We start from the raw sequence: 288,358 nt of genomic DNA, 5'->3' as shown, positions 1-288,358 counted from the left end.
AAAAAGGCCGGTATTTCACATTATGTGAAATAATAATAATAACAATAACTAGCAAAACAGTTGAATACGAGTTGTTGTTCAAATCGTCCTTATTGGATTAAGAAACTTATTCATACATATTAATTGGTTTGATTAGGTGAGTGGGTTGGTTTTTTTTTTTCATTTACTGTATTTGAGATGTTTACATTTGTTCTCTTTTGACATACTGTTATACTTTCGTTTTAGTATTGCTGAAGTAACTATGTGAAATTCGTTTAAATATACAGACACCTATATCAAAATTTATTAATATAAAATAAGGATATGCGGTATGATTGGCAAAGAGACTACTCTCCAATGGACGACAAATAGCGTGAATCAAAGCAATCATAGGTCACCGGACGACCTTTAACAATAAGCAAAACCTATGCCTAAAGGTCAGATATAAAAGCAACCAACAACAACCAATGAATGACATGCTCCTGATTTTTGAAAGGCACGAAAAAAATGGGTGGAGTTGAACATGTTTCTGAGCGATCAAACCTCATAATATGGGTCAATGGCGTAACAGCACAGCATACGAACAAAGTGTAAAAATTGTTGGAATTGGCTTTACTTGCCAGATCGGCAGGTAGCACAGAAACAACTAGCATAAAGACAAAAGATACGGCGCACCAATATAAGAGTACGCAAAATATAAGCACTATAAGACTACTTCATTGTCAACCAATATACATTTCTATTTTGCTTTCGAAATATTGATCATTCTTAATTGATAATATACAAAATATTAATATATTTGTGCATATATGTATAGATTATCCATGTTTTTGTCAAACGAGAGGTTGGTTCTCAGCTCCAATATCTTCGAAGGATGACAGTCTTGAGATGCGAATTGGTCGAGTAACAACCTTGAGTTTGAAAGACAACTAATAATCTATTTATCGCTTTTTTGTCAATGACGTCATTGATGTTTACATAGGCAACGCCACGTGCATCCTTACTTTCTGACGATATTTTTTATCTCAAGAAAGTACCATGATATGAAAAATGATAAAAAAAAAAAAAGATCAAAGAAACAATACACCAAATAGCGATCAATATTTCTTACGTCTGTTATCGCTCTTAAAACTATTTTTTTTTATCGATATATTCATTCTAAAGGGAGGATTTCTTGCTAATATAAGTTCCGTTAAAATGCTCATTTTTGACTGTATGTTTTAAAAATTGCTTATTCAAAAGTTTTTTTTCACAATTCGCTGCAATGTCTATCATTTTATATTCACCCTGCTCGATTCGATGCTTGAAAATAAAATAAAAACCATCTTAATGCAACAAAGCTTGGCTTCTACTCTTTTCTGTAATTTGAGTTTAGTCCATCTAGTAGAAATGGAAAAAATCAGGTATACAAAGGGGGGAAATAACGTGAATTATATAGGAAGGATACAAGATGAAGGCAAAATTAGTTTGATAAACAAGATACACACAATGTTTTATCTGCATTTAATCGCACATCACAACACAGTGTTTTATACAAAAACTGCTCAGAGGCAATTCTATGTTCCTATTTCTAAATAATTTATAAAAAAAATATAAATTTTGAATTATCACGCGAAAGAATTTTGATAATTGTAAACGTGAAAGCATTACATTTTATAACAATTGGAAAAGTTGAAATATACAATCGTATATGATTTTATTTAAATACCTAATCATTTGATACAACTTAGTCAAGTGCACCAAATAGACATGCAACCTACCAATTATCATTTACAGTCACAATTGATTAAAATACAAAATGAAAATAAAGAACGTCATTCAGCAATAAATTCTTTGGTTTCGATTTGCAACTTATCCAGGCGTGGATCCAGAAGGGGGAGGGGGTTACGGGGGTTGGAACCCCCCTTTTTTTGGACGATCAATGCATTTGAATGGGGACATGTAATTGGAACACCCCCCCCCCCCCCCCCCTTTGTCCTGGGTTAGGAACCCCCCTTTTTAAAATGGCTGGATCCGCCCCTGTTATCAATTGTAATATTAAAAAAGAACACACAAAGTTCAGAACTGGGACAAATTCAGGAACCGGTCTCGCTTGTACATTGAAAAAAAGACCCAATTATTTAATCTCTGGTGAAACAGAGACGACGATAATTCCTAATATAAGTTATCTTAAAATGTGGGAATATGTTCCATTTTCCAGCTGACTACACTGTGACAACTTATTTATTTTAAATTTGAGACGAATGATGACATTAATTATTTGTAAATCATATAGATCAAACATTTTATATTAGTCTTTAAAACCTATCAGTCCAACATATATTCCAATCGATACACTAACGTCTAAAGGGTAAAATAGAAAACGTTATTTTATGGACATCTAGCATCCATGGAATAATCGATCATTCCCTGATAGTATACTACTGTTCATATTCACTGAAAACACAGTTATATTCCTTCTGAAATGAAAGTTCCATGGTAGTACAATTATGTATTCTGCAGAATTACGGCATCTTTTGACCACAAAACCTGAAAAAATAATAATAATAATAATTTTAATAATACAGCAGGAGAATATTGCTCTTCTTTATTCTTATTGATAAATTGGGAGGTGATGGAATTCTTGTAACAATGCCGGCAACCGTTCGATTAGGTTGAAACAGATATTACATCATGAACATTTATTACCATTGTTGAATAAAATTTTAAACAACTGGGATTGATTCCGGAAAAACAGGGTTTCTCTTTAATGAACCGCACATAGATGTTGATGTGAGTAAAATGTCTTGTTTTGTGTAAGACTTTGTCATCTTAAATGTTACCCAAACGTGAGAGTAAAATGTCTATTTCAGCCAAGAATGTGAATTTTGTGGGGGGTTTTAAGACGTCAGCGACATCACATGGGACCTTTCTGCACTGAAGTGACTAGATAATATCATCATATTTGTTTATCAATAGAGTTTACTAAATTTTGAATGGTGTGAAGAATTGCATTATGCAGCAAATTTTGGGACGAGATAATGATTTTCATTTTTAGATAAAACGCCTGAAAGAATTTAACAGTTTTACAAATATCAATACAATGAAAATTTAATTTAGCCATACATGCTGTTTGAGACAATTTTTACAAAATATTTCATTTTCTTTTCATTTTGTTCAGTTTTCCATTGAACAAAAATTCATCATTTGTATGCATCAGATAAATCTGCTCTATGTTATATTGTTTTTTAAGCTTATTTTCATATGTGCACGTTTTAAAAATCCCTTTGTCAGTACCGCTGCTGTGAGACTATCAGTACACGGGTAAACAATCCTCCCAGAAGCCATTGATTCGGTATATCAGTGATTGGAATGCTAACTTTTTTTTTCAAATTGCAGTTCATAGAATTGTGCAATTGCTATCAAACTGAGGTTGCAACCCCTCAATCAAAGATGACCTTAATCTTGATAGTTATATCCATGTTCATTTAAAGATAGGTTAATGTCCTTTTTTATGCCCCACCTACGATAGTAGAGGGGCATTGTGTTTTCTGGTCTGTGCCTCCGTTCGTTCGTCCGTTCGTCCGTTCGTCTGTTCGTTCGTTCGTTCGTTCGTTCGTTCGTCCGACTTCAGGTTAAAGTTTTTGGTCAAGGTAGTTTTTGATGAAGTTGAAGTCCAATCCACTTGAAACTTAGTACACATGTTCCCCATGATATGATCTTTCTAATTTTAATGCCAAATTATTGTTTTGACCCCAATTTCATGGTCAACTGAACATAGAAAATGAAAGTGCGAAGTTCAGATTAAAGTTTTTGGTCAAGGTAGTTTTTGATGAAGTTAGAGTCACAACTACTTGAAACTTAGTACACATGTTCCCTATGATATGATCTTTCTAATTTTAATTCCAAATTAAAGTTTTGACCCCAATTTCACGGTCCACTCGACATGGAAAATTATAGTGCGAGTGGGGCATCCGTGTACTATGGACACATTCTTGTTTTATTATATTTTTACCTTCAAAACGATTAACCCAAAAGTACACGTTGAAGGTTGTTAATTTTTTTCGTAGCACACAGCCTTGACTTCAATTGTTATTATCGCAAAATGTTCATATGTAATGAGAAGGCATAAAATAAAAACATAATTTACATGTTAGAAATATTACGAGTGTACTCAAATCCAGTGATATTCAAAAATCACAGATAACACTGGGAAAGCAATATAACAAATTTACAGACATAATAGATTTAAAATGTGTATCATAGAAAAATCATATTAATAAGAAAACAAAATTTACCAAGGTGTAGAGATGATTTTAAAAGAATCGACTGGAATATAAAAACAAATTACACAATCACTATCCAAAAAAGGAAATTATCAATAGGAAAATGAAAATTCCATTTCATCTACATCATTGAAAAAAGGATCATTTCAAGATATCACTCAGCATGATTCATACCGTTGGACAATTTGTATGATAGTCTTTGTTTTGGGACACAAGGATGTGTAAACTAAACGCACTAAATTCTTACCGGTAAATTATCTCCGTTTCACCTAACACTGAAACAACATAATAAATATAGGCAGCAGTAGCATACCGATGTTCATATCTAATATATTGATAAAGAAGACATATCGATTACAAAACTGAAGGAATCGCATGAACTCCAAAAAGCCGCGAGTCTGGGTGCGTCGACAGGGTAAGTGTCTCCTGCTATGTATGCATCATCCGCCATGCGAATCCACACGCAGTCAAAATGTAACAATCGATAAAATTACAGATTGGAAGAAAATTCTGATGACAAAAGAATTAAGATGGGAAAAAATGTTGCTTGTGAGTTGAGACACTTGCGTATCGTATCGGCCAAACAAGTTGTGATTGTACTGTAAAGCTGATGTAGTGTCGATTTCAGTCGTTCTTCTTCATAACTCTGTTGAATATAAAAATAAGGAGATGTGATATGATTGCCAATGAGACAACTATCCATCAAAGTTCAAATGAAGGGGATGTAAGCTATTGTAGGCAACCGTACGGCCTTCAAAAACGAGAAAAACCCTTACCATATAGTCGGCTATAAAAGACCCCGATATAACAAATATGAAACAATTCAATTGAGAAAACTGAAGGCCTAATTAATTAACAAAACAATGAAGCATTTTTGTGTAAGGACCGTATCCCATGCTTATGCCATCCATATAGAATGAAGTTGCTTGAGCCTATACCATATCAACAATTGTATACGGAAAATAGGGTATGTGACTGTTTAGAAATGAGAACTCGTCCATATGTGACAATATTGAAGAAATGATCTAGATACGAAGCAGACCTTCATAATATCAAATTCACTGGGTTAAATGATATACAAGCACTCACTGAAATCTGGGTTATTGAGTGACAGAATATCAGCAATATATCTAAGAGTGAAATTAATGATGTTTTCTTTTTTCCTTTTGTCTTTGAGAAGGTTTGTATAAATTCCGCTTCATATTAGACCTTCTCAACATCTGTCTACACTTACAGTTGACAACGACTACGACAGGTAAAATGTAAGTGGTCGTCTCAAAAGTAGTAATGGTTGTATATAATTGTTATTGATCAGTAATTGAATTGAAAGGTGAAAAAAAACTTGTTTGCTTATATTTATTAACAACAACGATATTTTTCTTGCTTTGGTTATAAACCATTTACGGATTTATATCTTTAGTTATATTTTTGGATTGAGTATGAATAAGAGTCTGGATTAGGTTTACATAATAAACATAAATGGACCAATACTTCAGAATCATGGCCCCAAAATAGAGACCCCCATAAAAATAAAGAATACTTGGGTGCTAAATAATGATAAAGATCAGAGAATAGAGAATAGTTGTCAAGATAAAATACTGAATAGATAATAATGGAAAAAATAAAAGAAAAATAGAGAAAAGTGCTAAGGAAATAAGCGAAGACATATGTTTTAGAAGATGAGAATCTAGCTACTTTAAGCTAGCAAAGTGAAATAAAAGTTGTAAATATGTCAACAGATAATTATTTTATGTTTTGTGATGTGGAGATTTATTCATGCCATCTCCATTGTCCGTCCCTGCCTATTGTCAAAGTCTGATTTGTGATATTTCAATTAAAAAATTATAATCAAAATATGAAATATGATATTCGCCTTTTCTAAATGTTCTTTAAATATTGTCAACGAATACACACCTAGCTAAGTTGAACATAGCATTGGTGAAGTTGAAAAACCTACCAAACTTTGAAATACATTGTGAAGGCATACAAGGCAAAAAAAAAAACCAGACCGATTGATGTGCCGCCCTTGTCAAACGAGATATCATATTTCATATTTTGATTATAATTTTTTAATTGAAATATCACAAATCAGACTTTGACAATAGGCAGGGACGGACAATGGAGATGGCATGAATAAAGCTCCACGTCACAAAACCAGTACCAAGCCGCGAAATCTGAACTGCTCCGACAAAGCATGGAGATAAATAATATCGTGAACAAAAACTTCTACCGAGAAAAAAATATACCTTTGGCCAACATATTCCCGGGTTGGAAAAGAGGCATGACATATGCGCGGTGAAATATAAAAAACAACGACATTAGAATGCATGCTTCAGACACGTTACGGACTGGCAGATGGTCCCGTTACAATGTCCTATCCAGATGTGGATTTAGGGGGAGGGGGTAGGTGGCCCGTCCCTCTTTTGAGTGAAAATTTGGTTGATTATATAGGGAATCACTGAAGCAGGACAGGAGCAGGCCCCCGCTTAGACAGTCAGTAAGCCCCCACTGATGAAAATTTCTGGATCAGCCACTGCTATCTGTAATTTTGTTACTATGGGGATGCTCAAATATAGACTCATAAAATAACATTCCAAAAACTAGTTAACGACTGTTGGCACCGAAGCAGACTACCATGGAAAAATCGGACAACTATAGATATCAATAATCATATTACTGAAAATGCTATAGTTTCGAATGTAAATAGATTGACGATTTTATTTCAAAGATTTGAAAGTGAGATGCTTTATACTTTTATTAACTTATAATATTAAGTATTAAGTGAAAGATGGAGACAACACAGAAAATCCACAAAAGCTATGTGCAAAATATTCGTTCTTTTTTTTGTTTTGATAACATCGTTATAATCGAATATGTAGTACTATGTTTATGTTACATGCATGTTATATATGAATGATTTTCTATCTTTGATACGACCCCACTATTTCTCATGTAAACTGTAGGTGTCAAAAGTCGGTGTCGAGAGTTGTTGAAAAGGTCTATTAGCACAGGACAATTCGACTATAAGGAGTGCACAATAAGTATCCAGTGGAATACCGACTATCTGTCAAAATATCAATCCATTAAACTCAATAAACATGTTGTTGATTAAAATGTCCAGCAATTTGATGATTTCCTCTTGGGGTATTTGTTTTTGTAACCAGTGCAGTTATTGACAAAGTAAAATGTTTCGTGTCATTAAACGAGAAATGTATATTTACGTTTCCAATTTTTTGAGAAAATGTCTCTTTTATGAGACGGTGGATTCAGTATTACAGTTGAGTACAGGAAATAGAAAGGTAAATAATAGAAAAATAGAAAGATTTCACGTATCTGCAAAATTGTAAAGATTTTGATGGAAGATTTTGCAGTATATGTTAGGAATTTAAAAAAAAATCAACATCTGATTGACATTGCGGGTTAAATAGACATCATCACAATAATTTAAGGTCATATTTTACTGAAGAAAGAATTATGGTTTGAACTTTAGAAAGATGTTCAGACGAACATTTTGACGACCTGGTTTATATATCGTACTGTAGAAGGATTTTTATGAAGTTTAGGTATCCAACATAAATATATTTTATTGAACTGAATAGCATCCATGTTTACCTTGCTCCGACCTCCGACACGACACCGTCTAAATACAGTGTTTCAGTATAAAAGTTCACGATTTATCCTTTGAGATAAGAATAGTTATGTAACATATAGTTATATTTATCACTAGCCAGTCAACACTGAGGTTGTGAGTTCGAACCCCGCTCGTGCGGGTGCACTCGACTCCAATCTTAATTGACTAGAATTGTCAGTTTTCCTATCGAAGGTCGGTGGTTTTCTACGGGCACTCCAGCTTCCTCCACCAAATAAAAACTGGCCACCACGAAATAGTCCGAAAGCGTTCCTTAAAAGTGGCATTAAAACACCAAGAATCAAATCAAATATATTTATATTGGGACCAGGTTTTGAAATTAGTTTTATACACAATCAAGAATATTTTAGATTGAATAAAGCAATAATTTATAGCTAGGTCGAAAAATTATTCGAAAACCAGTCAAAGGCTACTTACTTACACATGACTCAGATCATGTTAGGTTAAAATATTCGAAACGTTCGCATCACATATAAGATCATATAAGCATATTATATTTCAAGAATACAATTGATTTAAAGTTCCACAATTCATAGACTGTCACTAATGTGCATTTGAGTTCGAATATAATTAACTAAATAAGTAGAAACTATTGAATATAATATATCGTCTTTGTTGCATAATATTCATGTTATTACCCATGTTGTTGCCATATCATAGATACAAAAGCAAGTCACTTGTAACTACCATTATTGCCGTAAAAATGAAAACAACACGATTTCAAATTTTATGCGTTCGAGGCATTCTATAAATTTATCTTATCTCTTAGTTTTTATGGCAAGACAATATAAATGAACAGTCAGTATTGTTATCATTGTGTATTTGTGTTGCTCACCTTGCATATTATAGAACCATTGTGGTTGATAAGTTATTACAGTGACTTGCTCCAACTATTGCTAATCATTCAAAATTTTTGATATAACCAAACTGTTCAACTGGTCTGAATTTTGAACAAACTGTTGAGTCAAAATGTGAAAGTGCAAAGTGATAAAATAAAACATACTTACAATCCTATTTGATTTTTGTCCACTTTAATATTGTTGTGACCAAATCAGTGTAACAGTTTGTATAGATATATTATAGTCATTACCATGCTAAAGGTGAAATGTTGTAATTTTGAATTGCTATAAAATGTCCAAACTAAGCTTTCATGAAAATTTCTTTCGAAAAGTCTTCTATATTAATAAGAAAAAGACATCATTTGAATTAAAACATCATATATTCAGTAAAATATGTGTGAAATAACAATACGTTATTGATAAGTTTTCATGGGGAGATAACATAATACATTATTCTTTTGAATAAAGACTTTTTGAAAGAAAAAATGATTATCTCCCCATAGAAACATCCTACAAACATATTGTAATTTCACACATATTTTACTGAATATGAAATGTTTTAATTCACATAATGTCTGATTCTTATGAATATAGAATAAAATTAAGAATGGAAATGGGGAATGTGCCAAAGAGACAACAACCCGACTATAAAAAAAACAACAGCAGAAGGTCACCAACAGGTCTTCAATGTAGCGAGAAATTCTCGCACCCGGAGGCGTCCTTCAACTGGCCCCTAAACAAATATATGCTAGCTCAGTGATAATGAACGCCATACTAATTTCCACATTGTACACAAGAAACTAAAATTAAAAATACAAGACTAACAAAGGCCAGAGGCTCCTGACTTGGGACAGGCGCAAAAATGCGGCGGGGTTAAGCATGTTTGTGATATCTCAACCCCCCCCCCCCCCCCTATACCTCTAGCCAATGTAGAAAAGTAAACGCATAACAATACGTACATTAAAATTCAGTTCAAGAGAAGTTCGAGTCTGATGTCAGAAGATGTAACCAAAGAAAATAAACAAAATGACAATAATACATAAATAACAACAGACTACTAGCGGTTAACTGACATGCCAGCTCCAGACTTCAATTAAACTGACTGAAAGATTATGATTTTATCATATGAACATCAGGCACAATCTTTCCCGTTAGGGGTTTAGTATCATACCATCATAACATATATGAGAAGAACATAACCCGTGTCATGCCAACAACTGTTTTTTTAATAAATGTGTTTAGTTCCGATGCAAAGACCCTATAAGTGAATTAATATTAACGCCAAAATATGCAATCTTTAATGACCTGACAACAGTATCGTAACTATATCCCTTCTTAATAAGTCTATTCAAAGGTTTTGTTAGTTTTTGAGGTGAATACTGACACCTTTGTGCTTTATAAAGAATATTTCCATAAAAAATTGGATGTGAAATACCTGAACGTATAAAAAGTCTGCATGTTGAGCTATATTTACGAATGATGTCCTTATACCGATGATAAAATTTAGTAAATGTTTAGACTAGTTTGTGATATCGAAAACCCTGGTGTAATAAATTTTCAGTAATACATAAATTTTCTCTTTAAAATCTAAAACATTGTTACATACACGAGCGAATCGTACAAGTTGATATATATAAACACCGTAAGATGGTGACAAGGGAACGTCACCATCTAAAAATGGATAATTAACGATAGGAAATGAAAAATCATCCCTTTTATCATAAATGTTAGTATTCAGCTTTCCGTTAATGATATAGATATCAAGATCGAGGAAAGGGCAGAAGACTTTTCGAAAGAAAAACTATATGAAAGCTTAGTTTGGACATATTTAGTTTTTACCCCCAAACAGAGAGGCTTTCAGCCATATTCAATCCTCTTAGACTTAGTATTGCACCACCCGCCATGAGAATCCATACGCAGTCAAAATGTCAATAGGGAATAGGACATAATCGGTAAGTTTACAGATATGACGTCTATTCTAGTATCTAAAGATATAACTCGTGATGGCGCCCGTAAAATATACAGATGATGTTCTCTCACTAAATAATTCACAATTTGGTGACTTTCCTAAGTAGTATACCTAAAACGACAAAGTTATTTTTCATTAACCTGTAGATATTATTAAAACCGGTTTTTGTCGAGCCTGCAACTTTTGTTGCAGAAAGCTCGACATAGGGATAGTGATCCGGCGGCGGCGGCGGCGGCGGCTACGGCGGCGGCGGCGGTGTTAGCTCACTTCTTAAAAGCTATTTATTTTAGAAGGTGGAAGACCTGGATGCTTCATATTTTGTATATAGATGCCTCATGTTACGAAGTTTCCGTCAGTCACATGTCCATTGTCCTTGACCTTATTTTCATGGTTCAGTGACCACTTGAAAAAAAAGTTCAGATTTTTTGCAATGTTAAATTCTCTCTTACTGTAAGTAATAGGATAACTATATTTAGTATGTGCGTACCTTGCAAGGTCCTCATGCCCTTCAGACAGTTTTCACTTGACCTCAACCTCATTTCATGGATCAGTGAACAAGGTTAAGTTTTGGTGGTCAAGTCCATATCTCAGATACTATAAGCAATAGGTCTAGTATATTCGGTGTATGGAAGGACTGTAAGGTGTACATGTCCAACTGGCAGGTGTCATCTGACCTTGACCTCATTTTCATGGTTCAGTGGTTATAGTTAAGTTTTTGTGTTTTGGTCTGTTTTTCTCATACTTTATGCAATAGGTCTACTATATTTGTTGTATGGAATGATTGTAAGGTGTCCATGTCTAGCGGGCAGATGTCATCTGACCTGACCTCATTTTCATAGTTCAGTGGTCAAAGTTAAGTTTTTGAGTTTTGGTCTTTTTATCTAATACTATATGTCATAGGTCTACTATATTTTGTGTATGGAAATATTTTATGATCTATATGTCAGTCGTGCAGATTTTATTTGACCTTGACCTGGTTTTCCAGGTTCATTGCTCAGTGTTAAGTTTTTGTGTTTTTGGTCTATTTTCTTAAACTATAGGTCAACTATATTTGTTGTATGGAAGCATTGTTAGCTGTACATGTCTGCCTGGCATATGGTTCAACTGACCTTGACCTCATTTTCATGATTCATGTTAAGTCTATGTGACAGTCGTAATAAAGCTTTAGATTTAGGAGTATCAACATAATATCAATGATTAGTAAAGAAGGCGAGACATTTCTGTGTGTGCACTCTTGTTTTCAAAAGTGATTATTTTCGAAGGGTTAAATATTTCGCGATGGTGTCTTGTCATGGCTTTGTTTGGACTTGTTTGTTTGCTTTTTGGCCTTGAATGTTTGTCCCTAATATTTTATTAACTGCATTTGCATTCAGGTATCGCAGATCAAAATTCGTTCATAGTGTGTTAATTTACGTTTTTTGATTGAGTTCAGCCTTCCAATTGATATTTTATCGTGTGGTTTTCTATGTTGTGATGTTATGCTATTGTTTCAGAAAAAGGGAGAAGGTTTGGTACCATTAAAACGTTTAATCCCGCTGCAAATGTTGGCACCTGTCCTAAGTCAGGAATCTGATGTACAGTAGTTGTCGTTTGTTTATGTAATTTATACGTGTTTCTCGTTTCTTGTTTTTTTTTATATAGATTAGACCGTTGGTTTTCCCGTTTGTATGGTTTTACACTAGTAGTTTTGGGGCCCATTATAGCTTTTTGTTCGATGTGAGTCAAGGCTCCGTGTTGAAGGCTGTACATTGACCTATAATGGTTTACTTTTATAAATTGTTATTTGGATAGAGAGTTGTCTCATTGGCACTCACACCACATCTTCCTGTATCTATTTCATCTAGAAATTGACAATACTTTATGACAAAAGAGATGATTTCAGCTTCGCAATTGCGAACTTTGTATTTCTATGTAGCAGCGCCTAAATACGGAGTAAATATCTCCCAGTTGATATGATATTCCAGGGCTTGTGTTTCCTATCATTATTTCCTTGATAAAGGGTTGCTGCTCACAAGGGATCTATTAAACAAAGAGTTCCAAGTGATGAAGTACACGTATAAATCATTCCTTCGTAAATTTTACTGACGCCAACATGAATTGGTTGACCGTTATGGAATATCCGTTTCACAGATGACGACGGATATGTTCCAATTGTCTTAACAACAATCTCGTCCCTTTCCCTGGAATTGTACCTACCGAATTAGACATATCACCGGGTTTGTACTTACATGAGCAACACGACGGCTGCCAGATGTAGAGCAGGATCTGCTTACCCTTCCAGAGCACCTGAGATCACCCCCAGTTTTTGGTGGGGTTTGTGTTGCTCAGTCATTAGTTTTCTATGTTGTTTTGTGTATAGTTGTTTTTCTGTTTGCCTTTTTCATTTTTAGCCATGGCGTTGTCAGTTTATTTTCGACTTATGAGTTTGAATGTCCCTTTGGTATCTTTCGCCTCTCTTATAAAACCACAAAAACGTTACACACAACCGATTCGTGGTGGCAACAGTAAAACTTTACAAACATGAAATGTTTTAAAGATCATTTTCACATACATTGTACATATATATATATAGTTAGTTTGAAAATCGGAAATATGATAAAAGACTTGCATGGGGGTAAAAAAATATTCAGGAAAAATATGTTACTTTTACAATAGATTTTTATCACTGACGGGTACATAGATAGGATAATCAAGTTACCATAAGGTCACCTTTCGCTTAGAGAGTTGGAACATTATCTTCTCAAATCGTGTTACCACTTAATGTCATTCTTGCCACTGGGTCTGCACATAGAAAATAATTACGGAATGCATTTCTCTCAAACATAACTATTCCTTTACGGGTTTGACTATATATACGCTTTTTGATATGTAATCTCTTCTACATTTCTATTAGGTTTTTTAATATTCAAATAACTTGGTCTCGATCACCATTGACGAAACATTATTTTTCGAACCGTTGAATATTGTTATTACGCAATATTATGTGAAATAATAAAGATTAGTACTCTTTTGTCAAAAAATCGCCGTGTGGTGGCCTAATAACGTGTTGAACATTTCTATTATGATGTTTTAAAACTTCACAAGAGATAGTTATAATAGTAATTATTGTTTTAAATTCAATTACCATCAATTATATTCATATAAACATTTTTTCTAATTTTTTCACAACAATTAGATAAAAACATAGGTTATATTTTTTATTTTAAATGCCTTTTCAGGTCAATGACCAATAATATAATAGTATAATTTACAGTAGTGTACTCAATCTAAGCCAATAATTTGAAATATATATATTAAATCTATGCCAACAAACAAAATACACTAATGTTATTGTAACAATTAACAATTTAGGTAAAATACAGTTAGTCGGTGGGAAGTCTAGTGGCAAAAATATTGAAAAAAAATTCAAATTCTCATGGTCTGACAATAGATTTCCCACTGATTAACTATTTTTAGCAATGATTAAAATTTCAATATATAAATTAAATCAGCTGTTGGACAATGTCAGAATCTCATAAATCTAAATACAAATTAGGGTAAAAATAATACTACAATTATCTGTAAAACCCATAAACCAGATGGGTCAGCTTTGCTTCAAATAATTAATTTCATTTTTAAACATTGTTAATGGTACAAGGTAAAATATGACAAGTTTCTATCACAAGACCAATATGGGGACGAATACTTTTTTATCACTATAAATTAAGATCGTTACACGCGAGGTCATGTCGAGTTGGAACTGGAAGATGAGTAGATATAAGAAGATGTGATATGAGTGCCAACTCTCCATCCAAGTCACAATTTATAAAAGTAAACCATTATAGGTCAAAGTACGGTCTTCAACACACAGCCTTGGGTCACAACGCACATCAAACTATAAAGGGCCCCAAAAATTACTAGTGTAAAACCATTCAAACGAGAAAACCAACGGTCTAATCTAAAAAACGAGAAACGAGAAACACTTATGAACCACATCAACAAACGAACGATAACTACTCAACATCAGATTCCGTAGGTCCAGTTTCTAAAATTTTAAAAACTTAAAGAAAACTATATACCAAAGGTTCATTCCCTCTATTCCCACTTTTTATAAATCTGGTAAGAAAAGGTAAAATTTCATGTGGGAATAGAAGGAAAACTTGTGAAAACAAAGGATCATATTGTACAAACATTGTTTAATCAACTGTTAATTGACCAGACGTGTTTTTCTTTTATTAGAACAGGTAATAAGTTATTTTTGCATCTGTATGAATTCTGTTTTTTTTTAAACAAAATAAATAATGAAGTAAAGTTTTCACCCATTATATTACATCTTTGATTATTGGTCTAAGTAATTATATTTTAAAGTATACTTTAATTCCACATCTCAAGCCAACAGGAATCACCAAAAGCATTAAACTATCGTTTATTTAAAGTTACTTTGGAGTTTAAGAAATATTTATTTTGGATGATCGGCAGATATCCTTATTTCTTAAATTTGAAACTTAGAACATGAAATCTCCAATAGAAACTGGAAGATGGCAAAACATAGAAAGAGAAAACAGAAAATGTGTATTGTGTAATTCAGATGCCATTGGTGATGAATACCATTACATTTTTAATTGTTCAGCTTTCGATAATTGTAGAAAACATTGTATTGCATTTTACAATAGAAATACAACAAACACATTGAAGTTTTATGACTTAATGAATTCCCCAAAATGTACAGAACTGAACGAACTTTTAAAACTTATTAAGGAGATCAATAACTAATTGAATATTTCTGGGTGAACAATTGTGAATGCCTTTATCTACTTTCGTACATTATTTATTTATGTAATTGTATTGAAATATGTACAATTATCTCTATACCTTTCTGTAATTTGGTTTGTGAGAATAAAGATGTATATATATAAGATTATACTTGGTTATAATATTATTTATATCATGATTTATTATATTTAGTAGAGCAGACAATTTTTTAAAGTTACAAATTCAAAAATTGAAAAATAAATCTGACTCCAATCTATTTATCATAATTTTTCTTCATTTTTAAGTACAAATTCAAAAGTTTAAAAATAAATCTAACTCCGATGTATTTATCATAATTTTTCTTTATTTTTAAGTATTTATTTGATGAAAAAAGAAACATATTACAAATAAACAAGGTATTATACCTAAACAGTGTACCAAATATGTTATGCTTTAAAAAAAAATACAGGTAAATCTTAGGTGAAATTCTAATTAACCCTGATTGTTATAAAAACGAATTATTTATCAAAACATCTATTGTTATTTGCAAGTGGGAATAGAAGGAATAGATTTTTAAAAAAGTGGGAATAGGAGGAAGACACCACACCAAAGAGCTTTGTAAAACATATCCTAATTTAATGAATTGTAATCCAGAAAACATGTTTATATGGTCAATAGACTGTGAACATCCAGAAGTTCTAGAAAACGTCTATATTTCAATAATCAGTCTGTGGACTGAAATGGACTCGATTATAAATAAAACAATATAAGTGAAACTTAATTTAATATTAGTGTACTGACCTAGTGAATAATTTCTAGGCCGACGTATAAGGTATTACACATGTCATGTTTGTCACTAAGCCTATTTTGTACACTGCTATATTCCATTCGATTTTTTTACTTTATTTTGTTATTACCAATCATCAAAAATATTTAAAAAAATAATCATTGTAATAAATGTTTATAATCATACTGCCCTTTGGGGCGGCTTTAATTAACAATAAAATAATTGTATTGTACAACTGTTGACACAGAGATATGTCTCACCTTTACGTTAGTTTGATAGTGTAAAGCAAATGTTCGAATTAAAATGGCAATATCGTGTAAACTATGCACATCATTTAATTCAATGAATCATGAATGAAGGTGCAGGGCCAAATAACCTCTGTGGAAATGAGAAATGTCAAATACCATTGTCTTAATATCATAAGTGGTTTCCTTTATTAAAACTGACACAAAATAAAACATGTTAATACAAAATCAATAAATCATTAGGAGGGGGCACGGTCATATAATATACATGGAAATGAGATGTGCAAAATGCTAATACAACTGCATATCCAATAGCATTGACTTACCATCTTAATAACATTGACTTACCATCTTAAACTGACCTTATCACAAACTTAAACATCTAAACTGTGCAAAAGTTTAAAAGCCAATAGACCCTGTCTGAGATGACGGGGTAAAATCCTCTCCATGGAAATGAAATGTGCATCTGCTAATACTGCTGAACACCAAATCACATTGATAAATCGATAAAAATCGGTTAAAAAAAAGTTGATCAGTATTAGTAAGTTTCTGATGTAAAATGGCGAACAAGCGGTTATGTTTCCACTCGAAACACTTATATTTTTCTTTTTTATCCTTTAATAGATTGAATATAAACTTTATTGTTTTATGATTTTTAGAATTTTTACATCACACAGAGCATTTTACGTTATAAGGGATCATTATACATTGTAGGTTTTGTATCATATTGATGACGTTACATGGATTTCATGTCTGCAGTGCCTGGGCCTGAAGGCATAAAACTTTGCTCAGTGCTCGGAGCACAAAAATCATGCTCGAAACATGAAATCCAGCAATTTGATTGGTTGATTTTCGAGTCTGAGTACAAAAATCATGCTCGAAAGTTTTATGACCATGAGGCCTGGTAAGCAGGAAGTAAAGATATTTGACAGTGTTTCGGGTGAGTGGACACCGTATCATTGCACAGTTTCAAACTTACAGTGGAGTTTGCAAAAACGACGGCCTTTTAAAAGAGGTGCGATAGATACCAAAGGGATATTCAAACTCATAAGCCGAAAACAAATTAACAATGCCATGGCAACAAAACAAAAACGATCAAAATACAAACAACAGTATACAAAACACAACATGGAAAAATAAAAACTGAGCATCACGAACCACACAAAAATCCACAGTTTCCCGAGGAATGATATATGTTGCATAAAATTGTGTAAAAAAAGAGGGACGAAAGATACCAAAGGGACAGTCAAACTCATAAATCTAAAACAAACTGACAACGCCATGGCTAAAAATAAAAAAGACAAACAGAAAAACAATAGTACACACGACACAACATAGAAAACTAAAGAATAAACAACACGAACCCCACCAAAAACTAGGGGTGATCTCAGGTGCTCCGGAAGGGTAAGCAGATCCTGCTCCACATGTGGCACCCGTCGTGTTGCTTAAGTGATTACAAATCCGGTAAATAGTCTAATTCGGTAGGTCATATTCATGAAAGGGAAGGGGATTGCAGTTACGACGTAAGGAACATATCCGATATCATTTGTGAAACGGTTATTCCATAACGGTCAACCAACTCGTGATGGCGTCCGTAAAATTTACGAAGGGATGATTTCAACTTCACCATTTGGAACTCTTGGTTTAATAGCTTCCTTGTGAGCAGCAAACCTCTATCAAGAAAATCATGATAGGAAATGCAAGCACGGGAATATCGTATCAATTGGGAGATATATACCCCGTATGCAGGTGCTGCTGGAATGTTGCTACTTAGAAATGGAAAGTTCACAATTGGAAAGCTGAAATCATCTCTTTTGTCGTAAAGTTTTGTTTTCAACCGACCTTCATTGTCAATTTCTAGATGTAAGTCAAGATATGAAGCCGACTTAACTGTATCTGTAGTATCCTTTATCTCTAGTTCGATTGGATAGATGCGTTCCACATAGTCACCAAATTTTGAATTGTTTAGTGAAAGAACATCATCTATATAGCGGAAAGTAGAGTTAAAGGATATTGCTAACTTCTTATCTTTCTTCCTAAGAAGTTCCTGCATGAAGTCAGCCTCATTATAATAAAGAAACAAGTCGGCGAGTAGAGGGGCACAGTTTGTTCCCATTGGAATGCCGACAGTCTGTTGAAAAACACGTCCTCCGAACGTAACAAATATGTTGTCAATCAAGAAATCAAGCATCTTGATAATATCAGTTTCAGAGAATTTTTTGTTTGAATCAGAGTGATTCTTTACAAAGTAGGATTTATCCCTCCCTAAGACAAGATACTTGTATCTACGTTGGCCATTCTTTTTTATGTAAACTGACCTTGGGGTGAGCCGTTTTAAAATGAATAAAAATCCTGGCCGTGGTACTGTAACTTGACTTTAAAAAAATCTGTATTGCAAAAATACACACATTATGGTCTAGCAATAACAAATAAGATACATACAAACAATAATACAGCAATTATTTTTTTATTAGGGTTCTTCAATGAAACATAGTTTAATGCATATGATTAGAGTTATACACTGCAATACCATCATGTTCTATTTAGTACTTAATAAACAGGGATAAAAAACTTCAAAGCCTCATATTGTTCCTCACAGGAAAGCTGTAGTTGAGGAGATATCCATATAATATATCAGTAACCGCTGTGGATAGTAAATTTGGAATTGATAGTAAATAGTAAATACTTTTAAAAGTTATTTTTAGTATATGTATGTTCATATAATACAGAAAAACGCGGAAATAGTTGAAATTAATAGAAAAAAAAATAACGGATTTTGGAAAAAAAGGGGGAGGGCTAAAAAAAATTGTCCTGTACCCAAGTACCTATGGCTAAAACGGGTTTTACGATATGGCGCTAACATGTTCGATTTTCCTTCCGATTTGCGTACACACATTTTGACTTCAAACAAAAGAATAAATAAATCAATTATAGAAGATAATTATAATTTTTTGTCTAATGCGAGATAACTCGAGCTATATTTTCAGAAGAAATATAGTCCAAAGTAAAACAAATATAATCATTACACCCTAGGGCTAGTCCTTTTTCAGCTTGATAAAGTAAGGATTTGTACTCAAGGTATTTGATGTGGTTAAATAGGGGAAATAAATGTACAATAGACAAAGAAATGATTGAATTTAAATCTTTATGGTGGTTTAAGTTTTTGGGAGACAAGGAAAGTAACAAATTCACATTTTAATCAGAAAAATAGTGTTTGTAATGCTTGGGATGTACGTGGAATTTAAATTGTTTTCTGTATCTAATATTACAAGGACTAACAAAGGCCAGAGGCTCCTGACATATCTCAACCATCCCCCTATGCCTCTAGGCAATGTAGAATAAACAAACACATAGCAATACGCACAGTAAAACTCCGTTTAAAAGAAGTCCGAGACCGATGTCAGAATAGGTAACAAAAGAAACTAAGCAAAATGACAATGATACATAAATTAACAAAGGACTACTACCAGTTACTGACATGTCAGCTCCAGACCTTAATTAAACCGATTGAAAGATTATGTCTTCATCATATGAGTATAAAGCACAATTCCTCCCATTAGGGGTTTAGCATCATACCATCATAAAATATATGAGAAGAACATAACCCGTATCATGCCAACAACTGGTTTTAGAATAAATGTCTTTATTTCCGATGCAAAGACCCTATAAGTGAATCAATATTAAATCCAAAATATGCCATCTTGAATGACCTGACAACAGTATCGTAACTATATCCCTTCTTAATAAGTCTGTGTAAATGTTTTGTTAGCTTTTGAGGTGAATGCCGACATTTTTGTGCTTTGTAAAGAATATTACCCTAAAAGATTGGACGTGAAATACCTGAACGTATAAGATGTCTGCATGTTGATTTATATTTACGAATGATGTCCTTGTACCGATGATGAAATTTAGTAAATGTTTTGACTAGTTTGTGATATCGAAAACCCTGGTGAAATAATTTTTCAGTAATACATAGATTTCTTTCGCTAAAATCTAATACGTTGTTACATACACGAGCGAATCGTACAAGTTGAGATATATAAACACCATAAGATGGTGACAAGGGAACGTCACCATCTAAAAATGGATAATTAACAATAGGAAATGAAAAATCATCTCTTTTATCATAAATTATGGTATTAAGCTGCCCGTTAATGATATAGATATCAAGATCCACGAAAGGGCAATGTTCATTGTTAGTATTAGCTTTATTTAAAGCTAGTTCAATAAGATAAGTCTCTTAAGTGTACATACTGATGTCGTCATTCTTGAGAGCCAATATATTTACTACTGGTGAAATTCGAGGCATTTTTATATATCTTATTTTTTTTAATTATAAGAAGAATCACATTTTTTGTATCAGATGCTGTTTCGATGGGTCTTTGCTGATTTTAGTCATAAATTGTAACTCATAACAATACAGAAACAGGTCCGCAATAAGTGGTTCGCAGTTAGTCCCCATTGGAATTCCTGTCAACACTGAGGTTGTGAATTCGAATCCCACATGGGACAGGTTCACTCGATTTCAATCTTAATTGACTAGGAGTGTTAGTTTTCCTACCGGAGGTCGGGGTTCTCTCCGGGCACTCCGGCTTCATCCACCAATAAAAACTGACGCCACGAAATAGCACAATAGCGTTTACTTACCTTGTTACCTGTTACCTAGTCTTTATCCTCCTCATCATATATAACTAAATCACATTAAATAAATGAAAAAGGTTAAAATATTAAAGAATATTTACTTTAAAAAAGTTCTAATTTTTAATCTTAAAATATTTACTACTGGTGAAATTCGAGGCATTTTTATATATCTTATTTTTTCTTATTATAAGAAGAATCACATTTTTTTTTATTTATTTACCGTTATACGTCAACTTGTCCCTAAGTCATTCTCCTTTGTAGCTTAAAATTGTCTAAAATGAAATGGTGATGATTCTATATACTTCACTTATATTAGATACAGAAAACAATTTAAATTCCACGTACATTCCAAGCATTACAAACACTATTTTTTTTTTCTGATTAAAATGTGAATTTGTTACTTTCCTTGTCTCCCAAAAACTTGAACCACCATAAAGATTTAAATTCAATCATTTCTTTGTCTATTGTACATTTATTTCCCCTATTTAACCACATCAAACACCTTGAGTACAAATCCTTACTTTAAAATTGAGAATGGAAATGGGGAATTGGGTCAAAGAGACAACAACCCGAACAAATAAAAAACATCAGCATAGGGTCACCAACAGGTCTTCAATGTAGCGAGAAATTCCCGCACCCGGAGGCGTCCTTCAGCTGGCCCCTAAACAAATATAAACTAGTCCAGTGATAATGAACGCCATACTAATTTCCAAATTGTACACGATAAACTAAAATTAAAATAATACAAGACTAACAAAGGCCAGAGGCTCCTGACTTGGGACAGGCGCAAAAATGCGGCGGGGTTAAACATGTTTGTGAGATCTCAACCCTCCCCCTATACCTCTAACCAATGTAGAAAAGTAAACGCATAACAATACGCACATTAAAATACAGTTCAGAGAAGTCCGAGTCTAATGTCAGAAGATGTAACCAAAGAAAATAAACAAAATGACAATAATACATAAATAACAACAGATTACTAGCAGTAAACTGACATGCCAGCTCCAGACTTCAATTAAACTGACTAAAAGATTATGATTTCATCATATGAACATCAGGCACAATCCTTCCCGTTAGGGGTTTAGTATCATACCATCATAACATATATGAGAAGAACATAACCCGTGTCATGCCAACAACTGTTTTTAGAATAAATGTGTTTAGTTCCGATGCAAAGACCTTATCAGTGACTCAATATTAACGCCAAAATATGCAATCTTTAATGACTTGACAACAGTATCGTAATTATATCCCTTCTTAATAAGTCTATTCAAAGGTTTTGTAAGTTCTGAGGTGAATACTGACACCTTTGTGCTTTATAAAGAATATTTCCATGAAAAATTGGATGTGAAATACCTGAACGTATTAGAAGTCTGCATGTTGAGCTATATTTACGAATGATGTCTTTATACCGATGATAAAATTTAGTAAATGTTTTGACTAGTTTGTGATATCGAAAACCCTGGTGTAATAATTTTTCAGTAATACATAAATTTCTCTCGTTAAAATCTAAAACATTATTACATACACGAGCGAATCGTACAAGTTGAGATATATAAACACCGTAAGGTGGTGACAAGGGAACGTCACCATCTAAAAACGGATAATTAACAATAGGAAATGAAAAATCATCCCTTTTATCATAAATTTTAGTATTCAGCTTTCCATTAGTGGTGTAGATATCAAGATCGAGAAAAGGGCAGTGGTCATTGTTAGTATTAGCTTTATTTAAAGTAAGTTCAACAGGATAAATTTCATTAATATACATACTGAAGTCGTCATTATTGAGAGCCAAAATATCATCCAAATATCAAGCTGAAAAAGGACTAGCCCTAGGGTGTAATGATTATATTTTTTTACTTTGGACTATATTTCTTCTGAAAATATAGCTCGAGTTATCTCGCATTAGACAAAAATTTATGCGAGTCAAAATGTGTGTACGCAAATCGGAAGGAAAATTTAGCGAAAAAAAAAATCGAACATGTTAGCGCCATATCGTAAAACCCGTTTTAGCCATAGGAGTGAGTGAGTGTTGGTTGCTTTACGCCGCATTAGCACAAAAAGGCTATATGGCGGCGATATTTTTTTTTAGCCATAGGAACTTGGGTACAGGACAATTTTTATTTAGCCCTCCCGGCCTTTTTTCCAAAATCCGTTATTTTTTTTTTCTATTAATTTCAACTATTTCCGCGTTTTTCTGTATTATATGAACATACATATACTAAAAATAACTTTTAAAAGTATTTACTATTTACTATCAATTCCAAATTTACTATCCACAGCGGTTACTGATATATTATATGGATATCTCCTCAACTACAGCTTTCCTGTGAGGAACAATATGAGGCTTTGAAGTTTGTATCCCTGTTTATTAAGTACTAAATAGAACATGATGGTATTGCAGTGTATAACTCTAATCATATGCATTAAACTATGTTTCATTGAAGAACCCTAATAAAAAAATAATTGCTGTATTCTTGTTTGTATGTATCTTATTTGTTATTGCTAGACCATAATGTGTGTATTTTTGCAATAAAGATTTTTTTAAAGTCAAGTTACAGTACCACGGCCAGGATTTTTATTCATTTTAAAACGGCTCACCTCAAGGTCAGTTTACACATTTTATGCAACATTATATCATTCCTCGGGAAACTGTGGATTTTTGTGTGGTTCGTGATGCTCAGTTTTTATTTTTTCCATGTTGTGTTTTGTATACTGTTGTTTTTCTTTTGATCGTTTTTGTTTTGTTGCCATGGCATTGTTAATTTGTTTTCGGCTTATGAGTTTGAATATCCCTTTGGTATCTATCGCACCTCTTTTAAAAGGCCGTCGTTTTTGCAAACTCCACTGTAAGTTTGAAACTGTGCAATGATACGGTGTCCACTCACCCGAAACACTGTCAAATATCTTTACTTCCTGCATACCAGGCACTGCAGACATGAAATCCATGTAACGTCATCAATATGATACAAAACCTACAATAATGATCCCTTATAACGTAAAATGCTCTGTGTGAAAATTCTAAAATTCTAAAAATCATAAAACAATACAGTTTATATTCAATCTATTAAAGGATAAAAAAGAAAAATATAAGTGTTTCGAGTGGAAACATAACCGCTTGTTCGCCATTTTACATCAGGAAACTTACTAATACTGATCAACTTTTTTTTAACCGATTTTTATCGATTTTTCAATGTTATTTGGTGTTCAGCAGTATTAGCACATGCACATTTCATTTCCATGGAGAGGATTTTACCCCGTCATCTCAGTCAGGGTCTATTGGCTTTTAAACTTGTGCACAGTTTAGATGTTTAAGTTTGTGATAAGGTCAGTTTAAGATGGTAAGTCAATGTTATTAAGGTGGTAAGTCAATGCTATTGGATATGCAGTTGTATTAGCATTTTGCACATCTCATTTCCATGTATATTATATGACAGTGCCCCTCCTAATGATTTATTGATTTTGTATTGTTAACATGTTTTATTTTGTGTCAGTTTTAATAAAGGAAACCACTTATGATAAGACAATGGTATTTGACATTTCTCATTTCAACAGAGGTTATTTGGCCCTGCACCTTCATTCATGATTCATTGAATTAAATGATGTGCATTGCCATTTTAATTCGAACATTTGCTTTACACTATCAAACTAACGTAAAGGTGAGACATATCTCTGTGTGAACAGTTGTACAATACAATTATGTTATTGTTAATTAAAGCCGCCCCAAAGGGCAGTATGATTATAAACATTTATTACAATGATTATTTTTTTTTATATTTTTGATGATTGGTAATAACAAAATAAAGTAAAAAAAAACGAATGGAATATAGCAGTGTACAAAATAGGCTAAGTGACAAACATGACATGTGTAATACCTTATACGTCGGCCTAGAAATTATTCACTAGGTCAGTACACTAATATTAGATTAAGTTACACTCATATTGTTTTATTTATAATCGAGTCCATATCAGTCCACAGACTGATTATTGAAATATAGACGTTTTCTAGAACTTCTGGATTTTCAGAGTCTATTGACCATATAAACATGTTTTCTGGATTACAATTCATTAAATTAGGATATGTTTTACAAAGCTCTTTGATGTATAGTTTTCTTTAAGTTTCTAAAATTTTACAATTGAGTAGAAACTGGACCTAAGGAATCTGATGTTGAGTAGTTATCGTTTGTTGATGTGGTTCATAAGTGTTTCTCGTTTCTCGTTTTTTAGATTAGACCGTTGGTTTTCTCGTTTGAATGGTTTTACACTAGTAATTTTTGGGGCCCTTTATAGTTTGCTGTGCGGTGTGACCCAAGGCTCTGTGTTGAAGACCGTACTTTGACCTATAATGGTTTACTTTTATAAATTGTGACTTGGATGGAGAGTTGGCACTCATACCACATCTTCTTATATCTACTCATCTTCCAGTTCCAACTAGACATGACCTCGCGTGTAACGATCTTAATTAATAGTGATAAAACAGTATTCGTCCCCATATTGGTCTTGTGATAGAAACTTGTCATATTTTACCTTGTACCATTAACAATGTTTAAAAATGAAATTAATTATTTGAAGCAAAGCTGACCCATCTGGTTTATGGGTTTTACAGATAATTGTAGTATTATTTTTACCCTAATTTGTATTTAGATTTATGAGATTCTGACATTGTGCAACAGCTGATTTAATTCATATTTTGAAATTTTAATCATTGCTAAAAATAGTTAATCAGTGGGAAATCTTTTATATTTTCATGTTGTTTTAATATATCATTTTAACTTGAATTTATACGTGTTTACTTTATTTGATACATGTACAAGTTTATACCAAGCAAAGTCAGTTAATATCGTGTTTCTCGCTTTACTATTTAAAAGGCCAGGAGAGCTTTGGCAATCATGTATCGTCTCTGATAGATTAGCTCGACTAGCTGCCGTTTTATATAAAGTAGTGGGGCAATGGCACAAAGACATCACCAAATCATCCAAATGCAATGCACAAAAAGACACCCAGCGCTTACCACATGCTCTTCAACTGAACTACCCACTAACAGGCAGTCAGCTCTGGTGGCCCCAAACACAATAAAAGCAATCAAATCCAAGGGCACAGCAAAATGTCAAAATATCTAAATTAAACTAAAAGGTTCAACAAGACACATCAATAAGAAACACATAATTTACTCTAATATGATATGATCTAAGGGAGCTACCATTTAATTTTTATGGGTGGGGCTAGGATGAAATTTGAAAAAAATAGGCAGGACAGGCGTTTTGAGTTAAAAAAAAAAGGCAGGATGAGACACTTGAAAAAAAAAAAGTCAGGACGACAATTTAGGTAAAAAAAAGTCAGGATAAACTAAAAAAAAAAAAGTCAGGACCGAACAGAGTGAAAAATAAAAAGGCAGGACAGAGATTACAGCTAAAAAAAATGCAGGACAAAATTTTTCCTCCTAGCCCTAGCCCCCCCCCCCCCCTAAAAATCAAATGGTAGCTCCCTACGGGACTGGTCATTTTCTTTCATTAGGGCGACCTAGGAGGAAACATTGGAACTTCCCATCCGTTTTTGTTTCAAGTCCCCACCTTGAGGAAGGAAAATAAATTCAAGACTAACCTTCCAAAGACATGAAAATTTCAACCCCAACATTTCTCAATTCTTTTATTCTTTATAACAAAATGCATGCATACTATTTCTATTTATATTAGTATTGATAGATAAAAATTGCATCAGTAGTGGATCTAGAGTGTGGGAAGTTGTTTGTGATTTCATGGAACTTTATTTGGATGTGCCTGTTATGGTCTCATTGACATTTACTACACCTTCATTCAAATTCAGCACATGGTTCAAATCCTTTATTAAAGAAGTTAGTAAATTAACTTCAGATAAAAATACTCCCCTGAACAAACATGTTCAAACATAAAGTGCCATTTCCAAATTCATCTAGGACCAAAACTCCCGAACGTCAAAAGTGAAAACTGAATTGTACAACATAAACAGTTGCGAATAATGTCTAGTATGTAGAAGCAATAGGGTACTTTCCAGTGGGACAGTAACTCGTCAGCATGATAAAACCAAAAAATAAATGACATAAAATGCCCTATACAATATAAGACGACCAAAATAAAGTAAATAGATATAAGAAGATGTGGTATGAGTGCCAATGAGACAACTCTCCATCCATGTACACTTTTGTAAGATTGCTTACTTGAAATAAAAAAAAAACGTAAATAAAAAAATAAATGTAAAAAATAAATATCCATAAGTATCCATATATCATTTACTATATTGTGAAATACCTTTTCTTTAATTTTGTACTGAAGACGCACAGGTCTGCATGTTACTTATAATCAAGATGATTGTTCAGGAGGTTGGCGTCACATATAGACCTTAGTTTTTGGACCAGTTTCAAGATGGGTTTTCTCAAACCCCTGAAACGATATTGTGTTAACAGATAAATGAATATTAAATATCATAACTTCGTGTTTGATTTTGAAATTAATGTTGCCAAAATGTAAAATTTAAAGAAATTTTAAACGGTTTTTACTTTATGCATCGTCATGAAAATTAATCCTCATTATTAAGTACTAATATTATTTTGCTTTGTAAATAAATACTATTGAATATATATATTTTCCGTTTTTAAACTTGAATTTTAATAGCCAATCTACAGTTGATGTAGTCTAATTGTTATGTTTACCACCGCCCAGTTAAAAGGGGAGGCCTTTAATTCAATTGGCGTGTGTTTGTTTTTCCTACGATCTGAACCAAAATTATTATGCACCTCACGGTTTTATAGAAGTAATAATTTATTGAAATTTCTATACTTGTATTTTAACTTATAAAATTTCTGTTTTATACAAAGCATGATCAATATAAAAAAAAAAAACATGCAAATATATGTTATTTGGTCTTTTTAAGTCACAGACATGAAAATGTATCAAAATAACACTTGTATATGTTAGATATGAATGTGTTGTGATACCCTATATACAGTTTACAGTATGAAATGTTATAAAAACACCATTAATGTTTTCTGAAATCCTTGGATATAGCCAGAATTTACTGTTATTTTGTTCTATGGTACCTTTCAGACCTGAAATAGGACTATTTTTCATATCCTTCGTTATAAGGATTTAACACTATTTATTGCATTTTGATATATATTGGAAAGTGTATGTTTGTTTTATAATAAAAAATTTCAACAAAAAGAAGAGTCTCATTTTTTTTAAGTCACTGGTGTAACCAAAAGACAAATGGTTGGCTAAGAGTTATTTTTCTCAAGATTTCAGCATTTACAATAGATTCTCCCCTAGCAATGCTACCCGTAAGCATGTAAATTAATGCAGACGACAAACAAAATCTATATTGAAAATTAGTGAAAAAAATCTTAAAAGTAAGTAATAACTATATCGTAAATGAAATTAAAGTCCATGGTTTACCCTTATAAAAATCATTTTCCGAAAGATTTCCTAAACTTTGATTTATGAAAAGATATTGATTGTAGAAACATGCACCAGGAACATCATAAGGGGAATGTAGCACTTATTTTGCAACTAAATCTAATAATACACCTGTACGTCATTCGTGTTACTGTCAATGGTGAGACCACTTTAAGAAAGTAACACCACTGAATTTATAATGATAATCTTTTTTTTGTGGTTCTTTGTTTCCATGTTTAACAACCGAAACATCATATTATTTATGAAATATAATACGTATTTAACAATGTTTTAACAATATAATGTATTACCTATACAAAGTTTTCACAAACTGGTATATGCTGGTACACCAATGACACTATTTAGTAACACTATAGACATTTTTAGTTATTGATGTTATATTATATAATTTGGAATTTTTTAGCCTAAGATTTTTTTTTCTTTTTCTTTTGCTTAGTGTTCTTTGTTTTGTGTTTAGACTTAATAAAAGTAAAATTTGAACTTTGTTGTCAATGGTGATACTTTTGTGTCATTGTAGTTACTAAAGGGTCAGTGGTGTTACTATATACAAATACAATAATTTTTATTTTTGTTATTAACAAATGAAAGTGTTCTTAGGCCTTATACGAAGGATTAGGCATTATCTAATCATTCAGTGTTACGCATTTTACATATATTAATTTTAGTGTATTCTTAAATATTAACAACAGCCATAATTAAGACAGCTATATTTTTTACGACAATTTATTTTTGAAAATTGTGTTCAAATAGAATGCATACCTATAAAAATAATGTCAATATAAAGTAGTAATTTAAACCTTAACAACAAATTGGATCAGTTGTTTGGTATTTCAAAATATTTTTTAATAACTAAATGCATGTTTTTTATATTGGTACCGTAACACCATTGAAATGATTTTATCAAAGGATGACCTAAAATTGTTAAAATTGAAGGAACTCCTAATTTTACCCATTGCATATGTCTGACATGATAAAGCTGCTACCATATTTCGGAATAACAGGACATATTTTAATTTTAAAACAATGACATCAGTTTCCGGAAATTTCCCTCATTGAAATATGCATGGTTTTTTTTTATAATGACCCATATAGTGTGATGATTGTGTATCATATGTATAACAAGTGGCGAGACTTTAATAAAATATTGAATCTGAATCTGTTACTATTATTCAATTCGTGTAACCTCTATTACTCTGCTTTTCTTCGTTGACTAAAAGTTACTTATCTTGCCATATCCAATATAATTAAATTAATTAATTGAGTGTTGTCTGTTTAACGAGCAGCCAGATAAAAAAGTTCAGTTAACCTCATATCAATACCAAGTCAATTCTTGGTGCGGAAACAATATAAAATGTTTTGGGGATAAGATATGTTGTGTCATGACCAAGAGCATTAAAATGGAAAACTGATTTTAATATTTTTTATTTACGTAGCTATAGTGGACTCCAAACTTTTTATTCATATCGTATACAATGACACATACATTTTAAATTTTATTAAAACAGTTAACATATCAATTAAAAATTATTATTTTGATAAGATTTTTAAAAGAGGGGCGAAATATACCAGAGGGACAGTCAAACTCATACATTGAAAATAAACTGACATCTCCATGGCTAAAAAATAAAAAGACAATCAGACAAATAATACCACACAAGACACAACATAGAAAACTAAAGACTAAGCAACACGAACCCCACCAAAAACTGAGGGGTGATCCCAGGTGCTCCGGAAGGGTAAGCAGATCCTGCTCTACATGTGGCACCCGTCGTGTTGCTCATGTTATTACAAATCCGGTAAATAGTCTAAATCGGTAGGTCACATTCGTGAGAAAAGGGACGGGTATTGTAGTTACGACATAAGGAACATATCCGATATCATCTGTGAAACGGTTATTCCATAACGGTCAACCAACTCGTGATGGCGTCCGTAAAATTTACGAAGGGATGATTTCAACTTTACCATTTGGAACTCTTGGATTAATAGCTTCCTTGTGAGCAGCAACCCTCTATCAAGGAAATCATGATAGGAAATACAAGCCCGGGAATAACGTATCAATTGGGAGATATATACTCCGTGTGCAGGCGCTGCTGGAATGTTGCTACAAAGAAATGGAAAGTTCACAATTGGGAAGCTGAAATCATCTTTTTGTCGTAAAGTTTTGTTTTTAACCGACCCTCATTGTCAATTTCTAGATGTAAGTCAAAATATGAGGCAGACTTAACTGTATCTGTAGTATCATTTATCTCTAGTTCGGTGGGATAGATTCGTTCGACATAGTCACCAAATTTTGTATTATTTAAAAGTGAGAGAACATCATCTATATAGCGGAACGTAAAGTTAAAGGATATTGCTAACTTCTTATCTTTCTTCCTAAGAAGTTCCTGTATGAAGTCAGCCTCATAATAATAAAGAAACAAGTCGTCAAGAATAGGGGCACTATTGGATCCCATTGGAACTCCGACAGTCTGTTGAAAAACACGTCCTCCAAACGTAACAAATATGTTGTCAATCAAGAAATCATGCATCTTGATAATGTCAGTTTCAGAGAATATTTTGTTTGAATCAGAATGATTCTTTACAAAGTAGGATGTATCCCTCCCTAAGACAAGACTATTTTAAAGTGTAGTGTACATGAACTACTTTTCAGTGTACGAATTATATATCCAAATTATAGAAAAATTCATCGGCTCAAAATATGGACAATTTTTGTTATGGGGATCTTTAAATCAATTTTACAGCTGCAGACGTACTCAGTTCAACTAGACCAAATCACTTCTGTACCTTGAAATTAAGACCCAGCTTTCTTTCAGTGTAATTTCATCTGCATTCTTGCTATTTTATGCATAAACACAAATAAATAAATTTGAAAAGTGTATGAATAATACACTGTCCAAACTAGGAACTAGATTCGTGAAAATCAAAGGGCGATAATTGTGTAACCGGGCCTAATGCTATATGAATTAGAGAACTTTAATAATAAATAAACCCAGACGCAGTAACTGCGCTACAGGAGCATCAATTATACATAATACATTATAATTGACAGAATGAGTAGACAATGAACCCTGCTTTGTATTAGACGTTTTTAGTCGGTTTTTTTTAACGTGCTAGTCTACATTTTTTTTACGGACACATTATTCTGACCTCCGTTTTTATGGAAAACATTATTCTGACCTCCTGAATACCACGTGCTTAGCGGAGAAAAAGTTAATGTCAATTTTGACTCTGTCAGATCTAGGATTTGAACAGAATTATACAACCTCGACTGAGTGAATATAAATTAAAAAAAATTGATGAAATCAGTAGGATAAGAGAATTATTTCACAATATGATGCAATAAACGATATTTTTGTTAAATCCATGGTGTTTAACATAAATAAGAGGGGTGGACAGGGGTGTCCCTGATTCCCATGTACTTTACTCCAAATTCCCTACCCCTGAATCCCGCTTCCCACTCTTTCATTCCCATGTTCCCTTTCCCTTGTCCACCCCCTCAAATAATAACGTTGAAAAAGATATGCTGCTTTAACCAATCAAAAACAAAATAATACCGGACAGTTATAACTCGTTTAATAAATGAAGTATTAGTACTGGTATTTAATCTAGTAAGCAGGATACTATCTTGATATGTTTCAAAGCAAACTCTGAAAAAAGGTATTACTAAATATAACGTATAACAAGAAAATTAGAAAAAAGAGCTGGAAAATCCTGCTGAATTTGAACTAGTAGGCGAAGAACTACTCCAAACAATAGTATGTACCAAGGCAGAGTGCATATTCACTTCACTTGACTTTTTTTTTACAAACCATTCAATTGTTCGTGGTAATTAAAAAACACTCATTTAAACTTTGGTGAGAGATTTTTTTTAATACGAATATTTTATTATGAATAGAAAGTTATGAACATAAAATGTGTCACCTTAATGAATATGGTATATTATTTTACCTCCTATACATTTCTTGGAATATGATTGGTTAAAAGCGTCCTCGTGGTATATTATTTTACACAATATGTATTTGATGAATTAACTATTCGTATTAAACTGTTTGTGAAAATAATGGTACGACGGTAATACGGGTCATATTATTTCAATACCTAATGATTATTGTTGTTCAAACATTTAAAAAGTGTACTGTCTAAATATTTAATAATAAATTAAAAGGCTATTTCATAATTATTCATTGTCTTGTAAGGAAAACACCATTAAACTACGTTTAATATTTGAAGACGTTTTAGCTTGTATAAAATTTTAACTATAAACACCTATATGCGAATTTTAAAGTTCACAATGAAACAATCGAAATGCATATCCCTCTCTTTTCTTTTGTATAAGAAATGTTGTTTTCTTAAACCATTTCAAAATCATAGGAACTTTTATTAATAAATGAATAGGTTGATATTACCTGGTCATTTAAGTGCAGAAATAATATTTGTGATGTCACTGTGAGATAATTATAAACAATTTATATCTTTGACGAATAATTGACATTTTAGCTGTATCTTTAGGCAAAATTTAACATCGTAATGTCAACCTATTCGTTATGGTGTATGGAACGCCATAGCTGATTCTTCCGTTGTTCATATTTAGTTTATGCTGTGATCATTTGATTATTTTCAGCGTTTTTTTCTCGATTATGAGTGCCCTTTTCATTATGTTCAGTAGTATAAAAATTATGTTGAGCAATAACATCATAATAATTAGTAGAATAATCATTATATTGTGCAGATCTGGTATTATATTCAGCACTTTAATCAATATACTTAGCAGTTTGGGCTTTATGTTCAGTAGGTAATTAAAAGATCGGTAAATTATTCTATTCAGTAGATTTGTCTTTATATTCAGTACTTTTGAAAATATCTTCTGTCAATATTTTTATATTATGTAGATTTCTCATTATGTTGACTACAGAAACCGAAATATTCAGTGGTCAAACACACTTTATAATCAGTTACTGTACTGTTATCATTATGTTGAGTGAAATAAATATTATGCTATGTAGACTGATCATTATGTTTTGTAAAATAAATATTATGTTCAGTACAAACAACTTTATGATCAGTGGTCAAAATGTTTTGTTTGGTTCATAAAATATTATACTAGGTGGTTAAAATTGACTACTGTTAATAATAATTTTATCTTATTGACATGTGACCTGGAAAGGTATTTAAAATCAAAATCTGACATGGAAACTTATTTAAAATCAACATCAGTGTACATGCAATTATGTGATTATGTTTGCTGACATTTCAAATTTGTTTACTGCAAAATAGTTTATGATATTGAGTTATAGAAATTAAATTACTACATGTATAACGATGTCGTTTAAGACAGTTTAAATATGATGAAATTTTAATGGGACATGTACAAAATTAATCCGTGTTCTTTTAAAAATCAAATTTACCCAACTAGGATGTGATCTCTTTTGTTGTCGCCTTACGTACTTATAAATGACGATGTTCTTTGACTTCTATGGATACAAGCAAAATACTTTCTCGTATTTTTTTGTAAACAGAGGAGAATTTGTTGGGTTTTTTTCATAACAATTATCATGTTAAGTAAGGTATTTCCACATGGGTACAAAGCCATCATTGAAAATTAATAAAATAATTTGTCTCGAATTTAACATGCTTCAGAAGATAAAGAAATGAAACTATGGGATTACACCGTCAGATAGAAAGGAGCAAATAAATCGGTCATCACCTGCAATCGTTTGTCTTTTCTTTATATACAGGTCCATTTCATAATTATCTTGTTCATCTATTACTGTTTATTATTTAAACAAATTTGTAATGTGTGTGTGTCTTTTGTTATAAAGCTACAAAAATACTGAACTCCAAAGTAAACAGTCAAACTAGAGGCTCCCAAGAGCCTGTGACGCTCACATTCGTATCTAAAAGAAAATACATAGTTTAACTTCTGATAAGCCTGTGACGCTCACCTGATTCTACTTTGGTTTTAGAAATCATGTAAAAATAGATAAAAATCATAACAGATATTCTTATAATGATTGAGGCCAAATTTGGTTTAATATTGACCCCGTAATTGAATCAAAAGCAGAAGACTTTGGAAAGTTTACAGAAATTACCAATAAATTAATTGAAATAAATGACTTTATAAGGACAATAACAAATCAGCTACAAAGTAACAAAACTTGGCCAGCACCTCAAAAGAAACATTCATACCATGTTTGGTTTCAATCAATTAAGCGGTTTTCTAGAAGAAGACATTTGTATAAATTTCTCATAGGGTTCTTTGTTAAACTTAGTCCCCCGTTGGCAGCCATCTTGGTTGATAGATTTTCTACAAAGTAACAACACTTGTTCTGCACCTCATAAGTAACATTCATGCCATGTTTGGTTTCATTTCTTCAGTATTTCTTCAAAAAAATACTTTTAATTGTATGTATTTCACATAGGGCGAAAATTGTAATATTAGGGTTTAAAATATGTCTTGTAACTTCCATTTTTGTATCTAATTTATCGTTTTTTGTTTTATATTTACTGTATGAAAAAATGCATTAGGCAACCAGAGCCGGCTGCTAGACACTTGCCTCGTATTTTATTCCATTAAGATATGTATTCATTTACAGTAGGGTACATGTTTAAATGTAAAAAAAGCAGAACAAGTGCGTTTGGTTAACGATGCAATAAACTTGAAAAACACATATTTTAATAACATTTTAATAAATACCAAAGCAGGAACCGACAGGCAATTTCAATAGCAGTTTCAAAATGGTATGTATATTTGGATACAGGTCCCGATCGGCATATGTAAGTGAGTTTGTAAGATTCTTAACAGTCTCTAAATTCGATCTGGTACATTTAGCCACCCATCTGTCGATTTCTTGTGTCAGATCATTTGGATATATATGGTAAATCATTCATGTATTCTGTTTCATATGTTGAATAATTTCCGGATTAATCTTATTTACTAGAGCTGGTACGAGGTAATTGCCATATAAACTTATCTTCAGTTCTTCTGGAAATCGCGAATTTAAATGTGAAATTATGTGGTCAATAAAAGGAAGAAAGTAGTTAACGCGGTAATGATCTTCAATACTTTCGACTGGTGCTTTTGCTCTGTGTCTTTGTCTCTAGTTGTGCGCTTCTGGGCTTTGTAAGAACAACGTGATCTTCATTGCCGATGGACACGCTTCTCTCATACAAATCATGAAACTTGGAAGTATGCATTACTTAATTGTTGAATGATATCAAAATGCAAACATGTTTTTCACCCCTGCATGCCTAAATTTTTTCATTTCCTTTTTTTTACTTATTTATTATTTTTTTTGCCAAAAATTCAGACGAGGCAGTTTCGTCTGCCTCATCGGTAGTTACGGCCCTGAACATTGATGCCATGTTTTGTTTCATTCCAACAGTGGTTCTCTAGAAGAAGACATTTATATGTATTGTCCATAGGGTCCTATGTTAAACGAAGTCCCCCACTGGCGACCATATTGGATGATGGATCGCCTACAAAGTTACAACACTTGGTCAGCACCTCATGAAGAACATTCATGCCATGTTTGGTTCCATTCCATTCAGTGGTTCTCTAAAAGAAGACATTTGTATGTATTATCCATAGTGTCCTATGTTAAACTAAGTCCCTCTTTGGCGGCCATCTTGGATGTTGGATCGGTTTCAAAGTAACAACACTTGGTCAGAACCTCATAAGGAACATTCATGCCATGTTTAGTTTCATTCCAACAGTGATTCTCTAGAAGAAGACATTTGACTGTATTGTCCATAGGGTCCTATGTTAAACGAAGTCCCCCGCTGGCGGCAATATTGGATGATGGATCGCCTACAAAGTTACAATACTTGGTCAGCACCTTATAAGGTACATTCATGACATGTTTGGTTTCATTCCATTCAATGGTTCTCTAAAAGAAGACATTTGTATGTATTTCCCATAGGGTCCTATGTTAAACTAAGTCACCCTCTGTCGTCCATCATGGATGTTGGATCGGCTACAAAGTGACAACACTTGGTTTAGCATCTCATAAGGGACATTCATGCCGTGTTTGGTTTCATTCCATTCAGTGGTTCTCTAGAAGAAGTTCAAAATGTAAAAAGTTAACGACGACGGACGACGGACGCCAAGTGATGAGAAAAGCTCACTTTGCCCTTCGGGCCAGGTGAGATAAAAAGGGATATCCGTAAAAACTGACAGTATCAAACGTTATCAACCAACGAAACGAGGGAAAACAACTGGCATATTCCTGACTTGGTTAAGACATTTTCGAAGAAACTGGTGGATTAAACCTGATTCTACTGCTAGCTAAGCCTCTAATGTGCACGTCAGCTGTTTATAGTTCCGTTATATTGACAAAATTGATATGATAGAGTTATGTGTTTTCTTCTTATATTAGACGTCTCTGTAATTTTGTTATTCCTAAAACTGAGGTTGGAGAGTTGACCACTAAAAGACAAGCTTCATATCGCCAGTTATTCATATGTCTTTCTCTCCTTATGTGTCTCACCAGTATGATGCATTTTAATAAACCACACGTTGCTTAAAATGTCCCGTGTAATCTCCCGCTATATTTGCACTCCGCATTTTCCATGAAATCATCAGAGAAACAGAGTACCCCTCTACCCCTGTTGACTGCAATATTTATCCACTCTCGATTGTAATTCAAATATTATAACAATCTTTATTGGATATATATCATAATCAGGGCCATCGCAATCTTTACTTAAATTCATAGTATCGTAGCCCAAAGTGTGTAGTTTAAGTTTTTAACAATATTTTGGCTTATTTCTGAGCAAGTTTCAAATTATAAACGCCTGAAGAATGCCAAAAGCCAAGATTAAAAAGTTTTTGTGTCTAGGAATTGAATTTCATCATTGGAAACTTACGGTTACAGAACATTTTAGATCCTAGGTTGCAACCAAGGGTTTTCTCAAACTTTTAGGTCCGAAAAATGCCTAAATCATCGTTTTTGACAATATATCAATTCAAAATGTGTTGATTTGAAGCCAAGAGTTTCTTCCTATGAAGAGATTTATTTAAACAAAGAAGTAAGGCTTTTGAAAAAGATCCATTTAAGAACCAAATTAGGGCCATTTTCAAATTTTCTGACATTTTATAGATTATGACCCTGTGATTCAACATACATGGAAAAATGGTCCTACCTCTGAATTTTGTTCTGACTAAATGTGGCCTTAACAAGATACATAAAAATTCATTTGTCTTTCATTTTTGTTGTAGTAAATTGTAGTAAATCCCCAAACCCCTTAATTTTTCACCATTTTACTTTGCTCTCAAAGCACGGAGAGCGTGTTTCTTCATATAGAAATTAAAGGAGATAAATAAGCATCACAAAATCTTTTTGATTAATAACTTTTAACTGGTTCATTCAATTCTCCTCGGTTTTCTTTCTTTTTTTTATTTTTAATTCCTTTTAACACTCTTTTTTACATTGGATATTGTTTCAATTCTTAGGCCTGTACCCCTAGGCCTATATTCATTTGTAAAATTCGGTCAAACATGTTAATAAAATTCTAACTTCGGTTTCAAATAGTTAGTTGAAATTGATAACGGTACCAGATTTAATTTAATGTTAAGGGCTCTGCCCATTAAAATTTGACTATTCTAACTATTTGCTATATAGATAACAAAGGTTTATGTAAAAGTAACATTTAGGATTTGGATTTCTTTTCTTAAAAGGCGGAGTTTTCCAGTATATCAACATAATAGAAACCATTTACCCCCCTTGGGTTGAGTTTCTCCAATGCATAATTATATGAATACATTTTTATCGTATATTTACTTGCACAATTATATATGTTGAATATATATTATGGTCTGGTAAATACTTGTTGATTAATTTGTCCTCGATTGCTTTTTTTCATACACTGATATTTACGTTTGTCATTCTGAGATATTTACATAATGTTCTGAATATGTCACGAGAAATTATAGATTTTTAATTTTCAAGTAACTGCCAAAACCATAGGTTAAATAATCCATAACAACCTTTCTTAAACATTCCCATATTAGTATTGTTTAAAATACATATGTGTTTTCTTTATTTTCAAAAATATAGTGTACATTCGAAATAGAGTGAAAATTCAATTGTTATTTTTCAAATATTGAATTTAATAAAGCATTTAGCGCTATTGTTTGAAAACTTCAAACGATACAATATATACATATATATAATATATGGAAGGTCGTACGGTGACCTATTATTGCTTACATCTACGTCATTTGAACGTTTCGTCCAACAACGATTTCATTTTGCAAATGAAAATAAAACTAAATACATGTTATATGCGTTGGAAGCGCTTTCGGGATTTACTTTCATCAGGAACACTCAAATCCAAAACATTTGAAGGTCAAGGATGTATAAGATCTTTTACTTAAAAGTAATCAAATCCGATAACACATTTATTTCGTAGCGCATTTCTTTTAGACAATAAATGTAAAAAATTCCACCTGCGCTTTCTCAATAATATTTTTACAGTGTGTTGTACTACTTTTGGGACATATTATATCAAAATTATAGAAAACTTCATCAGCTCTAACTCAAAATATGGACAACTTAAGGTTAAGGGGGTCTTCAAATCTTTTGACAGCTTCGGAAATGCTTATTATTTACCTGTTTCAGCTGGACCAAATCACTACTTTACTTTAAAATTGATGACCCATTTTTTACACTGTAATTTCTTCCCCCTACTTGCTATTTGAGGCATAAAACATGAAAAAATAAATTTGGAAGGGGTATAAAAAAAATGGCAAGTAACACACTGTCCACACTAAGGACTATATTCGTTCCCGGACCTAATAAGGGTCAAACTTTGCCAACCTTTGTTTCATAATAATTTCTAAATTTATCAACGGAAAATTATAGAGAAGTTTATTAGCGAAGCAATGACAGCATTCATTGTTGCTGAACAGATATGATAAACTTTTATCAATTTACCATTTAAAGAGGTAAAAAAAAACTTCCTTGCACTTATAGTTGCACCAAGGGATCGATTCAGCATTATTTAATGACATTTAATTCAATTCAACATTCAATGAAAATAAATTCGATTCACTGGTATCATAGTTCGATGTGTGAAGTAAGTTTCTAACAATATTCTGTCTTATTTCCAAACAGGTTACAAATTAAAACGTCTGAATAATGTCAAAAGCCGAGATTAAAAAAAAAAGCTGAATGGCAACATTTTAGTATTTATCCCAAAAATATATGAAGGCTGAGACTACTGTATGTGTTTTAGTAGTCTCAGATGAAGGACATTGTCAAACAAAACCAAAAACATATCCGATGTTAAACTATGTATTTTCTTTCTGATACAACTTTTAAAAATCGTTTCGGTTAAAGATGTCCTTAGATGGGAAATTTGACAAAAACATGTAAAATATGCAATTTTGTTTCAAAACACATTCCACAACAATTTCATGTAGTGCTAAACATATATAAATAGCATTTTGAGTTTATGGAAATATGTACAATTATTAAAAAAATATTTGAAGTATATGAAATAGACTCTTTATCATTCAGTTTCCATTAGGAATTGACAACTTTTAGATTATAACCCTGTCATTTAAAATCCATTGGAAAATGACCCTACCTCTTAAATTTTTAATGGACACATTAACAATCTTTCAGAAAAATGACAAAAAAATATATGGCATGAACACTGTAATATCATACTCAGTTTTCTGACTAAATGTGGCCTTAAAACTGTTTGTTATATGATAGACCTTTAAAAATTCATTTGTCTATTGTTGTTATTTTAGTAAGTTGTATAGTAAATCACCAAATCCTTAATTTTTTCCACCACTTTTCCTTGCTCGCAAAGCACGTAGAGTTCCCCCCCCCCCCAAATAGAAAAAAAAGACAAATAAGCATCGCCCTGTATTGTTGATTAGCAACCTCAGACTGGTCCATTAAATTCAACTCGTCTTGCTTTATTTTTTTGTTGTTGCTTTTAACACTCTTTAGAACATTGGATATTGTTTTAAAAACTTAGGCTTTGAAAAATTCGGTCAAGCATGTTAATAAAATTCTAACTTCGGTTTCCAATAGTTAGTTTAAATTGACAACGATACAAAATTTAATTAAATGTTATAGGCTCTACCCATTTAAATTGGCTTTTATAACTGTTTTCTAAATAACAAAGGTTAATTTTGAATTTTGATTTCTTAAGTTTTCCAGTAGATCAACATAATAGAAACCATTTACCCCCATTGAGTTGAGTTTCTCCAATGCATAAGTATATGAATACATTTTTACCGTATATTTACTTGCACAATTATATGTTGAAAATATACTGTGGTCCGGAAAGTACTTAACTAATTTGTCATCGATTGGTTTTTTTTTTTTTATTATACATTGGTATTTACGTTTGTCATTTTGAGATATTTACATAATTTTATGACTGTGTCATGAGAAAATATCAATTTCGATTATCAAGTGGCTGCCAAAACCCTAGGTTAAATAATCCATAACAACCTTTCATAAATATTCCCATATTATTATTGTTTTAAATACATAGATCATTATCTGTGTTTTCTTTATTTTCATAAATATAGTGAACATTCGAAACAGAATGAAAATTCAATTGTTATATTTCAAATATTGAATTTAATGAAGCAAATGGCAGCTTTTGTTTGAAACTTCAAACGTTACAATAATACATATATATAATATATTGAAGGCCGTACGATGACCTATAATTGCTAACATCCATGTCATTTGAACGTCTCATTAGCAATCATACCACATCTCCTTATTTTCATGTATATATTACATTTGTAAAGGACGTTATGAAGAAAATACGAACTGTCCAACAACGATTTCATTTTGCAAATGAAAATAACACTAAATATACAGTATTAGGTCAATGTCAGAAAAATATCAACTTTTTTGTATGAGGCTGAGAAACTCGGGAAGGGCGAGGTTCTACCGAGCTCTTCCCCAGTTTTGCGCCGAGTACAAACAAGTTAATATTTTTCTGACATTGACCTAATATTGTTTTTATACTGCAACTTAAATTAATAAATTCATAGCTATTTAAATTATAACACAAATTTCAAACTTATTTTCATCCCTTGATGAACCCCTGAAACTTAAACTTCGAGTTGCATTAAGGGATCGTTTCAGCATTATTTAATAACATTTAATTTAATTCAACCTTCAATGAAAATAAATGTGATTTAAATAAAAATGTTCTTTTATAATTTTATGAAATAACCTGCATTATCTGACTAATAGTGGGTGAAAATATTACGAAATGTATGGTTTTTGAATTTGGATTTATTTAGAAAGTCATTATTAGGTTATAATACATATGCTTTTATTGACTTTCTATAATCAAATTTAAATATAATCTGGATGCATTCAAGGTTTAAGACTGGAAGACAGAATCCGTTTATATTGGTTTTTTGTCGTCTTTGCATGAAAATAAAAACTATTTTTCAGATTATCGTATATACTTTGTCGTAAAGATACTATAGAAAGAAGGAAACACTATATACAAAGTTATATGATACAGAATTTAACTCAATAAGACAGTAACTCCACATCACAAGCAATTTATGGAGAAGATTTCATAGGTATATATTTTACTTATGTCTATCTTTTTTTTTTGTGTGGGCAAATACAATATGCTTAAACTAAATAACAAGCAATTGAAAAAATACCTAGAGATTATTAAAGTGTTACGTATCTAATCATGAAATTTTGTCAAGCTTTATATTTTGTAAAAAAAAATGTTAAAAAAAACGGAGGAAAGCTTCTTTCTTAAACCTTCATTGCCAACAAAGGTCTTGTTGCCATTTATTTCGGCATGATCCTTCATCATTATATTACACAATCAACTATAAAATTCCTTTAAGATCACTTTGTTCCAGTTATTCCTTATGCCTATACCGTACCTATTGCTAATAAGATCTTCATCTACAAGCTTATGTTGCAGAATCTCAACATTGACGACTTAAATCCTCCGGAATGCATCTGTGCAGATCCCCAATTCTTATATGATTGTTGATTGATTGTTGGTTGCTTAACGTCCAGTGGCAAATATTTCATGCATGTCCAGGACGAGAACAGTCAAGTTAACAATAATATACAATAGGTAGGTCTTGTAATAATAGCGGCCATCTGGGATGATGGTCGGGGAAATTTGGACGGCCAATGGAAAATGAGGGTATATTGGATAGGGACAGAAATTTTGCCTAGCAACAGGCCACCTACGGACCCCTCAAAGAGTTGTTGCAAGGGTTCTTAACGTGCAAAGAGTATGGCACTCTCTTTACACGAGGCATCGGATTTAACGTTCCCATTCTGACCGGACGTGGCTGAAAACTTGATACATCTCGCACAGACAAACGGACGCCCCACTTTGGCAAGCGTTTTATTGCCGGTCGGAAGAAGACCAAGTGACCATATTTCTATTCCCCAGTCACCCTTGGGGGCCCAATTCTTATACATTTGAAACATGTTGGCTAAGTTTGAAGTTAGTGTGATTGCAACTTTATGATGAACTACCTTAATTGACCAATAATTTAAACTGATATAAAACGGACGAAGAGACAAACGCACGGGCGGACATACGAAAGGACCGGAAAACATCATGCCCCCTACTACTTGGGCATAACAAGTAATAGTTCTCAGTTTTGAAATTCAGATTCTTTAATCCTCTGGAAAACGTAGACGAGTTATCAATATTACTGAACCACTTTTGAAGAAACTGATCTTCAGAAGAATCTGTTTTATAACAGGTTTGATAGTTAAATAATCATAGTGTTGGTTGAAAATAGTAGATCTTGTCTTGCTAATAAATTTTGCTTATTTAAGTTTCTATCTATCTATTATAATTTCTATCATATAAGGCACAATGCAAAAACAGTGGTAAAAATCGTCATTAAAGGGTAATAACTCCAAAAAGGAGTAATCAAACGATTTCCACCATAATGAAGCAATTGTAGATCTTGTCGTGCTGATAATTTTTGCCTATTTAAGTTCCTATTTATCTATTAAATTTTTTAAGATATAAGGCAAAACGCAAAAATTTGGTAAACATTTGTCATCAAAGGACCATAACTCTAATAAGGAGTCGACTGACGATTTCAATCATTAGACTTATTTGAAGAACATGTCTAGCTGATCATTTTTGCATTTGAAGTTTCTCTCTATCTATTATAGTTTATAAGATAAAAGACAAAAATGAAAAAAAAATGGTAAATTTGTTATTCAAAGGCAATAACTCCTATAAGACATCGTCTGACAGTTTTGACATAAATTGACAATAGGTGGAGCTCAACATTCTGAACATTTCTGCCTTGTCAGATTTAGTCTAATTATAAAGAAAGGCAACAGTAGTATACCGCTGTTCGAAATTCATAAATCGATTGAGAAAAAAAACAAATCCGGGTTGCAAACTAAAACTGAGGGAAACGCATCAAATATAAGAGGAGAACTACGACACAACATTAAAATGTAACACACACAGAAACGAACTATAATATAACAATGGCCATTTTCCTGACTTGGTACAGGACATTTTAAGAAAAAAATGGTGGGTTGAACCTGGTTTTGTGGCATGCCAAACCTCCCGCTTTTATGGCAATGTTAAATATAACATTAAAATGACAACATTACATGACAGGACTACAATACAAATAAATGGGAGAACACAGGACAGAGAAAACCACGAATAATAGCTAACAAAAGGTACCAGGTTTAAAATTTAATACACACAATACTAACCAGTGACGCTCAGATGAAAAAAGTTCGAAAGCAAAAACAAGTACAAAGTTGAAGAGCACTGAGGACCAAAAGTTCCAAAAAGTTGTGCACAATACGGCTAGGGTTTTCTGCTTGGGATAAGAACATCCTTATTATTTAGAATAATTCATACTTTTGCAAACAGTAAATTTTATGAAATGACTATATAATAGATATGCATGATAAAACCGAAGTGGTGACTAGCTACAGAATAAAAACGGATACATTACATAAAACAACCTAAACCAGCACATAAAAATACACAGCCGAGTTAGCCAAAGCCATCAACGCACAAAGTGACGTCACATTTGAATTTCTTAAAAGATTTCCCAAAAATAAGATAGAATTAGGATAGAATTCAATATTAGATTTGTAAGACTAATATAACATTTATTAATAACAATGAAAATTACAATACTAATTAATATCAAATTGTGGAAGTAATTAGATAATTAATTGTATTATCTAGCTATGTCGGTGTTTCTTCTGAATCAAACTGTAAACCAAATATATCATATAAACTAAAATCTAATAAATGAACTGGATGATTAATTATCTTTACCATTACACACGAATACAACAGAAAAAAATAAGCTTTACAACTACTAACGTTAAGACATTTGACAAAATCCGATGAGAATAACAAATATAACGGTTTTCAAAATAATAGACAAAACTTGCATTTTACCCCTATGTTCTATTTTTAGCCATGTCGGCCATCTTGGTTAGCAGGCGGGATCATCGGACACATTTTCAAAACTTACCTTAATGATGATTGTGGCCAAGCTTTGTTAAATTTGGCCCAGTATATCCAGAGGAGAAGATTTTTGTAAAAGTTAACAAACGACAACGGACGACGACGACGACGGACGACGACGGACGACAAGTGATGAGAAAAGCTCAATCAATAAGTGATTAGTTTTCATGCATAGAATATTTTCCATTCGAAGGTATAATATGGTAAGTCGTAAAAAAACGGCTTTTTAATTTGACATATCTAGAAACACATATTCATATTTGTGTTATAAAATTCATGAAATGAAATTTATTGAAGGATATACCTCCAGCAATATATGAGGGTATAGATGGGTTTACAGGGCATGTTCTCAGGATGCCTGTATCCAATATAACCAGGATAGCTCTAAGATGGACACCCCAGGGAAAGAGACCAAGAGGAAGACCCTTAACCACCTGGCGTCGAACGGATTGAAGCAGAACTGAAGGAGCTAGACATGACCTGGGGAGAAGCCGAATCAAAGGCTAAAGACATAGCTGGATTGCGAAATCTTGTTGCGACCTAATGCTCCAACCCAGTGGCGGATCCAGAACTTTTCCTAAGAGGGGGCCCGCTGACTGACCTAAGAGGGGGCCCGCTCCAGTCATGCTTCAATGATTCCCTATATAATCAACCAAATTTTTCCCACGAAAGGGGGGGGGCGGGCCCCCCCAGCCCCCCCTGGATCCGCCTATGCAACCGGAGCGTAGAGGATAGGTAGGTAGGTAGATGGGTTTACAGAATAGAGAATGATGGACAAAACGTGCTGAATTAAATGCAAAATAAATAAAGAACAGAGAATAACGGGGTGCCAAAATATAAAGAATAGAGAATAATGGTGTGCTAAAATATAAAGAATAGAAACGAAACGAAATTTGTTATTTTTTCAATATGTTTGTGTATGTATTTTTGTTTTTGTTGGTTTAGATTTACAATATTGTACCTTTATGTAAAGATAGAGCTAATACATAGGTTAGCCTGCTGTCAAATCGAATTCAATTTCATATGAATATTGTTTAACTAAACTAACCTTTTTCGTCAATAGGTTATGACGTATTATTTTCTTTGACAATTTTAAGTTTTGCAGTCAGACCAGTATGGTACTTGTTTAATCATGGCGACATTGTGTTTATAATTCTTGCTGTGACATTCAAGTTTGTCATTGCGTTTCGTTTGCTTTCCTTAGAATTCATATATTAATTATTAGTTTTTTTTCTGGATACCAAACACCCACTTTTCAATTGTTCAGATTGTGTTGGATATTTGATTCGTATGTCGGTTACCGCCTTTTAAAATCCATTTTAACTATGTCTCCGTTGTCCTGAAAGAAGTTCATGCAAATCGAAAGTTGAGTTCGAGTATATATTTAATTTGCTTAAGATTTAAATGTCACACCAGGTACATGATGTAAATAAATTGTAACATGTAGACAGAAAATGGTGATAGGGGTCTGATTTTTGGCAAGGAGATTCTTGATATATTGGATATCAATAGGAGAGCTTTTTTTTAATTTTTGGTCAGAAGTTCAGGAATTTTTCACATGATAAAACGGATCTTATTTCGCCAAATAGGTTGAATTGCTACAAGTTTCGTATTACATTTATAATACATAAATGGTTTCATTTTAATGAATACTATATATGAATAGAAGGAGATGAGACAGCAACTCAAAAGTCATCTAGATGGCAACATAAGTCAGCAAAAATAGACATCTAGAGGGCAACATACAGTCAGCAACAATAGACATCTAGAGGGAAACATACAGTCAGAGCAACAATAGACATCTAGAAGGCAACATACAGTCAGAGCAACAATAGACATCTAGAAGGCAACATACAGTCAGCAACAATAGACATCTAGAGGGCAACATACAGTCAGCAACAATAGACATCTAGAGGGAAACATACAGTCAGAGCAACAATAGACATCTAGAGGGAAACATACAGTCAGAGCAACAATAGACATCTAGAGGGCAACATACAGTCAGCAACAATAGACATCTAGAGGGCAACATACAGTCAGCAACAATAGACATCTAGAGGGCAACATACAGTCAGAGCAACAATAGACATCTAGAAGGCAACATACAGTCAGCAACAATAGACATCTAGAGGGCAACTACAGTCGGCAACAATAGACATCTAGAGGGCAACATACAGTCAGAGCAACAATAGACATCTAGAGGGCAACATACAGTCAGAGCAACAATAGACATCTAGAGGGCAACATACAGTCAGCAACAATAGTCATCTAGAGGGCAATAGACATCTAGAGGGCAATATGCAGTCAGCAACAATAGACATCTGGAGGGCAACATACAGTCGGCAACAATAGACATCTAGAGGGCAACATACAGTCAGAGCAACAATAGACACCTAGAGGGCAACATACAGTCAGCAACAATAGTCATTTAGAGGGCAACATACAGTCAGCAACAATAGTCATCTAGAGGGCAACATACAGTCAGCAACAATAGACATCTAGAAGGCAACATACAGTCAGAGCAACAATAGACATCTAGAAGGCAACATACAGTCAGCAACAATAGTCATTTAGAAGGCAACATACAGTCAGCAACAATAGTCATCTAGAGGGCAACATACAGTCAGCAACAATAGACATCTAGAAGGCAACATACAGTCAGCAACAATAGACATCTAGAGGGCAACATACAGTCAGCAACAATAGTCATCTAGAGGGCAACATACAGTCAGCAACAATAGTCATCTAGAGGGCAACATACAGTCAGAGCAACAATAGACATCTAGAAGGCAACATACAGTCAGCAACAATAGTCATCTAGAGGGCAACATACAGTCAGCAACAATAGACATCTAGAGGGCAACATACAGTCAGCAACAATAGACATCTAGAGGGCAATAGACATCTAGAGGGCAATATGCAGTCAGCAACAATAGACATCTAGAGGGCAATATACAGTCAGCAACAATAGACATCTAGAGGGCAACATACAGTCGGCAACAATAGACATCTAGAGGGCAACATACAGTCGGCAACAATAGACATCTAGAGGGTAACATACAGTCAGAGCAACAATAGACACCTAGAGGGCAACATACAGTCAGCAACAATAGTCATCTAGAGGGCTACATACAGTCGGAAACAATAGACATCTAGAGGGCAACATACAGTCAGCAACAATAGTCATCTAGAGGGCAACATACAGTCGGCAACAATAGACATCTAGAGGGCAACATACAGTCGGCAACAATAGACATCTAGAGGGCAACATACAGTCGGCAACAATAGACATCTAGAGGGCAACATACAGTCAGAGAAACAATAGACACCTAGAGGGCAACATACAGTCAGCAACAATAGTCATCTAGAGGGCTACATACAGTCGGAAACAATAGACATCTAGAGGGCAGAATACAGTCAGCAACAATAGACATCTAGAGGGCAACATACAGTCGACATCAATAGACATCTAGAGGGCAATAGACATCTAGAGGGCAACATACAGTCGACATCAATAGACATCTAGGGGGCAATTTTTCTGCAAAATAAAATAAAAAGAACTCAATGACTTCTATCGGCATTTGCTGTAGAAATTAACTTTATATAAAATTGAGAATGGAAATGGTGAATGTGTCAAAGAGACAACAAACCGACCAAATAGCAGAAAACAACCGACGGCCACCAATGGGTCTTCAACACAGCGAGAAAATCTCGCACCCGGAGGCGGGCTTCAGCTGGCCCCTAAACAAAATGTGTACTAGTTCAAGGAAAATGGACGCCACACTAAACTCTTTATATACATATCTAAACTTATTTATTTAATGGTACATGATAAAGAATATGTTTACAACAATGAGTACCACATTATCTAACAAAATTAAGCCACGCCGGCTGTTCTGTAACCCTTCGCAGACGCCTTGTGTAGCGGATTCATCACTTGGATCAACAATGTTGTACGCACTTTCAGACTTATCCTTGGAAATTTCGGGCCCTACACTTTCAGCACAAAAGTGTCATCTTCGTTTTCGATTTAACACATTTCTATTTTTCTTTTCAGATATTGGTCCTTGCACAACCTCATTCCATCTACACGTAGAACTTGTGCCCGGCCACGCCTACCACAATTAATGAGGTAACTAACATCAGAGTATTCTTTGAGTACTCGAAGAGGACCTCGATAGTAGGATGTAAATTTGGGAGAATGGCCAGCTTTTCGAATTGGAAAGACTACATATACCTGGTCGACTTTCCTCAACTTGCTAAAGTTTAACTGTTTGTTTTAACACTTTTTCTGACGCAATATTTCCTGCCCTACATGTTTTCTAGCATAGTGGTGTGCTTCCTCCATTAATTCTTGAAGTTCCCACGCCCATTTGCTTTGTGGAATTTTCTTCAAATAATCAGGTACCTCGTGCATAAGGTGTGGCAACTTCGTGACCTTATATCATGCGATTAGGCGTACATTCTGTGGTCTCGTGTTGAGCTGACCTATATGCCATCATAACGTATGGCAGTAAGCAATCCAAATTGGAATGGTGTTCATCAACATAAGCCCTCACAATTTTTGCAAATGTGCCATTAAATCTCTCGACCATTCCGTCACACTGCGGATGATAGGGCGTGGTTCTAGTCTTGTCTATCTGTTGTAACTGATACATCTCCTGAAATAATTCACTCTCAAACAGCCCGCCTTGGTCAGAGTGAACTACAGTAGGCACACCGAAAAGCGTAATAAGCGCTGTTATTAATATATCGGCTACGGTTGACGTAGGCATGTTAGGATGTTGAAAGCTTTCAGTCCGTTTGCTGTAATAATCGTTAATGACTAGGATATACTTTTGTCCTCTCTCTGTTTCGGGTAATTCTCCCAATATATCCATCGCAAACCTTTCCATTGGGTAACCCGATTTCTGCAGTTGCATAGGAGCCCGTTGTTATTTATTCGGACCTTTTCTTTTAGCACAGACTTCACAACCGGTTATATAAGCTACTACGTCCTGTCGTAAACCAGGCCAGTAGAATATATTTTTGGTTTTAGATGGTGTTTTCTTGATGCCAAGGTGGCCTGACGTCTTGTTATCATGACACTGCTTAAGTATTCGACGTCTTTCTGTGAGGGGTAATATCACTTAACTTTTGTTGCTGTCTTTGCGCAATTTGCAAAGTACTAAGCTTAACAACATAATTGTACTCACCTAAATTTTTCTAGTTATGCTTGTGTCCAACTTGTTCCCACTGTCTTACAATTTGTAAGTTTTTGTCATTGTCTTGAAGATGTTAGAGTAGTATTTCTATGTCGTCTTTCATGTCACTTTCAACTTAAACTGACTTTGATGACACGAGCTAAATTCACACTGCCTACAAGGTGTCCTAACCAACGCATCTGCGTTTCGATGCTGACTTCCTGGTGTGTGTTTTATCTTCATGTCATCAGTAATTAACACATCAAGCCATCTTGCTAACTGCCCCTCTGCGTTTTTGAAGTTTAGCAACCATTGCAATGAGCTGTGGTCGGTTCGAACGATGAATGTTCGGCCATACAGAAAATAACGAAATTTTTTGACAAAGTGTACCACTGATAAAAGTTCTTTTCTGGTGACACAATATTTCCGTTTTGTTCTGCTTCCAAAAGCAACGACTCTTTCTTTACCATCGATCTCCTGTAATAGCACATCTCCGACAGCGTTATTACTCGCTTGCATCAACTGGAATGGGGCAATCCTTTATGTTCTTTATTCTCTCCGGACACTACGTCTTTATCCACCAATAAAAACTGACAGCCACGAAATAGCACAATAGTGTTGAAAGTGGCGTTAAACACCAATCAATCAATCAATCAATTAATTTATGGTCTTTGTCTTTTCTGGGTCCGTGGCTTCCCCTTCCGCGGTGACGAAGGAAGTTAACTTTCTTTGCAAATAGTGTGCACTTTCTGGGTTTCAGCTTTAAACAAGCACCCTTCAGCCGATCAAAAACCGAACGAAGATTTTGGAGCATCTCCTCAAAGGACTTTCCAACTACAATGATATCGTCCAGATAAACTAGACATACAGTCCACTGTAGTCCCGCCAATACCTTTTCCATCAATCTTTCGAAGGTTGCTGGTGCGCAGGCCAGACCAAATGGCATCTGTCGAAATTGAAACAGTCCCTGTCGGGTGGCAAATAAAGTTTTCGGACGATCTTTCTCTTCAATTTCCATCTGCCAGTACCCCGAACAAAGGTCTAAAATAGAGAACCATTTATATCCGGACAATTGCTCCAATGAGTCGTCGATGCGGGGTAATGGGTATGCGTCTTTTACTGTTAGATCATTAACCTTGCGATAATCAACGTAAAAGCGCGTAGTTCCGTTCTTTTTCTTTACCAATACTATCCAAGATGACCATGGACCGTCGGCTCGCTCAATTACCCCGAGTTTCAGCATGTCATCGATATGCCTATCAACCTCCTCTCGCATATGAATAGGTGTGCGGCGAGGCGGTTGTTTAACTGGTGCATTATTTCCTGTATTTATGTTGTGGCGCACCAAGTTAGTTCTATCTAAGTCCCTGTCTGATCCTGCAAAAAGATCTTTGTATTCATTTAGGAAATTTTCGACTCCTCGTTTTTGCTCCTGACTAAGATTTCCGCTGCAATCACTCAATAATTTTTGTAACTCAATACCTAGGTCCTTATCCTTTTGTCAAACAGTAATATATTTGTTGTTGCTTATCACGTCCTTGACAGTGGCTTATATTTCCTACAATTGTCCCAGCTATAATTGTCTTCACTTCATTCGATACATTCATAAAGCGCAGTGGTTTGGTTTCTGAGGCTTCCACTAAAGTTCTTGCCATTAAGGCGCTTGTCCTTTGCTATGAATTTGTCACAGGGTTCAATGATTCATTCTTTGTTGACGGATAATCGGTAATGTGACCTCGGACCAAAGCTTCTGTACTTGGCTTAACGCATGTACTTTCAACTACTGACACTCTATAACAACCAAGCTGTCCAGTGAAGTTCAGTGGTATCTTCTGGTTATGGCAAACCATATGTTCATCTAGTAAATTAATCAAAAATCTATGTTCCCTCAGAAAATCTAAACAAATTATACTCCTATCGCAATATCCGCTACTAGGGCCTCTGATAAGTACTCTTTTTGTTCAATCCAAAGGTGAAATTATCCTTTTCCCGCAATGACATAATATTTTGAACAACTTGATTGAGCTTTGGCATCTATTCCTTATTCAAACTATTGAAAAGTTAATTTGATATAAAAGTGACATTGGCTCATTTCTCTACGAGAAAACTTTACTTTATATTTCCTATAACTACGTCTATATATGCCCCTGCTTCTTTCGTAGACATATTTTGGACATTCAATTTGGCCGCTGTCTTCTTGTTTGAAAATGTTCTAGCCGCTGTCTTCTTGTTTGAGAATGTTCTGGCCGCTGTCTTCTTGTTTGAGAACGGACTTGCATCACGGAGCCATCCCATATTCACAGAAACAGCAGAATAATTTAGCAAATGTGAGGCCCCAGTGGCAAAAAACAGAGAAAAATGCCTACCCCCTGTGTCATAAAACAGATAATTTAACCTGTAAATGCTATTATTTTATTATTATAAAGGTCTTTTGTATAGAAAACAATAACTGTGCTTGGAAGTTAACCAAACAAAAGATGTAAGCAGTCAGTTCTATAAAACTTTTAGTGAATTCATACATCAGACTGGTAATTTCACACATACAACTTTTGCAAATATGGCTCAGTTTAAACACTTCTAGTTCATATATTAGCTTAATTATGTTAGGTATATGGTGAGAGATGATATTTTTGTGACAAGATTTCTAAATTAACCATTTGAGCACAGGCACTTGTCTCAGACATTTTTTTCCCTATATACCTTAATATAACACGAATAATTTTTCACGAAACTTCATAGTAAAAGTGGCACAGTTTTAGCCGTAAAGGGAGTTTCTATGGGAAATTCAATTGTCTATATTTACAGAAATACAACCTTTACGTGTGCACTTATATACCTGTGCACTTTAATCGCAAAGTTGCCTATTCACCTATTACCCAGTGCGTATTTTCAACTTATACTCCCTGCAACCTGAGTACGCGTACGCTGATAGATTCTTATTTAGAAGCTATTTGATTAATTACGAAATGTAAATAATTACCTTTTTGCTTCTTCTAGACGTTTTGCCTATCCACTAAGAGAACCTTTTTCTGACAGCGCATCAGGTTTTATACTAAGTATTAGACCATACCATTTACTTTGGACGATACCAAATATCTTATTCCTATGAGGGTTTGTAGAACACCTAAACCCCTTTTTGCTAAAACGTTTAAATGACAGCCCTTAACTTTACAACTACCGATCGGAATATTTCCGGGTTTGATAACCATAACCTGTCTGTTCCTGATTCTAAATATCATAAATTTCCATATTAATGCTTAAACAAACCAAAACCGAAAGTAGACAACATTTGATTTTCAAACAAAACGATTACATATAACAATGTTTTTTTTAACTTGATAACATTAATTAATAAATTAAACCCTAGTAAAATAAAACAGGTGAACTATTTTCATCACACTATTACTGAAAATGATTTTTTAAATGCATTAAAAACCTTAAGAATGGCAAGGCTTGTGGGGATGACTTCATTTAATTAATTTAGGTCTTTCCAATCCCTTTTCTTGCGGTATAAAGTTATTGCGCTTTTAAAACTCATCTTGTTAAGCCAAAGACTTTTTTTATTGTAAGAGTTATCTCCCCGAACACTGTTTTTCTTCTTAGTTTATCTCCTCCGTAACCAAAAAAGATAAAAACTAAATTATTTTTATTTGTTCGTTACATCCTCAGACATTTTTGGCTTATTTGGTTTGATCTTATAGGAGTTATCTACCTTTACCAAATAAATTTGTCGTTATGTTTTTGTAACTCATAAACCATTAGCCGTATAAACCTAGAATCATTTTATTTGAGGTCCTTGGGTTCTATTTTAGAAAATGAGGTCAAGGTCAAAGTTCAAAGTCATGATCTCAATTTGGACTTTTTATTTTGCTTGTTTTTGCATTTTCTCTGACACTTTTAAAGATATATAAAAAAGAACTAGTGCAAAATGTTTGCTTTATAGTGATGAAGATATGATACATTTGGTCTGAAACAATCCAATGACATCTGATATAAGTTATTGCCCCTGAAATGTTTTAATTTAAGGTAAATTGATTATTACTTCAACAATGACAACCTTACAGTACTATGGAATGAAGTGTGTGCAGCGGAACGAATTTGGCGTAAAAATCAGAACCGTAACAGACAAAAACATTATTTTTATTGAATGATAAGCAAATATGTATTGTACAAAGCTATCAATATCTGGGTTTACTATTCACTTAATTTTTAAACTATGATGAAATGGCTAAAGCTGTAGCCAAGTCAGCTAACAGGCCATCAAGTTTGATTTTTGTAAAGAGTAAGGCACATGCAGGTTTCCAGTACAGTACATTTACTAAACTATTTGATACCCTGGTCTGGCCAGTTATAAGTTATGGTGCAGCCATTTGAGGCACCAGAGATTTTTCGTGTATTTATTCTGTCCAGAACAGAGCTATCCTGTCTTTTATGGGTGTGGGTAAATATTATACCCCGAACGATGCAATCCAAAGGGATATGGGCTGGAAACCTCCGAGTGTTAAGCAATGGACTTGTGTTTTTGGACACTGGGCTAGGTGTAACATAATGTGCACAGATAGATTGAATTATAAAATATTTAAATGGTGTTACAGTAATGCTCTTAATAAGAGACGAAATTAGTGTTTTAGGATTATGTCTAAGTTTAAAGAATGTCATTTAGATTTCTATGTTAATTTAAATAATGTATTGTATAAACAAGAGATTACACAAATAAAAGAAGTTTTATTTGATAATTATATAGAAAACTGGCAAAATAGAATATTGCCACTTCACCCAGTGTGTTTGGCAATAGGCACAGAAATTTGTACTAAAGTCCTATTATAAAGAAAATGAAGACATAACTCAACTAATACGACGAGTCGCAGTATTACCTCTTGCTCCAACCCACCTTGTTGAGGATGTTTGACTGAACACTTAAGAAGACATTGGAGAAGCTGAAAACACTCGCTACAACTTCATTTACAGAATACATGACATAGTTCTGAGTTGAAAGCTACCGCTTTCTATGGAATCACTATTACACAGAAGGACCCCGCACCACAAATCATCCGGAAGGATGGCACAACAAACTTAAGAAGAGACTTAAACATGCCCACCCAAACATCTATGAAATCATTGAGCTACTTAAGGAAGACAACTTGAAGGCACTAACAGAATGCAACATTACCCTGTATGCAGCAGGAGTCCGTCCAGCAAAAAGACGACGATACAAAGTAATAGACACCAGACTCCAACTACTGAAAGACCAATACCAACACATCTACTCATCAACGTGGTAGATTACTCTGACTCAGCCGATGATTCCATTCTCTCCATTTGAACTGAACAATGAAGTGAAATATTGTAAATTGTGACTTTGTAAATATAATGTTTTGTGACTTTTGATGTGTATATAAAAGATTGTATTTCTCCTCATTTTACATATTTCCTTATGCAATGCATTTATAAAAATGATAATATTTATTAAACTATGTTTGCAATAAAAGAGATCTTGTATTTATGTATTTATATTATGAGAATCATTCAGAAACTAATGAACTATATAGACACTTTTGTAACTGAATATCATTTTTTTATTTGTTGTGTACATGTATGTATGTATGTATGTTGAATGAATTGAATGAATTTATATTAAATTATTGAGAAAAAAAAATTGATTTTTTTGATAATTTTTTTATACAAAAAAAACCAACTGAATATATAGAAAACACTGACAAACTATATCCCTAAGTTGGAACAAACTATACAATTGTATGCTCATTAAACCTTTTTGTCTTTTTTGTTTTCTTTACTAATAGATAATTGGTAGAATTAAAAGTGGGCAAACCAGGAGTAAACCGTTATACCTAAATTCATTATCAAGAACCTTGAATATGATGATCGTGAAAAAACTGACCCAGAACTGACAAAACATAAAGTACAAGGTTTATTAAAAGATTGTTTAGGGCTCAGTAACGTTAAGCTAAAAACTGTCTCCAGAAAAGAAAGTAGAGGAAATTATCATGGCTTGATTATTGTGGAAACTGACACATTTGATAGTAAAAGGGATATTATGAAGAGCAAAGCTAAACTAAAAAACAATAGACTTCATGCTAATGTCTACATTGAGAACGACATGTCGCCAGAAACGAGGAACTTTCAAAGTACCGTTAGAACTGTTCTAAAAGAAATGGGCAAGGAAAAGAATTTCAAGTTTGTAGGAAATCGACTGTTACCAAAAGAAACATAGGACATACTGCGGCTTGGTGTATGGAATTGCAGGGGATGGTCCACCAAAACGAATGACAACTCAATATTCCGTGAGAAACTGCTAAATTATTCGAATTGTGATATTTTATGTATATGTGAAACATTTTTACGTGTAGATGAGTTTTTAACTGTTGATGGTTTTAGATTTTATGGTTGTAATAGGAAATATATACACAAAAAAGCAACGCAAGGGTCAGCAGGGGTTGGTGCTTTCGTAAAAGAAGAATTATTGAATTCATTTAATATTGGTATTATAGATGATACTACGGAAGGAATAATGTGGTTGGAATTTTCAGATAAGTTTTCCAAAAAATGCTTCTACGTAGTGGCATGTTATTTACCCCCTGCTGACACATGTAGGCCAGTGGTACCGACGTTTATTTTCAAACTCTTTTAAACCAAATATATTCATGCCAACATAAAGGAAACATATTTACATGCGGTGACATGAACGCACGTGTATGTGCTAATTCTGATTTTATAGAAGGCGTCGATTTAGTGAAACCATGAAATGTTATAGATCATGTAGAAAATCACCATGGAGATGTTTTCGTGAATTTTTTAAGTGATGTCAATTTTAATTGGAATGTTAAATGGATGATATAATGACAACGAATTTACGTGTATATCAACAAACGGTAAATCAGTAGTAGATTACATATGTGTTCCCTATGAGGATATGGAATTTATCAGTGATTTCAAAATAGTATCGATGTCGGAAACTTCTAATGATATTACATATATTCCTGATAGTTTACCGGATCACTCATTGCTTTATTGTGATTTTAAATTATCTGTCGATTTAAAACCGAATTCACAGCATGCACCGATCAGTAATACACGTATAAAATATAATTTTGGAGCGGTTCCTAGTGATTTCTTATTGAATCAGGAAAGGCAGGTGAAACTAATTGAAACAATTGAGAAAATTGAAAATTATATAGAAATATCAAATGACGTGCAAAATGCATACGATGAGTTTCAGGATTTAGTTAAATGTGACATCAATAACAAATTACCAACTTATAACAATGCTGCTGGTCGTGATAAACGTAAGAAAATGTGTTATAAACCGTATTGGAATGAAAATCTTTCAGCCCAATGGAAGACCGTATGCAATCCGAGAAGAAATGGTTACGGTTCACCGGTCCGAACTGTACAAAGCGTAAACTGAAGGAAGAATATTGTGTAGAAAGAAAAACTTTTGATCGCTTAAACAGAAAATTTAAAAGACAATTTCACTGAGTCAAGAGCGACAGAAACTTGAAGACAAACTTGATGAGACTAATTAGCGTGACTTTTGGAAGTCAATAGGAAATTTAGGCATCGCTAGTAACCGTACATGTTGTATACCATTAGCTATAGTGGACGAGGATGGAAACGAGGCAACGGATAAAAATGTTGTACTTCACAAATGGAAAAACGATTTTCAGACTTTATTCCATCAAAATGGTAACAGTGACTCGGACCTTGATGAATTAGCATTTAATACTGAAGTCGATGTTTCGCCGTTAAACGAACATATATCCAGGGAGGAAGTTTTACAGGAAGTATTACGTGCAACGTTGCGCAAGGCAGCTGGAATAGATGATATTCCAGCTGAAGTTTTGAAAAATGACACCGCAGTAAATCTTTTATTCCAAATTATAAGTATGTGTGTTTTGTAGACATGCCGCGGCAAACGGCTTTTGACACCGTACAACATTATCTATAGTTGTAAACTTCAGAAAATTGGTGTGCGTGGAATTTTTTTAGCAGCAGTTGAGTCTTTATATAAGGAAGTCAAATGTACTATTCGTGTTAACAATGACCATACTCCGTGGTTCAACGTAGAGACCGGAGTGAAACAGGGCTATATCATATCACCGACATTGTTTTCTGTGTATATCAATGACCTCTCACAACCACTGTGCTTAAACGGCTGTGGGTAACTTAAGTTACCCACAGCCCAAGATGGCGGACTCTAAACTCGTTGATATTTAATTCATACAAAATGTACCTTTTGCGACGTTTTTCATGCAGAATGTAAATATTTATAGGATTATTGAATAAAGAAATGACTAACAATTACCATAAATTTGTTAATATAGAGTTCACTAAAGCGCAAGGTCAACTTTAAAAAATGCATAAGATGTCCGTAACTTTTTGATCGAAACTAAGCAGACTGTCCGTAACTTTATTTTTAGATGTGGGTAACTTTTGATTTAAAATTTTAAGAATTATAATTTCAACAATTAGAAGACAATTAACATCATATTTGTAACCTTCGCGGCCGTTTATACTACTCATTCACCACCAAATGGGATTTTATTAACGCATCATACTTACACCACAGAAGTTTTATGTGGGGTTTGTGGTACTCCATCCTGGTTATGGTTTGAACTTTTATTTACTGATGTGCGTCTTATCGACGTTTTTCGCTTGTCAGACCAAGGCTTTTCCATACTCTTTAATGTTTTGAGTTTAATTATATGTTTGCGGTTTACCTTCACCTCTGTTTCTTTCTATGTGTATTTTGATGAATACTCTTTGACGCGGCTCGGTATTTATACATCCCACCAGATAGTTATAGTGTTATGATTTTTTGAATATGTTTCCTAGTATGTTTTTTTTTTCTCTCTTTGTATGTTATCAGGGGTTGTTAGACTATTAAATTACCCTGTTGTCCTACGTAGTTATTTATATTTTTATATACTATGTCGAATTGTTACACTATATTGCCTGCTCTTTTCCTTTTAATGTCACTGACTTTTACCTATTGTGTCTTTTAGTTTTATTCAGTTTAATGAGATTTAATGCAACTTGCATACAAATGAAATATGCAGCTAGCTGCAAAACTAGGTTTATTCATTTATACAAAATGTCCTTTTTTTAAGTTTTCCCATTTACTGTAAATCTTGGCCAGGGTGACGCAATATCACCGTGCGCAACGTCCCAGTGTGTCCAGATTGACACCCCTTTATTTTACTGTCAATGCTGATGGGATTTGTTTTTGTGGGGATGAGAGAAAAGTGTTTTTGGCTTTTTCAAAAAGACGGGAAAAGTTTGTGCACTTAAGTCTCGTATAGTCTATCCACTGTATGCCTGGGCAATTTGGGATTCCCCTCCAAAATCCCGGATTCACGCTACCCTTGTCGTTGCTGGCAGAAAATCAGTAAGTGTATACATGCTACATGTATGTGTAAAAAATACTTGTGTAGTCTACTTGTTCAAAAATAAAAACGAACAATGATGTTTCAACAGTGTATCTGCTATGATCGGAAACAACCCTCCGAACTAGGCGATTCGGGTACCCCGACGTTATACAAAATGAGACCCGAGTTTTGCGGATTTATCGTGATTTTTTTCATATTTTTCCCAATTTTGTCTTCCATCGATACAATGAATTATATCATACTAGACATCTACTTCGTTTTGTGAATATGTATTCGATGCAATCTCTATCATCAGTTTAAACATTACATCCGCGTATGTCGATTCTTTGAAAGTTACGGACATCTCTATTGGTATGATGAAAAAAGTTACGGACAAGTTGTTTTGAAGTTACGGACAGCCTAAGTGTTGTTTTAAAATCGTGCTGTGATCGTTTATTTTGTAGAATTTAATCACCTTTCCAGTTTAGGGGTTTCCCTAAACGATTAATACAACTTTTAAATTCAGTTGTTTAATTGATGCATTCGTGGTTATTCTATAGAAGAAAAGTATCTAACCGACGCAAGGCGGCTCCATCTTGGGCTGTGGGTAACTTAAGTTACCCACAGCCGTTTAAGCACAGTGACAACGTATCAATTCCCTTCAGTGTGGATTACAGCTTGATGATTTTTGTCTCAGTATACTGCTTTATGCTGACGACATAGCTTTAATTGCACCCGATGAAAGTAGTCTTCAACGCATGCTTGATATTGTGTCTGTCTGGTGTACAACATGGAAACTGTCCATAAATGTGAATAAAACTAAAGTCGTTCATTTTCGACCGCAGTCTTTCGATCGTTCTGAATTTAACTTTAAATGTATGGAGAATAATCTCGATTATTGTGACTCGTATAAATATCTTGGTGTCTGGATGGATGAACATCTTACATTTACGAAAAACTCAAAAGAATTAGCTAAAGCAGCCAGTCGTGCTCTGGGAAGTTTAATGACAAAAGTGGTATTAGCAGGAGGAATGACTCATAAGGTGTACACTAAACTTTATACAGCTCATTTTTTTACATAAATAAGGCCGTTAGTTTTCTCGTTTGAATTGTTTTACATTGTCTTATCGGGGCCTATTATAGCTGACTATGCGGTATGGGCTTTGCTCATTGTTGAAGGCCGTAAGGTGACCTATAGTTGTTAATGTCTGTGTCATTTTGGTCTTTTGTGGATAGTTGTCTCATTGGCAATCATACCACATCTTCTTTTTTATAATTTATACAGCTACGGTGGAACCGATATTACTATACGGTAGTGGCACTAAATCGTTTAGTGCTATTTCAGCTGTACAAAACAGAGCCTGCAAATATTTCTCTCCGTTGGAAAACTGATCTCGAATGTAGCTACTCGAGGTGATATGGGATTGACATCTTTTCACACAAAACAACGAATATATTACTGTAGGCTATTGTGTAGACTTCTTCGCACCGAACAAGATAGAACATCATATAAAATATTGAAATGGACATCTAGGAAGAAAAAGGGCTGGGCTTTTGAAGTTGACAAAATTGTAAATAGTTTCAACATTAGAGATATTGTATACGACTGGTCTTATTCCATAAAAACTGTTATGAGAACTGTTATTGATAAATTGATAGAACTCGACAATACAGAGTGGCACAGAGAACTTTTCAATGATAGGCGCAATATACAAAATGGTAATAAATTACGCTCATATATATAGACTGTTTAAAAACAATGTAAAAACTGTACCGTATGTTTGCCTAAATATGGCCAGGCCGGAAAGACGAACTATGGCTCTGTTTCGGTCCGGTGCACTACCCCTTGCCTACGAGATCGGCAGGTACTCCAGGCCGCCTATTCCGGTAGAAGAAAGACTCTGTGTTTTGTAACCCTGGTTATGTAGAAAATGAAAAACACTTCCTTCTTGAATGTGAACTTTATAGTGACTTACGGTATAATTTATTTTCCGAATGCTCTAAATATATTGATCACTTTAGCAATCTTGATATGGACGATAAATTTATACAAATCATGAACTGTTCAAGTATCCAACACTATTTGTGTAAAATATTACATAAGTTTTTTATTCGAAGAAAGTTATTTTCATAGTATACTAAATATATTTTAATCAGAATTTGCAAATGTTCTTTAACGTAAATATTTTTACCATTAGAAAATTTTAATGCAGGCAATAATTTTTAAGCTTTATATTACATTGTATACGTCAATTTTAACCATAGTCAAGCAATTCTTATATATTCAGATTTTTAATTTGTTTTTAAAAAACTTTGATATGAGAAAATTTTACAAGTATAAGAACTACGATATAGGAAAATTTTATAAGTATAAGAAACAATTTTAATGAGTAATATTTAGTTGTTTTAACTATTGATCATTAATTGTATAAAGTTTTATACTGCATGTTAGTGTCTCATAAGTCAGTATTTATGGCTGGATATTGATTGTTTTATGTGTAAATATTATAATTGTTGTATAAGTTTTATGGCAACCAATATTTGGCACTTTAATAAACAATATATATTTATCCCAATAAAAGAAAACAAATGTATGCATGGCTAGATTTAAAGAAGTTAAAAGGCTATATAATAATATTCACGCCAATGACATTCTGAAACCGGGTTTTAACCCGTAAGAACAAGACGTGAGAACATTGCAGAATTTGAAAGAAAAAAAATATTTGGGTCCAACAAAAAAAGATGGACCAGCAGTGGTCCTTGTATGGAATAGTTTGTGTAATATTGTGGTTTTTTGTTCCATCTGAAGCCAAATTCATCAGATTTAAGCCTGGATATGAATATGAATATAAATTTGAGTCCAATGCACAATTAACAGATTACGGAAATTTTAACATAAAAGCAAAGGTAAGTGTACTTAATCATGTTTTAAATACTTGTTGACGATGTTCAGGATGAATAAAGGGTCTAATAATATTTGGCTTATTTTTTTTCAATGAAATTTTAACGTCTAAAATTTATTTAAGATAGATACCTTTATGTTTTTTTTTTGAAAATTGAAGTGATACATAAATCAAAACTGTCCATAACATGTTTTATATATTGTTATAAATTTTCGATTTTAGTTTTGCAGTCATCCAAATGCGCTATTATATCCTTTATCCTGTTTGGTTTTAATAGCCGAAAATGCGGGATAGACATTCACTTTGCAAAAACATCTTAATTTTTTATTCAAAAGTGCATTTGTTAAGATCATTAGTAAGAAACTCTTGGTTATTGACTTTTCGGCCAGATTCTAAATAAGTTCTTAGTTGCTTGTTTGATCCTCTACGATTTTCTGAAGGAACAATCATTTAAAAACAAAAAGGTATTAAGAAAGTTGTGTATACAAGTTGTTGCCTCTAATGTTATCGTTTTGATATATTTCATACTCTGTCTGTGCTGTGGGTTTATTGCGACTCTGTCCACGTATATTTGTCCGCCCTGACAGAAGTTCCTCTGGAAACTTAGTAATAAACAATGCTATAATATCGGTTTCTTTTGGAACAAATAGCCTATATGTACACTCTTTATGCCGTTAAAAACTATTACTGTAATATTTCTTCAAGTTTAAATAATGTTTCATAATACATCTACCATTTGGACACCTCAAGTGATATCGGTCACGAATATTGTTATAATATCATGACTTGTAAAGCTTTGGGTGTACATAGAGAGAAAGAAATTCTTACCGGAATATTGCTATGAGTATTGTGAGCTTGCTTACTAAAGTTCTTCAATGTGAATATGTCACCTAAATATGCTAAGTTAAAGTTAGATCATATAAAAAAAACACTTTCTCCTTAATAATATAAATACACAGAAATAGATAAATCAGTCTTCGACAACAGGGTCGTAAAGTTTAGGTGACTGAACAGTGTACGTGGTAATTAAAGTTGAACAATTTCGGGAAAATGTCGTCACTTCATCGATTTCTTTTTTTCGTATCTTCTGTATTGAAATCTTCTCATCGGAATAATCATAAAAAATTACTTATATCAATTTGCACCAAACAATGCACAAGATTTAATTGAAACAATACGCCGTGGGGATCATTATCTCTATGATATGATATCATAAACAATGAGACCTGTCAAATTAACAGTTCTTTGTAGTATACAAATTGCGGAATATTATGAAACATGCGTTTCGTCAATTAATCTTTTTAAACGATATTTAATTAGTAGTACAAACTACTTCACTGCCTCTCAATTCACCTGATCCATCGTGTCAATGCATAAGAACATATACAATTTTTTATTAATTCATTAATTTGAATAAAAAAATAAAAGAAAGAAATATGTTTTCTAAATGGAATTAATAACCCTAAAAAAAATCCCAATTTCATTGTTTAGATTGTAAGTTAAGACAGGAATTTTTTTACGGACGCCACCATGATTTTGTGACAATAGAATACATCTGTCGCATGCCCTTGACATTTTCCATTTGTCAAAACCAAAAACAACAAGCGCCAGTTAACTGTCTGAATTGCTATACATATACTACTGTTTTAAAAAACATTCACTTTTTTTCGTAATAACATTAACGGTATCAATTATTATGCACCAGATGCAGATTTCGACAGTGTTGCTCGAGGCCGAAATATTTGAAAAAAACCCAACAAAAACCTAATGAAACGTTGAAAGAGCTGATCAAAACAAATTAAAAGGACCTAAAGTATAGCCAAACCCGCACAAGGAATCAGAGCTTTGCATGAAGGAGATTTATCCCTTAATTTAAAATGTAACTGAACCCACTCGTTTTGTCACTTTACTGAAGATATCATATGTGTGTTCCCTCTTTTTATTTAGAGAGAGGATTGACACCCAAGATATTCTTTTTAAAAGATGGATTAAGTTATAATAGGTATATACCATTAAGCGCGTTGACAGTGTAGAAAAGGAACGAATAGGGGCAAGGGGAAACAATATGACTGATTGATGTCCATGAAATCTACAACATCGAAATTTTCTTCTTGTGCATCAATGACATTTATAGCGTTCTTACAAATTTGATCCAACTTTACACTTAATATATTTGATGAATGAATATAAAGGTCATGCTTTTCTCGGACTGTTAATGACATCTCTATACTAAATCCGTCGGATGTGTACTGATTTATAATTTATCCTGGGAGAAGATGATTTATCTATAGTTGTTATTGGCTTTGGACTTACTTTCAGCACTGAACAGCGAGTACTTTTAGATCGGTACTTTGTGTCTTTTGTCTTTATGTTTGTTAATTGGTTTGTTTTATGCTTCGTGCCAATCTGACGAGTCAAGCCATTTCCAACTGAGTTTGTTCTTATGTTATGCTGTTACACTACTGTCCAAGGTAAGTGGAAGAGTTGATCACTCAACAACATTTTAACTCCGCCACGTTCTATATACGCATGTCCTAAGTCAGAAGCTTGTCATGAAATTCAGTGGTTGACGTTGGTTTCTGTCTTTACTATATTTGTTTGTCGTTTTTTGTTTCGTCTTAAATCAGACTGTAGGTATTTTCGATTAATTGTTTTACATTTTGCCGTGCATTTATAGCTTACTTGAGGTCCTGGTATTGCTCATTGTTACAGGTCGTACAGTGACCTATATAGTTGTTTCCATCCTCGTCATGTGGACTCTGTTGGATAGTTGTCTCATTGGTTATCATACCAGATCTCCTTATTTCATATCAAATAAACAAAAAATTGAGCTAAAACCAATTAAAGTATTTTTCCTTTTTAATGACACTGTTATGTGGAAAATATTTCAAATATTAAAGGCGAAACAGGACACGCGAACGGATGATTTCTAGCAATTTAAATACATATTTTTAATAACACAAGGATTGCCTCGAGAGTCAATTAATGTTTACGTTTTGTGCGCCTGCAGTTATTGTGTCATAAAAAACAGAAATTCAAATTTGTATTGTCTCTTTTTCAAATACATCTAGAAATAATTGATTCGTTCTTATTTCTTATAAATTTATTTATCTATTTGAAATCGTGGACTCGTAAACCGTTATGTCTGCGTAACGCGATAAAATGATTAACATTTTTCAACCTTTAACCAGGGACCATATTATGATTTTACTTACTGATTTATTCGAAATTTTGAGTATATAGGTTTGGTTTTTCCTTCGAAACGCATCCTACGTTTAAATTGAGAATATTGGTATTTTAAGAACGTCTGTACCCCAATTAATTGATGCAAAGCATTTATATTACGTAAAGATCATACATTGTGTCATTTTGAAAAGAAAAATTAAACTGTTTTTGCCCCCTGTTAAAATGATCAATCTATTAAGTCGTGATTGTTAACAACAATCACGACTTAATAGATTGATCATTTTATTAAATTTTTTTTTAATAAGATGTTTTTACTGACTGATTTTATGTCATAAATAGATAAACAAATATTTTATAAACATTTTAGGGAGATAATGTCATAAGAGGATTGGATTAACCCGAATAAATCAGTCGTTATATTCCGCTGATCTACGAAGGCTACATTAATTGATTAAGGCTCGTGTGGGAGAAAATCGGACACGGAAAGGGCTTGAATTATTCGAGTTAGGATTGGATGAGCATGCAAAATAGTTGTCAAGGCATTCCAAACAAATTAAAGTTTTATTTAGTCTTAGATGCTGTGTAAACAAATTGCCGAAACTGATTACTGACCTCATAACTAGTTTCTTCCCTTGAGAATAGGGTCAAGGATAAAAGAAAAAGAAAAAAGAGAAAATAAAAAATTAAATTAAAAAAATACAAATGAAGGAATGAATTTCTCGTCATGAAAATCCCCGTACAATGCAATATTACAGAATATGTCTTCCACTTGGAACTTATATTAAGGTTGAACTTCTAATTCATGATATTGTCGTTCATTCTTTATTGTTTCTGGTTGGTGTTAAGGCTGTTTTTATTCTTTTATTCTCTAGCTGCTAATATATCGTCATGACAGTCACATAATCAGTGACCGCCGGTATGTATGACGTCTTGAGTTTTACGATATTATTGCTTTCTAGCATGTTTATAGAAAGCAGTTGATAAACACTCACGACTAGTATTAGCCAATGAGTTCCCAGATAAAATAAAGTATACGACTTGAGATGTTGTATCTCTTATTTTATTTTTCTTACAGATTAGTTTTACGAATATAGATGAAAAGTATGGCTATCAGGAGATTCTGTTACGAATTTATTCGTTTACCTTTTATGCAAAAGATCCAGGTAAGATATCGCAAGGCCTCTCTTCCATTTGGAATTTAAAAAAACCAAAAAAACAAACAAACACAAACACGCAAAACCCACAAAACAACAAATCAGGGACTATTATAGTTAGTATAATAGTCCCAGAACAAATATAATAAAAAGATGAAATAAAAGATACCATAACATAAAAATACACCCTTGATAAATTGACAATTTGTTTTACATTCGATGTTTTTGTGGTAGCACTGCATCATCCATTCATGTCTTTATAAAAAAAAAACTCTCGAGAATGTATATAGTGTATAGTATTAAAATATTTGAAACCATTCAAACCGCTTGCACTAATTAGTATATTCCTTTTGCAGATGCGCCTGGACATGATATGGACTTGAGTAAATGGTGAGTTATGTTTTAAAGCACAGCTACAGAGAGAGAAAGATGAAAACCATTTTTCCCCGATTAAATTAGTCGTAAGATCCTTGCGCACTCTAAAGTACACGGTCCTAAAAAAAAATGACCAAAAGATACGGGTATGAGCACCGTGACCTCTGTGTCACTTCTTCACTTGAATGTCCAGACTGACAAAAGTGTACGGTAAGATTGTTCTTATTAGTGCCGAAAGAAGATCGAAGATGTCATCCCGAATTTCCGGCCGGGAAAATAAACCGGCTGAATTCCGAATTCCCCAAAACATAATAATTCTTTCAGTGTATTCAGAATGTTTACATATATTAAAAAAATCTAGTCTCGTACCTGTGGTTATCCCTAGCTGAAATCATAGCTGAGATTACCCATGAGATTACCATAACAAACTATATGATATCAGGTTAAAGACTTAGTATGAAAAAAGAAATGAAAAATATCTTTGTAAAATGGAAACATTTCCAATATTTTAAACTATTTACCATTCATGGGTTATGTCTTATCTATTATCTGTATTTAAACTCTGAAGTTTTCTGTGGTGTTGTTTGGTAAAAAGACGCTCCGCTCCGCAAAGTTCCCGATTTTCTATACATTAGCTTTGTTTCGTTTCGCTAGAAAATTCTAAATTTAGTTTATCATCATAATCAGAAGATGAGGAGGCAGTTTTAAATTTGTTTTCGTTTGCAGAAATACAACACAGTCGAAGAAGCTTATAATTCATATATTTTCTGTAATATCTTTTCCTCACACGAAATTGGTACTTTTATATATGTCGTTTCCATTATTTTTATTTAATCAAGTACGATGATGACAGATGTTCAGCTGAGAACTTCTTTTGGGATTCTGTGACGATGCAGATTAATTTTCTGATATATCACCTCCTTTAATTTGTCGAAGGAGACCAAAAGGACAGAGAACTGATTACTTGATCATGTGTATGCCAGTCATATATATATTTTATGTATTATAATGCAATGCACCTTTTCGGATTGTATATATCCCCGAGAAACAAGTAATGACGCACCTAAGGTTGTTTTTGTCTCTGCATTTAATCTACCATTTTAATAATTAAAAAAACGAAATGGAATAAAAAATTGATAACTTCTTAATATATTTCAATCATTAAACAGTTGATATTTGAAACAGTAATAGTAATAAAAATCATGTTTGCTTAACATTACAAATGGACTGTCAAAAAATGATAGGTACCAGTAATGATGCACCTATAATAAACAAACCAGGTAAAACCACTTGCACGTACTTGTTAATCAAAAAATTGCTTCAATCCGGAAGATTGGTACAAATTGTAATCAAAACCCTATTGTTACTGGTTTGATAGTAATATACATATTTAAAGCTATTTCAGGCCTTTAAAATCTTTATCTAAATGATAGTACAGAAAGTCAGACATATAGTGCAATAAGGTGAAAATTCTTTAGATTATATTCAAGCCCATGTTAGGCAATTTATTAATATTATTTCTCCAAAATGATGTGTATGTAATGTATGTAAGTACTATTTTATTGAAAATTACATTTAATAGTTGCAGAAAGTAGGGATCTATCCAATCTAAGTACAATAATGAACAAAGAAAGATAACTCCAATTCCAAAAATTGCCTATTGCTAAAATACAATGCATGATGTCACAATCCAAAATAAAATCAATCTTCACCCTTTTAAAATTATCTGCTACATATATTTACCCTATAACATTGAACATGTTGATGTGGTTAAAACATGTTGGTGTCCTAGAGTAAAACAAAACAGCTTTAAACCTTAGCCAGTAATTCGAATTGCTTTTTTCTTTAGGTTCTCTTTTGAGATAACCCCTGAAGGAAAAATTTTACGTGTGTACCATCCAGAAGAAAGTGATGACTTTGTCTTGGCAACGAAGAAAGGATTTGCTGCTCTTCTGGCATCAAGACTTCATGAAGAAGGAGAAGTAATTATAAACATTTTTGACCCCTGTTGACTTTGTCAAGAAGCTTTAAAGCCTTTCATCTTATACATTTCTGCCACATTTAATTAATGTTCTTACTGTGACAAGTCTAACATTGTCTAAGATTCCTGTACTCATGAAATTCAAGCTGAACTCGTCTTTTTGGTTGATAAATTCCAAAGATGGTCTATGAATATTATGCATTAATTATAGTTTTATACAAATTTAGTTAAATGAAAAATATTGATTTTCAATTTTTGTAGGATTACATGATAATTTGAGGAATTGGTTTTATTTTCACAACCACTCACTATGACATGAAATGATAAATTTATGGACTCATTTCTGTGTTGCTCCTTGTTCAAATTGAGGATTTCTTAGATACAACCCTCATGTTTATCAGCGACATTGAATTACTATTATTTTATTACTAAAATTTAGGATAAAAACTTAAATCTTTAATCTTTTTAAGTTGTTCCTGACCTGACCACAAATATTTAAGGCATTTTTAATATTTTCCTAAAAACTTTTGGGGCACAAATGATATCAAGTCTTCAAAGTCAACTACATGTATACAGCTCTGTAGTGAGAACTCTATATGTTGCTGCTAGATTAAAATCTTTTCATTTCTTTCTACTGAATGTACTCAGTATGTTTTCTATGTTCAAGTCAATCTATAGGTATTACTTGAGTAAGAGGTCTAATCTGTCTTTTTCATTTAATTTTGAAATATTTGAATATGCTATTATATTAATTACAGATCTCTGGAAGTCAATCACATGACAGTTTTACTTACCAAACTCAAGAACTTGGCCATGAAGGTAAATAATAATGAGCAAATACTCCACAAAGTTCTGAAAATATTTATGTTATATTGATGTTTTACTATAAGTTTTGATGTAGAAGGCAGATTTATTCTGCTGATATCCTGACTATTGGAGTTCCTGATATTAAAGGTGCATACACAGGCTCAAGATGCATAATTTCCTGTTTGGATGTGCCATTTCATGAACCCAATGAGTCAAGGGGACACATCCTTATAATGCTAGCTGAGTCAAAGTCATAAAATTTTGCTCAGTGCTCGGAGCACAAAAATCATGCTCGAATCATGAAATCCAGCATTTTGATTGGTTGAATTTGGAGTATGAGTACATAAAACTGACTCGAAAGTTTTATGACTTCAAGGCCAGTTATCATTGATATCACCTTTTAACTGTCAAAAACTTTATAGAAAACCTGCTTCTTGCTGATCTTTTTATCAAAATTTGACTTCCATCCACATACTTTTGCTTTGCATAATTGGTAAAAAAAAACCTTGGTGAATCAAAAATATGGTTTCTTTGTATGTTCCGTGAAATATTTACTGTCTTTAATTTTTATTTTGATGAAATATGATTATGTTGTTATGTTTTATTTATAGGACCTCATAATGCCACATACACTGTTAAAGAGACAAGTACTGGACTTCAGTTCACTAAAGTACGACACGAACCACTGGTTAAAAATGCAGGTGGAAAATACCAAAAGGTAAGACCCATTTTTGAACATTTAAGCTTAACAAAAACAAGATACATATAATATTGTTCCCATTTCATACTCAGAAAATGTTAGGTGGGTAAATATAGGGAAAAGTCATTTTAGGAGACGTTTTAAGGGAAGAGAAAATCTGTGCTTAAACAGCTCTTGTTCAAAAACTGTAGTTCAGTAACCAACAGTAAACAATTGCTGATAGGTGTTATTTTGCGCTATAGCAAAGGTTTGTTTTGTAAAACAATACTAATAGACCTCAAATACTAATATTGTTCACGTCAAATAATTGAATGCCCTGAGTTACCAACTGTCTAATCTTCAACCACATATAGTCATAACAAAGTGTTCTGGAGGTAAAAATTTAAAAACATATCAAAATATTCAACAGGAAAGTTGCAGCATTCAAAAGAAATATGAATATTTTATAAATATTTGTATTTTTTCTATAGTTTGAATGACCTTTTCAATAGTCTCCCTCTAAAAATTCAAATATCATCATGGCAAAGCGTAAAACAACATCTTGTTTTCAACATTTATAGCATCAGGATCAGCATTCTGGCATTGGGAAAAATAGTATCTCGCTCCTGACATCTAGGCAAACTCAGCAGGTTACCATAGGCTTTAAACTTATCTATGAAAAACACATTTTTTCTGTTTCAGGTAATGCATTACCACAAAGACCTTGAAGTTATACACAGTGTCTTGATTGAAGAAGATTTCATATCACCTTCTAGACCGTCTGCAAAGTAAGTACTAAGTTATACACAGTGTCTTAATAGAAGAAGAGTTCATATCACCTTCTAGACCGTCAGCAAAGTAAGTACTAAGTTATACACAGTGTCTTAATAGAAGAAGATTTCATATCACCTTCTATACCGTCTGCAAACATACCTGCCAACTTTCACGATTTAGGCGTGTACTACACGATTTTGACCCTTTGTCACGATTGCACGATCGTGTTCCTGAAAAACCCTCTAAAACACGATTTGGTGAAAATCTACACGAAAAATATTGTTGTTCCCGATTTTGAACTGTGTCCAATGGAAGAAAATCGTGTTCAGCCAATCAAATTGTGTGTTTCACATGATCAAATTGATCAGCCAATCAAAAACGTTTTCTCTCAAGATTGTTTTAACATGCTAGATATTGAACTTGTGTTGTAGTCCTCTGTTTGTTGGTCAGAATTTTAAAAACGTGAACATGGCAAATGATTTTTCAACTGCAAGGAGGTTCTTGCATAGAATAAGAATAAAAGCATGGCTGATTGACAAACTTCAATGATGCAGTACTACCATGAATATAATAAATAGTAGTTTATTCACTAATTTATTGACATTACATGTACACTTGCTGTAACATAATTTTATTTATGTGTTCAATCATTTAAAGTATAGTGTACTATTCATTATTTTTCACATGGACCCCCACCACCCACCCACATCAACAATGAACATGAGTAATCCCTTAAATGAGGGACTACCCTTAGTCAAGGGGTCACTCTTGTAAAAAATAAAATAGAAAAATGTATATTTATTAACTTAAAATGGGAAATTCTGACATTAAATTTGGAACAGCTTTTCTAAATGAAGAGTCCTATTATTTTGAATAATAAAGAAGATATAAGGCCAAGAACATATTAAAATTCTTGGACATGTGTTGACCATGATACAATACCAGATAGATCATAAGATTTATAGTTCTTTGGGAAAAGTTTCTTCAAATATTATGAATGTGTGCTCATTTGTACTTAAAAAGTGGTTTTTAATGTCCTAACATTGAGGGGGTATCCCTAGGTGTTGTTCCCAACCTGATAAAGGTCCTTCTTTGTGTATGATTTTAAATTGAAAAAGTCAACAAATATTTAGTATCCTTACACATGAAAATAATTCCTGGTCTTACAGCTACATGTTCATATTTTCTGCTGAAATAATAACTAGAATCATGCAAATAAACTTTAAAAATAGGGATGTAAGCTCATCTTACAAATCATGCAAATATGACACTTTTTCTAGACTACAAAACAGCATGCGCAAAATAGTTGTCGCAAAGAATTTTAAACTTTGAAATTGTTGTCGCGCGCTAAAACCCCCATGGGCATTTTCAAAAGTTGGCAGGTATGTGCAAAGTAAGTACTAAGTAATACACAGTGTCTTAATAGAAGAAGATTTCATATCACCTTCTAGACCGTCTGCAAAGTAAGTACTAAGTTAAACACAGTGTCTTAATAGAAGAAGATTTCATATCACCTTCTAGACCGTCAGCAAAGTAAGTACTAAGTTATACACAGTGTCTTAATAGAAGAAGATTTCATATCACCTTCTAGACCGTCTGCAAAGTAAGTACTAAGTTATACACAGTGTCTTAATAGAAGAAGATTTCATATCACCTTCTAGACCGTCTGCAAAGTAAGTACTAAGTTATACACAGTGTCTTAATAGAAGAAGATTTCATATCACCTTCTAGACCGTCAGCAAAGTAAGTACTAAGTTATACACAGTGTCTTAATATAAGAAGATTTCATATTACCTTCTAGACCGTCTGCAAAGTAAGTACTAAGTTATACACAGTGTCTTAATTCAAGAAGATTTCATATCACCTTCTAGACCGTCTGCAAAGTAAGTACTAAGTTATACACAATGTCTTAATTCAAGAAGATTTCATATTACCTTCTAGACCGTCTGCAAAGTAAGTACTTGTGATATTAATCAAAAGATTTAATAAGTTTCATAATGAATTTGAATTATGACAGTATGGATTCATGTATTTTTTAGCCTCAAGTCTACCTGGTTTAATTTAGATACAGATTGAAACATGGTCTTTTCCATATCAGCCTTTGCATATATTATTATCCTAGATTTCCAGTGATTCTAGAGGAGGGTCTGATATGGGTCAAGGGGTAAAAAACAGGCATACATGTATATGCAAAAAATGTATCAATCTGTTTATCAAATATTTCTGTACACACCCTGACTGATGATTCCATTTGTTTTTCTTGGATTTGCCAAAAACTGTCTTTAATCAAATTTTTTCTTCATTGAACATTTAAATCCCTGGCCTTGCGGTCATAAAACTTTCGAGCATGATATCGTACTCAGACTCAGAAATCAAACAACCAAAATACCGGATTTGGTGTTTCGAGCACAAATTTTGTACTCTGAGTACCGAGTAAAGTTTTTATGACAGAGGACCCTGGATTACCTATGTCCAAGAAATCTATGAAAATTGGTACTCCACCAATAATAATGAATCCAATGAGTGCCATTCTGAAATAAATAAATTTGGTGTTTTTACTGTCTTCTGATTGGTTAAAATTATTAGTTTTATTTTCAATGTTATCAATTTTGATGGCGACACGCCCACTCTGACGTTGTGTATTCATACGCCAACATGTGCGTACGTTGTTATTGTTAATATAAATAATACAAAAAGTTCTTTGAGCCTTATTTTTGATAGAAATTTATTTATAATGAATGGCAATAATTTATTTTGACTTTATTGAACCATAAAACTAATTTTTGACTCTTCACATTTTACATAATCCGCTTCGCGGATTATTCAATGTGAAGAGTCAAAAATTAGTTTTATGGTTCAATAAATTCAAAATAGATAATAGCCATTCATTAAGTGATTGAAATATTTACCACTGGAAATTTAGCAAACAATCAAATATAAGTAGTTATTAGGTTTAAATGGGATAAACTATATAATATATATTTTTCTATTCTAGGTTTAATGCATTGCATGGAATGAGGAAAATTAAAGCAGTCAATGAATTCAGTACCATGGGTATGTACAACAATGTATTGAATTTAAAAATTAAAAGATGACTGTTATGAACTATTTTTTTAAAAACCTACTTGCATTTAGAGTTTAATGAATTGTAGTTGTGTTGAAATCATTGTGACATATTGAAACTATTTGGTATTATAATCAGGGGTTTCATTATCTTTCATGTTGACTGGTACTTTCCACGTTTCTAGGTGGTACTTTTCAATTTATTCCATGAATATCTTATATAAGAATTTCTACATTTAGGCGGTACTTGTCAATAGCATAGGAGGGTAAAAGTACCGGGTACTGCCTCCTAATGAATGGCCTGGGTATATGTTACACATAATAACCTATCCAAATTTTTTTTTAGACATATATAAACTTGAATTTGAACAAGGTGAACCAACACCTGAAGTGATTATCGTGCGGTTGGGTAATAGTGGGTGGATACCTTAATGTATTCACAGTTGTCTTTCACTATAAAAGTAAAATAAAATGATAACAAAGACAACAACACCCATCAATTACCGCATGGTAAGTTTATTATGGTCCACATGTTTCGCCAACAAGGGTGGCGTCTTCAGGACAATATTATACATGAAATCAAACAGTGAAGTACAAATTTGGCGGTTCCATCATTTCTACAATATTACCACTAGAAACCTCCATGAGGACAAATACACAGACGTGCAAGAATAGCAGCTAACCACATCGTTAATAACTTTATTGACTAACTTTCACTTTTAACTATACTAGATTCTTATTTTACTTTCACTTTCTCTTTCTATTTATATCTATAACGTCGTCATAACAACCTCTATTGTTCGGCAAACCACACAACCGCCAAATTTGTACTTCACTGTTTGAATTCATGTATAATATTGTCATGAAGACGCCACCCTTGTTGGCGAAACATGTTGACCATAATAAACTCTTACCATGCGGTAATTGATGGGTGTTGTTGTCTTTGTTATCGTTTTACATCTATATGAAGTATAAGCACATTTACAAAATATAGATTAAAAGCCAATTATTTGAGTTTGATAAATTTTGTTTATGAAAAACCTGTCTGGCAAACAAAATTATGAAAAGGGAGTCTCAAGGTATATTTAACTTACCTCAATCATGCATATACATATTTGATGCCATAAGCTTAATAAATATTAAGCTTCTCGGAGATTTTATACATTTAAACCAATTTATTTAAGTTCCTTTAAAATACATTTTGATTTCTTTTGGTTGAAAGGCATGATTGCCTTGTTGATCATTCATTTAAGTTAAGAAACAAAATTCTTAATATGTGTAAATAATTTTTATTTGTAGAATTTCCTGAGATGAAAGCCATCAGTAAAGGAAGTCTATCCTATCTGACAAGAAGGTTTGAAAGAGATGCTGTCACTAAACCAATGCTTGGATTAGAAGAATCAACAATCCATGTAACCAAGGTCAGAAACTTACAGTGTATATCAGGCTTAGTTACCAAAATACATTATATATTAACTTTGAATTTTAGATATTCTAAGGATTTTCTACCCCAGGAATAGATTACCTAAGCTGTATTTGGCAAAACTTTAAGGAATTTAGGTCCTCAATGCTCTACAACTTTGAACTTTATTTGGCCTTTTTAACTTTTTTGATCCTAACGTCACTGATGAGACTCTTGTATACAAAACGTGTGTCTGGCTTACAAAATTTGATCCTGGTGAAGAACCAATTAAACTCATAGATACCAGGATTAAATTTTGTAAGTCAGACTCATATGGCTAGCTCTTCATCATCTGAGACTTAAGATGATTAATGAATTCAACAAAGATGACCAACACTTAATTATATAAATGGACACAAATATTGAGATAACAACAAACATTTGGTAGAGTCACATAATATTTGGCAAATATAAATTTGATATAAATATAAATGTAATTTAAAAAAAATCCAGCTTCCATGGTCTAATATTTGAATTTTATCATCCATGTATCTTTTTTCAGATGACAAGAAAAATACCAATACTTGACAGGGCTAAAGCTTGGCAATACATCAAAGGGAATATAACCTGTATGTGGACCCAGCCGGAAAATGGTAAGTATATCATAATGACAAAAAAAAATTATTTTTGTTGCTTTTCAATGATTTTCAGCTGTCGATTTTTTAGATATTCTATAAATGATACAGAACCCTGTAAGTATTTGATTTTTTAAAAGGAGTAGGTCCAGTAAGACCCCTTTTTGGCCCCAAAATATAGCAGTTTTACAAAATTGTTAAAATGTGAACTTTTAGCTATTTATTGGAAAGTAGAATACTTCTGCTACATAAATATGGGCTGTGTTTTACAATACAGTGCACATATATCGGGTACAAGCATCATTAAGTCATGCTAAATTACTGAAATCTTCACAATTTTAGCATTTGAGTTAAATTTTAGACGGTTTCCGTCTTAAATGGAAGTGTCCACATTTGTGTTCATTCTTAATATTTAAATGTAAGTTGTATTTGATGATAATACATAACATATGTAAAGGTTGAGAGTAAACATGGATGCGACCACTTTCATTTTTGACAAAAACCATCTGAAAAGTGACGTATTATGACATATTTGATAGATTTTTCATATTTAAGCTTGAAATTGAGCGTTTCAAATGACTAAATCAGTTAAAATCTTTCACGTAAACTAATTGAATCGACTGAATTAGACACTTCAGTGTTTAAAAAGTGTCCATAATCTTTCATCAGATGAACCTGAAATTTGAGGCCAAAATCAGCCCTTACCGGACCTACTCCTTTGACCTCACTGATGAACAATGACAGTCACAAATGTATAAATGCGCCCTTAGGGAAGTTGTGTGTTTTACCATAATTTTACAATGAACCATGTTCTCCCAGGCTAAGATATCAGTTAGTACACCTCTAACAGATTAAGTGTAAAAACGTTGTTCTATTTATTTACAGGTCGTACATTGGAAGCAAATGCTTGTTTCTTCAAGATAGTCGATGTACTGAAATCTATACCCGAAGATGAACTTGTGAAACTTGCTAACTATTATTTCGTAGAACTGAAATCAGAGTAAGTCAGATTCCCCTTAAAGTTTAATTGTATTGTGACAAAAAGATAGAAGTGTAAGCTTTAAGGTTATTAAAAATTTTCATTTAGCTTAAAACACTTTTACTCCAAAAATTTTGGTGAATTTTCCTGTGCATTACTGATTGCATAGTGTTAAGTAATAGGAATAGTATTTAAATTACAACCAGAAGTAATGACTATTTACATAAAAAAAAATACATGTAAGGATGACACTGATAATTGTCCTTACCAACAGAAGGTTGGTTCTAATGAATTATTTCCCTTAGTTTTTTTTAAACTTTTTTTTTCAGTCGTTCAAGGTATGTAGGAGCAATGAACATCATGTTGGATGCTTTTGGAGTCATCTATACAAATTTCAGTGAGAACCTCCTGGCAGATTACATTCTAAAGAGTCCTGATCCTAAGCCTACACTTATCTTAAGGCTGCTGACACACATTGTAGGAAAAGACAACCCACCACATGATGTATGTATTGTACTCGTATAAAGTTTATGATAAATTGGCTATTTCCCCAAGAACTGTTTAAAGACAATTTATGACTTTAAAATGATAAACAAAATGATACATTGAAACAGATATAAATAAAAACATTTTTATGCCCTACTATCGTCCACCTACAATAGTAGAGGGACATAATGTTTTCTGGTCTGTGTGTTCGTCCGTCCATCCATTTGTTTGTTTGTTTGTTCGTCCGTTTGTCCCGTTTCAGGTTAAAGTTTTTGGTCAAGGTAGTTTTTGATGAAGTTGAAGTCCAATCAACTTGAAACTTAGTACACATGTTCCCTATGATATGATCTTTCTAATTTTAATGCCAAATTAGAGTTTTTACCCCAATTTTACAGTCCACTGAACATAGAAAATGATAGTGCTAGTGGGGCATCTGTGTACTTTGGACACATTCATGTTTAAAGCTGAAATCTGACAAACCTTAACCTGTAGAATAACCGTCTACTTTGAATGCTTTCAATGCCATTAGCCTATATTAATCTGATTATCAAACTTCAGTCTTGGTCAAACAATAAAATGAGAACATAATTATTTGTTTTAGACAGGATTTACTGAAAATGCATGGAAATTGGCACATGGAATTCCCTTATGACAAATTCACCGAAAGTGAAAAGAAAATCTCAATATAGATAAAATTTGTGAAATATACCATTTCTCTTATCCAATCAAAATACAGCATTATTACATAAGGTGGAATTATCATTGATGTTTTGAGGGCCTCAGGGAAGATTAGCTTTATAGCTAACTGTGTAACCCTCTTTAAATAAAGAATTATTATTATTATTATTATTATTTAGGGGTTTTACAAAAGTCTGCATACAAGAGGGGGGATAGGAGGGGTCCTGATCCCGAAATCCCGGGCTTAAAAACATGAAATCCCGAGGTCCCGAAATTTGAAAAAAAGAATTCCCGGATCCCGAAAGGATCAATCCCGAAATCCCGAGTTTTAAAACACCTGATCCTGGAGTCCCGATAAAGGTCCTATCCCCCCTCATACAAGCCTATAGAAAACTTGTTCTTTGTTGAATATTTAAATTAGTTGTTCACCTGTAACCACAAAATCCATGAAAATGGTATCCCACCAAAATTAATGAATCCACAGTCATCAATATTGAAAAGACACCTATCTATTTATTTAAGATCTGTTGTCCTCTAGATTGTTTTTGTTCTTGTGTCATTTAGCTGCTGTCTTATTAACACACATATATATATATAATATTATTCATTTTTAGAAAGTATAAACTATAGTTTGATTCTTTCTTATTTCAGAATATAATAGCTGCAATGGAAGACCTTGTATTTAACAAGGAGAACCACCCAGAAGAGATGTACAAAGAGGATCTCCATGAAAGGGTCTTGCTCTGTCTCGGCTCAGTGTCACACAAGTTATCAAAAGTGGGTCGGGAAGAGGAGGCCATCAAAATAACTGTACGAGTTCATCAATGGCTAGGAATGCATGGTAATATCTTTGTTTTTTGTTTTGAACCTCTCTATATTTGTTTTTGATTCAATGCAAGAAAGGAAAATTCCTTAGTACTTTTCATAAATACCATCCCTTTTCAGAGGATTTCCCCCCTACAATAGGGGTTAAATTGATTAAATCAGCTTAAAGTTTTTCACATAAATATTGTATTTTATTAGATCCATTTGAATACAGAAAGAAAAGAGCAATTCAGAGCGAACAGGAACAAATAGACTATGACCATTGGAGAGTGATTCTGTTAGAAACACTAGGAAATGCCAGAATGGACTTCTCTTTTGAATATATTGTATCACATATCAACTCAACTAACTCAGCTTGGATCAAAAGAGCTGGAGTTCATGCTCTTAGGAAATATGAACATGAAATGGTGAGTTGTATGTAGGTTATACAAAATAAATCTCCAATTTTGTACATTACACGGTAATTTGTATAAACTTAGCTTAAATTGTCAGGAAAATGTTGTAAAAAAAAACATGATTTTTTTTTTAAATTTTGACCTTTCGTTTGTTCTAGTTTCAGTTTTTTTCCCTATGAAACCTATGCATTTCATAAAAAATGAATATAAAGATTTACTTCCTGTATAGTATGAATTGAATTATTTGATATTCACCAACAATAAATTTCAGTTGTCTTCTTTTTTTACACAGTCATGATCCAAATTAATTTTATGCTGAATTTTCATTGTATAACAGTTTAACAAAGTGAAAAAAAGCAAACTCCATCCATATTATGGACATATAAAATTGATTTTGTCATTACCTTGACATACTTAACTAAAAATTGGTGATAAGGCTATAAGTCATTACACTTTTGTTTCAGGCTGCTGATGAGATGTATAAAGCTGCCATGTATGACGAGAATGATGAGGTTCGTTATGAGGCTTTATTGCAGTATCAGGCACATCCTCAAGCTAGGATTATCACACCTCTAAAAGCGTAAGTTTAAGAAATAAGGACTTGGAAAATTAGTTGGTTTATTACTGAAATTGCCCAATTAAAACAAATATTGCCTATAACTATGACAAATCTTTTCAAACCTAAATTTATAAATTTCATTCAGTTTTTATTAATTTTTTATGTTTTTATCCAGACGAGAAGAAGTTAATGGAACTGGTATTATTGATCCCTATGAGTCTGGAATCATGGAAATAGCACCTCAACGCAGAGAAAAACGATCCTTGGGTTTTCTGGAAAAGTTTCCTAAGATAAACTTTAGACTTGAGGCCCCAAGTGTTGATTGGAGAAAAATGTTAGGATCTGAAACTATAGGTGCTGCATTTGGTATTATCATGTATAACATGCTCGATCTGAAAATTGGTAAGTTGTCTACATTTTGATTCTGCCTAGAAACAAAAGTAATTAGACACATCTTTGTTAAAGACCTCTGATACTGCAGAGATCACAAACCCTTAGAAAGTATAGTTGTCAGGTTTTTATTCTGCCTAGAAATATAGCAATTACATACCTCTTTGTTTAAAGACATCTGGCACTGCAGAGATAATATACCCTTAGGAATATTTGACATATGAAGTTGAGGTCAGAGTTCAGCTAAAAATTGTGTATTTTTAGCTCACCTGGCCCGAAGGGCCAAGTGAGCTTTTCTCATCACTTGGCGTCCGGCTTCCGGCGTCGTCTGTCGTCCTGCGACCGTCGTCGTTAACTTTTACAAAAATCTTCTCCTCTGAAACTGCTGGGCCAAACTTAACCAAACATGGCCAAAATCATTATTAGGGTATCTAGTTTAAAAATTGTGTCCGGTGACCCAACCAACCAACCAAGATGGCCGCCATGGCTAAAAATAGAACATAGGGGTAAAATGCAGTTTTTGGCTTATAACTCAAAAACCAAAGCATTTAGAGCAAATCTGACATGTGGTAAAATTGTTTATCAGGTCAAGATCTATCTGCCCTGAAATTTTGAGATGAATCGGACAACCCGTTGATAGGTTGCTGCCCCTGAATTGGTAATTTTAAGGAAATTTTGCTGTTTTTGGTTATTATCTTGAATATAATTATAGATAGAGATAAACTGTAAACAGCAAAAATGTTCAGCAAAGTAAGATTTACAAATAAGTCAACATGACCAAAATGGTCTGTTGACCCCTTTAGGAGTTATTGCCCTTTATAGTCAATTTTTAACCATTTTTCGTTAATCTTAGTTATCTTTTACAAAAATCTTCTCCTCTGAAACTGCTGGACCAAATTAAACCAAACTTGGCCACAATCTTCATTTAGGTATCTAGTTTAAAAATTGTGTCCGGTGACCAGGCCAACCAACCAAGATGGCCGCCATGGCTAAAAATAGAACATAGGGTTAAAATGCAGTTTTTGGCTGATCACTCAAAAGCCAAAGCATTTAGAGCAAATCTGACATGTGGTAAAATTGTTTATCAGGTCAAGATCTATCTGCAACAACAAAAGAGAGTTTTTAACGACTTCAGCTGGCTATACAACCCTTGCACAATCAACTGAATTTTGCAGAAATCATTAATAGGATAGATTGCCCTTATATGATAATTTTTTATTACCTTTTTGGTTTTTTTGGCAAAGGGGGAGCGGGGAGGAGGGGGGGGGTTGCGCAACAACAAAACAACTTCACATCTTTCTCATTACTTTGCATTTCTCGTTGCATAAATTTTACAAAATTCTCCCCTGAAACAACTGTCAAATTTAAACAAACTTGGTTTAAATCACCACTATGATATCCAGGGACCACTGTGTATGATGACCCTGCCTGCCCACATGGCTGAAATAAAACATAGGTTTCAAACGCACTTTTTAGTATTATATCTCTGAAACTATGCGACAGTACAACAGTTGCATTTATCATGCATCAATTGTAAATAAAAATATCAGGTGAGCGACACAGGGTCCTTGGACCCTCTAGTTTAAGCATCAATGTAAACAATTTTTGTAGAGCCCTTAAGCGGTCATTTGAGAATAAATGTTCACGATGAGGCCTATGCAAGAGTACTCCTTGGAATTTTGGACTTCAACTTAGACTTCTTTGTAGCCAGACTTTGTTTTAAAGGAGGCACCCAGTACAATCTGAATATTTTACAAGTATGTTGGATAAAAAATACAGTCTTTTGATGGTTTATCAGCCACTGTCAGTTAAACAGTTGTATTTATTTAAGTTAAGAAAATGTACATGTAGTTATAAATATTTGGACAGGAATTGAGATAAATTGAAAAACATAAGATTTTTTTACAAGTTCCTCTGTGAATCACATACAGAGGATTTGTTGGACATTGTATTTTATAGAGTTATATGTAGATGTCTGTATTCACACTGTTATGATATCATCTTTTTATTTTTTTTATGCAAATTGCTGATATAAAAATAAGGAGATGTGGTATGATTGCCTATGAGACAACTTTCCACCAAAGTTCAAATGAAGTGGATGTAAGCAATTATAGGCAATTGTTAGGCCTTCAACAATGAGAAAAACCCACACCGAACTTTATACATTTTATGTTTGACACAGTTATTATACCCCCGCTTTAAAAAAGGGGGGGTTATACTGTTTTACCTCTGTCTGTCAGTCCGTCCGTCCGTCCGTCCGTCCATCAGTCCGTCCATCAGTCCGTCCGTCAGTCCGTCCGTCAGTCAGTCAGTCCGTCCCATGAAACTTTCGTCACATTTTTCTCAGGAACTACACATCCACCCTTTCTGTAATTTGGTATCAACATTTATATATGTCAGCCACACCGTGTGATGCGTTTTCAGATTCATCACTTGACAACTTCCTGTTTACCGAACACTTGTCTGATTTTACACATGATAGCCAAGTTGAAAATTTTCGTCACATTTTTCTCAGGAACTACAATACAAGGATTTCTGAAATTTGGTTTCAGGATTTATATTAGTCAGCTATACCGTGTGATGCGTTTTCAGATTCATCACTCGACAACTTCCTGTTTACCGCACACTTGTATGATTTTACACATGATAGCCAAGTTGAAAATTTTCGTCACATTTTTCTCAGGAACTACAATACAAGGATTTCTGAAATTTGGTTTCAGGATTTATATAAGTCAGCTATACCGTGTGATGCGTTTTCAGATTCATCACTCGACTACTTCCTGTTTACCGAACACTTGTATGATTTTACACATGATAACCAAGTTAAAAATTTTCGTCACATTTTTCTCAGGAACTACAATACAAGGATTTCTGAAATTTGGTTTCAGGATTTTTATAAGTCAGCTATACCGTGTGATGCGTTTTCAGATTCATCACTCGACAACTTCCTGTTTACCGAACACTTGCATATTTTTACACTATTAATATTATCCACTTGCGGCGGGGGTATCATCAGTGAGCAGTAGCTCGCAGTTTCACTTGTTTTATAACATGTTAATTTTGACAACAGTTTAACATTTCGCTGAAAAAATTAAACATCATTGAAAAATACCTTAAATAAAACTGAACAGACTTATTCGTTTACTCAATTTCTATTCTTTAGTATTTTGTGCATTCTGGTTATTATTTTTTTTCCAATTTAAAATACTCAGAATAAAAATTGTCCCCTAATATTATATATTGGTATAAGTCATGACTTGTTGAGGATAATTCATTGTTGTTTTATTTTTAGGAAAATGACATGAAGAAAATAGCTTCATTGGCCACACAGTTTGACACGAAAGTGAAAGAGATTGTTGATGCCATTGAAACAGGAGTGCAGTTGTTTAAAGACCTGATTGGGGGTCAGATAAGCATCAAAGACATTGTTAATGAATTCATAGATGCCTTGAAGGAGTTACCTGGCAAGGTATATATTCCATATGGAGTTAACTGAAGAAAAAACCCAACAAAACTGTAAACCTACTAAATTGTGCAAGTTTTTTTATTGATGCACCTTTCTCAAGAAGAAATAAATTGAGAATTTAAATATGTCGAAATTGTCTTATAAATACATGCACAAAGTTATAAAATCAGGGAAACAAATTTCTGAAGAGTTTCTTGAAAGAGTAAGAAGGACGTTTGCTGCAGAGATTGGTAGAAAGAGGAAGATGGATGATTTGTTTGTGTATATTGTTTTAATATCAATGAATGAATGTATGTAAATTAAGTCATTGTGACCTACATTTTATAGATTGCTGATTTTGTTCAAGTTTTGATTAAAGGTTTATATCATTGCCATAGAGAGATGATATTTTGTCAGTGGGCAAGTGTTAAAATAAAACAGATTCATACAAAGAATAGGGCACTCTGATCTTTACTGATAATTACTGATTTTGTTTTTTGTAAGGTCCTGATTTCAGAGATTATGTTTATAGATATAAGGTACATGTATCTTTCATCATAAGTTCAAGTCTTTCTTACATTGTGTTTAGTTTATGATTTTGTATTTGATAACTCTTATGTTTTTCATAAATTTTTAACAGGTTTGGGGTCTTAGAGACAAAGCAGCCAATGTGATGAAAATGTTAGGACAGCTCGATGAGGAAGAGCTACCTCCCTTTTTAAGACCACTAAGAAATCTGATTGTTAAAGTGACAACAGTCTTTAATGATGTTAAAACAGATATCATGAACTTTTATAATGTAAGTTTAAGTAATATATAGATGATCTCACTGTAAAGCAGGAGCAATGTTAAGGTTATTGAATTTTTGAATAATTTTAAAAAAGAAACAGAATTGTTTTACCCATGTCATTTCTACAGATAAATATATATTTATAGCCTGGAATGTTTATTTATGATTTATTTTTATCTTTCAGACGTTGGTTCAGACCATCACTGTTATAATTCCACAGAATGCCAAACTTATTTATGATTTATTTTTATCTTTCAGACATTGGTTCAGACCATCACTGTTATAATTCCACAGAATGCCAAACTTATCTATGAAAGTATCGTTGATATCATTGATGGTTTCAAGGTCATAATGAAAGATCCTAAGACAGCTTTAGTTAAGATTGGCAAAGGCGTTGTGCAGTGAGTATACTTGAATTCAATACATCACAGCTAATATTCTTGTGGATGTAGAATTACCTGAGCAATTCATGAAACCAATGCAATGAACATAATTATATGAAATATTGAAACAAGTGAAAAGGGATTTTGATAGATTCTTATGATATTTTTATATCCCACGCAACGAAGTTGCGGAGGGTATAATGTTTTTGACCCGTCCGTCCGTCAGTCCGTCCGTCATTCCGTCCATCAGTCCTGTTTCTTGTCATCGCAACTCCTCTCAAACCACACAACAGAATTTCACAAAACCTTTTCAGATAATAAGGACATACTATGTAGTTATGCATATCGACAGGAAATTGCGATTCAATTTTTTTTCTAGGAGTTACGCCCCTTTGAACTTATTTACTTTAATGTACTACTGCAACAGTTTGTCATCGCAACTCCTCTCAAACCACACAACAGAATTTCACGAAACCTTTTCAGATAATAAGGACATACTATGTAGTTGTGCATATCGACGGGAAATTGCGATTCAATTTTTTTTCTAGGAGTTACGCCCCTTTGAACTTATTTACTTTAATGTACTACTGCAACAGTTTGTCATCGCAACTCCTCTCAAACCACACAACAGAATTTCACGAAATCTTTTTATATGAAAAGGACATATTATGTAGTTGTGCATATCGAAGGGAAATTACGATTCAATTTTATTTCTAGGAGTTACGCCCCTTTGAACTTATTTGCTTCAATGTACTACTGCAACAGTTTGTCGTCGCAACTCCTCTGAAACTACACAGCAGAATTTCATGAAACCTTTTCAGATAATAAGGACATACTATGTAGTTGTGCATATCGACAGGAAATTACGATTCAATTTTATTTCTAGGAGTTATGCCCCTTTGAACTTATTTGCTTCAATGTACTTCTGCAACAGTTTGTCATCTCAACTCCTCTGAAAACACACAACAGAATTTCATGAAATTTTGTAGATAATAAGGACATACTATGTAGATGTGTATATTAACAGGAAATTATTATTCAATAATTTTTTTATACAATTTCTTTTTCTTATACTTATTTAATTTCTCCAATGACAATGTGGGGACGTGGGGTATGTGAGCGTGCTCACTAAGGTTCGTTAATATTAGCTTTTTTTTCAAAAATAAAAATATCTGTATTAAATTATTAGTGAAACCATTTAAATAGTGTCAAATGTTGTTTTAAAATAAAGGACCATAATTAGTATTTGCTCCTCATTTGCATATTTTTGTTTTCAGGATTTTTATGTCTATAAAGGCCTTACTCGATGCAAAGAATAAAACACAAGAAGCTTGCTTCTTCTTAAAAGGTAAGTTGATATATATCAGACCTGCCAACTTTTGAAAATCTCCATGGGGGATTTAGCGCGCGACTAGATTTTTAAGGGTTACAATTTTAGCGACTTTTCTGTGTGCATTGTTTTTTACTCCTAAAATAGTCTAAGTTCTCTTCTTTTTTCTTTAGGTATATTACTGATGAGCTTGTAGGCTTTGATTTCTTTTATTTGCATGATTCTTGTGCTATTAATTTATAAAATTGACAAAATAACTGAAGAATAGAGAAAAATGGTATTAAAAATAAAGGATTCAAAGTAGAGACCCCCCTTTTCCCCCTCCAAAGACCTTTTTATCTATGAACCTTGACTCAAAAGACCTAAAACTACATGTCCTAAAGTTAGAAGGATGAAGACAGATTTTGATTTAGTCTTATGGTCTTATCAGTGTCAATGAGAAAATGGATAAAATTTGAGTTATCTTTCTTTGTATTCAGAGGTGCTCTTACTGGCGGAGGCTTATAAAAAAACACAGTAGAAGTGAATACAAAATGGCGTCCATTTTAAATCAACAGACACACGATGTCTGGTTTCAAAAATTAAACAGATTTCAAGATAGACGATGTTTTCTTGAGAGTTCATTACAGTTCTTATCTTTCAATTAATTATGATTTTGTTGTGGAACTACGGCAAATGTTGCAAATTGTGCTTGTATGATAAATTGATTAAAAATGAAAGGCTGTTTGACCAAATTTGTGTATACAAATTAATTTTGAGGACTGTTACGACCCATTAGGTAATCTGATTACATACAACCAATAATTATGACACCTGTTGTGACTGTTGATTAGCGTAGGGTCGTTAACTTGTCATAATATGTCCCCAGGTAAAATTATAGATTTTTTTAAATTGATCAGAAAAACTTCAAAATCGGTAAACAATAATGTTTTCGGGTATATTTGGTGAAAATCGGGATTTTGACTAGTTTTACGATCCCGATATCGGGATTCGGGTTGAGGGATAAAAATCGGGATGATACCGCGAAAATCGGGATAGTTGGCAGGTCTGTATATATAAAAACAAAAAGGCCTGTGAAATGCAGACTGAACGTAATAATTTAGTTTATCTTCCTTTCATCTTTATTCACTGTCAAACTTAGGTCGTGGTTTATAACAATGTTGAAGAAATAATCTACAAACAGCTTACATGTACCAGAAACTGAAAAACAGAAATACCCAAATTTGTTTTTCTGGTCATATAACTTCCTGTTCACATTTTGCAGCATGGCTCAGGTTAATAAAGTGTTTGAGACTAAGAGATTTATATTAAAAAGTATGTAAGTGAAATACAGTTGGTTGAATCAGCTGTCATTTGTAACTAAAATATTTTTTATTTTGCAGATGAAAAACCATACTGGTGGGATATTACAACAGTTTTTGAAGAAATTTGGGCTCTTTCACAACAAGCTGTAAAAGCCTTGGCTACAGGTGGACCAAACTGGATAGCAACTACTGTTATTGAAGGAGACGATCCTGTGGCCAAATTCACTAAAGGCAAAGTGTCACAGGTAAGTTAGACTTGTCAGTTTTATGAAGTTATCTCTGGGAATTGGTATATTTTGAGTCAGCAATAAAACTGATATCAAAGAAATTGTATTTGCATTACTATTGACTATCTCAATGGTCTCATGAAAGTATGCTTTCCTCAAGTGTGGGAGAAAAATGAAGGCTTAAAAATTGATATTAATGCATCATATCTGTAAAAGCACATAACATTCAGTTGTTAAGCAAAGACGTCTTCCTTCACACTGTAACCTTGTGAACTAGCACATTGAAAAAGAAAAAAAGAGCAAAGACTGGTCCAACCGGGTCAAAATACTATAAATTTTCACCATGGTTTTATCATTTCGAAAAATTGCAACAAGATAGGTGTCACAAAAATAAAAAACCTTACATCTTAAATTTTGAAAGCGCTATGTATAAGTAGTTTTTCCTGAAATCATATTTGCATCAATTGTTGAATAATCACTATTCACAATTTCTGAATTTACTGAAATGTGTCTGCATAGAGTGAAATATCTTCCTATGAACTGTTACCTTGTGAACCAGCATTCAACAAATCTGGCTCAGAATGTCAAGTTCGAACAAAGTAGAGCTAATATTCATATTATATTAATAGCATGTTCTTGTCCTGAATATGCATAGGACATTTAATAGCCATCCATCATCATCATCAAATATATTTATAATTTATATTTAGAAGCTATTATTATCATATAGCTCATTTAATTTTTATTTTTTTATTAACAGCAACAAATAAAAGAACAGATTATTGATAATTTAACTAATATTATCGATGAACTTTTGGAACCGTTTGATGATCTCCGAGGAATTGCAGATAAATTTATGAAAAAATATGGAGACTTCTTTGCTCTTGTGAAAAAAGTGAAAGAAGCATATGCAATACTAAAAGAAGGGTATGTTTTAAGTCAATTTTGTCTAAAATGTTTTTGTTTTAACTTTTTGTAGTAATATTTATTGATAGGGATTTTGACTGACAAGCTTAGGGTGTTAGCCAACTAAGTTGGTTAAAATCATATAAAAACAAAGCATGGGGGTAAAACAGCTATAAAGGTCTTAAAGGTTGCTAGGACTGATGATTCATGGAGTCTGATGGTAGTTATCTTTTGGAATTTCAAATGCCTGTAGCTATTGGCATTATTTTCCCAGTTATTAAAGATAGAAAGTATCAAAAAAATTGTACTTTATAAAAATTCTGATTTATCATAATAATTGATTGATCTATAACACGTTTAAAGCTAAGCTACTAGCTTTTATACATTTGTTTTTTGTGAACATGACTAGTATATTTTTGTTTTTATTGAGGACATGAATAGCTTATCTCTTTTTTATTTGAAGACTTAAATAGCTTATCTGTGTTTATTGAGGACATGAAAAGCTTATCTTTGTTTATTGAGGACATGAATAGCTTTTTTGTTTGTTTATTAAGGACATGAAAAGCTTATCTTTGTTTATTGAGGACATGAATAGCTTTTTTGTTTGTTTATTAAGGACATGAATAGCTAATCTTTGTTAATTGAGGAGATGAATAGCTTATATTTGTATAGCTTACATTTGCTTATTGTTGACATGATTAGCTTATCTTTGTTTATTGAGGAAATAAATAACTTACCTTTAATTATAGGGGAAAACACTGAGGTTGCCTATGAATATCTCATAAAATACATATATATCACAATTTAACAATATTTCAGATATGAATTTGGACAGTCTGTTATTAACACAATTTTTGGACCCAAATGCCACAAGGACTTTCCAAGATTGTATAGATTAGATGCAGGGCCTTGTAAAGGAAAAGGGTTTTATCCGTCTACAATTGAAAAAAGTGGCCAAGCAGAATATGCTGTAGAAGGTGTTGACCTTGAAATTGATGTTGGACAAACAGTAAGTACATTCTATTAAGATTGATGTGAGAGGATAGGAAAGAAACTTTTATTTCTGTGTTGTACTTCATTTATGGCATACAGATGTGAATCCAGAATTTTGAAAAAGGGTGGAGGGGGAACTTGGCAATGTTTAGAGTTTGACATGTTAAAAGTCTCTCTCTCTCTGGCAGTGACAATTATAAGCAACTTGAAATCTTAACTTTTTTTAAATTGGTATAAAAGTGAAAATTTATAGGATATACACATATAATGTTATGTTATATTACTTTGTTTGTTTCAAATATTAAAGTTTTCACATACATCTGATCTTGAAATTATATTTAATTTGTTTTAATGGGAAATATGTAAATTTTTGAAGCTTACAGTTATAAATATTTGTTACAGGTGATTGCTCCTTTCCCAGGAATTGTTTACAAGGGAGACAATCCAGATGAGGTTATCATTGAGGCAAACACAGCTGCCTTAAAGGACATAAAGATCTATATAAATGGTGTTTCAGTCAATACAACTATTCTGCATAAAACAGACCAACTTTACATTGAAAACAGGGTAAGTTTTATTAATAAAACTGATATACTTGGACCAACTAATCGATCAAGGGAGATAAATGCGTCATATAGTTTTATAATAAATTTAACTGTATTGCTGTTGCAAAATTCATTTAGAAACTAATTTGGTGACAATTTGTATGCCCTCATGTGCAGTAACAGGTGACACATCCTCATGCACTCTTAATTCCTTATTATTTCTCATAGCATTTTGTAAGAGCAATCTTCTCGTATGTATTTTGAAATTCTATCATTTGAATTTCTGTCTGAATACATACAAATGATGATTGATTGAAGTTTAATGCCACTTTCAACATTGTTGGCTATTTTGTGAAGGCAAATTTTCATTGTTGGAGGAAGCTGGAGAAAACCAATGACCTTATGTAGGAAAACTAACAATTCTAGCAAATTAAGATTGGAGTTGATCTCACCTGCCATGTGTGGGACTCAAACTCACAACCTCAGTGTTGATTGACAGGCTAGTGATACAGTACTTGAACTGAACTACTTAACCACTAGGTCACAGAGGCCCTTATTAGTGCTTAGATTAGAAGTAAAATCCTTACATTATATGCAGAATTCTGCAAAGCATGTAGCTTGAAAAAAAGCATGTTGACCTTTACTTAATATTATATTTTAGATAATACCCCTGTAGTATGATGAAAACTGCATTTAACAAAATATTTTTTTTTATTGTTTGTGTTTCATTTCCCAAAATTCTTGAAAAAATTACAAGATCAATTATAATAAAGATTCCTCTACAGTTTCTAGTTAACGTTCATGTTTGAACTGCTAATGAGTCTACATGCTGTAAGTTTGTCCATTTATGACCCATATGGCATCTGTTAAAAACCAAATAAAATGATGCATTTGCTATTAATAGATTGCTGCAGGAGCTCCCATTGGTACTGCAAAACAGTCACCTTGTTATCCATTCAACAGTATCCACTTTGCCATGATGAAAGGCAATGGAACTGTCGATCCTACTAAGTTCCTGTCTCCAAGATTCTTTGAAGTTCCACAGTGGATACAGACGTGTGATGACTACAAATTAGTTTATAAGGTAAGTTAATACAGGGCACTCCCCTTCTGATTCCACCATTTGGACTAAACTTACATTGTTAACAATAAACAAGGGTCACAATGTATTGAGCAAGAAACTTATATGAAAAGCATGGACATATTGAAAAAACGGAATCTTAAGAATGAATGTCATTAAGTTAAGTAATTTACCACAGTTAGGGGCATTATAACATAGGAACAATGTGCTAGCACGATTTATTTCATTTCCGTTATTCAGATAAGGTCTTGCATTTTTATGCCCCACCTACGATAGTAGAGGGGCATTATGTTTTCTGGTCTGTGCGTCCGTTCGTCCGTTCGTTCGTTCGTCCGTCCGTCCGTTCGTTCGTCCGTCCGTCCGTTCGTTCGTCCGTCCGTCTGTCCCGCCTCAGGTTAAAGTTTTTGGTCAAGGTAGTTTTTGATGAAGTTGAAGTCCAATCGACTTCAAACTTGGTACACATGTTCCCTGTGATATGATCTTTCTAATTTTAATGCCAAATTAGAGATTTTACTCCAATTTCACGGTCCAATGAACATAGAAAATGATAGTGCGAGTGGGGCATTCGTGTACTGAGGACACATTCTTGTTTAAACAGATAAAATGAAAAGAACCCTTATTACCAATGAATTGATTAAGACCTTAAAAAGTGAAGTTATTGTAAAACTTGGTTGATAAGCTGCAAAGGTCAAGTTATTTACATACTGGTAGAGTTTTCTGTGAGATTATAGTATTTTGAGTTGTTGAGCAATAGGGTTGACTCCTTCTGAAAGACACAAGCCAAAAGTTAACTTATTAATAATGTTTGATATCCATTTTTAGTTTGAGACCATAGCTGCTGGAGTAATTGTGGGACTTGGTGGACAGGCTCAAAATAACACCAGTCCTAAGTTAGACACAAGTAAAGTTACAGCACCCGCTGAACCAGCACCTAGTGAAGACCCAGGGGCAGAAGCAGACACCATTAAAAGTAGGTTTCCACTGCTGCAATCATTTTTGAAATTTTGAAAAGAAAAAAAATGATAAAATGCAGTATAAGAAGCAATATGGACTTTTCATTTTCATCTGACATGTAATTTACATTTATTATTGATGATTGCAGAGAATATTAATGATCGACAAAGTTCCCAAGAAGTTCACATTATTTTTGTTTAAAGAATATATATAGGTATAGATTTCCAGGTTCGTTGAAGAAATTTTGTTACATTAATATTCAAATTTGAATGATTTTTTGTGTGCTGTCTTGACTACACATGCATAAACCATTTTTGCAATGATGATACATTTAAGGTGGTACCTAACACTACAGGGAGATAACTATGTAAAATCCGCTAAACGTTTTAATTACATTGTGTTGTTAAGGGAATATCACGCTTCTCAATGACCAAAATAAGTGTTTGTCAAACTGCTATATAACCAGTGTAATTTTTCTGATAAAATGGTTGGTTCAAATTTTTGGAAATTTTTATATTTTTGTCATAGTGTCAAAGTAAATGATTTGTCAAAATTTTATGAAAATTAAACGAGCCAAACAAATTTCAGTGAATGTGTTGGGTACCACCTTAAAGGATGTATAATTTACACTTGTCATCAACTAAGATTTCTTATACTTTGTTATAGGCAACCCAGATGGAATGTATTCAAAAACTAAGGCTAATGCAAACAACTTACCTGATGACTCTAAAAATGGAAAAAAAGGTATGTATAAATACAAATAAGGAGATATGATTGCCAATGAGACAACTCTCCACAAGAGATCAAATGACATAGAAGTTAACAACTATAGATCACTATACGGCCTTCAACAATGAGCAAAACTCATACCACATAGTCAGCTATAATAGGCCCTGAAATGACAAAATTAAACAATTCAAAGGAGTATATAATTCAATGCAATGTAGTAATAGTCAAATTTCAGTAATGTATATTAAAAATGTCAATATGAGGAGATACTCATGCTACTCTTTTCCAAATCTTTAATCAGGGGAAGTTATATAAGTTAGTAAAATGATTAATGATTCTGTAATCGATTAGATTTATCACACATTGTCATGTTTTTAATACCTTTGAATATCCGAATTAAATCTGTACAAGTGTTTCTGTTATAGCACCTCTTATATTTAAAAACAACATTTTACAAAATTTAAATGTAAAAAAATTAGCTAGCAGCTGTACGAATTTTACCTCTTTTAAGATTTATTTTTGATATACAACTGTTTTTTTTCTGCAAGGAAACATGATTGTTTTCATTAAAAGACGCTATTGTGACTAATAGGATCTTAATTTGAGTGTCATTTTGTTCATTATTGATGAATTATTTGATTATATTTCTTAGGTCCATTTGCAACCCTGATGGCAAAAGCAGACAGTTTTATGAAGAAGTTTTCTCTACGTAGACTGAAGATGGGGACAATTATTGAGTTTTTAACAAAATTGGGCATGACAGACAGCAGAGCAAAGTTTGTTCAAACTCTCAAAACTTTACAGGTGAGTGATTATTCGAAATATCAAAATTCAAAATTTAATACAAGGATTGAGATTTGTTTTATCTTAATATATTTTGAGTTGGTTTGGTTGTCTAAAATTATAAAATATAATTATGATGGAAGTTGTCTATTTTATTAAAACATGTTTTTACAAAACACAGCAAGGGTTAATTGATTAATTGTTTTTTGCTTAATGTCCACCAGCAGTACTATATAATTATAAGGCAATACACAGTTTCAGAATCTAAAGGACCATGAAAATATAACCCAAACCAGTAATCACCACGCTTGACCACGGTGTGCCACGCTTAAATTCCTAGCGCCATGCTAAAATTCCCAGCTCCACGCTCATTTTATAGTCCGCCACACTTGCAAATTCAATAGCTTCAGGTTCAATTCTGGATATCCCTAATCTAATTATCATGTCAGTAGCAATTAGGAAATCTAATTAGTGTTTAATGATGTGAACACCGCCTTGGGGAATGTACATTGACAGCTGATTGCATTATTTACATTGTCTCTCGTGGTTGAACAAGGTAACATCCAATAAACGATCATGACCCAGTTTTGTCAAATTGAAAAGTAAAAATTGTTTGCAAACTATTCTTTAAATACAAATGCTTGACTGTACCTTAAATTCGTAAATGAAATGCATATATATCCAAACTAAATTAATAAAAGCAGTATAATCCAGAAATCAAATGAATTCCCTGACCACATGTTTTCTTTTGTTGACAGCCATGTCACATATGCACTTTTGGCAGGAAAATACTGGGAAACCCCCAAATACTGGACAACACTGTCTGGTTATTTATAGACATTTTAATAAACAGCTGAGCTGAGCTGTGCCAGTAAGGAAAAGAGTTAAACTGGGTATATATAATTCCTTCATCAACATCATTTAAAAAAAAAAGGGGGGGGGTTAATTTATAATATTGTCATGAAAGGAAGCTCTTTAAGATAATGAAATTGTATAATGAATACTTTATCACATAATAAGAAATATGTTGATCCCTCAATTATATATATTCCTGAAATCTCGGAAGCCATATAAGGGTTTTTAACTTCTCTAATAGGTTTCTGTGGTGACCAAAAATGTATATTAGTCCCCATTTTCATATTAGCTTTATATGACAACAACTTGTAAGGCAGAGAGTAAACAAACAAGGAACGATTCGATTATGCACTACACCATCTCTGATTTGATGAACTTTCTCCCCCACCCTTGATTTTCATTCTGTGGTGAACCCTGCAAACTGCATTAAATTCTGGAACAGTGAATTATAAATCTAATCAGGTGTAAAAGTTGACTTATAATTTATGATAAAAGAGATGATATTTCATTTCCTATCGTTAATTATCCATTTTTAGATGGTGACGTTCCCTTGTCACCATCTTACAGTGTTTACATATCTCAACTTGTACGATTCGCTCATGTATGTAACAATGTTTTAGATTTTAACGAGAGAAATTTATGTATTACTGAAAAATTATTACACCAGGGTTTTCGATATCACAAACTAGTCAAAACATTTACTAAATTTTATCATCGGTATAAGGACATCATTCGTAAATATAGCTCAACATGTAGACTTCTTCTACGTTTAGGTATTTCACATCCAATTTTTTATGGAAATATTCTTTATAAAGCACAAAAATGTCAGTATTCACTGCAGAAACTAACAAAACCTTTAAATAGACTTATTAAGAAGGGATATAGTTACAATACTGTTGTCAGGTCATTAAAGATTGCATATTTTGGCCTTAATATTGATTAACTTATAGGGTCTTTGCATCAGAACTAAACACATTTATTCAAAAACCAGTTGTTGGCATGACACGGGTTAAGTTCTCATATATGTTATGATGGTATGATACTAAACCCCTAACGGGAAGGATTGTGCCTGATATTCATATGATGAAATCATAATCTTTCAATCAGTTTAATTGAAGTCTGGAGCTGGCATGTCAGTTAACTGCTAGTAGTCTGTTGTTATTTATGTATAATTGTCATTTTGTTTATTTTCTTTGGTTACATCTTCTGACATCAGACTCAGACTTCTCTTGAATTGAATTTTAAATGTACATATTGTTATGCGTTTACTTTTCTACATTGGCTAGAGGTATAGGGGGAGGGTTGAGATCTCATAAACATGTTTAACCCCGCCGCATTTTTGCGCCTGTCCCAAGTCAGGAGCCTCTGGTCTTTGTTAGTCTTGTATTATTTTAATTTTAGTTTCTTGTGTACAATTTGGAAATTAGTATGGCGTTCATTATCACTGAACTATTATATATTTGTTTAGGGGCCAGCTGAAGGACGCCTCCGGGTGCGGGAATTTCTCGTTACATTGAAGACCTGTTGGTGACCTTCTGCTGTTGTTTTTTCTATGGTCGGGTTGTTGTCTCTTTGATACATTCCCCATTTCCATTCTCAATTTTATTATATGATTGAAATACAATGATATACAGATATAAGGAGCATCTGTTTCAAAAATTCTGTAAATTCTGTTTTTTTACAGGCAATAATTGACAACAAGCCATGTTTTAATCCACATGAACTGACAGATGAACAAATCAAACAGACCCTACAGGAAAGAGGGAAACCAATTAATGGAACTAGAGCTCAAATGATTAAAAGAATAATGGACCAGGATAACCGTATGTAACTGGGGTTTATAGACTTGATACATGTCCATTAATAATTTGTTTACCTATTTTACTCTTTTTACAAATATACTGCAGTAAAAATGATTGCCATAATACTAATTATTGAAAAAGCCTTATGATATTCTCTATTCATTACACTTTTTACCGCAAGTCATTCCTCAGACACTAACACCTTAAACAAAGTAGCACCAAACCTATAATTTCTAATGTATTTTAGGTTATCTTTTACAAAAACAAATGTAAGAAAAAAAATCTCAATGTTAGTGTTGATTTGACCAATTAACCCTTTTGGAGCTATTTCATATTTGCAATTTTATATAATGGTCTTATAATTTGAGTACTTTTTTTTTGCAGAATGTCCACTGATGTCTTTCACATTGCCAAAGAAAGTATACTGCATCTTCTCCAGTGACTGTATGGCTGTAGAATGCTGCATGAACGTCAAAATATCCATGTTTCTCAGAGTGGTTAAAGCTTATGCTAATTTTAACCCATGTACTTTCAAGTTCAGCTACGGTTTTGATGTGTTTAAGGGAGAAATACAGCTTCCTGCTCTTGATTTTGATGGTATGTTAAAGCTGTGACAGAGGCGGTTTAGCCCCTAATTTTGTTTTGTCAGTTTACATAGCTCTTTATCATATTAAAAGAGAGGCGAAAGATACCAAAGGTTATTCAAACTCGTAAGTCCAAAACAAACTGACAGTGCCATGGCAAAAACCGAAAAATGACAAAAAGACAAACAACAATACACAAAACACAAAAAAAGACTGAGCAACACAAACCCCACCAATAACCGAGGTGATTTCAGGTGCTCTGGAAGGGTAAGCAAATCCTGCTTCACATGTATAAAAGAGATGTATGCAGTAAATCAATGAGACAACAATTCAACAACACAATAAATTCAGAAAAGTCATTTAGAGGTCAACAAACAGTCTCAGAAAAGTCATTTAGAGGTCAACAGACAGTCTCAGACAAAGTCATTTACAGGTCAACAGACAGTCTCAGACAAAGTCATTTAGAGGTCAACAGACAGTCTCAGACAAAGTCATTTAGAGGTCAACAGACAGTCTCAGAAAAGTCATTTAGAGGTCAACAGACAGTCTCAGACAAAGTCATTTAGAGGTCAACAAACAGTCTCAGACAAGTCATTTAGAGGTCAACAGACAGTCTCAGACAAAGTCATTTAGAGGTCAACAGACAGTCTCAGACAAAGGCATTTAGAGGTCAACAGACTCTCAGACAAAGACATTTAGAGGTCAACAGACTCTCAGACAAAGGCATTTAGAGGTCAACAAACAGTCCCAGAAAAGTCATTTAGAGGCCAACAGACTGTCTCAGAAAAGTCATTTAGAGGTCAACAGACAGTCTCAGAAAAGTCATTTAGAGGTCAACAGACAGTCTCAGAAAAGTCATTTAGAGGTCAACATACAGCTTTAAACAATTAACAGTTGTCTATGCCATTTGTTAATTTTGAATTCACACTTCATTGAATAAACTACACTATTCAGAAAATCAAAGATTTACATGCACTTGATCAATTGATAAAGGCTTATTTACCAGTGATGATGTTTTTTGTTGGTTACTCAACCCTCTTTTTTATCCTAGAATTACTGTGGTATAACAAAAGGTACCTGTAAGGATGTAAAACAATACAGTTAACTCTCGTTGTCTCGAACTCGGTTGACTCGAAATTTCGGATGAGTCGAAGTTTTCACGTGGTCCCGAATTTCATTCCATACAAAAGTATGTAATTCGACTCCTGATGAGTCGAAATTGGATGAGTCGAAATTTCGGTTGAGTCGAACTAAATATACGGTCCCAAGGTTAACAAAAGCATTCAAAATTCATTAATTCACTAATACACATATGTCAAAACATGACCTCCGGGATTTAAATGGATTGAAGAGTTAATCTGACAATACACGTGTAATTAAATTTCCGGTCACTGACCACTGTATTCATTTATGACATGCTATTTCCATGAGTGTTTACCTAAGATTATCTTTTATAGAATTTTTATAAATAATTAGTGATACATTGTTAATGTTCATGAAAAAGTATTTAAAATGTTTACAAAACAATTAATTTGTGATTTACACTAATGAGCTTGGGTGTGTATCAAGTGAGGATTATGGCTTCCGTTGATGATCACCTAAAAACTACTCAAACGGTGTTTTAAATCTTGTTATATTTTCTTTTGAAAAGAAAGAGTGAGATAAAACAATATGAATAGAAATCAAAAGTTTCTTAAATCTCTTGTATCCGAGAATAAACAATTTTGTCAGCTGTAAACAACCTGAATAACTAAACTATCGATTGGAAATTACTCTCTTGGAAAAGCCATAGGATTTTTTTTTAATTGAAACAATTGAATAAGTAAAAATAATGTCATTATAATAATAAAAGACTGTGACATACAAATACATCGATCTGATACTAGAATATCGATCCCCTTGCCATATTCACCCGGATTTATTTTAGCTTTACCAAGCCAATCAAGAGTTGTGTCCCTTAGATTGTCGAACTTCTGATGTTCGTTTGAGTCGAACTACGTGTATCTCGAAATATTTCTCAGGTCCGGCTGACTTCGACATAACGAGAGTCGACTGTATTTGGTTAAAAAAATTACCTAACTCTATAAAATCAGTTTTAAAGATTACAAAAAACATTGCTACAGGTAAAACAGTAGTAATAATATTGTATGAAAAAAAAAACAACAATTACTGCAAGCATAGGTAATAGGAAAAACAATATATAGTGGAAATGATTGCATACAATGGTAAATATATATACAACAACACTTTAGGGACTGCTGCTGAAATGGTAAATAGTAGACATTTTTGCAGTTTTGTTATGATATATGACTTTTCCTTTGACAGGTATAGAGAAAATAATAAATACTGGTATTGTCTTCCCCATTCCAGTCATTGGTGATCTGGAAATTGTTGTCTTGTAAGTTTACTTTTATTCATATTTAAAATCATCTCATACTTTTTTTTTTAATTTTTTCTACTGTAAAAAAGAAGTAATTTTAAAATATAAGCTTATCATTAAGTAGGTCAAACTCACCTTTTGTCTACAATGTCAGTAAATGAAAACAGTTGACAGGTTAAATGATCAACAAAGATGAGCATTCAAACCCAAAGACAGATATACTATAAGCTCCAAACTGCTGAAATTGCAGAAATGAAATGTCTTTATTTTTGCCTAAATTGATCTTAAGTATCTATGGTAGATAATTTTTTGTAATAGTAAAAATGAAAGAACGTTGTTTTGATTAAATGAAATAGAAGAATGATAACAATGTAATTTTCATATATATGTAGCTTAAAGATAGAAAAGACAGACTTGGAAACTGTTGCAACATTTGGAGGTGGTCTCTGTGAACCAGGATCCTACCCTGACGAAGAAAATTGCTTGGTTGTAATCAACCTCCTGGATCAAGCTGTGTTACCATTGCCTATATGTTATCCTAATGGAAGTTACTCATGGCCTGACAGTAAGTTACCTTAATATGTTATCCTAATGGAAGTTACTCATGGCCTGACAGTAAATTTAATTTAAGTCAATGATACTGAGAAAGTTAAAAAAAAAAAGAGGATAATGAAATATTGCTCATGTGGATAATACCTCATAAAATTTGAAATTTTATTTTGTGATACAAGAATTAATGGTCAACTTATTTTACACTGAACCAGTGCATTAACAGGTCAGTTATGTGTCCCTTTTCAGACTTATATATTATACTATTTTATAATTACAGTAAATTGGGCAACATACTTTAGCAAGGAAGCTGTCCTGGAAAGACTGAAACAGGCAGGCAAAAAGGCAGCTAAGCAATTGGCTGGCAATTTAGCTGAAGAAGCATTGGCTGCTCTGGGTTTACCTGCAGTAAGTTTTTTTTAGAGAAAGTACTATTTCAATTTGATATGCCAACTTTTTCTATATTGTTTAAGATAGATCTATTTTATCTGTAAATTTCCTCAACCCTATGTAACTCATCATTTTTAAGTTCATATTTTAGAAAGAGCTATTTAATTACATTTTTTTACTGAAATTCATAAGAACAGCATATTTTTTTATCAAATGTATAATTCATTCAAATTAAAGAAAATTAAAATAAGTTGATGTGCTTGTAATAGAGATACAAGCTTTTTAAAAGAAAAGTTTTATGCTGGAAAAAAGTTGAAAACTTGTTAATTGAACCTCCATAAAAAGTTATCATTGTTTAAAAACAACTTTCTCAGATATTAAAACTCAGTTGACCTAAAGATAAATTTACTAGAGTTATGTATAAGCAATTTTGTTTTCTTCAAATTTCAGTCTTTAAATCGTTTTTCTCATAATTTCAATTGAAACTGGTAAAAACTTATGGATTAGGTTGAGATAGTCTTTCAGTAATATCATTATAACTTAATTTATTGGACTGATAATGAAATAATAATACTTAGAGTATACGGCTGAAATATAAAGTTTGATGAAGCAGTTTTGATCATGACTGATTCAAGTACAAATAAATTAGAAATTTAAATCTGCACTTTTCTGAGTGTAAATTTTTCCAACAGAAAAAAAAAGTATGATGTGTGAAAATAATATTTATGTTCTATGATAATCTGGATTTTCACTTTTATATCCCCTGAGTCATCAGGTAAAGGAGATATAGGGTACAGACAGGCAATATGAGCCCAGATCCCCTGTCAAGGTAACCAATCAAATTTCAGGATTAGCTAGGCTATTTCACTACAGTATAATATACCTATATATCTCTGTAGGATTTACTTTCTGCAACTGGACCATGCCCCAGACCAGAAAATATGACATTGGCCATCCTGAAAGGCAAGATGATTGATGCAGATCTAAGCACCATTGGTACAAGACTTGATCTGAATTCCAGATATGAGCTGTATGATAGAAGTAAGTATATCTTCAATTCTTAAACCATTGACTAGATTTCAATCAATTTTTCAGACACCACCTTTAAATTAATATTTTAGCTGTGCTCACACTTTTTTTCCCCCAACTTCTGACATTAATATGGCTATTGGACTTTGAAAATTAAATGAAAGCGTGCTGCAGTTTGAATTAGAATTAAGCACACAATAAAGGTTAATAAATTAAATGTAAAAGACATAAGTGAATAAAAGTTGTAATTTTCCTTATCATGTCTGGTACACATCAACACTTTATATCATAAAGAAATGTTTCTTTTGTTTTCAGGCTGTTACATAGCACTAATCAATCAAACACTGACACTTCCTGCTATAACTGACCCCACACTAAAGAAACATCTGTATTACCAAATGTCTCCAAACTGTATGAGATTTGATGCCTGTGCTGATATAACCATCAAGGCCATAGACTACACCAAAGCATTGAGAGCCTACGTAGAACTGGATCCCTGTCACTTTATCCTTTATGCTGGTTTTGAGAAATGGGAACGGCAGTTTATCCTCATTTCTTATGAATGGGGTAAGTTGTAGTAATGTTGTAATGTTGCACAGTGAAGACAAGCACATAATGAAATTTATGAAAATGTTTTTTTTAGACCAGGTTTTTTTTTAGAAAGAGATGCACCACACACTCATCTCTCGTTTTCTTAACTAAGGGAATATCTGCATTTAAGGACAACACAAAAGTGTTTTTTTTTTTAAGCATTAGCAGGATGGTTTGTGAAAGAAGGGTTAATTTAAAACTGTCAATGTTTTATTTTGTCAGAAACAATATTTGTATACATAGAAGATTGAGACTAGATAAAATTAAGTTTCATTTATGATTATTTCTAGTATTCTCTTAAAATTTCAGATTTTTGCAATTTGATTTCAGATAATTTTTATTATATGATTTAAGATGCTCATGCATATACAATATTTAACAATTTATTTACAGATCAAAAATTTTAATGTTATAATTGATTTTTTTAGGAAAAGAAGAATTACTTGAAATAACACCCGAGATAAAGGTGATGTAAGTATTCCTTCAATTTATTTTCTGCATGTTTTTTTGGGTTTTCAAATTCTAAAACGTGTAAATTTCTTTATTTTTTTTTTATGGTAGGTGACACACATTTCCCTTTGTAAATTCACACATTTTAGATAAGTGTTTTTAGTGCATAAGTACTCCCAGAACACTTTGGGATATACAAAATACAATTTTAAAAGTTTGTATGTTTGATTTGTAAAAACATCATCCAAGTAGTTCAATATGATAATTAGCATTTGCTTTTAAATAATAAGGTTCTTAGGGTACACAAATTTTATTTTCAACAGTGTCATAAAATGACTTACTGTATTTAAAATAAAAAAGAGCAATTAAAATGAATGACCTTTCTCTTCCAGGATCAAGATAGATCGTGATGCTGACGTAAAGAAAGTATTCATTGTGAACTTTGGACTCAGGATTTGTATAGCAGGAGACTGTGTCATTGACGAGTATTTCATAACAGATTATGAAGTGCCCATTCCTCTTTGTAATGAGAATTTCACATTACCAGGTTAGTCACATGATCACAATGTAAATGTCCCTTTACCAGGTTAGTCACATGATCACAATTAAAATTTCACATTACCAGGTAAGTCACATGATCACAATGAAAATTTCACATTACCAGGTTAGTCACATGATCATAATGACAGATAGGGCATTGGAGTAAATACAATTTATTTCATATGCAACAGAAAAGGGAGTAAAAATTAAAATAAAGTTTTTTTATGAACCATAACAGTTAAAAATTAATAGATTACGAAGATATTGTATATAAGGGAACTTTTACTGAGTTTGTAATTAGATAAGAAGGAAGAAAATGTGTATTAATTAATTAAGTTTAATGTGTCAAAAAGACACCAAATCAATAAATATGAAAACCCTCAGACATCTTATGGTTAGTTTTATTGTTTTTTAGGTGGTGGAGCATTGGCAGACTTTGCTAAAACTTTGGGAGGTGCTATTACAGCTGAGGCATTTGACCTCATCCTCAGGATGTTAAAATTGGATGTAAGTAGTATACACTAATATCCTGTTTTTTCGCCATTGAAAGAAATAGAACATTTTTCTGTAACTTTTTAGCAAATAGAAAATGTTTGACTCACAAAAAAAAGTGATTTTTCTTGGCAATATAAGTCAGTGATATTGTTGGCTTTTATTCAAAACTACCTCTACCCTTTTTTATTGGGAAAATATGTGTCATTTTTATCAAATTGGGAAATTTATAATAAACCATGAAATTGACTGGAACTTCAATTTGCAGACCTCCTTTCAAGAGGTTAACCCTCATTTGAAATAAGACCCCTTATTGTCAGTGATGATACATGAATAGACCCTCAAATCTGCACATATAGTCATTTTAGGCATGAAAAATATTGAAATGAGTGTTTTCAGTTTGTATTCATACACAATTACTGCTGAGACTGCACTGTTTGGGAAATAAGTTGTCTTTTTGGGAATAATTTTAAGCCATTTTTTTTTCAAATTGGGATTCTTCTCCAGGGGAAAAAGCCTTTATTCTCCGGTAGTTTAAGGCAAACAATATCACTGTAAGTTATTAGGCCAATCGACCCAAAAATGAGGTCAGTTGTAATAAAATCACATATTTAAGATGCTCAAACATTCCATTAAATTGATTTCAGCAAAATCCATAAAGGGCGAAAATTAGTGATCTTTTATAAATATAAAAAAAAGAGGGAAACCTGCTGTAAATGACTTGAAATTGCTATTTAGATTATTTTTTTACAGTAACTCTTAAGATCTTTTATCAATAAGCTAAATATATTTAGAAATACAAATGTATTACTGTGGATTTTGCATTTTTGTAGGTACCAATTTTCATGGATTGAGGAAAATTTATATTTTCATTGTTTTGCCGAAGTCTGAATATAAGCCCATAAAAATGTGTACTTCGTTGAACTTTTAAATTAACGCTTACCCACAAGATCCATGAAAATTGGTTCCCCAAGAATAATTATGAAACCACAGTATATCATCTGATGAAATTTGCAGCAACATATTTTTACGTTTTCTGTTCTAGACTATATTCCAGAAAGGAAGCTGTACAGTACCTCCAGGACCCACAGGTATGCAAAGTAATCATTTGGTTTTGTTTATGTTTTACAACATTTTTTAATGCCCTCCCACTAACAATCTGTCATTCTGAAATCAAGCATTTTTTTTTCATTATGCCTCTAGATATTTTTGATTTTTTGTAAATTTGTGTATATTTATGACTTGCTGATTGAGTTTGCCGTTCCATCAGGTCGATTGACTTTTGGCAGAATTATGACAGTTGAAAAGAAATTTTATGAATATTGTACTTGTCCTGATTTCTTTATGATGTTTGCGGATCTTGAGTTATTTTTTTGTACATTACTGTATAAAGATGACTTGCATATTGAAAGTGTATTTTTTTGGTTTTACTGACTTCTTGCAATAAGGCTACAGCAGGGGCATTCATGTCGTTCTGAAATATCCAGTGAATTAATTTTTCACAATTTAAATAACTAATGTGGAAGTTGAAGAAATTTTTATTGGCATAAAAAAAACCAAACAACACTGTTTTTTCTAATTTTTTTATCACCTTGACTGAAAATTAGATAAAGGTGTCTTATAGAAATTTAAACAAAATAAGAATGTTGGCTTGTACAGGAAAATCTTAATATATTGTAACAATTTAATGGTTAACTAACAACAGAATGGGAAGGAAGTAATTTCTAATTACCTACTAAGTTATCATTGAACCTTGATAACATATACATGTATGTTACATTATTTCTAAACTTTGGGGATTCTTAAAATTGTGAATATAATTCTCCATTGATCTAGATTGTCCATGGAATATTGATGTAAAATCATATCTACCAACTTCTGTAAAACATCTTGTAACCTGTGAGATGCCTGATAACTGTTTCGGATTAGACTGTTGTATCGATGTGCAGTTTACGTTACCACCAGCTTTAGGAGGCAGAGTAATAGCATATTCTGTTCCATTCTGGTTCAAAATGAGTCCTTGTGACTTTACTATTGATGTTGGATTTGGAACCTGGACCTACAAGAAGACTCTCTTTGAGTATGCTTGGGGTAAGATTTATTCGGTTAGCTTATTTCTTAATCATGATATTGAACATGTTGATGTGTTTATAGTGAAAAAATATTACACCTTACTCAGGGAAAAAACATGTTTATACTTTAGGCAAGAACATATCTAGACTTAGGGAAAGAACATATATAGACTAAGGGAAAGAACATATCTAGAATTAAGGCAAGATCATATATAGACTTAGGGTAAGAATATATCTAGACTTTGGGGCAAGAACATATCTAGACTTAGGGCAAGAACATCTCTAGACTTATGATAAGAACATAATTAGACTTGAAGAAAAACATATCTAAACTCTTGGCAAGAACCATGTTATATTGTGAGAGAGCTTGTCCATGTTATATTGTGAGGGAGCTTGTCCATGTTATATTGTGAGGGAGCTTGTCCATGTTATATTGTGAGGGAGCTTGTCCATGTTATATTGTGAGGGAGCTTGTCCATGTTATATTGTGAGGGAGCTTGTCCGTTTTATATTGTGAGGGAGCTTGTCCATGTTATATTGTGAGGGAGCTTGTCCATGTTATATTGTGAGGGAGCTTGTCCATGTTATATTGTGAGGGAGCTTGTCCATGTTATATTGTGAGGGAGCTTGTCCATGTTATATTGTGAGAGAGCTTGTCCATGTTATATTGTGATGGAGCTTTAGGATGACCTGTTTGATGTTTTTGATATAAACTTGTGTTCTTATTCTGTCTTTATTCTTTCATATGTAACAAGTTATCACAGGTTTATATATTTGATAAAAATATGTAGATTAATATGAATATTTCATAATATATCATAGGTACACAGAAACAACTGACCATTGGTGATGGGGATCCAGCACCTGTTAAAATTCTGTAAGTACTTTGTATAAAACACTATGATTGGTAAAAGTGTACTATTAAAGTAAATCACAGCATGTCATTAAAGTATTTGTACATTTTGCATACTTTACCTGTAATAGGGTTTTTGAAGGTTTGTTCATGAAACAGCCCAGACATATTATTTCAAGTGTCATCAGCAATACCCCAGAGCTTAATGAATATTTTTGGAAGAGTTATGTCCCTTGAAAATGTAGATCAAATGTGGAAAATCAACATTATGAATGCTCATGCACCAACAATTCTCATGGAAGTTTCATGAAAAAATTATGTGAAAGGGTTGCATCAACATATTTCAGTTGAGATAGAAAATAAGTGTGTATCCATTATATTTTTAGGGGAGTTATGCCCCTTTGAAATAGTGATATGGAGAAAAAAAAGTATATCAGTGGATGATATTGGTTTCTCTGTGGCGATCTTGGTTCATTTTAAACCAACATATATATTCAAACTATATCTATTGTCAGGTACACCACAGGTAAGTAAAATGGGAGGTGGAAAAGGATTTATCATTGACGCTATAGTGACGATCTGTATTCCATTTGATAGGGTCTAGTTTTTTACCAGTATATGTATATCTATTGTCAGGTACACCATAAGTAAAATGGGAGTCGGAAAAGGATTTATCATTGACGCTATAGTGACGATCTGTATTCCATTTGATAGGGTCTAGTTTTTTACCAGTATATGTATATCTATTGTCAGGTACACCATAAGTAAAATGGGAGGAGGAGAAGGATTTATCATTGACGCTATAGTGACAATCTGTATTCCATTTGATGACAATGAGCCATTCTGTGCACCCACACCTGATGGATTACACTTACTTAAGAGCCAACAAGTTCCTCTCTGTTCCAGAAATCTAACCAATTTCCTCAGTAGTAAGTAGTCAACGATTTCATATGGACTTGTTTATAAGCAATTTTAAATCCATTGTCACCTCTTTTTCATTTATATTTATATTCTGTTAACCAAAACATTTTTGCAAGCAATTTATTTTTGCAACATTCGTGAGAAGAAAAATAAAGTGAATATAAACCGTCCATTAAAATATAACAATTGGGTCTTCCTGTATATAAATACATGAAAAAAATAAGAAAATCACAAAAATAAATCTCGGCTGAAAAGGGGTAGACCTGAAAATGGTTTACAGAATATGGTTCATCATGAAAATAATCATTATTATACCCCACTCTAAAAGAATTGGCTATATTGAAATCGTCCAATTCTGTTCGCTTTTCTAAGAAGCTAATCAACCGAATGACTTCATATTGGGTCAGCAGGTTGACAGTGATGAGTTGTAACTTCACTTCACTTCTTCTTGTTCTTGTATCTGCCAGATGCCTTATTCCTGTTTGCCCATACTTTGAATTTTTAGATATGTTGAATGAACCTAAAAAATTTCATCACACTTTTCTCAGAGGTGATATACCAACAGTTTTGTCTGTTAATTGATTAAGAAAAATAATGAAATACTTGAAGAAATTAACTTTCTGTGTTTGATAAGCATATCAAGATTGAAGATATGTTAAATTCCATGATTTTTTTACACTTCTTTTTTTTTTCCAGATGTTTCTTTCTCTCAACTGGCAAAGGATATTGGGTATGAGGCAGGACAGCAGATGGCCCAGGGAGCTGTACAATATCTTTTAGAACAGGTTGGACTCACAGATTTCTTCAAAACCAAATGTGACCGTAAACGTGGAATCTATGATCCTAGTGTAATCGGATGGAATAATAGTAAGTGAAATCAGTTTATTTATAGATATAAAAATAAGAAGATGTGTAATGATTGTCAATTAGACAACTCTCCACAGAGAACAAATAACAACTTTTCATGAATGATTTAATAGTTATTTTGCATTTGTCGTTTTATGAATGATTTAATAGTTATTTTGCCTTTGTCTTTTTATGAATGATTGAAAAGTTATTTTTCATATGTCTTTATATGAATAATTTAGCTAGTTAAACCTTCCACTTATATGACAGTTGTTTAAAATTTCATTATATTGATAAAATATCAATACCACCTCTTAAACAATTCACCTAATCAGAATCTGAAGGATTTTAGTTAATTTCATTGTTCATACTTAAAAATGAAATAATGCCACATCATTGGTTGAATTTCCTTATATCCATTGCTTGGAAGGAAGAGGTATTCTGGTTTACCTCTGTCCATTTATCTGTCCCATAAAACAATGAAGGAGTACTATTAGTGTCCCACAGAACATCATGTTTGCCTACTAGATTTTTAACCAAGAACAGTGGTTTGGTCTCATTTAAAGTTATTACCCAGAATTCTTTAACTTCTGAAATAGAGAGTCTTGGTTGTACCTTTTTAAGCTTTTGATGGATGATATTTATAATTGGTAAACTATTTCTTTACAGTGTGTCCATTAAGTATTTCCAAGCTGCCTGAAATTGATGGACCAATGACATGTATGATAACTGACACCTGCAGTGGTATAGATTGTTGTGCTGAGATACCCTTCATTGGGCTGACCATTCACCCATATTTCCTGATCAACACATGTGAATATAGTATATCATTTGGTATCAACAATATGAATGTGAATCTGTCATTGTTTGAAGGTGGAATAGACAGTTATGAATGGGGTATGTATCTGTTATGAATGGGGTATGTATCTGCAAGATGAATTATTTAATACCACATCATTCTATTTTGGTTATTTTTTTAACCCATGAAAACAAAATGTAATGAAGTTCTACCGTTATAGTTTTTTAAGAATTTGTTATCAATAATAAAAATTTATTTTATAATTGCTTTTTATTTAATTTAAATCCTATAAAACTTAAATAAAATCATGATTAGTATGCCTTTTATTAATGTCATAAAATTTTATTTGTTTTCTTGTATATATATTGTATTATAATTTCTGATATTTACTTTCAGGAAAGCCTTGGGTTCTAAATATTGAAGACATTGTCAAGATAACGTAAGTATTGCAAGGACAAAATAAATATAACGCTATCTTAAGCATTTTCTAAGATATTTAGGTTTTTAAGAGGTTTATATCCTGCATAGAATATTGAATTATACAGTCCAATGCAATAATAAGACTGACATATATATCTTGTAGATTTTTCTCTACCATTCCCTCATAAATGAAGATCACCGAAACTTGCAATGATTACCATTATTATCAATATTGCAAAATTCTCCATCTTTTGGCAATAGAATAGAAATTTTACAGAAAGATTATGGAAATGAAGATAACAAAATAATTATTGAAAGTATGGTCAGAAAAAATGTAAAGACTAGCTACAAAATTGACGGAATCACAACATCCATGATGCTTTGATTCATAAAGTGATCTTGTGCACTACGATTATTCCTTATTGGTTAGATAAATATATGGTGTATAAGTTTTTGAGGAAGGTTATGCTTTTTTTTCAATTACATTGTATTAATTGAGCCTTTGTGAATCCTCAAATTTCCCAAATTGCTGCTGAAGACATGCCAGTTGTGAATTTAATGGTAAATTTTAGCCAATGAAAACAATTGATACCTAAACATTGCTAAAGAATTATTAGTTTAACAAGAATTCAATGATTTTTTTACAGACTTATAATGAAGAAACCACCTAATGAGAAGAAATTTATAGTGGATTTAACAGCCAGTGTATGTTTTGATGAAAGCGAACCAGACCAATGCTTAACCTTCCCAATGATGGTTGGAAGTGAAATTCCTCAGCCATTCTGTGACATGACGGCTACAATGAGCTTGTCAAGTAAGTCTAAAACTAAAATTACAAAATAGTTAGGTCATTTGTTTAAGTTTGTGTGTAATGATTTGTGTTTTTATAATTTCACTGAGCACACTGGAAGCATGAAATGTTATCACTAGGTGTACTCAACTTGTGCCAGTATGATATATGATTTACATTCAATTAATTATTTCATAATACTAAGCATACTTCTCTATGAATTACTGATAAATTAAGTTGCATATTTGTTGTTGGAAACAAATTTGAAATTTTTCTTTTTATCATTAAAAAAAGTTATTGTATTAAAAAAAATTGAAGAAAACATAATTGTATTAAAAAAAAAAGGAAGAAAACATAAATATTTTTCTGCAGATTTCTCAGCCATTGACTGGGGAGCACAGTTAGGAATTAACCTGACAGACTTCACTGGAATATTGGCTAACAATGTCGCCCAGCTTTTGCTACAGCAGCTAGGTTTGGATGAGATGATGGATGACCCAGGATGCTCCCGTACTGCTGATGTGTATCAACCTTCAGAATATGGATGGAAAAACAGTAAGTCCTGTTTACAGATACTTATTTTTACCTAAATTTTTAAACATTATGGGAAGCCATTAATATTTACAGAGAAGCAAATTTATCCAATTTGTTTTGCAAGTTTAACTTAGAAATTTACACTTTTTTAGAAACTTGTTTTTTGTTATATAGTTATTTTTCCTTTGTATGAAAACTTACAACACACATTATACAGGAAATGAAAAATGATTTTTATGCCCCACCTACAATAGTAGAGGGGCATTATGTTTTCTGGTCTGTGCCTCTGTTCGTCCGTCCGTCCGTCTGTGCGTCCGTTCGTCCGTCCGCTTTAGGTTAAAGTTTTTGGTCAAGGTAGTTTTTGAAGAAGTTGAAGTCCAATCAACTTGAAACTTAGTACACTTGTTCCCCATGATATGATCTTTCTAATTTTAATGCCAAATTATAGTTTTGACCCCAATTTCATGGTCCACTGAACATAGAAAATGATAGTGCGAAGTTCAGGTTAAAGTTTTTGGTCAAGGTAGTTTTTGATGAAGTTAAAGTTACATCAACTTGAAACTTAGTACACATGTTCCCTATGATATGATCTTTCTAATTTTAATTCCAAATTAAAGTTTTGACCCCAATTTCACAGTCCACTGAACATAGAAAATGATAGTGCGGGTGGGGCATTCATGTACTATGGACACATTCTTGTTTTCTCAAAAACTATGAATGTATTTAAAAAATAAATAAAATAAAGGTTAAAATAATAATTTCTTGTGATGAAATTAATAAAAATATCTGCTTTTTTTTTAGCCTGTCCCTTGGACATAATCAGTCCTCCTAACATAACGGTACCTATGAACTGTTATATACCAGACTATTGTACTGGACTAGATTGTTGTTTCCACTACGACTACCTGGATATCTCATTACATGCTTACCTGTATATTGATACCTGTAGTTACATCATCCGAGGAGGAATTGAGAAACTTTCCTTTGAATATAAAATCTTAGATTTTGGTGATTTATGGGGTAAGTTACTGCAGGAAATTATATTTTAAGTTTGATAAAAGATAAACTTGTCAATTGTCAATTTTTATTTTTGTTTGTTATTTGTCATCTAAAAAGGTTGCAGAAAAAAATTAAATATAAGCTAGAAAATCATTTTGTGTGAAATGAACTAAAATTATGAAATAATTTAAAATAAACTCCTAAAATTCTGATCTTCTGTTAAAGGTAATAATAATTTGGCATTATTTTTATTAGTAGTCAAATATTAACCTTATTTTCAAAACATAACTAGCTTTTTCTTACTATAATAGGCAAAGAAATCGTTGTTCCACTCCAAAATGTGATCAAAATAAGGTAAGTTGTCATTTTCTATTTTATGTCATAGCAAAATATTCTAATTTTTTAATTTGAAAAACAAATGTTCGTATGACAACAGCACATGGTAACCATAAAATACATGTAAAGATCACTATATGTTCTAATGGATAAACCTCCCAATCAGTGAAAACTTTTAAATGACCTGGAGTATCATGTTGTGAATAAATTCAGAGACAACAAACACACTGGCAAGATTTATGAAGTGGGAAAATCACATCAAAATCTTATGGAGTTCACTAGTTTGTGGTGACACAACCCTTCTCTTTTATTCTATTCAGTGGAAAAACAAAAGGTTGTTGGAAACTCTATAAGTTGGTTAAACAGAGAAAGATGGGCTCAAATATTTAAATGAAATACAGTTATCTCCCTTCTAATGACATTGAAAATAGTAAACAAGGTTCTAATAATTGTGAGCTGGATATAACTCTAAATGAGCAGAGTACTCTGATGACATACATGATGGAATTGAAGCCATGACATTTTCCAATTTGTCCAATCAGAATTGATATTGGAATACTTTGATGACATATATCAAAAACAAATACGTATAAGTACATCAAAAAAAACCTCAAAAGATATGTTTCAACTAATTTAAAATAATGAAAAAAAACAAGCAGTAAGACTTCAATAAGTGGATACTTAATAACATGAGATTTCATGAAAATACAATGTATACTTCCTTTATAAAATATTGAAACATTCTGTTGATAGATTTACGGTTGACCAGTTATTGTTTGAGAAGAAGTTAATTGTGGATATGTCCATGTCTATTTGTTTGGATGTAAACACAGAGTGTCAATTCAACTTTGACATCTTGATACAACAGAAATTTCCACAACCCCTTTGTGATCTGGACATGGGTGGATGGACAGGCGATACAAGTACGTCTATTATTTAATATAATTTCCCATAATACACATACACAGGGTATATTTACCATACAAAAAGCTGAAACAACAGTTGTATAATTTTGTGGTAGACATGGAGCTATGTATGATAATTGTGCAGGTAAAACGTTCCTTATAATACGAGCTCACACCTAAGACAATGTATAACAATGCAAAGACCCTAGCAAAAACTTTTTTTTCTTTCTTTTTAAAATGGAAGATGATGCTATGAATAAAGGAAGCTATGAGGTATTACTCAAGGAGACAGAAACCAAAAGACACACAAATATCATAATTCATTTTATTTGGAAGTTGGGAACATTGTTATGGAATATTCAGACAGTATTAGACTTGAGTTTTGTTGCTTGTTGATGCATCTTAAACATTAGAGGTTGGTTGTTCCTTTTGGAGATGAACATAAAACTTTTATCAAACCATGATCCCCTGGCATTGTAATTTACATTTATACCAACTCAGCAATAGAAGTACTCAATCTGTGCAGTTGATGGAGGCAAGCACTGTTACATATTAGTATTAAATGTCTTTACAGTAGAGAATTGTTTCTGCATGTCTGTGCACACATTTAAAATCATTTTTTATTTTAGACTCTCTGGTTGACTGGGTCAAGGACAAAGGTTTAGAATCAGGGCAGTCTTTATCCACAGCTCTCGCCAACAAATTATTTGATGATTTTGGACTGACCCAGTTCTTGTACAACCCTTCTTGTGACCGATATGATGGAATTTATTCTGGAGCAGTGGATGGCTGGAAGGCTGATGGTAGGATGAAAAAAATATTGAATTTTAGAAAAATTGTGTTTGTATGATTGAGTGAATCTTAAAATACAATGTAGTCTTATAATCTTATTAATAACTGTCACTCAATGAACACTTCAGTCTCAATACAAAAAGAAAGTGGCTTTCCTTAAAACATATAAAATATTTGTATCTGGTAAAAATATTGCAGAAAACAGAAATATGTTACCAAAAGAAGTATTTGGTCTTCTTTAAAAAGATGTCACTGTTTAAACAAAAAATTAAAAATTTCATAGGCAGTGAAAGTTAGTAAAATGCTTATCCTGTATTGAGGTGTTAAATGAATTGCAGTAATTTAAACTAATTGAGTAACAAGCATAAATTTAAACGACATTTGTTATAATTTCATTCACACCATATAAGTTACATGAAATATTTAAAAATCAAAAGAAATGGAATTATTGGCAATTATGAATAGTAAGAGTCATTGAGACAGCAACCAAACAATTTATGATATTCTTTATTTTATAGCTTGCCCAAAATCAGCAGATATGACTTTACCAAAGATCAGAGGAACAGTCAGTTGTTATGTACCAGATTATTGTACGGGTATTGATTGTTGTGTGGATGTAGGAAAAATCGGCAAATCATTCCGTATTTATGCCTTGTTGGATGCATGTAACTGGAAGCTGAGTATTGGGATTGAGAAACGAGCCTTCAACTTCACTATTATAGATTATAAATGGGGTATGTATGTTCAAAAAGAAAATTAGAATAATTGAATTGTTTGATAGTCAAGATTGAATAGTAGTATTTATTTTTATTTTTTTTTCAAAGAAAAATTAAAAGAATTCATATCAATTCATTGTGTTTTAGAAGTGTTATTTTAGGAACTTCCAAATATTTTGATCTAAATTTGGAAATTATTGATTTAAGGATGTTCGCTCCTCTGTTTTTGAATTTTTGTCAGATGTTCGGATTCCTCTGGTTTTATCCATGTAGTGCCATTAAAAAATATTGCCCATTAACCCCTACTTTTCTTTCCAGAATTTTTAAATTACATATTGTTTAAAATGTTATCTTTGAAAATCTTATAAAATCCTTGTTATTTTTTCATCGTTTTTGAAAGAAAAAAGGTGTCAATGTTAAATGTATAAAAAATCTATAGAGAATTATTTCCCCCCAAATTTTCAATAGCTTATATCTCGAAAACAAGCACACCGACCCTTCATTTTTTTCGGCTTTTTTAGTTTATTTATATACTATCAATTTATAACAGTCTTTTAAAAAGCTTGTTATTTTGAAACAGAGTAGCGAACATCCCTAATCACTTGGAATTGTTAATAAAGCCAAGGATGTTAAGCTAAATGAGACTTTCAACATTAAAAATATATGTAATAAAATATAATAATTGGTATTTTAAAAAATTAAATTTCCTTGAAATAATAAACCAATGTTTGGATGCTAGCTATTTTAAATCTTTTTTTTTATAACTAAAAAGTGCTAGTTTGGGTTCAAATATTTATATTAAAGCGTCCCTAACTATGTTTTGAAACTTTATGATGCCACTAGGCAGGGTCATAGAGACTTTAATAAAGATTATTGAAATGTTTCATATATTTTCAGGTGAGAAAAAGACAATGTCAATATTACAAGTCCTGAAAATGGAGTAAGTATACTTTATGATCCACATTGAGATCAATAGATGTTTGCATTTAGAAATAGGTACTCATTTAACAACAGCTAATACGAATTTTTATTTATTGATCATTTGTTTTTCACTTAAACACCCAGTGGCAAATATTTCATGAATATTCAGACAGAAAACTAATGAACAATAAATCCTGTAAAGTTAGAAATTTGAACTGCTTCGGAAAAAAGGTATGCTGAATAGAGACAGAATATTCCCTTGTGTTAGACTGTTTAAACCTTGTGTTATAATATTCTATTATGATAAGTGCATTGTCAGTAAAATAGTATCAAAAGTACCAGGATTATAATTTTATACGCCAGACGCCCGTTTCGTCTACATAAGACTCATCAGTGACGCTCAGATCAAAATAGTTAAAAAGCCAGACAAATACAAAGTTGAATAGCATTGAGGATCAAAAATTCCTAAAAGTTGTGCCAAATATGGCTAAGGTAATCTACTCCTGGGGTAAGAAAATCCTTAGTTTTTCAAAAAATTGAAAGTTTTGTAAACAGAAAATTTATAAAAATGACCATATAATTGATATTCATGTCAACACCGAAGTGCTGACTACTGGGCTGGTGTAAAAGTTAGGCCACACTTAACAATATTTTTGTTTACCTAAAGGTAGAGAGACATTGGATAGGTAGGTCGGCATTTTCTTTAAATTTCTGCAAAGAGAAATTGAAGTGTCAAATATTTTTTGTCTTCATGCCTATCTGATAAAAAAAAAACTTTTTCACATCAGGACCAGGGCTTCCAAAAAATATTTGAGCCAGCCGGACATTTTTGTCTTTTCCCGATTTTACCCCATAAGACTAAGTAACAAAGGGCAACCATAGTAATCAGTTGGACATCATATGAATTATCATTATTATGATTGACACACAAACAGTATTTCTTCTTCTTTAAGTTTTCCAGTTTTCCATCTGGATAAAGATGATTAATAACTGGTGCATACGTGGCCTATTTATTTAAAACTAGTTAAAATCTAAGTTGTATACAAAACGGTGCAGAGAACATATGTAGTGATTAAATTTGACTTGATTTTTAATATAAATTTGATGTTCTGGTTCTAACTGATAAATTGGCAGTGCATTATCCGCAGTGTGCAACATTATAGTTTTATATCTGTCTAAGACTCTTTATTTGTGCAAAATTACGCTGTCAATAACTTCACTTTCGTTTTAAAAAGTACTTTAACCGGATGTTGACAATGGTAAATCATGGACCAGAGACGGATACGTAAAATCCGTGTACGTTTCAAAGCAAGATTGAGTTTTTAAAGTAGATCTTTCCACGTTTTTTTCTACAGGAAAAGACTCGACAAGAACGTTAAATATAGGTATCAATGATATTTTTAGCATTTTTGAAAATTCGGATGAATAATTAAATCTCACACCTGCGCACGAGTGTACTAAGTCAAACAATGGTGGTCCTGACGATTCTTCTCTTAAAACCTTTATTGCTACCTTTTTAAATTATTTATATACGTTTTCTGTTAATCTGAATCTTGTTGACGAAATTAACTCGTTACAAACCGCTGAATTTTAAGAAAATAGACTGTTAAATGTCCGGTACAAAATAGTTTACCTGTCGCCTGAACAGGTAAAATCAGTTGTCTGATTTAATTAATCCTGATTGTAATGAGAGGGTATTATAGTAGGGTTTGTTTTGATAGTAATTATAATCATGTCACTTATATGACCAGAAATGTGTAGCTGTTTAAGGCAAAAGGTCAGGTCAAAAAGTTCGAATAAACTTCAATTTTTAGCTCACCTGGCCTAAAAGGCCATGTGAGCTTTTCTCATCACTTGGCGTCCGTCGTCGTCGACGTCGTCGTCGTCGTCGTCTGTCGTCGTTAACAATTTTTCAAACATCTTCTCCTCTGAAACTACTGAATGGATTTGAATGAAACTTAATATGATTGTTCCTTAGTATATCCTGCACAAAATGTGCGCTTCGATTTTTGATCCGTCAAAAAACATGGCCGCTGTTACTTAAAATAGAACATAGGGGTCAAATGCAGTTTTTGGCTTATATCTCAAAAACGAAAGCATTTAGAGCAAATCTGACATGGGGTAAAAATGTTCATTAGGTCAAGATCTATCAGCCCTGAAATTTTCAGATGAATCAAACAAACCATTGTTGGGTTGCTGCCACTTAATTGGTAATTTTAAGGAAATTTTGCAGTTTTTGGTCATTATCTTGAATATTATTATAGATAAAGATAAACTGTAAACAGCAAAAAAGATCAGCAAAGTAAAATCTACAAATAAGTTAATATGACCAAAATTGTCAATTGACCCCTTAAGGGGTTATTGTCCTTTAATGACAATTTTTCACAATTTGTTCATCATATTTGCTAACTTTAAAAAATCTTCTCCTCTGAAACTACTGAATGGATTTGGTTAAAACTTAGCATGATTGTTCCTTAGATTATCCTACACAAAGTGTGTGCTTTGATTTTTGATCCGTCAAAAAACATGGCCGCCGTTACTTAAAATAGAACATAGGGGTCAAATGCAGTTTTTGGCTTATATCTCAAAAACGAAAGCATTTAGAGCAAATCTGACATGGAGTAAAAATGTTCATTAGGTCAAGATCTATCAGCCCTGAAATTTTCAGATGAATCAAACAAACCATTGTTGGGTTGCTGCCACTTAATTGGTAATTTTAAGGAAATTTTGCAGTTTTTGGTCATTATCTTGAATATTATTATAGATAAACAGTGTTCCAGCTAGGTTTTCAAAAGGGCAGGGTGCCAATCCTGAAAAAGGGCATTTAACGCGCGATATGATAATATGAAAAGGGCATATTTTAATAAAAGATGTTAATCAAACATTTGTGTTTATTCGTTGAATCACAGGTTATACAAGAACAACATCTTTAGCCCATATAGAACTCTCTTTCTACTTTTAAGGCTGAAAAACTTGTCAAGCAGCTTGTCACACAAGTTTTTTTATCATTGCTTGGCACAGTTGAACTTTATATGCAGTATGTTTTGAAAGGAGATCTGTTTCATACTGTTTCTATGGTTTACCACATTTTACCAGTTTCACCTTTCTACCCCTGCTGTGCTTGATGGCAATACAGCACAAAAACAGCTGTGCTCAGTAAATTCACAATTTTAGGATATAAAGCAACAGTGAAAAATAGTATCAAAAATAAAGAATACAGAAAAAGATGACCAAGGCACCCTACCAACACTGCTACTAAGACCCTCTTTAACTTTTCCCATAACTCAAAATAAATACCTAAACATATATATTCTTAAGCAAGAAGTATGGAGACACATTTTAGAATATGTAAATGGGTTACTCAATGCTAGGGAAAAAATCAGATTGAGTTATCTTTCTTTATTCGGGTGTGCTCCTTCTTTGGAGGATTATAAACAGTACGTAAGTATGATGAAAATATGATCACAATATGGCGGCCGATTTTTGTTATTTTCGTATCAAAAATGAAGGCAGTCAATGACAAATACGTCTGAATTTTCTGTTTATTTTACAGAAAACAAGTAAAACAATGTCTTCAACGAGTTTATAATGGTTTTCCAACTTTCTGTCATTCTTCCATGAAACTACGGTAAACATCGCAAATTGTGCCCAAGTTGTTGTATGCACATTTCTTCAAAGATAATTGCCGACTGACCGATTCTATTTGAACGAATTAATGTTGATGATCATTAATGACCCATCCGATAAACGGATTATCTATAACAACAGATTATGACACCAGTTGTAACCATTGATTAGCTTGGGGTGGTAAAGAAAGTCATAATCTTTTCCCCAGGTAAAATTTAGTAATTAGCGTATCATATCAATACGCAAATTAAGATGCAATCGATCTTCAAAAAAGGCAGGGCGCCCTGGAAACTGTAAAAAGGGCACAGGGCGCCACTCGGAAAAGGGCGGGCGCCGCGCCCTCTGAAAACGGCCTAGCTGGAACACTGATAAAGATAAACTGTAAACAGCAAAAAAGATCAGCAAAGTAAGATCTACAAATAAGTTAATATGACCAAAATTGTCAATTGACCCCTTAAGGGGTTATTGTCCTTTAATGACAATTTTTTCACAATTTGTTCATCATATTTGCTAACTTTAAAAAATCTTCTCCTCTGAAACTACTGAATGGATTTGGTTAAAACTTAGCATGATTGTTCCTTAGATTATCCTGCACAAAGTGTGTGCTTTGATTTTTGATCCGTCAAAAAACATGGCTGCCGTTACTTAAAATAGAACATAGGGGTCAAATGCAGTTTTTGGCTTATATCTCAAAAACGAAAGCATTAAGAGCAAATCTGACATGGAGTAAAAATGTTCATTAGGTCAATATCTATCAGCCCTGAAATTTTCAGATGAATCAAACATCCAATTGTTGGGTTGCTGCCACTTAATTGGTAATTTTAAGGAAATTTTGCAGTTTTTGGTCATTATCTTGAATATTATTATAGATAAAGATAAACTGTAAACAGCAAATATTATCAGCAAAGTAAGATCTACAAATAAGTCAATTTGACCAAAATTGTCAATTGACCTCTTTAGGAGTTATTGCCCTTTAAAGACTTTTTTTCACAATTTGTTCATCATGTTGACTTACTTCTTATGAAACTGCTGTTTCAATTTCAGCCAAACTTAGGCTAAATGAGTTTCAGAGTTTCAGAGTATCTAGTATAAATTTTATATTTCATTTCCTTGTATGTCAAGAAACATAGCTCCTATGGCTAAAATAGAACATAGGAGAAAATGATTTTTTTTTGCTTTTGAAGAAAATAGGACGATTCAAAGAACATTTAAATAAATTGAAAAGCCAAAATAATCATTGATGAGAGATTAAACCAAAAAAATTCAGGTGAGCGATTCAGGCTCTTGAGAGCCTCTTGTTTTCTTTCATTTTAAAATGTCCGTTTTTTTTCTAAACTATATTTTAAAATGACCGTTTCAGTCTTGGCACAACAAGTCATTTATATAATTTATCGGACTTGTCCAGAATATATGACCATTTTGGAAGCTCGATCAGGACAATAAAAGATTTTAAGCAAGCAGCTATTTTCTGGGTAGGTTGGGTTAGGGCAAACAAACATATTCTTTTTAATGGCCTTAAATGATAATCTTTAATCTTTGCAGGTACACAATACATGACTTGCAGGCTGAGAAGAAATACATGTTAAACATGAACTTAAGTGTATGTTTTGAGGAAAGTGGACCATGTCTGGTTTCTGTGCCAGTATTTGAAAATACCAAACTTCCTAAACTGGGATGTGATTGGACACAAACAAGTCTTGGTGAGATATAAGTTGATGTCTTTCATTCATTAGATTTATTAAGAATGGATTAGGTTAAAAGGCTGAATTTAGAAGAAAGAAAAAAAAAATACTATTCCTGCTGATATGAGATGTCTGATGTTCTATGTTAAATTTCTTCACAACTTTTCTAGATGCAGCAATTTTCTTGACATATAGTATAGAGACTTTTTTTTTAATTGTTGAAGACCATCTGTTGACCTCCAGATATCTTTTAATTTTTTGCTTGGTTGGGCTCCTATTTCATAGATGTAAACACCACATCTCCTTTTTATAATTTTTCATAAAACAATTCATAAAAATCCTGTTTGAAATGAAATAAAATGTTTTAACTATTTTACAATTTTTCAGATTTCTCATTAAGTGACTTTAAAGCCCAGAATAGTATTACTGGAGCTGTTACGGGCCTTATTCGTGACAAAATGCTGGAAGCTCTTGGGCTGACACCATATCTTAAGACTCCATCTTGTAGCAGGACATCAGCGCCATTTGCTGGGTCGGTAAATGGATGGACTAACGGTATGTATACCTTTTGAATATTTTTGATGCAAACAAAATGAAATATACTTATAAAAGAGAGGCAGACAATACGCAAGAGACATTTAATCTCATATGTACAAAAAAAACTGACACCAGCATGGCAAAAAAAAAAAAAAAAAAAAAAAAAGTGACCAAAAGCAAACAGTTTACAAACCACAATTGTAAACTTAAGACTGAGTGAAACAAACCCCATCAAAAACTCGGGATGATCTCAAAGTTTTCACAGCAGGAATTTTAAATCTCATGTGAATAGAGAGTTTGTTTGATAAAAGCCGCAAGTTTGCCTTACAACAGGCCACCTATGAATTTCTTAAAAGAGTTATTGCAAGGGTTCTTAAACATGCAGAGGATGATACTATCCCTTCATAAGATGTACAATAATGTTCCATGATATATTAAGGCAAAGACCATGTAATAATTTTTTTCTCAACAAGTAGCAGACACTTGATCTTTTTTTGATTTTGCCTTGAAATAGCATAATATCTGAATAATATAGAAACCATTGGTTTATAGTGTTTTTCCTATATGTTTTTTTCTTTCTTTTTGTTTATACAAATTCAATCATCAATTTTGATACCTTTTTATTTTCAGAGTGCAGTGTGCCCTTGCCATATCAATTACAAGCAATAAGTTCCAGTATACCACTGACTTGTAGCATCATGGACACCTGTACTGGTGTTACATGCTGTTTAGATATAGCTGACTTTGATCTGGCTGTTAACTTTTACATCAGTTTGGATGCTTGTAATTATGAGTTTTCAGTTGGAATAGAAAATTTACCATACAAGAAGAAATTGTTGGATTATGATTTTGGAACAGAGGAAATTATAAGTCTGTCGGATGTTGTTCGTTTGACGTGAGTTTTTTATTTTGATAAATTTGTAACTTTTTTTTTTTTGCAGCCAAAATGATTTGGCTTTTATTTCATATGTAAATTAATTTGAAGGCATGTTTCTTTAAAAAAAAAAAAAAAAAAAAGACTTTCAGTGTTTTAAATAAATATAACTTAAGGCGTTGACATGTATAAATACATGACAAAAATTTCTGAATTGACAGTATATCCTACGTATGTTAGTTTTCAACTACCTTTCATTGTGTCAGTTTTACTAGAAATTATTGTTGGCCTTTACTTACAGGTTTAAACTTGATGATCTGAAGACAGAAAAGATGTTTCTGTTGAATGTTGGGGTATCTTTATGTGTGGACAATAAACAGGCATGCCTTTATACAGTGGAGCTTATGAAAGATATACTGCTGCCAAAACCTCTATGTAATCTAGAGACTAAAATCTCTTTAGCTAGTAAGTATGAGAGGTCTATTGACAATATTTATACTCTGTATGACCAAATCCAATAGATGTTTGCCACTGTCTGCATACAATCCTATAGAAGATTTATATACTTCATTAAACATTTAGATTCACAGTTTACCTGTTCTAATGAAATCCAGGAACACTGGTACCTCACAAATAATACTGAATGTACAGTAAGCATATTGACAATTTTCAAGTACAAGAAATAATTATTATGACCTTGCAAGTGAAAATAATTTATTTGATCTAAATTTCATAAGAATCAAAATATTTTTCAGTCTGTTGACTTCACCATTTTAATAATTAATAAATATTCTTTTTCAGACATATCAGCAACTGACTTCTTGAAAAACCAAGTAGACCAAGCTCTTGATTCTATGCCAGAATATGTCTCAGATCTTTTCATCGAAGCGACAGGAGTAAAACAGTACATGGAAGATCCATCCTGTAGCAGAAGTAGTGCCCCTTACTCTCCTTCAACAGATGGATGGAATAAAGGTTAGTTTTTTTAGACAGTTGATCCATCCTGTAGCAGAAGTAGTGCCCCTTACTCTCCGTCAACAGATGGATGGAATAAAGGTTAGTTTTTTTAGACAGTTGATCCATCCTGTAGCAGAAGTAGTGCCCCTTACTCTCCGTCAACAGATGGATGGAATAAAGGTTAGTTTTTTTAGACAGTTGATCCATCCTGTAGCAGAAGTAGTGCCCCTTACTCTCCGTCAACAGATGGATGGAATAAAGGTTAGTTTTTTTAGACAGTTGATCCATCCTGTAGCAGAAGTAGTGCCCCTTACTCTCCGTCAACAGATGGATGGAATAAAGGTTAGTTTTTTTAGACAGTTGATCCATCCTGTAGCAGAAGTAGTGCCCCTTACTCTCCGTCAACAGACGGATGGAATAAAGGTTAGTTTTTTAAGGCAGATATTGAATTCTGAGTTAGGTCTGAGGACTTCATAGAGGTTGAAATAACATGTTTTTAATCTAAACAGATAGAGCTTCAAGTTAAATCTTTAAAAGTGTTGTATGCTTTTCTGGCCCTTTAAAGACTATTATATATTGCTATTATAGTGGACAAAAATGGGTACCATGTATAAATAAAATTCCTACACACATCACAAAACACAAAGCAAAGAAATATTGCTCTTATTTCTGTTCTTCATTCTTCATGTCAAGACAGGAATATATATTTAAGAGAGAAATTCCACAATGCTTTTACTGTGACAAGCATGGTAGGAAGGATTGTTTTAAAAATATTTAACCAACCTGAAATATATACAGGCAGTAAATTGTCCAAAAGTGGTGAGGGATGTCCTTTTCCGAATATCTTAGATATGTGGAAAAATTTGATGTGTATACAACAAGTTATAATTTTTATGTAGATATTTGTCTATCACAATTTTGCCTTTTTTCCAGAATGTCCCTTAGACATGGCACTACCAAAGATACCTAACAACATCCCTGTAACATGTCACATACCAGATTATTGTACTGGAGTAGAATGCTGCGTCCAGATTGAGTTTATTAAGAAGTCCTTTCACTTCTATATACTGTTAGATGGATGCCAGTACAGAATCAAGGCTGGAATAGATCATTTTGGTGTTGATGAAGCTTTCTTTTCATTTGATAGTGGTAAGTGTTTTGCCTTATTAGGGCCCAGCATCAATGAACACAAAATATCCCAAAATATGTGTAAATTTTTTTTGCATGATTTCCCCCTTTGAAACTCGTTTTTACCCTACCACATGATCACCACTTCAGGTGTTGGTTAACTCGTATTTTTATTTTTTTTATAATAAATTTTCTGTTAGAAATTACCTGACATTGCCTGACATGACACAAATAAGGTGCCATCTTGGTTGTACAATTTTCCATATTCTGCTTATTAACATTGTATCAAATTATAAGTGTTTAATCCTTTCACAAAATGTTCAAAATGTCCACCATCACAAATTAATTTGTACAATTCGAAAGGTACAAAAACCAGAAAAGAAGAATTTCCAGATTTTAACGATTAAAAAATAAGAAAATTTGCCACAACATGCATTGGGAAAGTGCAGTTGTGGTTGAGTAACCAATAATATAAACTTGAGACCTCGCATACGTGGTTTATATGTGAAATTTATCACATTTTCTTTTTTCAGGTATGGTGAAAAACCTTAAGTTGGGCAACATCATGTTTTTAGAGTGAGTATTATAGATTTTTATAGTATTTGAAATGGCTGTTCTGATTTAAACCACTATATATTTTATTTTAATAATACGATGAATGAGAAATTCTTTTAGATCATTTTATTCATGTAACCTTGTTCATTTTATCTGGTAACTATATGATATTATTTTGTTTATAAATGTAGTTTTATGGTTCTTTTTGTTGACAAGTCAACACTTGTTTGTTTTTTGCAATTCTATATGCAGTATTATTTTTGATAATTCTCTTGCAGTTTTATGGTGATTGATCTACAAGCAGAAAAGAAGTTCATTGTTAGTATGAATGCCAGTGTCTGTTTAGAAGAAGGAAAAGCTTGTGACATAACCTTAGAAATTGTTAAAGACCTGTATCTTCCAAAAATTGCTTGTGACTGGAGCATCAGTTTTAACAATTTCTCAGCCTCAGATTTCTTGGCTGAGCAAGGACTTTCTCTCCAGAGCCAATTGACAGACATTTTAGTTAAGCAGATTTTAGAGAAACTTGGTATAGCTGAATACCTACAAGATCCACAGTGTGACATTAACAGTCAAATGTACCAATCACAGCCAACAGATTCTGTCGGTTGGAGAGATGGTAACTATATTTACTATTTGTTATGTTTTGATATGTTCAAAAGGTGGTTGTAATTAAAAAGTACTGTAGTTGTAAAAGAGAGATGAAAGATACCAGAGGGACATTCAAACTCATAAGTAGTAAATAAACTGGCAACACCATGGCTAAATGGCCATATAATTTAGTATTTATAGATACTTGACTAGTATATTGTACCAGACAAGCCTTCAAAGGAGCAGGTGTGAAAAGAACCATTGCTTTGTCTTCAAATAGCAAAATAGTAGTTTTCTTCAATCATTTCCATATTATGTAAATTTAATTGATAAATGAATAATATTATACAAGATTCGGGGGGGTAAATGGGGGTGCAGATTATACACAAATGAGGACTATACACAGCCAAAAACGGTAGTTTTATGATTTTTTTTTTTACTCATAAGGACATCTATACATTATGTATTTAAGTAAATTGGATATGACCAATAGCCATGTTCAAAATTTTAAATTCACATCAACATCTTTTTATGAGAGGTAGACAACATGTGGTAAAAGGTCTTATTTGCTTAGGCCATTGCTTATATCTAAATATAGATGGGAAGATTTCTAAACGACGGAATTTTATTATTTTGGTCTTTTCTCCTCTTCTCAATGTAAGGAGTTTGAAGGCCTACAGCAAATATTTGTGACAAAATTGTAACATATTAATACTAACCTGACAAAAAAATGTTTTGTAAACATCTGAACTATGATATTTGATATCAAGGCTTTGTTCTGTTTTTTTTAGAATGTCCTGGAGGACTAGGTAACTTAACAGCACTGACTCCATCGTCTATAGCCACACCTAAGGGATACGTCGCTTCAGGCTGTACTTACATCGACTTCTGTTTATATATACCACTACTGAGAAGGTCATTTCATGCTTACTTTGACCTCAATATGTGTGAAAGGTCATTCAAGATTGGAATAGAGAAGCTGGTCATTGATTTGGACTTCCTGACCTACGCCTGGGGTAAGTTTGATCATTACATATGTCAAGTTTAAATTTAAGAAGTCTTGAGTTATTATACCCCACGCAACGAAGTTGCGGAGGGTATAATGTTTTTGACCCGTCCGTCCGTCAGTCCGTCCGTCAGTCCGTCCGTCAGTCCGTCAGTCCTGTTTCTTGTCATCGCAACTCCTCTCAAACCACACAACAGAATATCACGAAACCTTTTCAGATAATAAGGACATACTAAGTTGTTGTGCATATCGACGGGAAATTGCAATTCAATTTTTTTTCTAGGAGTTACGCCCCTTTGAACTTATTTACTTTAATGTACTACTGCAACAGTTTGTCATCGCAACTCCTCTCAAACCACACAACAGAATTTCACGAAACCTTTTCAGATAATAAGGACATACTATGTAGTTGTGCATATCGACGGGAAATTGCGATTCAATTTTTTTTCTAGGAGTTACGCCCCTTTGAACTTATTTACTTTAGTGTATTACTGCAACAGTTTGTCATCGCAACTCCTCTCAAACCACACAACAGAATTTCACGAAACCTTTTCAGATAATAAGGACATACTATGTAGTTGTGCATATCGACAGGAAATTGCGATTCAATTTTTTTTCTAGGAGTTACGCCCCTTTGAACTTATTTACTTTAATGTACTACTGCAACAGTTTGTCATCGCAACTCCTCTCAAACCACACAACAGAATTTCATGAAACTTTGTAGATAATAAGGACATACTATGTAGATGTGCATATCAACAGGAAATTACGGTTCAATTTTTTTCTAGGAGTTATGCCCCTTTGAACTTATTTGCTTCAATGTACTTCTGCAACAGTTTGTCATCTCAACTCCTCTGAAAATACACAACAGAATTTCATGAAATTTTGTAGATAATAAGGACATACTATGTATATTGACAGGAAATTATTATTCAATATTTTTTCTTATACAATTTTTTTTCTTATACTTATTTAATTTCTCCAATGACAATGTGGGGACGTGGGGTATGTGAGCGTGCTCACTAAGGTTCTTTAATTATCTACTTGTTCAACTTAGAATGAAAACAATACGTTTGATTAGTTTTGATTTATTTATTTTTTAATTTTCAATGACATTTTTTTCTATAGTTATATTTATAACTTTCTGATGAATCAAATAATAGAAGAAAAACAGTAAGAAACATTTTATTTATAATGTTTATGTTATTTTACAGGACAGAAAGATACCAAAGATTTGTTAGATGCTTATATATTTGAGTAAGTTTTACGAATTGATGATAAGTGCTGTCCAAATTATAATTGTTTGTGGGGTGAGCTACTTGAAATAAGAAAAAATGGAGGATGCTTGTATCTTTTTTAAAGAAATCTTGAACATTTATGTGGAATTCTGATTTTTTTTTATTTTATGTGTGGGTTCCAACTTAACACATTCAATCATGAGTCAAGCCTATAACATTTTTATGTTGTACTTAAATAATTAAAATCAGATAGATAAGCTTAAAGCCAAAAAATCAAATGCAGATAATTTAAGTATGCAATACATGTTTATTTTAAAATGCTAAATGTCTGGCTGATTTGTATTACAGTTTTCTGGTTGACTACAATGAAGTGGATGAGTATTTCCGCGTAGACCTCAACATGAGTATGTACTTAGACAGAAGTCAACAGTATGTGACATTTGAACTCTTCAAGAGACAAGTTCTACCAATTCCGGTCTGTGACTATGATACAAGTTATGGAGTACCAGGTAATTCTTAAGAGATTTTAAAAATCTGTAAATGAGAATGATAAAAGGTTTTACATTTCTGCAGATATATCTATATTTTTAAATGTATTGACAAATAAAATGTCACATGTTTAGAGGAAAACTTCTGTCCTATCTTCAATGTACAGTTTAAATATGCATGTATACCATAGACTACTGTGTTTTCATTTTTTTTTCGTGTGTACCAATATTAGTGAATTGAGGTAAATTTGTATTTTCAAAGATATTTAAATTTGTGGTTTTGACAGGTCTACATACAATCCTATGAAAAATTTATACTTCATTGAATATTTGAATTTGTGTTTCATGTTTACCCTTGAAATCTATGAAAATTGGCATCCCATGAATAATAATGAATCCACAGTATCTAACCTTCTTGCTTACTTTCATAAGGAATAGGACAGTATATAGTTACATATTCATATATTATTTTCTTTTACCAATGTGGATTAAAATACAACTTGAATATCATGTTTAATGACATTATGATAACCATTTAATAAAATTCTAAATTATTTTGTTTTAGGTTTCAACTTAAACAGTTGGTATACTTATCAAAACTTACCACAAGGATCCCTTCTTACACCTGCTAAGGCATCAAGCTTACTGGAATTCCTAAAAATTGGTGAAATGATGTCTCCCACACAGTGTCAACCATCTGGAGCTAAGTACAGTCCATCAGTTGCTGGATGGAAGGATGGTAAAATTATTTGTCCCTGCATTCTGTTTGATATATATGTATTGTTCAAATAAAAAAGTAAGAAGATATGAAGGGAATAATCAAAAGCATAAGTAAAAACAAACACAATGACCAAAGCAAAAGGATAATTCTACCAAAAAAAACAAAGACTTGTTAGCACAAACCTTTAAAAAAGGTGGGTTAGCTCAGGTGCTCTGGAAGGGTAGGAAGTTCCTGCTCCACAGGTGGCACACATCACTTTTGAACTATGTTTAAAAGGTAAACAAAAATGTGAATAGTTTATGATAAAATGGAAAAGCTTATTAGTATGTATTTGTTCAATGTAATGCATGGGAAAGAACCCTAATTTCATGTCAGAGTTTTAGCAGAATATAAGTGTTACAATTTCAGTTTGTAAACAGAAATAAAAAAGAAAAATAAACATCAATACTTTATAAGATATACATTACTATATTCATGATTTTGTATATTATACAGCGTGTCCACTTGATGTTCCCATGGCAACACTACATTCCTCGTCAGTAGGATCCATTGCTGAAGTGTGTACAGCTGTAGATTTCTGTTCTGATGTTGATTTCTTGGGACGTCCATTCAACACATACATTGACCTAGATCCATGTACAAACATCGGGACAATTGGCATCGAACGATTTAGTCTAAAGTTAGATTTGACTGATGCCACCATTTTTGGTAATTATAATTGTTTATGGAATTCATTCATAATTAAGCTAACAATACTTTTTTAACCTTTGTCCCTTCCTTACACTCCTCATAAAAATAAAAATAAAATTTTGCAAATACATTTTAATTTGATAATAAAAATTTATAACATGTCTTTTTGATATTGTGAATGTTTGTAAATTATTTTGCCTCATGTTACTTTTTGCTATGAATTTGTTTTAAAATCGATAATAACAGATTGAGAAAAAGCTATTATAAACGTTTCCTTGTTTCCCATCCTTTTGCAAAGACTTGTTATTTAAAATGAATGAAACTTTGGCATAATTTGCCAAAAATAAATGATTAGAGTTTTTAATTTTTTTTGCTGAATTTAAAATTCTATTTATTGTTACAGGTGTGGAGAAGAAGTTTAATTTGAAAGGAGTTGTAAAGTTGACGTAAGTAAAATTTTATTTTATTCAATCATCAAAACCTTTTATACAGAAAAAGTATTAAATTTAGCTATCTTTTTTTAATGTGTTCACAAAAATATGTTGGTAATTTTACACATTTTTAGAAATAATACAATTGGTATTATGACTTTGTGGTCTTATTGGTCATTGCACCATCTGTATTATGATTATTTGTCTTACAGATACAAAATAGAGAAATTCCCAGTTGAACGTCAATACAGAGTCAACCTTAAAGTCCAGATATGTTTCAACTCGGTATGTGAGATAGAAATGGATGCCTTTACTGATGCTATGATACCATGGAGACAATGTGCCTGGAATCTGACCTATTCCACAGCAGGTAAATTGACTTATATTTTTTGTGCCTTTGATTTGAGTTACCAAGGAAGGCTTTGGTAAAAGGTTTTGTAAAATATTACTTATTGGAAGAGAGTAAGATATGAAATATAATTTTGCTTCTGTCGAAAATCTTGTTATTTAATTTGATGAAATAATCCCAAATGAGACTATTTTATTCCATATGGTCATATACTTTTGGTGTCTTGCTATTGTGGCCTTACCAGAAAGTCATTGAAGATTGTAAACAAAAGTTTTTAAGACCACATGCGCTTCAAGGGAATGGAATTCGAAAAGAGGTCTTGGTGCTAGTTATGGAGAAGACTTCCGAAGTTGAAAAACTTGTATCTGATCCCTTTGTCATTGTTTTTGACAAAAAATATGTTTAAACTAAACTGATTGCTAGTTATATAAACAGATAGAAGAGGTCAATGATTTAGAAGACCAGCATACGGTTTTAAAAGAACTTGATTAACAAAAAATTGTGAACTTTTTCTTGGTTACAGATGAACTTTTTTTAGAAGTTTTTATAGTATGCTTTTGTCATCAGAGAGAAAAATGCATTTTTTTTCAGACTCCATATTTTCCTGTATATCACTTATTAGTCACTACACAAAATAACATTGTATTTCATACTTGATTGTCACTATTAAAGATTGAATTATTGTTATAATTTCAGGATTTTCATTGGCTAGTCACCTGACCAGTATTGGTAAAACATCTGGACAGACATTCACTTCACAGGAAAAGACTGATCTGTTTAACTTACTTGGAATAAACTCCTATATTTTGGGAACACCTTGCACAGTGGCTGATTATTCACCAATCGGTGCTGAGAGATGGCAAAAAGGTAATGTTTTACTGCTATGTCTAAGGAGTGCTTTTCTCTTTCCTCTGAATGGTTGACCTCATTGATCATAGTTAATAATGCTCATGTTAAAGGTTTTTTTCTCAAAAATTAAAAAAAATAGTTTCTTTGTATTTTTATTGTGTCATATTCAAGTTTCAGCATACGTATTGTGTGACATTGATATTTTATGGCTTGGAAGTTTTATTTGAAAACATATTTGACAAGATCTTAAATAAAATTGAACCATATTTCATGAGGAATTAATCATTAAAATAAGTTAACTTAGAGATTTTCCCTTTTTATAATATTCACAGCTCTTGACTCCATTTAAAAGGGACATAATAATTCCAATTATCTGTTAAAGATTTGTTTGTTTACTTTGAATAAACTCATGTCTTAGGAATATCATGTTCTTCACCCATCAGTGCAGTAAGATGGTGTTTATTACAATTTATTCAATTCTCATTTGATGCATGCACTTTTCAGATTGTGCAGCAGACGTCACCTTGCCAACCCTTCCTGCCAATGCAGCCTGTAACATCCACGATAAGTGTACTGCTGTAGATTGTTGTATGTACTCTGACTTCCTGCAACAAGGTTTCCATTCCTTTGTTGAACTGGATCCCTGTAACCACAAACTTAAGTTTGGTATTGAAAGGGTATATGAAACAGTAGATCTCAATGGATATGCATTCGGTAAGTTTCTTGTTTATTGTGAATAATTGTTTACAAAGTTGCTAACTTGTGATTATAGTTTAGAAAAAGTTAATATTCTGATATAGTTTTACAAACTTGGTGTCAATTAAGTGACAGAAATTTTTATTGCAATGAAACTTTTAATTTGTGGGTTGAGTGCCTCCATCCTGAAAATCCTGGAAAATTAGAATCTGTTTAAAAAAGTGATTCAACAGAATTTATACTTGAGCTCTATGCCATTCTGAGCTAAGGACTTGTTGATTAAAAATGGTCTGAAGCTTTTTTTTTAGTTAATGCAAATTTGATATCAGATCTTGCAGTGCAAAAAGGCGTATGACTTGATTTATTGATTTTATGTCATTTTGTTGTATGTTGCTGTTTGATCACTTTTAATTATTTAAAAATATATATTTTAAAGGAAATATTTAAGAATATCTGATCAAAAGAGTCTTTTAACAAAAAAAATCTGTTCAATTGTAGGAGTTGAAGAGACAAAGACATTGATGAATGTTGTCAGACTCACGTAAGATATTTGAAGTAGATGTTAATCTTTATGAGATAACAATTTCTTGGAAAACTAGGCCAAAAAAGCATTTCCCCCAAAAAATATTGTACTTTATCTAAACAGTTTTGAAAGGTTTTCTAAAACAAGCTAAAGAATTGTCACTATACACTACCTACACAAAAGTAGAATTCTTCAATGACTGCTATGCATCTTCTCTGCAATGGAATTAATTCTGAGATTCTCACTCTTTTTTCCACAATCAAATGGGGAGGAGGAGAAGGATTTTATATCATCTTTAATATCACCAAAACTGTTTGCGGTTTTGGAGAAATATTTGAAAATGAAGCATGATATAATTTTTTGAAGAAAAATATCAGAGCAAAATCAATAAAAATTTAAAAAAAATGAATTAAGATGGTATTGCTATTGTTTTAATTGATTTGGTGGGAAAAAAAACGTAAATGACTAAATTGAAATAAGACATAAGTACAGTATAAAGGAAGAAAAAAGAATAACTCCCTTCTTGGAGCATCGAGCCTTGTTGCCAAAATAACCATTAAAACATTTAGAACTATTTTCCCCCTAAAATATTACTTTTAGAATACAAGGATAAAGAATTATTATGATATTAAATGATATTTTCAGATATACTATCACAAATCTACAGTCAGCAGGAAAATACCAGCTGGATATGACGATGAAGATCTGTTTTGAAACATCAGGGGCATGTGACTTTGAAATGACCGTGTTCAGTGGTACACAGCTTTCTAAACAGTATTGCTTCACTGGTTCAACTTTCTTTGATTCAGGTACTGGTATGTTTAGGAAATTTAAATAGTCTCTTTTTAAATGGTCCTACAATCTCCATTGCGTTGAAACTTATGGTGGTAAGTATGTATGAATTCTTTTATCACTCTGCTGCTACCAGATAGTTCAAATAATTTTTGCATGGAGACTTGGATTTTTCAGTAACTGAGAAACATGTGACAATTAACATTGTAAGTGCAATTATTTTTAAAACATCTATTCAGTATCTTAATTATGAATCACTGAATAAGGGTGCTCCTTTTTACTGTACTTTAAATTCAGAAATTATTTTTGCTGATTTATCATTGCGATTATTAACAATTAACCAAAAAAAATCATAAGATAAGGCATACAAATAATGCTATCATAATTTAGAATGCAAGGTTTTCACCTTTGCCAAACCTATTTTGTTGCAATTTTGGCAATATTAAAAATACCTCAAGCATTTTTGATTTTTCAGTATTTTAAAATATAAAAAGAATGAAAATAACGTTCATGTACATTAGTTTATTGCAATTCTCATATGCATAAATTTGCATATTTATTTTACAGCATTTTCTCTGAACAACTTTTTACTGGCTGAGAATCAAGCCAAGGTGGATCCACTGCCTTCAGCGACAACAACCAAACTGTTACAAGATACTGGTATCAGTGACTACCTTCAAGTAACTGCATGTGATCACTCTGTCTCACCTTTCACCACAGTTAATGGAAGACTGAATGATGGTAAGAACATGGCTTATAGCTCACGTTTTTATCAGAATATTTGTTAAATCAAAAACAAGAAATTAAAAAAAATTCTTTGCTGTGTATAATGAAATGTAATTGAGAATATGTAAATAGGAAAAAAGGCAAAACTTTTAAATGCAATTGTATGAATTCAAGAAAGTTAGTACATATTTGTTTTTCAGAATGTGGCAATCTTGTAGATTCCATTACTCTACCAACAGAGGTATCTTTAAACATCCAATCAGACTGTACATCAGTTACTATGTGTTCTGATATTGGGTATATTGATAAGAAAATCCAGTCTACAGTGAAACTGGATCCCTGCACATATGAAATAACTCTTGGCATCGAGACAATGGAGACTACTGTGTCCCTGTTACATTTCCAGTGGGGAAAGCCACAATCCTTTGCCTTACAAGGAGGACTTAGAATGGAGTAAGATTAATCTGTAGAAGAATACATTTTAAGAAATGCTATTAGAAAATTTGTTTATTTGGAATATTTTTTGTGTCACCCGTGACAATAGTTGTGAAATCAAAACTCTTTAGTGTTATTTTTGGTCCTCAGCAGAATTGGTGGCACATACAAATGTTGTATCTAGTGATACGGTTTTAAAAGGCGAGACATATATCTGTGTTTATATAGTTTATGAGGATTTTGTAATCTACCAAAAGTAATATGAAATCAACAAAATCAAAAACTTGCTACTGATTGTATACTTTGTTATTTTTAACCTGTCTAAACTAACTGTAGAGTCTTTTGTGCTACAGTTCTGTTTTTTTTTATTTTGACCGTCCTAATATTCCTTTTTTCAAACTTTTTTCCAGCTATGTGATCCATGATTTAACCAGTGAAGGAATGTACCTGGTATCTGTTGACATGGGTCTGTGTATGGAGACTTCAGACAGAGACAGTTGTGATGTTAAACATACAGTGTTAGATAATGTCAAACTACCAAAGAAGTCCTGTAATTGGAACAATGGATTTGCATTCTCTGGCAATCCAAGTAAGAAAAGTCAAAGTTTTGTTATAAATCTTTACTTCTGCATTATAAGTTTTTTTTTAATTTAAAATTTTCAACCATAATGGATATTATATGCAGATTTCTTTATGTTTATATGTCCATTATCTTTTAACTGAAGTATGATCATTATTTATGAGTAGTACCAGCATTACTTGAAGAATAACATTTGTATATATATAAACATTTGAAGTAAACATATGTGGAGTTTAAAATAGAATTCTAATACAGAATCATTTTTTGCCAAACAGAAAGAACTGATTTTTTTTCCACTTAAATTATCCCAGTTTCATGTTTCATTTATTAGACACATTCCTCTTTCTAAGAAATCTGACTATGATTTTCATTATTTTAGGTTTTGACTTGACAACCTGGCTATCAACTAACAGTTATACAGACTCAAATCCTTTGTCAGAACTTGTCGTCATTGAACTTGAAAGATATTTACAGTTTGAAGATTATCTACAGCCGAGCCACTGTGTGGCATCTTCTGCACCTTATACACCCGTCAACTCTGAAGGCTGGGCTATTAGTTCAGGTAATATTATATACAGCCTAACCACTGTGTGACATCTTTTGTACCTTATACACCCGTCAACTTAGAAGGGTGGGCTATTAGTTCAGGTAATATTATATACAGCCTAACCACTGTGTGACATCTTTTGTACCTTATAGAGCCTTATACACCCGTCAACTTAGAAGGGTGGGCTATTAGTTCAGGTAATATTATATACAGCCTAACCACTGTGACATCTTTTGTACCTTATAGAGCCTTATACACCCGTCAACTTAGAAGGGTGGGCTATTAGTTCAGGTAATATTATATACAGCCTAACCACTGTGTGACATCTTTTGTACCTTATACACCCGTCAACTTAGAAGGGTGGGCTATTAGTTCAGGTAATATTATATACAGCCTAACCACTGTGTGACATCTTTTGTACCTTATAGAGCCTTATACACCCGTCAACTTAGAAGGGTGGGCTATTAGTTCAGGTAATATTATATACAGCCTAACCACTGTGTGACATCTTTTGTACCTTATAGAGCCTTATACACCCGTCAACTTAGAAGGGTGGGCTATTAGTTCAGGTAATATTATATACAGCCTAACCACTGTGACATCTTTTGTACCTTATAGAGCCTTATACACCCGTCAACTTAGAAGGGTGGGCTATTAGTTCAGGTAATATTATATACAGCCTAACCACTGTGTGACATCTTTTGTACCTTATACACCCGTCAACTTAGAAGGGTGGGCTATTAGTTCAGGTAATATTATATACAGCCTAACCACTGTGTGACATCTTTTGTACCTTATAGAGCCTTATACACCCGTCAACTTAGAAGGGTGGGCTATTAGTTCAGGTAATATTATATACAGCCTAACCACTGTGTGACATCTTTTGTACCTTATAGAGCCTTATACACCCGTCAACTTAGAAGGGTGGGCTATTAGTTCAGGTAATATTATATACAGCCTAACCACTGTGTGACATCTTTTGTACCTTATACACCCGTCAACTTAGAAGGGTGGGCTATTAGTTCAGGTGAGAAATATACATGTACAACCTAGCCAGTGTGTGGCATCTTCTGCACCTTATAAACCAGTCAACCTTGAAAACTGGACTATTAGTTCAGGTGAGAAATATACCAACACACTCACTTTCTAAATAAAAAATGGTGGACAAAATGTTGTTAAAATTAGTAGTGCATGCATTGTTTGTTCACAATTCTACCTACATCAGTAAACATGTAAAAATACTTGATGGTATTTCATGAGAAGATGATGATAATTATTTTTTTTTTCTTTTTTTTGTGTTTAGATTAACTTGTTGTTTACTGTGGATTCATTTATTTTCGTTTGTACCAATTTTCGTGGATTAAGGAAAATATGCATTTTGTGGATATTTGATTACATTGTTTGGCCAAAGTCTGCATAAATTCATTAAGAAAATTTGTAATTTGTGGTTCCCCTGTAACTATGAAATCCATGAATATTGGTATCCAACAAATAATAAGGAATCCACTGTAGATAGTTTGAAAAATTATTAACCTGGTTTAGTCTACAAGAATGTCATTATATCTACTTTCTCTAACTATATATATATATTTTTTGGACAGGATGTCAGAATGCACCAACACTCACTACATTGCCTGGTTCTGGTATTGTATGTAACCTTGGTGACAGCTGTACTAAAATTGACTGCTGTGTTGACATTGCCAAGTTAGATACGACCTTCAGAGTTTATGCTGACCTTGATGTGTGTAGTAGGGAGTTCACAGTTGGTATAGAGAATTTCAACAGAACTATATCTCTGTATAGTTTCCAGTATGCACAAGAAGATACTTTCTCCTTCGGAGGGCTTGTTAATATTAAGTAAGAACTATATTTACATTGAATTTGAGATTTCATTTCATCGTCTTAAAAATGTTTATTTGTAAATCTGTCATTTTATATTTTTTGGGGGTATTATTAATTGATAATGAAATGTTACTACCATCCCCACTTTATAGACACAGTGGAATTATATTTTTAGTTAGCTACAACCTAATTAATTTTGATAGCTCATATTTCTATTAAAAAGGCAAAAAATTTATCCATGCATACTGACTGAAAGGGATATTGATTGAATTTGAAATAAATCTGAAAAGACAAAAACATGTTATTTTTAAATGTCCATTCAATCAATCATATATATTGTTACCATGTCTAGTTTTCCCTCCTTCCTTCCAAAATCCAGCAGTTTTCAAGTCTTTTTTTCCCCCCTGTTCTACAGATACAAAATAGTGAACTACCAGAGTGAGAGAGTGTTTGTAGTTAATATGGACATTGAAGTCTGCTATTCTGCTGCTGGACCATGTGCAGTACAACACACAGTATTGACTGATGTAAAGTTACCCAAATCTTCATGTAACTACAGCCAGCCATATGCCATTCCTGGTAAGAACTTAAAAAAAATTGTAATTTAGGTAAACAAAAATTGAAAATAAACTTTCAAGGTTTGGGCTTAAGGCTTTTCCAGGAAAAAATATATTGCAGGTTTGGACACCACATGATATATCTGGTGGTGATAGGAATGGTCGCATTAATACAATTCTGTTACAAAATTATGGGTGGTGGGGTATAATAAAAGTGTTGTCCAACCTTCTCATACATTTTTTCCTGGAATAGCCATAATTTAGAAATATTGAATAGGGAGAACTTAGGAGAATTTTTAATGATTCTAACTGTTTTGTACTTTACAAAAAGTAATTAATTTCTTATTTATTTTTAATTTTTTTAGGCTACTTCGTTCAAGAAGCTGGAGATCTTGAAATAATTTCAATTATTTTTCTGTTGGTAAATGTTGACAGCCTTCAAACACATTTGAATTTTTATATGCTTATACCTAAATCTTAATTGTAGTACTTATACTGATTTACTGATGAACTTTACAGATTTCTCATTGGTGTCTTACATGAGTGAGTTAGAGGTTAACACAAATGTCAATCAGTTACCAAGTTGGGCCGTTGACTTACTGATGGAGGAATTAGGAATAGCAGGTTTCCAAAAAGATCCTCAGTGTGAATTGTCAAGCTATTCTGGAGCTCTATCCAATGGATGGGATTCAACAGGTAAAGTTTTAACATCACAGAAGTAAACTCTTGCTAAATCTAAGCATGGAGTTTAGAAATAGGCAACAAGAAATAATTTCTGCCACAAATGAATTATCTTTTGTCTAAAACATTGAAGACTTGAAAAGCAGCAGTTGCAGTAATATGAGACCACATGTTTGAAAACAATAAATGAATTGACAGACTTCATGTTAATATTAAAAAAATAATAAATCTAATGCATACTTTACTCAAGAGTAATAAAATAAAGTTTGGAGTAAATCTCAAAGAAATATCCAAATGCTTGTAACAGCATGTATATATTGAAGCAAAGATTGGTCTACTTGGAGTCATAATAATGTGTCCAGGTAGGATGACGGGCATGCCTGCGACCAGTTACCTTGTGAACTAGCACTTTAAAAATTTGTCTCAGCATTTCAGTCTAGTTCAAAGAAGGGTTCCTTTTCATATCACATTTATATGGGTCTTACATCATGTACTATTTGCCACATGATGTTAATTATCAATTCAACATATTAATTTGTAAGTACATTTTCAACAAATTACTTTACAGCTTGTGGAGAACTTATAACACTACCACAGTTACCAGCCTACACACGGTGCAGGTTACCAAGTTACTGTACTGGTGCTCAGTGCTGTTCTAACATTGGTTATCTTGGGAGAAAGTTGGAAGCCTTTGTCTTGGTGGATCCCTGTAGTTACTCTGTTAGTATTGGACTGGAGAAAAGAAATATCAATGTTACATTACTGGAATTTACACAAGGCAGTTGGCAGACGGTCACTTTAGGCAATCTGCTCAGACTACAGTAAGTACACAAGGCAGTTGGCAGACGGTCACTTTAGGCAATCTGCTCAGACTACAGTAAGTACACAAGGCAGTTGGCAGACGGTCACTTTAGGCAATCTGCTCAGACTACAGTAAGTACACAAGGCAGTTGGCAGACGGTCACTTTAGGCAATCTGCTCAGACTACAGTAAGTACACAAGGCAGTTGGCAGACGGTCACTTTAGGCAATCTGCTCAGACTACAGTAAGTACACAAGGCAGTTGGCAGACGGTCACTTTAGGCAATCTGCTCAGACTACAGTAAGTACACAAGGCAGTTGGCAGACGGTCACTTTAGGCAATCTGCTCAGACTACAGTAAGTACACAAGGCAGTTGGCAGACGGTCACTTTAGGCAATCTGCTCAGACTACAGTAAGTACACCAGGCAGTTGGCAGACGGTCACTTTAGACAATCTGCTCAGACTACAGTAAGTACACAAGGCAGTTGGCAGACGGTCACTTTAGACAATCTGCTCAGACTACAGTAAGTTTTTTAGTGATGATATACTTAATAAAAAACAAATATTTTATTCAGTCGGGAATTGTAGACAATTTAAACAAAACTTGTTTTTTGAATGGATTTGTTTTTGCAGATGGAAACTATACCTCATCTTTTAGCACCGGAGAGACATTGATTTGTATAAAGTTAGACAAGTTTTTGTGTGCAAGTTTTTTTGTGAGTGTCACAAGATAAATGTAAAATAATTGAATGTTCATTGGCATTTGTACAAAGGCTTTATCAGGTGCTATCAACATAAAGTCGTCTGAATAAAGCTGTCTAACATACTGTTTTTGGCATTTATAGCAGCATCAAAAATTGTTAAATTTTGTGTCCCATGTGAGACATATCTGTGTCAACAGTTTGTGATTTCAACTTACAATTATCTGAACAGCTCTTGGAAATTTTTTATTTTACAAGATACCAAAAAATTGATAGAATCATTTCAGCTTTTCGCTTTTGAACAGTCATGTCCTTTAAGAAAACATTTTTTTTTATTTTGTACATCATTCATATTATATCATTTTATATTCTAGGTACAAAGCAGAGGAGTTGACAGCTGAGAAAGTTTACTTGTTGTACATGACGATCAGTATATGTTTTGAAACTGTTGGAGATTGTCGTTATTCTTACACTGTATTTGATGGCGTAAAGATTCCTAAACAACCATGTGACTGGACTGGAGGATATGTTATTCCAGGTCTGTATATTCAGATATTCGTAATGTATTTTTAACCATGCTAGTATTGTTGATGAGAAATTTTTACATATGTCTGATAATGAAAAATTTATATTTCTTTTTACAAATGAAAATATGGTATTTTATACTGCCAAAATCTGCTATGAAATTTTAATAAGGGAAAATGTATTTTATAATCATGATAGTTGACTTGTATTTGTATTATAATTTAAGAAAAATTGTTTTATAGTCTCTCATAACTCTTTATAGAGTGGCTCTTGTTGTTAACTTGTGTTTTAAAAAGCTGTATATTTTATATGTAACAAGTGGTGAGACTTTAATAAAGTATTCTAATATGACGTCCTTATTACGCTTTGTAAACAAAGCCGTGTTCTAATGAGCACAAAATATGTTTGACACATGCGCACAAACTTACTGTTTAAATTAACGTTATTTCCATCATTATCCTTTAAAATATATACATTTAGGCAGCTAACATAAAGTTTTATGATATATTTTTATGAAACAACATATATTTATCCTGCTCGTAGTTTTTAAACTTATCAAATATGAAATGCAATGCACAGACTCCTCAAGGAGGAAACGGGAACAGCCAAACATTTTTACGGTAATTTCGTACGCTTCGACCCATAAAAATACTGTATTGTCCTATTAGAATCGAAATAATTTCTTCATGTCATGCTCTATGCTCATTTTAACATGGGTAGGCATTATATTTGACCACATTTTACACCTCACTAACGCTCAGTGTAAAATATCGACAAATATAATGCCTACCCATGTTAAAATGAGCATAGAGCATGACATGAAGGAATTATTTCTTAATTTGTCTTGTCTTGTCTGTAGAATGATGTGGAGAAAATTACACTTAACACATTACATGTTCATTTGTGACTTGCTTTTTTAAAACTGAATTCAAGCTTAAATATGTAAAGGAAACTTTGATTTTTAATATTCCTTAAAACAATGCAAGAATTTTGATATAATGTACCTTTTTGACAACTCAATACTTGAAAGCAAAAAAAAAAGTGCATTATCACTGTTCCATATCCCTCAGGAAAAGTGCAATTAACAACTAAACCTCAGTTTTAAGTTGTCATTAATGGAAATTTAAGTTAAATATTTTTACCTCTAATTTTTAAAATGGTTAACATCAAACATATGCATTTGATTTGTTTTAAGGGTTCAATTTGAATTCCTACCTGACTGGACAAGGATATTCCACAAGTACACCACTGAACTCATTAGTATCCTCACAACTCTTGGAATACCTGGGAGTAGCCAGTTTACTGAAAACAACAGCTGATCAGTGTCAAATGTCAGATCCACTTTATGCGTCCCCAACTAACGGCTGGACAAAAGACGCAGGTAATTAAAGTAAACTGAAAAGAGTTTAATTATGTAGGTCAACAAAACATGTTACTTGCAATATGAAGTACCAAAGACTAAACTAGACACTTTTAAAGTTTTTAGAATTATAATTATCCATTTGCAGCTCACATAAACTGCAAAACACAAGACAATAAAAAAAATTAATGTCGACCGTCATTAAAATTTTGTGGTAGTTTTGCAGTGCGGAATACTTTTAATGTAATAAAATCTGTCTAGGTTAAGCTTTTGCACACATTGCTTTGAATATAGAGAATTATTCAATAGAACTTACAAAGAAAGTCATAAAAACAAAATACTATAGTATGCCAAAAGGAGTAGGTTCGGTAAGGTCCTAAAATGGCCCCCTTTATTAGCGTAAATTCTAATTTAGGATTTATTAACCAATATCACAATAAATTATAGCTAATACAGTGACTAGATAGGAAATAAGCCATTTTGTTGAAAATTTACGTTCCTGCGTTTCATTATGACGTCACAAGTTGTGTTCATATTGATTTTCCACGAAAAAATCAAAGAAAATGGGTAAATTTCCATAGATTATTGGACAGGAAACATAGAGCGCATACGTCGACAACAAAGATCTTTTAAAATAATGTTTGTGATGACATTTCACATGTCTTATTTGAATATTTAGTTTGTCGACGCCTGCGCTCTATGTTTCCTGGTCATAAACTTGGTTGAAATTCAGCCGATTTTGTCAAATTTCATCAAAATCTCCTATTTTGACCTATTTGGGATGTAAAAATCAACGTGTCAGAATTAAACTTGGCCAAAAATTGTTCTATTTAACTTTCTCCCATGTCTTTAAGTCAACTTAAAACGTTTTTTGTGTTGTGACATTGAACTTTATAATTGGGGCCAAATATGGCCGTTATCGAACTTACTCCTTTGGGTGTCGCATGAAAAATAAAAAAAGAAGTGATCAGAAAATGGCCCAGCATAGGCTAAAATAGTAATATTTGTTTAAAAAAAAACATGTAAGGTTTTGCAACTCACCATTAGCTAATTTTCACAGACAGCTATTTCAAACTATTTACATTTTTATATTTCAGGTTGTACATCAGCAGTAGATCTACCAACTCTAGGAAGTAATAGTGTTTGTCACTTATATGATACCTGCACTGGTATATCATGTTGTCTACATTCTACAACTGTTGATAGAAACTTCAATGTCTTCCTCAAACTGGATCCCTGTACACAGAAACTTGACATTGGTATAGAAAAGTACCAGTTTGACTTTTCACTTTACACTTTTACATTTGAGACGACACAGTATTTCCATATTGACAGAGTTATTGAAATTGAGTGAGTACATTTGCTCTTTCTTTCAGTTATGGCAAAGTCAAATATATTTTTTTGCATGTAAAATTTATTTTAGATTATATTATGTTTTGATGTTCAAGTATCTAAAAAAATATAATAGTTAAATATGAGTTGTTTATTTTTGTGAAGACTTGTTATCTTAAGAGATTTTTATTTGAAATAAATGAAATTATGATAACCTTTGGTTTTAGGGTCACAAAGTTTCCAATTTATTTAGATATGTAAGAGACCAAGGAACTGGAATTTTTTTCACCTAATTTCGGTCATTTTGAGATAACTTAAAAGTTGGTGGCCTTTTTCAAAAAAAGATTGTCAAAATCACATTACTGTTATACTGAGTATGCTCATACTCGTAGCCTCAATGAACTTGTTTTACTGTTGCTTGCATTGCATTTACTTCATGAATTTTCCTACCATTTTCCAAAATTGTTTAAGAGCAATTAAGGGAAGGCAACAGTTTAAAAATGAATGATTTTAATGACTCAAAATGATAAATTTCTCAGACATGTCTTGCGTTTCTTTCGATTTTGAAGACAAAAATTGAAACTGGATGTTTTGCGAAATTCTAAAACGAGCAATTCTGGACTCATTTCCTGGTTTAGTCTTGTTTAAATCAAATTCACAGGAAATCATCGGCTTTTTAATTTTTTACCTTTGATAGTGTTTGAATATGAATGATAATAGTTGCACTTGCTTTATTTAGCATGAAATCATTTTGAATTTACGATTTAGTGTCTAATCTGTGGAAGAGGATTTCGACATGCGTATTACATAGTAAACAAAGCATGTGTGTTAGTAGTGACAAAATACTTTTGTCTCCGTACATTAAATCAAGTTTTAATTAAATTTTAAATCAGAATTGACAATTGTTTTAGCTGAAAAGTAATTAAATAATGAAAACAGTTGTTATGGAATTTTAATTTCTTTATAATATTAGTTCTGAGCTTGTGATCAATAGCCAGACGTGAATTAAAAACACAGGTAAAGAGAATAGTGATCATTAGCCAATACTTCCCTGAGGCATTAATATAGTTATTAGGAGGGCCCTCAGGATTATAACACTATACTGGAGTGGCAGTTTAATTACAGGAAAGGGATAACAAAACAAAAACAAGTTCAAAATGGCGATTTAGAAACTCGATCTCAACGAAATGACCGAAATTATTTCTGTTAAAAAATAAAATTTGTCCTAAATCCCAATTCCACGTTTAGGACATACACTTACAGTTTAGGACAAGACTGGCATATAAGACCGTTTCTGGACCCTTGTAAGAGACTGATTGACCCGGGGGGGGGGGGGGTTACTTCCTATATTTTTAGTGGTACAAGTGTGCCGCAAAACAGGGTCGCTTTTTCATGCCCTGCTGGTTAGAACAGGGTCCCTTTTTCATGTCCTGCTGGTTAGAACAGGGTCAATTTTTCATGCCCTGCTGGTGAGAACAGGGTCTTTTTTTAAACAAAGTAATTGTCTAGAACAGGATTGCTAATTTAACTGTTTAAGATACAGGTCTCTGTCTAAAACAAGGTATACATTTTCTGAGCGTGTCTAGAACAGGGTATACATTTTCTGAACTTGTCTAGAACAGGGTATGTTTTTCAATATTTCTGTTTAGAACAGGGTATGTTTTTCAATGTTTTTTGGTTAGAACAGGGTATGATTTGGCAAGTGCTGTCGGCACAGTTATACCCGAAAGGGTAGTCAGTAACCCCCCTGGGCTGATTGATAGTTATATGAAGCTTAAATAGAATAGTTATCAAGGATTTCTACACTCTTTCAATTGAAATGTATTGTTTTGAACATTTTATAAGACTTCTTCGCATATTTTTCAACTTTGATATAGGTTTATAATTATATTTGTTTGCATATTTTAAATCTTTAAATAATATTTCCTATCGAAGGTCTGTGGTTTTCTCCGGGCACTCCGGCTTCCTCCACCAATAAAAACTGGCCGCCACGAAATAGCCCAAAAGGGGTGCTTAAAAGTGGCATTAAAACACCAAAAATCAAAAATCAAATTTAAGTAATATTCATGTATATGTCATTTCTTTTTTTGCTATGTGTTATTATTTCATATTTCTAAAGTTTGGATTTTATGTACATGATGCAATAAAAAAATCTTTTTCTTCTATGCTACATGAAAACAAAATAACAGGGTCTGGATGGGACAGAATAGAGAATAATGGCTGATAAAAACAAATATGAATACGAAACACTAGAAAAAGACTTGATGTTCTCTATTAATTTCTTAACAGGTACAAAATAACAGATTTGGTTGGTGAAATGGTCTACCTTGTGGATATGAAAGTTAAGATTTGCTTCAATGACCCTACACCATGTGACTTGCAAGATACAATAGTACTGAATACCAAATTACCAAAGATGGTGTGTCCATGGTTTAGAGGATATCCAAATCCAAGTATGCAACAATTATTGTATTGCATTATAAATTCATCTTTTAAAGATTGATCATTTAGAGTAATGACAATAGCTTGATAGTATTTATGATATCAGAAATAGTATTTCAAGGACATTTTCAAGGACATTGCAGAAGAAGATTTAATACAAATGTATCTTCATCTTTCAGGTTGGTCTCTTAATCAGTGGTATTTGGACAATTCTTTGACACCAGGGTCTAACTTGGATTCCTCTGCGGTGTCTTCCTTAATGGAGGCATCACAGATAGGAGAATATTTACTCAGTCCTATGGTATCTAGAGATGACCCCTTTGGTACATATGCAGCAGCCTATCTTGGTTGGAGTTCAGGTATGTGTTTAAAAAAAAATTGTACCACTTTAAAAAAAAAAAAAAGACTGACTAAGTTGGTGATGTTAAGAACTACACTAATTGGGAAGTGTTTAAGAGGAATATTAGAGGAAAAATAAAGGGATATTGTGTATCCTTGTGGGTTTGGGCTGTAAGAAGATTATAGGACAACCTACTAGAATTTTATATATCACAGAATTAATTTGAGTCTGCAAAATCTGTCTTCGTACCCTAAGTGCATTGATTTGGTGGATTATTGGAGTTAATTAAAAGAAGAAAAAGAAAAAAAACCAGACCTGATTGTTAGGATGGGAAAGTGGGTGAATAATATATCATGAGAATAATTGAAAAAAACCCTGAACCAAAAAGAGACTAAAGAGAGAGGTTGATGCCTTTACTTAGAAATAAGGACATGTGATATTTCACATCCAATCACCCAGTGTTCTCCCCAGGCCGTTTTAGCGTCGCGGTACCGCGACGCTATATTTTTTCACCGTGATGCTATAATAATTCCCGCGACGCTATAATTATTCCCGCGACGCTATAATTATTTTGAAGATGCTATTTTACTTGTCCTCAATTTTGAACTTTCATCTGTTATCGATTATGATCATAAAAATTATATCACCTTTAATTGTAATCCCTTTAAGTCGGACACTAAAGGCAATTAAGAGATTAAATAGCCAGGTGTTAATTGCCCTCAGGGTGATAACTGTTTGGATGCGAATATCCCAAGCTGACACTTGTGACATGACTAATACCACGTGGTGTGTCTGCAATCACCAATTTCGACATGGAAAAATGCAATCACAAAAACAATTCGAAATCTATGTTTAGTATTACGAAATTTCAAAGATTAAAACGATTTTTTTTTAAAAGGTTGTTTATTGCAACTCTCCAAAAAATACTTTCTTTCTCTTCCGGTAATACGAAAGCGAGAATTTTGGTTTTGAGCTAAAATAAGTTTTATACTTCTTTAAAAAGTGATCATAATTGGCTTAAGTTTATGTTTAATGCATTTAATGCATTAAAAGCGTCTTATTCATTCACAATCTCTTGTCAAACAATGTTTATTCTCGGACTCATTTTCGTAAATTTTTCTACGGCCGCCATTGCACACTTTTGTGTAAACTACGGATCGGAACCGGACCAGATATGACAAAAATCCGCATTTTCACGATAATGACAACAGACGGACAGTAGACAGAAAAAATATACCAATAGAGAAAACTACGCATTAATAGACTATTTGTTAGATAACTTTGTTAAAAATACATATATATATATCATTTTGATGTAAAGATAAGAAACAACAGGGACTTATTCATTGAGTGCCATGAAACAATGAATTTCATAAACATGATAAAAAAAAGTTTTTAAATTGATATTTTTTTTGCTACTTTGGCTACTTTATCTTTACTTAAAATAGTTAATTTTGTGTAATAGATATTTAGTTTTGTATATATACAGGTTGCACTATAATGAACCATTCATTCATTTGACTTATGTGTTGGGTAACTGAAAGCACATATTTATTTTTATTTGGCACAAGAGGAAAAAAATAATTCTGTAACTATAAATGAATAAAGAAAACATAAACTGAAACAACTGTTTTTGTTGTTATAGTTTAATTGTATTCTCAGTTATGAATTGAACAAGATAAACAAAAACATATAAAGGAAATAGAGCATCAACGCGACGCGACAAATGAAATTAAAAAAAAATACAGTTATTTTTTTTTACACAAAATGTGATGCTATCCAAAATTTCTGGGGAGAACACTGATCACCTATCTATCAATGTTAACATACAAAATTACCTTTCAGAGTGTACTGAGGCCCCTGTAACTCTCCTTCAAATGGACCAGTCTGTAATATCCTGTAATCTAGAGAGCACCTGTCGGGGATTGAGTTGTGCATTAGACGTACCATTCATCGGTAAAACATTTGAATTCTATATGAGACTAGAGCAGTGCGACTATATGTTAAAAGTTGGAATTGAACGTCAGCAATACCAAAGAACACTCAAAGGATATCAATGGGGAGAATGGACAGATGTTGACCTAAATGGAATTTTTAAAATGAGGTGATTTTATAATTCTTAAAGTTATATACCATTCATTTTAAGGATTTGTGTAACTGAGGCAATTTAAAACAATGAATTATATTTAGTGGTTTGAGGAAAAATTACAAACGATAAAAATTAGTACTTTGTTGACCCCTTTAGTTTGTGGTAAATATTAACCATGACAATTAGTACCTGATGGATGATAATGGTTCCACAGTAATGTCCATAAAACTATGACAATTATACATGAAAGATTTAGAATGTGATAATTATGTTGCTTTAACATGGTACAAGCTTTTTTGTTTGTTTTTTTCATTGCATGTAAAATTGATAAGCCATTGTAAGGGGGTCTCAATGGGGAGTCCTGATCCCCGATCCCACTTACTGTTTTGTCAGATTCCTGTATTCTGCTTATACTATGTACGTAAGCAAATCTCATTTTTTTGTAATTTCCCGTGTCCCGCTAGACTTCATTTCCTGTTTTCAAGGCACAATAATTTGACTTTCAGGTGTCGCGCTTACAAAAAATCGGCAATCCCGTGTCACGCTTAGACCCCAATGAGACCCACTTGTAATCATTTATATAAAAAAAAAAAAAAAAAACGTCTGCAGTTGTGTATAATATGCATCTCCTCCATCAACTATATGTCTTGGGTGAAAAAAGTGTGTATAATATGCAACCAAATCTTTTGTTTTGTTTTAATTTGATTCTATGAAGATGGCTTTTTGGAAGGCATTACTTTCAGGCTTTGTTTTATAAATAGATGAATTATTTTTCCAGTTTTGTTCTCCATGACTTGTATGCTGAGCCTGCATTCCTGATTTCTATGAAGCTGAGTTTATGTTGGGAGGCTAATCAGCCATGTGGAACTGTTTACAATATCTTTGATAAAGTCAGACTACCAAAGAAAGTGTGTGACTGGGACAAAAAGTTCCTACAAAATGGTAGGTATTCAGAATATTGTTAGGAAAGAAAAGAGAATGAAAAGTCTTTATGTCAGTCTCATAAATTCCTCCTATCAGCTGAAATGGATTCAATGAGACTGACAAAAAAGGTATAAGTAATTGATATCTGTCTGTTCATCACTAATGTTTTTAACACAAAATTTCCCATCAAAGAAATGGGACCACACTTTGCATTTTGAAATAATTTACTTAATCAAATAATGGAAGCTCATTGGCCTAAAAATGTGGTTGCAGTAATAATATTAAAGGACAAGGAAGAAAAGGAGAAAAAGTTGAGTATTAGATAACTGAAAACACAGGTATAATTAATATAAGCCTGGTGACAGTTTCTTTAATTGACTTTAAAATAGAATTCCATTTTCTTTTCAGACTTTTCTCTGACTCAGTATAAGAATGACAATAGTATTTCTACTCTGGATGATCATCATGTGTCAGATATTCTACGCTTGACTGGTATTTCACAGTACATGAAGAGGAACCCATGTAGTAGGACTGCAACTCCTTACACTGGGGCTGATGGAAACAACTGGAAAAATGGTGAGTGTTATTTTTAATTGGATAAATGGTGAAAACTGGAGAACATTTTTAGCAATTTTGAAAAGAAATATCAAAAGACAACATTTTAAAACAGGACAAAGGCTAAAAAATTAGTGTAATAAAATTAATATATGGTTTCAATTGTCAGTATTACAATATTATCTTGTATTAGAATTAAAATGATATTTGTACTGATCTTGGATGAATATTTATTGTAATGATAGAAGCAATACATTTTTTATTGTATGCAGTCATTGCAAAATTTTACAAATTTTTATTTGTTAACAAAACCAATAAATGTTAATGTGACAACAAAAGGTCAACCATAAAACACATCCTAAATTGACCTTATAGCATACAGATGATTGTCAAGCAACTACATAAAGGGTCAAGCTCTAAACAATATGACACAAGCAAATTCTTTTTTTTTTTAGATTGTGCTGATCCTATCAGTTCTTTATCAAATTTGGGTAGCGATACCACATGTCACATTGACTCATCATGTACAGCTGTTGATTGTTGTGTGGATTCTACAAGCCTCGGACTGACCTTCAATGGATATGTTAGACTGGATCCTTGTAACTACAAAATATATATAGGACTGGAGGGTATTGATTTAGACTATACACTCATTGACTTTAGCTTTGGTACAGTGCAACATTATGCCATGAATGAAGTTTTTAATCTAGAGTAAGTATTGGAAGTAAAAGTCTGTCACTTTTTGTTCTCATTTTGTCAAATATAGGGAGCAGTTTTGAGAAGCAAAAAGAGCATGCTTCATTCAAATCGGAATTTTTTAGGAATCTGCATTTCAGCCTTTGGGAATGATTATGAGTTTATCTTTAGATTAATCCTGCTAAGTGAGTCATTTACTAAAGCTTTGGGGATTTTTCATAATAGATGAAACAATCATTGTTGATGTCATAGTTGCATATCATTTTTCTCTGGTCTTGCACTCATAAAAAATATGAATACAATTATTATTCTCAGATTCAGAATTAAACCAATCAAAATACTGGATTTGGTTTTTAAGCACAAATTTTGTACTCCAATTACTGATTTAGGTTTTATGACCAAGAGTCTGTATGTACACCCAATCCATATCTTATTTATTTGTAATTTCAGTTTTGTGGTAGATGATCTAACAGCAGATAAAGTATATGTTGTTTCTATGAATATATCAGTCTGTCTAGAATCAGGAGGGACGTGTGAAGTGTTTACCGGTGTATTCGAGGATCACAGGTTACCAAAAACAGAATGTGATTATGATTCACAGTTTGTCATTCCTGGTAAGTAAATCTGATCAATCCTTAAGGTGTGTTTACACAATATTATTTTTTTTTATGATTTTTTGTCTATGATGTGGTATCAACAAAAATCAACCATGTGAAAACTAGAATCTTATGTCATTTGGTTAACCATTGGAAAATCCTATCATGGGAACAGAATCCTGTACAATTAACCTTAACATATACTGTCAGTACAAAATGATTTGCATTTATTATACCCCATGCAACGAAACGCAACGAAGTTGCAGAGGGTATAATGTTTCTGACCCATCCGTCCGTCTGTCTGTCCGTCCGTCAGTCCTGTTTCTTGTCATCGCAACTCCTCTGAAACCACACAACAGAATTTCATGAAACCTTTTTAGATAATAAGGACATACTATATAGATGTGCAAAGCGACAGGAAATTAAGATTCAATTTTTTTTTTAGGAGTTACGCTCCTTTGAACTTATTTGCTTCAATATACTACGTGAGGTATGTGAGCGCACTCACAAAGGTTCTTTAATTTGCCAAAAGTACAATGTGTTAAAAATAGATTCACAGTTTGCGTCCACAAATTTTTTTTAATCATGGATATTTTTCATACACTTTTTATAATCCTACACAGAAAACTTGAAGAAATAATGTTTTCCTTTTAAGAATTTTGTTTGCAAGGTACACAACAGATGCTTAAAATCTGTATTTGTTTTCAGGATTCAGCCTGAATGATTACTTAGATAAGAAGAGTGTACCTACTAACAGTGTACCCCTGGATGTCCACACTATTGCTCAATTGCTGCACGATACAGCTCTCGCACCTTACATGATGGACGATGCTTGTGATCAAACTGTCATACCATACCATCCCAATGATAAAGGATGGAACAGAGGTAAGAATATAGTCTGTGGTTATCACATGATTGTCATGTGACTAAACTATACTATCTTATATGATTGAACTGATAGAATATAATATCCTAATATCACACTGTAAAGGATAACAGTAAACTGCATAATATAACTATGTGCTATAGTTTTTGGGATACGATTGCTTTCAAGCAATCTGTAGACTTATACCATTGGCTCAGGGCCATGCCCTCACGTCAATCGTTTTATTCTAAACATTAAGGACCATCTCAGATTCTTATGATTGTCTTGCTTTAAAAGGTAAAAACAAACAAAGGGATTGAACTTGAACAACTTTCCTATAATATTCTTTTCATAATCTTCATGTTTGATATTTCCCTTGATTTATATGCGTGTTTTTAACAACACGGAAAATCAGAATTAAGCAGTATTTATATTTAGTGTGTTTATAAATTTAGAAACAAGTCAGAGGGAATTCCTCAGTTTTGATCAAAATGTGAGAGTTCTCTGAATTCCGATAAATCTATTTCTGTCATATAAGAACTAAAGTGGAGTTTTTTTTATATGTCACCATTATGAAACTGATATTTGATATTGTACTTCCATAAAGAAATAGAGAACCATCTAGGTCGTTTAATTAACATTTAATATACGTTCTTGCTCCAAGGTTTGGTTAGTTAATTATGCGCATGCGTATAGCTTTCTTGACTTCAAGGGGTATTAGATTGAATGGTTGCTCTGGATTCCCCACTCAATTGATTAATTTAAAACTCATGTAATCCTTTCTATGTATGGCTGCTATTGAGGGTTATTGTTGTTGCATAATTTTAAATCATATGCATCATTTAAATTAAAATAAATGTAGTCAACATCGTACAGGTGTAACTACAACACCCCTTCAGGCGAATTGGAGTCTTCCATATTATCGTTTCGAGTTGTCTCCCTACCGGAAGCAGCTTCCGTGAATTCTGAATCAAAATACCACAACACGTCGAGAAAAATTAACTCGTTCTGTCGATAAACGTCGTATTATATAAAAAACGATCACAATTTAAACCGAGGAATGTGTACGGAAAGGAGTCATAATCACTGACCCAAAGGAAATTAAATATTTAAAGAGTTAGGAAAGGGGTTCCTCCTAGAATAAACGTAGGAAAATAGGTGATAAGATATGAAGTGAAATACCTTCTCTCACTCTGAGTCTCAGTGACTGCTGTGGAAAGTAAACTTGGAATTGATAGTACAAAAATAAAACACAATAGGCCTAAGTTCATTGTTCATACTCTTTTATCCGGGATTGGCTATTTTGTAACTATTCAGATTAGTTGATATTGTAATTTGCTGGAAAAGTTGTGTATTGTTAAAACTAGAAAATTGACGTGGAAAAAAAAGCTAGTAAGGTATTAATTAATAAAATGAATTAAAATTATAAATTGTAATATATGAATAAAAGTGAATTGAAACTTGACAAATTTTGTAATTTAAAATGCTTGAAATTGAACAACAGTTTTCGACAAACATATTTTTTGGATGTAGTGTTTGCTATGACCGTAACAATTAGGATAAATGTAAGATCATTCAACATGGTTTTTTTATTAATCATTTTCAGAGGCCAAAAGTATACAAGATGACATTTTTGATGTTTACATCAGTCAGTTTTAAATAAATTTTATTCTATATTTTTCTGTCTTCAGCTTGTGAAGATTATGTAGAATTACCAGTGTTGCAATCTGGTACCATCTGTCATTTGTACAGCTCTTGTACTGGTATAACCTGTTGTAGCAGCTTCCCAAGGATCGATAGGAATGTTAACACACAGTTAAAACTGGATCCCTGTAACCGTAAGATGATCATTGGCATTGAGAAGCTTGAAATTACTATCAGTTTGTTTGGATATACTTATGGTGAAGTCAAAAAAGTAAAATTACATGGAGTAATTGGTCTGGAGTAAGTACTAGTATTTAAAGAATAATTGAAAATAGGCTGCTAAACCCAGGCTAGGTATAATTTTACATATATCATCTGAAGTCGGTCAATTTTAAAATATACAATTAAGTTTTGATTGACTTATAAGCTGGTACTTAGATATAAAACACTTTGACTTGAAGCTAAGGCAGTCTGTTAAAGTTGAAGAAAATTGATAGTTCACTGACATGATTGACATCATAGTAAAAGTCATGAATTTAAAAAGATATGTAAAGACCTTAGAAGTAAAATGTAAGACTATATTAGGTTTTTAGTGATCCAAACAGCATTAAGAACATTTGTTTCAAATGAGTAAAGGTTTCAAATTTTTTTTTCAGATTCAGAATTGAAAATCTTGAAGCAGAAAGGAAGTTTATGGTAGACCTAGAGATGAGTATTTGTATGGAGACAAATGGAACATGTGAAATAACTGTCCCTGTCCTGATAAGTACAGCCCTACCAAAGGCACCATGTGAATGGAAGAATGATTATGTTCAAGCAGGTAAATAACTGTCCCTGTCCTGATAAGTACAGCCCTACCAAAGGCACCATGTGAATGGAAGAATGATTATGTTCAAGCAGGTAAATAACTATCCCTGTCCTGATAAGTACAGCCCTACCAAAGGCACCATGTGAATGGAAGAATGATTATGTCCAAGCAGGTAAATAACTGTCCCTGTCCTGATAAGTACAGCCCTACCAAAGGCACCATGTGAATGGAAGAATGATTATGTTCAAGCAGGTAAATAACTATCCCTGTCCTGAAAAGTACAGCCCTACCAAAGGCACCATGTGAATGGAAGAATGATTATGTTCAAGCAGGTAAATAACTGTCCTTGTCCTGATAAGTACAGCCCTACCAAAGGCACCATGTGAATGGAAGAATGATTATGTTCAAGCAGGTAAATAACTATCCCTGTCTTGATAAGTACAGCCCTACCAAAGGCACCATGTGAATGGAAGAATGATTATGTCCAAGCAGGTAAATAACTGTCCCTATCTTGATAAGTACAGCCCTACCAAAGGCACCATGTGAATGGAAGAATGATTATGTTCAAGCAGGTAAATAACTATCCCTGTCCTGATAAGTACAGCCCTACCATAGGCACCATGTGAATGGAAGAATGATTATGTCCAAGCAGGTAAATAACTATCCTTGTCCTGATAAGTACAGCCCTACCAAAAGCACCATGTGAATGGAAGAATGATTATGTCCAAGCAGGTAAATAACTGTCCTTGTCCTGATAAGTACAGCCCTACCAAAGGCACCATGTGAATGAAAGAATGATTATGTTCAAGCAGGTAAATAACTGTCCTTGTCCTGATAAGTACAGCCCTACCAAAGGCACCATGTGAATGGAAGAATGATTATGTTCAAGCAGGTAAATAACTATCCCTATCTTGATTAGTAATGTGAATGGAAGAATGATTATGTCCAAGCAGGTAAATAACTATCCCTATCTTGATTAGTACAGCCCTACCAAAGGCACCATGTGAATGGAAGAATGATTATGTTCAAGCAGGTAAATAACTGTCCCTGTCCTGATAAGTACAGCCCTACCAAAGGCACCATGTGAATGGAAGAATGATTATGTTCAAGCAGGTAAATAAGTGTCCTTGTCCTGATAAGTACAGCCCTACCAAAGGCACCATGTGAATGGAAGAATGATTATGTTCAAGCAGGTAAATAAGTGTCCTTGTCCTGATAAGTACAGCCCTACCAAAGGCACCTTGTGATTGGAAGAATGATTATGTTCAAGCAGGTAAATAACTATCCCTGTCCTGATAAGTACAGCCCTAGCAAAGGCACCATGTGAATGGAAGAATGATTATGTCCAAGCAGGTAAATAACTGTCCCTGTCCTGATAAGTACAGCCCTACCAAAGGCACCATGTGAATGAAAGAATGATTATGTCCAAGCAGGTAAATAAGTGTCCCTGTCCTGATAAGTACAGCCCTACCAAAGGCACCATGTGAATGGAAGAATGATTATGTTCAAGCAGGTAAATAACTATCCCTGTCCTGATAAGTACAGCCCTAGCAAAGGCACCATGTGAATGGAAGAATGATTATGTCCAAGCAGGTAAATAACTGTCCCTGTCCTGATAAGTACAGCCCTCCCAAAGGCACCATGTGAATGAAAGAATGATTATGTCCAAGCAGGTAAATAACTGTCCCTGTCCTGATAAGTACAGCCCTACCAAAAGCACCATGTGAATGGAAGAATAATTATGTCCAAGCAGGTATTTAGACATCAGGATGATTTAACTTAGAATGTAAAAACGCAAATGATAACAATTTCAGCTAAAGGTCAAAGATTTTGAAAGCAAACAATGTCAAATGTGTTAGTGCATGAAAACCGAAAGGTCTTAAGCACAATAACCAATACAAAAATATTACAAAAGAGATTTTATTGAACAAACAAACTTTTATATTATTTTCATCTTTTTATCTTTAATAGACTTTAATGATGATTAAATACATGGTTTATAAGTTCCCTATCGATGCCTTTTTTTTTGGGGGGGGGGGGGATCCCTAAAACAGGGATGTGAATGGAAGAATTACACTAATGCATGCTATTCACAGCCGAATAGGATAGCTAGTTAATTAACTACTCAACCCAATGAAATGTTTTATGGATCTAAATGTTTTGAAGTCTTTATGTGCAATAAGTCTACCAAGGGAGTTATAATATTTTTAAACGACTTGTAATATTTATAATTCTTAGTGTTACAGTCAACAGAAAAATAATACAAAGATTGACAAAACAGAACAATTAAATAGCAAATTTAATTCTATAATTGGTGTTTGGTGGTGGAAATTTCTTGTAACTGAATTTTCAAATAAATCCTTTTTTTGTTTTAGATTTTTCATTCCTTGGATTCCTAAATGAGAAAGGTATAGGTGTGAATGATAATCTGGATACCAATCAACTGTCTGCCCTGATAGAGAGGTTAGCCATTGGAGATTTTTTGATGGACACACAATGTAGTAGTTCTGCGTCTCCTTACAGTGGACATTCAAATGGATGGACTAATTGTAAGTTATTTTGTTAATAGTTTTGCAATTGATAATTAACTTAACCTGACCCATATTAAGTACATATTGGGTATATCAAATAAAAAAGTTTAAATGTTTTATTGATACTGAAATCAATGTGCATTTCAATTTAGCAGATTTAGAAAAGGTTTGGATTACTTTGATCAACTGATAATCTTTAATTTTTGACAAGACAGATGGAATCAGAGACCTGTATATGTTTTGTATTGAGGTAAAGTTTGCATTCATGCAAACAAACCCCTTTTGAGACTTGTTTGATAGTTTCTAGATCTTATCACTATTTTTGAGAGCAAAAATGCATAGTGCAATATTCAGGACATTCTTTACATCCTATCCATGTATATTTCAAGAAATTTATCAATGAAATATATAGAGTACTTAGATAATAAAGTTACAAAATGATTTGTTTATGTATAACCACTCTTATCAAGAAAATTACATAATTTGCGAATGGTGTGTGAATCTTTCTTGTTCCAAAAATGTCAATACTGTCACTTTTAAAGTAATAATTGGGAGTAATCTTCCTTTAATTTGTTTATTATTGTAGTTAAACCAATAACAATTATGGTCAAAGGAAGATTCTTCAACTCATGGTATTTTCTTCAAATGCTTAATACAGAGCAATGTTTAATTTTTAGTTCGGACTACAAATTGAATGCAAACTTTACAGTTAGTGCTCACAAGCACTTTGATTTTTATGCCCCACCTACGATAGTAGAGGGGCATTATGTTTTCTGGTCTGTGCCTCCGTTCGTTCGTCCGTCTGTGCGTCCGTTCGCTTCAGGTTAAAGTTTTTGGTCAAGGTAGTTTTTGAAGAAGTTGAAGTCCAATCAACTTGAAACTTAGTACACATGTTCCCCATGATATGATCTTTCTAATTTTAATGCCAAATTATAGTTTTGACCCCAATTTCACGGTCCACTGAACATAGAAAATGATAGCGCGAGTGGGGCATCCGTGTACTATGGACACATTCTTGTTCATAATTGAACAAGTGTGGACACAGATTAGTGTGGATAGTAATTGATAACTTTGTGTTAGTATGTTTGACAGTACTATCTCCACTGAATTTATGTATTGGTTGTTCATAATGAAATTCTGTAAGAAAAATTTCATACAAGGCATACCTATTTTATTTTTTTATTGCCTTAAATCATGACACAAAAAGATGGCTAAAGGCAATCGATGAAATTCGGATGTTAAGAAAACCTATTAATCTCCCATGAGCTGTTATCACTAATTATAACTCCTCATTTTGATCTATTAACAACTTTTTTTTCATAATAAGAAAATCAAGGAGAATCAGTTCGATTAATTAGATGATCATATATTCATAATCATATACATTTCAGAGGCTAATTTTGTCTTTTTATATCCATAGCATGTGGACAGTCTATGGCAACTCTTCCCACTTTATCGGGTGCTGTATGTAATGTTGGCAGTGATTGTACAACTGTCTACTGTTGTTTGTCGGACACCAGAATCAGCAAAAGTTTTGAGACATTTGTGAAGTTTGACCCATGTCTGTTCAAACTAAGCGTTGGAATAGACAAATTAACATTCAGTACACTTTTGTTTGATTATGAATGGGGTCAGCTGACTGAAGTTTGGTTGTTTGGATATGTTAGAATGGAGTAAGTATTGTCTTCACTTAAGAAAACCTTGTACAGTTAAACTGTTATTGGTAAATGTATTTTCATCCCTAAGAGTTGAATTTTTTATCAAGCTAAATTAATCAATGAAATATTGGTTTTTCAAGAAGAAATTTAAAGGTCCAATTGAATAAACTCCATAGAGAACAGTAGCTATTGTATTTATACAATGGGACAGGTGAACTTGCAAAAATTTAAATACCTTGAAAAAGAGGAACTGATTTTGTGGAAAGGTTTCATGTTTTCGCAATGACATGTTTTTAAACCATAAAATTAAACTGTTGTATATCATTCAATAATTAAACATTTGACACCTGTCTTATTCAGTTAAAAAAGATTTGTATATAAAGGATGTTTAAGATAAAAGAGAAAGTACATTTGGAGTAGAACCTGTTTAAAGTGAAATGTATTTATAGATTTTAAATATATAGAATATATGTTGAATCTTAGGACTTCAATAAAAACATTACTCTTATTTTGTTTAATGTTTTTTTTTAATTGGTTATATAATCAATAAAATGGAGAAATAATTTCTCATGTTGGTAATTAATATAGAGCCTGAAAGATAATTACACAGGATATGTATTTTGTAATTATCTTTTTTAAATATATACGAATTTTGAAAAATGTAAATACTAAAAATATGATCAAACACACATGATTTAATTAAAACTTATTTTTATGCCCCACCTACGATAGTAGAGGGGCATTATATTTTCTGGTCTGTGCGTCCGTTCGTCCGTCTGTCCCGCTTCAGGTTAAAGTTTTTGGTCAAGGTAGTTTTTGATGAAGTTGAAGTCCAATCGACTTCAAACTTAGTACACATGTTCCCTATGATATGATCTTTCTAATTTTTATGCCAAATTAGAGTTTTTACCCCAATTTCACGGTCCACTGAACATGGAAAATGATAGTGCGAGTGAGGCATTCGTGTACTGAGGACACATTTTTGTTTTAAACAGGTTTACCGTGAGGGACTTGGAGATGGAGGGTGATTATTTGATTGACATGAAACTTCAGATTTGTCGTGAGTCAGATACAGACACAACACCATGTGGAGTTGATATCGTTATCTTTGACAAATACAGACTTCCTAAATTGTCATGTGACTGGAATTCAGGACTAGATTCAGGTAAACAAGAGTATCTTCACAAAATCTTTTATATAGAGGGGAACCTGTGGTAAAGACCCTTTTCAGCTTACAAAAAATTTCAAAACTAAGTGGTTTTAAATTAAAAATTATTTGTAAGTTTGAGTAAAGTTCTACGTGTAATATTTTTGATATATCATGAAACTGCCCTTTTGTGACAATTTATAAAAGAGAGATAAGGGCCTGTGGTGATTTGTGATTTGAAAATTTAATCCTGTCAAATTATGTCTAGGAATGCATCATATTATACTACAAAGTTATGTATGTAATGGGAAATGAGCAGATAATTGTCAGAAAAAAACAAAATGATTGAAAAGAATTGAAAACCAGGGAAGAAAACAGTAAAAAACCCTGATAAGACCAAATATATCATTTCCATTTTGTTTTGTAGGATTCCAAGGATTGACAACATGGCTGACAGACAACAGTGTAACTAAAGCCGAACCTCTGAGGGGACCAGAAACATCCAAGTTAATGTCTGACGCTGGCATAGCAGCTTATCTGTATGAGCCTCCATGTGATCAACAGGGTAGTACCTACTCTGGAAATGTTGGAGGTGTCAAAAATGGTAAGTTCTTTGTATTTGATGTCTGTTGTATATTTTGGACTGTGAAATGCATCCCTTTGTGATAGTTTTATATACTGTTTTTATATCCTTTTTATTATATAAACAAGCCTTTGGGTCTTGGCAATTCAGTAAAAAATTACATTTCACACTTCTATGTAAAATATTTTGAAATTCTTGTTAATTTTAATATATCTTCTTCACAGTTTCATATTGATATTGATTTCATAGAAAAAAATCAATTTGTATCCCCCCCCCCCCCCCCCATGAAAATTAAAATTTTCTTAAGGAAAGGAATACATACTTATCTTTTTTTTCTCTCCATTGTTGTTGTGTATTATACATTACTTATTGAAAAAGTCTTTATTTGTGAATATGATATTTTGGATTTCTTTTTGCATTTAAAAAAAATATTACCTATCTGCAGATTGTGGAATGCCTGTTTCTGTCCCTGTGCTACCATCAGGAGTTGTTTGTACTGTTTCCACTGACACTTGTACTGGTTTGGACTGCTGTATCACCATTCCACTAACAAACAAAACAATGAACTTCCGTATTAACATAAACCATTGCTACCAGGACATAACTGTTGGATTAGAATCAATGTACAGAGAATACAAATTACTGGATTTCGCTTTTGGAACTATTGAAAGTTTCAACCTCGTAGGAGTTGGAAAAATGGAGTAAGTTTTACTTATGAATGCTAGGATTTTTGTAGTCCTGAAGTTGGATATCCCTTCCATATCCAAATTTTGATAATAAAACAAATTATCTAGAATACCAACATGATATGACTAATCAGATGACCAATAGAGAAATCTTGCTAAGTTGCAATTTAAATATTGGACTTGAAAATGGAACAGGATTTTTCATTTGAATTATCTCCCTTTTTACAAGAAAGTATAAAACAATTGAAATTAAATCAAATATAACATATTTTTTTTCCACAAACCCTGATGCATAATACAAATGTCTAATAGGGACTGATTCTAACTGAAAATTTAACTTACAGTGCTTCTTCAGTTTCTTATTCGATATTTTATTGAAGCTATGTATTATATACTTAACCTTAAGTTTGCTGAGGTTTAGAGAAACAACAGCTGAAATATTTTTAATACATTGCTATCTAAAAACTTACTGTTAACAATATTTCTATAGATGTAGTGATTTGATGGGAAATTTTGTTAATTATTTTGTTACCAGAATGTATTTTCTAAAGTTAAAAATAACAACATTAATAGAAAATTTGTTATACATTTAAATTATGGAAAAAATAAAGATAGATTCTTGATCTTGCTTTTAAGCATTTTAAATGCAATTAAACGATAAGTTTCCTTTGGCATTAAAGAATCTTTTTGGCCTTTTCATTTAAAATATATAGAGAGAAGTAAATATAATACTGTATGGAAAATGTAAAAGAAATAACCAGAATTTAAAACTATCATTTCAGAAGTGTATTTTGAATGTTTGTTTTAAAAAAAAGAAGCAGAAGGGTTAATTGGTAATTTTGTTAATGTATTGAAAAAGGAAAATCCAAAAAGTTACAAATGTTAGGGCAATCTTAAAATTGTGTAAACCTGACATTTTCTTAACTTAACGTTATTTTCTTAACTAAGTTTTAGTTAAGAAAAAGATCTGTAGGATAGTACAACTGATTTTGTAATTAATTTTTAGATACAAAATAGAGGACTTCATTGGAGAGGGAGCTTACTTGATGGATATAAGCTTTTCCTTCTGTTTAGAGACAGGAAGTTGTGAATTTACAGAAATTATCATCCAGGGGGTCAAGTTCCCTAAAAAGAAATGTACATGGGATGATACATATAGAGTGAAAGGTAAAAATCAATTAAAGTAGTGTGTGAAATATCAGACTGTCTTTCTGTAGGAGCATGACAGTGGCTTAGTGGTTTAAGAAATTTATAAACTGTTTCATAAGCCTGTCGACAATTTTTTGAAATAGAAAAAAAAAATATGCTTTAAAATTCCTAAAAATCTTGTTAATCACCATATTTTTCAATTTAAAAAATGTTTACTGTAGAAAAGAATTAATGATATGACTTTCAAGTTCTTATGTGTCCTTTGAAAATATAAAAAACATCAAATTTGTTTTTTACTTAAATATTTGAAGTGTAAGAAAATTATGTCTCTATTTTCTTGTAACAGAATTATAGATAAGTTGAAACTAAATTCAACCAATTATTTTGTTTAATTTGGTCTATTTTTTAATCCTCTTCAGTGTACATGAAATATTTGCTTTTATTTGTTATTAAGCAACCAACAATTAATCAATCAAGCCATTTATTTATTGTGTAAATCTGATATTTGATTTCAGACTTTTCACTGGATCAGTGGAGTAGGGAGAGATCTATTGACACAACACAAGTTTACCCAGCTTATTACATATCAGAACTTCTACAGAATTTGGACCTAACCAGATACTTCCAATCATCACAGTGTAGCCGATCCGCGTCACCGTATGATTCCCCAACCATTGGCTGGAAAAAAGGTAAGTTGATTTCACAAGAACAGTCAAAAACTACAGAACCTTATTCTTAGGGGTTTACCAAATTATCATTTTTTTTTTAAATAGAGATTTGTAATAATGTTAAATTAAGAAAAAGTTAATTTTGTAACGATTTCTAAAAAAATGGCCTAAATATGTCTGAAATACTTGTAAATGAAAATATAGTATAACTTTCCAGAAAGTCAATTCAGATGGAAAATTCTCTTAAACTTAAGAGATATCAAGACTGGTGGTTCACATGAATGTAAAATTCACTATCTAATTTCAGAATGCTCTGACACAGATGTGGTAGCTATTTCTACCAATCCAATGACATGTCGACTGAAGTCAGACTGTGCTGCTATCAGCTGTTGTTTAGATGAGGATTTTATCAGCAAGACCTTTGAAGTTTTCTTTGAGATAGACGACTGTGAGAGAAAGATATACATTGGAATAGAAAAACTTAAGTTCTATATTCCTTTACATGACTTTGAATTTGGTAAGAATTTTATAAGCGAGACTTTTGAAGTTTTCTTTGAGATAGATGACTGTGAGAGAAAGATATACATTGGAATAGAAAAACTGAAATTCTATATTCCTCTACATGACTTTGAATTTGGTAAGATTCATGAGAATTTTTTGCTTTGTTCTTTATGATTTTTCTTCCAATTTTATATGATTCACTTTTTTAAGATGTTTAATGAATTAATTTGGAAAATACCTTTCTACTTTTAGATTGTGATAGATTATTATCAAGCTTTCAGATATATTAACATCCAAGCATTAAAGTCTATAATCTCCCATGTATTAAGATTTTAATTCATTCATGTTAATTTTCTTTCAGATAAATGGCATGAATTCAGTTTAGTAAAGACAATCCGCATAAGGTGAGATAAAGAAGGCTTTCTATTAAATATTGTTAGGTTGCTATCTCATTGATATTATCAGCAAATCTTTTATGGATATTTTGTCATTGATGAATATGAAAAAGATCAATAAAAATATGGCAGAAATGAATAAATTGTTTAAGAAAGGATTTGTTTGATTTTTATTCTTCGATAAACACTTATCAAATGACTTTCAGGAATTGAAAATAATAAATTGACCTTTTTCGTTTAAGAATCCGAACAGTTATTTTGATATGTAAGACAAAAAAAATGTAAATACAGAACTTGAGAACTATAACATTGTATATAGAAATAAGAAGATGTGGTATGAGTGTCAATGAGACAACTCTTCATCCAAGTCACAATGTATGAAAAGTAAACCATTATAGGTCAAAGTACGGCCTTGAACACCGAACAGCAAGCTATTGAGGGCCCCAAACATGACTGGTGTAAAACCATTCAAACAGGAAAACCAACGGTCTAATCTATAATTATTCATTCAGGTACAATATATATGACCTATGGAGTGAAGGAGTATATATGGTATCCTTGGAGATATCATCCTGCTGGGAAATGTATAGTAGTTGTGCCTGGACCCAGTCTGTACTGGACTATGCCAGATTTAAAAAACAGACTTGTGCCTCACAGATGGCATACCAGAGTACAGGTACTTATGTAACGGTTTATTTCTTCCTCTGTGATATTTTATCCTGAGGATAATTTGTCCCGGTAATTTTTTTCCAGGTATGGTATTTCACAGGTTGATTTTTTCCAGAGGAGTGAAAATATATCTGTGTTATGCGGATAGTATGTACAGGTATATATTTGCCGTACTTTATTTCACAGAACCGTGTGAAATAGAGTCCCATTAACTACTATGTAAGCTACTCACAATCAATATATACCTGACTATAATTATAAAATGTTTCACAAAGGTAGACCAAATTTGCATAATTTATCAAAGGGAGGTAATTATGAGCAATTTATATTTTAAAGATATTAAAAATATAATATATTTCTGAATCTATTTTATAGTGAAATTTTTCCTTGAATCTTATTTTTTATATATTCATTTATATAAAAAGATGACTTACAACTTGATTTAATAAGACAGATAACATTTCACAGGTAAAAACTATCCAGCTGTTAAACATGCTTTTGTTCCAACATATTGTTATGCTATGATTTATCTGATTTCCATATAATCAACAACTACATCTCTGTCCCCAGACAAAACTATTTATATAGTTAAAAATATCATCATAATCAAATTCTTTTATTACTGTTAACAGTAGTAATGCAACTATATGTGTGCTATATTTCTACCTTACTTTTAAATTTATATTTGTACTGAGATCTGAAAACAACTCACTTTTACATGTATTTCACTAACCTTATTTAATCATGATATTATTTTCACAATTACAATCTTTGAAATTACTTCTGGTTTTCTTCCCTATGTTTCATGATAATTTTCTTTTTAAAAGGATGATATTGACTTGAATATTTCAGGAAATTTTTTTTTAGGATAATTTGTAAAATTATTTCCCATTATAATACATTTTTTTTTTTTTAACAATTTCGCTTTATTTCAAATACAGTATTATTATTTCATAGTATTTTTAAAGGATAAGTTTTTTTCTATTAAACATTCAATAAGTTAACTACCCAGATAGAATTTCACGGCAAAGGATAAAATTCCCAGGGAAATATTTTCCTCCGGATAAAAAAATAACAACAACTACCGTGACATTTTTCCCTCCGGATATAATTTTGCTTTACACTTATGTCTTAAAATTGATTCATCAAAATTTTAATGCAGTGAAAATTGTTTCAGTATTTTGAAGAAAAAAAACATTGTACACGACTTTGGTTTTTTATTACTGCCAGAAACAAATTTATTTTGGAAGTATATAGGAATCACCCTGTCTGTTTATCTCTATGCATCTGTCGATCTGTGTCAATCCAACTGTCCATGTGACGTGTAAAAGCAACTCCTCTTTGACGGCTAGACAAATATTAATGAAATTTTACACAGTTGTAGAAAGCTGCTTCTGGATGTACATGTTAAAGGGGAGATAATCAAGTTTACTTACTTCATTATTGCAATAGTGGTTATAGTCTCTTGTAAGCCCCATTCTCCCTCCCCAACAGCAAGACAGGTATCGATGAAACTTTATAAACACTACCCGAGGATGTGCATCAATGAATATTATGCCTGTCCTTCATAATGTCTTTTGTTTGTAGATAATTTCAGGTTATTGGTTAGATTTCTTTGCCACATACTGAATGTATTACTATTTCCCACTTTCATACTATGATCACTTCAAAACAACAAAAGTTTCTTATAGGATCCAACCCTTTTGCTAGTCTTTTTATAGGCATTACAGAACATACAAAGTAAGACAAGATACATATATATATATAAATACCATTTAATTTCAGGCTTCTCTCTGACAACTTGGGCTACTAGTAACAGTATTGACAAAGATGCCATGAATGAAACCGACCTCACAAGACTCTTTGATGAACTGGATGTTGCTTGGTATCTGAAGAACACATGTGACTATGGAATGTCACCGTTTATAGCTAATGGATGGAATAATAGTAAGTTAAAGTATATAGTAGACTTGGCATTTTTTACTAGAGGTGAAGACCAAAATATTTTTAACAGCAAGGTGGAAGATGCACATGAAAGAACTGTTTAGAAATTTTTCATGGAAACTTTTTTTTGGTCCATCTACTTCATTCAGATGTCAATTTATTAGAAAAATTTGAATTAAAAAAAAAGTGGTAATTTTAAGGAGTATTCTGCCATTATTGCAATAAATATTTTGTTTCAGCTTGTGGTTCAACCATTAACAACTTGCCCATGTTATCCAGTGGAACTTCCTGTTATATATCTGACCTATGTACAGATGTAAGATGCTGTGTCTCTGTACCATTTTTGGGCAACCATACATTTGATTTCTCACTTAATTTGTATGGATGTAACCAGTATATGGAGATTAGTTTGGAGAATTACAAGGAACAATTTATGTTGAGAGACTACACCTTTGGACAGGAAGATTATTTGTGGATTAAAGGAGTATTCAGACTCAAGTAGGTGTTTTTTTAGGTCAATTTTACTTATCTCAAAAGTATAAGTTAAACCAAGCTTAAAACCTTTGAGTCAAATCTTGACTTAATTAGTCTCTTAATTTTGTTTTTATTTGATTGAGTTTTTGTTTTGGTTTGCAAACCTTTCTTATATTCATTTTGCTTGAAACTGTCCTTTTGGCTTTGCGAGATGTATAAATTTCTGTATAAGTATCTGGTCAGAATGGGGACTTTTAATCTGATTTCTAGTGTACAGAGAGTGTCATGCTCTGCACATTTAGGAAATCTTGCAACGACTCTGTTAAGGGTCTTTAGGTTGCCAGTTTCAATTTCTGCCCTATCCAACATACCATAGTTTTCCTATGGTGGTCCAGATTTTCTGCCCTATCCAACATACCATAGTTTTCCTATGGTGGTCCAGATTTCCTGCCCTTCAGTCCTGTTGTCCCGACTTGTAGAACATACTTATTAAATGCATAGTTCATATTTTCTCGTCTTGAATATGTATGAAATAATTGCCACTGGACGTTATGAAAGCAACAATCAATCATTTATATGAAATAAATTATGGAGTGCTACAAATTTAGTTCAGAGCATCAATTTATAAAGGATGACTGTATGACGATGTCACCCATGATTAGCTGTTTTTTTTTGTTTTTTTTCTGTCCAGGTACACAATAGATGATTTGGCAGACCAGAATCTCTACAGAGTTTCTGTTATGTTTGAGGTGTGTACTACCAATGGTGCACCATGTGAGTACAGCCTCACAGTAATGGACAGTGTTGAACTACCAAGATCTTCATGTCTTCCACAATGGGGTTATGGATATGCTGAAGTTGGTAGGTTTATTTACATCTTATTTCAGTAATAATAACTGGGTATGAATAAATGAAGATTTGTAGTAAGCATTAATGAAGCAGCCACCCACCAACATAAATAATCAAAAGTCATCCAGAGTTCAAAAACATTCTTCAACAAAAGACAGGTGTCTATACAATATACCAAGCCGTAAATCATAAAAATTTAAGCAGAAACTATAAAAAATCTACTATCAACAACAAGTTCTCAAAAAAAAAAGAGGGAAAAAGTCACCTTTATAAGTTTAGTCTTTATGTATGATCACATGTTTTCTATTCCTTTTGGTTTCATTTAACTAGCAGCAGACATAAGGTTTGTTACATTTAAACGGTACACAGGGAAGGCCCTTTCAAAAAGGGTAAACTATCTATTGAAGCAAATTTATCATTTCATTTAGATTTTCACTGTACCTTGACATCCACTCATATTGGAAATTTCAAAGTGCCTTCATTAGGTCTCATGTATGCTTTAATGGAACAGCACTTGCAACAATACTGATAATGCCTATAGACTATTTGCCACAATATGGTTATTATTTGAAATTTATGTATACCAAAGCTCCTAGAGCCTCAACATAAAATGACAGCTAGTTTGCCTTATATGAAACTGGCAGGGGATTGAGTTGCAATCATCTCTTTTCTGTTTATGTAAGATTTGGCTCACCGAACAATAATTCTATTATCATTTTATTCAGGTTTTACAAAAGAACAATGGAAGACAAGCCGAGGTCTTGCAGATGATGCAACACTGACCTCGTGGCAGATTGCCAAGTTATTAGAAGAAACAGAAGTAGCTCTATACCAGAACAAACCTCGCTGTAATCATACAATTGGTGACTACCAAGGATCTGTAGATGGTTGGGTTAACAGTAAGTAAAAATTTCTTGATATTTTTGTTAACAACATAAAGTAATAAAAGTTTTTAAAAAAGCAAATTTCTTCAGAAGAGATTTGAATCAAAGCATTACATCAAGATAATCTCATAATTCAGACTGTATATAGAATAAAAGGTTACCTTTTCTATCTCAACTGTGCCATTAATTAGATCAAAATTACTGTGGGTTTATATATAGCCCACACTGTTTGTTTACATGTTAACTTTTGTGATCCGATCTGTTTAAAATGAACCACTACTGGTAAGTCAATGATGCTTAGTATGCAGTTGTATTAACACTTGCACATCTCAGTCTTGTATGGAGATTGTATAACCCTGCCCCCAATGTCATGGTTCATGGATTTGAAACTTCTGCATAGTGTACATGTTAAAGTTTGTGTTTTGATTAGTTTAAGGGACACTTATGATAAGTCAATGATATTTGATATGCTTTTGATACGCCCGTCGTCTTTTAGACGGGACGTATTATGGTATACCGTTGTCCGTCCGTCCGTCGTCCACACTTCGGACAATAACTCAAAAACACCAATTTCCATGAAACTTAAGTGAATTGTTTATATCTATTGACGTAAGCTCCCTTTCGTTTTTTTTTAATTTCAGATTTTAAGTTTTGGATTTATGGGGCTTTATTCATAAAAAAGGGGGGATTTTCAACACTTCGGACAATAACTCAAAAAGGCTTTCACCAATGTCCATGAAACTTAAGTAAATTGTTTATATTTATTGATGTAAGCTCCCTTTCAATTTTTATAAATTTCAGATTTTAAGTTTTGGATTTATGGGGCTTTATTCATAAAAAAAAGGGGGATTTTCAACACTTCGGACAATAACTCAAAAAGGCTTTCACCAATGTCCATGAAACTTTGGTGAATTGTTTATATCTATTGATGTAAGCTCCCTTTCAATTTTTATAAATTTCAGATTTTACATTTCCGTGTTATGAATTTTTATGCTTAAAAAATGGGGGATTTTCTAATTTTGGGACAATAACTAACACTTTCACAAAATTTTATGCAACTTTGATAAATTGTTTATATCTATTGACATAAGCTCCCTTTCCATTTTTATAAATTTTAGATTTTACGTTTTCTTAAGTAATGAATTTTTATACTTAAAAAAGGGGGATTTTATGAAACTTTGGTGAATATATTAATGTAACATCCCTTTTGATTTGTATATATATTTTTAGTTGATCATATAAATTCATTTAAAGCATAAAAGACAAGTTAAAAGAGCAACGGGCGTATCATGCGCTAAAGTGCAGCCCTTTATTTTTTTAGCATTGGCATTTCTCATTTACACAGATTAATTTGTGCTGCACCTTCAGGCATGCTTCATTGTCTTTGAATGTTTTGCTTAGTTTACATGTTTAAGAATTGCCATTTTAAATTCCACATTGGCGTAAAATGTTAAAATTACCTACCTCATATCTGAAACGATTAAAATAAAGCAAAAATAAAGCATGAGTTGAAATTCATAATCATTGAGAAGTCATCAACCTGCTAGATGGGTTGCAAATAAACATAAATTTAAAAATTGATGTTAGATGAATTTTCCAATGATTTTGTTGAAAAAAAAATATCTATGAAATAATTTTTACAGACTGTACATTAGGAGTGTCCCCAGGTGTCTTGGATGGAGATATTGTTTGTTTGATTGGTAGTAAATGTTCTGAAGTGTCTTGTTGTGTCAATGACCCTGAGACCAGGAGTGACTTCAATGCCTACCTTAGTCTGGATCCCTGTCAATTTACCTTACTGGTTGGAGTAGAGAAATACAGCTACGAAGTCTCTCTCATTGGTTTTGACTTTGGTGAGTATGGATTTATATTTTATGTGTTGGTAGTTTTGATAATCATTATTTGTTTGATTAAAAAGATTTGTGTGGAATACTGAAATAAGACAGCAACCCAATTACACAAATAATAAGCAACTGGAAAAATTAATCTGAAAAAGGAGGAAACATTTCATTGTACACTGTATTCAATATTTATTAAAAAGAAAGAAAAATTTCTCTTGTAGACAAATTTAAGATATGAAAAATGTATGTATTATTGTTTGTTCTTTCAGAGAGGAGTTATGAGTTAGATCTTGGTGGTATATACAAAGTCAGGTAATAATTGGATTCAAGTAAACTGTTTCACTAATTAAGTAGTAAATTTGAAGGCATGCAGACAATTAACTCTTAGGACTGTACCATAAAAAAGTATATAGAGGTCTTAAGAGGCAAGAAATGTATATCTTAAGTGCCTTCCACTGGAACAGCCCATAGGCATTCACCATTTTCCCACAAAATTACGATGTCCAAGCCTATGACATCAGAGGGGGCATGATGTTTTCTGGTCAGTCCTTTCTTTTTATTAAGTATTGGTTTGGGTAATTTATCTTTAGTCTTGGTCACGTCAAATTAGAACTTAGTAAATATGTTCATTATTATGTGTTTTGACTGTTCATCGAATATGAAAAATTATAGTGTGAGTAGAGCATGGTGTCCTATGGACATATATTCTTTGTTTTACAAGTGTATTTTTAGGATGACTGCTAATATATAAAAAGTAAAATAACAAAAAATACCTAACTCTGAGGAAAATTCAAAACGGAAAGTCCATAATCAAATGGCAATATCAAAAGCTCAAAACACATTAAAGGAATGGATAACAACTGTCATATTCTTGACTTGGTACATGCATTTTCTTATGTAGATATCTTCCACATATGTAACTGTTTTGAAATATGCACTTAAAAAATATACAAGGCTGAATATTTATTCTAAAACCCAGTCATTCAAAAACAAGTTTCTATAATGTCTTGATAATATATGTTAATTCACACCACTTTTGTCGTTAAATTTCAAATCACATGAATTAATATGCCCATAAATGAACTTTTAGAACCTTTAAAAAGGTGATCAAAGAAATTTTCAGTGGTAAAACCAGCTCCTGTTTGAATCCAGACGTGGTCCTTTTCATTTACCCTGCAAATTACAAACTGGGTACTTTGAATACTTCCTGCTGTTGACCCAAGGGAGATAATTTGTTTAGCTTTTACTATATTATCAACTCTGAGTTCTATGTCTATACTTTTCCCGCTATATGTAAGTGTTGTCCAAGAAAACATGAAAACACCTGACACAGGTGAAACAAACACACCGTCTCCTGAGTTGAAGTCAGCTCCTTCATCAAACTGAATCTCATTGAATTTCACTATAGAATTTATGTTCAGCACAGTATCAGATGACAAAGTCGCATAGAACATTACATGTTCATCCTTCTTTCCTGAAAATTAAAAACAAAAGCATGAATTATAGAAACACAGAATATAAAAACTATTAGAAAAAGAAAATGGACCATCTCCTATTTTTTCAAGTGATAATTGGACAAAAATGTTTATTTTAATATCTACTTTTTCAGGCTGCTGATTACATGGAAAATAAAATTAACCTAAATTTTACATTTTAATATTTTAAAAAGTATCTATTATAAAAATAATTTTATTGTTGTCGACCTGCCGACTATCCCGATTTTGGCGGTATCATCCCGATTTTCATGCCTCAACCCGAATCCCGATATCGTGATCGTAAAACAAGCCAAAAACCCAATTTTCACAAAATTTACCTGAAAAAAATATTGGTTATCGATTTTGAAGTTTTTCTGATCAATTTCCATAAATCTTTACCTTGCGACATATTTATGACAAGTTTACGACCCTACGCTAATCAACGATCACGACAGGTGTCATTATTTGTTGTTTCAAGTAATCCCCTGATCTGATGGGTCATAAAAATCTTCTAAATTAATTAATTTGTAAACAGAATCGGTCAGTCGGCATTTCATCATCATATGATCACAAATTTGCAACGTTTACCATAGTTTCAAGACAAAATCGTAATTAACTGAAAGACGAAACTGTGATGAACTCATTAGAAAGCAGCATTTATTTTGAAATCCGTTTAAAATTTTGAAATCAAACTTGTTTCTGTCCAGTTCTGATTTTAAAATCGACGCCATTTTGTATTCACTTCTAAGCCTCATAAAGAAAGATAACTCAAATTTTATCCATTTTCTCTGTAGATTATTACTGATCGACTAACTCAAAATCTTTTATTATCCTTCTAACTTTTGGACATTTAGGTAGAGGTTTTTTGGGTCATGGTGCAAAGATAAGAAGGTCTTTGGAGGGGGGGAAAGGGGGTTCTTCACTTTGTCTCTTTAATACTGATAGACTAACTCAAAATCTTTCTTCATCCTTTTAACTTAAGGACATTAAGGGTGAAGTCTTTTGAGTCATGGTGCAAAGATAAAAAGGTCTTTGGAGGGGGGAAAAGGGAAAGGGTCTTCACTTTGAATCCATTATTTTTAATGCCATTTTTCTCTATTCTTAAGTTATTTTGCCAATTAATAAGTACAATAATCATGCAAATAAAATAAATCAAGGCTTATTAGCTCATCTTCAGTAATCCAAAAGAAAAATGAAGAGATATGAGGCTATTTCAAAGAGATGTGAGACTATTTCAAGAGTAAAAAATAGTGTACACAGAAACGCCACAAAAAATGTAAGCCTTAAAATCTGGTCGCACGCTAAATCCCCCATGGAGATTTTTCAAAAGTTGGCAGGTCTGTTGTTGAGTGATTGTTTTCATGGATAGAGGTCTCAGGATTTGTTTTACAATGTATGTTTCATGTAAATTTCTAGGCTAATATCACATATCAATAAATAAATTAAACTTACTTTTGGATAGTTTGTTTACAGTTTTTGTTAGAGTTAATATCATGTGCTCCATTCTATCCATAGAGCTTTGCAGGAAGTCCATCCTACCTTCAACATCACTGTCATTTAGAATAGACTTTGATGATGGAATTAAGTTCACCAAAACAAATACAAGTAGTAACCTGTTAGTGAAATACACCATTGTTCATGCTTTAGTTTATAAAGCTAAGTGAAGAAAAATGTTTGAAATACACAAATTAACCACTTAAAACCTACATCTATATAAGTTTACTGTCTGCTGTTTTAAGATGCTATAGATTTGTTCTTGTCAGTACTTAGTTTGATAATAGTTTTAAAAAAACACTTAACATTTTATTAATAACACCTATAATTGGAGAAATTTAATACAATACAATCTAATGGAAGCTTCAAGTGTTTTGAACTAAAGGCTTTGATTCCATGTAAACATCCTTTTGCACAACTTTGTATTATATTTTTAATTACCCCTAACCATTTCTTTATCTACGTTTTGTCATCTTTCACTGAAAATAATTATATAATTGAACTCCACCTTCAAGGCTTCTTTCACCCTTATGCTGTTTGTTATAAGAAGACAAATTTAATATTTTGAGATGAGGATATGAATAATTTATGTCAAACTGAAGTGTTTTAATTTTATGTATATTTCTACCATTGGTTTTTGGTATTAGAGATAATAACCGATTTGTATTTATAGTTTCTCCGTGGATGATCTGATGTACAGTGGAATGTATGTGGTCAACATGACGGTCAGTATCTGTTGGAGCAGTGGTCAAGATTGTCAGTTTGTGTCCCAAATTTTCCAGAATACATTGTTACCTAAACATACATGTGATACACAGACGGATTTTGCTCAGTCAGGTAAATAATCAGAATACATTGTTACCTAAACATACATGTGATACACAGACAGATTTTACTCAGTCAGGTAAATAATCAGAATACATTGTTACCTAAACATACATGTGATACACAGACAGATTTTACTCAGTCAGGTAAATAATCAGAATACATTGTTACCTAAACATACATGTGATACACAGACGGATTTTGCTCAGTCAGGTAAATAATCAGAATACATTGTTACCTAAACATACATGTGATACACAGACGGATTTTGCTCAGTCAGGTAAATAATCAGTTCTATTTAATGGAAAAGAAAGGATATCAAGTATTTTGCTTGACATGAAATTGGCTGTCACATTATAGGGTTGAATCCTTTAATTTCTTACACAAGCAGAGTAACATTTCCAATTTTTAAAATTTGAATCCAAACTATTGCAGTGTTATTTACTGAATACCTTAGATGTGTGCAGATAAATTAAAATTCATTAAACAGTCCTACTAAGTAACAAATTGTATGGTGAGTTATGAAGAAGAAATTTGGGAACTATCGATGATACAGTTTAAACGTTTAACATTAACATATTCAATGAATAATATCCCCAACTTCTTTCTTTTTCTATTAGAGGTGAACACATGAACATAATTGGTTTTATTTTTATTTTTCAGGCTTTAGTTATACCAGCTGGCTTACTACTACAGGATATACAGATGCCACACCACTGACAGGTGATGCACTAGACGACCTTGAAGAAGTCCTTGACATTGTCAAGTTCTATGAACCTACTGGTTATACTGTAGTTAATGTCAGTAGTAACGGCTGGAATAATGGTAAGTGCATACACATATGTTTCCACAGCAATATGACATGGTATACCAGAGTTTGCTCCCCTAAACAAATAAATCATCAGGTTTGAAATGTATCAAGAGCTTCCATTTCACACTATTTGCTTGACTTTTGTATAACAACTTTGTTGTAAGTTTTCTTACTTAAGGTGGTACCTAACACTACAGGGAGATAACTCTGTAAAATCAGCTCAACGTTTTAATCACATTGCATTGTTAAGGAAATATTAAGCTTCTCAATGATCAAAATTAGTGTTTGTCAAAATGCTATATATCCAATGAAATTTTTCCGAGAAAGTGATTGGTTCAAGTTTTTTGAAATTTTTGTAATTTTTTCAAAGAGTCAAAGTAAATATTTTGTCAAAATTTTATGAAAATTAAACGAGCCAAATTAATTTTAGTCAAGGTGTTGGGTACCACCTTAAGGTTCAACTTTAATCAATTATGATCTTATAATGTTATAAAAAAATGTTAAAATCCATAGTGTTATTTTCAGAATGTGCATTGGGCATGGTAGAGTTACCAGACATTTCTCCTTCAGCAAATTGTACTCTTCAGCCACATTGTACTGCTGTAGACTGTAGTATTTTCTCACCAAGACTTGGCAGGAGTTTCCATGCTGCTGTAGATATTGACCCCTGTCATGCTCGTATGATGGTACAGATAGAAAAAATGAACTTCAATGTCGGTCTACTGGAAAAACAATATGGTAAGAATATATGTCATGCTCGTATGATGGTACAGATATAAAAAATGAACTTCAATGTCGGACTACTGGAAAAACAATATGGTAAGAATATATGTCATGCTCATATGATGGTACAGATAGAAAAAATGAACTTCAATGTCGGACTACTGGAAAAACAATATGGTAAGAAGATCAAGCAAAATGATTAAATACAGGAAGAAATCGAAAATGACTGTTGTTATGTCATTAATTTCACCTGACTGGGAATATCTTAAAACCAAAATTAAGGGAATTTTTTTTTTAAAGAAAGGATAAATCTTGACAGTGGTTCTTAATCATCTTATAAATATAACCTTATAAATGTACAAGTTTCGTTTTAAGTTCATTAGACCTTTTTTTCAAAGATATCATTGTAGTTTCTGAAATTGTATGAAGTATAGTCTACAATTATATTTACAAAGTAAAGATACCTGCTGTTTGTTTAGCTAACCTATAGTTAATAATTTGTACTGTTAGTATTAACAATAAATATTATATAAAACAAATAAAGCAAACACTATATATCGTGAAACATTACTTTTACTGAATCAAATAAAGCAAACACTATATATCGTGTAACATTACTTTTACTGAAACAAATAAAGCAAACACTATATATTGTGTAACATTACTTTTACTGAAACTATATATTGTGTAACATTACTTTTACTGAAACAAATAAAGCAAACACTATATATTGTGTAACATCACTTTTACTGAAACAAATAAAGCAAACACTATATATTGTGTAACATCACTTTTACTGAAACTATATATTGTGTAACATTACTTTTACTGAAACAAATAAAGCAAACACTATATATTGTGTAACATTACTTTTACTGAAACAAATAAAGCAAACACTATATATTGTGTAACATCACTTTTACTGAAACTATATATTGTGTAACATTACTTTTACTGAAACAAATAAAGCAAACACTATATATTGTGTAACATTACTTTTACTGAAACAAATAAAGCAAACACTATATATTGTGTAACATCACTTTTACTGAAACAAATAAAGCAAACACTATATATTGTGTAACATTACTTTTACTGAAACTATATATTGTGTAACATTACTTTTACTGAAACAAATAAAGCAAACACTATATATTGTGTAACATCACTTTTACTGAAACAAATAAAGCAAACACTATATATTGTGTAACATCACTTTTACTGAAACTATATATTGTGTAACATTACTTTTACTGAAACAAATAAAGCAAACACTATATATTGTGTAACATTACTTTTACTGAAACAAATAAAGCAAACACTATATATTGTGTAACATCACTTTTACTGAAACTATATATTGTGTAACATTACTTTTACTGAAACAAATTAAGCAAACACTATATATTGTGTAACATTACTTTTACTGAAACTTAAAATATTATAGTATAGTGTATAAAAGGTGTACCAAAAGTGTTTTGTTGTGACACGGTTTTGATATGTTCTTCCTGTTTAATTTCAGGTGATTTGTGGCAAGTTTGGTATAGAGGAGTTGTAAGAATAGAGTAAGTTGTTCTTTTCATTCCCATGTTGTAGTTATATCACAATGTATTTGATTAGATAATAGGTGAAAGACCAAATAGATGAACTTGCTGATATGATGTTTAAAACCTGATTTTTCCCCTTCTTTTGTTTTTATGCCCCACCTACGATAGTAGAGGGGCATTATGTTTTCTGGTCTGTGGCTCCTTTCGTCCGTCCGTCCGTCTGTGCTTCCGTTCGTCCGTCCGTTCAGGTTAAAGTTTTTGGTCAAGGTAGTTTTCGATGAACCTGAAGTCCAATCAACTTTAAACTTAGTACACTTGTTGCTTATGATATGATCTTTTTAATTTTAAAGCCAAATTAGACTTTTGATCGCAATTTCACGGTCCACTGAACATAGAAAATGAAAGTGGGAGTTTCAGGTTAAAGTTTTTGGTCAAGGTAGTTTTTGATGAAGCTGAAGTCCAATCAACTTGAAACTAAGTACACTTGTTGCTTATGATATGATCTTTCTAATTTAAAGCCAAATAAGACTTTTGACCCCAATTTCATGGTCCACTGAACATAGAAAATGAAAGTGGGAGTTTTAGGTTAAAGTTTTTGGTCAAGGTAGTTTTTGATGAAGCTGAAGTCCAATCAACTTGAAACTTAGTACACTTGTTGCTTATGATATGATCTTTCTAATTTTAAGCCAAATTAGACTTTTGACCCCAATTTCACCGTCCACTGAACATAGAAAATGAAAGTGGGAGTTTCAGGTTAAAGTTTTTGGTCAAGGTAGTTTTTGATGAAGCTGAAGTCCAATCAACTTGAAACTTAGTAAACTTGTTGCTTATGATATGATCTTTTTAATTTTTAAGCCAAATTAGACTTTTGACCCCAATTTCACGGTCCACTTAACATAGAAAATGAAAGTGGGAGTTTCAGGTTTAAAGTTTTTGGTCCAGGTAGTTTTTGATAAAATTGAAGTCCAATCAACTTGAAACTTAGTACATATGTTCCCTATAGTATAATCTTTCTAATTTTAATGCCAAATTAGATTATTACCCAATTTCACGGTCCATGGAACATGGTAAAGGATAGTGCGAGTGGGGCATCCGTGTACTTTGGACACATTCTTGTTAATCCATTAAATTTGTCAGTCTTAAATACTTTCTAGATCTTTTGAAAGATTTCACAAAGATTTGATTTTTTTTGTATGTAAATCATTGGAATAAGTGTTGTTCTATTAAAGAATATCAAATGTATTAATTACTTTTTGAACATTTATAGCTTTACCATCAACAACTTACCAAGTGAGAACATGTACTTAGTAAACATGAACTTGAGTGTATGTTTTGAGTCATCAGGAGGAGCATGTGAAGTTGGACCAGTGAACATTTTTGTCAACACTTTACTGCACAAGAAAACTTGTGATTTCTCTAGTGACTTTGTAGTTACAGGTATGTTGATGAAAATATGATTTACAGTGTACACAATGCATTTGTACTCATGTTATCTAGCAAGTTGCCAATCATGTTTTTAATTTATCAACAGCAAAAATGGTGTCTTTCTTACATCTAAACTGATATGGCTCAGACTGTTGTCTAGACTTGAGAAATTAGTCATTTTCCAGCAAAATTTACAAAAATATTGTACCTCCATTTTCAATTGTCTGAAAACATTTTGTATTATTTCTTTCATTTTATATACATCATTATTCTTAGTGTCTATCATTAATATACCCCGTCCCCCCAAATTTTTATTATGGAAACATCAGTGTTGTTCATCTGCAAAGCATGATTACTTACATCACTGTACATTTATTTGTTTGAAGCCTAATAGAATGTTTACATTTGCATTTTACAAAGCTTATGGTCATAAAACTTTACTCAGTAATCAGAGTACAACATTTGTGCTTGGAACACCAAATTCAATATTTTAAATGGGTGATTTCTAATTAATACGATAATCATACTCCATATTTTTATGATCACATGGTTTTTAGTTCCTGGTTGACATGTTGTTGTGGTATCATGTTGCACACTTCACAGCCCTTTATTATTGGTAGAGAACAAGGATCCTGGAAGTAATTAACTAATGTCATTCTGTAATGAAGTATAAAATAAGCTATTTGTATGCAGTAAATTCCATGGTTACTATTTTAGGATTCTCCTTGGAGGCAATGAGACAGACTTACCATCTAGTCGGAGTGACCACACTTCCTAGGTACTTTGTACAGCAGGTTTTGAATACAGCCAGTGTCTCACAATATCTACTGGAGCAGTCATGTAACAGATTGACTTCACCATTCGGTACGACTTACGATGGATGGATGAAAGGTAAGGGTAATTTAATTTCATCAAATATTAAGGCAAGTAGAAAATATTTCTTTATGCAATTTATTTTTAATAGGTAAAATAAAAGAACCTTTCTATGTTTTCCTGTTTGTTCTTTAATATGGCAAAGATGAATATAGGCTTAAAATAGTTAAAGAAAAAAATAAAAAAATATATAATCAATATGAAAATGAGAAAAAATGGAGATAATAAGTTTAATATTCAATTTACCATTTTCAGAAACTAATATATTTTGGGTATGAACGTAGAATTACCCATAATTTATTGAATTCTGAAACAGAAAATGGATACAGTAAGACTGTGGATTGTAAATTCTGCTTTATTTTGTTTATAGGTTGTACTACCCAGTCCTTGACACTGGAATATATTAAACCAACAGAGACAACCTGTTATACGTTACCAGATTGTACAGGGTTCCAGTGTTGTGTAGATGCCTCTGTCATTGGAAGGTCCTTCTTGTACAAAATATCTGTTGATGCTTGTAAATACAAATTGACTGTCGCCATTGAAGGTCTTGAATATGAACAGAATCTCTTGACTTACAAGTTTGGTGAGTTCAAATGTTTAAAAGTATTTTGGTTTATAACAGAATTAATGGATAATTATAAAATAAAATTATCAAAAAGTGCCTGTTAAAATAAAGAATGCAGAAGTTGTAGTGTTTATTATTATAAAACTTTCCATTCATTCAATCTTTGTCAAACAAGCTATATTTAGAGAGCATTTTTTTTTTATCAACTATGCTATTATTCTTTTTATAATTGCAGTTGATTTTTTAAGTTATGTAAACAAATGATATATCCTGTATATATAAATGATGTTTCTTGATATATTTTAGGTACACAAGATAAGTTTTACATAAATGGTGTCTTCAAAATGGAGTAAGCATTACTTTTTGTAAAAATATCATATTAAAATTATATCATATTAAAACTTGCAAAAAAGGATTCAACTATAGCAAACTTTGCAAAAAAAGGCACAAATAGTAATAGAATGATGAAATAAAGTCTTTGAATTTCATTCTATTATAAAATTCAACAACGTTCATTGAAAGGAAAAGAGAGTATTAGTCCCTTTTAGACTTTATTTAGGTAATGATATACAAGTTTCCTTTACAATGTCAAAATAACACTTTCCAAGTAATATCAGTAAATTTCAGCTTTTCTTAAAGTATTCCCAGGACTGTTCAAGCAAAATTCAAAAAAAATGCAGAATTTTAATGAAGTGAGGATACATTATTGTATTGTGTACTTGCAGCTATCAGATAGAGGAATTACCAATAGATGGTTCCTACTTGTTGTCAGTAACACTGAGTGTATGTTTAGAGGCCAATGCTGATTGTACTGTACAGAGAGTAGTAGCTAGTAGTCTCAAGATAGACAAACCTACATGTACATCTACTGGCCAGTTTGCTATTCCAGGTAATATAATAATATATAGTCTTGTTCTTACTTGTTGACAGTAACACTGAGTGTATGTTTAGAGGCCAATGCTGATTGTACTGTACAGAGAGTAGTAGCTAGTAGTCTCAAGATAGACAAACCTACATGTACATCTACTGGGTAATTTGCCATTCCAGTTATAGCGAACCCTATGATAGTTTTCCATAGATTCACCTGCAAGTTACCTGTCGATTTAAACTTTTGGCAGTTCTATTGTCCCATCTAACAAATACAACAGGTATTGTTCTCTGTATAGTTCATTCACCAAGACCTTTAAATTTCTTCTAGGAGAAATATATCACTCATTGATTAATTTACCTGACCAAAAAATTATCTGTTTTTTTATTGAAATACTTCTATAAACTCACATAAACTGTATGCAATATTGTATTTATTCAATATACTATTAATATATTTTCAATCTGTTCAATATAAAATCTGATTTAATAATAAAAAGTATATTTTAGACACATTTTTTAGTATTTTCCAAAGAATTTGCATGTTTTTGTTGTTGTTAATTTATAGACTATGTTTATGAAAACCTTAATTTAAAAATAATAATATATAAATTTTTATTAATCAAACACACAAAAATATTTATTGAATATTTGATCAGAAATCAACTTTTAATTTTTAAATCATTATTAATATTGAACACATTAAAAACAAGTTTTTGGTTTTGAATAAATACAACACCACATGCAGTTTTGTGAGTCCTTTCTTAGTATTGGTATAAGTATTTTTTCATCATTGACAGTTCAATTTTTTGTTCAGGTAAATTAATCAATGAGTGATATATATAACTCCTAGAAGAAATTTAAAGGTCCCAGTGAATAAACTACACAGAGAACAATACCTGTTGTATTTGTTAGATGGGACAATAGAACTGCCAAAAGTTTAAATCGACAGGTAACTTGCAGGTGAATCTATGGAAAACTATCATAGGGTTCGCTATAATAAGCTAGATTAAAGAGAATAATTTTGTAAGTAGTTAGTTCATTATTAACATAGGAAGCAATTATTAACATGTACAATTCTTAATTTACTGGCAAGATTGTTATTCCAGGTAAGATTAATTTATTGATGTTAAATTTTAGAGGGGTATTTCAGTTTTTGAATTAGAAGAGATTTAATTTATCCAATGGCCTTCAAATACATAAAATAAATCATTAAATTTAGGAGCTTGTAATAAGGTGAGAGTTTTGCTCTATGTTGAAGGCTGCTCTCTGATGATGCCCATCACAATAAGTGACTAAATCTCCTTTAATTCATATGAAAATTATATTTCCAGGATTTTCACTGTTAGACTGGAAGGCTAATAAAGGATTAAGTTCATCAAACTCTCTACCAGAGTATGCTGCTTCTCTCCTCATGAGTGATCTGAAAATAGCCAAGTATATGAAGGAACCACAGTGTACCATTGCATCACCAGGCTGGCAATCAGGAGGTTAGTAACCTTAGGATGAAGAACTGCAATTTTAAATTTTGATTCATTGATGTTTTATTGTGTTTATGCTCCATGTATTTGATACTAGCTGTTCACAAACCAGTAGTTTTTGCTGACTCATTAGCATTGATATAATTTAAATAGATGTATACAATTTTTGCATACATTATTGAACCAAAATTATTGTGCTGGGATTCAGAATAAAAAATAATGCTACAAGGTCCTTATTTTCAATAGGCACATTTACTCTTGTATGCAAATTTTTCTGCCATTATTTAAACCACACAATATAAAAATAAGAAGATGTGGTATGATTGCCAATGAGACAACTTTCCACAAGTGTCCAAATGACATAGAAATTGAAACTTCCCCTCAAAATATTTCATCACAATCCAAAATATTTGATGTCAAAATGAAAAAGTGATTGTTGCATGAAATCTGAAGGTTATTCCGACACAGGTCTAGGGTCATACATGACAATTCAGCTGAATACCCAAGAGGGGAAATACCTCTATATTGATGATAAGCTGTTAAAAAAATTGTTATTACTTTAAATTGTTTTATGTTAAGTAGTTTTATGCAGGCGCAGATCCAGCCATTTTAAAAAGGGGGGTTCCCAACCCAGAGTAAAGGGGGGGTTCCAATTATATGCTACCATTCAAATGCATTGATCGGCCAAAAAAAGGGGGGGTTCCAACCCCCGGAACCCCCCCTCTGGATCGGCCACTGTTATGAAAGCTATACTTTATAACAGTTACTTTCTGTGTTATGCTCAACTGTACAGTACTGCATTGCTGACTTCTAAATAATGGTAGATAAAATTAACACTGTTTTGAAAATACAATTACAGGTTGTCCATTGAATGTCGACAAGCCAATGCTCCATGACAATGTAACATGCCAAGTGACCAGTAGTTGTACTGGTGTCAAGTGTTGTGTGTACACAGAGGAACTGAACCGTAACATTGATGTACACCTTCTACTGAACCCATGTGACCAAAGTTTGTCTCTCACCATTGATTATCTGGAGTACAACAGAAGTTTGTTTGACTTCAGTTTTGGTAAGTCAATTTTTGCTTTAATATTGAGAAAAAAGAACCAAAATGAAAATGGGAAAATTATAATGTAGTACCTCAATCTGTAAATTTATGTAAATAAAATAAGTTTTGCAAAAGAAATTAATATTTGTAATATTAGTAAGATATATTATTGTTTGCTTTACTTTGAATTGAAAAATTGTTATGCATGCAAATTGTAGACATGAGTAAATTGGATAATAAACCAATAAGCTTCAAAAAGTGGGTTGACGGCAGGCTGAAAGTGATTTTAGAAAATTATATTATTCAATTTTAAAATATTTTACTACAATGCAAGGAGACAATTGAAGGGTTTCCAGTTAAAAAAAATGTAAAAATTCATTTATCTTATGTAAACAATGCATAAAGTCTAATATAATGTTTTTACCCATTACAGGAAGTTTACAGCAGTTTTACATGGAAAATGTTGTTAGAGTAGAGTGAGTATCTTAAATTAAAATAATATTTTTTATAACAAAAGTGACTGACCTTTATTAAAACATAAACAGATTTTTGCAAAAGTTTATTATAAAATACAGAAAACTGTTACTAGTAAAAGAAGTAATTTTTGAAATCAGATCTCTTATGTGGTATAAAATTTAATAATCATTTTTTTTTAAATTTATTTATTGATTGTTTACTACATGTATTATCAAATTTTCTTGTAAAGATATTAAAAATGTATATTTTACAATGAGATTCTGTGTATTTTTAATATTTTTTTCAGTTATGTGATATATGATCTGACCAACGACTACCAATACCTTGTTGACATGAATATCAGTATCTGCTACGAGTCATCTGCACCATGTGAATTAGAATCAATGATTTTCCATAGTTCTGTTCTGCATAAAAAGCCTTGTCAGTGGAAGACAGGCTTCAGAGATCCAAGTAAGTTAATATTACTCAGATTTCTAGGATCTCTTGGTTCTCTTCCTGAACATTCATAAAATATCTGCCACTGGACATTACTCAACCAACATCTGTCATCTAGGATCTGTCAGATATTGTCTCTATCTGATTTATATGAATACAATGAGATGTTGAAAATAAGTCAATGAATGTGAAATTTGAATAAAGACACCAAAAAACACATCAAGAGGTCAACATCTTGCATTGCCACCCAAAATGTCGTAGTATAAATTTTATTTTGATGTTTAAAATTTTATAAAATTTCTGAAAATATAAAATGTAGCTTTACAAAAAGAAATATTAAGGAGATAATTGTATTGTATTTTGAGCTCAGACGGCATCAATTGGTCATTTGATTCTCGCAAATTAAGATTACTGGCCACACCTCAGCCGAGCCAGTAAACAAGTATTTACGACCATCAAATGACCAATCGAAGTCGTGGGAGCTTAAAATACAATATTGTTATCTCCATTCTAATGAAACTGACAGAAAACAACATCAAGTCATACATTAAAAATCTCTCACACGTTGTCTGCCCTTGTGCAAATGTTTACATAGCATCATTTGTGAATTGATGACATGAAAATTGATGACTTTATCTAATCAAAAAGCCATGTCAGTGGAAAACAGGCTTCAGAGATCCAAGTAAGATGTTAACCAATACCATGACTTCTAGGTTCTGTCGAAATTGGTCTTTGGCCAATTTATTAGTATATTAGGTCTAGACGAATGAGACAGCACCTTAATGTCACTCAAAACCATAAGATATCAAAAGGTTAACATACGGTCTTCAACAATAGACAGGTGTCTATTCAATGTAAAACTCTGAATTGCTTTCAATCTTAAAAAGAATTTTTATTTAAGTTTTTAATGCATGCTTTACAAAAGGAAAAGGTTTGACAAATGTTTTTAGAGTTTGTAAATACCCATAAGTATAATTTTCCTGTATATCTAGTGCCAAAAAATAGTTCCAAAATAATGTGTTTAATTTTGAAAAATATTGCTACAGAAATGTACATATTGCTGTTATCATCCAGTCACATTATTTGCAATTATAAAAACCTTGCAATAATTTCTGAATTTAAAGTAAGTGAAAACCTTCCTTGTCTGGTCATCTTCTTCTTGTCTAGCTGTAGTAATACATTTGTATTTGGAACCTTAATTCAAAGGTCATCTCTCTTCTGAGGTCATTTTTCTCTGGTCCTGATAGTGATCTTTATATACAGGTATGACAGTAGATGTCAAGATATGATAATATTTGTGAAAAAGAGGGAAACTTGAAAATTTGGTAATGCAACAATCTAGTGTGAATGTTTGAAATGAGAAATATGACCCAAAAAATTGGAAACAAATTTTATGTTTTTTTTACAGATTTCTCTGAGTCTGGGTGGAGAAATGACATGAACATTACATCTAATGCCCAGCTGTTCCCTGTAGACACAGCCAGACTGACAGAAGCTCTATACGTGGGACCTTACCAGGCAGATACACCGTGTCAGGGATACAATTCACCATACACAGGAGCTATTAATGGATGGAAGGATGGTAGGTTTTACACATAAAATTAAGTGTTTTTGTCTCGACAGCAATACATGACAGAAGTGTGCTTTAGGTATTAATGTCAGCAATAATGTTAAAGTTTGCAATTATTAAAGATGGTTTTTTTTGGTTTTTTTTATTGCAAATGTACTTAGAATAGCTGTACATTATTTCTGTCGACTCAGAAAAAGGTCAACTTAAAGATTGTATTGTTGTCTGATGAGAATTCTATTCTGCTTGATAACAGTAGATTGGCTTGAATGGTTAAAGTTTGATATAAATAAAGAGTCAATGACATACATACTATCTATATTACAGAATGCTCAGCTTCTAACTTGGAGAACTTACCATCCAGTACAATGAAGTGTTACATACCTCTCACTTGTAGCTTTGTCAGGTGTTGTCGTGAAGTTAAATATATAAAATTGAATGACATATAAACAATCTTCATTACAGAATGTTCAGCTTCTAACTTGGAGAACTTACCATCCAGTACACTGAAGTGTTACATACCTCCCACTTGTAGCTTTGTCAGGTGTTGTCGTGAAGTTAAATATATAAAATTGAATGACATATAAACAATCTTCATTACAGAATGCTCAGCTTCTAACTTGGAGAACTTACCATCCAGTACAATGAAGTGTTACATACCTCTCACTTGTAGCTTTGTCAGGTGTTGTCGTGAAGTTAAATATATAAAATTGAATGACATATAAACAATCTTCATTACAGAATGTTCAGCTTCTAACTTGGAGAACTTACCATCCAGTACACTGAAGTGTTACATACCTCCCACTTGTAGCTTTGTCAGGTGTTGTCGTGAAGTTAAATATATAAAATTGAATGACATATAAACAATCTTCATTACAGAATGTTCAGCTTCTAACTTGGAGAACTTACCATCCAGTACACTGAAGTGTTACATACCTCCCACTTGTAGCTTTGTCAGGTGTTGTCGTGAAGTTAAATATATAAAATTGAATGACATATAAACAATTTTCATTACAGAATGCTCAGCTTCTAACTTGGAGAACTTACCATCCAGTACACTGAAGTGTTACATACCTCCCACTTGTAGCTTTGTCAGGTGTTGTCGTGAAGTTAAATATATAAAATTGAATGACATATAAACAATCTTCATTACAGAATGCTCAGCTTCTAACTTGGAGAACTTACCATCCAGTACACTAAAGTGTTACATACCGCCCACTTGTAGCTTTGTCAAGTGTTGTCATGAAGTTAAATATATAAAATTGAATGACATACATACTATCTATATTACAGAATGCTCAGCTTCTAACTTGGAGAACTTACCATCCAGTACAATGAAGTGTTACATACCTCTCACTTGTAGCTTTGTCAGGTGTTGTCGTGAAGTTAAATATATAAAATTGAATGACATATAAACAATCTTCATTACAGAATGTTCAGCTTCTAACTTGGAGAACTTACCATCCAGTACACTGAAGTGTTACATACCTCCCACTTGTAGCTTTGTCAGGTGTTGTCGTGAAGTTAAATATATAAAATTGAATGACATATAAACAATCTTCATTACAGAATGCTCAGCTTCTAACTTGGAGAACTTACCATCCAGTACAATGAAGTGTTACATACCTCTCACTTGTAGCTTTGTCAGGTGTTGTCGTGAAGTTAAATATATAAAATTGAATGACATATAAACAATCTTCATTACAGAATGTTCAGCTTCTAACTTGGAGAACTTACCATCCAGTACACTGAAGTGTTACATACCTCCCACTTGTAGCTTTGTCAGGTGTTGTCGTGAAGTTAAATATATAAAATTGAATGACATATAAACAATCTTCATTACAGAATGTTCAGCTTCTAACTTGGAGAACTTACCATCCAGTACACTGAAGTGTTACATACCTCCCACTTGTAGCTTTGTCAGGTGTTGTCGTGAAGTTAAATATATAAAATTGAATGACATATAAACAATTTTCATTACAGAATGCTCAGCTTCTAACTTGGAGAACTTACCATCCAGTACACTGAAGTGTTACATACCTCCCACTTGTAGCTTTGTCAGGTGTTGTCGTGAAGTTAAATATATAAAATTGAATGACATATAAACAATCTTCATTACAGAATGCTCAGCTTCTAACTTGGAGAACTTACCATCCAGTACACTAAAGTGTTACATACCTCCCACTTGTAGCTTTGTCAGGTGTTGTCGTGAAGTTAAATATATAAAATTGAATGACATATAAACAATCTTCATTACAGAATGCTCAGCTTCTAACTTGGAGAACTTACCATCCAGTACTCTAAAGTGTTACATACCGCCCACTTGTAGCTTTGTCAAGTGTTGTCATGAAGTTAAATATATAAAATTGAATGACATATAAACAATCTTCATTACAGAATGCTCAGCTTCTAACTTGGAGAACTTACCATCCAGTACACTAAAGTGTTACATACCGCCCACTTGTAGCTTTGTCAAGTGTTGTCATGAAGTTAAATATATAAAATTGAATGACATATAAACAATCTTCATTACAGAATGCTCAGCTTCTAACTTGGAGAACTTACCATCCAGTACACTAAAGTGTTACATACCGCCCACTTGTAGCTTTGTCAAGTGTTGTCATGAAGTTAAATATATAAAATTGAATGACATATAAACAATCTTCATTACAGAATGCTCAGCTTCTAACTTGGAGAACTTACCATCCAGTACACTAAAGTGTTACATTCCTCCCACTTGTAACTTTGTCAAGTGTTGTCGTGAAGTTAAATATATAAAATTGAATGACATATAAACAATCTTCATTACAGAATGTTCAGCTTCTAACTTGGAGAACTTACCATCCAGTACACTGAAGTGTTACATACCTCCCACTTGTAGCTTTGTCAGGTGTTGTCGTGAAGTTAAATATATAAAATTGAATGACATATAAACAATCTTCATTACAGAATGCTCAGCTTCTAACTTGGAGAACTTACCATCCAGTACACTAAAGTGTTACATACCGCCCACTTGTAGCTTTGTCAAGTGTTGTCATGAAGTTAAATATATAAAATTGAATGACATATAAACAATCTTCATTACAGAATGCTCAGCTTCTAACTTGGAGAACTTACCATCCAGTACACTAAAGTGTTACATACCGCCCACTTGTAGCTTTGTCAAGTGTTGTCATGAAGTTAAATATATAAAATTGAATGACATATAAACAATCTTCATTACAGAATGCTCAGCTTCTAACTTGGAGAAATTACCATCCAGTACACTAAAGTGTTACATACCTCCCACTTGTAGCTTTGTCAGGTGTTGTCATGAAGTTAAATATATAAAATTGAATGACATATAAACAATCTTCATTACAGAATGCTCAGCTTCTAACTTGGAGAACTTACCATCCAGTACACTAAAGTGTTACATACCTCCCACTTGTAACTTTGTCAGGTGTTGTCATGAAGTTGATCTGCTGGGTACACCAATGGAAACAGAGCTTGAAATTGACTCCTGTAACTTTGAACTGTCTGTCAGGATTGAAAAACTGGAGTTCAAAGTTCCCTTCCATGACTACCAGTGGGGTGAGTTCTAGTTAGGGGTATTTAAGATTAATTTTAAGATTTCAATAATGTGGAATTAAATTTTGTTCATGGACTTATTCTTTCTCGTTTCTTTGTTTTTTCTTGCAATATACACGTAATTTCAGCTTTATTCATTTAAAAATCAATTTTTTTCTGATATTCCCAATATTTACTGATGTGAATATCAGTTCTTTCGTATATAACTGAAACAAACTAACAATGTCTTGCTCAATTTACAGGAGTTTTACAAAGTATGGACCTGTTTGGTTTGTTGACGATGGAGTAAGTATTCCATTCATTTAATGATTTTTATAAACAGGAAAACTAATAGAAAAACAAGTCTTGGGACAATTTATCCTAGGATAATGAGTACCAGACATATTTTACTAGCTATGGACTTATTTTCCTAGGAACATTTATCCTAGGACTTCTTTTCCTAGTAAAATCATGGACATGGACTTGATTAACTAGGAAAAAATGTCTGGTGGACACATTTTACTACCGGACCAAATTTACTGTTACATAATCACATAAAAATTGCCATTTAGTGGTCAGAGATAGGGAACTATAATGACCACAATAACCTCTGAATTTATTATAACTGTATAGTTTGTTTATATGTTTTATTAAAGTAGAATTTTTAACAGTTTTAAATACTCCATATGAGTGAGGTAAATAAATATCTATGAGAAAGCAACCCGACGAAACAAAATTCTTTGGAATAAGTACTTCTTTCATGGTACTGTTCCAATAGACAAAAACAATGTAAAGTACAAGGAAACATTGATTTTTTTACAGCTTTGTCATAGAGAATCTATATGAGTCCAGACAGTTCTTAGTTTCTATGAATCTGACATTATCCTATGAATCCGCTGGACCCGTTAAAGCAGCCAACATACTAATGGACAAGGCCCTTCTATCTAAGAAACAATGTGATTGGAGCTCTGATTTCCATATATCTGGTTAGTATTTATATTACGCATATCAACAAGATTAGATGAATATTGATTAATAAAAAAAAATTAATTTCATGAAATATTTGATGAATTAATATGTACTTTGTTTTATTTCACTTTAAATTTTTTACTTTTTAAAATATGAAAAAAACATATGGAATTATCATACATTGTCTTAAAATATAAAATTTATGTGTTTAAGGCTTAGAAACAGGTAGAAATGTGATGCTTGCCAAGCCTTTCTTTCCAGTTTTGTACCAAGTACAAATTCAATTTATATCCAAGACAATGTATGGCTAGTCTCTTTATCTTTATACAGCAATGCTCAAAACAAAACTAAACTTAGCTTTTGTTTATGTCACTATTAATACAGAGAATTATGATAATGCATGAAAAGCTTTTTTTTTTTTAATATTTCAGGTTTTTCGCTGTACACATATTTGATAAACAGAAACCACGGACCTTCTGATCCTTTGACACCAAACTTGTTACTACAGTTTATGGAAGATACAAACCTGGCACCATTCATGCAGGATGAAATGTGTAACCGAACTGGTGCCCTGTATAACAATGGATCATGGACACAAGGTATAAAACAAATGCTAATCTTATTTGATAGCTGCCAGCTGTTGAAACCTTAAAATTTGAGATCTCCCTCTGCAGAAAAATTTTCAATGGGAGATTTGCAGTAGAACCTAAAGACATTTTGTCTTATTTATGCAATAAGTTATTACTGTTTAAAAAGTTGCAATAAACATATAATTATACCCAACCATTTTAAATGTGTTAATTAGCTAAATTTGTTGTTATATGATATAAAATGTTTAAATGTTGCAATTTTCCCTGGTGGAGTGTTGCAGATATCAAAATAGCAATTAGGTCTTTTATGCATTCTTTTCTTTTTTCAGATTGTGCTGCTAACCTGACATTACCAACTTTATCAGACAAAGTTAGTGGCCACATAACTACCATGTGTACAGGTGTGCAAGGATGTATAGAGAATGATTTTATTCAGAGGTCAATTGAATTCTCAATTCTACTGGATCCCTGTTCAAACAGGCTCAGTATCAGTATAGAGAGAGCAAGATACAACAGAACACTCAGTGATTTTGAATTTGGTAAGTTACATTTGAATATGGTTAGTTTTACATTGGAATATGGTAAATAACATTTGAATATGGTAAGTTACATTTGAATATTGTAAGTCACATTTGTAAGTTACATTGGTATATGGTAAGTTACATTGGAATATTTTAAGTTTCATTTGAATATTGTAAGTGTAAGTTACATTTGAATATGATAGGTTACATTTGAATATGGTAACTTACATTTGAATATGGTAAGTCACATTTGTAAGTTACATTGAAATATGTAAAGTTACATTTGAATATGGTAAGTTACATTTGAATATAGTAAGTTACATTTGTATATGGTAAGTTACATTTGAACATTGTAAGTTACATTTGAACATTGTAAGTTACATTTGAATATGGTAAGTTATTTTTGAATATGGTAAGTTACATTTAAATATGGTAAGTTACATTTAAATATGGTAAGTTACATTGGAATATTATAAGTTTCATTTGAAATATTAGATAATTAGAAATATGTATAAGATTATGAAATTGTCTTTTTTACTAATGTAAATATCCCATAGAATTTTTTGAAAATTTCTGGACACTTTCAGATTAACTTTTTTTTGTATTTGCAGGGGAGGATCATTACTACAATTTACAAGGAATCGTCCGTCTCAAGTAAGTGTGTCATATTTTGAATGTAATTTAGAGGAAAAATAAATAGTTAACCAATGCTTTGCTGAATAACAAAAAGTACATATAACTTACTATAAAAATCAAGTTAGAAAAAGCCTTGTACTAAATATGGGCATTATCAAATTAAAAATGTTAGTCTGGAAGATAGATGCAAATTTGGTGAGATTAAAAAAAGAAATAAATCAAATTAAATTAAATACATTCTCATAGAACTACACAAGTTACAAAATTATTGCTTTTTCAACTACAGAGAAATATTAAGAATGACAAAATAATGCATGTTACTTACTTAAGATGAATCAGAGATGACTATAGTTGTTGAGCTCTTTTTAGTTTTTCTATTCCATGCTTTAAACTTGTATTTCAGATATAACATAGAAGATCTTTACACAGAGCGTTATTATCTGTTAAATGTAGTTGCCTATTTTTGCTATGAGACATCAGGTATTATCTGTACACTGGAGAACACCTTTACAATCTTTGAGAACACCAAGTTACCAAAAAGAGTGTGTAGCTATGATCAAGGATTCAAAACCTCAGGTATGGATGCACCATTTACAACTATTCTGGTTATCTTTTGTCTTGTTTTTATGCCCCAGCAATGCCCCAGCAACTAAAAGTTGGGGGGCATATTGTTTTACCCCTGTCTGTCTGTCCGTCTCTCTGTCCTTCTACATTTGAATGCTAGGAAGTTTTCACTTTGCTAGCTGTTTGTACATTTATTGAAGGTATGCATGTGGTCAGGGTTTTGATTTTTATGCAGTTAAGCTGCATTATGCGAGCACCCTAGATTTGTGTTCTACCCAATAAATGCTTAAATACTTGCCATTGTTATTATCTAGCTCACTACTTTGTTATATATAACTAATTGAACACTTTTTTAATACTTTTTATTCTGGATTACAGAAAATATGACCAGAAAAACCTTAAATGATCGTCGATTTATCCAAAAGTTTTAAAGTTACACATAGGAAGTAGTGCTTATTAAGAATCCTTGCGTAGTTTATTATGACTTGTGCTTTTAGCTAAGGTGTCAAAGAACAATTGTATGAAATATTTAATCGCCGAAAATCTCTTAAAACAAGTTGTTTAGATTTCCCAAATGACAAAAGTCGTAGGAATATTGGTTGTCATCAATACGTAGTACAACTACGTCAGTAGTCTATTATATAATAAGTTCAACTGTTCATGCTGTTGGCGGCAATTTCAAATTAAAGAAAAAGAAATTTTCGTAGCTTTTCAATTTGGAGGCAGGTGTGCAAATTAGCGGTGGTCCGAGGTCCGCGACCTTCCACTTTTGCAAGCGGAATTTCAAATAGGATAGTTGGTTTCTAGCTACGCCCGACGTAGTCACCTTCCACTTGAAAGAAAATAAGAAATTACTTTGCAAACCTTTTCACAATGTTCACCAAAGTCTCCAATTAAACGAGCTAAAAACTTATTTTTATCATTATTAGTCACGACAGCCTTGTTCATTTTGTTCAACCGCTAGCTTTATAGCTTTATACAGAAAATCGCCGACAAATATTGCATAAATTCGATTAAAATCGTATCCGATTGACAAAAACAACATTGTAAACACATAACAATGGCGGCCGTGAAGACAAAATTTTACAATATCGGATCCGATTCAGGAAGCGGATAAGGGTAATTCCGGGTTTGGCGATCATTTACAAAATAAATCCAAGCAGGTGAAAAATACATCTATGCATGGTAAATGAATATAAACACTAGAATTGCAAACCAAAAGATATATGTAAAAGAAAGAAAAAGCAGAAAAATGTTTTATTCAGAAACTCAAAATTACTTTTTGTCAAATTTTGATTTATAAAATCCAATACAAAGTGACAGCTGGGAACAGTATATCTAACAATATACATGTTCATGGTCACAGTCTTAATTTTCTTTATAAATGATAAAGGATGATAATGCATGTGAGATGCTTTTAAAGTGTAAACACATTACTGCAATTTCGAAGGGTTATTTGTTTTTCTCAATTTTGAAGGGTCAATTAAAGTAGCTGAAAGTTTCTTTATTTTCACAAAAATGCAACTATATTATATATACCTTAATGTAAGTAAATCATTGATATATAGGTGGCATTCTTTGGGCCACTCTACCCTCTCCTGTTTGATAACTTGGAAACGGTCGAGCTCCTCACCCCTAAACCATATGAGGGGCAGATCCAGGATTTAAGTTAGGAGGGGTAAATTTAAATTTTTGCCGAGCAGAGCGGGGCTAAAAAAAATTTGAGGTAAAATTATCGGAATGTTCTTTATTAAGCTGAGAACAACACATGCTTTGCAAATTTAAGGGGTGTGCAAGCCCGCAACCCTCCCCCTGTCTGAATCAGCCCCTGCATATATTCAAGTATAGGATAATATAATAAATTAAAAATGAAATATAGGGGGAGTCCCTGGAGTTACCCCACCCCCTCCTGTTTGAGAACTTGGAAACGGTCTAGATCCACACCCCTTAACCATATATATTCATGTTTGTGACAATATGAAAAATCAAATGAAATATAGGAAGAGTCGCTGGGGGTCACCCCACCCCTCCTGTTGTAGAATTTAAAAATGGTCGAGATCCCCACTCCTAAACCATATATATTCATGTATTGGACAGTATTTCAAATCAGATGAAATATAGGGGGAGTCCCTTGAGTCACCCCACTCCCTCCTGTTTGAGAATTTGAAACCCATTGAGATCGCCACCCCTTAACCATATATATTCATGTACGGGACAATATAACAATTCAAATGAAAGATAGGGGGAGTCCCTGAGGTCACTGTTCACCCTCCTGTTTGAGAACTTGGAAATGGTCAAGATCCTTACCCCTAAACCATATATACTCATGTATGGGACAATGTAACAAATCAAATGAAATATAGGGGAAGTCCCTGTGGTCACCCCAACCATCTTGTTTGAGAACTTGGAAACGGTCGAGATCCCCACACCAAAACAATATATATTCATGTATGGGCCAATTTAACTAATTAAATGAAATATAGTGGGAGTCCCTGGGGTCACCCTACCCCTCCTATTTGAGAACTTGGAAACCAATGAGATCCCCACCCCAAAACCATATATATTCATGTATGGGACAATATAACAAATAAAATGAAATGTAGGGGAAGTCCCTAGGGTCACCCTACCCCCAGTGGCGGATCCAGAAATTTTCATAAGTGGGGCCCCACTGACCGACCTAAGTGGGGCCCGCTCCAGTCACGCTTCAGTGATTCCCTATATAAGCAACCAATTTTTTTTCCCAAAAAGGGGGGGGCCTGCCCCTCTAAATCCTCTGCCTACCCCTACCTGTTTGAGAACTTGAAAACTGTTGAGATCCCCACCCCTAAATTATATGTATTCATATGTATGGGACAAAATAACAAATCATTTACATTTACTATGGGCAGGTCATTCAGACCTCACCTTTGATCCCTGTTGTAGTGAACATTTGTCTGATTCGTGTCTCATAACTTTTGTGCTATAGAACACAAACTCAGTTTTCTTTCCAGGGAAACCAGTCCATTCATACTATTACATGTTCATACTAAGTCAAATTGAACTTCTAGCAGTCAAATAAAACCAAGGTTAACTACCAAGTAGAACAACTGCAATCATTGGGAACTTGTAACACTGCAGACTCACCATAAAAAAAAATATACTTTGATATATGCATTGCTTTTGAAACCTTGATAACATATAAATTATTTTCCTTAATAAATAAATCATTAGATAAACATGAATGTACTATATATGAATGTTTAATGTTGAGGCAACATTGCCACAGTTTTCATAATTACCGGGTTGCTTTGGTTTTTGGTTAACTGCCTTCAGCGCTTACAGCGCTTTGATTATTAATATTTATCCTTTTGAGAGATAGTCAAACTTTGTCATTTTAGGAGTATATACTTGCAGAAGAGGTGCATAGCGTTTCCAGATTTATAACTCCTCATACATTGAACCATAAACCTATGTGCTCCAATGCTCAACTTTGTGTATTTTAAAATAACAATTTGCATCTGCGGGGCATTATTTGTGTCTCCCAGACATAAAAATATCTCAAAGAATGTCCTACATATTGAACTTGTTATAAAACAGTTACTTCAGAGTGGAGTGCGGGGGCATCACTTTGTCTAGTTTTCAGTATTTTATATGAATAAGACTTTTAAAGTTATGATATTTGCTGCTAATGTTTACAGTCAGTGATAGCATATATGGATTGTGTAAGTTAAGTGAGCAACTCCCTTAGGAATCAGATAAAGACTTTATTTTAGTTTACTTTAAGTTACAACAGTGAGGGTCACAAGATCTTTAACCATTTTTTTTATACAGAATTGCCAATCTTTTAAGTATATGTTATCAGTTTTTATGATATGTTTTTTTTTTTTTAATATTTTTGCAGGTTTCTCTAAGACCCAGTGGTATGCTGACAATGGAATACCAGACGGACAAGTTCTGCCTGACTGGGCAGCCTCATCATTCCTGGATGACCTTCACATTGCTGCTTATTTACAGACAGATCAATGTGGACAGACAAGTCAACAATATACAAATGGATGGAATCTTGGTGAGGGTTTGAATTTAAATCTTTTTTTTTATATTGATAAAATTGTTAATTTTAAAAAAGATCATCTTTCTTAAACTTAAGGGGTATCTGTAATTTGGGTTATGTTACAGTTTGGTTTAGGTTAAGGATAAGGCTAGTGTTAGGGTTATGTATGGGTAAGGGGTTTGTTTAGTATAACTCTATATGGGTTGAGATCATGAAAGTAAAATAAGACAAAGTTCTTAAGATCAGGAAAATATGAAGAGTTAAAGTAATGTGGAAATATTTTTTTAATGTTTTTATTTTTTTTATTTTACTGAAACTCATTGACATATCTAACTACTTAATTTAAGAGTAAGTGGATTATATCACAGCAAACTTGAAAAAAAGATTAAAATCTTTGAATTATCATAGAGACTGTTTGGCATAATAACAAGATGCTATGACTCTTCAACTGAGTTTCCACAGTTAACCGTACTATGAAATATATATAGCTGTGTACGTGATTCTTGGATTCAGGATGAAATAAACATCTTTCCTTGTAGCTTGCAAAAATATTTAGACCTAATGAGTAGGACACTAGATATTTAATATGCAAACATTTTGCAGGTTGTGCAAAGACTGTCAGTTTACCCAACATCACCGATTCCACAAAATGTCACCTGACCTCAGCTTGTACTGCAGTGGAATGTTGTACTGAAATCGACTTCCTCTCAAGGTCATTCAGGACATACCTTCATATTGACCCCTGTAAACAAGTACTGTATCTTGGAATTGAACGTTTCAGTAGAAATGTATCTCTGATTGATTACATGGAGGGTAGGTAACAAATTGTTATTTTGATAAGAATAAGAAGTCACTTATTATATAGTTTAGTGGTCTGCTTAATAAAATAAGTGAAATTGTTCCAAAATTTACTAACATTTAAACATTTTTATCAAATTTGAAATTGAACTGTTTATTTCATATTATACATGTATATTTTTTTCAATAGAATTGATAGTGAAAAATAAATCATGTAAAATAAACTTCCTTTACTGTCATATTTGTTTTTAACTTTATCATAAACAAGTTCCCTGCTAAGGATAACAAGCTTCAAATCAGACATTTCAGCTCTAACTTATGTAAGTTTACTGCAGTAAATCTTGTTAGACCAATTGCAGTTGACTACTACTAAATCAGTGACATCTGTTTGTTTTTAGGAACCAAGAAACAGTTTGCTCTTGTTGGATCAGTTATGATTGAGTGAGTGTTGTGATAAGTTATGGAGATATTTGTTTTTCACTACTATATTTAAGGTTGTACCTAACACTTTGACTAGAATTAATTTGGCTCGTTTAATCTTCTTAAAATTTTGACAAAGTATTTACTTTAACCCTTTGACAAAAATATTAAACTTTCAAAAAATTTGAACCAACTGTTTAATCAGAAAAATTACACTGGTTATATAGCAGTTTGACAAACACTTATTTTGATCATTGAGAAGCTTAATATTCCCTCATGAACACAACGTCATTAAAACGTTCTGCTGATTTTACAGAGTTATCTCCCTGTAGTGTTAGGTACCACCTTAAAGTATGTTTTGTTGTGTTTCTGTAAATAATTTTCTTTTTCTTTTGTGTTTATTCAACAACTTCACTTTTCCCGATTCTTATAATAGATTCATATTATAGAATAAATAAAGAATGACCATCAGTTATCATTCAATGTAACCTTTGCCTACAAATTCTTAATCATAAGCATAAATTCTTGACATCTCATTATATATATTTCTAGCTACATGATAGAAGATATACCAGGAGAGAGTATGTACTTGGTCAGTATGAATATATCATACTGTTACGAGGATGGACAGCCATGTTATATGGTCACTACAGTGTTTGACAATACCAGATTACCTAAAGATCTGTGTGAATGGAAAACTGACTACCATATTCCAAGTAGGTTAAGTTTTCAGATTAGAGTATCAAAATATTATAATTGAAAACCTTTATAAAACATCCCCATGCCAAATCATGTCAATCAAATTTAAGTATCTCATGATCCTACAAAGTTTTTGGTAAATTTTTAACGTGGAATATCGGGAGTTTTTCAATTTAGTATTGTAAAGCTATACCATTAATTGGCTAATAACAATTTCTGATTGCTAAAAGTTTACTTTTTTTTTTTACAATGTGCCGTTTCATTTCTTTACAGATTTCTCTTTCGAGACATGGCAAGGAGATCAAGGATTGACCATAGGTGACCCATTACCGATTTGGGCAGAATATTTGTTGTATGAACAAACTGGTCTGTCTCCTTATTTACAAGATAGTCAGTCTCAGTGTAGTAGAAGCAGTGCCAAGTTTAACTCATCTATTGCTGGTGGATGGATTGATGGTAAGCATTATAAGTAAAACAAATTTGTAGTCCAATCAAAAGATATTAAAGTCCTGTACTGTTAATTTTTTAATGTACATTCTCATTTAAAAAAATCATTTCTGAAGAAAAATAATGAAAGTATAATAAGTGTACAGATAAGATATTTATAAAATTGAGAATGGAAATGGGGAATTTGTCAAAGAGACAACAACCCGCCCAAATAAAAAACAACAGCAGAGGGTCACCAACAGGTCTTCAATGTAGCGAGAAATTCCCGCACCCGGAGGCGTCCTTCAGCTGGCCCCTAAACAAATATATACTAGTCCAGTGATAATGAACACCATACTAATTTGCAAATTGTACACAAGAAACTAAAATTAAAATAATACAAGACTAACAAAGGCCAGAGGCTCCTGACTTTGGACAGGCGCAAAAATGCGGCGGGGTTAAACATGTTTGTGAGATCTCAACCCTCCCCCTATACCTCTAACCAATGTAGTAAAGCAAACGCATAACAATACGCACATTAAAATTCAGTTCAAGAGAAATCCGAGTCTGATGTCAGAAGATGTAACCAAAGAAAATAAACAAAATGACAATAATACATAAATAACAACAGACTACTAGCAGTTAACTGACATGCCAGCTCCAGACTTCAACTAAACTGACTGAAAGATTATGATTTCATCATATGAACATCAGGCACAATCCTTCCCTTTAGGGGTTTAGTATCATACCATCATAACATATATGAGAAGAACATAACCCGTGTCATGCCAACAAATGTTTTAGAATAAATGTGTTTAGTTCCGATGCAAAGACCTTATCAGTGACTCAATATTAACGCCAAAATATGCAATCTTTAATGACTTGACAACAGTATCGTAATTATATCCCTTCTTAATAAGTCTATTCAAAGGTTTTGTAAGTTTCTGAGGTGAATACTGACACCTTTGTGCTTATAAAGAATATTACCATAAAAAATTGGATGTGAAATACCTGAACGTATTAGAAGTCTGCATGTTGAGCTATATTTACGAATGATGTCTTTATACCGATGATAAAATTTAGTAAATGTTTTGACTAGTTTGTGATATCAAAAACCCTGGTGTAATAATTTTTCAGTAATACATAAATTTCTCTCGTTAAAATCTAAAACATTGTTACATACACGAGCGAATCGTACAAGTTGAGATATATAAACACCGTAAGATGGTGACAAGGGAACGTCACCATCTAAAAACGGATAATTAACGATAGGAAATGAAAAATCATCCCTTTTATCATAAATTTTAGTATTCAGCTTTCCATTAGTGATATAGATATCAAGATCGAGAAAAGGGCAGTGATTATTGTTAGTATTAGCTTTATTTAAAGTAAGTTCAACAGGATAAATTTCATTAATATACATACTGAAGTCGTCATTATTGAGAGCCAAAATATCATCCAAATATCTAAAAGTATTATTAAATTTGTTTATCAGATGTTGTTTCGATGGGTCTTTGCTTATTTTTGTCATTATTTCATTGTATTAATTTGAAAATTGAAATAAAAATCAATATTTCTAGATCATTCAATGTGATTCCTGTACATGTGCTAAAATATAAGTACCGGGTAGCAAAATTCATATGTTAGTTTGAATATATCTTATGTTCACCTATTATTGAACTAATAAAAAGATGATATTGATTTATGATTTTACAATCCATACTTGTAATTCAACAGTAAGGAATTAGAAAAAAAATCTTTGCTGATTTTTAACCGAATTTTTGTGACAAAAATGTTGGTTACCTATTTGGGGATGTACGACGGTCGGGCGGTCGGGCGGGCGGCAACCAAATGTTTTCCATGCATTTACTCATGAACCGTTCAACCAAAGCTTTTCAAATTTTAATATGTTGTTGTAAAATGGGTAAATTTCCATAGGTTATTGGACAGGAAACATAGAGCGCATACGTCGACAACAAAGATCTTTTACAATAATGTTTGTGAAGACATTTCACATGTCTTATTTGAATATTAAGCTTGTCGACGCCTGCGCTCTATGTTTCCTGGTCCTTTATTTGGTTGAAATCCAGCTGATTTTGTCAAATTTCACAAAAATCCCTTATCTTGACCTTTTTGGGATGTAAAAATCAACGTGTTAGAATTAAACTTTGACAAAAACAGTTCTGTTTAACTTTCTCACATGTCTTTAAGGCAACTTAAAGCATTTATTGTCTTGTAACTATGAACTTTATAATTGGGGCCAAATATGGCCCTTACCAAACTTACTCCTTTGATATTGACGATTTTCACTTTCACCGTTCATCAGTTATGGTTCTTATGATATTGGCAGGATACAAATAAATGTTAATAAATCCGGTTTGCTGTTGTTGTGACAGCCTCTTGTTATATTAATGTTTTGAATTAGATATCTGAAAAGTTTAGCTCAATATGATGTTCAAGATTAAACAATTGTGTTTTTATCATTTAGAATGTAGCATGAATACCACCATACAAGACCTATCTAGCAGCTACACTGATATAACATGTCATGTGACATCAAGTTGTACGGAAGTCGAGTGTTGTGTTGACTCTGTGAAGCTTCAAAGACCTTTCCACGTGGTTGTCAAATTAGATCCATGTGATTTTGTCATCAATGTTGGAATTGAAAACTTCCAGTACAAGCTGGCCATGGCAGACTATACATTTGGTAAGTTGTTGTTGCTAATTCTTTTTGAAATATTGTCCTGTATATGCATGAAATATTGCCACTGCACTTACAGCAAGCAATAATAAATCATTCCTAAGAAATGCTGATATATTGGTTGTCATATATTATGCAAATTAGACAAATATTATTAGTCATTAACATATATTTTTTTTGCTTTGTCTAGTTCAGTCTACCAACTTATTTTCGTGACTTTCATGAACAGAAAAATAACGTATTTGTAACTTGTTGTTGACATTTGAGTAATTAATGTCATATTTTGTTTTCTATATCTATTTTAGGTGAACAGAGGAACTTCTCCTTGGGAGGAATAGTCAAAACACAGTAAGTCATATGAAATTTTTTTTTTTTGAGAAACTTGAAACTCCAGATTTCCATTTTTTTCTGTTGTGTTTATTCTATTATAAGCTGTCATCTCTTCAGATTTTTCAGTCTTAATAGTCTTCTTTGTTTTTAAGAACTTGTTTAAATTCACACTGGTTGTGGTTCAGAAATGTAGTTGCATGTTTCAGGGCTCAAAAGAAGTTTCGTGGTTTAATTTTCAAAATGTAGTTCTAATGTTTGTGACTGCAAATGTTGTGAAGGGACCTTTAAGATATTTATCTTTTGGAAAACAATATTGAATAAAATTGTACATTAGTAAAATGCAAAACTAGTCCACATACATGACATGCATTACATTGGGAATTTTCAAAAGACCATATTTTTAAAAGACGGAAATAAGGATTGTGCCTATAAAAAGTATTTGTATTTCTGTACATTTAGTAGTTATATACCTTTTGCTCTTTATTTGATTTCAATAAATTCAATTACTGTGTTATAGGTTTACTGTGTATGATATTGAGTCAGAAAATGCCTTCCTAATAGATATGAATGTTGCTGTATGTACCGAGAGTGCCCTGGCTTGTGAGCAAGATTATGTGATAGCACAAAATGTCCTTCTGCCCAAAAAACAATGCACATGGGACGCAGGATTTGTTCATCAGAGTAAGTCAATTATTATATTTTTACATAGAATACATATTTTATCCTTCAATGGAAACACCAATCAAATACCACATAAAATATGTAAGTTTAAACTTATTTCAAGAGAATAAATCTTTTATTCTTGTTCTTTATTTTTACTGTAATAATGGATCAGTGCATGATCATCAAAGAAATGCACATATACATATAAAATATGGTGATGCAATTTGAAAGAATGTCATTATGGTATGTTTTCTTTTTTCAGACCTTTCTTTAACCCAGTTTAAGGCTGATAATAAAATCTCCGGAAACTTGAAAAGCTATGATGCCTCTCGGTTTTTGGATGAAGCCTTTGTATCGTTTTACCTATTAGCCACACCATGTGATCGAAGCGGTAACTTGTATTCTTCTGGCACCAATGGATGGACCACAGGTTAGTGAAAACAGATTTATAGGGTGGTGGAATAATATGCTGACCTCTTGTCTCGTAAGACAGAGTGATAAGTTGATTTTTCAACTATATTATTCACTAGACTTGATTTAAATGAAACTTTTGCTGAATCTTAAGCATCTAATGGCATTGTTCATCTTTATTTTTCTTTCTGATAGAAATGATATTTTGCCTTCCAATAGCAAAACATGGACCTTGTCTTATCTACAAAAGGGTTGGACAACTTGAATCAAGTAGACACCTTGTATCTACAATCCTAAACAAAAAGGCCATATTTCAATGAAACAATAAATTCTTTTGCTATTTCATTTAGCTGCAAATAATTTTGAGGATCATAATGCATTGAAATATGGACTTTGCAATATCTATTCAGTTGCAATATAAAAAATGAATTTGTCATTGTTCACAAATTTTCTTTTAGATATCAGGCTGCTTAATCAGCAATATAAAAATAAGGAGATGTGGTATGACTGCCAATAAGACTACCATCCATCATCGACAAGAAGTCATGGATGAAAGCAACTATTTATGAAAGCAAATTTTCTTTGAACCTTTATGTTAATCTTTAATTTGATGTACATGTAACATCTTATACTCAATAAAAATTAAATTGTAGTAAAACATTTACATAAAACTGATTGCGTTATTCCTTTAATTGTAATGTCTTGAATTTATAAAAAATCACTTGCCAATGATGAAGGCAGCACATTTTATATATAACTTTTATTTTTTAGCTTGTTCTATTGTTCCTACAAGTAGCTTGCCAGCACTCGCTAATACAGTTTCATGTAACATTGATAACACCTGTGAAAAGTTTACATGTTGTTTTGAGGAAACAGAATTAGGTCGAAGTATTGAGGCCAGTGTTCAGATAGATGCATGTAAAGGAGAGCTGATTGTGACACTTGAGAGAATGACAAGAACTATATCATTGGTTGGCTATGTCTGGGGTAATTATTCTAAGATTTTTAAGAAAGCCTTAAAAAAAAGAAAGATATGTGATGGTGAATTTAAGGGCAGATAATGAAAAAAAAAAAAATCTTAAGGGAAATTTGAAAAAAAAAAAAAAAATTTTTTTAATAAGGAATATATAGATTTTCAATATTGGTACAAGTTCTGGCCCTAACTTACTTTAGGGGACCTTACAGCAGTTCTATAATTATTGCATGCATTTATTATTGCAATTTTTGAAGAATGAACCAAAATGTGAGATTAATTATTGTGGTTTCAGAAAAACCTGCATACAGATAAATTTATCAAATATCAGATTGTGAGTTCATATTATTGCGATACTCACCCATTGGCATTATTCACATTAATAAAAACCTTGCAAGATAAAGAATAAGGTTTGTTTAAGGAAGCTGGCTTGTCATGTTGTAGATTTTTTTGTCAGGTTTTCGAAATCCTCTTGTTTTATCCATTTGAATGCCTTGAAAAAATTTGCCCGGTGACCCCATTTTTCTTTTTGTAAATCTTTTATATGTATAATGATAAGCCATCTGTAAAAGTCTTATAAAATTTTGATTACTTTTTAACAGTTTTTGATAACTTAAACTTGTCAATGATAAAGCTATGAAAAGTCAAGAGAGAATATTTTCCTGCCAAAATTTCAATGGCTATTATCTCGAAAACAAACACGGTGACCTATATATTTTTTTTGCTCATTGGATTCCTTTATTATTCCCCTATCTAAACAAACTAGTGTTTTGAAAAGTTAATTACTTTGAAACTGAGACGTGAACTCCCTTAAGGTTAGGGTTATGATTAAAGATTAAGGTTAGTGTTTGGGCTAGGTATGGGTAAGGGTAGGCTTAAAACAAGGGTTAGTTCAGTTATATGCTTGGTCCCCAGAAGTAAATGCAGGGCCAAAATATTGATAAGACTTTGAAATGAATAATGAGAATCTACTAACTTTTTGGAATGTATTATTTTACTTATTCTGTTAATAGTAAATAATATAAAAAAATAATGAATTGATATTTTAGGAACAGAGGAAATGTACAAGTTAAATGGAGTTTATGGCCTGAGGTAAGATAGATAACTAACGAAAGCACTGTCGATTATAAAATTTAGAACTACATGTACTGCGTCGTGTTATTTCTTAACATTGCAAAAACTACACTCACAAAACTTTAAATATTTCAACAAAACTAGTGAACACTTGTAAGAGTTTGTGTATAAAACTTTATTATATACTTAGTAGTAAATACAGATAAATTGTATGTGTAATACAATCATTGGCAAGCGTGCTGTATCAGCCACCCGTGATGATATCGATATCAGCACGGTTGCAAAAGCTTTATCACACCTTTAATTTGTATGACGTCACGTCATCGATTACAATCACTGTTGCAAAGTCTTTATCAAATCCCTAATCTGTATGACGTCACGTCATCGATTACAATCACTGTTGCAAAGTCTTTATCAAATCCCTAATCTGTATGACGTCATTTCAAACCTCCTTATCTGTATGACGTCATGTCACATAAAAAAACATCTACTGAGGTATATGTATATAATAAAGTGTATATGATATGGCTTTTTCAATATCACACACCGTATCAACCCTCAACCAATATAATCTCTCGAGCAGAGCTCTTGGGATTATATTGGTGTCTCGGGTTGATACGGATGCGATATTGAAAAAGCCATATGATATTCTCTATATACATGATATTGTAGGTTTACTGTGAACAATCTTGTAATAAGTACATAGTGTATAATTGTAAGAGTTTTTGTCTATAAGATTATGCATGTTATTGTAAGTTTAAAGTGAACAATCTTGTGACAAGTAATAAGAACTTAAATAATTAGTGAACATGGACCTGATTGCTTGTTATGAAGCTAACAGTGCCTGTGCTTTACAAGTTACCATCCTAACTAACTTATGTACATGTTATTGTAGGTTTACAGTGAACAATCTTGTGACAAGTAATAAATACTTATATAATTAGTGAACATGGACCTGATTGCTTGTTATGAAGCTAACGGTGCCTGTGCTTTACAAGTTAACATCCTAACTAACTTATGTACATGTTATTGTAGGTTTACAGTGAACAATCTTGTGACAAGTAATAAATACTTATATAATTAGTGAACATGGACCTGATTGCTTGTTATGAAGCTAACGGTGCCTGTGCTTTACAAGTTAACATCCTAACTAACTTATGTACATGTTATTGTAGGTTTAAAGTGAACAATCTTGTGACAAGTAATAAATACTTATATAATTAGTGAACATGGACCTGATGGCTTGTTATGAAGCTTACGGTGCCTGTGCTTTACAAGAAACCATCCTAACTAACTTATGTACATGTTATTGTAGGTTTACAGTGAACAATCTTGTGACAAGTAATAAGTACTTAGTGAACATGGACCTAATGGCTTGTTATGAGGCTAATGGTGCCTGTACTTTACAAGAAACCATCCTCACTGACTTTGAACTATTGAAGCAAGTTTGTGATAGGGCAACAGGATTTATTAATCCACTGTGTGAGTTTTTATTTACATACCTTTCATTACTATCTTGTTCTTTCTTTTTTACTTATATTGCAAACCAAAATAAAGTTTTCCACAGGAATGAATACATCTTTATTATTAACAGCAATATAAATTATCATAATCAACATCAACTAAATTCAAACCAAACAAACATTCATGCAGAAAATGAATATAATTCCTGGATTTGCATTGGTTTTACCGGCTTTTAGTAACTGTCAGCTGCAAAAAAAATGTCAAAATTTTGTCTGACTTATACGAGGGTCAAGACTAAATCCTTAGAATTTGGAGCTGAAAAGGGCAAACGACTACCAACTAATAGTCAGATCGAATAATAGGCGAGTTCCTAAGGTACACAGAGAACAATAGCTATTGTATTTATTCAATGGGACAAAAGAACTTACAAAAGTTTAAATAGATTGACCAATAGGAGATGAATCTTTCAAGTTTCATTTAGTTTGCAATAAAAAGTGATTTTTTATTTTGTTTGAGAACATTTTTAAAAAGTTTCTTCATGTATAATGTCCACTTTATAATATGAGAATTTTTTATCCGATTCTTAAAAAGATGAGTTTTTTGTTTTCCTAAAGAGTTAAAATTGAAAATTTTGCTAATAGCTTACTGTGTAATAATAACAAGAAATATCTCATTACAGTTTCATATAGTTCATGGCTGTCATCAGTTGGTCTACCAGCCAACACTTCACCCCTACCAGAATGGGCCAGTCTACAACTGGTCGAAGACCTTGATGTTAACAATTACTTCAGTCTTGATGACAAGTGCTACAATGTTATGACTTCATTTATGACTGCAACTGCAACAAATGGCTTCAATAATGGTATGTAGATTTAATTTTTTAGCCATTATGTAGATGAAAAGTAAATTGTGATGTATGTGACAGGATTGCTTCCCTTAGAAAACTTAGTAGATACTTAGTCAGCCGTAATCGGTTGAGCTAAGGAAGTACTTCTTTAGCTCAGTTGGTTAGTGCGCTGCCTTGTAACACAGAGGTCCCGGGTTTGAGTCCCGGTGGAGACAAGCAATTTTGTAATGAAATTCGAGCTCTCCGGTTACATGTATTTTAAAATTTGGAGGGATATAAAAATGCAATGGTTCATATTGATGAAAGTAAGTAATTGAATTCAAGCTGAGCTGGAACTTGTTAAAAATAAATCTTGCTGTAAGTAAAGTTTCCTGAATCAAGTTTCTTCGCTTACATTTTTAAAATTTTTAACATCTGTCAATTTTTTTAAAGCCTCTGTTACAGTGTAAAAAGATCATTCACTGGAAAAGGAAATGGAGAGGTTTGAGAGGGATGCAAATGAAGATCTTTCTGTCTGTGGAACAACACAATCACAAAAGAAAATTATATTGTGTAAAATGCAAAGTTTTGTTTCTCTTATAATAATTATAATAAGATTATATTAACGTATATTGCAAACTGTAAACATATAGATACAAATTTTATTTTTTTGTTATTCAGAATGTGGTTCATCAATTGCACACAATACATTTACACCAGCTGATACCATAGTATGTAGTGTCCCAACAGACTGTAATGGGGTACGATGCTGTGTTGATGTGCCTAAGCTTAATTCATCACTGGAATATAAAATGATTGTGGACACATGTGGCAACAGACTGCGTCTTAAAGTGGACAAACTGGAAACCGACATATCATTACATGCTTATGACTTTGGATCTAGTGGCAAATTCTCCTTATATGGCTTGGCTGAAATAAAGTAAGTTTATGATAGGATAAGAGAGGGGCATTATATTTAAATGTCTGTCCATCTGTGTATCAGGTTAAAGTTTTGATTTAAGGTAGTTTGAGGCAACATAAACTTGAAACTTAGTACATTTGTTTATTATGAGGTAAACTGTTTATGCAAAATTAGGGTTTTCATGTTTCACTGAAGATGGAAAGGTGATAGGGTGAGGGGGCATGGAGTCCTATGGACACATTCTTGTTTTATAATTTATTATCTCCATACAATTCAGGCTTCATTTTTGCTTTTTATGCCCCATTTATGGGCATTATGTTTTCTGGTCTGTGCGTCCGTCCGTCTGTTTGTTCGTCCGTCTGTTTGTTCGTCCGTCTGTTCATCTGTCTGTTTGTCCGTCTGTCTGTCTGTCTGTCCAACTACAGGTTTAAGTTTTTGGTCGAGGTAGTTTTTGATGAAGTTGAAGTTCAATCAACTTGAAACTTAGTACACATGTTCCCTATGATATGATCTTTCTAATTTTAATGCCAAATTAGAGATTTCCCCACATTTTCACGGTCCACTGAACATAGAAAATAATAGTGTAGATGGGGCATCAGTGTACTGGGGACACATTCTTGTTTAAACTCTAAATATTTCACTTGATAGTTAATAGTTTTATATAATCAAACTTAAATACAAAAGAACTGCTTCAATTGTTTAGTAATAAAATACTCTGAATGTCAAGGGTTTGACCACTGTTGTCCTGTAAACTGTTAATCTTGACAATAAAAATCCAGGTCAGCACATGAGTCTAGGACAAAGTAGTCAATATTCATACCAGTGATATTTTCGTCCTGAATATATGAATACATTTGATAATTGATGCTGAATATTAAACAGCCTTTAATTATCCCCTGTTCTAGCCATTTCGTTTGAAATCTAATTAAAATAAAACCTCCCTAAACAATTAGAAAATGCAAAAGTGAAATTGTTATTGATACAGAATAGGTAGCCATTTTATCTTATAAATCATGAAAAATTAATGTAACTTATGAATAATTTCATAAGACATCATGTGAAACAAGCTGAATGTTAAATTCTATTATTTCTACAGTTATAGCATATATAGAGACATAGATGTTTATCAAATCAATCTTAAATGCCCCCCCCCCCCTCTCTTCAATATGAAACTTACTTTATTTATACTACTTTCATATTTCTTTATTATAGTTACCTAGTAAGCAATCTGTTACTAAGTAACCAGTATGAAATTACAATGTCAATAAAGTTCTGCCTGAATGCTGATACCTCATTGGCATGTGACCAGGAATACACCATCTTTAATAAGACAGTCTTTGATAAAGAAAGCTGTGATTTCAATACAGACTTCAAGGATGCAGGTGAGAGAAGTAGTCAGGTTTAAAAAATGAAAATAATATTTATAATTTTTTTGTGTCAGAAGACTTGGAACTGCTTTTCTGGATTAACCTTTATTGAGAAACACTCAAGGCCAAAAAATTGCAAGCCAAAGATGCAAAGATGCTGTATGACTAAAAGGGACTTAAAAATAATAGCCAAATCTATCTAAGGTCAACTTTGACTGAGGGATCTGGAGCCCAGTGGCGGATCCAGCAATTTTTAAAAGGGGGGGTTACAACTATATGTCCCCATTCAAATGCATTGATCGTAAAAAAAAAAGGAGGGTCCCCCCCCTGGATCCGCCACTGGAGCCTTAGTTCATTTAAGAATGTTAAAGATTTGTTTTCTAAACCAGTTAAATTGAAAATGAGATTAAACTAAAAAAAAAAACAACAACAAACAATGTACTGGTGGATATTTTTGAATGACAAGATTGTTTACAAGAAAATAAGAAAAATAAATTTAGAAGCAGTAAGAAAATCAAAATGCAAATTGTTGTTATCAGTATTAAATCGGGTTGAATTGTGAGTTTAAATTAATGTCACCCTGAAATTGTGGTTTCTTTGATAATGTTGTCTATTTTTTAAGCATGACAAGTATGATAAGAAGATTACCATATTTATTGATATAGCTGTTCTTTGTTTTCTTTGCAGGATTCCTCTATCCACATGGTTAGCAGATAGAAGTCTTGGATAAACAACTATGTCAATAGTGGATGCTGAAAATTTATTACAGTTTCTTTGTTTTCTTTGCAGGATTCTCTCTATCCACATGGTTAGCAGATAGAAGTCTTAGATAAACAACTATGTCAATAGTGGATGCTGAAAATTTATTACAGTTTCTTTGTTTTCTTTGCAGGATTCTCTCTATCCACATGGTTAGCAGATAGAAGTCTTGGATAAACAACTATGTCAATAGTGGATGCTGAAAATTTATTACAGTTTCTTTGTTTTCTTTGCAGGATTCCTCTATCCACATGGTTAGCAGATAGAAGTCTTAGATAAACAACTATGTCAATAGTGGATGCTGATGATTTATTACAGTTTCTTTGTTTTCTTTGCAGGATTCCTCTATCCACATGGTTAGCAGATAGAAGTCTTGGATAAACAACTATGTCAATAGTGGATGCTGATGATTTATAACAGGTTTTTTGTTTTCTTTGCAGGATTCTCTCTATCCACATGGTTAGCAGATAAAAGTCTTGGATTAACAAATATGTCAATAGTGGATGCTGACGATTTAACACAGTTACTACAGATAGATGATTTTATGGAGTATTCCAACATTTGTAACTTTACTGGATCACCCTTTGTTGGTGCTGTAGATGGATGGAATAATGGTTTGTATTATAAATTAGATAGGGAGAGTGTAGTGGTCAAGTATATATTGTATTCCAATATTTGTAACTTTACTGGATCACCCTATGTTGGGGCTGTAGATGGATGGAATAATGGTTTGTATTATAAATTAGATAGGGAGAGTGTAGTGGTCAAGTATATATTGTATTCCAATATTTGTAACTTTACTGGATCACCCTATGTTGGGGCTGTAGATGGATGGAATAATGGTTTGTATCATAGATTAGATAGGGAGAGTGAAGTGGTCAAGTATATATTGTATTCCAACATTTGTAACTTTACTGGATCACCCTATGTTGGTGCTGTAGATGGATGGAATAATGGTTTGTATTATAAATTAGATAGGGAGAGTGTAGTGGTCAAGTATATATTGTATTCCAATATTTGTAACTTTACTGGATCACCCTACGTTGGTGCTGTAGATGGATGGAATAATGGTTTGTATTATAAATTAGATAGGGAGAGTGTAGTGGTCAAGTATATATTGTATTCCAATATTTGTAACTTTACTGGATCACCCTATGTTGGGGCTGTAGATGGATGGAATAATGGTTTGTATCATAGATTAGATAGGGAGAGTGAAGTGGTCAAGTATATATTGTATTCCAATATTTGTAACTTTACTGGATCCCCCTATGTTGGGGCTGTAGATGGATGGAATAATGGTTTGTATCATAGATTAGATAGGGAGAGTGAAATGGTCAAGTATATATTGTATTCCAACATTTGTAACTTTACTGGATCACCCTACGTTGGTGCTGTAGATGGATGGAATAATGGTTTGTATTATAAATTAGATAGGGAGAGTGTAGTGGTCAAGTATATATTGTATTCCAATATTTGTAACTTTACTGGATCACCCTATGTTGGGGCTGTAGATGGATGGAATAATGGTTTGTATCATAGATTAGATAGGGAGAGTGAAGTGGTCAAGTATATATTGTATTCCAATATTTGTAACTTTACTGGATCACCCTATGTTGGGGCTGTAGATGGATGGAATAATGGTTTGTATCATAGATTAGATAGGGAGAGTGAAGTGGTCAAGTATATATTGTATTCCAATATTTGTAACTTTACTGGATCACCCTATGTTGGGGCTGTAGATGGATGGAATAATGGTTTGTATCATAGATTAGATAGGGAGAGTGAAATGGTCAAGTATATATTGTATTCCAACATTTGTAACTTTACTGGATCACCCTACGTTGGTGCTGTAGATGGATGGAATAATGGTTTGTATTATAAATTAGATAGGGAGAGTGTAGTGGTCAAGTATATATTGTATTCCAATATTTGTAACTTTACTGGATCACCCTATGTTGGGGCTGTAGATGGATGGAATAATGGTTTGTATCATAGATTAGATAGGGAGAGTGAAGTGGTCAAGTATATATTGTATTCCAATATTTGTAACTTTACTGGATCACCCTATGTTGGTGCTGTAGATGGATGGAATAATGGTTTGTATTATAAATTAGATAGGGAGAGTGTAGTGGTCAAGTATATTTTGTATTCCAATATTTGTAACTTTACTGGATCCCCCTATGTTGGGGCTGTAGATGGATGGAATAATGGTTTGTATCATAGATTAGATAGGGAGAGTGAAGTGGTCAAGTATATATTGTATTCCAATATTTGTAACTTTACTGGATCACCCTATGTTGGGGCTGTAGATGGATGGAATAATGGTTTGTATTATACATTAGATAGGGAGAGTGAAGTGGTCAAGTATATATTGTATTCCAACATTTGTAACTTTACTGGATCACCCTATGTTGGTGCTGTAGATGGATGGAATAATGGTTTGTATCATAGATTAGATAGGGAGAGTGAAGTGGTCAAGTATATTTTGTATTCCAATATTTGTAACTTTACTGGATCCCCCTATGTTGGGGCTGTAGATGGATGGATTAATGGTTTGTATTATAAAAAAAGTGATAAAAAGAGTGAAGTGGTGAAGGTTTTGGCTTCAATTTATTATATTCAAATTTTTATAAAAAATGTAGATCATACGTATACTTCAACAGTCAAGTATGAAAGTTTCAATGTAAGTGCTATTACTATAATTGACTGTTTAAGTGTTTCATGAGATTTTTTTGTCTCGTGTTCAATTACCCAACATCCTATCTTTTCCAATTCATTGTTTCAGAAATTAAAGTTGTTGTTTCATCTATTAAATGGAAAAAATCTTCTTCTTTTTTTTTTGCCAAAAGAAACCTGTTTCTTGTTTAACCAGAAAAAAATTACATTTCTTACTAACAAAAAGTTAATCTTAAAAAAATCTCAACTAAAAAGATTAATTTTCAATGATATAAAAATATACTGTAGTCACTAAAATGATCAGTTATAAACTTCTTGTTAAAATGGCTGTATTTTGAAAATAATTGATAAAATTGTACTTGTAGCTTGAAGTAGTCTTACATCTATTAAATTTGGTTTCTCTTTCTATCAATATATAAACATTTGCTTTTTGGGTAAAGATTGCATGAAATGCAATCAAAACCCTATGTTACTGACTTGATATCTTAAGTCTTCCAAGGATGATCACTACTTTTGACTTTTGAGATACACAAATTATAATGCATTGATCATACATGTAACACTCTAAAACATCCTATCCATGAACATTTCCAGAAATTTATCAATGAAATATATGCTAAAACATTAAAGTTACAAAATGGTGTTATACTTGTCAAGAAAATTACATAACTTGTGCAAGGTGCAGGAATCTAATGTCTGTTCTAAAAATATCAATGATGTCATTGTTCAAGTAATCTTTAAAATTGGAGTTATCTTCCTTTGTCCGTTATTGTAGTACATGTACAACAAATTCTTTACACAATGCAATATTTAATTTTACTTCCCACTGATAAATTAAAGCAATCTTTACTTTTCAGTGCTTACAAGCACTTTAATTTTTCTAATGCATAACATAATGAAAATATTCTATTACAGAATGTAACAATGTAACATCAGGGGATTTAACTCTTCTACCTTCATCGGATTTACTGTGTCATATTGCTACTGATTGTAATGCTGTTTCCTGTTGTGTTAAGTCTGATGTTCTGAAACGAGACTTTTTTGTTGCCGTGACCATGAATACTTGTAGCTACACGCTGAAGATACAGTTGGAAAATCTGATAATTGATAAGGATTTACTGAATTATGCTTGGGGTATGTTACAGAGCACCAGCTTTTTCACAAAAAATCTTTAAGAGTAAAACTACTCATAAGTGATGAATGTTTCAATATATCTAATCTAGATGATTTGTGAAAAAAAAATCACAGGAATCATTTCTCTCCATTTAAACTGCTCTCTTCAATGGTGAATTTTACATGCAAAGTTATATAATGTCCTTAACCTTCAAAATAGATTTTTTTTTAATTTATGTTCTTTACCATTGACTAAAATATTGTCATATTTTGGTTTACAAAATTTGTTCTTTCAGGAAAAGGAGTGGTAAGAGCCGATTTTGGCCTCAAACTTCAGGTTCATCTCCTGAAAGCTTTTGATAACTTTTAAAACTTTTAAGTGTCTAATTAAGTAGATTCAATTAGTTTATGTGAAAGATTTGGACTGATTTAGTCATTAAAGACGCTCAAATCTAAGCTTAAATATTAAAAATCTATCAAATATGCCATATTATGTCACTTTTCAGATGTTTTTTGTCAAAAATGAAAGTGGCCGCATCCGTGTTCATCCTCAACCTTTATATATGTTATGTACCATCATAAAATATAACTTACATGTAAATATTAAGAATGAACACGAATGCGGCCACTTCCATTTCAGACGAAAACCGTCTAAAAATTATCTCAAATGCTTAAATTGTGAAGATTTCAGTAATTTAGCATGACTTAATGATGCTAGTACCCGATACATGTGCATTGTATGGTCAAAAACAGCCCATATTTATGTAACAGAAGTATTCTACTTTCCAATAAATAGCTAAAAGTTTACATTTTAACAATTTTGTAAAACTGCATTATTTTGGAGCCACAAAGGGGTCTTACTGGACCTACTCTTTTATGAAATACTCTTGATGTAAGCAAAAAACAATCTACCATGTCATATGTGTAGAAAATGTATAAGTACTATTTCAGACAGGTGTTTGTATGAATACCACACTTTTAATAGTGGCTCATTGAATCAAAGGTATATTTTCTTAGTGAGATGGTTTTTCATATTTTTAATTATCTTGTCAGGATTTTAATGTACTCTCTTACATCAGTTTTAATGAAAACAAACATTTCATCTTCTTTTACAGGAACATCAGAATTCCTGAACCTCTATGGAGTTTTGAGAGTCATGTATCGTGTAAACCATGTTGCGTCAATGAAACACTTTAATGTTGATTTAACTATCAAATTATGTTTTGAATCTGGAGCAGGGTCTTGTTTACAAGACTATACCATATTTACCAGTAACAGACTTTACTATCCTGAGTGTACAGAGCCTAACTTACCTTTCTATGGTATGTATTGAAAATTGACTTCATCAAAATTAAAGATAATTATTCCCTCTGCAATTTCCATAATAGAGTTGGTTTTTGGAATTTATTAACTATTTTAGGTATTCATGATTAATCAGTTCTATTTTTCTCTCTTATTGTGAAAAATTAATATTTTGGGGAATAAAACCACTAATTCATAGCCCCATTGCTGTCTATGTTAAATTCAGTGACTTCAAGCATTCATAGCTATTATGTTTTAAGTTCAAATAATGTGACAATCATTTTATGTCAAAACTATACCTTATCCTGATTTGTGGTGAACAATTCAACATACCTTTAAATGCATATAAGAGTGCTTTGGTTCCAGGAAGTTGGGTAGTACAAAACCAGGTACTTTTTATCATCTGAGCAACAGGGCAAATATGCCCTCCTATTTTATTTTCATATATTTTTGATTATTTAAAAGAAACTTTTAACAAGAATTCTACAGTGATCCCAAGTCCCAAATATTTTACTTATTGACAAAGTGGAACTATTTTGTTTGAAATTTGTACTACTTTCTTGTAAGTGTTTCTGACTGGGCCAAATTAGTGGTTTTATACCTATTATAATAAAATAGGCAGATTTTTAAGATTGACCAGAGATTACAGGCATTATATGTGAAACTAATAAGAAAGTTTATACAACCATTACTTTATTTTACATTTTGACAGGAATAACCTTTGACTACTGGAAGCCAACAGTTTGTTCCCAGTTTTCTACGGGAACATACGATCAAGGTATAGTTATATGATTTTTTTTGTATTGTTATTAATTAATTTATGATTAAATATGTTGTAAAATAAAAATGAGTTACCACCATCAGATATTACAAACAATTTATATAAACAAAGTAGCGTGTCTTAATAATCTATTTATACAAAATAGATCCGCTAACCAATATACTCACAGTAGCAGACCATTTCTTAATTTTATCTTGGTCAACCTGCATTGCAGCACCTACATACTGTGGTTTTGTCAAAGTTTGCATATAACCTAATAGCAAATATGTACTTCGTTGAACATTTAAATTTGTGGTTCACCTGTACCAAAGAAATCCACGAAAATTGATATCCCACGAATAATAATGAATCCACAGTATTGGATATTAGTTATTTGTTTTTTTTTAATATCAAGGAATATTTGCCACAAGATGCTAAGCATACAAAAATTGTACAATATTTTCAACTGGATGTTAACCAAATGAAAATCAATTATTCCTTCATCTAAATATCATTATATAAAGGGGACAATGTTATTATTGTAATTTTATAGGCTGTTCTGGTGTAACCTTTACCACCTATGCTCAGACGAGATGTCAGATGGCTGCTGACTGTTTCAGTGTGACATGTTGCTTAGATTTGGACTTTGTACCTGGTACACGTAACACTGAGCTGACATTTGCTTTGGATTCGTGTGCTGATCAAATTGACTACACTCTAGAGAGACACACTTGGACAAGAACTGGACTGAATTCAATTGATGGTATTCACTTTGTAATGGGACCATTTAAAATACTATAAAGGGTTGAAAAAATAATGATGCCATGTTAAATTATTTATTTTTGTCATATGTTTTAGAAATTTCAACTTTGGGAGATTTTCCTTATTTAACAGTGATTTATTGTTTTTCCTTCTATTAATTTTTATACGGCCGCAAAAAATTTTGCGGTCTTATATTGGTATCACGTTGTTGTCGTCGTCATCGTCATAGTTGTCGTCCGAAGACATTTGGTTTTCCCACAATAACTTTAGTATAAGTAAATAGAAATCACAAGGTTTATGACCACAAAAGGAAGGTTGGGATTGATTTTGGGGGTTATGGTCCCAACAGTTTAGGAATTAGGGACCAAAAAGGGGCCCAAATAAGCATTTTTCTAGTTTCTAAACAATAACTTGTGGAAAGGTGTATGGATCTCTCTGAAATTATACTACAAGTTTCCATACCACAAAGGGATGGTAAAAATTGGCTTTGGAGGGTTATGGCTCAAACCGTTTAGGAATTAGGGGCAAACAAGGGGGATAAACAAGGGTGTCCTGGTTAAGTTAATGGACAATTACTGAAGTACAAAACATAATTTAAAAGCAGTGTAAGGGAAGTAATCAAACTCAACATTTTGAATTACCTCCCTTACACTGCATGATGTATTTAAATGGGTTATTATAGTTGCAAACTCCATTGGAAATTTGAGATTATGACCATATCTTGAGGGAAAGAATTTGTTTTTGGTAAAAGGGGGAGGGGGGAGGAGGAGGTTAAAAAAAATTGGGAGTTGGGGACAATTTGTTCTCAAGATTTCAGAAATTAAAAAGAAAGTTTCTTTAAATATTTTTTTTTATTTTTGCAAAAAAAAAAGAGGGGGGAGGGTGTTCATTTCACAACAGCATAGTGTATTGCACAAAAGCAAAAAAATGAATATAAATTGAAATCACATAACCAATTTTAGTTCTTTGACTACAGTTATTCTGTGTCAGAAACCTATTATGTGTCAAATATTTAATTACAATCCAAATTCAGACCTGTATCAAGTGCGAATATTGTGTCCATTTTTGCCCGAACTGTTTAGGGTTGGACCTCTGCTGTCATATCCAGCTGCACTCAGCGAAGCAATTTATTAAAGGTTATTATTCCAAGGCTAAAAAATGCATAAAGAAATGATCAATAAAACTGTGAAAACCATGATGAAAATTGATTGTAAACAGGAATGTTGCAAATTAATCAAGTTTTTCAAATTTGATTTTTACAGGAATTGAACAGGTTGAATCATTGTCTAGCTCATTCATGTTAAACTTTACCCTGGACACGACAACCTCAGCTACAGCTTACAAGACTACCATAGGATTGACTGCATGCTACATTTCTCCTGGAACATGTGAAGATTATCAGTTACTGACAGCATCTGACCTGAAAAAGGGAACATGTGCAGGACGTAGGAGACGTAGACGTGCAGCAACAGAGTATGTAGTGAAAATTGTTAACTTTTTAGGGCTGAATTTTGGATTCAAATAAATTTGTGAGTTTACTATCTTGCCATGTAAGTAATTCCATCAGATCTGATTTTTTGGGTAAATTTTTTTTTAAATATTGCATAGATATGTACTGCTTAAAACAAAGCAAAGGAATAGGTTCAGTAAGACCCCTTTTTGGCTCCAAAATATAGCAATTTTACAAAATTGTTTAAATGTAAACTTTTAGTTATTTTTTGGAAGATATAATGCCTCTGCTACATAAATATGGGCTGTTTTTTTGGCATTACAACGTACATATATCGTGTACTTGCATCATTAAGTCATGCTAAATTACTGAAATCTGCACAATTTCAGCATTTCAATTAAATTTCAGACGGTTTCTGATCTTTCTAATTTTAATGTCAAATTAGAGTTCTGACCCCAATTTCACGGTCAACTGAACATAGAAAATGAAAGTGGGAGTTTCAGGTTAAAGTTTTTGGTCAAGGTAGTTTTGGATGAAGTTGAAGTCCAATCAACTTGAAACTTAGAACACATGTTCCCTTTGATATGATCTTTCTAATTTCACGGTCCATTGAACATGGAAAATGATAGTGCGAGTGGGGCATCCGTGTACTTTGGACACATTCTTGTTCATATTTAAGCTTAAATCGGAGCGTTTTTAATGAGTGAAGCAGTTAAAATCTTTCACAAAAAATAATTGAATCAATTGAAATAGACATTTAAGCGTTTAAAAAGTGTCCAAAATCTTACGTCAGATGAACTTGAAATTTGAGGCCAAAACCGGCCCTTACCGGACCTACTCCTTTGTTTTTATGATCCCAATACAAATGAAAGCAATCTTACCCTTGCAGTGGTCACAAGCACTTTGATTGAAACATTTACTAACATATTGAGTTTACTTTTTCATTTTGGTACAGTGAAATTTGTCAGAATTACATAATTTGGACTTAGAAATAGGTGAAATTGTACTTGTCCAAACTCTTGTTGTAATGCCTTAAGATCTTCATCTAATTTTTTGCTTTGCTACATTGGTGTATGATGAAGACTGCAGATCAAGTTCATGATTTGTTCTGGTTAAATTCCGCCTTTTGACAGTAAAAAAATTAAAGAAAATTGTACTTTGTAACACTTAAAAATTAATGTATACTTTTATTTGCATAAGACATACATTTGGACATATTGTAAACTTACTAATAATGTACTTTTGGGAAAAAATTATTTAAGTTTTTTCTCTTTTCGAATGCTGTTTTTATTGATTTTCTAAGGGTCGACGTCAAAGACATGAAAACAGGCCTACAGATATTGACAGATAGAAATGCAACTGAAGCAGAGAAGAACTTTTATATTGCTGCATGTATGGACTACAGTGTAAGTATAATGCCCAACCTTCAACAGCTTGTATGGACTACAGTGTAAGTATAATGCAATAGTCCCAACCTTCAACAGCTTGTATGGACTACAGTGTAAGTATAATGCAATAGTCCCAACCTTCAACAGCTCGTATGGACTATAGTGTCAGTATAATGCAATAGTCCCAACCTTCAACAGCTCGTATGGATTACAGTGTCAGTATAATGCAATAGTCCCAACCTTCAACAGCTCGTATGGATTACAGTGTCAGTATAATGCAATAGTCCCAACCTTCAACAGCTCGTATGGATTACAGTGTCAGTATAATGCAATAGTCCCAACCTTCAACAGCTCATATGGATTACATTGTCAGTATAATGCAATAGTCCCAACCTTCAACAGCTCATATGGACTACAGTGTAAGTATAATGCAATAGTCCCAACCTTCAACAGCTTGTATGGACTACAGTGTAAGTATAATGCAATAGTCCCAACCTTCAACAGCTCGTATGGACTATAGTGTCAGTATAATGCAATAGTCCCAACCTTCAACAGCTCGTATGGATTACAGTGTCAGTATAATGCAATAGTCCCAACCTTCAACAAGCTCGTATGGATTACAGTGTCAGTATAATGCAATAGTCCCAACCTTCAACAGCTCGTATGGATTACAGTGTCAGTATAATGCAATAGTCCCAACCTTCAACAGCTCATATGGATTACATTGTCAGTATAATGCAATAGTCCCAACCTTCAACAGCTCGTATGGATTACAGTGTCAGTATAATGCAATAGTCCCAACCTTCAACAGCTCGTATGGACTAGAGTGTAAGTATAATGCAATAGTCCCAACCTTCAACAGCTCGTCATGTAGCTTTATCACTCTGATGCAACTATAAGCGCAATCAATCAGTTAAGAGATAACTGTATTGTATTTGAAGCTTTGCGGACATCCATCGGTAGTTTTACTGTCGCAAATTTAGTTTACCTGGCGACGCGCAAAGCTTCAAATTCAATACAGTTATCTCTATTCTCTTGAAAAACAAGTACATAATTCAATTTCAATCATTATTTCAGTGTAAAATTTTCATTAAAGAAAATTCCGCGAAAAGATGTTATCTTCTTTGGCCCCTAAACAAACGTAAACACCGGGTGTTTTCTGGCTTCTTGGCCGCAATAAAATTTGATAAAAAGATGATTTCTAGGTGCAACATGTGAGTTTTTTAAAATAAATACAACATCACATGCAGTTCTGTGAGTAATAACACATGTATTTTCATCAACTAAGAAAGTCATTTTTTTACTCAGTTAAATTAAACAATGAGTGATAGATTTCTCATAGAAGAAATTTAAAGGTCCCAGTGAATAAACTACACATAGAAACATAGCTATTGTATTTATTGAATGGGACAGTAGAACAGACAAAAGTTTGAATACCTTGACCAAGAGGAGATGACTGAAAACTTTCATTTGGTTCGCAATAAGGTTTACATTATTTCAACAGCAACCCTATGACAAAAGCATCCAAAAACTTTCTTGATATACATGTATGTTTTTGGAATTGATTTTGTGGGAAAATCTGTGATCTTTTTCAACTGACTTCTAAAAACACAATTTTCCAATACTGTGGATTCATTAATTTTCCTTTGTATAGATTTTCTTAGATTCATGAAAACTTGCATTTTTGTGGATATATGATTTTTAGCTCTTCGGGCCAAGTGAGCTTTTCCCATCACTTGGCGTCCGTCGTCGTTAACTTTTACAAAAATCTTCTCCTTTGAAACTACTGGGCCAAATTAAACCAAACTTGGCCACAATCATCATTGGGGTATCTAGTTTCAAAAATGTGTGGCGTGACCCGGCCAACCAACCAAGATGGCCGCCATGGCTAAAAATAGAACATAGGGGTAAAATGCAGTTTTTGGCTTATAACTCAAAAACCAAAGCATTTAGAGCAAATCTGACATGTGGTAAAATTGTGTATCAGGTCAAGATCTATCTGTCCTGAAATTTTCAGATGAATCGGACAACCTGTTGTTGGGTTGCTGCCCCTGAACTGGTAATTTTAGGGAATTTTTGCTGTTTTTGGCTATTATCTTGAATATTATTATAGATAGAGATAAACTGTAATCAGCAATAATGTTCAGCAAAGTAAGATTTACAAATAAGTCAACATGACGGAAATGGTCAGTTGACCCCTTTAGGAGTTATTGACCTTCATAGTCAATTTTTAACCATTTTTCGTAAATCTTAGTAATCTTTTACAAAAATCTTTTTCTCTGAAACTACTGGTCCAAATTAATCCAAACTTGGCCACAATCATCTTTGGAATATCTAGTTTAAAAAATGTGTGGCGTGACCCGGCCAACCAACCAAGATGGCCGACATGGCTAAAAATAGAACATATGGGTAAAATGCAGTTTTTGGCTTATAACTCAAAAACCAAAGCATTTAGAGCAAATCTGACATGTGGTTAAAGTGTTTATCAGGTCAAGATCTATCTGTCCTGAAATTTTCAGATGAATCGGACAACCTGTTGTTGGGTTGCTGCCCCTGAATTGGTAATTTTAAGGAAATTTTGCTGTTTTTGGTTATTATCTTGAATAATATTATAGATAGAGATAAACTGTAAACAGCAATAATGTTCAGCAAAGTAAGATTTACAAATAAGTCAGCATGACCAAATGGTCAGTTGACCCCTGAAGGAGTTATTGCCCTTTATAGTCAATTTTTAACCATTTTTTCGTAAATCTTAGTAATCTTTTACAAAAATCTTCTTCTCTGAAACTACTGGGCCAAATTAAACTAAACTTGGCCACAATCATCATTGGGGTAACTTGTTTAAAAAATGTGTGGCGTGACCTGGCCAATCAACCAAAATGGCTGCCACGGCTAATAATAGAACATAGGGGTTAAATGCAGTTTTTGGCTTATAACTCAAAAACCGAAGCATTAAGAGAAAATCTGGTTTAAACTGTCTATCAGGTCAAGATCTCTCTGCCCTGATGTTTTCACATGGATAGGACAACCCGTTGTTAGGTTACTGTCCTGAATTGGTAATTTTAAGGAAATTTTGCCGTTTTTTGTTATTATCTTGAATATTATTATAGATAGCTATAGAGATAAACTGTATACAGCAATAACGTTCAGCAAAATAAGATCTACAAATAAGTTGACATGACCAAAATAGTCAATTGACCCCTTAAGGAGTCATTGCCCTTTATAGTTAATTTTTAACATTTTTCATAAATTTTTGTAAATTTTTAGAAAATATTTTCCACTGTAATTACTGGGCCAAGTTCATTATAGATAGAGATAATAGTAGCAACAAGAATGTTCAGTAAAGTAAGATCTACAAACACATCACTATCACCAAAACACAATTATGTCATGAATTTATCCGTGTCCATTGTTTGATATGCACAAGACCAAGGTGAGCGACACAGGCTCTTTAGAGCCTCTAGTTTGGTTTTGTTAAAGTCTGCCCACAAGTCTATATACAATTTGTAATTTGTTGAACATTTAAATTTTAGGTTCACATGTTCCAACAGAATCAACGAAAATTGTATCCTATGAATAATAATGAATTGATAATGCCTCTCTTTCATTTGAAATCTTTATATAATTTTAATAGTAACATATATTGATTGTGTTTTTTTATGGTATTTTAGAAAAATAGTAAGGATTATTCAGTAACAGATATTGATGATAGTGATGAAAAAACTGGCGGAAAGTCTTCTCTGAAAGCTCTTGGAAGTGGTATGCCCACAACTGTTGGTGTGAGTGGAGAAGTATTCAGTGGAACCTTTACAGTACAGGGAGGTAAATTATAAAACTAAAGGGAGCTAACTATTACAGTTGTGATGGGATTGCTTCCCTTGTGTAGAAAATTATTAGCCAGTAGTTAGAGGTTTAGCTAGGGACGTACTTCTTTTAGCTCAGTCAGTTAAAGCACTGCCTTGAAACACTGAGGTCTTGGGTTCTATTCCTGGAGGAGACCATGTGATTTTCTATTAAGAATAGTGCTCTACTTTTACACAGGAAAGGGAGGTAATTATGTAAGTACAGGGAGGTAAATTGTGAACTGTTAATAAAAACCTCTTTGTAGGTAGTTTTATTTTAACATTGAGAAATGGAATTCACCATTGGGGACACCAAAATCAAGGAAACCAAACATAGGATAAAAACATGTTAATTTTATGGTTAATGACTGTAATCCCCCTTTTTTGCCAGGGAGCTGAAATATTATATTCCACACAGTTATATTTTATAATGTGTTTTGTCTTCATTATATCACTTTTATTTTTCTAGGTGAAGAAATTTTTAAGGAACTGGATTTTGCTGTTACTGGTATAGAGGATGCTTATGCTATTGGTCAAGGATTGTCAGAGGTTGGAGCCAAACTTTTAGGAGAGAAGTTAGCCAATATGACAGTTGGTGACATTGAAACATTAATGGACTTCAAGAACGTTGATCCAATATTGGTGGCCCAGCTTATGAAAGATTTGAGAGACTTAGCAAAGGCATTGGTATGTTTTTTATGCCCCATTTATGTTTTCTGGTCTGTGCGTCCGTCTGTTCGTTCGTCTGTTCGTCCCACTTCAGGTTAAAGTTTTTGGTCGAGGTAGAATTTATACGCCCGTTTACGGGATGTATTATTGTATACCTCTGTCCGTCTGTCTGTCCGTCGTCAACATGTCGGACATTAACTCAAAAAAGCTTAAACCAATTTGCATTAAACTTTGGTGAATTGTTTATATCTATTGATGTGAGCTCCCTTTCGATTTTTATAAATTTTAGATTTTACGTTTACGAGTTATGGGATTTTATTCATTAAAAAAGGGGGGATTTTCCAGTTTTCAGACAATAACTCAAAAATGCTGTCAGCAATTCACATGAAACTTTGGTGAATTGTTTATATCTATTGATGTAAGCTCCCTTTTGATTTTTATAAATTTTTAATATGACATCGAGAATTAATTGAACTTTATTTGTTTATAGACTGACAACAGATTTTCTAAGTATAGTGCAACAGCACAGTGTATTGCACAACAGCAAGATATCTTTAATTGAATATAAATTCAATTCATATAACCAATTTCAAGTTCTTTGACTACATTTATTCAGAAACCTATTATATGTCAAATATTTAATTACAATCCAAATTCAGACCTGTATCAAGCTTGAATATTGTGTCCATTTTTGCCCCAACTGTTCAGGGTTGGACCTCTGTGGGCGTATCCAGCTGCGCATAGCGAAGCAGTTTATTGATGAAGTTGAAATCCAATCAACTTGAAACTTAGTATACATGTTCCTTATTAATGCCAGTTTTTACCCTATTTTCACGCTCCACTGAACATAGAAAATGATAATGCGGATGGGGCATCTGTGTACTTGGGACACATTCTTGTTGATAATGGGTCAGCATAAGACTGTGTTAATATATCTGTTCAATTTTAGAATTTAAATAAAAGGACATAGGATATATAAGTCAATGAGACAACAACCCTATGGTAAAAACATCCAAAAGACATCTAAAGGGCTAGCTTTTCTGCTTATATTTTATTATTGGTTTCAATAAAAATTAAGATGATAATTTTATCAATATGAGTCGAGTACTAGAAGGAGTACCACTTGGTAATTTTCACCAAAGTTATGGCCTTTGGAGAAGTGAACTTCATGGAAAACAGAATATATCGTGATTGTACTAATCCTTGCAATTGTTGAAGTTTTCAATAACTTGATATGCAAGGTTTGTAATACCAATACCAAGGGTATCCTATTTAATTTTGAAAACAAGTACTGTTTTTGTGAGTTATTTCCCTTGGAAATGTTAACTTTATGGAAAGTCAAAACCTACATGTAAACACTCATTAGCGCTACAAAGCTGTATTTATTTTGTTGGTGTACACTTAAATCATGGAATAAAGTAGGTTATATAATAAAAAAAGAAAATAATATTTAATAGAGATGATCTTTGGTATTCATTATGTTTTTTTCTATTTTCTAATTTTAGTATTCTGAGTTCCTGACTAAGCTACTGTCCAATGGTGATGAAGTGTTCAAATCCTTTGACTTTACACTGGGGGGAGACTTTAGTTTCCCTAAACAGGATATAACACTGTTTAAATACAGTATCCACATGTTAGTGGGTGGAATTATACCAATGCAGTTCTGTAAGTAATCGTAAATTTATTTGTATGTTCCAGTCCAAACATATATGTTTTTTTTTAACCAAAGTATATTGCATATTTCCAGCTAAATATCTTTAATATTAATACTTACAGTGAATATCTTTATCCTTTTAAAGTTCTTCATCTGAGTATGATTAAACAATCCATAGATTCAATACTGTGGATTCATTATGATTTGTTGGATACCAATTTTCATGGATTCAATGGGTACACGTTAAACACAAATTTAAATCTTCAACAAATTATAAATTTTCTATAGACTTGTATGTAGACTTTTGCAAATCCACAAAAATATACGTTTTCCTCAATCCATGAAAATTTATACCCAAGAAAATAAATAAATCCACAGTATAACACTTTTACAAGAGCTTTAAAAAATATAGAAATTTATAGATTTTTCTGACCTTGTGAAAAATTACAAATAAACCAAGTTTTCTCCTATTTTTAGACACCTTGGTTAAAGCACCAGTGTGTGTAATCTTCATCATTTAATATTCATTGTTTGTTTAATTGTTTTGTACTGTACAAAACAATATGGATGCTCTTAATGAAAATACATATTATTTGGATTGAATTATAGACTAATATAAATAAGAAGATGTGGTATGAGTGCCAAAGAGACAACAATATGCATGTTTTTAGCTCACCTGGCCCAAAGGGCCAAGTGAGCATTTTTCATCACTTGGCGTCCGTGGTCCGTCGTTGTCCTGCGTTAACTTTTACAAAAATCTTCTCCTCTGAAACTTCTGGGCAAAATTTAACCAAACTTGGCCACAATCATCATTGGAGTATCTAGTTTAAAAATGTGTCCAGTGAAGCGGCCAACCAACCAAGATGGCCGCCATGGCTAAAAATAGAACATGGGGGTAAAATGCAGTTTTTGGCTTATAACTCAAAAACCAAAGCATTAAGAGCAAATCTGACAGGAGGTAAAATTGTTGATCAGGTCATGATCTATCTGCCCTGGAATTTTCAGATGAATCGGATAATCAGTTGTTAGGTTGCTGCCCCTGAATTGGTAATTTTGAGGAAATTTTGCTGTTTTTTTCTTTGGCAAATCCACAAAATCAAATATCCACGAAAATGCGATTTTTCCTCAATCCATGAAAAATTGGTACCAGCAAAAATAAATGACAGTAAATATTTTAATGAAGCAACTTTACATTTAGTAAGACCCTAGGAACATAATTTCTACACAGGATCTTATGATAATACAAAATTATGTTTTTATGCCTCCGTGACAAAATGTTGGGGGGACATATTAATTTACCCCTGTCCATCTGTCCGTCTGGATTAGGATACATTGTTGGTCCGGCTATCTCCTCCTAAAGTTTTGGAGGTACAACATTAATATTTTGTAGGATGTTCAAACACATAATGAAGGTGTGCATGGCCACAGGATTCTGATTTTTTAGCTCACCTGGCCCAAAGGGCCATGTGAGCTTTTCTCATCACTTGGTGTCCGCCGTCGTCGTTAACTTTTAAAAAAATTTTCTCCTCTGAAACTACTAGGCCAAATTTAACCAAACTTGGCCACAATCATCATTGGGGTATCTAGTTAAAAAAAATGTGTCCGATGACCCGGCCAACCAACCAAGATGGCCACCATGGCTAAAAATAGAACATAGGGGTAAAATGTAGATTTTGGCTTATATCTCTGAAACCAAAGCATTTAGAGCAAATCTGACATTGGGGTAAAATTGTTTATCAGGTCAAGATCTATCTGCCCTGAAATTTTCAGATGAATCGGACAATCGGTTGTTGGGTTACTGCCCCTGAATTGGTAATTTTAAGGAAATTTTGCCGTTTTTGGTTATTATCTTGAATATTATTAGAGATAGAGATAAACTGTAAACAGCTAAAATGTTCAGCAAAGTAAGATCTACAAATTAGTCAATATGATCAAAATGGTCAGTTGACCCCTTAAGGAGTTATTGCCCTTTATAGTCAATTTTTTACAATTTTTCGTTAATTTTTGTCATCTTTTACAAAAATCTTCTTCTCTGAAACTACTGAGACAAATTTAACCAAACTTGTCCATAATCATCATTAGGTTATCTAGTTTTAAAAATGTGTCCGATGACCCCGCCCGCTAACCAAGATGGCCGACATGGCTAAAAATAGTACATAGGGTAAAATGCAGTTTTTGACTCATCTCTGAAACCAAAGCATTTAGAGCAAATCTGATGAGATAAAATTGTTCATAATGTCAAGATCTATCTGCCCTGAAATTTTCAGACCAATCAGGCAACCCGTTGTTGGGTTGCTACCCCTAAATTGGTAATTTTAAGAAAACTTTGCAGCTTTTGGATATTATCTTCAATATTAATATAGATAGAGATAAACTGTAAAGAGCAATAATGTACAGCAAAGTAAGACCTACAAATAAGTCAGCATGACCAAAATGGTTAATTGACCCCTTAAGGAGTTATTGCCCTTTATAGTCAATTTTTAACAATTTTCATAAATTTTGTAAATATTTGTAAATTTTTACAAAATATTTTCCTCTGTAACTACTGGGCAAAATTCATTATAGATAGAGATAATTGTAAGCAGCAAGAATTCTCAGTAAAGTAAGATCTACAAACATATCACCATATGATCACCAAAATACAATTTTGTCATGAATCCATCTCGTCCTTTGTTTAATATGAACATAGACCAAGGTGAGCGACACAGGCTCTTTAGAGCCTCTAGTTTCAAATATTCTCAAAATGACAGTAGTCAACTTTTTGGTACTAGCTGCATAAAGAGATCATGGTTTGTCTGGCTATCTCCTCCTACAGTTACATCATCATACATAGTGTTAAATTTATAATTTCCTATGGTCAGGCGGGATGCATCAGACAGCTTACCCATTTCAAGTTGTATGCCAACATCACTGTTTGTCAAATCTAAATTATGTGGAAGTATACTCATGCATATTGCATATGGCAGAGCAGAAAGAAAGGGGGGGGGGGCATTGTCCATATCTAGTTTACCACACAAAGACTCTTATCAATAAAACATAATTATAAAATAACAATGCTTAGTACGTTATGTTTACTTTAGGTATGTTTCATAGTAGGTTAAGATTTTGGGAAATAAGAGTAGCATCCAGGAAAGTTTGTTGTTATTTCCAGTGTGAGACTAAATTTTAATGTAAGTTTTAATAAAATTTCAGCATTTGGTGCTGGAGCATACTACGGAATGAAGTTTGAAATTGCAGCCAAGGTGTTAGAAATGAAGGCTATATGTGGTGTAGAACCTTATGCTGGAGTGACTGTCTATGGTGAACTAGGTATTGGATTTTTACTGTATGGAAAACTCCGTTTAGAGGGAAGAATTATGGACTTGCGTTTCCCAACAACAGCTGAGATTACATTCAATAAGTTCCCTCTAGATGTTGGGTGAGTAGCAAATATATTTTTATTGCCTATAATTGCTTACATCCACATCATTTGAACTTTGGTGGAAAATTGTCTCATTGGCATTCATACCACATCTTCCATTGTTTTTTTAAAGAGACCTGAAAAAATTATTTTGTAGAGTTTGTTTTGACTTTGCAGATGCATTAAATGTAGGAGAAGCAAGTGTTCAATAAATGTGGCTAGTGCCTCATAACTTGACCCCTTTTTGTGGTGCTGATGATTTATAGTGACTAGTTAATTAATGTAGCTAGTGCCTCATAACTTGACCCCTTTGTGTGGTGCTGATGAATATTTGCATTATCTGATCTATTCTTTACAGTCTGGTTATGTACTTGGCTCTGACCCCAATAGAGCTGAACTTGTATGCCCTGGTGACCCTAGAGGTCGATCTTGGTATTACTAGTTTTAAGAAAACCTTGTTTAAAGCTAAACTATGGTCATACAAGGCTCCAACAATTACTAAGAAACTGATCGACAACAGGAAAGATGAAGAAGACAAAACTCCTCCAGACATTTCACCATTTACTGACGATGAGATTCCAGGAAGAAGGAGAAGGGTAATATGATTTTTTTGTTTTGAACTTTTTATTTAAATCCTTTAAAAATGTTCTATATTTTGATGTTAAAAACTTTGCTATTTTCTAACTGCTAGGTAAAATCTTTTGAATACATTTAATTGATACACGGTGTTTCAGAAGTTGTGTAGAAAAGTGAAGAGAAAAGGGCTAAAATTGATGATAAAAAAAAATCCTAATGATAAAACACTAAAGAAAATTGAAAATATAATTGAGCAACACAAGATATCTTTCAACATTCTGAATTTCACCGTAGTCTTTAATGATAAGAATCCATAACTTACAATAAGTAACTTTCTATATTTAAACATTTAGACCACAGCAAGTTGTGAAGTGGACCAGATAGCAGGTAGAGATTATGTAGAGCCAATGTTTGAAATCGCTGTACGCGCTGAGGACGACAGAAGTGACGTGGCTTACTTCCTTGATGTTGGAACAGTACCGGGAGGAAAAGATGTAATGGACCAGCATACTCTTGGTGGACCAAAAACATCAGTTGATGAGGCAAGTCTTTATAACATGCTTGTATCTAGTATTCAGGTGATAGATTTTTATTTTAAAGTTTTCATAATTTTATTACTTCATCAAAATTGTATGCCAAAATGAATACTTTTCTATTGCCTGGTCTTTGAGATGTCTATGCAAAGATATATATTTGTCTTGTCTTTGAGATTTGCATGTAAGCATATATATTGTCTTGTCTTTGAGATGTCTATGCAAACATATGTATTGTCTTGTCTTTGAGATGTCTATGCAAACATATTGTCTTGTCTTTGAGATGTCTATGCAAACATATGTATTGTCTTGTCTTTGAGATGTCTATGCAAACATATATATTGTCTTGTCTTTGAGATGTACATGCAAACATATGTATTGTCTTGTCTTTGAGATGTCTATGCAAACATATGTATTGTCTTGTCTTTGAGATGTACATGCAAACATATGTATTGTCTTGTCTTTGAGATGTACATGCAAACATATGTATTGTCTTGTCTTTGAGATGTACATGCAAACAAATATAATATCTTGTCTTTGAGATATTAACTTGTATAAAGGAAAACCAACTTTTTATGAATGCCTAACAGTGATTTAGTTTCAAGCCAAGGACCAGATCTGTCAGTTAACATCCTGGATAATTATATAAATATATACAGAAAGAGGATCACTGTGACCTTAATCATCTGTGGATTCATTTTAATGGGTACCAATTTTTAATGTATTTTCATTGATACATGATTTTGTTGTTAAGAAAAATTCTGCATGCTAGAGCTTTAATGTAATTTGTATTACATTGAACATATGTACTTGTAGTTCACTTAAAACAATGAAATCGGCAAAAAAACATTTCTCCATGAATTTGAGATGAATCCACACTATTTTTTAGAGAAGAAAGTTTCCAGTTAGTAGGTTTAAGGGCCAAGATGTAATGGATACTGTTTGATGTTAAATGAGCAACATAATTAGCTGGTACACGAAGTCTTATTGACACTTATAGTCTAGTTAATTTTTTATGTTGTTTTTTCAGAGACTTAGTGCTACTGGAGTTCCTCTGTATTTTACAATGTATGCACAAAATGACGCTGGTGAGCGCTCCATGGCAACATGTGATTTAAATACATATGATGTAACTCTTCCCGGTGGACGATTCACAGAAGACTTTTTATCAACCAGTAATCCAGCCGTGATGAAGGCATCTGTTGTTGTTTATGAAGACTCAGATATAGAGTTGACACAAGTAGGATTGGGATACGGAAAAGATGTGTGGGGCGATCAAGTAATTCCATGGAACACTGTCAATGTGAATCCTGATACCTATGTACCACCAGATCTAAGTAAGTAATTGAGTGTCTCTGTAGGGGATCAAGTGATTCCATGGAACACTGTCAATGTGAATCCTGATGCCTATGTACCACCAGATCTAAGTAAGTAATTGAGTGTCTCTGTAGGGGATCAAGTAATTCCATGGAACACTGTCAATGTGAATCCTGATGCCTATGTACCACCAGATCTAAGTAAGTAATTGAGTGTCTCTGTAGGGGATCAAGTAATTCCATGGAACACTGTCAATGTGAATCCTGATGCCTATGTACCACCAGATCTAAGTAAGTAATTGAGTGCCTCTGTAGGGGATCAAGTAATTCCATGGAACACTGTCAATGTGAATCCTGATGCCTATGTACCACCAGATCTAAGTAAGTAATTGAGTGTCTCTGTAGGGGATCAAGTGATTCTATGGAACACTGTCAATGTGAATCCTGATGCCTATGTACCACCAGATCTAAGTAAGTAATTGAGTGTCTCTGTAGGGGATCAAGTGATTCCATGGAACACTGTCAATGTGAATCCTGATGCCTATGTACCACCAGATCTAAGTAAGTAATTGAGTGTCTCTGTAGGGGATCAAGTAATTCCATGGAACACTGTCAATGTGAATCCTGATGCCTATGTACCACCAGATCTAAGTAAGTAATTGAGTGCCTCTGTAGGCGATCAAGTAATTCCATGGAACACTGTCAATGTGAATCCTGATGCCTATGTACCACCAGATCTAAGTAAGTATTTGAGTGTCTCTGTAGGGGATCAAGTAATTCCATGGAACACTGTCAATGTGAATCCTGATGCCTATGTACCACCAGATCTAAGTAAGTAATTGAGTGTCTCTGTAGGCGATCAAGTAATTCCATGGAACACTGTCAATGTGAATCCTGATGCCTATGTACCACCAGATCTAAGTAAGTAATTGAGTGTCTCTGTAGGGGATCAAGTAATTCCATGGAACACTGTCAATGTGAATCCTGATGCCTATGTACCACCAGATCTAAGTAAGTAATTGAGTGCCTTTGTAGGGGATCAAGTGATTCCATGAAACACTGTCAATGTGAATCCTGATGCCTATGTACCACCAGATCTAAGTAAGTAATTGAGTGTCTCTGTAGGGGATCAAGTGATTCCATGGAACACTGTCAATGTGAATCCTGATGCCTATGTACCACCAGATCTAAGTAAGTAATTGAGTGTCTCTGTAGAGGATCAAGTAATTCCATGGAACACTGTCAATGTGAATCCTGATGCCTATGTACCACCAGATCTAAGTAAGTAATTGAGTGTCTCTGTAGGGGATCAAGTAATTCCATGGAACACTGTCAATGTGAATCCTGATGCCTATGTACCACCAGATCTAAGTAAGTAATTGAGTGCCTTTGTAGGGGATCAAGTGATTCCATGGAACACTGTCAATGTGAATCCTGATGCCTATGTACCACCAGATCTAAGTAAGTAATTGAGTGTCTCTGTAGAGGATCAAGTAATTCCATGGAACACTGTCAATGTGAATCCTGATGCCTATGTACCACCAGATCTAAGTAAGTAATTGAGTGCCTCTGTAGGCGATCAAGTGATTCCATGGAACACTGTCAATGTGAATCCTGATGCCTATGTACCACCAGATCTAAGTAAGTAATTGAGTGCCTCTGTAGGCGATCAAGTGATTCCATGGAACACTGTCAATGTGAATCCTGATGCCTATGTACCACCAGATCTAAGTAAGTAATTGAGTGCCTCTGTAGGCGATCAAGTGATTCCATGGAACACTGTTAATGTGAATGTTGATGCCTATGTACCACCAGATCTAAGTAAGTAATTGAGTGTCTCTGTAGGGGATCAAGTGATTCCATGGAACACTGTCAATGTGAATGTTGATGCCTATGTACCACCAGATCTAAGTAAGTAATTGAGTGTCTCTGTAGGGGATCAAGTAATTCCATGGAACACTGTCAATGTGAATCCTGATGCCTATGTACCACCAGATCTAAGTAAGTAATTGAGTGCCTCTGTAGGGGATCAAGTGATTCCATGAAACACTGTCAATGTAGATGCTGATGCCTATGTATCACCAGATCTAAGTAAGTAATTGAGTGTCTCTGTAGGGGATCAAGTGATTCCATGGAACACTGTCAATGTGAATGTTGATGCCTATGTACCACCAGATCTAAGTAAGTAATTGAGTGTCTCTGTAGGGGATCAAGTGATTCCATGGAACACTGTCAATGTGAATCCTGATGCCTATGTACCACCAGATCTAAGTAAGTAATTGAGTGTCTCTGTAGGGGATCAAGTGATTCCATGAAACACTGTCAATGTGAATCCTGATGCCTATGTACCACCAGATCTAAGTAAGTAATTGAGTGCCTCTGTAGGGGATCAAGTGATTCCATGAAACACTGTCAATGTAGATGCTGATGCCTATGTACCACCAGATCTAAGTAAGTAATTGAGTGTCTCTGTAGGGGATCAAGTGATTCCATGAAACACTGTCAATGTAGATGCTGATGCCTATGTATCACCAGATCTAAGTAAGTAATTGAGTGTCTCTGTAGGGGATCAAGTGATTCCATGGAACACTGTCAATGTGAATCCTGATGCCTATGTACCACCAGATCTAAGTAAGTAATTGAGTGTCTCTGTAGGGGATCAAGTGATTCCATGAAACACTGTCAATGTAGATGCTGATGCCTATGTATCACCAGATCTAAGTAAGTAATTGAGTGTCTCTGTAGGGGATCAAGTGATTCCATGAAACACTGTCAATATGAATCCTGATGCCTATGTACCACCAGATCTAAGTAAGTAATTGAGTGTCTCTGTAGGGGATCAAGTGATTCCATGAAACACTGTCAATGTAGATGCTGATGCCTATGTATCACCAGATCTAAGTAAGTAATTGAGTGTCTCTGTAGGGGATCAAGTGATTCCATGAAACACTGTCAATGTGAATCCTGATGCTTATGTACCACCAGATCTAAGTAAGTAATTGAGTGTCTCTGTAGGGGATCAAGTAATTCCATGAAACACTGTCAATGTAGATGCTGATGCCTATGTACCACCAGATCTAAGTAAGTAATTGAGTGTCTCTGTAGGGGATCAAGTGATTCTATGGAACACTGTCAAAGTGAATGTTGATGCATATGTACCACCAGATCTAAGTAAGTTTACAGTTACACTTAAGAAAAACTGTGGATTGAAGAAAGATTGTTATTTAATGGTTTTGCAAATGTTTGCATACAAGCCTATAGGAAATTGCCAAAATTGGATTGCTAGAACTTGCAATAAGACATTAGGGTTCTTATTGTTTGACAAAATTGACAAAAAAATAACAAAAAATATTTTTGTGTTTGAAATTACATGAACTGATTAAAAAAGATAGATACTTAGAAATTGGAGCTTTTTTTGTGGGTTTTTTACTTGGATGTTTTTAAAAAATAAAAGTTTTATAAATGCTCAACATGAAAATGACAGTTAATAAAAATTTAGATTTTAAGTTATTTGAAACAAAATTAAAGGTACATTTCAGACACATTTAAAAACAATAGTTTAGTAATCATTGCATATGTTTACTTAACAAACAGTAAGACAATGTTTCCAGATACTATCATTATTTCTTACTAAAGAAATACCTGAAAATTAGTAAGCTAATTTATGTCCAAGCTGATGATGAACTGATCAGCAATCAACTAAAATGTTTTCATTTACACATATTTTTTTAAGATTGACAAACATTTCCAACAATGTTTAATTTTTTGTTATAAAATTTTGATGGAAATAAATAATAATTGAACATGTATAAGGTAACTTGTCACTTTTTGAATATTTATTATTTAGGTAATGACCCACATAACCATAAAGTTATGGAAATGTTCACAGACTTCAGAATAGGTCGACTGATTGCACCATTAGGAGGGGCTGTATCCAGGGAAGCTACACATGGGGATTGTGCTAAAAGGTGTGCAGATATGCCAAAAACCAAATGTATGAGCTTCAATTATGACTTTTTGAATGCTACATGTGAGCTGCTGGAAGGAATAGAAGGTCATCACTATAAACTGGCACAGGCTGGATTGTATCAGCACTACGAAAGACTTGGTATTGGACAAATCTTGAGTTTTGATTATAATACTTTGTGGCTGACCCATAATAAGACACATTACTTCAACTTCCGTATCATAAATGATTTAGGATTTGAGAGTATTATTTCCACCCCGGGTGTTATGGTGGATATTACACCTCCAACTACAGGTGAGTTATCTTTTTAAAAGGAATTCAAATTAAAAAATGGTTGTAAATTTTGAAGAAAAAAAATATTTATGTCACAACTTATAGTTCATGGATTAAATACGATTTCTCCTACAGATTTAGTAGTAAATTAATCATACATCATATTATATTTAAGGTCCTATATACAACAGCACAATTGATTATTTGGAACTGGTAGATTGCAATGCAAAAATAATACCAACCGATAGACAAGACTTCCTAATTTGGTGTAGAGGTGAAAATTCAGCAATTAAAAATCACAGGTATATATTATTGTTCTGTTGGAAGCAATTCTCAGTATATGAAAAATGTATAAAACCATGTACTCTATCTTGATAAGGATTTCAAGGAATTTTGTGAAAGAAAAAAGAAAACAAAATGATATGCCATTTTTAAAATGTCTCTATAATTTTGATGTTGGTCTGTAAATCTTATACCCCTTTGATTCTACAGTACATGTGACCACATGATACTATGTTCTAGACATGGTTTCACATTTTCCATCAATTCTTTCTTCATTTTTTCAACAAAACTTATGTTACTACAGTAAAATCTGTATGAACTGGCCAGCTACTGGACTATGAAAGCAAATAGGTAGTTTTGGACAGTTTGTTCACACTTTAGATCGGCAGGAATTTATTGGCTTCTGATTAGATATTTTATCCACTGAGCATGACATTTTTGGTGAATAATACAATTGGCTTTATACCTGCATGACATCATTTGGAAATTCCTGTTATTGGTCTTATCTAGTTTTGCAGACTATATGTAGACATGTTGAAGTTTTTCTTGTTTGTTATTGGTCTTATCTACTTTTGCAGACTATATGTAGACATATTGAAGTTTTTCTTGTTTGTTATTGGTCTTATCTAGTTTTGCAGACTATATGTAGACATATTGAAGTTTTTCTTGTTTGTTATTGGTCTTATCTACTTTTGCAGACTATATGTAGACAAGTTTAAGTTTTTCTTGTTTGTTATTGGTCTTATCTACTTTTGCAGACTATATGTAGACAAGTTGAAGTTTTTCTTGTTTGTTATTAGTATTATCTACTTTTTCAGACTATATGTAGACATATTGAAGTTTTTCTTGTTTGTTATTGGTCTTATCTACTTTTGCAGACTATATGTAGACAAGTTTAAGTTTTTCTTGTTTGTTATTGGTATTATCTTCTTTTGAAGACTATATGTAGACATATTGAAGTTTTTCTTGTTTGTTATTGGTCTTATCTACTTTTGCAGACTATATGTAGACATATTGAAGTTTTTCTTGTTTGTTATTGGTCTTATCTACTTTTGCAGATTATATGTAGACAAGTTGAAGTTTTTCTTGTTTGTTATTGGTCTTATCTACTTTTGCAGACTATATGTAGACATGTTGAAGTTTTTCTTGTTTGTTATTGGTCTTATTTAGTTTTGCAGACTATATGTAGACATGTTGAAGTTTTTCTTGTTTGTTATTGGTCTTATCTAGTTTTGCAGACTATATGTAGACATGTTAAAGTTTTTCTTGTTTGTTATTGGTCTTATCTAGTTTTGCAGACTATATGTAGACATGTTGAAGTTTTTCTTGTTTGTTATTGGTCTTATCTGGTTTTTGCAGACTATATGTAGACATATTGAAGGTTTTTGTGTTGTTTGGTTGCTGATGAATACACACACTTCCTCTTAGGGGCTCTCATTTGAGGGGGGGGGGGGGGGGGGGGGTTGATCCCGGATCCCACTTATTGTTTTGTCAGATTTCTGTATCCTGTAATCATTGTAATAATAACGCTTGTAATTTCATGTGTCCCGCCCCACTTTGTTTCCCGTTTTCACGCTTAATAATTTGACTATCACATGTCACGCTTACCAAAAATTGGCCAACCCCGCATCACTCTTAGACCTAAATGAAACCCACCTCTAAGGCATAAAACTTTTCCATAGAAAACACTGAATATGTGAAAAAAATGGAGATAATGAGTATAATGAGTCAACTGTAAATATATTATTTATAGATTATCGTTGGTCATCTCAATGAGATTGATTTTTTCACTTGAGCCAGGACGGTGAAAGTGAGAAAAGCAATTGAGTTAAGATGACCAATGATAATCTGTTTATCATTTTTTTACCTATGACAAGGTTGTTAATTTCGTTGACAACGGCACATCCACCCTTAGTTTCTAGCGATAATTTTATATATCACTCTACTGTGCTGAGAAAGGGAATTATTAGTCAGTAAGATTAATGGAAAATTTCGTAAAGTAGTGATAATATATATTCTTATATCTATAAAGTATGTTGTAACAGAACATTTGTTGTACCTAAGAATTTGTACACTAACATTTGTTGTACCTAAGAATTTGAACACTAACATGAGTATAATGAGTCAACTTTAAATATATTATTTATAGATTATCGTTGGTCATCTCAATGAGATTGATTTTCTCACTTGAGCCGGGACGGTGAAAGTGAGAAAAGCAATCGAGTTAAGATGACCAATGATAATCTGTTTATCGGTTTTTTACCTATGACGACGTTGTTAATTTCGTTGACAACGGCACGTGCACCCTTAGTTTCTAGCGATAATTTTATATATCACTCTACTGTGCTGAGAAAGGGAATTATTAGTCAGTAAGATCAATGGAAAATTTCGTAAAATAGCGATAATATATATTCTTATATTTATAAAGTATGTTGTAATGGAACATTTGTTGTACCTAAGAATTTGTACACTAACATTTGTTGTACCTAAGAATTTAAAGAGTTAGTAATGCCTCAATTGTACTGTTTGAAAACTATCATTTCATCTTTATTCTGTAGAGTGATACAAGATGGACCAGAATCATTGGCTGTTTTCAATGGACCAATATTTATGAATGACATGATGTATACAAGAGCAAATAACTATATCTCAGGTAAAAAGGAGTTAATTTTATTAATTTTCTAATTTTGTTGGTGTATTCGTATGAGAGAAGATTTATGTTAGACCTAATCAAGTTATTTTCTTATTCACTCTAATTAGTTGGTTCACTGTAACCTTTATAAGGTAAAATCAAGACCAAAAAGTTGGAAACATAGATTAGCAATTTCTAAAGGTGATATAGAATTTTTACCTAAGAAATATATGGAAATTATACCATCAAAAAGAAATATTGTGTTTCTATGTTTCACATTTACTTTAAAAGCACAACATCAAGCAATTATTTTTTTATGACATTGTTATATCAGGGAATATTGTTTAAATTTCAAAAAATTATGTTTTAAGAAATACAAAAAGATCATTGCCCTTTTATGCCAGAAACATACATGTATCTAATTGACATGTTATTTATAGAATGGCTTACCACGCATTTTATGACAGTCATAAAGATGAAAGTGGTAACTTTTTTATTCTGATTATATATGGTTATATATTTTGGTGTTTTTCAGCAAATTGGGATGGATTTGAAGACAGGGAAAGTGGTCTTCTCTTTATTACTATTACTGTTGGAACTGAGATCTGTGAAGAAACAATCCACGATCATCATGATCCACATGCTCATCTGTTTGATATATCTCAGTGGACACACAGTGCTATGATAAGTCCTATACCAGCACCTTATACACAGCTACCAGGTATGTTCTTATCAATTGATACCTTTTAATAACTAGATTTATTACAATACTTTCACTATAAACAGAAATTTTAAACGTTTTTCTTTTTTTAATACCTGAATGCCTGGTGTAATATAGACGTCAGAATCACACAGACAGGATGTTTTTGGGGTTTACACCAATGACACCATTACACCATTTAATAAGTCAATATTTCTCCATTGGAGTTTTGCCTTGTTTATAATAAAAAAAATATGAGTAGGTCATCATACAATAGAATAAGTTTTAAATGCATACCTGCCAACTTTCACGATTTAGGCGTGTATTACACGATTTTGACCCTTTGTCACGATTGCACGATCGTGATCGTGAAAAACCCTCTAAAACACGATTTTGTGAAAATCTACACGAAAAATATGATGGTTCCCGATTTTGAACTGTGTCCAAGGAAGACATTCGTGTTCAGCCAATCAAATTCTATGTTTCTCATGATCAAATTAATCAGCCAATCAAAAACGTTTTCTCTCAAGATAATTCTAACATCCTAGATTTTGAACTTGTGTTGATTTCCTCTGTTTTTTAAAATCGTAAACATGGCAAATGGTTTTTCACCTGCAAGGAGTTTCTTACACAGAATAAGAATAAAAGCATGGTTGATTGACAAACTTCAATGATGCAGTACTACCATAAAGATAATAAATAGTAGTTTATTCACTAATTTATTGATATTTCACTTGAACAAATGATATGTATTTAATTAAAATACCAAATCATTTAATGTACTATTCTTTATTTTTCATATGGACAAAACAAAAAAACCCACATGAGGAATCCCTTAAATGAGGGACTTCCCTTAGTCAAGGGGTCATTTTACTTCTGTGAAAAATAAAAATGAAAAATGTAGATTTTTATTTAACTTAAAAATGGGAAAATCTGACATTATATTTAGAACTACTTTTCTAAATGTAGGGTCCAATTATTTTGAAAAATAAAGAAGATATACATGATATATTAGACCATGAACATACCATAATACTTGGACATGTGTTGACCATATTATACCAGATAGATCTTAAGATGTATAATTCTTTGGGAAAAGTTACTTCAAATAATATGAATATCACTCAGAAAATGTGCTCATTTTTACTTAAAAAGTGGTTTTTAATGTCCTTACATTGAGGGGATACCCCTAGGTGTTGTTCCCAACCTGATAAAGGTCTTTCTTTTTGCATAATTTTAAATTGAAAAAAGTCAACAATTATTTAATATCCTTTATACACATGAAATTAATTCCTGGTCTTGCAGCTACATGTTCATCTTTTCTACTGATATATAATAACTAGAATCATGCAAATAAACTTTAGAAAAAGGCATGTCAGCTCATCTTACAAATATGACACTTTTTCTAGACCACAAAACAGCACATGCAAAATAGTCGTCGCAAAGAATTGTAACCTTTGAAATTGTTGTCGCGCACTAAAACCCCCATGGGCACTTTCAAAACTTGGCAGGTATGTAAATGGTCCAGAAAAATAGTAAATGTTAGAATCAATTCTAATTGAGGCCTGTTATATTTGTAGATGACCAGTATTTTATCACAGTCAGAGCTATGAATGGCGTGAAATATGGAGGCCCCTTAGCAACAACTGTGTGCCACACAACCCCTTACATCGTTGATAATTCACCTCCAATTATATATGAGCTGTATAACATTGGGTATGATGAATTCCAGTATAACCTTACCTACAGACACAATTCATCGTAAGTATTAAAAAATTTTGTTAATCTAAGCTTATGGTAGCATACTGTCTTCAATAAGTAAGTATGAAAGATTGAGGGTTTCATCTGCAGCTGGGTCAAACTTATATTTTATGATTTCTGATGCCAGCAAAACGATTTATTAGCAATGACTAGTTGGTTTGGAGTCAGAAAGGGTAACATGTTAATTTGCAGACTGTAACTTTGTACCGTTGAAATTGGACTCAGCAATTCCATCTCGTACAGAACAGGGTTATTAATTTGACTTTGGCATGCTACCAACCTGAAATGAATGTAATGATTGCTGGGTTTGTCCTGTTCAAAGAGAATATTATGCAGTGCTGTCAGGTCTCATGCAATTTGTGTGAGACTCACACATTTTTGTGCTTATTTTGCAGCATTTTCCTTTGATCTATTGTTTTTATGGCCCTGCAACGAAGTTGTCTGTGCCATAAAGTTTTACCCTTGTTCGAAATTCCGAAATACGATATTCCGAAATTCCGTAATTCTGTGATTCTGTCATTCCCCAACAAACCATTATACGGAGTTTTTTTCTAAACGCCTTCAGATATTGGGCTGATTTTTGATATGTGAGTTAACCATGATGAGTTACAGATCAAGTGTAAGTTTCGTTCAGCTTCACTGATTTTTGCCGAAATTACAGACTTTGGACTTTGAGAAATTGTTGAAAATCACAGTTATACAGACTTTTTTTCTAAACGCCTTCAGATATTGGGCTGATTTTTGGTATGTGAGTTAACCATGATGAGTTACAGATCAAGTATAAGTTTTGTTCCGCTCCACTAATTTTTGCCGAAATTACAGACTTTGGACTTTGAGAAATTGTTGAAAATCAGTTATACAGACTTTTTTTCTAAACGCCTTCAGATATTGGGCTGATTTTTGATATGTGAGTTAACCATGATGAGTTACAGATCAAGTATAAGTTTTGTTCCGCTTCCCTAATTTTTGCTAAAATTACAGGCTTTGGACTTTGATAAATTATTGAAAATCATAGTTATACGGATTTTTTTTCTATACCCCTCCAGATTTTGAGCTGAATTTTGATATGTGAGACTACCATCATGTTTGTGTCCACATGTGTTATTGTAATTGCAGATTTTTCAACTTTTTTGGACGGGGCCATTCATGTCGCTTTGACACATCTAGTTTCTCTTTGATCTTTACAATTTTTGCCAAATCTCACACATTTGCTTCATGAAAACTTGCACCCCTGTGTTATGTGTTAATCTTTACATATCTTTATGTTTTCAGTGATCCTGAATCAGGTATATTGTATAATGATTGCTGCCTTGGACTAACCCAAAGAGACTGTTATGAGCTTCCCTGGACACGACTAGATTACAGCGATTTTGTTATGCTTACTGTGTCCATAACTGCTGGTATACCAATATGGGTTAAAAACAAAGCTATAAATAATGGTGAGCACTCTTATTTTTAAAGATTCCTTATTAAGATTTTATCATGTGTGTGTCGGAGAATACTATTGTTAAGAGCATATAAAAAAGTTTAAATCTGTTTAAGTTTTTCATCATTTTATAGTATGTTATTACAGTATTTAGGTGATGACATATTGCCAAACAAAATATTAATGTCATAACCATTGTTTTTGGAGATACTGAGATAATTGATGCAAAAAGAGGAGATACACAAATTACATAAATTATCGTCCAAACCCCAAAACAACTTCCCCTGTAATATTGAATACAAATTGTATATGAAGTTAAATTTTGATTACAGTGGACTTGAGAACAATTAGAGCAGCAGACCAGCCAATCATTGTGGACCCAACCCCTCCAGTTGCAGGCAACGTTTATGATGGACAGAGTTATGGAGTAGATCTTGCATTCACAAAAGATCCAGATGTGGTAAGCTTTCAGATTCTTCTGTCTCTTCATAGACAATATAACAGGGTAGCCCCCAAATTTTCCTCAAGTTTTAATTTTTCTTATATTTACACCAATAAAAGGTTAGGGGGCCATGTATCCTCTGCCATAGTCTTGTTGAAATTCACGGTTGCATTTTATATTAAGGGTATATTGAATATAAAGTAAGATGAATGGCATTATGAAATCAAAAGATTTTTTCAATGAATATAAGTTGTTGTATTAGCAAAAGATTTAACAGTTTTATTTTATAATAGTAAGTATTATAAGATAACAGGTGCCGGATTCAGCCATTTTTAAAAGGTGGTTCCAACCATATGACCCCATTCAAAAGCATATATCGTAAATAAAAAAAAGGGGGGGGGGAACCGCCAGAACACTCCCCCTGGATCTGCCACTGGCAAACCTATGTATAAATGAAGAAGTACCATTAAGTGGTAAAACAAAACATTATAAAGTATTTACCCAATGAAGCAAATGTATTTCATTGATTTATTATTATGTGTTTTTTGACAGATATGTGCCAACTGGCAAGGCTTCTTTGATCCTGAATCTGGAATTTCATTCTACATGGTTAGTGTAGGTTCTGAACCATTAGAAAATGTTACTGACATTTCTAACTTGACACAGATCAACAAGAAGTCACATGAGGCCTGCGTTCTTCTGCAACCAGGATTTTATCTTGAACATGGCAAGACTTACTATACAACAGTCTGGGCCTATAATGGAGCAGCTAGACAACTAAATATTTCTTCAATTTCAAATGGAGGTAATTTAAACTACAATTAACAAATGTACAGGTACTTAAACGACTTGGTTTGGTAATGAAAACATACATTTTAATACACATACAGGGAAAAAGTAGTAGGTAAATGGTTTTTATTTTTGAATTTCTTATACTATTATATTGATTGGCTGTTAATTATACCAGGATAAGGACGACAATTATGGATTTATTATGCAGTATATTTGGCTAATGTTTTAGATGCCTAAACTTTGCCAAAATTTCCCATCATTATAACCTACTGATTTCCTATTGGCTTGTAAACATAATTTGTCAAAATGAAGAAATCAAGTATCAATAAAATTCCAATTTTACCTGTATCCACCAAAATATGTAAAAAATTAATCAACAGTATGTATGATATAGAAATACTTTTTTTTTGTCCTGAGAGAGTTTGAACTTAAATTTCTTTATCATTTTAAATTTATCATCATAATTTCAAGAAATTTTTGAAATCAAGCCAATGGCACAGCACTGTCAGCTGGGCTGATGATTCCCTCTGTAATGTTTTTGCCAAAAAAAATTGATTTATATTAAAAGAGGTATTTAAAGATGTAAGACACTTAAAATACTCAGTATAAAATTTACTTTTCCAATGCATACTCATTATTTTTACTACTAGTTCTGGTTGATTTATCTGCACCTGTACCTGGGGAGGTGGTTGATGGAATGATGGATAATTTTAATGACTTAGACTTCACATCAAGTCAGGCTAAGGTAGAAGCCCAATGGAAGGATTATTATGACCCAGAGTCAACTATCAAACAGTATGATGTACAAGTGTCCAGTGCTCAGTAAGTGTAGCAGTGCTGTCATGTTTTTCAAATCTTATAATTTCATTCTAAACTCTATACGGCTGTGTTATACTAAAATCTTCATTTTCTTAGTATTAGGAAAACATTTTTTGGTTAAGAAGTGAGTCCATTTCATGCATTGAACCTAGATAAAAAAAAATTGGGATATGATTGCTTTCAAGCAATCTGTAGATTTTTACCATTGACTCAGGGCCATGCCCTCACGTCAACCGTTTTATTCTAAACATTAAGGAACATCTCAGATTTTTAAGATGTCTTGCTTTAAAAGGTAAAAACAAACAAAAGGATTGAATTTAAACAACTTTCCTTTAATGTTCTTCTCAATATCTTCATGTTTCGATATTACCCTTGACTAATATGCGTGTTTTTAACAACACGGAAATCAGAATTAAGCAGTATTTATATTTAGTTTTTTTATAAATTTCGAAACACGTTGGAGGGAATTCCCCAGTTTTGATAAAATGTGAGAGTTCTCTGAATCCGATAAATCTATTTCTGTCATATAAGAACTGACGTAGAGTTTTTCTTATATGTCAACGTTATGAAACTGGTATTTGATATCGTACTTCCATAAAGAAATGGAGAACCATTTAGGTCGTTTAATTACATTTAATATACATCCTTGCTACAAATCACAAGTCTAGGGTTTGTTTAGGTAATTATGTGCATGCATATAGTTTTCTTGACTACAAAGGGTATTAGATTGAATGGTTGCTCTGGATTCCCCACTCCATTGATTAATTTGAAACTCGTGAGATCATTTCTATGTCTGTCTGCTATTGAGGGTTATTGTTGTTGCATAATTTTAAATCATGCATCATTTAAATTAAAATAAATGTAGTCCACAACATAAAGGTGTAATTAGAACACCCCTTCAGCCAAAATAGAGTCTTCCATATTATCGGTTCGAATTGTCTCCCTATCGTAAGTAACTTCCGTCAATTCTGAATCAAAATACGACGATATGTCGAGAAAAATTAACTCGTTCTGTCGATAGACGTCGTATTATATTAAAAGCGATTGCAATTTAAACAGAGGAATGTGTACGGAAAGGAGTAATGCCCACTGACCCAAAGGAAATTAAATATTTAAAGAGTTAGAAATGGGGTTCCTCCTAGAAAATAGGTGATAAGATATGAAGTGAAATACCTTCTCTCACTCTCAGTGACTGCTGTGGAAAATAAACTTGGAATTAATAGTAAAAAAATAAAACACAATAATTACATTGTTCATACACTTGTATGGAGGATTGGCTATTTTTAAACTTGAGTAAATATTCAGATTATGTAAATTACATTTTACATACAGTTGAAATATTTTTGAAAATAATACTAATACATGTATCAATGAAAACAATGGCAATCGTATCCCTCAGAGCAATCATGTTTTTTTATTATTAATTTAGTAGGTTTTATTATATATATAAATTGTAAAGTAAGAACAAACTATTAGGATAAAATGAAAACTTTCTTTCAGAAACATGTCTAACGACTTCACAGTGATTAGAGAATGGGTGACATTCAGTAACGATTCCACCAGTGCTAGGTGGCTTAATTTCCACTTGGCACACAGAGATAGAATAAAGATAGAACTAAAAACAACAAATGGAGCTTTGAATTCCATCGTAAATGAAACTGATTCATATGTTGTGGACTTAACTCCTCCAGCCCTGAGTTACCTTGGAGATGGATTGACACAGGGTGATGATATAGACTTCCAGGTAAGTGGTTAATTTTAGAAAGGGGAATTCCAGTGTGACTATCAAACCATCATATTTATGTTTACATATTATAAATCAAAAGAAGCAATTATGGCAGATCATCATCTTTATTTGACAACCTTTGCCTATATAATTTTTCTGATAAGTCTGATTTTTTTTCATTTCAGTGAAGGGTCATTTGTTTCTCACCATAATGTTTCAATTTTCTTCTCTTTTTTTTCTTTTTTTTTAAGTTTTTGATAAATATTTGTTTTTCATGAATGTTCAACATTAATTTTTGTAGTCTGATGCCACTTCCTTAAGTACAAACTTCAAATTTGAAGACAATGAATCTGGACTGGATTACTATAGAGTACAGATTTACGAGAAGTACCAGGGTACCAGAAGACAAATTGTTCCAGGTAATTTTACTTGTGCAAAACACATCATAATGGTATGTATGTCAGAACACAATTAGTTCTGATGAACTGTTCTAATCAATATATGTATCATATGTCGGAGTAATAGGACATGAATAATGCCACAATTAGTTATTTAACTCGTGCAAATGGTTTTTTTTACATAAAGCTGATATATGCAGGTAGGCTTTCCTAAACTAGTTAATGCTTCTTTTATTGTTATATCTCAAAATCTGTAGGAGCTGTATTCCAAGTGTTGAAAATTATCACCAACTTAAAACTGAAGAAGTATGTGCAATTTTAGGTCCCCATTTATGATAGCAGAATGTCAATTTTCACCCGATGAGTAGTGATATAGACTTAGTTGACCCACTTGTTTTCTTGCCAGTTTTTATATCTACCCATATGAAATATGAAAACAGATACCTAATCCAATCATCTTCTAATCAGTGTTCATTAAATAAAAGTAAATGTGTCTTTTGTATGTTTCAGTTAATAATGGTGACTGGATGGATCTATTGGGCAACCCAACAAGAACATCTTACACTCAAACAGGAATGTCCCTTAACCTTGGGGCTGCTTACAGTATTAGAGTGGGATCCCTTAACAAAGCAGGACATATGGCAGTGTTTGAAACTGATAGTGTTAGAGTGGATACATCACCACCTTCTGTGAGTGGATCATTTTAAAATGACAGTTTTACCAGACATAAACCTCTTGTTCACTATGAAAATTGTTAAATGTTGTGAAAGTTTTACAGAGATGGTTTTCAGGGAAACCTTATATTGTTTTAATTTTCTCTTTTACGCTTAAAAAATGTCAACATTATTGAAAAATTTGAAGTTAACTCTAAATTCAGAAATTATTGTGTGCATTTATTATTATTAATAAAAAATGCAATAATTTCTGAATTACAGTATTCTTATTCTGCTTGCATATATTGATATTTGTTGATTTGTTTTAGGTCATGTGGTTGAAAGTAGGAACATTAGTCTCTGGTGTAGAGGAGAAAGTTGATGGATACGTGTGGCAGGCCGGTACAAAAGGGATCAAGGCAGCCTGGTTGGCTATTGACCCTGAGTCTGGTATTATTGGGTATGAGGTTGCTGTCGGAACTACTCCAGGTAAATATTTTTAGATTAAATTTAAATGAAATAACTAATTGCTTAACTATATATCAAATGATCTATTCAAATGTTACCAAGCCTGTCAAATTAGTTTTTCTGTTGACATTTTTTTTATTTTAAGAATTTTTGTGAAATGAAGGCAAGGTCTAAACTCATGATAGTGTGATAGTTTCCACATACTGTACAGTATACACTGTAATAACATATTTTGTATCATTCTCAAAGGTGGAACAGATAAACTAGGCTGGACATTATATGGTGCAGATAATGATGTGTATATAGATGGTCTTTCTCTTGATATAACCAACCTGACTACCTATGATCCTGTGTATTACGTCAGTCTGAAGGCCCAGAATGGAGCACAATTACTCAGCTCGTCAATCATATCTACTCCTATTGTTGTTGTGGAAGAAGATAGAGCCGGTATTTATTTTATAGTCACAAATTGAAAAACAGAAACACTTTTTTTTAAATTGATGTGAAATATAATCTAATGCTGCAAGTACTGAAGTCCATCTTCACTAAATTTTCCATCAGCTACAATAACCTCTATGAAATTTGAAATTTAAGTTTGTTCCCATATAATTACAGACAAAATGTAAATGGCTTTATAAAGGCAAGTTTCTACTGGGTTAAACATACTGTGGATTCATTAACCGGATTTTTGTGACAAAATTGTCGGTTATTGATTTGGGTTCATTTATTTTAGTGTGTTCCAATTTTCATAATTTTTTTATCAATGTCTGCATACAAGCCTATAGAAAATTTGTAATCTGTTAAATATTTAGATCATGGCTTGCCTGCACCAATGAAAACCATCAAAATTGGTATTAAAAATTGAATAACAATGAATCCACAGTAGCTGAATATTATATGTACCAGTTTTTATTTGAAATGAATATTGCTGACCTTTATACAAAATTAATTAACCCTATTACATAGGTATAGATTGAATAGTAAAGTCTGAAGTAATGATAGAGTTTATCTAAAATCTATAACATTACATACAGGTCTTATTGTTGATGGAGCTGATGGAACAGATACTACCTCAACAGAATTGGGCGTGGACGTTGACTACACCGTAGATACCACCACTGTTACTATTCAGTTTGATGGATTTGAAAGTCACCTTCATGGTGTGATGATGTATGAGTGGGCTGTAGGTACCTCACCAGGTGGAGAAGATGTACAACCATTCATGAGTGAGGGTATTATACATTCAGAGGAAGAAAATGTAGCGGGAGATGGTAAGTGTTGTCTGCTTTTGAGTCATATTCATCTTCCATTGTCAGTTTCAGATATACTCACCCTCAGTTAGTTGTATCTTGACTGACACGAATTACTTGCTATCTTGTGTATAATTGTCTTCATATTAATTCATAGCTCCTTAAATATCCTTCCATATAAGCCAAATAAAATTAGTATGTTTCTTCAGTTTTGTATCTTTATTTTTTGAATTTATCACACTAGTTTTACATTGCATAAAAGCATTATATTCATTCTCTTTTCTGACTTGTAGGTGTAACAAGTTCTGGACATGCCCATGCCACATTACCATTGAAGCCAGAGACCATTTATTATTCATCTGTCAGGGGAATCACTAATGGTGGAAATGTTGTCCAGTCATCTTCTGATGGTTTTATGGTTGATATTTCACCACCTACAGTCAATATTGACAGGTAAGGAAAATAGCTTAGTGTGTGCAATTTACAAGTGAAAGTTGTTCCATAAAAACATATATGTGACCTAGGAAAGCACTTCAAAATCTGATCTAAAGCTACATTTTCCAAAGCAACACACCTTAATCTGTTTAGATTTTATCCTGTTTCTACTTAAGTCATCCTGTATTAAATGACATAGATACTAAGATAAAGGATGATGATTGGAACGATGCTATTTACTCTTTTCATTCCAGTAGAATATTACTCTAGAAAATCCAGTGGAAAGCTGTGTTCAACTGAATTCAATTGGATTAACCAGTTGAATTGCAGCAGGATTTTCAATTCCAGTGGAAAACAATGAGATTCCACTGGATTCACATCTTCGTTATTGGTACATATTTTCATTTTTGAAACTTTAAAATTATATTTTAATAGGTTAACTGACAAGACAGCATCAGATCAGGACATCACTAGCGGTAATTCTCTGTACCAGACAACAACTGACTCACTGACTGCCCAATGGACATACAATGACACAGAGAGTGGTATAGAACGTGGATGGTATTCAGTAGGAACCTATCCATTTGCTGAGGACATAGCCCCAATGGTTGAGGTAGAGATTTCATCCATGGATTTCAGTACTTTACCATTGGCTTATGTTACTGCTGTTGATACAGGTATGTTAGACCAAAAAAAAACAGTCTGGGATATTCTGTACTTGCTGATGAATAGTGATAAGGTGTATTTAACCTTAAACATTTGATTTACTTACAATTCTAACAGTAGGTTTGTGCCTGGAAGGAATGCTAACATAGATAAACAAAAAAAGTACTTTACTTCTCTAAAATATTGATAACCTAGTTGACTGAGTGGTCTAGGGTGCTGCACACATTTAAGGTGATGTGGTTGATAATTCAAACTCAACAGCTTGCAAGAGCAAAAATGCATTTTGTTAATTGATTAGCCTTATTTAAGATGTAAAATATATATCATTCTGTGGATTCCTTTAATTTCATTGGTACCATTTTTTTTGTGGAATGAGGACAAATTGTGTCTGCCATAATATTTAATTTCATAGTTTTTACCATCACCATACAAGGTTACAGAAATTTGTATTTTATTGAAACTTAAAATCATGATTAACCTTAACCAACAAATTCCACAAAGATATGTGCCCTACACATAGTAATGCACAAACCTTATATGTTTTAGGAAAGCCAAACATAATCAGCATCTGGGCAGAGAACAAAGCTGGACTAGTATCTGAAGTAGCTACTGGATCAGTTATCATTGACAAATCTCCACCAGGAGAAGGCTTTGTTTACTGTCCTGATTATGTTGGGGTTAGTATAACTAGTTTTGTTATTGCCTTAAATGTTATTTTATCATATAAGTATGCATAAAATCATGTATACTTTCAACTTCTTTGCTTAGGTTTAAATAAAACATTGATATAAATAAAAAAAAATTTAAATCAGAAAAGACAGCTACAATTTAATATATATTTGAATTCAAGATGTATTGTATGCAAGTGTGAGACAGCAACTAGTTTATAACTTATACGGCATTTGGTAGGGATTTGTGTCAATGGCAATCGTACCATAAACTTACAGATTGTAAAATCATTTCTAAGTTTCCAGCAAGGTGGACTTATCTTTGTATCCTTATATCATATGTTTAAGGGTTCTATTAAAAAAATGAAGTGATATATGTGTTTATCACTGTTGTTTACAGTTGAATGCTCCTATACTGTGTACATGGCATGGCTTCCTGGACAAACAGAGTCCTATCCAGAAATACATCATAACAATGGGAAGTCAGCAAGGATCAAATAATATCTACAATGGAACAGAGGTCCCAGGATACATGAGTCAATATTCAATACAAGGTGAGTTGTAACTCATACTTAAAGTGATGAGCCAGGTTGTAGGAGTTAATAATTACGGGTAATACATAATGAGTTTTAATTAACAATATGCAATTTAAAAGGAGTTTTATTTCAATACCAGAATTGAGGACTCGTGATATATGAATAAGGTCTAAGTTTCACAAGTTATTTTCCAACTGCAACAAAGAATTCAGCAAGGATCTATGCATTCAAACATTGATACTTTAATTTTGAAAACCAATTTACTGCTACAATGTGTTTGAATATCTTTAGAGTAACCATAATTTGATAATTTGAAATAATGATTTAACCATACATACATAGGTATAAAAAATCTTATTCATTTAATTAGGTCTTGGTGATAAGTTACATCATGGAGATAAATACTATGTGACAGTGACTGCAGTTAACTATGTTGACATGGAAGCTTACGCCTTCTCCGCTGAGATTGGTATAGACTCGACACCACCAACGTATGGTAAAGTGATTGACCTTCACACTACATACAGGGTAGATGTCACAGACACTGAGATGACGTTAGCCATGAATGCCAAGAAATGTGACACAGATGAAGGTAAGAACATATTACAGTGAAACCTGTCTGAAAATAAATCTGTGTAATGCTGAAGTTTTTATTATTGTTTTAGATAGGTTAAATTTAAGAATATACCTAAAATTTTACACAGATTTTGGGATTCTGTAAAGGTGGGTTTTTTTCTTGTGGTCTAATATTTTATTTTATATTTTCCTATTTGTACAAGCTCTCAATCTTCAAGCTTTCTGAGCAACAATACATATTTGTTCTTAAATTTTTTCTTATTTATAAAATTAATATTTTAGTATATACACTAGAACTATATTGTGTACTTTGTGAAGTGATCAATAAGATGTTATTGGTATTTCTGATGTATTAAATGATTTTATATCTATTTGTAGAATGTGATTTGCTGGATGCCACTTGTTCAGAATCTATGACTTCAGTGTCAGCCACGTGGCAAGCATTCCAAGATCCAGAATCTGGAGTACTGAGGTCAGTTTAAGATACCAAAAAAAGTTATTGTTCATACAATTTCAGATATGGTCAGTTGACAGACCTTGAAAGACTCAAAATAGGTTTTAAGGTCCTAGCATATGACACCTTAATTAACCATATTCTCATTAACATAAGCATCTGTGATGTCTACCATTCCTCTATTTATTAGTCTGCTAACTTACTGAATTTGAATACAGAGAAATCAAAGGAAACAATTTCATTTTGAACTGGGATTCCCTGGGAACTTGATAGAAATTATGTATGTGCTCAAAAAACCAACTTGAAATATAGTAAACTATGTCTTAAAAATGCCTAAATGGGAGTGCACATCCATATTCACAGACATATGTTAATTTCAAAATAGAAGGCTAATGCAATATCACATGTCTGCTGTTGAGAAATTTGTCACATGTTATGAGCAGATGAATACCAGTTGACCTAAAATTTTCAATTCAAAATTAATTGATTCTCTGAAATTAAATTATCAAAATTTCAGTTTATCTCCATACAACAAATATTCAATAGGACTAACCGAATCTCAATTTACTGATAAATAAACTTAAGATTTCTAGGTTATTTATTTCTGTGCATCAAAATGAAAATAATGTCAAATTACTAGGTGAATAAGTATTTGTTCAGTATGTTGCTAGCTGATCACTATGCTTTAAAAATATTTCTCAGAATGCAATAGATTCTGAACTTGTGTATTATGCATTGAAATAAGTCTTTGTTATATTTTCATAGGTACCAGATAGCGCTTGGAACAACACCTGGTGGTGGACAAATCAAGCCTTTCTTTGACATAGATTTAGAAGATGGTGTCCGATCCTATACAATTGGTGCTCTAAATCTTGTTGGTTATAGAGTGGTAAGTTTGAAATTTTCCCCTAAAAATTTCAGGTTGAGTTGAAATGTATGATATGTGTATACTGTTTACAATTAAGAGTGAATGGCAAAAACATTAACTTGCATTTTCAATGGCAGCTTCCATATAGAAGTTTATAATCTATTCTTAGATAAATATAGGTAAGTGTGAGAATAAGTTATCCATGGCCTTGTGGCCATGAACATTTTGTGTATGATTATCATACTCAGAATCAGAATTCAACCAATCAAAATGCTGGATTTAGTGTTTTGAGCACAAATTTTGTACTCAAGAGAACTGAGTAAAGATTTTATGATCCAGAACCCTGGTTTCAATTACAGCTATACTTGTGTAATATTTGTGAAAGTAAAAAGACTGCCTTCCTGTCTTATCTAATAACTATAAAAGTTTATATATATAGCCTGGTAGCTTTTACTGATGTTCCTCATCTTTATCTTATCTATGAATGATTTTCTAATTATTATATTTTAGGTTTATGTTTCTGTAAAAGGAATCAATGGAGCTGGTCTGACAAGTGTTGCGACATCCAATGGACTGTATATGTCATACCTCAGTCAGGGAATGGACCCTCTCAGTCATGTAGGGGTCGCTGATGTATTGGAGAATTCTGTTGGAGATGTGTAAGTGAAATAATCTGCGCTATAACCATTTCAGCTATGTGTCATTTAATCAATCCTACTGACTGTTCTGTTATTACTGTCTATTGAATTTCAAACTCAAAGTAACGTCTTGTACATAACAATCATCCATATTTAATAAAGGGCACAGTTGATCAAGTGTTTCTATGAAGGGTAATAGAGTAATATCCATTGGATTAAATTATAGTTGCAGTAACCAATCAAAACCTGGCATTTTAAATAGAAGTATACTTATCTGTGATATCATATATATTTTTATAGTCAGTTCCAGTCTGGTGACGATACTTACAGAGCATCATGGGATATGTCAGGTGATCCATGTCCAGTTACAAGCTATGAATGGAAGATCCAAAGGCTTGATGGTCTTGTTATACAAGACTGGCTGCAAATGAATCGTAAGTTGTTTTTTAATGGTAGCTATATTACCAAATATACAGTGTCAACAATTATGTATGATCTACATATTTATCAGTCTAATTATGACTTTTCTCACGGATATTTATAATTGCATACTGTAAATTCAGAAATTTTAACAATTTTTGAAAGAAAGACAAAAATGCGAGATTGATTATTGCAATTTTGCAAAAATCTGGATACAGTTATATGTATCGAATTTTAGAATGCAAGTTCTTATAATTGTGATACTCACCCTGTCTCATTATTCACATTTTAAAAAAATCTCGCAATAATTTCTGAATTTACAGTACTATGAAGGTAGCATCTTTAAAGTAGTAATGACTTTTTGACATATCCATTCTATGATGACTTTATTTCCAATTGATGTTAGTTGAGATCACATGACATATTTATGAAACTTCCTGTTATTTTTAAGTGAATACTGATGGCATGACAGATGGGTTATCATTGGAAAATGGAAAAATGTACTACTCTTTAGTGAAGGTGACCAATAGATTAAACTACACCTACATCTTAAGATCAGATGGTGTCACTATTGAGAAAAATCCACTCTTACCTGGAAAGGTGTTTGACGGTGATGTTACTGGCTACGATATTAACTACTTACCATCCAATAAAATTGTCTATGCCAACTGGGATGGATTTGGTTTACCTGCTAGTGCCATGAAACAAGTAGATGTGCTGTCAGGTAAATTTGCTGAATGATTAATGAGGGGGAGGACAGGGGTAATGGAGACGGGGAGAAAGGAGGTAGGAGAAAGGAGAAAGGGGGTGGGAGAAAGGAGAAAAAGTTGGAAAAAGGAGGAAAAATAAAATATCTCTCCTTTTAAAAAAATTTCTAATATATCAAGAAAAAATATCTCAAAAGGAGATGTTTTATTCTAATGGGAGAAAGAAGAACGGGGGTAGGAGAAAGAAGAAAAGGGGTGGGAGAAGGGAGAAGGGTACCCCTTGTCCTCCCCCTCATTAATAGTGTTGATTTCTTGAAGACAAACAATCAGTGAATTAATAAAAAGAATAAAATGCAACAATTTTGTTTGTTTTCACATATAGAATATATGATTTTAAAGTATCATAAAGCAAACAAAAAACAAAACCTTATGGAAATGTGTTATATTTTACAAAATTAGTACATTATAGATTAAAGTAGTCAAGGAAATTATCTATGAAAGTTTAATGAGTGAATTAAGGAAAATGTTTTAAAAATAATTTTCATGAAAGGGAAATATTCATTTACCAAATTGTTAATTAACATTTGAATTGCTTTGAAGAGCTGTATTGAAAAACTTACGATGTTATGGATGAAAGAAAAAATCTCTCACATTTCTTCTAGTACATGATTTTGAAAGACAAATTTTATGTACTGAAAATTTTACAGGAAACCCTGGATTACAAATCGACCAATCACAGTTGGATGCACAAGATCCAAACCAGGAAGTAGTGTACTATGAGGTTGCCGTGGGAACAGATAGAAGATTCCCAAAGACCAGGGATGATGTTGTTCCATTTACAAATGTAGGACTAAACAAAACTATCATTTTCTATGACCTTGAGTTGACCGCAATTACTGGTATCTACTACTTCACAGTAAAGGCATACAGTGCCTCATATTCTGTGGCAACAGTCACCTCAAATGGTTTCAGGGTCGGATTTGATGGAGGAGTTATAGGTAAGTGTTCACAATACTCAATAGTATATTGAGTAAAAAAAGTTGAGAAACAAATATTTTTGATATCATATTACAAAATATTATACTTCTTAACATAACAATAAATTAATTATTGTAACTAGGAAAATAAATCATAAGAACCTTAAAAGACAAAAAATAATTAGAAGATTTATTTCTGCAAAAGTTTTTTGATTAAAATAAGATAAAAAGATAAATAATTAAAAAAGAAATAAATGTATGGGAGTTGTGTGAAGGTGTTTTTAATTTACTCCAGTTTATAAAAGTAAATAGATATCCATGTTTTTTGAACTTTCATGTTAAAAAGGAGTATGAGGAAATAATTTTTAAGTGATTTTGAAAAAAAACATTTCTATTGTTACAGTAATTTGTTTTGATTACAGGTGGAGCATTTGTGATGCAGAAATTTATTCCTACAGACACATCTTTAGAAATTCAGTTTGAAGGATTTAGTTCCAAGTTAGATATCTTGATGTATTACGTGGCTTTGTCAAACAACTCTGATGCCAATAATACTAACTGTAAAGCTTATGTAAGTTATTTATTATTATCTCTTTTATAACTTAATGTGGGACATATGCCAAATCAAATGTCAAATACAGTTGTCAACAAGAGACAAGTTTCTATACAATGTGCCTAAACTGCCTAGAGTCTAGAAAATTAATCAATAAATTTATTTGAAACTACCAAATATTTCTTAAGTTAAAAAGGTGGTCCAAAATATAGAAAACAGTGAAACATTTAAGGAACATTACCTAGCATTGTTGCAAGTTATGTTGACCCAAAATTTCAGATAATTATCAATTTTTATTAAAATCAACAATGGGGATTAGCATACAAATTGCCATAAAGCACCATCTAAATGTCTTCTTCTCCAGGTTAATTTTGTCTTTAATTTAAACCATTAAGCACAATCTTTTTGTCTCATCCTTTTTTAAGGCACGATTTATTTAATATCTTCCATTTTGCACAGATTGATGGTGGTTCAGCTACAGATGAAGAGAAGAAACAATTATTTACAGAATATGATGTCACCAATATAAACAAGTACACTGTTACAACGATCTATGGGCTCAATCTGACACAGGGAGCTACCTACTATGTGTATGCTATGGGTAAGTCTAGTCTGACACAGGGAGATACCTACTATGTGTATGCTATGGGTAAGTCTAGTCTGACACAAGGAAATACCTATTATGTGTATGCTATGGGTAAGTCTAGTCTGACACAGGGAGATACCTACTATGTGTATGCTATGGGTAAGTCTAGTCTGACACAAGGAAATACCTATTATGTGTATGCTATGGGTAAGTCTAGTCTGACACAAGGAGATACCTATTATGTGTATGCTATGGGTAAGTCTAGTCTGACACAAGGAGATACCTATTATGTGTATGCTATGGGTAAGTCTAGTCTGACACAGGGAGATACCTACTATGTGTATGCTATGGGTAAGTCTAGTCTGACACAGGGAGATACCTATTATGTGTATGCTATGGGTAAGTCTAGTCTGACACAAGGAAATACCTATTATGTGTATGCTATGGGTAAGTCTAGTCTGACACAAGGAGATACCTATTATGTGTATGCTATGGGTAAGTCTAGTCTGACACAGGGAGATACCTATTATGTGTATGCTATGGGTAAGTCTAGTCTGACACAGGGAGATACCTACTATGTGTATGCTATGGGTAAGTCTAGTCTGACACAAGGAAATACCTATTATGTGTATGCTATGGGTAAGTCTAGTCTGACACAGGGAGATACCTATTATGTGTATGCTATGGGTAAGTCTAGTCTGACACAGGGAGCTACCTATTATGTGTATGCTATGGGTAAGTCTAGTCTGACACAGGGAGATACCTACTATGTGTATGCTATGGGTAAGTCTAGTCTGACACAAGGAGATACCTATTATGTGTATGCTATGGGTAAGTTTAGTCTGACACAAGGAGATACCTATTATGTGTATGCTATGGGTAAGTCTAGTCTGACACAAGGAGATACCTATTATGTGTATGCTATGGGTAAGTCTAGTCTGACACAAGGAGATACCTATTATGTGTATGCTATGGGTAATAAAATTGAGAAAGGAAATGGTGAATATGTCAAAGCGACAACCACCCGACCATAGAGCAAACAACAGCCGAAGGCAACCAATGGGTCTTCAATGTAGCGAGAATTCCCGCACCCGTAGGTGTCCTTCAGCTGGCCCCTAAAATATGCATAATAGTACAGTGATAATGGACGTCATACTAAACTCCGAATTATACACAAGAAACTAAAATTTAAAATCATACAAGACTAACAAAGGCCAGAGGCTCCTGACTTGGGACAGGCGCAAAATTGCGGCGGGGTTAAACATGTTTATGAGATCTCAACCCTCCCCCTATACCTCTAGCCAATGTAGAAAAGTAAAAGAATAACAATACGCACATTAAAATTCAGTTCAAGAGAAGTCCGAGTCTGATGTCAAAAGATGTAACAAAAGAAAATAAATAAAATGACAATAATACATAAATAACAACAGACTACTAGCAGTTAACTGACATGCCAGCTCCAGACCTCAATTAAACTGATTGAAAGATTATGTCTTCATCATATGAATATCAGGTACAATCCCTCCCGTTAGGGGTTTAGTATCATACTATCATAAAATATATGAGAAGAACATAACCCGTGTCATGCCAACAACTGTTTTTTTTAGAAATAAATGTGTTTAGTTCCGATGCAAAGACCCTATCAGTGAATCAATGTTAAAGCCAAAATATGCAATCTTTAATGACCTGACAACAGTATCGTAACTATATCCCCTTTTAATAAGTCTATTTAAAGGTTTTGTTAGTTTCTGAGGAGAATACTGACATTTTTGTGCTTTATAAAGAATATTTCCATAAAATTTTGGATGTGAAATACCTGAACGTATAAGATGTCTGCATGTTGAGTTATATTTACGAATTATTTCCTTATACCGGTGATAAAATTTAGTAAATGTTTTGACCAGTTTGTGATATCGAAAACCCTGGTGTAATAATTTTTCAGTAATACATAAATTTCTCTCGCTAAAATCTAATACATTGTTACATACACGAGCGAATCGTACAAGTTGAGATATATAAACACCATAAGGTGGTGACAAGGGAACGTCACCATCTAAAAATGGATAATTAACAATAGGAAATGAAAAATCATCTCTTTTATCATAAATTTTTGTATTAAGCTTCCCGTTTATGATATAGATATCAAGATCGAGGAAAGGGCAGTGGTCATTGTTATCATTAGCTTTATTTAAAGTAAGTTCTACAGGATAAATTTCTTTAGTATACATACTGAAGTCGTCATTATTTAGAGCCAATATATCATCCAAATATCTAAAAGTATTGTTAAATTTTTGTATCAAATGTTGTTTTGATGGGTCTTTGCTAATTTTAGTCATAAATTGTAACTCATAACAATACAAAAACAGGTCCGCAATAAGTGGTGCACAGTTAGTCCCCATTGGAATTCCAATAACTTGACGATATACGGAATCTCCAAAGCGAACAAAAATGTTATCAAGTAAAAATTCAAGTGCATAAATAGTATCAAAGCATGTCCAGTTGACATAGTTCTTTTGTTTATTGCTACTAAAAAATGATCTAAAAGAGTTTGAACATATGTACTCGCATTCCGACTTTTTAAATGCCCAGTTGATTAGGGATGTGAATTTTTTCTTAATAAGAATATGAGGCAAAGTGGTATATAGGGTAGAAAAATCAAAACTTTGAACAGATTCAAAATCACCAATATATGCATGCAATTTATCAAGAACTTCCAACGAGTATATATGGGTAAGTCTAGTCTGACACAGGGAGCTACCTACTATGTGTATGCTATGGGTAAGTCTAGTCTGACACAAGGAGATACCTATTATGTGTATGCTATGGGTAAGTCTAGTCTGACACAGAATTATTTGAATATTCATACTTTGATGATGTCATTATGATTGTTGATAGATTTCATTGGTCGGTCAACATTGCAGTCCATTATACTGATATCAACAATAATCATTGTTAGATGAAAACGTTATTCAAAAGATACCAAACTCCAAGGTAAATTCAGAAAGACTGTAAAAACTGACAAAATCAAACATTAAACTTTATTAACCAACAGAACAAATGGAAAAATACTGTCATTTTCCTGACTTAGCACAGGCATTTTTAGAAGAAAATGGTGGGTTAAGCCTGTGGTATATTCATTGTTGTCTCACCTTTCATGGAAGCGAATGATTGATTAAAGTTTGAGAAAAATAGACCACACAGACAAGACTTATCCCTGTGTCAACAATTATTTAATGTTCATTGTTATTTTCTCTTTTTAAGGTGCTGATAAATCTGGAGCTTGTGGTATGGTCATGCATGAATTCATTGTGGACGCAACACCACCAGACATGGGCAGGATAAAAACTGGACCTTATTTTGATATGGTTTGTATTTTCATGGCTGCACTTATTTTTAACAACAGTAACATTTGTGATTTCAAATTATGGACGGACCATGAACAAATACATTGCACTCAAAAACATCTTAGTTTTACTCTGTTCATTAATAAAAAAAAATAAATGAAATCAGTAACTTGATGTTCCGGATTATATAAGTTCTTTGGAAAAAAAAGTTTGTAAAAGGTGATATTTTAAAACTTGATTTTTCATTCCAATGTGCTCAGTAAAAACTAATTTCAATACGCATCTGTTGAAATGTTTCTGAATTAAATTGTTTTTGTTTTCATTTCAGGTTGTGACATACACTCAATCAAATACATCAGTTTATGTGTATTGGGAGGGATATGGTGACGATGTTTCTGAGATAGCCAATTATCAAGTATCATTGTGGAGAAATAAATCATGTTCAGAAGTTGCCGAGTCTGAGATGGTCGTTAGCTGGATTACCTTGACAAATAATTATACAGAATATAGTTTCATTGATTTAACTCTTAATGTAAGTTATTGTGTTGTAAGAATAATCTGTTTCTTCTGTTTTATTTCTATTATCATAAATGAGGTGCGTTATGAGGGGGTGTCATCCTAGAATTCCAGAAAAAAATTAAAATCTTTCCTGGATTCAGAAAAATTAATCATTAATTTCTGAGTCCCGAGAAGGGTAAATCCCAAATTCATGCGAAATACCAGCCATTAATCCTGAATTCCCATAAAAATAAAGGCCTAAACCCAATGTCCTGAAAAAAGGTACTTCCACCCTTCATAGATTGTACAGTACAATTAAATATTTTTAATTATTCGTACCCTTGTCCGTCGTATGTATGTCCCAAAGTTGGTTTCCGTTCTCTAACTTAAGTTTGCCTAAACCAAATGTTATGAAATTTATACCCAATGCTTATTAACACAAAACACAGATCAAGTTTGAATTTTGGTGGCATCGCTTTAACTTTTCTAGAGTTATGCCCCTTTTATAAATGGAAAAATTGCTGAATTTGTCGTTTCTGTTCTCGAACTTTAGTTTGCCTCAACCAAATGTTATAAAACTTATACACAATGATTATTACCACAAAACTCAAATCAAGTACAAATTTGGGTAGCGTCACTTTTACTGTTCTTCAGTTATGTCCCATTATAACTGTATATGATATGCAAGCTGGGGCATCATCTGTGTCTCATGGACACATTCCCCATTTATTTACCAATATGCTATGTTTTTTGGAAACCATTTACTTCCTGAAATTGAGATGGAGATATGGTTTGGACATGGTCAGGTGTAGTTGTTCACATCCTTGTTCTTTGATCTTTGGTGCATGGATAGTTTTCTCATTTGCCAAAACATCTACATATTTTGATAGATATTTGCTAATTTGAAGAAGAAAAAAAGCTATTTTTGAGACATTGGATAACATACAAGATGTGCAAACACTTGCTTTATAACCAAAGGAATTGTGTTATAAGAAAATTTCAAGACTGAAGTAAAAGTTGATTTTTTGACATTTATTATTTTTTGTTTATAGAAATCAGAACCACTAAGTGTCAAGTTTATCATCACAAACGGAGCAGGTCTCTCCATAACAGACGAGTCAGTTCCAATACTATTAGACATGACCAAACCAACTCCTGGTAAAGTTGTGGATGGCTGGGATTTTAAGAAAGATCGTGTTTGGTTTAACTCTCCCAACAGTGCTCAAGGTTAGTATGCAAAACACAAGGAGAAATATCTTTTATGCATTACATAATTACAATTTGTTTGAAAATAGGGGTATACATAAGACAATTCTCCCCTGAAAAACTGGCTAATACAGAATAAGAAAACACATTTCAAATTGCAAACACTTCTTATAAAGGTTCATCTAAGATCCCCCTCCAAATTGTCAGCTTGAGTGGTGGTATCTGATATTTTATGTGTTTCAAGAAATACTGGCATCTTTAATGGACAGAATTAATCATTTAAAAAACTTGACACCCTTAAAATCCAAAAATCCAAATTATTATTTCTGACTATAGAAAAAAAATCTATCAATTTTGGAGGAGTAGAAAAGATCACTTTGTTGGTATTGATAAAGTATTACATATTCTTGATATAAATTTCAGGATCTATTCTGCATATGGCGACTCCATTTGGAGAAGCATGTCCAACACGTCCAGTATCAATTGTAAACGATACCAACTGGAATGTCCTTCAGCAAATAGGCTTCAGAGATCCTAAAGGACAGAACTGGCCCATTAAGATGCGTACAGAAAATCTTGGAAAGGAAATTTACGATGATTTAATATGGATCAAGTTGGCAAGGGATACTAATTTGGATATAATGTATTCTGGAGGATACTACAGAAAAGCTGACTATGAAAGAGGAGGAGAATGGGAGGTTAGTTCAAAACAAAAAACTTCTATTAATTTGTGGATGGATTAGTATATTGAGACCCCTCATGGGGGTGTCCAAGTAATCACAAATTTTTTGCCATTATAATCACATAATCATTAATTATATTTTTTAAACAAGATAATCAAATAATAAAAAATGCAGTCCTAGATTATCAAATAATCAAATAATCATGAAATATTTGGTCTGGTAATCAAATAATCAGTATGAAAACAGTCAAGTAATCAAATAATCAAAAGCCCCACGAGGAGGCTTTATAGTACAGAATGACAATAGAATCAGTAATACCCCATGTGGAGGCTTTATAGTACAGAATGACAATAGAATCAGTAATACCCCACGAGGAGGCTTTATAGTACAGAATGACAATAGAATCAGTAATCAGAATCAGCTGTTGTTTGTTTGTCTTTTTCATTTTAGCCATGGCGTTGTCAGTTTGTTTTAGATTTATGAGTTGGACTGTCCCTTTGGTATCTTTCGTCCCTCTTTTAATACCATTTTGATTTTGTTTTCAGATCTGAGATAAAACAAATTGTTCTAGTAACTAATAAATTGACACCAAATATGAATTCATAACTCTTTATAGAATTTCAGTTAAATTTAGTCAGAATTTTTTTTTTAATATTATAAAGGTAGCTTCAATATTTTCATATAAAAACAAAACATGTTTACAATTAAATTTTCAATATTACAGTTTGAAATAAAGGCTGCCAGTGGTGAAGGTGTTGCTGCCACGTCTGTGATGTTATGGGACGGACCAGAAGGTGAAATAATGCCATACGATCATGTTCCAGAGGCTGACTGGTCTGCCACAGCCTGTATTTGCTGTTTTGAGAATCCTATTCCAGCAGTTAGTATAAATTCCTTTAAATATGTAGAGTGCAAGGCTTATATATTTTACTATATAAATTAACCTTCATAGAGTGAAAATGAGAAATATGCTCTTGAAATAATTTTGAATACCCCTAGCTTAGTAATTTGACCTTGATTAACTTATTTTTTTTCAAACAAAATTAATATCATCAGAAAAGTATGCATATTTGACATAATTCCGGCAAAGTAAATGAGGAGTTTTACGCACAAATTTTTTTTAAAATTTAGAGGATACTTCCTAAGCCAAACATATTAACATTTGATAGAACTCTCAATATTTAAGACAAAACTATATTATTTAAGAGATAACTGTATTGTTTTTGAAGCTTTGCGGACTTCCATCAGTAGTTTTACTGTTGCAAATTTAGTTTACCTGGCGACGCGTAGCTTTTGATAGACCCCTCAACACTTAAGACAAAACAATATGATCTAGTGTTTGACATCATTCTCTATTTTTAGACATGCACTGCCTGTAACTGTATTGAATATTTAGCTGAAAAGTTTGGTAACGGTTCGATAGTTGCACCAACAACTGAAGCTGTTCCTGTTGTTGGTAACAGCACACCATCTCCATACCAAGTGGTGCAAAACCCTACAGGTGGAGCTGTTACAGCCCCTATAGATTTATCAACACAGCCTGCCCGAGCATCATGTGGTTTTGAAATATTTGCAGGTAAAATACACTTAATTTTTATGCCCTGCTCACAGCCATGTTGGGTCATTCTATTTTCTGGTAGGTATGTCCTTCCGTCTGTTAGTCCATTCTGTATTAGGTTAATTTTTTTGGTTAAGGTAGCTAACCATGAAGTTGTGGTCACATCAACTTAAAACTAAGTAAACATGTTCATTATGAGTCAAACTTTTAAAGTTGTACTGTGCATTCATTAATTTTCGTGGATTAAGGAAAACTTACATGTTGGTGGATATTTAATTTCGTGGTTTTGCCAAAGTCTGCATAGAAGCATAAAGAAAATTTGTTATTCGTTGAACATTTAATTTTGTGGTTCATCTGTACCCACAAAATCCATGAAAATTGGTATCCAACGAATAATAATGAATCCACAGTATGTCAAATTACGATTTTGACCTTGATTTCACAGTTCAATGGACATGGACACATAATAGTCCCATGGACACATATTCTTGTCTAATTTTGGACACTGAGGTTTTTACATCATAGTTTTCAGTACATTACCCTACAACATTTATCATTGATTGATAAACAATCATACAATCTGATTATTTAAGTCTTAATTCTGATAGTGTTAGCCTGTAATTTTATGTGAAATTTTTCTTGTATGTAAATATTTTACCAATTTGTCTTGTCCAAATATGCATCTATTTCAACCTGCAAACAGACTGCTATATTAAATTTTGTTTGACATGAGCCATTTCATTAATGATTTAAAAAAAAAAAAGAAGGAATGGACATAATAACTTGAGTTCATTCTGTGTATAGGTGATGACCCACATGTTGTAACATGGTGTAGAATCTTCAATGATACATTACCTCCACAAGTGGTAGAAGATGTCCTAAATTTTGACCCATCAGCTGATTTCCATACTTACAAGATTGCTGTTGACTTTGAAACTGATGAAGCTGTGAATGTAAGTTTATACAGAAATAAAGAAAAAAAATAGCAGTTACATGTATTTTGTTTGTTAGATGGTTCTTATTGTTTATGACAGGAAAATGGTTTAGGCTTTTTAAGAAATGATTGTACATGTATGGAGGGAGTCTGAGTGAATGGATGAAAATTGAGTTTGTAAATCTGATTGAGGAAGAAAAGGAGATAAATAACATTTTATGTATGATAGGGTAAATAAGAAGAATCCAGGAAGTTGTTTTACAGTATTAAATGCCGAAAAGTATGTAGAAACTAGATCAATTACATTGAAGAGGGGGAGGACAGGGGTCAGGGAGAAAGGGGGTAGGAGAAAGGAGAGGAAGGTTGGGAGAAAGGAGAAAAAGTTGGAGAAGGGAAAAAAAATAAAATATCTCTCCTTTTAAAAAATGACCAATATTTCAAGAAAAAATATCTCAAAAGGAGATGTTTTATTCTAATGGGAGAAAGAACGGGGGTGGGAGATCTAGAAGGGAGAAGGGTACCCCCTGTCCTCCACCTCATTGAAGAAGGACTTTTTTTTTGCATGATCTTTTAATATAAGCAATTTGTTCTCAATAATTTTAATGTGTATAATGTATTTTCTACCACATTAAATGCATGCCCTTTTCCTAATCATTATTGGCTTTAATACGTTTTCTAGGATTTTAATCTATTCCTTTTCATTTTACAGCCATCATTGTGTTTCTATTTGTACGTGGATGGTGTATTGTGGAGTAAAGTTTGTGGAATACGTGATCTGAGTACTGACACAGACCTAATCTTCCATGTGTTCCCTAAAAATAATTATTTACCGCCAGTCGTTGACACTTTTAATCCTTACTCCACCAAGGCATTCTTTCGAAGTGTAGTTTTACCTCCTGAACCAGGTGCACATTGCAGATATGGTGCTCCATTTCGTGGCGGGACAAACCCAATAATCAAATATGAAATTGGTATTGGAACTACAATATTAGGCACTGAGGCTGTTCCTTACAAAGAAATGATATCACCATGTCTCCCTTGTTATAACTATTGTTCACGTTACAATTGTAATTCTACATGTGATGCCGAGGAACATGTATTATACCAGTTTATGCTTGACAACTTTACTCTACCAGCTACAAGAATGGAGGACAATGAGACTAAAACAATAGATTATTATTTCACAGGTAAAAACCTCTCTCAGTCCATGCATATGATTTTTTAATATTCTTTTCTTTTATTCACTGTGGTTTAATAATACCATACTCCTTTTATAATCAGAAACTTATGCCATTAAAAATAATATCTCACAGATTAAAACATGTGCACAAGAAAAATTAACAACCGTTTGCTTGAAGAAAGATTAAGTGGTTTTAGAATGGAGAAGTTATTAGATCATTTTAATTTTATGAATTTTTATCAGTGTTTTAAAGGTCAACTGATAATGTGTAGATCAGTTATCAAATCAGTATATATAATTATATACTTAGTTCATTGATTTGTATTTTATGGTCATCCGTCTTGAGGTGCACATTTTTGTGTTTTCCAAAAAAAAGTGTTGAAGTTTCAGAAGTGATAAAACATGCAATCCATTAATAGGATTAAAAAATATGGAAGTTTGACCAAAATTTATGACTGTCATTGAAAAAAAGAAAATTAGTGGGTTTTTTTTTTGTTTTTTTTTTACCTGAATCAATTTGTTTCAGTGAAAGCTGTGCTTGGTTCTGGTGCTACCACAGTTGTGTCTTCAGATGGATTTTACATTGACGATACACCACCAATATTTGATCCTGATGTGATGGGCAGCGATATTTATATTGATGTATATCAAGGGGAGTTCACTCCTGTCAGATATCAGGGCTCTAACAACACCATAAAGGCTTTCTGGAGATGTTTTGATGAAGAGAGTGATATTGTGGTTAGTACAAAATGTCTTACCAATGCCTGCTATAAAGAAGGTGTGCTTGATTTATTTTCCAACCATTGTGTGAAGCATATATAAATGCAAAAGGTGCACTGGATTTAAATTACAAAACCTTATATTGTCAATGACATAAAACATTGAACAGTACTGGATTGTCTGCATGCTAAATGACTTGAAAATACTGAATTTACTGCAAGGATAATATTTTATACTTATTGACTGGGTATGAGTGGAATAGTAAGTTTATTGTTCCCGAGGTGCAACTATTGACCTGAGGCGTAGCCGAGGGCAATAGTTGTATCTGAGGGGACAATAAACTTGCTATCCATGAATATCCAGTCAGTAAGTGTTTTATTATATCGAAAGAGATAACAGACAATAAATGTCAGTGCTAAATTAACTATCTCAGTCAATATAAAAAGCAGAAACACAACCATACTGTTTAACATTTACTTCATATATATTTTGAGTGCTAATGCTACGTGCTGCACAGACATCAACCCTAGATACAATAGGTAAAACATGACATCATAACTCCAGCGGCATTCTCAACATCCTCCTATCCCGTAGCTGCATTTGAAATTCCACGAAATATAATGACGCTTGCAGTCAAATAGTTTCATCATGGTCCAATAGTTGGAAACTGTTGACCGGTCAAATAGTTCAACGCTTGCAATTTGAAAAATAGCCAAAATATTGTGTACTTATTTTATATAGAAAATGATAACTGAGGTAAAATAATTTAAATATTCTCCTCTCAACAAGACTAATCAATTGCTGTTGCCTTTTTTGGGGAAAGACGGCTTCAAGCCGTCAATTCCCTAATGGGGTTGGCCAGAGTATCATTCCCTCATGTCAATCATTTTGTTTTGATAGTTTGGAAACCCCCTCAAAATGTCATACTGAAATTGATGACAAGGAGAACAGATTGACTTTAAATACATTTTTTACACATTTCCCTTCTGTTTCTCATGAAATTATCGTATATTGAGCTTTCCCTTACACTATATACGTTTCTTTTACAGTCCGGAAAAATCAGTATTGCGAAATATTCTAAATATATCTAACCTAGTGACGTCATTGTTGGAATACCACACTACACAGGGATATCCTTTATTCATTATAAAAATCATTCACAGTATTTGTATACTAATTTAAAATCCGTATTTGTTAAATATAAACCTAATGATGTTTGCTGTAGTGTAGATGATTCACACACCAACATGCAATGCTTTAATCTGAGGCTATAATCAGATAATGTGTAGGTCAACTTTCGCGGTAAACAATGTCAATGGGGAGACATGAGATTGGGGAGAGAAATGGTAGTTTTCATTGTTTCTATAAAGTTCTGTTTTTAGAATCTTCCTCCAATTCAGGAGCACCTCAATTGATGAATAATTTTACACTAAAATCAAAGTAAATGTTTCTGAACATTTAAAATGTGACATTTAGTATATGATAAGTAGTCTTCTATATAAAAAAAAAATGTGTACCAACATAATTATTGAAATGATTAAAACAAATAAAAAAATAAAATGTTGCTTTTTGTAGTTTATACCTATTGAGATTGGGGAGAGCAACTGCAGTTTTCATTCTTTCTGTAAAGTTATTTTTTTAGAATCTTTCTCCAATTGAGGAGCTCCTCAATTGATGAGTAATTACCCACTAAAATGAAAGTTAATGTATATGAACACTAAAAATGTCACATTAAGTATATATATGATTTAAAAGTAGTCATTAATTAAAAAATAATTTTGTGTACCAACATAATTATTGTAATGGTCATTTTTTTTCATTTTTTTTTTAAATATTGCTTTTTGTAGTTTAAAGCTATTTATTCATGAATTTTACAGATATATCAAAATGTGGGATCTGGAAACAACTTCACACAGCTTATATCAATCATCCCTGTGATGAGAGTTGTAACTGGGAACTTTATCAATGGAAAATTAAAACTGAATAGATTTTTCAGTCCTCACTTTCTTGAGAATACTGTCACAAAAAATTGAGAATGGTCTTAGCCTGCCGTTCAGTTGTACATAATTAAAATTTTAAAATATATTGTAGTAGTTGTTAAATTCAATTGAATTTTAGACAATTAACTCCCAACTTTAATCAAATCTTTTGATTTAGAAGGTGTAGATCTCATTGGTCCAAATTGTCTCTATGATGAATTCTTGACTAAGGAAATGAAATAACAATAAACAACAATTAGTTTCATTATTGTCAGCCTTTCTATATGTTCTAGCTGTTCTTTTGCTCATTCTTTGTATGTAGACTATCAAAAGATACCCCCCTAAAAATTGAAACAATGGCCATCTTTTCCCTTAGAGCTCTTCAGCTCTTTGATTATGTTGTCATGATTACAATGACTGTTTTTGAATTAAAGTTATTAAAGTGGTAAATATTTTATGTCTCTGCTAAATTTTATTCTTTTATTTTCAGGAAAATTGGTGGGCCATAGGAGCAACAGTTGGTGGACAAGAGCTACAGGAATTTGAGTCTATAGGTACCAATCAAACTGCCATTAACATGACATTTGAAGGCATCTTACAACACAATACTTCATACTTTGTATCCCTGATCTGTGAGAATGGGGCTGGACATGTTGTGAGCTACAATGATACTAAAGGTATGTTTTGTTGCTTTTCATCTAATCACTTTGCCAATCAAGCTAGTTTCTTTAAAACGTTTAGTAAATATTAGTATTAAGGACAAATATTGATTAATTTGAATAAAAGTCACAATTAAAAAAAAAAATCGTAATGATTAGGAAGTTATAGTTGTAGAAGAAGATTAAAGGTCAGATATACTAAAAACATGGCAATTTTATGGAAAAAGATTAAAGATAATGAAATGTTGATATCAAAAAGTGGACAATATGAATTAAAACAAAAAGAATATGTTCAAATGCAAAAATATCATTCTAGTAAAAAAATTAAAGATAAAAAGAAGAACTTCAGATACTCTTATGATGTATTAATGGCTGTCTAAGAAGGCAAAATTTTCAGGTCAAGCTTTGTACTTGTTTTGATAAATGGAAACTACAAATATTAAATCTGTTTGATTTACCTGATAGGTGTAATTGTACTTCTGGAAGAGCCCATAGATGATGTAAATACCACTATACCTGGTGCTACCCAATTATCTGCTGATGTCACTCCAAAAGATTCTCTACAGAGTACTGATCCAACCAAACTAGGAGTTACATTTAGTCTTAGTCATGACGAGGCAGTCAATAGATATGGTATGTATGTTAAATTGATTATTTAACCCGATATTTCCCAGTCTTTACTGGCATTTGAATACAAACACCATTTAGCCTTTAAGTTGTACTGTTAGTGAGGTTTTTTCTCCTCTTTTTGAACACCTATCATGAAATTCTTTCAGGCACATAATTTTTTGGGGGTTTAAAAATTTTCAGAATTTTCTGCTATTGCCGCTCACAGTTGGTTGAATATTATTGTTTGTTTTTTTTGCAAGATCCATTAAATTTATATTTTGATCATATGTTAATTTTGAGTGAAAAAATGTTGCCCTTTTGCCTAAAAAATTGAATTGTAGTCGGAAGCTTTGTATTGATAATGGTAGCCATGATCACTAATATAACAAAAATTACCTTATGAACCAATCAATTTTTTATGGTAGATTTGTGTCAATATGCCTTTCAACCCTTACATTCATGCTTCATGCTTGTTATCAAGAAATTATTTTCTTTTGTTTGTTTTTTAACCAAAGATATTTTCATTTAGGTTATGTGAACCATTTTAGGTTCAATGTGTATAATTATTGAGTTTTAATTGTCTGTTGCATAATTGATGATTGGTAACCTTATATTGTAAGAACAATAAAAAAAAAATTTAAGACTTCAACTTCCATAAATTTTCATTGAAAACACTTATTGTAAGTTTGCTCAGCTCCGGCTGATGTTAAATATTAACTGTAATGGTTGACAAATTTTTTTTTAGATTTGTGCTGTGGAACAGATGAAGAAAAAGAGGACATTTTCCCATGTACTTGGGTAGGGTATAATATTTCTGGGACAGTCATGATTGAAGATGGATATGTTAGAATTAATGGTGTAAACATAAGACGTTTATCTGAATTAAATCCTGTGCAAAATACAAGTTTGTCTGAAGCAGACCGTCTCTCTAGTGCCAATAATGTATTCAACATGGAGCCAGGACGTACTGTGTTTATGATGATGAGGTTATGTAATGCTGCCATGAGATGTGTTAACAAGACCATGGGTAGTGTCATACAAACCAATGCCAACACTGATCTAAAAACATCCCTGAATGGATTACCCATTACGATATCAGTCGCATCAAGTTCTGGTAGAAGGAAGAAGAGAGCTGTCGGAGATGATTTAGTTATTGTAACTCCAAGTAGTAAGTATGAGCAAGATAAAAAGGGACAAAACTAATATAATTGCAACTTCTAATATGCATAGCAAGTATAAAAAGTCAATTCACTAAGTTGACTGAAAAAAAAATAATCTTGAATTGTGCTCAGGGCTATTCCAGAAAAAAATGTATGGGGGGTTGGAAGGCAGTTTTTGTCAGCACCCGCCACCCAGACAATGTAATTGAGAATTATAGTGCATTATAGTGTGAAAAGTTGCTCTGATACCCATTCCCATGTATTATTAATATAATAATATAATGTGCCTTCCAACCCCACCCACCCCCCCCCCCCTACATTTTTTTCTGGAATAGCCCTCAATTAAAAATGTAAATTCAGAAGAGCTAAAAACAGACATGTTCAAATCTTCCCCTCAACCAGACTTCTGAAAGTGGCTTTAAACTCAACAATCAATCAATCATACAAAAATGTATATGTCAGAAAGTTTTGCTTGTACATTTTGTTACAGACGGTATATAGTTATTTATTTGTAATATACCACCACAATTGATTTTATTGTATTATTGTAGATTTGACTTCTGGACACAGTACAACATTTACAATCCTTACACAAAATGAGTTGACAGCAACCTATGACTCCGCTGCATCAACAGATTTTGTACCTTATATTGTTGATCCATCTACTACAACTGATTTAGTGGATAGAACTCTGCTTGGAAGGTATGATTGTTAGACTAAAAGTTAAAAATTTGTTTTACATGATTTTAGAAATTAGAATTATGAAAATTCTTATTTCACAGCCTTTAGTGTTTCTGACTTCAGAAATGTTTTGTCAAAATTTTGACTCATTTCAATCACTTAATGGATATGGTGTGTTCTTTTGTTGTTTAGTATGCCTCATAAATTTTATATGATTTGAAACCTTTCATAGTTGTGTTATACTAATTATCTCAACCAGCTTTTATCCTTTGTGAAAAAGTTTGTGTTCCCCTTTTAATTATGTGGATATATTCTGTTCTAGATTCTATGGAAGTGGATTTGCCTTTTCCTTTGTGTCTGTGGGACATATTATGATGCCTGGACCTATTCTGATGACATTCAGTGATGTTGCTGGACCAGGACCCCATGATTCTGGCAATAGGACAGTATTGGCACACTGGAATCCAGGTATAATAAGAAATATTTGTGTTGCAGTGGCTCACTTTTTCTTTTACTTTAGATACTTTTAACTTTTGTTCATTTAAATCTCATCCTAAAATATTTGCCACTGGACATTATGACACAATAATTAACCTTTGTTTGTTTGCTGATGAGGCACAAAAATATGCATTCAATGAATATTGCTTCCTTACAAATAGTTCATAATTGCCTTGAAATTGCATTAAAGATATGATATCCAAGAAGCTAAAATACAACAGCAAGATGAGTAAAACAATTGTGCATGATGAAATAAATATAAAAAGTATTACTTGAATTTGAATTACCAAAAATATACGACAGTAGCAGACTGAAAAAACAACAGTCTTCTTTAGGAAAATAGATTTGCAAACAAAAATTAACAACATTGAAAAACATAAGTTCCAGATAGCCTAAAATGCCTTATTTGTCCTCCTTTCTCAGAAATAATTTATATTTTTCAGTGAGACAATTATGGGAGGAGTCTAGTAGAACCTGTAACGAAACAGATACTGAGGTCTTCAATAATGATGGTACCGTCACTGTCAAGGTATTTATTTATTTCATTTTATTTCTGTCATGCCTACAGGCTCCTCAGGTTTTTTTCGGTTGAGGTTGGATCTTTGATTGGGTTTTTTTCTGCATTTATGACCTCTAAGGAAATGTTTCTAAGACTTTTTACTCTTTTGTAATAATTCTTTTTGGCTGGTTATTGATTTTAAGCCAATAACCCAGATTTTTTACAGATTATATTTGTATTGTTTAAGAACTTCATTATTTCTTGACAATTTTATATATCCATGTTTTTTTTTATTGCCTTTTTCAATGAAAATAACACTTTTATTAACTTTATGCGTTTTTCTGTATTACTTTATCAAGAACACTCAACGATGAAAATTTGAAAGCCAAAGATGTTGAAGTAATGAAATACATGAAGAATTATATGACTATAGGGACCTAAGAATAGAAGCCAAAGCTTTTTAAGGTCAACTTTACCTGATTTGCACAATTTGTTAGGTTTTGTATATTGCTGGAAGCCATAGCTTGTCCTGTATATGTTGTTATTCACTTTTTTCATTCTTTTGACCATTTAAAAAAAAAATTATTAATATATGAGCTGCGTCGGATATAAATCGACCTTATGCAAGTGTACGTAGATATGTAAATGTATAAGACTCTGATTGATTTTGGAACATTCATATACGAAATACAATAAAATAAAAGATGAAGTTTAGTCTGTTTTGTAACATTCGATAAATAATTCCACTATAGCACAAAGCCCTATAGACTTTCTGTTGATCTTTTGTTCAAAACGGAATAGGTAAACAGATGCATTGTGTTGATTTGCATAAGGTCGATTTCTATCTGATGCAGCTCATATTATTATCACGTGACACTCATAACCTATCTTCATTTTTAAACTGTCAATAGAAAATACAATGTCATTTGTTAATATTAGTGTTTTACTTTCAATTTCAGGGTACATTTTCATTTCATATTATTTATAAGGTTTCATTCAACTTATGCTAATAAAATATATTCTTAAACTTCAACAAAGATCTAATTATGTATATTTTCTGCCATATTTACAGGTATGCAACACCTGGAGAGATTTAACAGAAGGTGCAGTCAATGATCCATACTTCAAACATGAGACAATGTTTTCTCTGGCTAATGCCAAGGCCTCCATAACAAATTCCAAACCCCATCTTACAGTACCTGATGTTATCTACATGTCAGAGGATGCAGGTAAGACATGAGACAATGTTCTCTCTGGCTAATGCTAAGGCCTCCATTACAAATTCAGAACCCCATCTTACAGTACCGGATGTTATCTACATGTCAGAGGACGCAGGTAAGACATGAGACAATGTTCTCTCTGGCTAATGCCAAGGCCTCCATTACAAATTCAGAACCCCATCTTACAGTACCGGATGTTATCTTCATGTCAGATTCAGAACCCCATCTTACAGTACCTGATGTTATCTACATGTCAGAGGACGCAGGTAAGACATGAGACAATGTTCTCTCTGGCTCATGCCAAGGCCTCCATAACAAATTCAGAACCCCATCTTACAGTACCTGATGTTATCTACATGTCAGAGGACGCAGGTAAGACATAAGACAATGTTCTCTCTGGCTCATGCCAAGGCCTCCATAACAAATTCAGAACCCCATCTTTACAGTACCGGATGTTATCTACATGTCAGAGGACGCAGGTAAGACATGAGACAATGTTCTCTCTGGCTAATGCCAAGGCCTCCATTACAAATTCAGAACCCCATCTTACAGTACCAGAAGTTATCTACATGTCAGAAGATGCAGGTAAGACAAGGGACACAAAATATATTTAGAAAAAAACCAAAAAAACTTCAACCTTTTTTTTAACAATAATACAAACCCTATCATATATTACCTATATTTAACATGTGCTTTTGCTATTTCATGGAGAGATAAATAGATTTTTCTAATCCTCGTCAATTTATCCATTTCTGCACCCATTGTATATTATGACAAGACCTACCTATTGTATTTATTGTGAACTTGTTCTCGTCCTGAATATGCATGAAATATTTGCCACTGGACGTTAAGCAACCAACAATCAATCAATCATTGTATACAAAAATTTAATCAACATGTGGTTCGTTTGATCTCAGTTCTTCATTGGTTGAAATCAGATTATGACGTCCAATTTTCTTGCTTTCCTCTGAATTTCCTTTTGTGACGGCATGAAAAAAGGCGATCATGCCTGATGACGTCACATAGAAAGAACACATCTTTTTGCAGATCATTCGAAAAGAAGGAATAAGTTTGCCTGCATATTGTTTGAAAATCATTAGAGAAATAGATTCCACCACCAAATCTTGTGTAATACAGTGGTAGAATCTATATTTGTCAAATATCTGACGAATTTACGACTGCAGTTTTAAGAAGGACATAAGAGAGTGACAAATGTACCAATACCCTAATGGAATTGTAAGCAATCTTCTATGTGGCTCCAACATGGTAAAAGCTGACCTGCAACATTGGGGTGTTTGGGAGGGGGGAACCTTGCAACATGACATCTCATTTTAAAAAACCTGTGACCTTCAAAAATATTTCAAAACCATTTTACTTAAATGTTTTAAATGCTTGAAAGTGACCTGGTGAACGGAGTAATGGGGGTACTCTACTGGAGCCCCTTCAATGACAGTGTCATTCCAGGTTGTTAATTTTTAAAATTTCTGAAAGTTCTATCTTTATGACATTTGATGATTTATTTGTTCTAACATATAGTTTTAGAAGTTATATAATTATGAGTGATTTGTCTACTTTTAGGTACAATACAGTACCAGTTGGAAGCGACGGATGATGAGGGTGATATAATTGAGTTCTATCTGGTTGGTAACTACACTAATTATACCATGGGAACACCTATCCTGTCTGTTGATGGAATGTAAGTTCATTTAATGATAACTAATTATTAAGTTGCAACTCTGTATCAAGTATCCCTATTCAACACATAGTTTGTTAATCTAGATCTCTTAATGTGGAAATTGAAGTTCTAGTAATCAATAATATTACATATTCAAAATTATATGGTATAACACAAAATATTTTTAAAGTAAGTTTATTTTTTGAATAATCAATACCTGTACTTTATTTATCTCTTCAGCCTGCTGTTTGCATTTGTGAGAACTATTTGAGTATTGATTTGTTTTTCTCTTTTCAGACTGCTGTTCACACCTTGTGATAACTGTCAGGGTATTCAGACAATCCCAGTCATCTTACAGGAAGTTCAAACTGATCCAGATATTATTCCACCAAATAATGTAACAGTATGGCTGACTATCAATGTAACAGATGTAGCAGACCCACCAACTATCTTCCTGACTTTATTAGGAGAATCACAACTACCAGCAGATCCCACGGAACCAGTTTTGGTAAATTGTCTTACCCTCAGTAACCCAGTGTGGTTGCCATGTAACTGTAGTGCCCTCTTGTTTTGTAAAAACTCTAGAAGGGAGAACCAGTTTTTTTTAAAATGCTACAAATCATTTATTGATTTATATTATTATTAATATTCTCCCTGGAAAAAAAATTGTTTTTAAGAATAGTTTATCTTTTTATCCAGCCTTGTACACGTCTGAAACAAATGGGACTTATTACAGGGTTTGTACTTACTGGAGTTTACAAACTGATTTACTCATTATTGCGCAGCAGATAAAGAAGGAAAAAATAAAAACAAACAGAAATGTTATTTTTACATACTTGAAATAAAACATTATAAGTTTTAGAATACTCATTAAATTTGTTCAGTTTCAATGCTAAATACATCTCTATTAGCGAAAGTGAAAATCAGTAGTTTAACTTAGTCATTTCTTTGATTTGATGTATTGAAAATCCAGTAAGACTTAAGCATTGATCTTATGTCAGAATTGATTATTTGACTTTAAAAGGGGGGAGGGGAAATATACCAAATGGACATTGAAACTCGTATAGTTGAACACAAACTGACAAGTTTATGTCAAAAAACTATATAACAACAAACAACAGTATACAAAACACAACATATAACAACAAACAACAGTATACAAAACACAACATATAACAACAAACAACAGTATACAAAACACAACATAGAAAACCAAAGGCTTAGGAAAATGAACCCCACCAAAAACTATAGGTGATATCAGAATCTCTCAAAGGGTAAGAAGGCCCTGCTTTCTATGGGGCACTTGTCATGTTGCTTGGGATTAAGTATTGATTTTCATTATTCATCATTTACAGGTTTATCTAGAACAGAAGAATGACTGGAATGAGCATGTCTGGTCCCCTTCCTGGTATGCATTACTAGGAGCTTATGATATTGAATCAGGGGATACACTACAGCTTAATGTCCAGGAACCAGTCGGTGGAGTTATGAATATCACAGACAATTCAACAATTATACCAACCATTGCTAACCCATGTCCAAATGTAACAGAAAGAACTGTAAGTTCATTTCAGTAGAAAATAAATAAATATTGAAACTCTTAATTATTTACTCTCAGCTATGGTTTCATGAAAGTCTGAACTGAAAATTTTCATTAATTTTAAGGGGTTTGTTATTTCAAGATTTTTTGTGAAAGTCAGACCCTAAATTTTTACATTACAAATTTTTTTGTCTGTATACAATGATTTTATGAAGAAGGAATAAGTTCTAATGCTAGTTAGCTTATGCTTTGATTAAATTAAATATGTCCAAAAACTACTAGCATACAGCAATTTGACTGTATGGAATCCACACCAGTATACATATGTTTGAATCCATGTTTGAGGCCTTTTACAAACTTTTGTGATTATATCAGTTTTAATGATGGCTCAAACTTGTTGATTGATAATAAATTATTCAGTTTTTCTTGGAAATTTCAAATATTTCTAAATGAATTGACCTTTCTTTTATTATAGTTGTCAAATACTCACATAGTCAAATACTTGCATACTGTAAATCTAGAAATGTTTGCGACATTTTTATGCCCCACCTAGGGGCATCATGTTTTTCGGTCTGTGCGTCCGTTTGTCTGCCCGTCTGTCCTGCTTCAGGTTAAAGTTTTTGGTCAAGGTAGTTTTTAATGAAGTTTAAGTCCAATCAATTTGAAAGATAGTACACATGTTCCCTATGATATGATCTTTCTAATTGTAATGCCAAATTAGAGTTTTTACCCCAATTTCAGGGTCCACTGAACATAGAAAATGATAGTGCAAGTGGGGTATCTGTGTACTATGGACACATTCTTGTTATTATTGATTGTGAGAATTGTGATTTAATATGTGTCACTAAAAAAAGTCTTGCATTTTAAGTTTTGATAGTATTATTTGTAATGCAGTATTTCTTGAAATAGCAAAGATTGACCACACATTTATTTGTGTTCATTGTTTAATAATGGCATTTATAAATTTCTGCAAAAAAAACAAAAAACAAAAAATTCCAGCGAATAAATCTATGCATGATAAATTGTTCATTTCTAATTTACAGGATAATTTAATGCTCCCATGTGATCTAGGCCTGTTGAAGCCAGTAAATGAACATGAATGGAGCTACCTGAAGTTGGCATATGTACAGAATTATTCCTTCTCTGGCTATGATGAGGCTAAAGTCTACTTCTCAGACTCTAATGGTGCCTTGTCACGTCTTGTCACCATACAATTCACGGTGATGGAGTCACCATGTCGCAATGAAGGAGAATGTGAACGTAGGTTTACTAAAATATTTATGTGAAAGAAAAATGGGGGAATTCAAATATTCATATTTCTGCCATTAAAAGATCAGCATTGTTATTAATTGAACACCTTCTGTAAATATTATATGATAGAGAAATAATTTCAAAAGATGGTTCTTTTCAATTTAATTTTCTTAAATCCATCTAGGGCATATTCTTGAACATGTTTGTTTCTTTATGACAACATTGCATATTTTCAAATGCAAATGTTTATGTTTCAGCAAAGAACAAGAGTATATCCTATCCATGTGAACACTACCGTAGGGCTTCCGAAAGTTTTGATATCAACTACAACTGTATATGTGCATCTGGTTGGACCGGTATCCATTGTGAAGAGAATATCAACGAGTGTATTAGCTCCCCTTGTCCAGATCCATTTGTGTGTTATGACTACATCAATTATTATGAGTGTGCTTGTCCAGAAGATAATCCAAACTGTTTGTTGCGGCCATGGATGATTGCTTTGATTGTCATTGGCTTATTACTGATTGTAGTGATTGTACTGTTGATAGTCTACAGATGGAAGAGAAGAGAGTAAGTGTCGTCTTTTTATTAAAGTTTGTGGGAGTTATCTCCCATTATTTGTTTGTTGTTTCAGTTAGTTTGTAAAGTTACTTTTATTTCACCACCAGTGATAGCAAGAGGTGTGGTTTTGGGGAAATATCTTTCTGCAACACAATCTTTGAATGGTTTTAAAAAAAAAACTGCATTTAGACTTCCTGGTATGAGAATAAATGTAAATAAAAAGAGGTTTATAGGTTAATGTGACAACAACACAACTTAGATTTGATTTTATGGTTTTTTTTCAAAATAGTGACTGTTCTAGAAAAGGAAAGGGCACCTTTTGTTATTAGAAATATATAGATATAGGAAGATGTGGTATGAGTACCAATGAGACAACTCTTCCATCCAAGTCACAATTTATAAAAGTAAACCATTAAAGGCCAAGGTACGGTCTTCAACAACTGAACAACAAGCTATAAAGGGCCCCAAAAAATTACTAGTGTAAAACCATTCAAACGGGAAAACCAACGGTCTAATCTATATAAAAAAACGAGAAATGAGAAACACTTATGAACCACAAAAACAAACGACAACTACTGAACATCAGATTCCTGATTTAGGCTGTTTATAACTATTTAATGTACACAACAACCCGGGTGGATTTTGCTTTTTCCAACGGCCCACTGTGGGCAGCCCACCTGTGCCCACCCCAGCTATAATCTCTTTTTTTTGTAAAAATAGTGATTACAAATGCTTATCTGCTTTTTTCAATTGACTGTCTTTGCCAGTCTTTTAATTAAACAAAAAGTAAAGTAAAGTAATCTTTATTTAAAGTCGGGTTGCATATATACATAATAACAAAGAACATGAGCTCTTAAGAGCTCTTTAACCGACTGATATTTAAAATAAACAAAACATACATGTAATAACATCAGATACACACACAACACAAACATACAGACAGACAGCACATATATATATCAATACATAGATAGCACATGCAGAATAAAAGCTAAGCAAGATATATTAAAACAAATGTCTATATAAAAGAAATTGCATGCCCACTCCTACTGGTGGGCAGAGTGGACATGCTAGAAATTTTGCCCACCCGGTGCCCACTCCCACTGTGGACGGGTGGACAAAGCAAAATCCACCCGAGCTGTAGTGTATCAACCTGAGACACCCATATAATCCAAGAGCTCTGGTGGAGGGATTATATTGGTTGAGATTTGTTACCGTGTGGGATACTCAAAGGGCCATATCAGATAAACTTTATTACATATCTAAAACTTTCATTTTTTTTATTGTGAAGTTTTCTTTTATTGCACAGTAGATGCATCTGCTTTTTATGGCTGAAACTTGATAATACATAAATTAACTTTCAGGAGTCATATACCATGGATTGAGAAGTACATCTTATGTCAAGGTGGTGACACTGCCATCTCATATGGATCACAAGCGTCTCTTGGAGATTTCATGGATGATTCTGATCGAATGTCAGCTGACAACCCTTCATTTGGTATGTGTATTATATGTGTAAAAAGTGCTCCGTATTTGATTTATTGAAATACAAATGAATGTTACATTTGCATAATTTCTTTAGGATTTCCTTTGATATGGCATGAAAAATGAAACATATTAAAAGTAAGATGTGTTTGAATCTCTGAATTACATGCAATAAGTTTTTAAAAAGTTGAATATAGTGTTTCAAGTATACAGAGCTTATTGTATATTTTGTATTTAACATGTGGAATCATTGATTTAAAAAAAAAAAATATCCCATTTCTTTTTCTATCATAATTGTTATATTACTTTTCTGTATACAAGTTTCAGAAATTTGATGAACATTGAAATAAATTACATGTAATAGTATACTATATTATTAGATTGGAATAAACTCAGCCTTTTTGTTTTGTTTCATGCAGTGCCTCAGAAGGAAATAAATTTATAAATTATTATTGTCAGTGAAACTTTTAAAGTGCTTTTGCAATATAGTTTATTATAATTTTGTTTAAATTTTTATTTGCAGATATTAACAGTCCAGATAAAACGGTAAGTTGTTTTTTTATTTCATCTTTATTGTTTATAATCATTTTTTTATAAAAACCTATGTTTCTGGAAATTTTCCTGCAAACAATATCTAATGACAAGGTTGAATAAGTATAAATAAAATAGGTTTAGGGGCAGTGTTGCATTGAAGACCTATTGTAGGCCCTGGGCTGTTTTCTGCTCTTTAATCTGGTTGTTGTCTCTTTGACACATTCCCCATTTCCATTCTCAATTTTATCAAGCTCTTGATAACCCTGCACAAGATGTGAATGAATTTAATTTCAAAGATGCTATCAAAGATCTACTATCAAAACTCAATTCCATAGTCACATATAAAAAAAAAATCACTCAAGAGGTTTCTGGAATGTGAAACGATATGGCTGTGTTCAATTGGGTTTTTAAGCACTTGAATTTTCATCTCATTCAGTGGGATAACAAGATACATAAATAAATGACCAATAATTTATACTAATTATAACCTTAATCACTAAGCCTTCCTATTAAAACAAAAGGGATTTGAAGGACAATTCTTGCACTTGATTGCTTTATAAATATCATAGCCATAGAAAAAATTATTTAATTTAACTACAGCTTGAAAAAATTGATTTGGATTATTGGTATAGTGCAAAGGCAAAACTCCTAGAATCAACTTACTTATAAGTTTTTATTTTTGACAAATAGAATGTATCAATATTTTACAATAAAGTTTTCGTTTTATATGTTTTAATGTGTCTTCTTCAACAATAATCACACATGATTAGGAGTGATAGTCAGTGAATCACTCTGCTATCACTTTTTTAGCTCACCTGGCCTAAAAGGCCATGTGAGCTTTTCTCATCACTTGGCGTCCGTCGTCGTTAACAATTTTTCAAACATCTTCTCCTCTGAAACTACTGAATGGATTTGAATGAAACTTAAAATGATTGTTCCTTAGATTGTCCTGCACAAAGTGTGTGCTTCGATTTTTGATCCGTCAAAAAACATGGCTGCCGTTACTTAAAATAGAACATAGGGGTCAAATGCAGTTTTTGGCTTATATCCCAAAAACGAAAGCATTTAGAGCAAATCTGACATGGGGTAAAAATGTTCATTAGGTCAAGATCTATCAGCCCAGAAATTTTCAGATGAATCAAACAAACCATTGTTGGGTTGCTGCCACTTAATTTGTAATTTTAAGGAAATTTTGCAGTTTTTGGTCATTATCTTGAATATTATTATAGATGAAGATAAACTGTAAACAGCAAAAATGATCAGCAAAGTAAGATCTACAAATAGGTTAATATGACCAAAATTGTCAATTGACCCCTTAAGGGGTAAATGTCCATTAATGACAATTTTTTTCTTATACTATATGCAATAGGTCTACTAAAATTGGTGTATAGAATGATTGTAAGGTGTACATGTCTAGCTGACAGGTGTCATCTAACCTTGACCTCATTTTCATAATTCAGTGGTCAAAGTTAACTTTTTTAGTTTTGGTCTATTTTTTTAATACTTTATGCATTAGGTCAACTATATTTGGGTATGAAAATATTTTATGATCTTGTATATGTCGGTTACGCAGGTTTTATTTGAACTTGACCTCATTTTCACAGTCCATTGCTAAGTTTTAAGTGTTTGTGTTTTGGTCTCATTTTCTTTATTTATAAACAGTAAGTCATATATATTTGTAATATTGAAGAATTGTTAGCTGTACATGTTTGCCTGGCATGGTTCAATATGTTCAATAAGGCATTGTTTACCAGGTGAGGGGTTCAGGCTCTTGAGAGCCTCTTGTTTTATTAAGATTTATGTGATTAACTTGTTTATTATGAATCTTTTGTTATAATTTTGTACTGTACGTTTAGTATATTATGATAACTTTTCACATTAACCAATCTAAAGGATAAGTAAGGTTTTTGACATTCTCAAGATTACAGATGATTGATGTATTGGACTTGTATCAAAGATCTATTTTATGTTTGTTATTATTTTCATTTGGGCTGTCAATCTTTATATACCCAATAATCTTTGCATTGAAAAATTATGAATATTATTATTCCATTTCAGGGCTTCCCTCCAAAAGGGATGTCTTCATTTGATCCTATGATAGCAAGTTCTGGCCCTAAAATTGCACCACATCCATCTGAAGTGGTTGAGCCCAATCTGTCAGCAGACCTAGATGCCATGTCAAATAATAAACCAGGGTCCTCAGGACCTGAGACTTCCACACCACAACCCATGTCCAAGAATGCTGCCCGATGGGCTCCAGCATCCAGTGGTGGATCACCAGTACCATCAGGCCAAAATACACCTCCCTCTAGAGGATCTGAGGATGGTCGGTCATCTGGAAGTAAATCTCCATATCGTGTCAGTGACAGTCAGGCGTCCACAGCAGACCCTGGTAAAATATCAGTGTATGATGGAACAATGACACCAATACTGTGAGGACTTTGATCACAACTGATTCATTTTAATGGACAAGGGAAACTGAACATGGACAAATAATATTTATTTATATTTCTGTCTATTATCTAAATTTCTATTTAAATTTTCTTTTCTTGATAGAATTTTATAATATTTTTTATATTTTTTTTTTACTGAAAATGACATTGTATATTTTGAAATGAATGAAAGCCGTCCAGTTGGGTATTTTTAATTGTTGAATATCCGTCCATGAATTCAATAAAGTTATTTGTTATATTTATTTTTATTTGTTATATTTTGTATTTATTTATATTTAATGTTTTATGAACAAATTAATTTAATTTTCATATACATGTACAACATCAAAATACAATTTTACATAGATATATTTTTATATAACTAATTTTTTTATGTATGGTTCAGAAATTAAAAAAATGACTGTGATACATTTTATACTTTTTAGTATTAATAAAACTTTACTATTTTTCTGACCTTGTCTAATAAACTTTAAAAAAAAAGTTGTCTCTATTTATTTCTTCATTATAGCTAATGACATCTGAACAAATTTTGTGACCACTAGTTGTGTAGAATTAGTTAAAAAAGGGAGATCTAGAATGATTGCAGACAACTATTCATAAAGACCAAAGGACATAGATGTGAACAATTACATACCACCATGGTCTTTAAACAATGAACAAAACCCTAATCATATAGTAAACTAAAAAATGCTGGGGATAAAAACAATTCATAAAACATTTCGAATGAGAAAACCAACTGCCTGATTTATACCATGACAAAAACTACAAATGAATATAGAAGATAGCAACAAACAACCACTACTGGTTTATAAGCTTTTGGCCTTGAACTTGCATATGAAGGATGTGGAGGGGTTCAACATATCTTTTAGCACTTTACCCTCCCTTAACTTTGAATAGTGTTGTAAAAACACCAACACAACAAAAGAACAAACTTCTGTGAAACCACATGATCTATTTCAAACTAAACAAACTCTGTGTAAATTCTGTTTTTGCAGCATTAGTCTACTAATTTAATCATAACAATTGAAGAACGGCAATTTATTTAGCATGATCTAGACAGACACAGCAACCATCAATTAAATTGTGATTGTTGAACAATAATCACAAATGTGTGATTAATTATTGCAATTTCAACAAATGCTGCTAAAAAACAAGAATGTGTTCTCAGTACACGAATGCCCCACTCGCACTATCATTTTCTATGTTCAGTGGACCGTGAAATTGGGGTAAAATCTCTAATTTGGCATTAAAATTAGAAAGATCATATCATAGGGAACATGTGTACCAAGTTTGAAGTCGATTGGACTTCAACTTCATCAAAAACTACCTCGACCAAAAACTTTAACCTGAAGCGGGACAGACGGACGAACGGACGCACAGACCAGAAAACATAATGCCCCTCTACTATCGTAGGTGGGGCATAATAATGCTTTGAAATCCAAACTTTGAGTTTTCATTAAGGAGACATTTATCCCTTGACTTCTTTATTAATAATGAAAATAACAGGGGGGGGGGGGGTCTGAATTTGCAGTATTTAATTGTGGAGATGAGCATATTAAAGTTAATATGACATGGAAAACATTCAGAGTAATTAGATTACCATTAAGTCCAGATTGATAAGGCAAAACAAATTGAAAAAACGTTATTTGTCAATGGATTAATTAATAAACTTTGATGAGTCTTTGACTCCTAGCTCTGATGATATTGTATTCAGTAGAACATAATAACATGTTTCCCATTTCCTATCCTGCCAAAGGTTGGTGGTTCTATCCAGGCACTCCTGCTTTCTCTACCAATAAAAACCAAACACCACAATATAGCTCATTGTGCCGAAATCAGGGTTTGACTAACTTTGACACCAGCAATCAACCAATCATACATATTTCCTGTTCTAAAGTATTATTTCACTGGGTTTTTTTTAGCTGACAAGTCTCAAAAGGGTTAGTGTGAACTATTATCATCATCTGGCATTTTCCCATTGTTTCACTTTGTAAACATTTTTTAAATCTTACCTCTGAAATCACCAGACCAAATAAAACAAAAAGCTTGGTAACAATAATTCTATGGTGTTTAGCTTTGGATGTATAACTGGTGTTCCATCAATTAAACTGGTGTTCTATCAATAAACCATTGTCCAATAGACATTTGCGGAAACTAGGTGTTAGACTTACGATTACAGTTGACGAACAACAAAGGGTCATCTCAAAATACAAAACAAAAACAATAGAGATAGAGATACATAGTAAAACCAAATATTTGTTTTGTTTGTTATAAAATAATTTTCTTTGCTTCGACCAGCTTTGTAGGAGATATAATCAAAGAATTGATATAAATCAGCACATAAGTTTATTTCCTAAATCGTCTATCCCCAAGCATCATGTCTGGCATTGTCATTACTAAAAACCAATAAATGTATTCTAATCTGAGGAACTATTTGACATTTTAACAATAAATTTTAACTTATGATACTGACAATCCACCACAAAGTAATATAAATAGAACCATACCAATAGTAATCAAATACATATAAAAGAGAGGTGGTATGATTGCCAATGAGACAATTCTCCACAAGAGACCAAATAGACACAGAAATTAACAACTACAGGTCACTGTACAGCCATAAACAATGAGCAGAGCCAATACTGCATAATCATCTATAAAATTACCTGAAATGACAATGTAAAACAATTCAAGCGAGAAAACTAATGGCCTTATTTTTATTAACAAAATAAAAACAAAAAAACTAATATGTAACACATAAACGACAACCACTGAATCACAGGTTCCTTATATCATGTTCTCAAAACTAGATATCATCTCCCATTTAGAAAAAAAAGACGTGAAAAAAGAACCTATTATGTGTTGCTCTCCTAGCTACAAAATGTATCCAAAATCAAACATGTACAACATATTCTATCATAATCATTTGGTAACTAATGTAATTACTGTCTTCTCCATGCCGGTCTTGAACATAAAAAAATACAAGAATGTGTCCAAAGTACACGGATGCCCCACTCAATCATTTTCCATGTTCCATGGACTGTGAAATAGGGCAAAAATCTACTTTAGGGAACACGTGTACTAAGTTTCAAGATGATATGACTTCAGTTTCATCAAAAACTACCTTGACGGTTCAATGAACCGTGAAATTGGTGTCAAAAGTCTAATTTGGCTTTGAAATTTGAAATTAGAAAGATCATATCATATGCAACAAGTGTACTAAGTTTCAAGTTGATTGGACTTCAGCTTCATCAAAAACTACCTTGACCAAAAACTTTCACCTGGAACTCCCACTTTCATTTTCTATGTTTAATG

The 288,358-nt window shown here is 32.7% G+C and overlaps 3 protein-coding genes across 3 annotated transcripts; 2 read left to right on the top strand and 1 right to left on the bottom strand.

The window, feature by feature from the left end:
- The first annotated feature begins 67,914 nt into the window (after positions 1–67,914).
- LOC139500337 (uncharacterized) lies at positions 67,915–186,759 on the top strand. Its single transcript, XM_071289077.1, has 123 exons — positions 67,915–68,042; positions 69,096–69,228; positions 69,986–70,046; positions 70,646–70,752; positions 71,416–71,501; positions 74,483–74,541; positions 75,850–75,971; positions 76,515–76,605; positions 77,473–77,587; positions 77,896–78,070; positions 79,382–79,571; positions 79,754–79,962; positions 80,415–80,530; positions 80,685–80,911; positions 82,511–82,656; positions 84,192–84,368; positions 84,985–85,143; positions 85,393–85,535; positions 86,795–86,865; positions 88,230–88,396; positions 89,139–89,305; positions 90,104–90,293; positions 90,680–90,844; positions 91,727–91,906; positions 92,726–92,873; positions 93,524–93,601; positions 94,239–94,390; positions 96,909–97,047; positions 97,411–97,623; positions 99,936–100,008; positions 100,383–100,555; positions 100,820–100,947; positions 101,829–101,970; positions 102,274–102,525; positions 102,978–103,020; positions 103,392–103,546; positions 103,955–104,046; positions 105,077–105,122; positions 105,868–106,122; positions 106,926–106,980; positions 107,710–107,885; positions 108,574–108,744; positions 109,393–109,620; positions 109,919–109,961; positions 110,590–110,756; positions 111,105–111,287; positions 112,068–112,286; positions 112,577–112,619; positions 113,355–113,524; positions 114,136–114,309; positions 114,817–115,032; positions 115,912–115,954; positions 121,105–121,262; positions 121,632–121,799; positions 122,412–122,676; positions 122,957–123,120; positions 123,457–123,630; positions 124,546–124,761; positions 125,274–125,316; positions 125,574–125,914; positions 126,678–126,902; positions 128,107–128,149; positions 128,479–128,639; positions 129,184–129,357; positions 129,835–130,047; positions 130,433–130,475; positions 130,673–130,830; positions 131,506–131,676; positions 132,163–132,372; positions 132,853–132,895; positions 133,523–133,686; positions 134,237–134,410; positions 134,596–134,848; positions 135,241–135,419; positions 135,790–135,972; positions 137,559–137,814; positions 138,215–138,378; positions 138,876–139,052; positions 139,606–139,858; positions 140,914–141,077; positions 142,260–142,445; positions 143,522–143,774; positions 146,046–146,209; positions 146,378–146,557; positions 148,384–148,642; positions 149,406–149,569; positions 149,960–150,127; positions 150,562–150,817; positions 151,253–151,416; positions 152,107–152,283; positions 153,955–154,207; positions 154,564–154,727; positions 157,091–157,264; positions 158,667–158,919; positions 159,900–160,069; positions 160,479–160,655; positions 161,080–161,335; positions 162,327–162,487; positions 162,985–163,158; positions 163,445–163,654; positions 164,000–164,042; positions 164,546–164,709; positions 166,488–166,649; positions 166,886–167,144; positions 167,812–167,981; positions 168,695–168,868; positions 170,497–170,706; positions 170,964–171,006; positions 174,337–174,500; positions 175,152–175,313; positions 175,825–176,037; positions 177,545–177,587; positions 178,837–179,006; positions 179,712–179,885; positions 180,238–180,453; positions 180,742–180,784; positions 181,161–181,324; positions 182,637–182,792; positions 183,643–183,852; positions 184,265–184,307; positions 184,595–184,758; positions 186,152–186,325; positions 186,638–186,759. Exons 5-123 carry the CDS (start codon positions 71,419–71,421, stop codon positions 186,757–186,759), a joined length of 19,272 nt encoding a protein of 6,423 aa, XP_071145178.1. The 5' UTR covers positions 67,915–68,042; positions 69,096–69,228; positions 69,986–70,046; positions 70,646–70,752; positions 71,416–71,418.
- LOC139501280 (uncharacterized) lies at positions 171,643–173,922 on the bottom strand. Its single transcript, XM_071290314.1, has 2 exons — positions 173,622–173,922; positions 171,643–172,168 (listed from the first exon to the last, which is right to left on the bottom strand). The coding sequence occupies exons 1-2, from the start codon at positions 173,800–173,802 to the stop codon at positions 171,744–171,746; spliced, it is 606 nt and encodes a 201-aa protein (XP_071146415.1). The 5' UTR covers positions 173,803–173,922; the 3' UTR covers positions 171,643–171,743.
- Positions 186,760–189,678: 2,919 nt separating the features above from the next.
- On the top strand, positions 189,679–285,135 carry LOC139500336 (uncharacterized). Its single transcript, XM_071289076.1, has 96 exons — positions 189,679–189,883; positions 190,123–190,165; positions 190,682–190,845; positions 191,260–191,427; positions 191,748–191,957; positions 192,551–192,593; positions 192,979–193,151; positions 197,020–197,184; positions 197,773–197,982; positions 198,366–198,408; positions 198,940–199,103; positions 199,360–199,542; positions 202,001–202,219; positions 202,519–202,561; positions 203,061–203,224; positions 203,469–203,636; positions 204,389–204,604; positions 205,640–205,682; positions 206,980–207,146; positions 207,808–207,990; positions 208,636–208,894; positions 210,089–210,258; positions 211,443–211,616; positions 214,594–214,812; positions 215,907–216,113; positions 216,806–216,871; positions 217,407–217,616; positions 218,878–219,088; positions 220,369–220,471; positions 224,125–224,275; positions 224,765–224,982; positions 226,470–226,629; positions 229,811–230,036; positions 230,377–230,614; positions 230,948–231,136; positions 232,158–232,464; positions 232,669–232,734; positions 232,939–233,004; positions 233,209–233,274; positions 233,569–233,634; positions 233,839–233,904; positions 234,289–234,354; positions 234,649–234,714; positions 235,009–235,074; positions 236,291–236,704; positions 236,859–236,985; positions 239,524–239,618; positions 240,133–240,318; positions 241,878–242,058; positions 243,331–243,497; positions 243,817–243,944; positions 244,479–244,731; positions 245,369–245,540; positions 247,038–247,281; positions 247,565–247,682; positions 248,172–248,350; positions 248,644–248,803; positions 249,032–249,229; positions 249,817–250,053; positions 250,326–250,485; positions 250,903–251,144; positions 251,680–251,810; positions 252,202–252,355; positions 252,708–252,929; positions 253,292–253,385; positions 254,133–254,256; positions 254,746–254,894; positions 255,174–255,307; positions 255,745–256,017; positions 256,708–256,998; positions 257,400–257,548; positions 257,990–258,131; positions 261,378–261,481; positions 261,789–261,992; positions 263,011–263,185; positions 263,588–263,862; positions 264,572–264,727; positions 265,210–265,423; positions 266,210–266,358; positions 267,049–267,526; positions 268,046–268,257; positions 270,709–270,895; positions 271,343–271,510; positions 272,232–272,654; positions 273,198–273,348; positions 273,650–273,795; positions 274,269–274,354; positions 275,397–275,553; positions 277,123–277,240; positions 277,517–277,727; positions 278,575–278,778; positions 279,803–280,019; positions 280,268–280,580; positions 281,936–282,069; positions 282,580–282,602; positions 284,649–285,135. The coding sequence occupies exons 1-96, from the start codon at positions 189,787–189,789 to the stop codon at positions 285,024–285,026; spliced, it is 16,509 nt and encodes a 5,502-aa protein (XP_071145177.1). The 5' UTR covers positions 189,679–189,786; the 3' UTR covers positions 285,027–285,135.
- Positions 285,136–288,358: the final 3,223 nt, after the last annotated feature.

Source organism: Mytilus edulis, chromosome 13 (assembly GCF_963676685.1).
Source record: "Mytilus edulis chromosome 13, xbMytEdul2.2, whole genome shotgun sequence".
Lineage (NCBI taxonomy): Eukaryota > Metazoa > Mollusca > Bivalvia > Mytilida > Mytilidae > Mytilus > Mytilus edulis.
This window is presented reverse-complemented; position numbering and strand designations above follow the sequence as displayed.

What these genes read in the sequence shown, in the direction of transcription:
- LOC139501280 (XM_071290314.1), bottom strand. Translation starts at nt 173,802, where the DNA reads ATGGTGTATTTCACTAACAGGTTACTACTTGTATTTGTTTTGGTGAAC. An exon ending in TGTAAACAAACTATCCAAAA is followed by an intron (nt 172,169 to 173,621) that starts GTAAGTTTAATT and finishes TTTAATTTTCAG; the next exon opens with GAAAGAAGGATGAACATGTA.
- LOC139500336 (XM_071289076.1), top strand. Translation starts at nt 189,787, where the DNA reads ATGGAAACAGAGCTTGAAATTGACTCCTGTAACTTTGAACTGTCTGTC. An exon ending in TGGACTGAATTCAATTGATG is followed by an intron (nt 217,617 to 218,877) that starts GTATTCACTTTG and finishes TGATTTTTACAG; the next exon opens with GAATTGAACAGGTTGAATCA. An exon ending in CTGGACCTTATTTTGATATG is followed by an intron (nt 261,482 to 261,788) that starts GTTTGTATTTTC and finishes TTTTCATTTCAG; the next exon opens with GTTGTGACATACACTCAATC.
- LOC139500337 (XM_071289077.1), top strand. Translation starts at nt 71,419, where the DNA reads ATGCATTACCACAAAGACCTTGAAGTTATACACAGTGTCTTGATTGAA. An exon ending in AAGTTACTCATGGCCTGACA is followed by an intron (nt 100,556 to 100,819) that starts GTAAGTTACCTT and finishes TTATAATTACAG; the next exon opens with TAAATTGGGCAACATACTTT. An exon ending in GACAGGCTTCAGAGATCCAA is followed by an intron (nt 184,759 to 186,151) that starts GTAAGTTAATAT and finishes TTTTTTTTACAG; the next exon opens with ATTTCTCTGAGTCTGGGTGG.